We start from the raw sequence: 283,068 nt of genomic DNA on the forward strand, positions 1-283,068 counted from the left end.
CATGCCCAGCCAACTTTCTCCACCGGTTGGACTGGTTCGCCTTCAGTGACGAGGCTTTAGCTGAGCCGCTGGCTTGCGTTACCCAGCCCTTGTGAATGATACCCTCCCAGATAGAAAAAGGAGAAAGGGTAGGAAGGGGAAGAGGAAGATAGGAGTAGGGGAGATGTAAGGGAAGAAGGAAAGGGAAAGGAGAGGAGGAAGGAAAAAAAGTAGAGAAGGGAGGGAGGGAGAAAAGGAAGGAAAAACAGAGTGGTGATATTACAAATAGGTGTATGGGATGGTCAGGAAAGCAACCTCAATAGTATATTTCAACTTTTTATTTGGGAAAATAAACCTGTAAAAGTGACAAATTTAATAATAATAACTATGTGAATGTATACTGGTAACTGTATGTAAGAGACTAAAAAAAAACTTTTCACAGTGAATGATATCCTCCAGTGCCTGAGTGCGCTTTCCAAAATTGTGGGAGCTTCATCACTGGAAGCTTTCATGAAGAATCTGGACAGTCATTTGTCAGAAATGGTGTAGGGTCTCCTCCTTGGGAGGGGGTTGGACTAGATGACCTCCAAGATCTCTTCCAACTCTGTTAATCTGCATGAGCCAATCTCTCCCTTTTCTGCCCGCAAAAGGTCACCAAGAATCTCCCGCATTCAAGGCTTCTTGCAAAGAAGTTGACCAACTCCGCTTTGCCAACTTCCTTTCCCGGCGGGGCCGCTACTCCTTGTAGCTGAGCGCGGGGGCTGAACTTCGCCCCCGCCCCGCGCTTGCCTGGCCCTCCCTTGCCGGAGCTGGGCGCGTCAAGTCCTCCGGGAGCAGCAGCGGGAAGAGAGAAAGCGACCCGCCCCAGCCTCGCCCCGTCCCTTCCTTGGGCTGCGCCTGGTCCCTGGGGAGTGGGAGATCATGGGGGGCCTCCAAAGCCGGGCCGAGCCGCGCCCCCCTCCTGCCCTTCTTCCTCCTGGGGCTCAGGCTGAGCAGAGCCCCCGCGGCAGGTTGGAGGGGGTCCCCGGGTAAGTGGGGAGGGGCAGCGGGCTTGGGGGTCCCTTCTCTCGCTCTTGCGGGAAGAAAGTTTGGCAAGGGGGGAATTATTCCTATTATGGCCACAAAACGAGGCTTTGATAGGCACAGCTGGGCAGCCCCTATCAAATCTAATCAAACCATGCCAAGCGCGATGGGTGCTAATTCACCCTGGCATCTGCTTAGGAAAAGGGGTGCTTTCTTTTCATCCTGCAAGCAAGGGCATCTTGCGGGGTGGGTGGGTGGACTTGGGGGGTTTGTCATCGCTGAGGACTTCTGCTCAGGACTGGGGAGGGGGGTGGCGTCCTGCATCCCTCTCCAAACCGTGGTTAGCTTAGCTGTGGTTTGTTTATTGGTTGGTTTTCTGGAAGGGTGATTTCGGTTGATACAGACTGCCAAGCAAAAGGTGGTAACTTTGGGCTTGCATGTTGTGTGACATTTGGGGTTCAAAACTTGCAACCTCTTGTTGTACACCTGGACTGGTTTTAGTTTGTCTTGTTTGGGGCTTTGGATTCCTGCTCCAGACAGGAGCCCAGCTGCAAATTTAACCATTTGCTGCAAATTTAACAGTTCAGTTTTGTTTACTTTATTTAAATTAAATAGGGTGGGGGCGTGCATGTGCACCAGGGTGCCTAAAGTCCCTGTCTTAATGTCCCCATTTATTTGTATCCACTTCCTCTATTCTTCTTCATGTTTATTCTTATTCCTGTTATCTTGTACAGGAGTGACAAACTAAATAAATAAAATAAATAAATAAATTTAGCTGTTGGATACCTGGGGGAAAACCCTACAGATGTCTCTAGGACTTAAAATCATGTTATTCAAATGGCCGGGCAGCTTTCTCAGTCCATAAATGTTCTTTAGCACTCTTTGCAACTCAGTGATTGTAAATTGTTCCGTTCTTATTAGCGTTTGTGACACTTTTTTGCATTTATTTCGCGTATTCTGGGGCATTAGGGCTTTTGTCCCTCTAAACAGAGAATATAGTGTCCGGTATGGGCTTTTTGGAAGAAATTACAGATCTGTACAGGTCTGCTTGGGATGGAGGTTGGACTAGATGACCTACAAGATCCCTTCCAACTCAGTTAATCTGTAAATATGAAGTTCAGTAATAATTATTTTCTGGAAAAAAAGAGTCTTGTGGACTTTAACCTTTGAAATTTGACTTGTGATCTTGCAAGCGTCTAATACATGAAAGCGCTAAGCTTCCGCGTTCTCCAGTTTATGGTTTCTATGAAATTTTAGTTATGGTTGGCCTATAATATGCTTAAAACTTTTGTATGTGTACTGAATGCAAATCTGTGTTGGTATAATGCTTTATATAAAATATTTTATTCAATTTTCAATTTTCACATTCCATTTGCAATCATTTATACACAGGGTATTTACTATAAGAAAAGAAGAAAAAAAAAGAAAAAAGGAATAAAACGAACAAATAAAAAGGAAACACAACTCATCATTCACAACCCCACCTAACCCTTGCATCCTCCATACACCCCATCTACCCCCTCCAACTTTCCTTTCTCCCTCTAACACTCCCCTCCTACTTCCCTTTCCCCTCAAACCTTCCTTCTCCCCTTACTCCCCAGACACCCTCCTTACATTCCCCTTCCTTACATTCCCCTTACTCCTTCCTTACTCCTCCCTCTTCCTTCCCTCTACCTCCCTCCTTGGTGTATGCCTTTATTCGAGTGTTGTTTGATCTAATAAAAGTAAAATGAACCAAGGAAAAGAAAAGATAATAATAATAATAATAATAATAAAAAAAGGAACCACCGTATATAAATACATTCTTGTTCTTATTAAGACTATGTTAACCCCCCCCCACCCCACCCCCCACAATCCCCATCCCTAATCCTCCCGGCTTCCCAGGGCCCACACCTGGCACTACCTTCTATCTAAAATATCTTGTATACATATGGATTAAAAAATAAAAGTAATATATAAAAAAGAAAAAAAAAAAAAGAAAAAGAAAAAAGAAACCACTCTTTGTGTTGATCTCAGCCCCCCATCTTTATCTATGCTTAAATAGTATAAATCGTTCTATCTATATTTTATTCTCGTCTTTTACTTCTTTGCTATTTACCCCGATCTTCTGTAGACTCTCCCGTTCCCTTCCTAAACCTCATGATCCCTTCCAATAAGATTTAAGCAGCATAGTTCCTGCCATATATTCAAATATAACTTTACAGACAAGTAATCAAACTTTCCCTTCTAGTAAAATTTAAACAACGTAAATGATCTTTCTTTACCCCTTTTTCAAACCGTAATTCAAAATAATCTAACCAGATTTCCCCTTCTTAGTAAAGTTAAGCAGCATAGATCAGATATTACTTTACACAGGAATCAATTTCTATCTTAAGATAATTCCAACCGACTTCCCCTTCTAGTAGAATTTAAATAACTTAGTTCATTCCACATGCATTTTACCCTCATCCCCCACTTGTCTGATATTTACCACTATCAAATTTATACTAACATTTGTTTAAAATATAGCTCAGAGCGATTTGTAGCATGAATCATTCCACATATTCCAATAATACTTTCAGCAAGAGTCAGTTAACCTTCTATTTTAAGGTAGTCCCTTCTAACAAAGTTTAAACAACATAAATCATTCCGCATTCTTTTTACAGTTATCTTAAGATAATCCCAAGCGGCTTCCTGTTCTAATAAGCTTTAAACAACGTAAATTTTGCCCTCTACCCTTGCTTGTCTGGTATTTACCACAAATAACGTAGTTCATTCCACATGCATTTTACCCTCATCTCTTGCTTGTCTAATATTTACCACTATCAAATTTATACTAGCGTTTATTTAAAAAGTAACTCAGAACTATAACAACCAACTTTCCCTTCAAATAAAAGTTAAATAGCATGGATCATTTTCAAATAATACTTTCAGCAAGAGTCAGTTAACCTTCTATTTTAAAATAGTCCCATCTAACAAAGTTTAAACAGCATAAATCATTCCGCATTCTTTTAACCACTATCAAATTTATGCTAACGTTACTTTAGAATCTAGCTCAAAGTAGTTTCACCCAGCTTTCCCTTCTGATAAAAATTAGTCCACTTTTTCTACCGGAGAGAGGTCTCAAACCCCCATTCAGTCCTCAACTTTAGGAAGTCTTTTGAAGTATCTAAATTCTCGATCTGCGTTCTTCTGTTTCTCCGAGGGAGGAGGGGCTGCCCCCTCCATCTTGCAGCCGCATGGCCAGCCGTTTGCTTTCTCCTTCCGCTTGTCTCTCCTCTCTTCCAAGCGCGTCAGGAAGTCCCGCCTTCAGAATCCTACAATAGAAATCTTGAGCCTCCGAAACAGAGTTAAGACGAAATCTTTGATTCTCAAATGTAACCGTGATGCCGGCAGGGGCCTCCCATCTGTATCGAATCTGTTGACTCCTAAGCTCTTTAGTTAAAAAGGCGTAGTCCCTTCTTGCTCTCAACATCTGGAAAGGAATATCTTTGAAGACAATCAGGTCCTGGTCATCAACTCGGAGACAGTTATTATGAAAATTTTGCACAATCGCGTTTCTAGATTCTTTTGTAGAGAAATGTATAATTATGTCCCTCGGGAGCTGTCGCTGTTCCGCTATCAATGAGTTCTGGCGATAGATTTTCCGAATCTGCCAATCAAAGTTAAGTCCCGGGCTTCCCAGCGCATGGCTGAAGGCTTCAGCAAATGTCTGTTTTAAATTCTCTTGCTCCTTTTCACGGAATCCTCTGACTCTAATTGCAAATGCCTTCCTATTAAAATTTAGCATCATAAGCTGTTCTTCGTTATTTCTAATTTTTTCTTGTAAAATTTGAATATTGGTAGTCAAATTAAAATTAGCCTTCTCCAGACTTTCCAATTTGTTTTCTATTTCAGCAGAGTAATCTGACAGGGCAGACACAGCTGCAAAAGTATTCGCCTTCATTTGATTAACTTTAGATTTTAAATCATCATATAATTCCAATACAAATTCCCTGATTTCTTTCTTAAAAGCGTTAAGCATTTTAAGGAGATATTCCTGTGTTAAAAGTTCCCCAGCAGAAGGTATAGGAGACAAAGGCTGTGTTTCCAATGAAGATTCTTTAAATTCTTTTGTAGCAAGACGCTTCTTTGATTTGGGTGGCATAATAAATAAGCAAGTAAGCAGAGCTTCGCTCCCCTCTATTTCCAAAGAAGAAAAATTTATTTTGTTAAGGAGCAGTCTGCAGGAAGATAACACCGGCTAAGTATATCAATCATCCACGGAGAGAAATCGCCATTTTGAGGTCTATTTAGACAAAGAAGTCTCTAAGACGAATGGTGCTGGTATTTACGATAGTACTGAAAACATAAATCTCACAGGGGTGGGACCCGCCCGTATCAATTCTAGCTTGAAAAAACTTTGTCTTGTCCTGGGGGGGGCTAGCCTATCTGGGGCTGCCAAAAAAAAAGGCAGCTGAGAAGAAATGGCTGGAGATAAGAGCTCCGCTTCGGCCGGAACTAATCTCTTTCCACAGCCAAAAAAGAAAAAAGGCTGTGGTTTACGATTAGATCCTAACCTACGGGGCTATCCTCCCTGCCCCTTTCTTAGCCAAAAAGGGGTGCTATCTATGATCTTATTTAGATATACAGACCAGATCTCTGAGGAGCTCGGTGGAGCCCTCCTCGGCAACAGGCCACGCCCCCCGGAAGTCCTGTGTTGGTATAATGCTTGTTGTGTTGCATTTCGTGATCTAAATGCATATTATGTTGATATACATTCATGGACACATAGAAATAAACTATGTTTACATGCCATTCAAAAGAGACAATAAACAAGAAAAAAGGGAAACAAACACACCAGGACAAATCTTTTCCAAAAACGTAACACCCATATAAGGAGAGATTAACACCAGCCAAACATTCAAGCAGAACCCTAATCAAGGAATGACCAAGAAAAAAAACCACATACGTACCAACACTGGTAGCAATAGCAATAGCAGTAGACTTATATACCGCTTCATAGGCCTTTCAGGCCTCTCTAAGCGGTTTACAGAGAGTCAGCATATTGCCCCCAACAATCTGGGTCCTCATTTTACCCACCTCGGAAGGATGGAAGGCTGAGTCAACCCTGAGCCGGTGAGATTTGAACCGCTGACCTGCTGATCTAGCAGTAGCCTGCAGTGCTGCATTTAACCACTGCGCCACCTTGGCTCTGGTGTAGGGCAAGCCATTATACAATACACAAATAGGGAGCAAACCCCACATTCAATCACACTGATGATGTTGTGCAGTGGTGGAATTCAAAATTTTTGACTACCGGTTCTGTGGGCGGTATGGCTTGGTGGGCATGGCAGCGGAAGTATACTGTAAAATATCCATTCCCTCCCCACTCCAGGGGAAGGATACTGTCCCCACTCCAGGGGAAGGATACTGTAAAACCTCAATTCCCTCCCCACTCCAGGGGAAGGATACTGTAAAATCCCCATTCCCTCCCCTCTCCAGGGGAAGGATACTGTCCCCATTTGAGGGGAAGGATACTGTAAAATCTCTATTCCCTCCCCACTCCAGGGGAAGGATACTGTAAAACTTCCATTCCCTCCCCACTCCAGGGGAAGGATACTGCAAAATCCCCATTCCCTCCCCTCTCCAGGGGAAGGATACTGTCCCCACTCCAGGGGAAGGATACTGCAAATCCCCCATTTCCTCCTGTTCAGTTGGGACTTGGGAGGCAGTGAATAGATGGGGGCAGGGCCAGTCAGATGTGGTATTTATCGGTTCTCTGAACTACTCAGAATTTCTGCTACCAGTTCTTCAGAACTGGTCAGAACCTGCTGAATACCACCTCTGATGTCGTGGGAAGAAATATCAATTCCAAGCCAGAACTGATATTGGTTCAGTTCCAGCCGGGAGAAAAGCACTGGAGACAAAATGGAGGGTGGAAGCTGATTGGAAAAAGGGTCCCTTTATTGATGAAGCAGAACCACCAAGCACATGGTCCTGGGCAGCTGACTACATGCAGTTGAGAGTGGGTGGCTTTTATACCTTCTCTGGGCTCTGTACTTGAACTTCCTGTTCCTGTGCAAGAACATTTATTCTATTGGCTGTTGTCAGATTCCTATGGAGTCGTGTAGGGGTTATGTAGGGGTCATATCTGGCTGTATAGACAAAAGAGGAAATGCAAATCCTAGGTGTTTGTCTGATCTCCTAGGTTTGGTTGAAGTTTGGACTGCTCTGGGAGGAGATGCAATTCCTATTGTAGCGTAAGGGCTTTTGTTCTGTTTTGTTTCACGGGTGAGGGTATTTGCTTATAAATAGAGCTATCTAGATACCTGTCTTCTTTCAATAAACTCTTTATCTCTGACATCTGCTGTGGGCTATTAAGAAAAGGTGGGGGCTGCTTTCTGCCTCTAAAAACATCTTCTCCATTTAGGGAAATATAATATTCTTTGAAGGGCGCGGTGGCTCAGTGGCTAAGACACTGAGCTTGTTGATCAGATATTCAGCAGTTCAGCAGTTCGAATCCCTAGTGCCACATAATAAACCTAGCAGTTTGAAAGCATGTAAAAAGTGCAAATAGAAAATAGGGACCACCTTTGGTGGGAAGGGAACAGCAGTCCATATGCCTTCAGCGTTGAATCATGCCGGCCACATGACCATGAAGACGTCTTCGGATAGGGCTGGCTCTTCGGCTTTGAAACGGAGATGAGCACCGCCCCCTAGAGTCGGGAATGACTAGCACACATGTGCCAGGGGAATTTTTACCTTTAAGGTAAAACAAGACTTGAATATTGTAGATTCTAGCCTTCCATTTTCCTGCACAAGGCAATTATACACAAAATAGCCCACGTTGTGAAAAACAGAAGTCCTCCATGAGCAAACAATGACATGTCACCTTGCTCTCCTCTGACACATGTTGACAGCTGTCTTTTTGAGTAATCTTGATTGAGTCATCTTGACCCAACTGTTTCTTTCCACCTTGGAGACTGAGCTGAGGCTGTTCTTAATATTATTACAGGGCAGCTATGATTCTGTGAGGGACGCAGTGGATCAGTGGCTAAGATGCTGAGCTTTTCGATCAGAAAGGTCAGCAGTTTGGCAGTTCGAATCCCTAGTGCTGCTTAACGGAGCGAGGTCCTGTGACTTGTCCCACCTTCTGCCAACCTAGCAGTTCGAAAGCACGTAAAAAATGCAAATAGAAAAATAGGGACCACCTTTGGTGGGAAAGTAACAGCGTTCTGTGTGCCTTTGGCATTTAGTCATGCCGGCCACATGACCACGGAGACATCTTCAGACAACACTGGCTCTTCAGCTTTGAAACAGAGATGAGCACCGCCCCCTAGAGTCGGGAACGACTAGCACATATGTGTGAGGGGAACCTTTACCTTTACGATTCTGTCCTAACATCTTCAGCTATAAAACAAAAGTGTACAACTTGGTTCCTGAAAGCCTTGGGTGTTGTCCCTAGAGGGATTGTCAAATTAAAAGTGATGAAAAGGGGAGTGTGTAAAACACATGACTGGAGGGTCATTGTACATGGTTGTTGTTGTTGTTATCCTGTGAGTTAGTCTTGACTCCTGATGAACAAACCCTTGCAACATTTTTCTTGGCAACATTTTTCGGAAATGGCTTCCTTTTTAGATCTAAAAAACCTGTGGCTCTTGAGTTCTAGACCAGGGCCTGTAAGCATTCTATCAGTGTTCCTCAAACCTTGGCAGTGTTGTGGCCCGCCAGTGGCCAGTGGAGCTGGTAGCAGATTCGGATAGTGAGAAGGTTGGGGAGGAACATGGGCCCATCCTGGAGTCTGGGAAAGGCTCTGATGAGGGCTCTGTATCAGAGGCAGAGAGGGGGCCAGGACCATCTGACAGTTATCAGCTGCCTTCAGAGTGAGACATCAGTGGGGCAGATGAACAGCTGGAGCCTCTTCCCCGTGTAAACATGCGCAGAGTTGCCAGACGAAGGGAACAGCTAAAGAACAGGGGTCAACTTGGGAGTAAGGCCACAGGTGTATGATGAATGGCCCCTCCCAGAGGAAACAAAAGAGGAGCAAAAGGGGAGTGGAGTTTGCAGGAGACAATTAGTTTGCTTAATTGGTTCGTGACTCTCTGACTCTCCTTGCCAAGTTTTGCAGATATCGGTCTGTCAGCTCTCCAAGCCTGAGAAGGTCTGTGACTGTAAATCCTCCTTTGAAAGACTTTGCTGGATGTGAGTGAGCAGAATTCACAGTATTAAAGTAATAACAAGGATTTTGCTTCATGCTCTTGGGAAGCCTCGGTCAGAACAGGCAGTTTGCAGATGTGTGGACTTCAACTCCCAGAATTCTGGAAGCATCTTCAAGCTGCCAAGGTTGAGAAAACACTTCATTATACTAAGCTAGCTCTTGGATCGCCAACATGATCGCCAACGTCCGATGATGGATATGACATAAGAAGAAGAAGCTCTTGTATGATGTTTAGTTGACATAAAAGTTTAGAATGATGCTGGTTTTGTTCCAGCATGACATTCTCCAGTGGGGTAATAATATGTGAAGCAGCATTTGCTAGAAACATTAAAAGAGACTTGGATATCTCCATGCTTCTATGTCTTGGAAAAATTAAGCATGACCCAGATGGAGGTTCTGTTTTCATGGTTTCTTTTTCTGAACTTCCAGAAGGTAAGACTGGGAAAGATCTTTGCTTAAAACCTTGGAACTATTATATGTTTCTTTCATGGAAGGCAAGAAGATCAGTGAGGAAGGAAATGTGTAGCTGTGAAATTCTAACCCTGATCTTCAAGGTCATTTATAGTCTGAGATTTGAAGCCCATGCAGTTGCGGAACTCATAGATATTGTGCCAATGTAGCAATTGAGTTCTCACATCACATTAAGTCCTCTTTTGGGTTTGGGCAACAATCCCAAAAAGCCATCCAGGTCAGTGGTGGGTTCCAGATCCCATTTGGTATTTGGTATTTATTCGATTTGTAAGCTGCCCTATTCCCCGAAGGGACTCAGGGCAGCTGAACAAAAACCAGGGGAAGGGGAAAAACAAATACAGAAAGTAAGACAAACAGGACAGTGATACAACAATTTAAAAAGCACAGCAAGCGCAGCAAATTCGAGTGGGGGCGGGGACTCAACCCCAGGCTTGCTGGGACAACCAGGCCTTAACGGCTGTCCGGAAGGCCTGAAGGATGGCGAGGGTCTGAATCTCCACGGGGAGCTCGTTCCATTGCAACCGGTACAGTGCAACGGTGCCCGGTGTCCACCACATGAACGTGCGCAGTGCATGCACATGCTTCCTTACCTCCTGCAACGCTCCAGCTGTTTGGCGGAGCATCATGCATGCGCTGTATTTGCCGTGTGCGTGCGCGGAAGCGCCAAAGAGCTCAAATACAGGTAAGGTGGGCAGGCGGGCCCTCTGGAGCACCATACCAGAATGGTATCCAGTGCTCCCGGCAGGCACCGGTACCACCTGCAACCCACCACTAATACAGGTAATCCCTGACTTACAACCATTGGTTTGGTAACCATTTGAAGTTACAATAGTGCTCAAAAAAGTGACTTAGCAGTAGCAATAGACTTATATACCATTTCACAATGCTTTACAGCCCTCTCTAAAGCGGTTTACAGAGTCAGCCTCTCGCCCCCAACAATCTGGGTCCTCCTTTTACCCACCTCGGAAGGATGGAAGACTGAGTCAACCTTGAGTCAATCAGGATCGAACTCCTGGCTGTAGGTAGAATTTGCCTGCAGTACTGCATTCTAACCACTGTGCCACCAGGAGTTAAACTTTCCTTGCACTTACAACCATCACAGCGTTCCTACAATCAAAGCACTAGGAAGCAGTATGTACAGTAAGGCTAAGTGCTATTGCTATTCACTAGGTTTGAATATATTAAATCACATATAATGGACTGTTGAGCACAATGGTTGAGATTGTACATCACTTTTCAGCTGCATTATGACTTGGGAAAACCTGTGGATCCAGTTATTGGGTGAGGCTTGAAAAATCTGGCTTATGAAAGCATAATATGAGAATTTGGATGATGGCAGTTAGTTCAACAAATTATGATTTAAACAAAAGGTGATGTTAGGATGTGTGAGCCTAAATATTCTCATTTTAACTCACATCTAGGAAATTCAAAGGCTTAGTTTCTGTGCTGGGGGTCCTCTAAGATTCTGGACTACAACTCCCATCATATCTAACTATTGCTGGTACAGGAGTTAGAAGGAGAAATATTTAACGCGCGATACATTGCCAGCACTTATTATAAATAATATTACGCAAAGTAATCTGTTACTGAAAGGACATTTCTCACGCGCTTTCATCACCTTATTTAAAAAGGAAGAATGCCCTCAAGCATAGCTTTATTCATGCAGTTGTCTTGGCAGCATTGTAGATTTGCCATTCCCTTCTTCTTTTTGACTTTCCTCTATAGGCTATTTCAGGGGTCTCCCAACTTGAGAACTTTAAGTCTTGTGAACTTCAATTCCCAGAATGGCTGGCAGGGGAATTCTGGGAGTGGAAGTTCACAAGTTTTGAAGGAAACTTGCAGGGCCTTTTTATTGCTCCAAATCTTTATTGCTCCAAATCCAAAAGGCTCCCATGTTTCTGGAAAGTCCCAGAGCAGAGTGATAACAAACCCCCACACAAACTTCAAGCAGCCTCTGGTTGCAATGAGTCCAGCCCAGCGCTGTCTGCACCAAGGCTGCATGGCAATAAATCCAAATGTATTTGGCAAACAAGGGCAAACCAAGGAGTTCAGAGAGCAGAAGATCCAGGTAATTAGTCCAGAATGCCAAAAGGAATGCAAAGACTCTTGCCAAGTTCAAACTCGGCACATAACACTTCAGGATCTCAGTGTTTGTTCCTGACAAATGCCCCTCCCCATAGCATCTCCTTAAGTCTCATTCCCCAGGTGTGCCTGGTGAAGATGGGCGGGGCACCCTCCTCCAGAGTAGCCTGCTCAGTCTGTGCTGTTCTCGCCTTCTCTTCACTCTCCATGCTCTTGGATCAGGAGGGGGTGATCCTTGCTCCTCCCCTGAACTCTGTTTCCATTGTTCATCCTGCCTCTATTCCTCCCTCCTTGCAAGCCTTACTAATTCTGAAAAGCCTTGCCTGGACTGACTCTGCCCTTCCCCAGTTTCCTCCAAGGCCAACGGAGCTGCCCTCTCAATCGGAGCTGCCCTCTCAATCGCTGTCAGCTCTTGTTCCAGCTCATCTTCCCCCACAGATTGACGGGGGCATGACAAAAAGGTTGGGCAGGATCTAACTTTCAAAACAAAGTGACAGGAAGCAAAAACCTGTTTCTACTCTCCCGCACTGTTGCCTTGAAAAGAAAAGACACTGAAATGCAACACAGTTCCTCCCCCACGTAAAGAAGCACCCAAGGAATCCACTATTTCTAATTTGCCCCAGAATATCTTTTTCAGACAAGCAGGATGCAGCTCGTGCACACAATTTCACCGAAACTCTGCACAACCAGCACTTCCCACAGCTGATAAAATGAAATGGTAACTGAGGCATCTTTGGACCTTACAGAAAGATGGTGGCAAGATTGCAAGCTTGAATCAGGAGGGATCCACTTTAACAAGCTGCCAAAAAAAAGCCAATACAGTTCTAGGCTGCATAAACAGAGGGATAGAATCAAGATCACAGGAAGTGTTAATATCACCTTATAAGGCCTTGGTAAGGCCACACTTGGAATCCTGCATTCAGTTTTGGTCGCCACGAGGTAAAAAAGTTGTGGAGACTCTAAAAAGAGGGCAGAGAAGATCAACCAAGAGGATTTGGAGACTGGAGACTAAAACATATGAAGAACGGTTGCAGGAACTGGGTTTGTCTAGTTTAAGAGAAAGAAGGACTAGGGGAGACATGATAGCAGTCTTCCAATATCTCAGGGGTTGCCACAAAGAAGAGGGAGTCAAACTATTCTCCAAAGCACCTGAGGACAGTACAAGAAGCAATGGGTGGAAACTAATCCAGGAGAGAAGCAACTTAGAACTGAGGAGAAATTTCCTGACAGTTAGAACAATTAATCAGTGGAACAGAAGTTGCCTCCAGAAGTTGTGAATGTTTTTGAAAGTTTTTAAGATGTTGGATGACCATTTGTCTGAAGTGGAGTAGGGTTTCCTGCCTCCCTAGAACAGTGTTTTTCAACCACTGTGCCGTGGCACACTAGTGTGCCGTGACATAGTGTAAGGTGTGCCGTGGGAGAATTACTTTATATATAGTCAATATAGGCACAGAGTTAAAAAATTTTAACATTTTCTAATGGTGGTGTGCCTCGTGATTTTTTTCATGAAAAAAGTGTGCCTTTGCACAAAAAAGGTTGAAAAACAGTGCCCTAGAAGACTAGAAGACCTCTAAGGTCCCTTCCAACTCTGTTATTCTGTTAAGTCCTTTCTATTCTTTCCATGCAGATCCTTGTTAGAATTCATATTGCACTCAGTTGCTAAATGTCACCTAAGCAAAAATCATTTCTGTAGACAAGGGGTAGCTGGGCACATTCCTTCCTATTCTTTTTATGGCTATGGTTGGATCACGTCCTGCCTTTCACAAAACGGATGACTCTATTTGGTCCTTTGTTTATATCCTTCCTCCTTGGTTGTGTCACCTGGCAACCAAACCATGATGACAAATTCTCGGAGCAAAAGAGAGTTCCATTTCCCTTAAATCAATTTCTTCTTTACAATCTAGAGATCTTTAAATAGAAAGTCGCTGTTTAAGCAATAGGTTTTGAAAACTAGGCAGGTGTAACACTAGCCAGTTCAACATTTTTGAACTGACTGCGATTTATAGTTTAATTGTCTCTTGTGTAATTAAGGGGGGAACTTTTGGGACATGTGCTGTTCTTCCTTGATATCAGGAGGCAAATTCAGTATGGAAACCCCTTGTTTATTTTTGTATTTGGTCCATCAAGGACCAAGTACTGAGGTACAATTTATCCTCTGGACTAATCTGTGTCTTCCTAACAGAGCTGCTGACATCTTTGCCAATTCTGGCACGAAAATTACCAGCTGGAAGGTTTTCTGCATTTGGTAGTATTTGCAAAAGAGCTTGCTGGAAGGACACTGGTGATACCTCAAGCTAGCACAGGGGTATCATATTCAAGGCCAGGCCTGTGGAGTGCTTAGATGTGGCGTGTGGGCTACCCTAGAAACATCAAAGGACCGGCCTGTGGTGCTTTTGCCACTGAAAATGGAGCTAAGGAGCTCCCTTTTCAGCTGTGGTGAAGAGCCATGGTGGCATAATGGTTAGAGTGCAGTATTGCAGGCTATGTCTGCTGATCACCAGATTCCAGTAGATCATCTCTCACCGGCTCAAGATTGACTCAGCCTTCCGTCCTTCTGAGGTGGGTAAAACAAGGACCCAGATTGTTGGGGAGCAATAGGCTGACTCTGTAAAGCACTGTGAAGCGGTATATAAGTCTAAATGCTATTGCTATTGTGACGTCCTCCTGCAGTGCTCTGCTAGTGAAAACAGCTTGGGAAGGCAGCACTCAGTTCCTGCCGGAAGAGCACTGCGGGAGGCCGTCAAAGCGGAAAACGGAGCTTGGGACTGTGGGCTACCAGTGCCCTAGGAACCTGAGCATTGGGATGGGCCAGTGATGGTGAACCTTTTCAGCACCGAGTGCCCAAACCGGAATGCATGTGCGTACAAGTGTATGTGTGCATGTGCTGGAGTGCCGGAAGACCAGCTGGCTGGTGCACACATGCCTGTTTTTTGGCTGGTTTTGGATGTTTTTCAGGCCATTTTTCAGGCCCTTTTCAGGCCATTTTTGCCCCCCAAACAGCCTGAAAAATGGCCTGAAAAGCAACCGTAAAAAATGGCTTCTTTTGACCATTTTTCGGGCAGTTTTCAGGCCATTTTCCAGTGCTTCAGTGCCCTCAAAGACCAGCCAGCCAATGCACATGTGTGCACCAGAAACCAGAAGAGCAGCTGGTGACAGTGTGCGTTCCCACAAAGGGGGCTCTGCGTGCCACCTATGGCACATTCGCCATCACAGGCCTAGGCATTTGCCCTCTGCTGCCTAGGACTCTGGACAGCCTGGGGTCTTCCACGTGGCCTGACAGGGACAGGAAGGCTCCTCTGGAAGACAAGGGTTTGGCGCTCTCCCTGGTCTCACGTTCCTCCGCTGGAGACAATGGACCTCCCCAGCCCCGCCCAGGCCACCACAGGTGCCCCTAACATGAGGGATGTCGAGCTGCCCATGCCCACCCCTGAGGTCAAACACAACCCTGATGTGGCCCTAAAAATGAAATCGAGTTTGACACCCCTGAGCTAGTAGGAATAAAATCTCTGGCCTGTTTAAGGGGAAATATCAGCCAATGGGGATGCACAGTGCAGACGTCTTCCTACCCTGTTTCCCTGAAAATAAGACCTCCCTGGATAATAAGCCCAATCGTGCTTTTGAGCGCATGCGCTAAAATAAGACCTCCCTGAAAATATTGCAACACAGCAGCAGCCAGGAGTTCAGCACGCTCTCCGCCTCCTGCACCTCAAAAATAATAAGACCTCCCCCAAAATAAGGCCAAGCGCTTACTGTATTTTTCGGAGTATAAGATGCTCTGAAGTATAAGACGCACCTAGATTTTGGGGAGGGAAACAAGGGGAAAATATCTGTCTCTCAGCAATTTGCCTCCTTGCAACAAACAGGAGAGACAATATACACTGTTTGTAGTGTTATATTTCAGACTATACTTGTACAGATGATGTTAAACTTGATATGCTTTCTGGAAGTATAGTTATTCTCTGCTATTTAAAAGAATAGCACTTTTTAAAACAATAGCACTGGGCCTCCTTAGATCAGGCATTTATTTTAAAAAGCTGCTTCATTTTGTTAAGTTGTCTAGAGTAATAATAAAGCAGTCTTTAAAAAATAAGTCTAATAATTTGAACATTCTATAGGCATTTATAGTTGTTGACTTATTTCCTTGCAGCAAACAGCCTGATTAGCACAAGAAAAAAAAAATCTGCCTCTAGCAACTTACCAGTGGAGCAAACAGCAGGTTTCACTTTCAATTTCTCCTGATCATCAGCTGCTACAGGCTGCAGGGGTTGCTATAGCTTATTGAAGCCTCAGCAAGCCCCATTTGCTGCAAAGAGGTAAATTGTTGGGAGGCAGAGGCCAAAGGGTTGGAGACGGTGGGTGGGTAGGGCTACATTCAGTGTATAAGACACACCCCAATTTTCACCCTCTTTTAGGAGGGGAAAGATGCGTCTTATACTCTGAAAGATACGGCATTTCAGGGGTCAAAAGAAAATAAGACCCTGTCCAAGAACGGCTCAAATGACAATTCACAAAGCTCAGTAGGCCTGGTTATTTATTAAATACCGTTTTTCCCCAAAAATAAGACTTATTTTCGGGGAAACACGGTATTTAATAAATAAGCAGGACTACTGAGCTTTGTGAATTGTCACTTGAGCCGTTCTTGGGTTGTTACCAATACAGTACCATCTTGGAAAAACCCTTGATGGTAACTGAATTGCTTGATTCCTTGCCACATCAGGGCCTCTTCCTCCTCCAGGTTTCTTAGCAACGGCCAAAAATGTTATGTAACCAAGGTTACAGCAAACCACCCTTCCAAAAAAAAAAAAAAATCTCCCTGTGCAATATTCCTGCTAGTGGAGGTACGTCAGGGCTGCAGATGCTAGAAGTCTGAGTCTCAAGATTTTGCAGTGTGGCTTTTTGCTTTGGCAAGGAAATCATTTTCCTCTCTGGCATCCTTTCGCTTGGAAAAGCTGTCTCAAAGCTCCCTCTACTGCGAAACGTGCTTAGTGTAGAATTTATTTCATTTTCTTTGTATCCCCACTTTACTGTTGTTACAAATAACTCAACATATCCAAGACATCTTTCTCTACTTATTTTCCACAGAACAACAATCCTGCAAGATGGGATGGGGTTAGAGAGAGGGATTGGCCCAAGGTCATCCACATGGCTTTCATGGCTAAGCCAGAACTGGAACTCACAGCCTCTGGCTTTCTAGCCTGGTGCCTTCACACTAGGATAGGATAGAATTAGAATTAGAATTGAATATAGAGAGAATAGAATAGAAGAATAGAATAGAATAGAATAGAATAGAATAGAATAGAATAGAATTCTTTATTGGCCAAGTGTGATTGGACACACAAGGAATTTGTCTTTGGTGCATATGCTGTCAGTGTACATAAAAAGACAAGATACATTTGTCAAGAATCATAAGGTACAACACTTCATGATAGTCGTAGGGTACAAATAAGCAATCAGGAAACAATCAATATCAGTATAAATCGTGAGGATACAAGCAACAAAGTTACAGTCCTGCAATCATAAGTGGGAGGAGATGGGTGATAGGAACGATGAGAAGATTAATAGTAGTGCAGCTTAGTGAATGGGTTTGACAGTGTTGAGGGAATTATTTATTTAGCAGAGTGAAGGCAGGTTGGTAGCCATTGTTTTTTCTGCAGTTCTAATTATCCTCTGAAGTCTGTGTCTGTCTGTCTTGTTGGGTTGCAGAGCCAAACCAGACAGTTATGGAGGTGCATATGAAAGACTCAATCATTCCTCTGTAGAACTGAATCAGCAGCTCTTTGGGCAGTTTGAGTTTCCTGAGTTGGCACAGAAAGAACATTCTTTGTTGTGCTTTTTTGATGATGTTTTTGATGTTTGGTATCCATTTTAGGACTTGAGATATGACAGAACCTAGAAATTTGAAGGACTCTACTGTTGATACTGTGTACTGTTGACATTAGTTCAGACTAGGTCTCTGGAATATCTTGCATCCAATCTTGGATTCATTGTGACATAAAGGATTGCTTTAATAAAGTACCCAAATAGAATGAAAGAAATCTGTTGGCCTTCTGGAACTGATTTCGGTACGTCTAACTGAGCCACAAACTAGCCATGTTGTGCAAACCGAACCCGCATGATTATTTTATGGTTCAGTGTGCATGCAAACCCAGAACACTTGGGTAAATGACAATGCACCATGGTAAACACATCAACACACAATCCCTCAGGCAGTGTTTTTCAAACTTGTCAATTTTAACATGTGTGGACTTCAGTTTTGAGAATCTCCAGCTAAATCGATCCAAAATCTTAGAATCGCCCTAAATTAATCCATAAACTTACAATGGTGACTTTGTGTCATTGCTAGAATCTCAATCAATTTAAATTAACTGTGGCACAGCAAAAGAGGTGTTTCTAGTTTGTGTCTTGTCTAAAAAGCAGTTCCAGCAGATGTTTCTTTCCCCAATCTGGACACCCACCAGATTCATGGACTTCCATTGCCCAGAATCCTTCATTCTGGCTAGGGAATTTTGGGAGTTGAGATTCTCTACAAGAGATAGCTTTTTTTTTTGTCCTTTACTTCAGTATCTGCATCACAAGTACAATTTCAACAACTCCTTCTCTGATACTACCACAAAGTATCTTTTCTTCCCATATCTCATCTGTTATCTCTAAAAACTTCAGAACTGCACTTTGACCCATTCCAGTTAAGTCAGCAAGAGATCAACAGTTATGTTCCAGTGAAGACATTTAGGGCAATGTTTTTCAGCCTTGGCAGCTTGACGATGTCCAGAATTCTGGAAGTTGAAGTCTGCATATCTTCAAGTTACCAATATAATTGACAATAACTGAAGTCCACACATCTTCAAGTTACCAATAATTGTCAATAACTGAAGTCCTCATATCTTCAAGGTATCAATAATTGACAACAGTTGAAGTCCACATATCTTCAAATTACCAATAATTGACGATAACTGAAGTCCACATATCTTCAAGTTACCAATAATTGTCAGTAACTGAACACCTCATATCTTCAAGGTACCAATAATTGACAATAGCTGAAGTCCACATATCTTCAAATTACCAATAATTATCAATAGCTGAAGTCCTCATATCTTCAAGTTACCAATAATTGACAATAACTGAAGTCCTCATATCTTCAAGGAACCAATAATTGACAACAGCTGAAGTCCACATATCTTCAACTTACCAATAATTGTCAGTAACTGAAGTCCACATATCTTCAAATTACCAATAATTATCAATAACTGAAGTCCTCATATCTTCAAGTTACTAATAATGGATAATAGCTGAATAGCTGAAGTACTCATATCTTCAAGTTACCAATAATTAACAATAACTGAAGTCCTCATATCTTCAAGGAACCAATAATTGACAACAGCTGAAGTCCACATATCTTCAAGTTACCAGTAATTATCAATAACTGAAGTCCACATATCTTCAAGTTACCAGTAATTATCAATAACTGAAGTCCACATATCTTCAGGTTACCAATAAATGTCAATAACTGAAGTCCATATATCTTCAGGTTACCAATAATTGTCAATAACCGAAGTCCATATATCTTCAAGGTACCAATATTTGACAATAGCTGAAGTCCTCATATCTTCAAGTTACCAATAATTATCAATAACTGAAGTCCACATATCTTCAGGTTACCAATAATTGTCAATAACCGAAGTCCATATATCTTCAAGGTACCAATATTTGACAATAGCTGAAGTCCTCATATCTTCAAGGTACCAATAATTGACAATAACTGGTCCTCATATCTTCAAATTACTAATAATAGACAATAACTGAAGTCCACATATCTTCAAGATATCAATAATTGACAATAACTGAAGTCCTCATATCTTCAAGTTACTAATAATAGACAATAGCTGAAGTCCTCATATCTTCAAGGTATGAATAATTGACAATAACTGAAGTCCACATATCTTCAAGTTACCAAAAGATTGGATGACAAATTGTGATTTTAATATAGATTTTAACTGTTATTTAGTATCCTTTTCTAGAATTTTTAACTGGATATTCCTTGAGTGTTTCTAACTTTTTGGGGTCTCTGGTCTTTGACTGTAATAAACTTATTTGACTACTTGACTTGACAATTCCCTTAATGTGGTAAAGTTGAGAATGCCAATCTTTTTAGAGAACGAAGTCCAGTGAGTGAGATTCAGTAGTACAGATATGATCCATCCAACAATTTCCACACGGAAAAAAGAAAGCCAGACAACAGCATCTCTGTATATTCATAAATGTGTATTTGTTACAACCAGTCATAAGAGGTCCTGAAGTTTCTTTCTCCCATCAAAGAGGCTTCTGTTTGTCTAACTTATTAGCATGACTTTCTAAAAAAAAAAATTCTCATATTTTTTTTAGAAAGTCATTCTAATTTTATTATCAATAAAGGTAGAGCAAGATACTTTCTAGTACATGTTTTTGAAGGTTTTCTGGAATCTGCAGTTCCAATTCTGAGAAGTCCCATAAGAGGACTTTCCTTGTCAAGCCAGTGATGCATCACCCTTGGTCATTTCATGTAGGACAGAGGTGTCAAACTGGTGGCCCACGGGCCAGATGTGTCACTCCGCAAAGGCAAAAGTGTCACAAAACATCACATGACACGATCGAGTTTGACACCCGTGACATAGGAGAAGAGCAGGAAGAGCTGGGGGTGGAGTTAAGTGCATCATCAGCTTAGAGTCATTGCGTTCCCACAAGAGCTCCAAGGCCAACTGCTCCTGAATTTCGTTGACTCTTATCTGGTGCCAATTTAATACTGAACTCCAGTTGACCAGATTCTGTACATCAGCTTGATCCATCAAACTTTGAATTGCAATGATGGTCTTGATTCTTTGAACCTGACACTTCACTTCTAAATAAATGAAGAAACCCATACTTCACCCATAAGAACTCCCAAGTCCTCTTCTCCTTTGAAAGCTCATTTTCTTTTATCAAGTGGAGACAAAAAAAGTACAGATTTTTTTTTTAACATAGCCCTAAGTTTTACAGATTTCTTACTTCACTTTCCAGAACGCTATGTTGTGGTCCGCCAGCAGAGCTGGCAGCAGACTCAAGACAGTGAGGAGGTTGGGGAGGAACATGGGCCTCCCATGGGTACTTGAGAGACCGCCTGCTGCCAATTACCTCCCACAGACCCATTAGATCTCACAGGGTTGGCCTCCTCCGGGTTCCATCTACCAGCCAATGCCATCTGGCTACTACCCGGGGGAGGGCCTTCTCTGTGGCAGCTCCGGCCCTCTGGAATGAACTCCCCGCAGGGATTCGGACCCTCACCTCTCTCCAGGCCTTCCGAAAAGCCGTCAAAACCTGGCTTTGCCGGCAGGCCTGGGGGTGATGAGTTCCCTCCCCTCTTGACATGCATGGTTGTGCGACTGTTGCTTATTTTATTATCTGTATTTCGTTTTTATGTTCCCCTTTTTTCCCTCTTTTGAATTGTTCGCCGCCCTGAGTCCTCCCAGAGAAGGGCGGCATATAAATAATAAAATTCCATTCCATTCCATTCCATTCCATGGGCCAGTCCTGGAGTCTGGGGAAGGCTCGGATGAGGGCTTTGTGTCGGAGGCAGAGAGGGGGCCAGGGCCGTCTGACAGTTATCAGCTGCCTTCGGAGTCAGACAGCAGTGAGGCAGATGAACAGCTGGAGCCTGTTCCTATTGTGCGCATCCGCAGAGTTGCCAGAGGAAGGGAACAGCTAAGAATCAAGGGGCAACTTGGGAGTAAGGCCACAGGTAGACGGTGAAAGGCCCCTCCCATGGGGAATAAAAGAGGAGCGAAAGAGGAGAGGTGTTTGCAGGAGACAATTAGTTCATTCCTGCATTCTTGCCAAGTATTGCGGAGTCTAAAAGATATCAGCCTGGCCACTCTCCAAGCCTGATAAAGGTTGGTAATTGTGAGCTATCTTGAAAAACTGTGGGAGAGGAAAGACTTTGCTGGAAAGAAATTCACTGTAAATTAAATAAAAGGGGTTTATCAGAACGATGACTCTGCTTCATGCTGCTGGGGAAGCCTTAGTCAGAACACACTGCCCACATCTAATCTAACAGTTCCCGTTGATCACGAGTCACTCCCTATCTTTTATTCTTTGTTCTTGGTAAATATTTTTTTTTCTTGTCGGTCCTTTGCATTGCTCCTGGCAAAGACTCATTTCAGTACTGATGTGATCTGATATAATATGAACAAAGGTCTCTGCGCTCCTTTGTCTTCACATTCCAAACTGTTCCCTTGAATAGCATGCAGTAATAATATTCAGAAGTTGATTGAAGTCAAGATAAGCTCTAAATATAGCAGTAATTGCTATGCATACGGATGCTAACGAATCCTGTGGATTCGGTTATAAAATTGGTCTTTTTTTTAAAAAAATGGAAATGACTTTTCAAAGCCCTACTGGTCAATAGGAGAAGAATGTAAAGTGAATTATCCAATAAAATTTTAGTCTCATAGTGGGAGTGGGGTTGGGGTAGAATTTATAAAGAAAGGATATACAAAAGGAATTTTCCCTTGGTTGTGGATAAAAACCTCCTTAATTTGATTGTATGCAATGAGATTTTTGCTTCTGAAAATGAAAACCACCTCCCTCCTTATGTCTCTCTTCCCTATTAACCGAGATTGCTTTATTTGAAAGGTTTGATGCTCTACTTCAATGTTTCTCAACCTTCACACTTTCATATGGCCTTCAACTCCCAGAATTCCCCAGCCAACGAGCTTTCAGGGAGTTAGACGCTTTGTATATATCTTGAAAAGGCCAAGGTCTTCTAGCCCAACTCCCTGCTCAAGGCAGGAGACCAAGGGTGAAATTTGACTTGGTTGGGTGAACTGGAAGGAATGATTTGAATCAGCTGGAGCGTCACGGGTGGTAAGTACCCATGTGCGCGCAGCGTGTGTGCTTCACCCATTCACGTGGTGGATGCCGGGCCCCATTGCAGCGTACCGGTTGCAACGGTATCCGGAACCCACCACTATGCTGCTGGCTGTCCCTTTAAGGAAGTCCCTGGGTGGGAAGGGGCCAGGTTGGACCATAAAGGGACCAGCAGCTCCGCTGTGAATGGAGGGAGAAAAGTTCAGCTTCTCTCTGCCACAGCATTCACTATGAGCCCTTCTCGTGCCCATACACACATTTTTTCCTACCGGGTTCTGTGGGCGTGACTTGGTGGTATCCTGTGACTGAGTGGGCGTGGGTGTGAGTGACATCGAGTTGGCCATGCCCATTCAGTCACAGGACACCCACCACCACCAAGCCACGCCCACAGAACCTGTAGGGGAAAAATTGAATATCACCCCTACAGGAGACCTTATCCTATCCGGGTCAAATGGTTGTCCAATCTCTTCTTGAAGACCTCCAGTGATGAAGCACCCACACTGCAGGAGGCAAGCTATTCCATTGATTAACTATACGCTCTGTCAGAAAATTTCTCCTTACTTCTCGGTTGGATCTCTCTTTAACAAGATTCCATCCTTTACTTCTTGTCTCAGTCTCTGGTGCCCTAGAGCAGTGGTCCCCAACCTTTTTATCGCCGCGGACCAGTCAGACGAGCCTCCCTCGGCCTTCCGGACCGGCGGGTGGGAAGGCGGCCATCCTGGGCGTGCGTTCCGAAGGGGGGGGGGCCTTCCTTCACGCCAAGGCCGACAGCCCGCGAGGCCGCCCCGCCTCCTCCTCCTCGGCCGCCAGGGGAAGGGAGGGGGAACCGACCCCGCGATCCGCTCGCTCGGGCAGCCCTTTTTCCTCGCTGCAGTTCGGCGGGGGAAAAAGATGGCGCCATGTCCTACTTCGGGCGGGCAGGCGGCTGGCGCGGCGGAGGCCGGCTGCTTCCGAGGGAGTGGGCCTCCGTGCCGCGCTCCATGAAGGGAAGAGGGGGAGAAGGCGGGCTGCGGCCGAAGGGCCCCCGAGAGCCCCGCCGGCCTGATGCAAAAAGCGCTTCAGCGGAGCGGCGGGGGGGAGGGGCAGGAGGCAGGTGACACTGCAGGAGGGGGCCTCTCAGAACAGCGAAGCTCCCCAAGTTCCCCCGAAACAGCCGCGCTGCCCCCCTCCCCCCGCAACCTTAGTTTCTCCTTGGGAGGAAAATGCAGCGCCGCCGCTCCCTCCTGCCCCCCCTCGTCATTCCACGGGGCAGGCAGGCCGGGCAAGTCCGTGGACAAAGTTTCGCCTCCCAGGCAGCCTCCGCCAGCAGCATCCCAAGTTCGGGCCGAGGCTGCCGCCGCCGCCCCCTCCCTCCCGGGGCGAGCAGAGCAAGAGGGCGGGGGGGGGGAGATCGGCCCCCGGCCGCTGCGCGGCCCGGTGCCAGGTACTCCACGGCCCGGCACCGGTCCGCGGACCGGGGGTTGGGGACCACTGCCCTAGAACAGTGGACCTCAACCTTTTGGGCACTAGGGACTAGTTCCATGAAGAGAGGTTTTTCCTGGACTGGAGGGGGCATGGTTTTGCATACTGCCTGCATCCCATGGATGAAGCTTCACTTGTTTACATGGCCATGTTTCTGGCATGCTACGGACCAGGCATTGGGGACCCCTGTTCTAGAGAATGTCAATCCCCTCTTCTCTGTGACATCCCATCACGTGCTGGAAGACAGTTATCATATCCCCACTAAACCTTCTTGGTAGTCCTGAAGGTGCAATGCAAAAGATGGCTTCTAAGATGCCAATTACCTCCAACAGACCTATTAGATCCCACAGACTAGGCCTCCTCCAAATTCCATCTACCGGCCAATGCTGATTGTCTACCACCTGGGGGAGGGCCTTCTCTGTGGCTGCTCCAGCCCTCTGGAACGACCTCCCTGTGGAGATTCGGACCCTCACCACCCTTCAGGCTTTCCGCAAAGCCCTTAAAACTTGGCTGTTCCGACAGGCCTGGGGCTGACGAGTTCCCGTCCCCGCTCGAATTGTGTGGCTGTTGATTGTTTTTAAATTCTTTTTGTAGTGCTTGTTTGTCGTTTTTCCCTTGTCTGTATCCCCTACCTTTGGATTGTGAGCCGCCCTGCGTCCCTCTGGGAATAGGGCGGCATATAAGTGCAATAAATTCAATTCAATTCAATTCTAGGCCTGTCAGAGGATTGTGTCCTGCAATGAGAATAACACGGAGTTAACATCCAATTCCTAACCACCCCTCCCCTCCCACCCCAGGGGGATCCTTTGACTTACTAGGGTGTTTGTCATGGAATTGTGAATGTCCCAACACTGGAAGTCTTTAAGAAGATGTTGGATAGCCATTTGTCTGAAACGGTGTAGGGTTTCCTGCCTAGGCAGGGGGTTGGACTAGAAGACCTCCAAGGTCCCTTCCAACTCTGCTATTGTATTGTAATTGTTTAAGTAGCCTATCTGCTTTTACATCCCAGCTCTTCACCCAGGCAGCTTCAGACAAAGGGCATCCTTTCCAATGAACCAAAGATTATAAACGACCCCTATGCAATCTGGAATCCATTTTTTTAAAACCTCATAATGGGTTTCCCCTTGCACTACTATGGGCTTAGGACATGGATGGTGAACGTTTTCAGCACTGAGTGCCCAAACCAGCATGCAGGTACATGCGCATGCTGGAGGGCCAGAAACCCAAAGACCAGCTGGCTGGCACACTCATGCCATTTTCAGGGCCGTTCTCTGGGCCCGAAAATGGCTGAAAAACAACCCAGAAAATGGGCCAAAAAAAAAAATCAGCTAGAAAAATGGCCCAAAAACATTTTCAGGTCATTTTCCAGTGCTCTGGCACCCATGAAGACCATCTGGCCGGTGCTGGAAACCAGAAGAGCACCTGGCGATGGCACACGTGCCCACAGAGCAGAGGTGGGTTCCTACAGGTTCGCACCAGTTCGATAGAACCGTTTCGTCAAATCTACCAAACCGGTTAGAAGAGGTTCCACCAGTGGACCTGGAAAGCAGGCCACACCTACAGAAGAGGTTCCAAAATTTTTTGAAACCCACCACTGCCACAGAGAGAATTCTGCGTGACACCTCTGGCATGTGTGTCATAGTTTCTCCATCACGGGTTTAGGAGGTGGCTGGGTTTGAGGTCTCAATCCAGACCCAAGGGCTGGTTTCAGCAAGCTACAAGGAAACACAGGATGTATTTTCCTAGAATGCGGGGGAGGCTAAGCCTAAACTGTTAGTGCAGTGTTTCTCAACCTTGGCAACTTGAAGATGTCTGGACTTCAACTCCCAGAATTCCCCAGCCAGCATTCGCGAATGCTGGCTGGGGAATTCTGGGAGTTGAAGTCCAGACATCTTCAAGTTGCCAAGGTTGAGAAACACTGTGTTAGTGGGTTAATTACTTTCACTATTGGAAATGGGCCTGAAAATGTAGGTCCCAGCTTTTTGCTAGGCAGTTTTAGCTGTATGTATTTGGTTGACAGGAAGGTTCCACCACAAAACCGCGGTAGACTAAAGCGCGCTCGACGAAAGCGCGTACGTGACGTCATCACAGCGCGACGAAAACAGCACGCTGTGAGCGGTAAACTTATAATTAACGCGTAAATCTAAACCTAACCCCCCCAAACCTAACCCTAAACCTAACCCTAAGCCTAACCCTTAACCTAACCCTAAACCTAACCCTAAACCTAACCCTTAACCTAACGCTAAACCTTAACCTAACCCTAACCCTAACGCTTAATGTAACCCTAAACCTAACCCTAACCCTTAATCTAACCCTAACCCTAACCCTTACCTTTATGTGAATCGGCTTGCTTTAAAAGCGCTTTTTAAAGCGCCCTTTTTTCTCCACGGTCGTATTTGTCGCACTGCTGATGACGTCAGGTACGCGCTTTAATCGGGCGCGCTTTAGTGGACCGTGGTTTTGTCGTGCCACGGACAGGAAAACCCTACCTCCCAGACGGAGATCTTTGATGGACTAGACATAACCAGCGGTTTAGCTTCCAGACCTCTAATCATCTTTGTTGTTCTTCTCTGGACATTTTCTAGAGCCTTAGCAGCTTTTTAATATTGTTCTGACCAGAACTACACACAGTATCCCAAGTGTGAATGTTAAGATACCTTCCTGCATGTAGGGAATAATAATGTTCTGACCCAGCTACCTGAACACGACAAGCCCCCTGAAGTTAACTCCAATATTTTTTTTTTATTAGGAGCGTCAGCAGCCGCGGCAATAAGTTTCTCTCTCACCGCAGGCTAACAAAGTCTGTCCAGCAGGGAGGTGAATAATTGTCTGCCACATCTATTCATCTCTGCCCCCTGCCTTTTATCTCCAGAGCTAGGGTGGGGCTTCGCTAACAGCCGTTTGCTCTTCCGTCCCAAGGATCAGCTCGTAGATTTCCACTGCTCTCCTCTCCTCTGCCTTCTGGGCATCCACACGCCAGGCACTGGACCCAGCTGTTCCTCCTATTCCTCATCAGCCACCTGGGGGCTAGTGAGTCTCCATCTGAGGGCTGACGGACGGCCCAGGCTCCGCCTCCTCTCTCTCTCTGCCAGCTCCATTCCCTCTCCCCCCTTGGAGTTCTCAGATTGCCTTGATGCTGACCCTGATTCCTGTGTCGCCTCCTCCTCCTCCTCCTCCTCTAATTTGGCTGCTAAAGGGGTCAACGGACAGGCCACAATAAATAAGCTGCTTCCTCCCTTTTCCTATAACCTGGATTGCAGGAAACCAGAACTGTAGGAAAGCAGAAATATTTTGCAGAGTTCCTGGGAAGGGGCTGAAAGGCTTTCCTTCCTGAAATCCTTCAGGATTATAGATTCTCACTTCCCACAGCAGCAGGAAACCCACGTCCTGTTTTCTTGTGGAGAGCTAGCTAAACAGCTGGCAGGCAGGGGGAAAAAACCAGCTGTGTTCCCTATGAACCACAACCAAAATTGGTCCCGCAGTTTTCCTTGGATTTCTTAGATAATGCCTTGTGGCCTTTGTGTAACTGAAATATTTCAGTAGCTTCTCATATTTGAAGTCATTCCCAAAATAACCCTTTGAGATAGGCCAATATCATCATCCCAGAAGCAAATTTGATTGAGCAGACACTGTATTTAAAATAATTAAATGTGTTATTGCCAGCGCTTAATGGACGCTATTTATTCTGGTGGAGGGAGCAGCCCCTTGAAAAGAAAAGATTTACCGTATTTTTCAGAATATAAGATGCTCCAAAGGATAAGACGCACTTAGCTTTTGAGGAGAAAAACAAGAGAAAAATCTTCCTCTGCCTTCCAGCAATTTGCCTCCTTGCAACAAACAGCAAACAGTACAGACAATATACACTGTTTGTAGTGTTGTATTTCAGACTATACTTGTACAGATGCTGTTAAATTGATGTGCTTTCTGGAAGTATAGTTATTCTCTGCTATTTAAAAGAAAATATAATAGCACTGGGCCTCTTCAGATCAAGCATTTATTTTAAAAAACTTCTTCATGTTTTAAAGTTGCCTAGAATAATAGTAAAGCAGTTTTTTAAAAATAAGTCTAATAATTTGAACATTTTATAGGCATTTATAGTTACCTTCTTGCAACAACCAGCAAACAGCCTGATTAGCACAAGAAAAAAAAAATCTGCTTCTGCCTCCCAGCAATTTGCCTCCTGGAGCAAACAGCAAGTTTCACTTTCAGTTTAAGTGCGCCTCCTGATCATCAGCTGTTTCAGGCTGCAGGAATTGTTATAGCCTATTGCAGCCTCCGCAAGCCCCATTTTCCCAGTTTGCTGCAAGGAGGTAAATTGCTGGGAGGCAGAGGCCAAAGGGTGGGGGACAGTGGGTGGATGGGGCTACATGTATAAGACACACCCAAATTTTCACCCTCTTTTAGGAGAGAAAAAGATGTGTCTTATACTCCGAAAAATACGGTATTCCTGTTGGGTTCACCTTTTCGTGAAAATAAAACTAACAGTTTGCACCATTGAGTTGTACCAATCTCTTTTAAGAGTATACACTTTTCACTCAAATTAAGAGCTGATTGTTGAGTGATCTTACCTAAAACACTATTCAGTTTTGACATGGACCATGACAGTTGTGTTCAAAATTAGATTTGCACCACTTTTGGGTTTCTTGCTGCATCTCATAAGAATTGAAAGTTTAGTTTGTGTCTCAGGAATAACAAAAATATTTCAGCAAACTTTTTCTTTTTCTTTTTTTTCTTTTTTTATTTTGTTTTTTTTATTTTTTTGTTGTAAATGTGTTTTTATTTTCCATTTTCAAACATTTTCATTTGCAAATGTCTATGGAGACTCTCTGTCATTCAGGTCCTGGTTGTCCCAAAGCTGCTTATTTTCTTCTTGTTTTTCATTCAAGACATTTCGCTTTTCATCCAAGAAGCTTCTTCAGCTTTCATTTGCAGTTGAAAAATCAAGACGATGCTGTCACCTTTCCTCTTGAAAGAGGCACGAAATCAATTGAACGGTGTATCTCTTTCCTTCTTCTTGATGTCTTTATACTGATACTCCTTTGTTATCCTTGACCAGTTTTATAGCTTCCCCCACAAGGCCAAAATATGTGGGGGCAGGAGAGAGAGAGAGAGAGAAATGCAGATTGAGGGGAACCACAGAGTCAGCATATAGGACAGTGATGGTGAACATTTTCAGTACCAAGTGCCCAAACCAGAATGTGTGTGCATGCGTGTGCACTCACCGGAGTGCCGGAAACCCAAAGACCAGCTGGCTGGCACGCACATGCCTGTTTTTGGCTGTTTTTGAGCCATTTTCAGGGTCATTTTGTGGCCATTTTCTGGGCCCCAAAACATCCAAAAAATGGTCTGAAAACCAGCATGAAAACCTGCAAAAAAACAGCCCTGAAAGCAACCCATAAACAGCCCAGAAAACAGCCCGAAGACCGGCTAGAAAACCGGCCCAAAAATGTTTTCAGGCCATTTTCTGGCACTCCGGCACATGTGAAGACCAGCTGGCCAGCATTGTAAACCAGAAGAGCATCTGACAATGGCGCACGTGCCCACAGAGAGGGCTCTGCATGCCACATCTCTGGCAAGCTTGCCATAGGTTGGCCACCCCCGGATAAAGCAGATTCCTCAGAAGGTAACTATCTCAAAGATGGGATGGAAATACCTCTAGCAAAGATAACAGACTCTTCTAGTTGTAAGGCGAATGTTTATGTTTTTGACCGCTTGAGAAGGTGATAGACATATCTATGCATTTTTCTAGGATGGAAACAATTTGCCTTCTTCCAGATCTCTTTCATCTGTTCTGTCTGGCCCAGTGTTTTTCAAACTTGTTCACTTTAAGGTAATTCAGAGCTGTGTGGTTTTTCAGTGCCCTGATGATGTTACCTAGTTTGGTAATGAAACGTCTGCCAAAAAAAAAAAAAACACCCTTCAACAAGTTCACAGGAGCACCAAGGACGCTACAGTTCAACCCTGAGGTATAAATATTCTTTTTTATAGGGACATTAATTCCCCAGCTAGCTTCTAGTGCTGGAACAATCTGATGCTGTCTCATCTAAATATTAACCAAACTTGAATCTGATTAGCCTCGAGGCCCAATGAAATCAGATGCTTTTCTCTGCATTTTGCAGCCAACTATAGTGGTGCAGAAGAGGGAAAAAAATGGTTTAAATACAGGCCGCTCTTTCTTGCAGACATTACCTGAGTTTGTCCAAAAGGAAGATTATTCTAAATTTAAAATGATCCCCTTTCCCGCAAAATAAATATTTTTAGGGGGGAAAAAACTTTTGTCTCATTACCATATTCAGGAAACAGGTTGTGTTCAAATTATGTCCACACTGGGACCAGCATTTCTGTTGCTAAGCAAGCTAACCGAGTCATTCCCAATTATATGGCCTTTTTTTTGGCCACAAATGTTAAATAAATCCCCACAGTTGTTAAGTGAATCATGCGGTTACTAAATGAATCCAGCAACCCCCATTAACTTTGCTTGTCAGAAACCAGATGAAAATGTCTCAAATGGGGAATACATGACCCCAGGATACTTCCATTGTAATAAATCAGTGCTGTTTTCCAAGAACCCATATAAATAATTAAACACAAATTAAAACATTGGACACAGTGTAACTGTCCTGGCGAAATCTATGCCCTACATGCTAACATATAAAGTTAGATATTGTAACCACCTTGTTTTTAACATTTGATCTATTCCATATTTACAAATATAGAAATATCATATTTCCAACCATATTGCTTTATGTTTATCTTATACATTTTCACTGTTATAGTTTCATACATAATTCTAGTCTCCATTCTATGAATCTTGGCCATATGATATTTTGGGTTTTTCCTTTTTTGTTAGCAATAGCAATAGCAGTTAGACTTATATACCGCTTCATAGGGCTTTCAGCCCTCTCTAAGCGGTTTATAGAGTCAGCATATTGCCCCCACAGTCTGGGTCCTCATTTCACCCACCTCGGAAGGATGGAAGGCTGAGTCAACCTTGAGCCAGTGAGATTAGAACCGCTGAACTGCAGATAACAGTCAGCTGAAGTGGCCTGCAGTACTGCACCCTAACCACTGCGCCACCTCGACTCTTTTGTTCCAACCATAGATCAAATTTATCCCAGATCTTATAATATTCTGATTCGTCTTTATTGTTCAATTCCCACGTCAATTTATCCATTTCAGCACAGGTCAGAATTTTCCTAATTATTTCCCCTCTTTTTCCAATTTTGGGCAAACACAATTCTTGCTGCCGTAATATGTATTGTTAAGTAAATTACCCCCTTGTTATATTTACTATTTATAATTCCCCCCAAAATAGTTCTGGTGTGAATTCTATTTCCTCTTCGGTTATCTCTATCAGCCACTTTTGGATTTTCTGCCAATATTCTTTTGTTTTTTGACACGGCCACCACATGTGGTAGTACGTGCCTGATTCGTGGTCACATTTCCAGTAATTTGGTGCTGAGTTTCTAAACATTTTGGCAATGCTCGTGGGACCAAGCACCCAAATTTTGATCATGTGACTGCGGGAATGCTCCCATGGTCATAAGTGCGAGGACCAATCATGAGTTACTTTTTTCAGTGCCCTTGCAATTTTGAATAGTCGCTAAATGAGAGGCTGTAAGTCAAGGACTGCCTATAGATCTGAGATGGACCTCCTGCGTTCATGCCAAATTATTTCAGAGAAAACAATTCCTCCATTTGGTAAATGCAGAATTTGTGTGTCCTTGTTAGTCCGTTTGATAAATCCGTTGTTTTAATTTCATTTGGCAGGAGATTTCTGCAATGCCCCCTCAAAGCTTGCCTCAATCTTCATCACTCTCCAGAAAAATCTGCCCGGTGTTTTATTAATAATGGTCCATTTAATTCCTTTCTTTTTGGCATGGTGGATTTGTTGTCCTGCTCCCAAATCAAGCTTTGTGCCAGAGTGGTGGGAGTGTTGCAGCTTGAGGACGGTTGTCCTCAAGAGCTGCCCTTCATCTGTTACACCACAGAAAAAAGAACATCAATGTTCCCTCTGAATGGCCGGTTAGAATCTTTTCTATCAGGCATCGCTTTTCTCTTGGTCAGTTAGAAAAGAAAGATTCTCAGACACATTAATAACAAGAGTACACTTGACGAAAGCCAAGTGATTACACAGAAGCAAAACCGGATCTGAGTTTTTCGCGCCCAAAGTATGCGGTTAACTTTCCCCCTATTTCCCCTTGGTTGTCTCTAACTGTCCAATTATGTTCAAATAAATTGTTTTGACAACAGTCCCTGGCTTGGCAGGGCTGGATAGTTCTGCATTCCACAGTGTAACTTTGGAACAGTTGGCACCTCTCACAGGAGGGCACAATCAGAGGTGGTATTTAGCCAGTTCGGACAGGTTCTGGAGAACCTGTAGCACAAAGTTTGAGTAGTTCGGAGAACCAGCAAATAGGCTGGCCTTGCCCCCGCTGCCTCCCAGCTGATCTTCTTTTGTTGCCCTGAATAGGAGAACGGAGCTGGAAAGCAGGTTAGTGGGGTGAGGTAGAGAGGGAATGGGGATTTTGCAGTATCCTTCCCCTGCCATGTCCACAAAACCACACCCACAAAGCCATGTCATGCCCGCCACACCACAACCACAGAACCGGTAGTAAAAAAAATTGAATTCCACCACTGGCACAATGAATAGTTTTGATTCTCCTCATGCTAACCCCCCGCCCTGCCACTCTACAATTCTCTCCCCTCTTGTGTATGATAGATGGGCAGTGAACAAAGCATAGCGTAGCAGGATGGCAGACCCGTCAGTCTTCAGCGCAAAATGGGCAGTACTCTAACGGGGTAGAGCAGGGTTTCCCAACCTTGGAAACTTTAAGACAGGTGGACTTCAATATATCTGGCTGGGGAATTCTGGGAGTTGGCGTCCACACAACTTAAAATTGTCAAGGTTGTGAAAACCTGGGGTAAATAGAGAAGCAAGCCAGAGTTTTCAAGTCTCATTTGCTTTATAGCAATAAAGGTAAAGGTACTTCTTGCACATATTTGCTAGTCGTTCCCGACTCTAGGGGGCAGTGCTCATCTCCGTTTCACAGCTGAAGGGCGTGGAACGCTGTTACCTTCCCACCAAAGGTGGTTCCTATTGTTCTACTTGCATTTTTTAACATGCTTTCGAACTGCTAGGTTGACAGAAGGGACAAGTAATGGGAGCTCACCCCGTTATGTGGCGCTAGGGATTTGAACCGCCGAACTGATGACCTTTCGATCTTAGCCACTGAGCCACTGCGCCCCCTAGCAATAGCACTTAGCAATAGCACTTAGGCTTACTTATTGCTTCATAGTGCTTTACAGCATTCTGCAAATCACTGGTGTCAAACTTGCAGTGTCCCGTTGCCTTCACATGACATTTCATTAGTTTTTTCCCAATCGCAGAACTGGGAGCGGGGATGGCCTACACATGACACATCTGGCCTGTGGGCTGCCAGTTTGAAACCCCTGCTCTAAATGCTTTACAAAGTCAGCATATTTCCCCCAACAATCTTGAGTCCTCAGTTAACCAACCTCCGGAGAATGAAAGGCTGAGTTAACCTTGAACCAGTCAGGATCGAACTCCTGGCAGTGAGCAGAGATTGCAATACTGATTCTAACCACTGTGCCACCACAGAAAGAAAGAAAGGGAGGGAGGAAGAACAATAGCACTTTTAGGCTTATATACTGCTTTACAGTGCTTTACCGCCCTCTCTAGGCATATTACAAAGTCAGCCTCTTGCCCCCAACAATCTGGGTCCTCATTTTACCAACCTCGGAAGGATGGAAGGCTGAGTCAGCCTTAACCCGATCAGGATCAAACCACTGGCAGTTGGCAGAATTAGCCTGCAATACTGCATTCTAACCACTCCACCACCATGGCTCCTTTATAATCCTTTGTCACTTCCCATCAACTCATCTTGCTAGATAAAGCTCTGAATATTGGAATTCAACGAAGCCAAGAGAGCTTCAGGTCCACCAAGTTCAACCTGGACTTAGAAGGATAGCCTTCAAGGGACACAAAAAAAACTAAACAACACAACAACAACCCCCATTGCTCCAGAGATGTGTAGCTTACTCAAGACATTTGAGCCCACCAACAATCTAGATGCCTCTCAATATAACGGAAATTTGTGGTTATCTTCTCCATCAGTGTATCCTGTGAACCCAAGAGTTAAGAAACCATATCCTGCCAGCATAGGCATCAAATGAGGGTTTGTGAACTAGACCAGGGGTCTCCAACCTTGGCAACTTTAAGTCAGGAGTACTTCAACTTCCAGGATTCCCCAGCTGGCTTTGCTGGCTGGGGAATTCTGGGAGTTGGAGTCCTCCAGGCTTAAAGCTTTGCTGGCTGGAGAATTCTGGGAATTGGAGTCTTCCAGGTTGAAAGCTTTGGTGGCTAGGGAATTCTGGGAGTTGAAGTCCTCTAGGCTTAAAGCTTTGCTGGCTGGGGAATTCTGGGAATTGAAGTCCACCTGGCTTAAGGTTGCCAAGGTTGGAGACTCCTGATCTAGACTGAATTCAGCTCATTAAGCTGAATTGGGAGGTTTTTAGCTGTTGGTGGCGAGTGTTTTCTTTGCACCCACTTTGCTACTCAAGGTAGCTGAATTTCGATGTGATGTCAGAAGGAAGTGACACAACGGAAGCCGCCACTGAACTAAATATACATAAAAACCAAGCATTTCCAAAGCTGTTCTTGGTGGGCTTGAAAGGCCCTTTTCTATTCAGTTGGTTCTTTCTGCGTCAGCCAAGAACAACGATTTTTTAAAAAGACCAGTAGCCGGATTTTGCACAATTGCTGCACCTCCAAAGATGACGGATGACGCCTCCTGTTTGAGGAACTGACACACAACTTTTAAAAAAAACCAGAATCAGGCCTGGAATGAAAGTTCCCATTTAGAATAGAATTTGCAGAAGGAAAATCTATTTCGTAATCTTCGTAGGTTGGCAGGTCCCTTCATGTCTTCCCAAAACTGTCCTTGTTTCTAGTTGTCTTGGTGTGCAGTGCTCAATAGCGTCTTTTTGAAGGTAGGAGTTGAAACAATGTATGTCCCTGGCATCCTAGACATAAATTGTTTCAACTCCTACCCTCAAAACAATGCTATAGAGCATTGCAAACCAAGACAACTAGACACAAGAACAGTTTTTTCCCAAATGCCATCACTCTGCTAAACAAATAATTCCTTCACCACTGTCAAACTATTCACTAAGGCTGCATTACTATTACTATTAGTCTTCTCATCGTTCCTATCACCCACCTCCTCCCACTTAGGACTGTAGGACTGTAACTTTGTTGCTTGTATCCTTACAATTTATATTAATATTGATTGTTTCCTGATTGCTTATTTGTACCATATGACTATCATTAAGTGCTGTACCTTATGATTTTTGATGAATGTATCTTGTCTTTTTATGTACACTAAGAGCATCTGCACCAAAGACAAATTTCTTGTGTGTCCAACCACAGTTGGCCAATAAAGAATTCTATTCTATTCTATTCTATTCTATTCTATTCTATTCTATTCCATTCCACATTTAACTTCCCTGCACCATGACCTGTTGCCTGAATCCAGGCAGAGGTCAAGCCAACCACAAGAGCATTCCCATAAAGGGCATTTTACCATCCATCCCTAAGACGGCAGCAACTTCATTCGTCTGGGGGCATCCTTTGTAGGCATTGCTGTATTCCGGAGAGGGAGGGGTGAAGGATGCCTTAGAAGCCTGTGCCTGAATGTAATGTGTGAAGGTTGAGATCAGGTGGGGCTATTCCTCAAATGAGATCTTCCATATTAACAGAATAACAGAGTTGGAAGGGACCTTGGATGCCTTCTAGTCCAACCCCCTGCTCAAGCAGGAAACCCTATACCAGGAATTGGCAACCTTAAACACCCAAAGAACCATTTGGAGCCGTTTCCCACAGAAAAGAAAACACTGGGAGCCACAAAACCCTTCCCATACCTGACTATTTCCTGAACTTCCACAAAACTAGTATATGTGGTTGAATTAAACAATTCTTCTGAAACTTTTTGGATTTATCCATGGTTGGTCTACCAGGGGTCAAAAAACTCGATAAATTGCATGCCGTACATTGGCAGTTATGACAGTTTGAGTGACAGGGAGCTGCAGCAGAGGGAGGAAAGAGCCACATGCTGCTCCAGAGCCACGGGTTGCTGCTAACCACTGCCCTATACCTTTCCAGACAAATGGGGGCCCTCATGCACCAGAATTCAGGGTACCCGCTCTGCCTCCCTGGCTGCCTGTGGTTCCACCTCTCTTCCTCCTCCTTCTCAGTCCTTAATTCGTGTTTATTCCAAAAAGGAGGTGCGGTTTTTTAGGGGGGTGGGTGGGTTAACTTAGGACGGGCGCACTCCGCCCTCGCAGCCAGCAAACGCGATCGGGAAGCGCGCACGCCTTGCGCAAGCAGCCCGGAGGCGCGGCGAACGTGGGAACGGAGTGGCCGGGCGGGGACGATCTCCTCCTCCTCCTCTCCATCCCCTCCCCACGCCTCTGGCCAGGCAAGCCAAGCGGAGTCCCCCACCCGCTGGGAGAGGAAGCAGAGGGGGCGGGGGGTTTGCGTGCCTGGGGCAGAGCGAGCTGCGAGCACCCACCGGCGCGCCCCCGCGGAAAGGCAAGCAACCGGCGCTCCTTGGTCCGAGGGAGGAAGCGGAGGCGGGGCGGAGGAAGGCGGGGAAGAGAAGCGATGGCTCACGGCTGACCGCGATCCCCGCCGGCTCCGGCTTCGAGAATCCCGGCGCTCCCCTCGCCGCCCACCCACCCACTCACCCACCCGCCCAGCCTCTCCATCTTGACGGCTTCCCCGATGGCGTTCAGCAGCACCTCCTCCTCCTGGCAGCTGCTCTCGCCCGTGCAGTGGGCCAAGTGGACGTGGTCGGCTGTGCGAGGCGGCGGAGCCCCGGACCCCGAGCGGGATGCTGCCCTCGACGCCGACGGGGAGAGGGGCCCGGCGGAGGAGGACGCGGAGGAGGAGGAGGAGGCGGCGGCGCAGGCGGAGACCAAGTCGCTGAGTCTCAGGCAAGTCGGGGCAGCTGCCGCCCCTCCCGGGGGGGGAGGGGGCTTTTCACACGTTCCGCCGAAACTCGCGGGTCAGCCGAGAGGGGGCGCTGTGAATGGGGATGTGGGGGCCGCTTGCAAGCGGAGAGGTGGTTTTCAACCTCCGGGCGCAGCTGGAGATTTTGGGGAGGGGGCGTTTTTAGCCGGGTCGGTTTACGCGTGAAAGAGAAACCTGTGTGAACCGAGCCAGGGCGACCGGCGGCGAAACGAGAGAGGGGAGGATTGACTCCGTGGGCGCGTGTCTGGGCGTCTCGCCTCTTGTCTCGGCGGGGCATTGCCGAGGGAGATTGAAGGGGGGGGGGGGAGGCCGTTGGTGTACCTGGCTTTATTCGAAGCCAGCCATTGTCGGATGTACAGCGGGCTGAACCATCAATCGTGGTTAGGAAGCCCTCAGGATGGATGGCTAAGCCCAAAGAAGCAAGTCACGATTAGGGCGCAAGAAAGTGGCCTATGCCACATGGCACCTTGAATGCTGCCATGCTTTCATTCAGCTTAGGCGCGAATCATGATTTATAGGTTGGCCAGTTGCTGCTAATCATGATTTATGGGTTGGCCATTGATTCGAAGGACTCCTTTTATTTTATTCATGCCCCATCTGGACATCAGTCTCCAAGCCTTGGTGAGTCATTGGGCCACAAATGTGTTGCCCAATGACTGCTGTGATTGAACACATCAGGATGCAAAATGTGCTCTGGGCGTCTCAAGATATGCTGGGAGCTTTGCCCTCCTACAGCCCTGACATTCTTCCTGGTCTGCTTTATCTTGGGGGGGGGGGGGAGGTCAGCAGCTGACCCAGAGGGCTGAAGCAATAGTGGGACTTGGTGTCTCCTTTGGAGGGTGGTCTCTCAACCTTCCTTGCCCTGCTCAGAACAGCTGCCTTTGGCAGATCTAAATGATGGGTCACACACACTACACACACACATGCACTACACAAACACACACTGGTGCATCCAGGCTGCCACGTAATCTCTGAAACGGTCTTAATTGAGTCCAGAAGTAAATTCTAGAAAGAGTGACTATTTGTCTGCCGTGCCCTCTGCTTCTTGGATTTCCCTGCTTGGAGCCAAACTTTTGCCTTTTCGACATTGTCATTTTGGGGGCAGAGAGTTGATCCCTTGATCCCTCATTACCATCTGTGGGTCAATCTAGAACAAGATGCAATTGGCAATCTAGAGCAGGGATGTCAAACTCTTTATTTCATTGAGGGCCGCATCAAGGTTGTGTTTGACCTGGCCAGGGTGGGCATGGCCAGCTTAACATCGCTTGTGTTAGGGGTGCTTGTGGCGCCCATGGGCTCTGCCAATGAAAATGGGGTCCCAATCTCCGTTTTCGGCTGGGACGGCCTCCTGCAAACCCCTACGGCCATCCTGAGCTCTGTTTTCACTGGCAGAAGGTTGCAGGAGGCTGTCCCACCTGAAAACGGAGATTGTGAGCCCATTTTTGCTGGCGGGGGCACTGCAGGCCACCACAGGTAGAAAGGAAGGAGGAAGTGGCTTAGGCCATGTCCATTGGAATAGCATGTTTATGAATGGTCTGAGTGTGAAAAACCCCTAACTAGATCCTGAGAGATGGAAAACTGAATTCAGAGTCAAACCAAACATGAGCTCTTTTTGGGAGGAACGGATTTATTTATCTTGTAGCCCAGTGGAATTTTCTAGGACTCCTGATAGCTAATAAATATAATATACTATAGAATGGGGCTGTCAAACTTGTGGTCCACAAGTCAGATGTGTCAAGCACTGGCTGTTGTGGTCCATCGGGCGTCAAGCACTGGCTGTTGTGGTCTGCCGGCGGGCTGCGGAGCTGGCAGCAGTGTTGGACAGTGAGGAGGTTGGGGAGGAGCATGGGCCAGTCCTGGAGTCTGGGAAAGGCTCGGACGAGGGCTCTGTGTCGGAGGTAGAGAGGGGACCAGGGCCATCTGGGACTTATGTGCTGCCTCCAGAGTGAGACATCAGTGAGGCAGAGGAACAGGGGGATCCTGTTCCCGGTGTGTGCATGCACAGAACTACCAGAAGGCAAGAACAGTTAAGACAAAAGGGGCGACTCGGGGCTAAGGCTTGGAGGTGATTGACCCTTCCCATTTTACATAAAGGAGGAGCAAAGGCAAGTGAGCCTTTGCAGAAAGCAACTTCGTTCTGGTCAGTTTAAATTCTGAAACTCTCTTTTGATTCTGTGCTCCGTGTGGCCTTGCAAGCTAACTGCCAATTAGGTCTTTGGCAGCGTTTCAAGGGAGATAAAGGTGGGTGCTTATCAGCCTTATCCCGAAGGACTGTGGCAGACTTCTGTCGGACTCTTTACAAACTGTTTGTGACTCTTTACGGGCTGTGAATGAACATAATTCACTGTCTTTGAAATAAAAAGATGGTTTTTGGGACTAAGCATGTGCTTTTTACTATGTCAGGAAGCCTAGGTCTGAACACCGGCCATGGCAATGGCTGGTTTAGTGAAGGGGAAAAAGTCGAGATGCATCACATGACAACAACGTGATGACGGGAGTTTGACACTCCTGCTATAGAATGTCCACAGTAGATATAAATAAAAGTTCAAAACTGAAACAGTTAACCTGCGTCAAAATGAAACTCAGATGGCAAGTGTTCATATCACTATAGTGGTGAAAAATTCCATTTTCACATCTTCTCAAATAAGTGTGTGTGTGTGTGTGTGTGTGTGTGTTATTTGTGCTGATAAATAAATAAAGGGAGACTATTAAATAAAGGGAGACTATATATCTGTGTGTGTGTATGTGTGTGTTATATTTGTGCCATGATTGGGGCTTACCAGGGGTTGTGACACTAAATATATATATGTATGTATATGTATGTGTATATGTGTGTGTGTGTGTGTGTGTGTGTGTGTGTATGTATGTATGTATGTATGTGTGTATATATATATATATATATATATATATATATATATATATATATATATATATATATATATATATATATATATATATATATATATATATATATGTTATATTTATGCTGATAAATAAATAAAGGGAGACTAGTATAGATCTATTTCAAGCTATTTAGCTCTCATCAGCTAGCCATACCCAAGTTTGGGAATCGAACCTGTGCTTGAAATAGCTTGAAATAGATCTATACTAGTCTCCCTTTATTTATTTATCAGCATAAATATAACAAATGTAACAAAAAGGCAACAGTAAAAAATATTGGGTTTCTGTCTGTATGGTCTCTTGTGACGAGCCTAATGACAGAGAGTGGAAGTGTGACCTTCCTCCCATACTTGGGCATACCAGGGGTTGTGACTTTAAGTATATATATATATATATATATATATATATATATATATATATATATATATATATATATATATATATATATATATATATATATATATATATATATATATATATATATATATATATATATATATATATATGTTATATTTGTGCTATATGTAATGTAACAAAAAGGCAACAGTAAAAAATATTGGGTTCTGTCTGGATGGTCTCTTGTGACGAGCTGAAGGACAGAGAATGGAAGTAGTGATCTTCCTCCCATATTTGGGCATACTGGGGGTTGTAAAATCTAAATGTATGTATGTATGTATGTATGTATGTATGTGTATGTGTATATATATAGCGCCTTCTCGTTGGAGGTTGTCTTGATTCAAGTAGAAGAATGTGATTCTCTGTATAGCTCAGTGCCAAGTCCAACTGGGCTGTAATGGTTCATAGCGGCCTTTTGAATTGCACCTGGAAATTAATTAGAAACCAGTGCAACGTGCTTCTGGTGACCTATTATAAATGAAGCTCAGGCCCTCCAAGTAGCATCCACAGGGAGGATGGTTAATAATTGGATGAAGAATGCACTGGAGGGGGGGAATTTAATTGCTTTTTGCTGCTGTGGTCCTGAGAAAATTAACTTTCTGAAGGAGCCAAAACAACTTGGTTGGAACAACCACAACGAAGGAAACAAACAGCCAATTCTGCTGTTCAAACAGGCAAAATGCAAACAGCCACAAATTCATGTTTGCTCATACCCTTTAACAGATGAACAGAGTTGGAAGGGACCTTGGAGGTCTTCTAGTCCAATTCACCGCCCAAGCAGGAGACCCTACACTATTTCTGACAGATGGCATTCCAGTCTCTTCCTGAAAGCTTCCAGGGATGAAACTCCCATGACTTCCAAAGGCAACTTCTGTTCCATGGGTTGATTGTTCTCACTGTCACAAAATTCTTTCTTATTTCCAGGTTGAATCTCGTCCTCGTTCAGTTTCCATCCATTATTTCTTGTCTGGCCTTCGGGTGCTTTGGAACATAGCTTGGCCCCTTCCTCTCTGTGGCAGCCCCTCCAATATTGGAAGACTGCTATCATGTCTCCCCTGGGCCTTCTCTTCACTAGACTAGCCAGGCCCAGTTCCTGCAACCGTTCATTGTATGTTTTAGCCTCCAGTCCCCTAATCATCCTGGTTGCTCTTAGATTGCTCTTGGTTGTTCCTTGTTGTCCCACACAGAACCTGTGAGAAACCATGTGTCTGACATTTCCCTTGTTTCCAACCTTTTTTAAATTATTTAAAATAAAAACCAATCGAAAAATGCATGCATATTCTGGAGCAAAACACCCACCTTCAGCATTATCTGAATTTCCTACAAGTGCAGTGAACTTAGCTTAATATCTCAGGGGTATTTTTAAAGTTGGGTCACTCCAGCTCAGTGCTGGAGTGACCCAGTGAAAAGATTCCCAGAAAAAAAAAGGGACGGGTAAGCTAAGGTGGATAGGGATGCGGTGGCTCAGTGGCTAAGGTGCTGAGCTTGTCAACCGGAAGGTTGGTTTGAATCCCTAGCGCCACATAACGGAGTGAGCTCCTGTTACTTGTCCCAGCTTCTGCCAACCTAGCAGTTTGAAAGTACATAAAAAATGCAAGTAGAAAAATAGGGACCACTTTGGTGGGAAGGTCAGTGCTTGGTGCGCCTTCGGGGTTAGTCATGCCGGCCATATGACCACGAAGATGTCTTCGGACAGTGCTGGCTCTTTTCTTTGAAACGGACCCCTCTAGAGTTAGGAACAACTAGTACATATGTGCGAGGGGAACCTTTACCTTTAAGCTAAGGTGATAGCTAACACATGAAAGGCAGTGTCATTGGAGGAAGGCATGACACAGTGTCCACAACCATAATTAAACCTGGTTTCTTTTTTTGTATATGCATCGTAAGTGCGTGTGCATTTTTTGAACCCCTCTTGCAAACAGTTCTTCATAACAAGCTTCAAAAGTCGTTTGATTGGCTGGAGGAAATAATGTTTCTTTCCCCTCTCCTCTCTTTCCTCCCTTGGCAGTTCGGATTCCGAAGGCAATTTTGGGACTCCTGAGGCAGAGACGCCAATACACTCCTTGGGGAAAGAGTTGGAAGAACTAGATCTGGAACTGGATGTTGAGCCCCAAGGTAAACCACTGCTGAGCCTTACTTTTTCTTCCTTCGTTGAAAATGCACAGCGCATCCTGTTTTCCTTGCTAAGTCCTTTTTGTGTGTGTGTGGCTCATCACTTGGCTCTGTGCACGGTCTAATAGGGACGAAGCTGTGTGTTCATCATATTTTAGCGCAACCTTCTGGTAATTTGAGCGGAGCATAGATCTGTTGTTTTTTTTTCTATTGTATTTTGCTGCGGATGCGCTCCGTGAAAGAAAGCTAGGTAACCAGATGGACTTATGTTTAAGAATGTCCTTGCAGCAGCGTGAAAGGCCATTGGAATACGTTCAGTTGACTGAAAATTGCAGTTTCTATTAATAATAAAAACAAGAAAGGTCAAAAGCAAATTGCTCGCCCTTCAGGGCTGGAAACATTTGATAAACAGACAGTTGCTTTTTATTAAACTTGGAAGATCAGGTGTTTTATTATGTTACGTTGGATTTTTCAGATCCTAGACTGGTGGCAGTTTGAGCTCTGTTTATATGTAGGCCTGTGGGTTCTTCCTTGTGCAGTCAAATCAGAGGATGAAATATGCTCATTTGAACCTTTCATAGCAAATATAATTTCCTGCTGGCAAATTCCTGAGTTCCTGAATGGTTGATAATCACCATGAATAATGGGGACAGTCCCTTTGTTCATATTCTCATTCAAATTGTTTGCTTGCAAAAATACCCCCCCCCCCAGTTTTCTAACTGAGAAAAGCCTACTTTCAATCCTGAGATTTAGCAAGATGCCTTTAGAAAATGTTCATTAGGAAATGATCTCTATTTTTGTAGGGTCCCTGCTCCATCTCCCATAATCTGGGCAATACATTCTGTTAAGTCATGACTCTTCTCCATCAACAATTATTACTACCGTATTTTTCAGAGTATAAGATGCACCTTTTTCCCTCAAAAAAGAGGGTGAAAATCTGGGTGCATCTTATACATGAATACAGCATTTTTGGCCTCCCCAAACCCTGCCCTCTTCACCAAAATGGCTGTGCATAGCAATAGCAATAGCAATAGCAATAGCAATAGCAGTTAGACTTATATACCGCTTCATAGGGCTTTCAGCCCTCTCTAAGCGGTTTACAGAGTCAGCATATTGCCCCCAACAACAATCCGGGTCCTCATTTTACCCACCTCGGAAGGATGGAAGGCTGAGTCAACCCTGAGCCGGTGAGATTTGAACAGCTGAACTGCAGAACTGCAAGCCTTTAGGAGGCTTGCAGGGTGCTCCTGGGGGCTGGGGAGGGCAAAAATAAGTGGAAAATGGGCCATTTTGGGGAGGTTTGCAGAGTGCAAAAACTTTTATTTTGCCTCTTTAAAATCTTGGTGTGTCTTATACTCCAATGCGTCCTATTCCAAAAATATGGTAATAACTGAATGTAAAATATTGATACTGTAGTAGCATTCCTTCAAAAAGCTTAACGCAGCATAAGGGGAGCATCCATGCTCCCCTTAAAGTAGGGAAAAATGAAGAGCAGAAATGGCTTCTCTGTGAATTTGCTTTAACTAGGATTTGCTAAATAAGCTTTAGTTGGCAAACAGGGCTGCATCAGAAATCTTGGTTTAGAAACCATAAGGTCAGCTGTATGCAAGCCACATGGTGGCTTAGAGCAAGGAACTGTGCAAAGATTAGTTGTACTAACTCTCATTCGTCATGATCTTCTTTTAATGACCCCATAATCCCTTGCGGAATGAAGAAACTGAATGCAGCTAGCAGAGTGTTTTAATGGCCAGTTGCCCTTCCTGTTGCCAATGCGGAGTTTTGTTCAGCAGATATATTCTCAGTGTACTAACTCTCATTCCATTCTTAAAATTCATATCCCTTTCTTTGCACCATTGTGGGCTTGTTCCTGAATTCCCCCAAGCACACACCTTGTTGATTTGAACAGGAGCAGCCAAAAAGCAAAAAAGTATCAGTATATTCATTTGTTTGTTTAGTGCAAGTGCTTTTTTTTGCAACTTTACTCAAAACAAATCCAGCTGTCTTTCAAAACCTATCAACAATCAATAGCTCTAGCAAAATCAAGCACTCACAAAGATACATATATGCATATTGTGGTATTGTTATGATCACTGTTACAAAACTGAATTGTTAAATATCTCAAAATAATTCAATTGTGCCATAGTGGCTATAATGAGCAACCACCCACAATCTCCACATGCATCTTGGGTACTTAGTATTATGGGGTGTGGGGTTATCAAAAAAGTAAAAATGGCAGCCATGGACCCATTAAAAATGGATGCGACTCTGTTTGCCTGATCGCAGCTGCCAAAGAGCTGCGGTGGCGCAGTGGTTAAGAGTGCAATACTGCAAGCTACTTCTGCTGACTGCCGTCTGCCTGCAGTTCGGCAGTTCGAATCTTGCCAGCCTCAAGGTTGACTCAGCCTTCCATCCTTCCGAAGTGGGTAAAATGAGGACCCTGATTGTTGGGGGGTGGGGGGGGGTAATAGGCTGATTCTGTAAACTGCTTGAGTAGAGGGTTGGACTAGAAGACCTCCAAAGTCACTTCCAGTGTTTTTATTCCCCGTTCTATGTGCTTTGTATGAGCCCATAAATACAATGGAACAAATTTCCTTTGGAGTTGGATGCTAGAATTTGTCATGATTGACCCAAACACCTATCTGCCCAGCTTTATCCCTATGGAATCTTCTGGAGAACTTCGGGGTGCGGAGATGCCATTCCTCTGGATATGTGTGTGTTTGTGAGAGAGAGAGAGAGGGAGGGAGGGAGGGAGGGAGGGAGGGAGAGAGAGAGAGAGAGAGAGAGAGAGAGAGAGAGAGAGAGAGAGAGAGAGAGAGAGAGAGAGAGAATGAATATCAGAAAGATGGAGCTACGAAAGGCTGGCATTCCTTTGCATTCTGCCGACCAAGTAGCCCTTCGTTTTGATGCAGGTCACGTGTTGCAGGCTGCTTCTCATCAGGATAAACACACCTCACACCGTCTAGGCGAGCCGGGGAGGGAGCGGGTTGAGTGTGTCTCGAACGTGACAGCTCCCTTTGTCACGGTGGAGGAAGTGGATCTTTGCGGTTTTTCGTGCTTAGCAAAACAACAACCAGGCGGTGCTGGGGATGTCTTTATTTAGCACAGTTGCTGCAGGAGGGGTTAACAACCGAGGGAGCACAGGCTCTTTTGGGGGTTTTCCAGGACTGTCCTACATTTTTCATCTTACGGAATTCTCCTTTCTCATTCTCCTTTCTCGCCCCTCAATCCTTTTTTTCCCCCCTTCATCCTCTGTAAGCGTGAAATTTGTATTACAAAGAGAGAAACAGCGGGGAATCTCGCTGCTGAATTTGAGGCTTTGCAGGGCTATAAATTAGACTGTGGAGTAAAAAAAAAAATCCTGGCAGAATAAAAGGGCAAGCCATTTCCCTATTATTATTTTATCTTGCCACGAATAGATGCAGTAAACCTCTGTATTTTGTAAAAGAGGAAGGGGGGAGCTTCCCTCTTTTTAATATGTGCCTGGTTGTCCCCTGATCCGTCTTCTGAAATGAACAAGGACGCTATGACTGCAAAAGCCTGCCTTGTGAATCCATCTTAGTCAGATTAACAGAGTTGGAAGGGACCTTATAGGTCATCTAGTCTAACCCACTCCCCCTACCCAAGCAGGAGACCTTACACCGTTTCTGACAGATGGCAGTTCAGTCTCTTCTTGAAAGCTTCCAGGGATGAAGCTCTGAAGGCAACTTCTGTTCCATGGGTTGATTGAATCACATTAGGGATTAGATCACATTAGGCACTGCAAATAATCCTCAATTTATAACCACAGTTGAGCCCAATTTCTGCTGCCAAGTGAGATGTCCACCAAGTGAGCCCTAACCCTAACCTGCCGCCGCCGTTAAATGAATTCCTGCAGTTAAGTCAATAACAGGATTGTTAAGTGAATTTGGCTTCCCCATTGACCCTGGGACACTGCAGCCGCCACACACATGAATCAGCCGCCAAGAGTCCGAACCCAACCACGCGACCATGGGGATGCCTCAATGGCCACAAGAGCCTTAAGTGTCTGAACAAAATCTTTGCAATGCAAGGAACGAAGATTAAAAAGAATATTTTTCAAATAATCAGAATAGAGCCGGAAGGGACCTTGGAGGTCTTCTAGTCCAACCTCCTGAACAAGCAGCAGACCCTACACCAGTGGTGGTGTACCCACTCCCATAATTTAATGCCCCCCCCATGCCGTGACCTCTGCGCATGGCTTTCTTGGAGCCTGGGGAGAACGAAAATGGCCTCTCTCCCCCCGCCCCCCCACTCCCAAAACAGAAATCGCCTGTTTTCTTACTTCCAGTGGGTCTGGTAGGTCCATTTTTCACCCTCCCCAGGATCCAGAGGCTTTCTAGGAGCATGGGGAAGGTGAAAAACGGCCCAACACACAAACCGGAAGTCCGTTCCCGAACTTCCGGTTTGCACGTCAGCTCCAGTGGGCATGCACACGCTGGCCAGCTGATTTTCGGCCATTTTTCACCCTCAGACCATTTAACAAAGGTCTCAAATGAATCTGAACTTCTGTTTTCATCTGGTTCATTCCTTCCTCAGAAGTAAGATGCAGGGGGAAAAAGGAGATATTGGAGATATTCCATATATATATATATATATATATATATATATATATATATATATATATATATATATATATATATATATATATATATATATATATATATATATATATATATATATATATATAATTGTCATTGTTCATGCTGTAGCTTGCAATCCTCCACATTTCTAGCAGCTGCTTCTGGGAAAAGCTGTTTATTTTCTGTTATCTGATGCCTGAAGAATTCTATAGCATGCCTGAGATTGATTTGTTGCATTTTCTTCCTGAGAACAGCCACTTCTTAAAAGCAAGACAGGTAGTCCTCAACTTACAACAGTTTATTTAGTGACCGAAGTGACAGTGGCACGGGGGAAAAAAGTGACGTATGGCCATTTTTCACACTTTACGACCATGACGGCATCACCATGGCCACAGGATCAAAATTCAGATTCATATTTATGACCGTTGCAATGTCCCGGGGTCACGTGGTCCCCTTTTGTGACCTCCTGACAAACAAATTCAAGGGGGAAGCCAGAGTCACTGAACAACTGTGCCACTAGCTGAACATCTGTATGGATTCACTTAACAACTGTGGCAAGAAAAGTCATAAAATGGGGTGTAAAACTCACTTAACAAATGTCTCACTTAGCCATAGAAATTTGGGGCTTCAGGAGTCTGTGAGTTCGATCCTAGGTAGAGGTACTTCTCTCTCTGGGCACAATGAGAATATATCTGAATAAGAGAATATATCTGCTGAACAAAACTCCGCATTGGCAACAGGAAAGGCATCTGGCCAGTAAACCCTTAGCTTCCATTCCATTGCCCAGACTCCATCCCACAAGGGATTATGCGGTCATTAAAAGAAGATGAGTGGTGGTTGTAAATCGAGGACTACCTTGTTCTTACAATCCTGGAAATGCAGCATCTCAGTTGCATTCTAGCTTTGGGGATAAACCTTTAGGTAGCTCCTGCTGAGAGAAAGCAGTTTGATGGGTGATTTAATCTGGCTCTTGCTTGCAATTCTAATTGTGAGGCTTTGAGCCTTGAGCAGAAGCGGATCAGTGAAGGCAGCCCCAGGAAATGCTCCTTTTCTGCTTCATTGTCATCTCATCAGGCGGTCTGAGGCTAAAAAGGACGGACAAACTGTTGACATTGTCAGAAGGGATAGTGACTTCCCAAATTTGCCCTTTATTTTGCAAGACAGTTCATTCTGGAGTAACCCAAAGGTGCTTTTTTTTTTTCAAGCAGCAACTGGACTTCCTTGGTTTTCTCTTTGAAGACATTTTGCTTCTCGTCCAAGAAGCTTCTTCAGGTCCGACTGGATGGTGGGGAATGGGAGGATTTATACTTCTTGCAGACAGCTGGTCATTTGCATCCTTTTAGAGAGTCCTTGAGGCCCCTTGGAGGTTTATCTGTGTCCACAAGGTCACCTGAGTGGTGCAAATGGGTGTCGAGCTCTCCTGGCTTCAGGATGTTTTTCTGTCCTGTGTCCCTTCAGTGTTGAAGACAGGCGGAGGCTGTTGGGGACAAGTCTATGTTATCTACCGTATTTTTTTGAGTATATGATGCAGCGGAGTATAAGATGCACCAAGGTTTTGAAGAGGCAAATTAAAAAAAAGTTTTTTCACTCTGGAAACCTACCCGAAATGGTCTATTTTTCACAAAAAAGAGCCCTTTTTTTCAAAAAAAGGGCATAAATAGCCCTTAAGAGGCTTGTAAAGTGTTGGGGGGGGGGGGAACTGGCGTGTTTTTCATGAAAACGGGCCCGTTTTTTGGTCAAAAAAAGGGCATTAGGAAGCTTATAGAGTGCTCCTGGGGGTGGGGTGGGGGCAAAATTGAGCAAAAAATGGGACGTCCCCAGGAGCTCTCTGAAAGCTTCCTAGAGGCTATGAACCACCTTTTTGGTGAAGGGGTGGGATTTCGGGAGGCCAAAAATGCTGTATTTAGTGTATAAGATGCACCCACATTTTCAGCCTCTTTTTTGAGGGAAAAAGGTGCATCGTATACTCCGAAAAATACGGTACATCTCAAACTGAAGTGCAAATGGTTCCCATGTTCCAGTCAGAGCCAAGGAAGCTCCTTGAATGAAAAGTGAAACGTTTTCGAAAGAAAAAACAGGAAAGTCTAATTACCTCCTGAGAAAGCATGACGGAGAATCTCCGTAGACAATGCAAGAGTTAACACAATGCGTAAGGCCGTATTTCTTTTGAAAATATACCCTGAAGATTTCTCCAGGGCTGTTAAAAGTTTGTGCGGAATTTTATTTTTATTTATGTATTAAAATGTTGATGCCACCTATCTCCCCTACAAGGTGACTCTGGGTGGCTTACAAATTAAATATATACCTTGTACAAATTCTACGTTTACAGGTAGTCCTTGCTTAACAACCAATAGTTGAGACCGGAAATTCAGTGGTGACGCACTGTGGTTGTTAAGTGAGACCTCGCAGACTTAGCACCTCACTTCTGCTGCGGTCATTATGCAAATCACCCATGGTCATTAAGCAAGACGTTACAACCTGCAAATTTACTGCCGACTTTTCCATTGACTCTGCTTGTTGAAAGATGACTGTGAGGTGTGGCTGCTGGATGCTGCAATAGTCGTAAGTGTGAAGACCAGTCATAAAGTTATTTCCCCCCCAGCATCATTGTATCTGTGAACAGTTGCTAAACAGGGCAGCCTTTAGCAAGGGCTACCTCTATTGCTCTGGCTTTTTCCTTTCAGGCATATAGTAGGTGGAACGTGGTGGCTCAGTGGCTAAGACGCTGAGCTTGTCAATCAGAAAGGTTGGCAGTTTGGCGGTTCAAATACCTAGCGCCATGTAACGGAGTGAGCTCCCGTTACTTGTCCCAGCTTCTGCTACCTAGTAGTTTGAAAGCACATAAAAATGCAAGTAGAAAAATAGGAACCACCTTTGGTGGGAAGGGAACAGCCTTCTGTCCACCTTCGGCATTTAGTCATGCCGGCCACATGACCACAGAGACATCTTTGGACAGGGCTGGCTCTTCGACTTTGAAATGGAGATGAGCACTGCCCCCTAGAGTCGGGAACGATTAGCACATATGTGCAAGGGAAACCTTTACCTTTACATGGGTCTGGAGTTTGTACAATTTAGACAAAATCCATCCAATGTAGCTTTGAAGATGTTCCCAAGAAGCCTCTTCTAACTCTTTCATGATTACTCAATGTTTAAAAATAAACTTCTGCAAACGGAGCTTCGGTTTAGCTTTGGAATAGAAGGAGTGGCTTTCTGGTGAGTCAGATTTGGTTGTCTCCAAGTCAGTTCTGCCTATAGTTTGCATCAACTGATGGAAGCTTTCTAGAATGTTCTGCTCTCAGGACTGTGCTATTCCAGCTTCTCCCTCACTGTCAGAATTTTCAAGGGAGAATATTTACGGGGAAAACCAGAGGAGATTGTTTTAACAATTTGGCACTTCCTGTGTAGTCAGAACAGCCTGGGCTTTTTTGGGGAGGCTTCTAAGACATATGACCTTGAAATATTTAGGTGCAGATTAACAGAGTTGGAAGGGACCTTGTAGGCCATCTAGTCCAACCCCCTACCCAAGCAGGAGACCCTACACACATGATGGCAAACCTATGGCATACATGCCACAGGTGGCACACAAAGCCTTCTCCAAGGGCACGCCAGCTGTCGCCCCAGCCCAGTTCCACCGTGCATGCCTACGTGCCTCCCGCCAGCCAGCTGGTTTTCAGGTCTCTGCTGTGCATGCATAGGGGCGGGGTACATGTGGGGGATGCGTGCACATGGGCGGGGGACAGGGACCAAAACTGGATGCAGTATTCCAAGTGTGGCCTTACCAAGGCCTTATAAAGTGTATTAACACTTCACGTGATCTTGATTCTCTCCCTCTGTTTACACAGCCTAGAACTGTGTTGGCTTTTTTTGCCAGCTGCTGCACATGGCTGGCTCATATTTAAATGGTTTTCCACTAGGACTTCAAGATCCCTCTCACAGTTACTACTATTGAGCAAGGTACCACCTATACTGTACATGTGCATTTCGTTTTTCTTGCCTAAATATAGAACCTTACTCTTTTTACGATTGAATTTCATTTTGTTAGATAGTGCCCAATGTTTTCATAGTCCTAATAGGCTGTAGCATCCTCTTTGTCCCCAGGACGTTGTCTCAGGAGATGAACTAAGCATGCTGGGTTGAATGTTACAGAAGATTGATTATTTTAGATTACCTCGGGCAACCTGTGCCAAGAACATACTCTCCATGCGATGGCCTTTCGAGCTGGACTGCCATTAATGATGTGGGCTTCTCTCCAAATTCTCCCTCCTTCTCTCTCTCTCTCTCTCTCTCCCTCTCTCTCTCTCTCCCTTCCTCCCTCCTTCCCTCCCTCACCCATTTGTCCATGCTCAGAAAAATTATGCCAAGGCAATTTGCTTGCAACGTGTAAGCAATTTTGGCTAGGTTGAGTCACACTATTGCAGCAAGACTGGGAAAGTCATAGATTTGATGAGAGATGTGCAGAGGAAGCTAGGATGCTAAACAGAAATGCTGCCAAGTGCCAAAGACTTGCTTGGCTTCTTTTTCTACAACGTTCAGCAGCTGCAACCACCTGCTTGAATTTTGAATTTTTTGGCAACTGCAGGAGAAATTGTCATTTATAGGAAAGAGGCAAAACGAGATCCGTATTTATTCCATTCAGTTTTTTGGGTGCTAATTGCTCATTCCAAGGGGTGGGGGGTTACATGGGACAATTTTCTGGTGGCTTGTACCCTCATTATCATGCCCTGGATACCAAAATCCCTTGGCTTTATTTTGGACTCTGCATGTATCCACATACAACATTGTTAAATTGGTAAACAACTGACACAGCCATGAAGATTATTGGTGAGCAAAAGTCACTAACATTCCATGAGATGTTTAATCGGTGTCCAGCATGAGACACCGATTAAAGTTTGGAAAAAGTCACTTTGACTTTGGAAAACGTGCAGAGAAGAACAGCTGATTAAGGGCCTGGAGATTAAAACATATGAAGAACGGTTGCAGGAATTAGGTATGTTTAGTCTAGAGAAAAGAAGGACTAGAAGGGACATGAGAGCAGTCTTTCAATATTTGTGGGGCTGCCACAAAGAAAAGGGAGCGAAGCTATTCTCCAAAGCCCCTGAGGGCAGGACAAGAAGCAATGGATGGAAACTAATCAAGGAGAGAAGCAACTTGGAATTAAAGAGAAGCTTCTTAACAGTGAGGATAATTAACCAGTGGAATATGTTGCCTTCAGAAGTTGTTGGGTGCTTCATCACTGGAGGTTTTTAAGAAGAGACTGGACAGCCACTTGTCTGAAATGGTATGGGATCTCCTGCTTGAGCAGGGGGTTGGACTAGAAGACCTCCAAGGTCCCTTCCAGCTCTATTCTGATTGACTGAAGTGCAGTTCAGTTCTAAACAAACTTGCTCAGTTCCCAGAAAGCAAAGGAACACATCTTGTGAAGACAAAGCACACCCTTTTATATGAGTTGCCTGCTGCCAATGAGCTGAAATGCTACAAAAGCAGGAACTAGAACATGCTTTCATAGAACAAATACCTCTCGCTGGTTAGGCTTTCTTAAAGTTTATTTGATTGCAAGCCAACCAGAGCCCCATAAGATGGGTGGGTGGCTGTATAAATCAAAATAGACCATTAAAACAGAGAAAATGTCACTCCAGAGGGATTTGATAAATTGCCTCTGACCCTTTTTAGGATCGCCTCCTACCTGCCATTTGAAGAGTGGCGTACGCCTTCTATTTTAAAAATTATTTCATGGATATGTTATGCAATCTGAGTGCGGCTGATTCTGGTGCTGAATGCAAGAAGGATGTTCGGCCATTAAGAATAATATTCTGATGAATAGACTAACATTAGCAATTAAAGAGAAAGAGCAAACTGAATATTGTATGATTTGGGAAGTATTTTACCAATGGTTGGAGAAAAAAAAGGAGGTTAGAAATGAAGAAAATTAAAAAATAAGTAGATAATACACTTACCATGAAGATATAAAATGGTTAGTAGGTGCAGGTTAAGAATAATGATGTTTAATGTTGATATACTATTATTAGAAGATAGTAAGGAGAAAAATGGAGAGTTTTATAATGTTTAAATGCTTAATATATTATAATACTAAACTTAGGGAATAATGTTAATATGAACGTGAAAGATGTGGCAGAAGAGGAATGATGTTGCACAGAGATGTTTATGCTCAGACAAAAGATAGAATGTTTATTTTTGTAATTGAAAAACAATACAAAATTTCTACAGGAGTATGGCAGCAGCCTCATAACTGTATATCCAATTCTGCTATACTAGCATTGCTTTGTGAAAATCTTTTAGGGAAACAGGGACAAACAAATGTGCATAAAATCATTTTTTCCAGATTGAAATAGTTGCATGAATTGTTGTTGTTGTTAGTTGCGAAGTCATGTCAGACCCATGGACAACGTTCCTCCAGGCCTTCCTGTCCTCTACCATCCTCTGGAGTCCATTTAAGCTAACACCTACTGCTTTGGGGACTCCATCCAGCCACCACATTCTCTATCGTGCCCTTCTTTTGCCCTCCCTTGTTCCCAGCATGAGGCTCTTCTCCAGGGAGTCCTTCCTTCTCATGAGGTGGCCAAAGTATTTGAGTTTCCTCTTCAGGATCTGGCCTTCTAAAGAGCAGTCACGGTTGATCTCCTCCAGGACTGACCGGTTGGATCGCCTTGCAGTCCAAGGGACTCGCAGGAGTCTTCTCCAGCACTGTAGTTCAAAGGCCTCCATTCTTTGGTGCTCAGCCTTCCTTAGGGTCCAACTTTCAGTTCCATCGGTAGGAACTGACTAATGTATACTAGAGTAGCTGAACTACACAATTGAAGTTGTTTCTACTTTTTAATAACCAATCTGCAATTGTTTTCGTACACTTCCGTGTGTACCTTCACAATCTACTCTCTGCACTTAATGTTCAATTCATTGCCATCATGCCTGCTGGCATTTCTCTTGGTAGTTACTAGCCTTCCTACCTCGCTATGTTTTAAAGATTACTTTTATTTTTTTACAAACTCAACTAAGTGGCTTTTTTTTTTAATTTCTAAGAATGGCCCTGTAGGTGTCCTTAAAAATCATAATAGTGAATGCCCGCAGGCCAGTACTTTACGTTTGAATTTGCTTCTCTGTTTCAAACAAAATAAAGAGGGCTACCAAACATCCAGAAGAGCTGACTCTGTTGAAAGTTGGATGATCTGAAATGCTGTTCAGAGGGAGAAAACCTGTTTTTTTCCTGCCTTCCTTTGTTTCTGGCATGAATGCAAATCCATTATTCTGAATCAGCTGACCAGCAGAATTGACTTTGCTGCAGTAACAGTCCTGAATCTGTCTGTTCTCGGAAGGACTCCATTGAATTATTTCCAGACTGACTTACGGACAAATTGAAACAGAAGGTGAATGGCATTGTATTAATGCAACATTACCATGTTGCCCCGAAAATAAGTCAGGTTCTTATTTTCTTTTGACCCTCGAAATAAGCACTTGGCCTTATTTTTGGGGAGGTCTTATTATTTTTGAGGTGCAGGAGATGGCGAGCGTGGTCACCTCATGGTTGCTGCTGTGTTGCAATATTTTGGGGGAGGGCTTATTTTCAGGGGAGGGCTTATTTTCAGGGGAGGGCTTATTTTAGCGCATGCGCTCAAAAGCCCGATTGGGCTTATTATTTGGGGAAGTCTTATTTTCAGGGAAACAGGGTAGATGAAATGCATTAGATCAGGGGTGTCAAGCCTGATTTCATTGAAGGCCACATCACGGTTGTGTTTGACCTCACGGGGATGGGGGGAGTGGTCAGGGTGTGGTGGGAATGGCCAGCTTGATGTCACTCATGTTGGGGGCAACTGTGGTGACCTGAGCACTCTGTCAGTGAAAACGGACTCCCGAGCTCCGTTTTTGGCTGTGATGGCCTCCTGCAACCCTCTGCCAGCAAAAACAGAGCTCCATTTTCATTGGCAGAGGGTTGCAGGAGGCTGTCGAAGCCTAAAATGGAGCTCAGGAGTCCGTTTTCACTGGCAGATGCACCACAAACCAGTCCTTCACTGTTTCCAGGGCAGCCTCACGGGCCAGATCTAAGTACCCGACATTCCGGATCCAGCCCCTGGGCCTTGAGTTTGACACCCCTGCATTAGATGAAAGCAAATAATATGGAAACTCTTTTTGGTGTGCAAGGAAGGCGTGGGTTAAGGGTGAAATCATTGTGATGGGTAGACATGCATGAACCAGCTATTAGATTTTGGGAAGGAGGAACAGTATAAGTGCTCCTCGACTTATGGCCACAATTGAGTCGGAAATTTCTATTGCTAAGTGAAACAGTTGTTAAGTGAGTTTTGCCCCATTTTGCAACCTTTCTTGCTACGAGTGAATCACAGCAGTTGTTCCATGAATAACAAGGTGGTGAAGTGAATCGGACTTCCTCATTGACTTTGCTCATCAGAAGGTTGCAAAAAGGGGGATCACGTGACTCCGTGACACTGCAACCGTCATAAGTATGAGTCAGTTGCCAAGCATCCAAAGTTTGATCCCATGTCTATGTGGGATGACGCAATAGTTTTAAGTGTGAAAATGACCATAAATCTCTTTTCCCGGTGCTGTTTTAGGGTGAATGATCACGAAATGAATGGTGGTAAATTGAGATTTGCATTGGTTTTCATTCCAAAATCTTTTTTTTTTTTTTTGCCTGAGGGAGTGGGATTAAGGAAACCTTGCCTGAAATATTTCTACTTGTAACAAGTTTTTCTGGTCTTTCAAAAGCTAAATGCCAGAATATTTCAGGAATGACCCCTCCTCCTCTTGCTCCTTGCTAATTGCCTGTAGAAGATCTCCCTTCTTTCTCTCTGGGGCAGAGAGATTTCTAAGACTGCAAGGGAATTTAAAGTATGCAGCCAACTCCCTGTCACTATGCCTTTCTGAGTCTGCAGTGCTAAAAGTTTTTTTTTTCTAATAAGGGAGATAAAGTTTTTGGAAGTTGGCAAATCTGGGCAATGAAGTTGAAGCTCTGTAGCATCTCACACAAGAGTAGGGCAACTTTTTAGGGTAGATTTGGTGTGCCGAGCATATGTTGCAGATAGTTCCAGAAAATAATTGATTCCTACTGGACATGCCCATTTCCAAATGCTGTCACAACACATCAATGCAGTGGATGACAGGCCGGTGGTGTTCTGTGTGGCGATTTCTTCTAGCCTCTTTCTGCTTCTGCCTCCCAGCAATTTGCCTCCTTGCAACAAACAGCAAACAGTACAGACAATATACCCTGTTTGTAGTGTTGTATTTCAGACTATACTTGTACAGATACTGTTAAAATTGCTTTCTGGAAGTATAGTTATTCTTTGCTATTTAAAAGAAGATACAGTAGCACTGGGCCTCTTCAGATCAAGCATTTATTTTTAAAAGCTTCTTCATTTTGTTCTGTCTAGAACAATAATAAAGCGGTCTTTAAAAAATAAGTCTAATAATTTGAACATTCTATAGGCATTTATAATTATTGACTTACCTCCTTTCAGCAAACAGCCTGATTAGCACAAGAAAAAAAAAATCTGCCTCTGTCTCCAAGCAATTTGCCTACTGGAACAAACAGCAAGTTTCACTTTCAGTTTAAACATGCCTCCCGATCATCAGCTGTTTCAGGCTGCAGGGATTGCTATAGCTTATTGCAGCCTCCGCAAGATCCAGTTTCCCAGTTTGTTGCAAGAAGGTAAATTGCTGGGAGGCAGAGGCCAAAGGGTGGGGGTGGGGGAGGCTACATTCGGTGTATAAGACGGACCCAAATTTTCACCATCTTTTAGAGGGGGGGGAAGGTGCGTCTTATACTCTGAAAAATACGGTACATTGGATTGGATTCCATTACTATTTAAATGGTATTAAAATGAAAGCTTACAGCCAGGATGGCTCCCATCCATGTTTGTGTGCCGTCTAATCGTTTGCTAGGAACTTTTGAAGGCCTTTGGAAGCATCCCAGAGTTGGTGTGTGGAACCTAGAGGCACAGCAATCTCCTGGAGCCTTGCAATAGGCGTGCTGCAGGGTACCTCGCTCAAAGGGTTGTGTACTTATTTTTCATTTGTGAGATGAAATGGTTGGAGTTGCTCAGCCTTTGGGTGTTGCCACGGGCCTGTCAGCTTGCCCTTGACAGATTTATTTGGGCACCTGCTTGGGTGCTACACGCCCCGAGAGGAATGGAAGAGGCAGAGGCATGCAGCTTGGTGGGGTTGACAGGTGTTTTCCTGTACTTCTGAAAGGGGCTCAGCATTCCAGAACTTCGACACACCCTTCATAATCACACAGGAGATCATCTTTACCTCCCAGCCCCAGCTCTGATCTAAAAATTAAAAAAAAAAAGCTTGGGAAAAAATTGTGAGGATTGGAAGTGGTCCAAGCAGGTTCTAAAAACGGGCCATAATCAGGAAATTGCCAGGCTTTCCTGGGTGCAGAAAACAGCTCCTTTGTGGCCATAATAGCTGGAAAAAAGTAAAGGTTCCCCTCGCACATATACTATATTGCCAAAAGTATTCTCTCACCCCTCCAAATAATCAAAATCAGGTGTTCCAATCACTTCCATGGCCACAGGTGTGTAAAATCAAGTACCTTGGCATGCAGACTGTTTTTACACACATTTGTGAAAGAATGGGTCGCTCTTAGGAGCTTAGTGAATTCCAGCGTGGAACTGTGATAGGATGCCACCTGGGCAACAAAACCAGTCGTGAAATTTCCTCGCTCCTAAATATTCCACAGTCAACTGTCAGCTGTATTATAAGAACGTGGAAGGGTTTGGGAACAACAGCAACTCAGCCACGAAATGGTAGGCCACGTAAACTCGTCCAACATCAGTGTGTGACCTCACAAATGCGTTACTGGAAGAATGGTCAAAAATTCCCATAAACACACTCCTGAACCTTGTGGACAGCCTTCCCAGAAGAGTTGAAGCTGTTATAGCTGCAAAGGGTGGACCGGTCATATTGAACCCTATGGATTAGGAATGGGATGTCACTTACAGTAAGTTCATATGCGAGTAAAGGCAGGTGAGCGAATACTTTTGGAAATATAGTGTATGTTCTAGTCATTCCCAACTCTAAGGGGCGGTGATCATCTCCATCATCCGGTCAGTTCCAGAATTGAACAGGGGGCTTCCAGTTATGACCTTTGTGGCTCCCAGGGTTTTATTTTCTGTGGGAAACGGGTCCAAATGGCTCTTTGAGTATTTAAGTTTGCCAACCCCTGCCGTAGATCATTTCAGACAAATGGTTGTCCAGTCTCTTTTTGAAAACATTCCACCAGATAATTGTTCTCAAGAAATTTTTCTTAGTTCTAGGTTGCTTCTCTCCTTGGTTCGTTTCCATCTGTTATTTCTCGTCTTGCCTTTTGGTGCCTTGGAGAATATCTTGACTCCCTCTTCTTTGTGGCAACCCCTGAGATATTGGAACATTGCTATCATGTCTCCCCTGGTCCTTCTTCTCATTAAACTAGACCTACCCAGTTCCTGCAACCGTTCTTTGTATGTTTTAGTCCACAGTCCCCAAATCCAGGAAGATTGGCTTGGTTTAAAAAACTGTCAAGAGGAGCAATGTGAATTTTCCACTTGTCTAAAACTACATTTTCCCCTGTAAATCTGAAGCATGCGTCAGTCCTGAGATTTAACATATGGAATTTTCTGGGAACGAAGACCTCTGTTTCTAAAATACTGCAGAACAAAAGCAGAGATTTTTGCAGATTGTTTATAGAATGAATAAAAATAGTAGAAAGATAAGAAGTTTACAGATGTTGGGCATTTTTTCTTTTATGTCTGTTTAAATAATATAGTGAGGGGTACTATTTGATTAAAGTGATAGAGAGAAATCAGTGTGCGCATGTGTGGGGCAGTGGAAGATGTGTCATGCATGCATGCGGAGAGGGCATGGCATGGGGGGCATTAAATTATCGAGGTGAGTTCATACGATAGCACCGTGTGCTTTTAGCACCCAAGGTGAAAAAGGTTTGCAATCACTGCTGTATAATCTAACCCAGGAGTGTCAAACTGGATTTCTTTGAGGGACAGCATTATAGTTGTCTTCCACAAGCTGGCGGAGGGGAAGTAGGATAGGCGTCTCCTGAAGCCCTTTGCCAACCAAAATGGGGTGTAGGGGGCACACGCCTCCCCCGTGCATCGTTTTTGGTTTCCTGCTGTACTCTGCCGGCTGAAAATGGGCTGTTTTTGGTCAGCAGAATGAATCTAAAAATCGCCCATATGGGGGCCACGTGTTCCTCCCCCTGCATCCCATTTTTGACCAGCAGAGAGCTACTGGAGGCTGGGGAGGCCGAAAATGGGCCGATCCTTTCCTGTTTCCAGGTCAGCCCCGTGGGCCAGATTTAAGCACCTGGCGGGCCAAATCCAGCCCACAGGCCTTCAGTTTGACACCTCTGATCTAACCAGTAAACTTTCTTACTCTGAATCTTTGGGAATGTCACTAACGTGGACGTGAGCCACTGCAAGATCTTGGCAGTTGGTTACCAGACTATTGTTCTCTCTCATAGATCATTCTAGATTTTGCTCTAAATTCTGTTTCCATCCTCTCTCAGAATTGTAAGGCAGGGCAGTTTTTATTTTTCCACGTCTGCGTGATCTCAGCCAACGATGAGCAAGGAAGAAATAAGTTCTCATCATGCCATTCGGGAGCCAAGTGCGAACTTCGGGATGAGATAAAAGAGTACCTAGAAAGGCGTGGATATAAGAAGATTATTAAAAGAGTATCTAGTAAGGTGTGCCTCTAAGAAGATTATTGTAGGTTAGAAAAATGCACTTTCTAAAATGGCACATTTCTATCTGAACTGTACTACTTTGACTTCCACGATTTAATGTTTCTCTTATAATAGAGTAATATTTTTTCATAATAATAATCATCTTTTGCAGGAGATAGAAAATATGCAGAATCAAGAAGCAGGTTGGGTTGGAATTTTTATCTCTGGCTTGCCAGCTTTCTTAGTAGATGGATTTTCTGTATTTTTCGGAGTATAAGACGCACCCTTTTCCCTCAAAAAAGAGGCTGCAAGTCTGGGAACGTCTGATACACTGAATACAGCATTATTTTTCCTCCTGAAACTCCCTCCCCTTCACCAAAATGGCCATGCATAGCTTTTAAAAGGCTTTCAGAGAGCTCCTGGGGGCTGGGGAGGACAGAAATGAGCAAAAATAGGCTGTTTTTTGCTCAATTTTAACCCCCCCCCGGGGGGGCCACCCTGTAAGCTTCCTAAAGGCTATCCATGACCTTCTTTGTGGAAAACGGGCTGCTTTTTGCTGGTTTGGGGGGGGCACCCCCAGGAGCACTCTGCAAGCTCCCTAAAGGCTATTCATGCTTTGGGGGGGGAAACGGTCTGTTTTTGGGAGGTTTGCAGAGAGCAAAAACTGTTTTAAAAAATTTTCCTCTTCAAAACCTTGCTGTGCCTTATACTCTGGTGCGTCTTATACTCCAAAAATACGGTATATAATCTTTTCTACAGTACCATCTACATGAATTTTCTCTGTATCTTAAAGTGTGGCAACACAATTACGAATTGCTGCATCTCCAATTCAAAGTTGGATGAAAAGAGATTCTGCGTCAGAGGCCGGAGTTTAAAGATGCGCCTTGTTTGAAAACTGGTGCTCCAGACTCTGGAAAAAGCAGAACTGACCTGACACGAAAATTAGTGGGTTTCCATGTTATCTGCCAGGCTTGGAAAACTTTGAATAGGATTGGCACCTTAAATGGCATCTATCCAGACTTCCTGTTTAAATGGGGCAGGGTATCTTCCCCTGAATGTGACTGTGGTGCTCCTCATCAGATGATTGGATCATATATAGCAGTGTAGGGCACCGAGTGCCAAAATGGGAGTGTGTGCGCATGCATGCGTGCCGGAAACCGGAAGAGCAGCTGCCTGGCACATGCATGCCCCTCTCCCCCCTGGGAGCTGCTCTTCCAGTTTCCGGTGCTCCCGTGTGCATGAAGACCAGCTGGCCGGAACCCAGAAGAGCAACATGCGATGGCTCTGCGTGCCACAGGTTGGCCATCATGGATATATATAGTGACTAGTTGCTTTGTGAGAACTTATATAGGAGGAAATACAAATTTTCTCCAGCTAACAAAGACTGTGTTTAATTAGATAAATGTCCTAAATATTAAATGTCTATGGAGATTCTCAGTCATCCAGGTCATGGTTGTCCCAAAGGTGCTTTTTCAAAATGCGTCTTCCTTGAAGAAACTTCAAGGAAGTTTCTTTAGAACTGAAGATGCTCCTTGAATGAGAAGCATAATGTCTTCAGGGGAAAACAAAGTCCATTTGTCCTTTGAAAAAGCACCTTGGGACCTAGATACAGCGCGCTTATTTCATTCCTATGAACCAGTGCATTTTAAAATGTAATTTGTAACTTTATAAATTCTTGAATCTCTTGTACCTTACACAATCAACCACACATCTGCATCTCATGTGGGAATTATTATGATGCGTTCTTTCCCGGCTATCCATGAATTATATCACATGCCAAATAAATAAATAAATATTATTGATCTGATTTTTTTTTCCTAAAAGAAACATATTCTACATTTACCTCTCTATTCCTCTCTTCTCCATGCAGCATCTCTGGAAGACCAGTTTGTCTCCAAAGTTTTGGAGGAGACATCAGCTTCAGCAGAGGATGAATTGCAGACTGACTCTGCAGATGTGCAAGCCAGTGACGCATTTATATCAAAAGCCCACCTTGGCATTGAGCAGGGTTCATCCGTGTCTTCTTCTCCATTAGAGGCTACGGAGGAGAATACGGTTCCAGCGAGGCTCAACCCAGACCACACGTCAGGCACGCCATCCCAAGAGGAGCAAAGGGACATTTTGAAGGAAAGCCAAGATATCCCCATTCAAGAACCTTCAGAAGTCAAGTCAAGTGTTGAGAACATTGCTAGTAATAAGAGCAAGCTCCCGAGGGCGAAACCCATCGCTCTTCAAAAGAAAATGGGGGGAGAGAACTCCGAGGCTGAAGTGACTACCGAAAGCCCCCCTATTCCCAAAGCTACCTACCACTTCGATCCAGAGGAATACAATGAGACTGTGAACCCCTTTAGGATGGGAGGCTCCAAATGTCCAAACTCGCCCCCTGCTTCTCGGCCAAGTGCTGATCTTCCCCATAGTGACCCCAAGCATCCCAGCTCAGCGGGAGCTGGAGATTGCAAGACCAGGGCTGTGAAACTAGAGTTTGATTTTGCTGAAGAAGCAGAAAACGCCGAGCCCAAGAAGCTCCCAGCAAGAAAAATGGGGAAGAGGCCAAGCAGTAAGTTGTCTCCTAAGAGACAAAGGGCCACCCGACCTGTTGTAGGTCCCGAGGATGGAGAGAAGACAATAGTGCCTGAGGCATCGGTGGCACCTCTGACCAGAGCGACTCCCCTGGCAGACACCAACCAATGGGATGACCCTGCCTTTAACCCCTTTGTGGGCAGCTCCTCTTTGCAGGATTCTCCCACGCTCACAAAACGTTCCTATCATTTGGACGTGGGTGACCCTTTCAAGCCGGGCAGTAAGACCTTGTCCACCGTAGGAGCTGATTCTTGTCCTTCCGCAGAGAACAGTCTCAACGAGATCCTGGAGTCGCAAGCCCGAGAGGCCGCGGGAGATGATTTGAAGACAAGCTTGGCCCCACAGAGCTCCAGATCACGGCTGATAACGTGAGTGACAGGGGGTCTCAGCAGGGGAGGAAAGAGGGACGTCTGAAGCTGATGAGGGTTCTAAGTAGGATTGTATGTCCTCCAGGATGTCAGGAACTCAACTGTTGCAACCAGAGGTGGGCCACTGTCAGTTCAGACCGGTTTAGGCGAACCGGTAATTCCGACCGCCAGCCAGGCCTGCCACCCGCCCAGTGGCATCCCATTCTATATACCGTATTTTTCAAAGTATAAGATGCACCTTCGCCCCCCTAGAGAAAGGTGGAAATTTGGGTGCATCTTATACACTGAATGTAGCCCCACCCACCCACCCACCATCCCCCACTCTTTGGCCTCTGCCTCCCAGTAATTTACCTCCTTGCAGCAAATGGGGAAAATGGAGCTTGTGGAGGCTGCAATAGGCTATAGCAATCCCTGCAGCCTGAAACAGCTGATGATCGGGAGGCGCACTTAAACTGAAAGTGAAACTTGCTGTTTGCTCCACGAGGCAAATTGCTGGGAGGCAGATTTTTCCCCCCTTGTTTTCCTCCCCATGGTTAAATTAACCATGGAAAAAGGGTAGTAATAGTTATTAATTAATTACTAATTAGTATTAGTAATACTAATAGTTCATCCAAGATTAAAAACGTTTTTCCCATTAAATCTCCATCCCAAGATAGTTCATCTGGCTATGGAAGGCAGATTCTGTGGAATCCTCAGAGGTTGGCTGGTTGCATTCAGACGTTACATTATCCAAGTAGGTAACATCACCAATGATTGTTACTGACTTGTGTAATGAAATGTCTGCAAGAAACCAACCAAACCCAGAAGCCATCAAGAAGTCCATCGTTCAACCCTGAGCAACAGATTTCTATTGGAAGGAAGTTCTTGGTCTCCTCGAAAATGACTAAGCTTCTAAATATTATATTATAGTTAATACTATAAACTGTCCAGAGTTACCTTGCAGTGAGATGGGTGGTCAATAAATTTAATAAATAAAAAATCAATAAAATATTAACATTGCCAGGAAATGCTTGGTTATTTTTGCTCTTCTACCCTGTTTTCCCCAAAATAAGACTTCCCCAGATAATAAGCCTAATCGGGGTTTTGAACGCATGCACCTAAAATATTTAAATGCATGCGCCATTTCCTGGGGGAAGGGGGGAACATCCCCACGCACCCCATGTGTACCTGCCATCTACATGGAACAGCCTCACGGTAGCCGCTCCAGCAAATGCTAGCTACTGCGCCCCTTCTCTTAGTGGCGGCTGCAAAAAGAGCAGCAGGCCCAGCGATGCTAGGGCTGGCAAGGGTGTGGCAAAAACAGAGACAGAACTTCTGGCCCTCTCTGGATCAGCTGATCCATGGGCCGTGGGCCGAGGTTAGGGGGCCTTCTGCACCACAAAAATATTAAGTCCTCCCCGAAAATAAGGCCAAGCGCTTATTTCAGGGGATCAAAAGAAAATAAGACCCTGTCTTATTTTCGGGGAAACATGGTAATAATCAAATATAGCATTATTGAGGTTAGGGTGTTGAATTAAGACCAGAAGCGATCACGTTTTAAGTCCAATCTCCTCCACAAAAGTCTAGTAAGTAACCAAACCAGCCACTGTCTCTCAGTCCAACCTACCTGTTGTTGTACGATTAATTGGAAGAGGGAATACAATATATAACACCTTAAGCTCCTGCAGGAAAAATCACAGTGATTCTCTTAATAACCATGATGAAAAAGGTTATACAATTGGGCCTGGTCACATGGTGCCTCATTCAATAAGCACATTGCTTAAGGTTCCGATCCCTGCTGTCATAAGTAGAGGACTACCTTGTAATGCAATACGGAATAACACTAAAGAAGATCAACTGATATGCAGGGCAGACATGCTGTTTACTGCTTCCTTTACTGCTTCACAGTGCTTTACAGCCCTTTAAGCGGTTTGCAGAGTCAGCCTGTTGCCCCCAACAATCTGGGTCCTCATTTTACCAACCTTGGAAGGATGGAAGTCTGAGTCAACCTTGAGCCGGTCAGGATCAAACTTCCTGGCTGTGGGCAGAGTTACCCTGCAATACTGCATTCTAACCACTGTATCACCATAGATTTCTTCTTTCCTCCCTCCCTCCCTTAGCAAATAGCATTTAGATTTATATACCACTTCATAGTGCTTTACAGTCTCCTCTAAGTGGTTTACAGAGTCAGCTTGCTGCCCCCAACAATCTGGGTCCTCATTTTACTGACCTCAGAAAGATGAAAGGCTGAGTCAACCTTGAGCTGGTGGGAATCAAACTGCCAAACTGTTGGCAGACGGAAGTCAGCAGAAGTCACCTGTGGTACTGCAGTCTAACCACTGCACCACCACACCTCTACTTTCTTTTGAGATTTCCTCCAACATAACTTCCTTTTTCTTCATTTTGCACACTCGATTAATCATCTAAAACCCAGGTGGCAAACTGCACGCACCATCGTTGCAATTAACTGAATTTCGGCTCACGTTGGCTTGGTTTCAGCATACAAATCACACTAAGCCAAATTTCGCAGTATTCAAACCTGCACCAATTGAGACCTTATCTATAGGCAGGTTGTAAAAGAAACAGTTCAGTATTCCTTCATCTTGAGATGCTGACTTTTTAACTCTTCCTCTCTGGGACAGAAAGTGGTAAAAACCTGGAAGAGTTTTATTACCGTTGTCACCCACACTTCATATATTTTATTTATCCAATTTATTTACCCCCCACCCTCTCATGTTTCAAGGTGACTCTGAGCGGCTTACACCAAGGTAAAAACACACAAACACCCAACAATTATAAATATAAAAATATTAAAATTGCAAACATCAAAGCAAATTTTAAAAACAAGGGTTTGCCTGGGGAGGGGGGGGGGCAACAGGCAGAGGTGCTTTCTCTGTTGGTGCACCAGCTACCTCCAGCTACAACTTCTCCTTCTGGACCCCATGGCAGGTTTTAAGAACTTTCCCAAAGATTAAAAGAGAGAGGGTGGATCTTACCTCTTGTGGTAAAATGTTCCTGTTCTGACACAGCCTTAGCAGAAGCAAGAAACAGACTCCTTGACCCACACAAAAACCATCTTTATTTACCTCTTGTGAATTAGTGGCATTCACCCGCCGAAAAGTCCAGGCAATAATCCTTCAAGGAGTTAACTGCAGTAACAGATCTTGCAATAATTCCCAGCCAAAAGGCTGCAAATTAAGTTCTAGCAAGCAGTCTCTGTGGCACGAAACCCAATGAGCAAAATCTTCAGAAATACAACCACTCCCCTTTCCTTCTATTTAGTCCCCAGCCAGGGAGGGGCCATTCAACATCCACGTGTGCTTTGCTTCCCGAGTTGACTCCTTGTCCTTCGTTGTTCTCCTCTCCTAAGAGCTCTGCGCATGTGTGCATCTGGAACAGGCCCCAGCAGTTCTCCCTCTTCACTCATGAAAAATACAAGGGACGCAGTAGCTCAATGGCTAAGATGCTGAGCTTGTTGATCAGAATGGTTGGCAGTTTGATGGTTTGAATCCCTAGCTCCACGTAACGGAGTGAGCTCCTGTTACTTGTCCCAGCTTCTGCCAACCTAGCCGTTTGAAAGCATGTAAAAATGCAAGTAGAAAAATAGGGATTGCTTTGGTGGGAAGGTAACAGAGTTCCGTGCGCCTTCGGCGTTGAGTCATGTCAGCCACATGACCACGGAGATATCTTCGGACAGCGCTGGCTCTTTGGTTTTGAAACAAAGATGAGCACCGCCCTCTAGAGTCAGGAACAATTAGCACATATGTGTTCCCAGATTCTGGATTGATCCGGATAGATCTGATGCCATCGACTTCTTGGTAATAAGAAGCTTTTGAACAGGGAATCAGCAAGATATAGCATGGAAGTCAAGCCGGTTGTAACTGTAATTCTTAAATGTGCTAATAAATATTTGGCAGGCATCCAGAAGTGGAGGAATGGTTAATAAACAACAGGGAATTGTTGAGGAAATTAGCAGATACTATCCTGACATATTTGTAAGATGTGACATCCCATTAACATCTTAAAGGTCATGAGAAGGTCTGAGTAGTCACATCACTGATCTAATTGGAAACCTGTGATGTTCTGAGCATTGCTAAATTAAAGTTCCCAGCATCCCTGCTTTATTGATTATGCTGTCTGGATTTGATGGACATTGAAGTTCAGAACATCTGGAAGGCTTCAGCTTGCTTTTCTCTGGTCCACATTGGCTATTGCTTTCCAGAGATAAGACCTTATGGATACAGTTGGGTATCTGCTACATATAGACTACGGAAAACCCTAGGCCAGGGGTGTCAAACTCAAGGCCCGGAGGTTGACTTGGAAACAGTGGAGGACTGGCCCACGGTGCCCCTGCCAGCAAAAACAGAGCTCGGAAGGCCCACCCGTGGCCCTCCGAGCTCTATTTTTGCTGGTAGAGGCTTGCAAGAGGCCATTGGCAGCCGAAAACGGAGCTCAGGATCCCATTTTCGCTGGCAGTGTGCTCGGGCCACTGCAGGCATCCCTAATATGAGTGACATCGAGCTGGCCATGCCCATCCCAGCCTACCAAGGTCAAACATAACCCTCAGTGAAATCGAGTTTGACACTCCTGCCCTAGACCCACGTCCTGCCTCTATAATTGAAACTCTATGCCCCCAGCTGCTAAGTCTGGTTCTAAGATTTGGATCAATTAGGCAGGTTGCACACTGCATTCAGTTTTGTATGCTTGCAATTTAGGGGTTGCTAATCCCTCAGGAGCTAAGACACTGAGCTTGTCAATCAGAAAGCTTGGCAGTTCGGCAGTTTGAATCCTTAGCTCCGTGTAACGGAGTGAACCCCCGTTACTTATCCCAGCTTCTGCCAATCTAGCAGTTTGAAAGCATGTAAAAATGCAAGTAGAAAAATAGGAACCCCCTTTGGTGGGAAGATAACAGTGTTCCGTGCACCTTCGGCATTTAGTCATGCCAGACACATGACCATGGAGACATCTTCGGACAGTGCTGGATCTTTGGCTTTGAAACTGAGATGAGCACTGTCCCCTAGAGTCGGGAACGAGTAGCACATATGTGCGAGGGGGACCTTTACTTTTAATCAGCTTGAGGGCCAAGCTACCTTACCAAAATCCTAAAGCTTCCTGTCATCTAGCTGCTGGCAGACCTCATTTCTAGTTTTTGAGACCTCATTGGCCTTTGATCCAAGTGTTTGCCAGCCATAAGAAGTGGCTTTGTGTGATTTACAACGGAAGCCGAGGTTCTGAGAGACTTTAATTCCATCTGATGTTCATGCAGAACTGGTACATTTAGATATGGTTCTTATAATAAGCCATGACACTTCTTTTTGAGGCCTTTTCTCCTAGTCCTAAATATATCCAGTTCTTTTCCTTCCTAGCTTATTGGTCCTTTTCGGAGGATAACTTGAATTTATTCAGTAGGAAATATATATCTATTTCAAATATATATCTGGATCTTTCATGTATATTTTCTCCTTCCCTTCCATCTCTCTCCCTCTGCTTGTCTCTTTTGCCTGTTTATTTCTGGTGCCTCAGGACTACAGAACAAGTGAAATTTCTCTGTTTTCTGTTGTAAGTACTCTTCTCCCCACCTCCTTTTCTTTTCTTTTCTTTTTATTCCTTTTCTGGAAGGTTTGGAAGTTCTCTCTGTTTCTCCTTCTCTGGTTTTCCCTCTGTTTGCATGTTGCTTTTTCACACACCCCTCTTGCCTCTTTTCTTTAAAAAAAATGAGCGTGTTGTCCTTGGCCTCCATTTCAAAGGCACGATTTTATCTGGCAGCTTTGCTTCCCAGCGGAACAAGTAGGGGGAGAGAGGAGGAGTCTGCTTGCTGTTGATGGCATTGGCGGTCTTGGATAGCAGTAATAATGTTTGATTTGATCTGCTGTGGATGGCATGCTTATTTGCAGTGGGTGTCTGTGCCTTCCAAATGATCCTGGCTTGTGGTGTCTCCTTGCCGTGACCCGTCAAAACCGCGCTCGACAAAACCGCGCTCGACGAAAGCGCGTACCTGACGTCATCAGCAGTGCGATGAAAAAAATTAAAAAATAAATAAAATTAAAATAAAATTAAAGCAAGCCGATTCACATAAAGGTAAGGGTTAGGGTTAGGGTTAGGGTTAGGTTAAGGGTTAGGGTTAGGGTTAGGTTTAGGGTTACGTTAAGCGTTAGGATTAGGTTTAGCGTTAGGTTAAGGGTTACCGTTAGGTTTAGGGTTAGGTTTAGGGTTAGGTTTAGGGTTAGGTTTAGGGTTAGGTTTGGGGGGGTTAGGGTAAGGTTTTCGCTTTAATTTTAAATTTACCGCTCACAGCGCGATGTTTTCGTCGCGCTGTGATGACGTCACGTACGCGCTTTTGTCGAGCGCGCAATTGTCTACCGCGGTTTTGTGGTGGAACCTCTCCTTGCAGCCTCCCAAATCAGGGCTCCTCTCTGGTAACCCAGTTTCAGATTGCTGTCAAGAAAATTATATGGAAGCTCAATTGGCAAAAGAATTTGCAGTAACTGTTTCAGAATGGGGGTGAGAAGAATGGAATTAGAATTATAGAATAGCATAGAATTAGCATAGCATAGCATTAGAATTAGAATTAATTAGCAAATTAGTTAGATTAGAATAGAATTAATTAGAATTAGAATAGAATTTGTATTAGAATTAATACTAACTAGCATTAATTAATTATTAGCATTAATACTAATTAGAATTAATATTAGGGTCTCCTGCTTGAGCGGGGGATTGGACTAGATGACCTATAAGGTCTCTTCCAATTCTGTTAATCTGTTAAATTAGGAATAGAATAGAATAGAATTGGAATGGAATAAAAATGCAGTGGAATGGAAAATGGAATGGAACGGAATGGAAGATGGAATGGAATGGAAGATGGAATGGAACGGAATAGGACACAGAACAGAACATAAATTTTTATTGGACACACAAGGAATTTGTCTCTGGTGCATAAGCTCTCAAATGTACAAAACCAAAAAAAGTGATGGGTCATGACCACATAGGTGTTCAGCAGAGGGATGGCACGGAGGTAGGGAGAACTATCTTTGGGTCTAGTTGTTTCAGCATGCAATGCCCTATAAGGTGGTCCTAAGGGGAGAAGTTGAAACACTTTATGTCCAGGATTTGAGGGGTCTGTAGATACCTAACAACCAATCTTGATCGTTCTTCAAAAACTAAGCAGGATCAGACTTGGTTTATTACTGGATAGGGTACCCTAGAAAGTCCAGAGCTTCTGGCCTAGACATAGGAGTTGAGGGGAGCAGAACCCTTATTCCAGGGAAGGCAACAGCAAGCAATTCAGGACTGAAATTCAGCAGGTTCTGACAAGTTCTGGAGAACTGGTAGCAGAAATTTTGAGTAGTTAGGTGAACTGGCAAATACCACCTCTGGCTTGCCCCAGAATGCGGTGGGAATGGAGATTTTGCAGTATCTTTCCCCTGCCACGCCCACCAAGCCACGCCCACAGAACCAGTAGTAAAAAAATTGAATTTTACCACTGAAGCAATTCCTGTATTGTTGCTGAAAAAACTGCATAGATGTGTTGGTGTAAGTACCGCAAGCTTAGCTGATTCTCAAGAATTTGTAGGAGTGTCAACACATCTTCAGATATAACAAAAATCTGGATTATCTCATGGGTACCACACAAGATTTGGAGACTGGGGGCCTCGGAATAGCGGGGAAGGCAGATTCAGTCAATTCTTGTCTCAAGAACCTGTATTGCCATCCCACGCCTGTGGGGGCACCACAGCAGTTCTAAGTGCAAGGACCTGTTGTAAGTCAATTTGTTCAGCAGTGTCATAACTTCGAATGGTCGCTAAATGAATGTTCATAAGTTGAGGACTGCCTGTATTCGTCCTGGGAAATAGGAAAGGGTGAGAATTTTTTTTCAAAATAACCCTGCCTTGATTTTGTTTAGTATAAGATGAAAAAAAAAACACCACTTCGATAGCCTTTCAAGATTTTGTTATTCTACCCCACAATAAAAAGGATTTACTGGAGTCATTGCAGAGGTGATATTCAGCCGGTTCTGACCAGTTCTAGTGAACCGGTAGTGGAAATTTTGAGTACTTCGGAGAATGGGCAAATACCGCCTCTGGCTGGCCCTGCCCCTGATCTATTCGCTGCTTTGCGAGTCCTAGTTGATCGGCTGGGTGTTCTTTTGTTGCCCTGCACAGGAGAACAGAACTGGAAAGCTGGTTAGTGAGGTGAAGAGGGAATGGGGATTTTGCAGTATCCTTCCCCCAGGAATGGGGAGGGAATGGGGATTTTGCAGTATCCTTCCCCCAGGAGTAGGGAGGGAATAGATTTTGCAGTATCCTTCCCCCAGGAGTGGGGAGGGAATGGGGATTTTGTAGTATCCTTCCCGCAGGAGACTCCGTCTCTCTCTCTCTCTCTCTCTCTCTCTCTCTCTCTCTCTCTCTCTCTCTCTCTCTCTTTCTCTCTCTCTCTCACACACACACACACACACACAAACACACACTCTACTCTCTCTCCCCCTTTCTCTTTCTCTGTTTCACTCTGTCTCTCTCTTCCACTCTTTCTTTCACACTGTCTCTTTCTCTTTCTTTCACTCTGTTTCTGTCTCTTCACTCTTCTCTCTCTTTTTCTTTCTCTTTCACTCCGTCTCTTTCTCACACACACACTCTTCTCTCTCTTTCCCTCTCTTTCTCTCTTTCACTCTCTCTCTTTTCCACTCTCTTTCTTTCACTCTCTGTCTCTATGACTCTGTCTCTCTCTCTGTCTCTCGTCTCTCTTTCACTCTCTCTCTCACTCTCTTCTTTTTTTTTCTTTCAATCTCTTTCACTGTCTCTCTTTTTCTCTTTTTCTCTCTCTCTCTGTCTCTCTGTGTGTGTCTCTCTCTTCTCTTTTTCTCTTTTTCTTTCTCTTTTTTACTCTGTCCCTCTCTCCTCTCTTTACTTTCACTCTTTCACTGTCTCTCTTCTCTTTTTCTTTCTTTTTCTCTTTCACTTTCTGTCTCTCACTCTGTCTCTCTTTCAAACTCTGTCTCTCACTGTCCCTTCCCCCCTCTTAAAATAAATGGGCTGTCTTAGGCTTTCTGAGAACGTGGCAATAGAAGCACACACATTTGCCTTAATTTTCCTTTCAGCAAGGTATGTCTGGATGCACGCATGTGTAGAATCATTCTAAACTCCAGGATATTTTCATTGGGGTTTAGAATTCGCCGTGTAAGCTAAATCCCAGTTCCACGCTGGCTTTTGCCCCCTGCTTATTAATTAAGTTATCCACCGTTTTGTTGCTTAGGCATTGTTGGAGGGAAACCACGAACAAGCTCTTTAAAGACCCCTTGAAGTGGGGGGGGGGGCAAAAGATCAAATCTTGCTGTGGTGGTTTATTTCACGGCTTCGTCTTAATTGGTTGCTTCTCCCGTGGAGTCCAGAGCACAGTTGTTTGCGAGAGAATTCCCATTCAGCTCAAAGGGATGTGATGATGGCTTTATTAGTTAGCCTGAATGTAGTGCTTGGATTGCAAGAAATCACACAGGCGATTTAATCCTAAGGGGCCCCTTTGCAAATGGAATTGTGATTACAAGGTCATTCTGCTTGCACTCTGTAGCTGCACAGGCTGCGTTCCTTCGATGACCATAACACGAACCAGCATAGGCTATTAGGATAAAAGCTAGCCAGCAGCTAAAGGCTTCATTTTGCTTTTAACTACTTTCTTCCCCGCCAATTAATTTGATGGAGATGAAGGATGGCAACTGGAATAATTGTTCTATTTATTTAGCGTTTGCTGGTCTTTGATCTGCAATGGTAGGGGGCAGAAAGTAGGGTTGGGGGCAGGCTGGTTCTTGCAAATCTTTGTACATTTCTTTGTTTAGGTGAAAGAGATTGAATAATTTTACTAAGCCAGTCCAGAGCTTTGGCAAATTGTGAATTTGGAGGATGTGGGCACAGGCTCAAAATGGCTGCTGGGGTAGTCCATTGACAACAGGACTGCTGTAATTGAATATAACCAGGGATGAAATCCAGCAAGTTCTGACAGGTTCTGGAGAACCAGTAGCAGAAATTTTGAGTAGTTTGGAGAACTGGCAGATGCCACCAGAGTGGGGTGGGAATGGAGATTTTGCAGTATTCCTCCCCTTCCATGCCCACCAAGCCACGCCCACAGAACCGGTAGTAAAAAAAATGAATTTTCACACTGATTACAATCAGTTGCAAATCATCAACTTACCACAGGGGGTCCTTGACTTACAACCACAATTGAGCCCAACATTTCTGTTGCTAAGTATGACCTTTGTTAAGTGAATTTTTGCTCCATTTTACTGCCTTGCCACCGTTGTTAAGTGAATCACTGCAGTTGTTAAGTAAGTAACATGGTTAAGTGAATCTCACTGCTCCATTGACTTGGCTTGTCAGAGGGTCACAGAAGGGGATGGCGTGACTCCAAGAGGCTGCAACTGTCATAATTATACACCCGTCACCAAGGGTCTTGTCGCGTGACCATAGGGATGCTGCAACGGACATTAAATGTGAAAAACGGTCACAAGTCACTTTTTTCAGTGCCGTTGTAATTTCAGTTACTAAATGAACTGTTGTAAGTTGAGGACTACCTGTAATTGGCTAACTGCCACCCATTCTAGATCCCTCAGCACTTGCACCCACATCTGTTGTGTCTAGGGAATGGGTCTGGATATCCTGTATTGGCAATATGTCTTTCGCCTTGGAGGACTTGCTCAAAAGCCTTTTAGTGTTGGTTATTTCAAACCAAGATGACCATTCAGGAAATATTGGAGGGGAATGGCTGGTGATTTTGTTTCCCCACTGAACGTCAGCAAATTCAGGATTCGCCCTTTGTTTTGCTTCAGTCCCTCCCTCTCTGGCTGTGTGTGTGTGCGTGTCTCTTCTCCCTTGCTTGCTCTCCTCTTTCCATGGGGAAACCAGAAAATCTGACCCTAACTGCTACACCGTTTTTTTTCTTTACAGGAGTGGCTGCAAGGTGAGAAAGTATGAAACTCATTCCTTGGCCCTGGATGCTTGCGCTCAGGTAAACGTTTATTTATTTATTTATTTATTTATTTTATTTATTAGACTTATATACCGCTTCATAGGGCTTTCAGCCCTCTCTAAGCGGTTTACAATTTTTTTTAGCAAATTGAGTCAGCAACTTGCTCCCACAGTCTGGGTCCTCATTTCACCCACCTCGGAAGGATGGAAGGCTGAGTCGACCTTGAGCCGGTGAGATTTGAACCGCTGAACTGCAGATCACAGTCAGCTAAAGTGGCCTGCAGTACTGCACCCTAACCACTGCGCCACCTCGGTGTTCAGTTGCTCCCTCTTACATCAGGGCTGACCTTGTCTCGGAGGTGAAGAGCCAATGTATGGTGGCTGATTGTGGGCACAACCAGCTAGGAACGAACTTGCCAGTCTCAGAGGTTGGCATCATAGGTTTTCCTGAAGATGAGATTGTGGGCATCCATCAGTGGCTGGTATGATGAGCCAGAGAGGCTGGGTTGAAAAACTTCAACCAACTTTCCCGAACTTCTTCCTTTATTACCTAAAACTGCTTATTGGGTAGTCTCATTGAACTCCACTGCCCCATTGTTATAAGTCTCATCCTGCAGCACCATTGTAACTTTCAACTGCTGCTGAATCAATGGTCATAACTCAAGGTCTACCTGTATTGTGTTGTTGTTCGTTGTGAAGTCATGTCCAACCCATCGTGACCCCATTGACAATGTTCTCCAGGCCTTCCTGTCCTCTACCATCCTCTGGAGTCCATTCAAGCTCACGCTGACTGCTTTGGTGACTCCATCCAGCCACCTCATTCTTTGCCTTCTTCTTTTGCCCTCCATTGTTCCCAGCATTAGGCTCTTCTCCAGTGATTCCTTCCTTCTCATTAGGTGGCCAAAGTATTTGAGTTTCCTCTTTAGGATCTGGCCTTCTAAAGAGCAGTCAGGGTTGATCTCCTCTTAGACTGACCAGTTGCATTCCAAGGGACTCGCAGGAGTCTTCTGCAGCACCCTAGTTCAAAAGCCTCCATTCTTTAGTGCTCAGCCTTCCTTATGGTCCAACTTTCACAGCTATCCATTGCAACTGGGAAAGTCATAGCCTTGACTATACGCACTTTTGTTGACAGGGTGATATCTCTGCTTTTTAGTCTGCTGTCTATATTATGTCTATTATGCAGAAGACAGCATACCTGTATTGTAAAACAGTACAATTGAATGAGTGAACACACTGAGTCAGATGTACAGTGGTCCTGTGTGATCTACCGTGGCACAACAAAACCGCGCTCGACTAAAGAGCGCCCGATTAAACCGCGTCGCTGACGTCATCAACAGGGCGACAACAGCGAGCGTGGAGAAAGAAGGGCGCTTTAAATAGCGCTTTGAAAGCAAGCCGATTCAAGTTAAGGTAAGGGTTAGGTTTAGGGTTAGGTTAAGGGTTAGGGTTAGGTTTAGGGTTAGGTTAAGGGTTAGGTTTAGGGTTAGGTTTAGGATTAGGTTTTGGGGGGTTAGGTTTAGGTTTAGGGGTTAATTTTAGGTTTAGCGTTTACAGCGTGCTTCTGTCTCCACGCTGTTGTCGCGCTGTGATGACGTCAGCTATGCGGTTTCGTCGAGCGCCCTTTAGTCGAATGCGGTTTTGTGGTGGAACCGTGATCTACATCTACAGCTATATCTGTAGTTATATTGTTGGTTGCAGTCAATGTTACCTACATGTCTTTGCTGGATTAGATGTTTGAAAATCATTAAAGTAAGTTGCAAATTGTTCAAACAGCATTCATTCATTCATTCAGTTTTTATTCCTCCCATCTCCTCTACAATGTGGGGCATTAAAGTGAGCATTAAAACTCAACAATCAGGAATGTTGAAACAGCAAATAATTAGAACAGAGAGTAATTACCAAGGAGAGAATTCTGGCATATCCTGGGGGTAATGGAGCAATTTTTAATTTCTTACTTTGAGTTGAGGATCAAACTAGGGATTGTTGCTGAGATGGTTGTGCGAAATAACTGAATCTTATGTTGTGGGAATAGTGACATTATTGGAGACCAGGAAAAGGGTAACTGAGTCAAGCAGTTAAAGCCAGTTTAAAATAGCTTAAAAATATTAAAAACACTCCCATGTTTGAAAAGTTGGGCAAGCATATGTGTATTTCTGTTCACTAGCCTTGTTGTAGGAGATGACCAGGCTGAATCTGAGGGCGGGATCAAGTGCACCATAAGTCTCAAATCTCTTTGTGCCCATAAGTGATCTAAGTACAAGCCCAGCTTGAAGTTTGTTGACTAAACTTGTATACATTGGAACAGCCTTGGCTTCTGGTTTCTTTGCCTAGTTTCATATAGCATGTAAACCAAGTTACTGTTCTGACCGAGGCTTCCCAAGAGCCTGAAGCAAACTCTTAGTCCTGACAAAAATCCCTTTTATTAATTTACTGTAAATTCTGTTCATTCACATCAAGCAAAGTCTTTCAAGGGAGGATTTACGGTCACAGACCTTATCTGGCTTGTAGAACTGCCAGGTCGATATCCACAAAACTTGGCAAGGAGTCTTGGAGAGTCACGAACCAATGAAGCGAACTAATTGTCTCCTGCAAACCCCACTCCCCTTTTGCTCCTCTTTTATTTCCTCTGGGAAGGGCCCCTCATTGTCCACCTGTGGACTCACTCACAAGTGAACCTCTTTTCTTTAGCTGTTCCCTTCCTCTGGCAACTCTGCGCATGCGCACACTGGGAACAGGCTCCAGTTGTTCCTCTGCCTCACTGATGTCCGACTCCAAAGGCAGCTGATAACTGGTATACAGATGTGCCCCCCCCTCTCTGTCTCCAACACAGAGCCTTCCCCAGACTCCAGGACTGGCCCATGTTCCTCCCCGACCTCCTCACTGTCCGAATCTGCTGCCAGCTCCACTGGCTGCTGGTGGGCCACAACAGTTATAGCATTTGCAGCAGGAGAAAGCTTGGGGTGGAAGCTACCTTAAGTTTTCCTTCCAATACTTGCTGCAGCCAACAGGGACACCTCCAGATATGTGAACTTCAACCCCATAGATTCTCTAGCCAGCATGGCTGTTGCAGAGAATGCTGGGAGTCCCACAGCTGGAGGGTGCTGGGGTTGAGGATAGCAGGGCTTTTGAGATGTGGACCGCCCACCTCAGGGGCATCAAACTCGATTTTATTGAGGGCCGCATCAGGATTGTGTTTGACCTTGGAGGCCCAGGGGGCGCATGGGGCGTGGTGGGCATGGCTGGGGATGTGGCCATGGTGGGTGTGGCATAGAACCCGTATCGGAGGAACCTGTGGTGCTAAGGCAGGACTTCCCTGAGACCCTCCCTCACTTTCATTATAATCTTCCTTCCTTCCTTTTTCCTTCCCTCTTCATTCTCCTCCTTCGTTCCCCTTTCCTTCTTTTTCCTTCTTTGATCTTTTCCTATCCTTCTTTTTCTTTCTCTTTCCCTTTCTCCTTTCCTGACCCTTCTTGCATCCTGAAATGCAAAAGGGGAAACAACAAAAAAGCCAACATAGTTCTGGGCTGCATCAACAGAGGGATAGAATCAAGATCACCTGAAGTGTTAACACCACTTTATAATGTCTTGGTAAGGCCACACTTGGAATACTGCATCCAGTTTTGGTCGCCATAATGTAGAAAAGATGCTGAGACTCTAGAAAGAGTGCAGAGAAGAGCAACAAAAATGATTATAGGCCTGGAAGCTAAAACATATGAAGAACAGGTGCAGGAACTGGGTATGTCTAGTTTAATAAAAAGAAGAACTAGGGGAGACATGATAGCAGTGTTCCAATATCTCAGCGGCTGCCCCAAAGAAGAGGAAGTCAAACTATTCTCCAAGGCACCTGAAGGCAGGACAAGAAGCAATGGGTGGAAACTAATCAAGGAGAGAAGCAACTTAGAACTGAGGAGAAATTTCCTGACAGTTAGAACAATTAATCAGTGGAACAGCTTTCCTCCAGAAGTTGTGAATGTCCCAACACTGGAAGTCTTTAAGAAGATGTTGGATAGACATTTGTCTGAAACGGTATAGGGTTTCCTGCCTAGGCAAGGGGTTGGACTAGAAGACCTACAAGGTCCCTTCCAACTCTGCTATTGTATGGTATGAGCCAAGGAACGATTTCTCTGTTTGTTTTGCTTTCAGTTTGTTTTTCTAGCCTTCTGCCAGAGAAAGTGGGGCTCTATTTTCGCCGGTCCTTTGTTGTTTCCAGGCAGCTAAGCACCCCACAGGCTGGTTCCAGCCCCTGGGCCTTGAGTGTGTCACCCCTGGTCTATGTTATTATGTTCTTATTAACTTACGATGGGTATGCATTTCAGATTTGATCATTCTCAGTTTAACCGCCTTCTTGTTTACATAGTAATATATATATAGCCTTTATTGTCATTGTACAAAATAAATATAACGAAATTGGTTTTGTTACATAGGATGAAGAAGAGGCAGCCCTTATTTCCAAAATCCCAGATCTTCCCAGTCGGGATGGGCATGCTACCGATGAAGAGAAGCTGGCTTCCACCGGTCAGAAGCCAGCTGAGTTGGAGGTAAAAGGTGAGCCCGAGGAAGACCTGGAGTATTTTGAGTGTTCCAATGTGACCGTGTCTACCATAAATCATACGTTTTCATCCCCAGTAGAAGGTATGAAAGCTCCTCTCATTATTTTATCTCTCTCTTGCTTTAATAATAGTAGTTAGTAATAAGAGTACTGTATTTTTCGGAGTGTAAGATGCACCCTTTTCCCCCCCCAAAAAGAGGTTGAAAATTTGGGTGCATCTTATACACTGAGTACAACAATTTTGGCCTCCCGAAACCCTGCCCTCTTTGCAAAAATGGATGTGCAGAGGGATGGGAGGCCTGCAAAGTGCTCCTGGGGGTTGGGGGGGGCCAAAAACAAATGAAAACCGGGCCTTTTTTGCCCAGCCCCCAGGAGCACTCTACAAGCCTCCCAAAGCATATGCATGCCCTGTTTTTGTTTTTTGCAAAAAATGGGCCATTTTTGTGAAAAATGGGGCGTTTTTTTGCCGTCCCCTGCCCCCAGGAGCACTTTGCAGGCCTCTCAAACTCTCTGCATACCCTGTTTTGCAGAGTGCAAAAACTTTAAAAAAAAAAAAACCTCTTCAAAATCTTGGTACGTCTTATACTCTCGTGTGTCTTATAGTCCGAAAAATACGGTAGTATTTCCTCTTATCTGCCTTCCAGATGTGCTGAACCAATGACTCCCATCGCTGGTAGCCGAGTCACTGGCTATCAGCAAGGAAAGTCTGCAAAGTCTAGACCAACACATCTGGAGGACAGATGCTGCAGGAGACTACTGTATTTCAATAATGGTTACATTTTGGGAAGGGTTTCAGTTGCAGAGTGAATTTTTTTTCCTGAGTCATCATAAATGTCTTTTTAAGAAAACATATGTAGAGTTTGGATTCACTGAATGTGTCTATTGCCAATGCCTCTTGACTGGGTAAAGGTAAAAGGTAAAGGTTCCACTCACACATATGTGCTAGTCGTTCCTGACTCTAGGGGGCAGTGTTCATCTCCATTTAAAAGCAGAAGAGCCAGCGTTTTCTGAAGACGTATCCGTGGTCATGTGGCCGGCATGACTAAATGCCAAAGGTGCATGGCAAGCCACTACCTTCCCACGAAAGTGGTCCCTGTTTTTCTACTGCATTTTTACATGCTTTCGAACTGCTAGGTTGGCAGAAGCTGGGACAAGTAACGGGAGGTCACTCCATTACGTGATGCTAGGGATCGAACGGCCTAAATGTCAACTTTTCTGATCAACAAGCTTAGCCGCTGAGCCACCTCATCCCTTGAGTGGGTAGAGGTTCCCTAATTGTAAGATATTGGCATGCCAGTGGGCATACACGCCTTTTTAAGTTCTGGAAAACCTACATCAGTATGAATATAGCTGTAAAACCTATTAAAGAGACCCAAAGGTGCTTCTTTTCTTGTCATTCTTTGAAGATGTTTCGCTTCTCATCCAAGAAGCGTCTTCGGCTCTGACTGGATGGTGGGGAATGGGAGGATTTATATTCCTTGCAGTACAGCTGGTTAAAAAGGATGAAAATGACCAGCTGTCTGCAAGGAATATATGTCTATATAAATATAGTTCCTTTTTTCCAAGGCTGTTTGTAACCTTTGAACCTTTGTGAAATGAAGAGTCATAAGTCAAGAAGAGAAGAGAAAGACAAGATACATTCATCAAGAATCATAAGATACAACACTTAATGATAGTCATAGGGTACAAATAAGCAATCAGGAAACAATCAATATCAGTATAAATCGTAAGGATGCAAGCAACAAAGTTACAGTCCTGCAGTCATAAGTGGGAGGAGATGGGTGATAGGAACGATGAGAAGACTAATAGTAATAGTAATGCAGCCTTAGTGAATAGTTTGACAGTGGTGAGGAAATCATTTGTTTAGCAGAGTGATGGCGTTCGGGGGGAAAACTGTCCTTGTGTCTAGTTGTTCTGCTGTGCAGTGCTCCATAGCATCGTTTTGAGGGTATAAGTTGAAACAATTTATGTCCAGGATGTGAGGGGTTCGTAATTATTTTCACAGCTCTCTTTTTGACTTGTGCAGTGGTCAAGTCGATGGAAGGCAAGTTGCCAGCAATTGTTTTTTTCTGCCATTCTAATTATCCTCTGAAGTCCGTGTCTGTCTTGTTGGGTTGCAGAACCAATAACAGATAACATTCTTTGCAGATAATATTCTGCAGAGAACAGAGGGACATTCTTGGGCTGCTTCCCAGCAGACCGTCTTGCATTTCAAAAGGTGCCTTCCTCCTGCTTGTTCAGCTGATATGAATAAAAGGAGTTATGTGGGGCAGCTCTGCTCAGTCAACTTTGTCTAGGGTGAGGCTGGCATTCTTGTCAATCAAGGGGAGCAAACAGCTGCTGCGGACAAAGATCGGCAGGGTGGGGCATCTCGGTCAACGGAGCAGCTGGGAGAATGGACAACGTGGCCACAATTTTTTTTTTCCCCTGTAGGAACAGTCTGGCGGGATTGTGCTCAAATGTGCCTCATTTTCAATCTTCCCTCTTTTTTTCTCTACATGTGAAATTTGCAGAAAACCTGATTCGTGGTCCTATGGAATTGTTGTTGTTGCTTGAAGGACAGACATCAAACAGTGGTGTCGTGCTGGTTTTTTTGTTCCATCGCTTGTGGTAATGGTCTGTCTAGAACAGGGGTGTCCAACTCGATTTCATTGAGGCCCGCATCAGGGTTGTTTTTGACCTGGGAGGGAGTTGGCATGACCAGGGTGGGGGTGGCCAGCTCAACGTCACTCGTGTCGGGGATGCCTGTGGTGGCCCAAATGTTCTGCCAGCGAAGATGGGCTCCCGAGCTCCATTTTCTGCTGCGACGGCCTCCTGCAACCTTCTGCCAGTGAAAATGGAGCTCCATTTTTGCTGGCAAAGGCACCACTCTGCTGTTTCCAGGGTGGCCCCACTGGGGAGATCAAAGCAACCCGTGGGCTGGATCCAGAGCCTCGTGCCTTGAGTTTGACATCCCTGGTCTAAATAGAAGGTTTTCTAGATATGCCTCATGATCGTTTCTGTACGGTGATGTCCCTGGGTTTCTGAATTTGGATCATTTTCTACTGTCCCCCACCTCCATCTCATGGTTTAAGAAGATTCTGCCTGAAACTATACTGAATGCCACTTGGGGCATCCTGAACTTCATTCAGTGAATATCCTCCTTGAGTTTCATTTCACGTACTGTCATAGAGTTGCGCTTTGTATGGCTCTTTCTTAATATAGTTATTTCACCAGGAAGAACCTTGTTATCATAATGTATAATCGCCTCATGTTCTTTTGTTGTAGGCTCTGATAAAGAATCTTTGTGCAGACTGGAAGAGAAGAATAACTCCAGTGATATCTCAGTAAGCACAAGTATTGTTCTTATCCTCCATGTGCAAAATTGTGGGTCACTCTGCTAAATTCCATGCCAAGGATCTATTTTTATTACTATCTTATTACTGCTTACCTGTCTCAAGACTTACTATCTTTGCATGGATCACGAGAATGCATTGTAGTTGAATCATTGCCTTCACCTTAAATCAAATATACTAATAGCACTTAAATACTGCTTCAGAGTGCTTTACGTCCCTCTCTAAGCAGTTTACACAGTCAGCCTATTGCCTCCAACAATTGGGCTCCTCATTTTACCCGCCTCGGAAGGATGGAAGGCTGAGTCAACCTTGAGCTGGTCAGGATCGAACACCTGGAGTAAGCAGTGAGTTAGCCCTGAAGTACTGCATTCTTTATCACTGTGCCACCACAGCTCATAGATAGATAGGTAGGTAGGTAGGTAGGTAGGTAGGTAGGTAGGTAGGTAGATAGATAGATAGATAGATAGATAGATAGATAGATAGATAGATAGATAGATAGATAGATAGATAGATAGATAGATAGATGATAGATAGATAGATAGATAGATAGATAGATAGATAGATAGATAGATAGATAGATAGATGATAGATAGATAGATAGATGATAGATAGATAGATAGATAGATAGATAGATAGATAGATAGATAGATAGATAGATAGATGATGGACGGATGGATGGACAGACAGACACAGACAGACAGACATAAAGATATATAGCAATAGCACTTAGATTTATATACTGCTTCATGGTGCTTTTACAGCCCTCTCTAAGTGGTGTACAGAGTCAGCCTCTTGCTCCCCCAACAATCTGGGTCCTCATTTTACCCACCTTGGAAGGCTGAGTCGACCTTGAGCCTGGTAAGAATCAAACTGCCGAATTGCAGGCAGCCGCCAGTCAGCAGAAGTAGCCTGCAGAACTGCGCTCCTACCACTGCACCACCGTGGTTATTATGTCGTGATGATGGTGTAAATGACCACAGTTATATTAGCTGTATAATGTTGTCTTTATGAAAATGATGTAGGTCACAATATACTTTGATCTGCTGCGTGCCAAGCCTGTGCATCGAGTTCTGGAAAACTGAAGAGTTTCCTATATAATAAAATTATAAAATCATAGTAAAATGATACAGTATTTTGCAAAAAAAAAAAAAAAAAATAGAGGAGAAAGTGGGAACTCTTTTCAGTAGGGTGTTACATCCAATATTCCTAAAATATTTAAAAACCAAAGGTGCTTTCCTTTCATCTCTCATTTGGAAAATACTAACATGGGAACAAGCTCAAGATTTGAACCAAGATATAGAGAAAATGTACTACCTTTACAGAGACCTCTGCTGACAGCTGAGCTGCGCTGCAGCTAGAATAGAATAGAATAGTTGCTTGTTAGCTGATTCCTAACACTGGAGAAATTGAATGGAAACCAGCATGGGACAAGAAATTGATCTCAGAAAAGCAACATCATTATTACTCTGATCCCAGTATTGCCAGCCCATTTCTCCAGAGTAGCCAACAAAAGATCACATGTTTGTTCTTAAGATAAATACTAAATGCAAATAGTACAACAAAAGATACTGAGACTCTAGAAAAAAGTGCACAGAAGAGCAACAATGATTATTAGGGGACTCAAAATTAAAACATACTGTATGAAGAACGGTTGAAGGAATTGGGTATGTCTAGTTTAATGAACTTTGAACTACGGTGCTGGAGAAGACTCCTGCAAGGCCAATCTAGCAGTTCGAAAGCAAGTAAGAAATGCAAGTAGAAAAATAGGGGACCCCCTTTGGTGGGACAGTAACAGCATTCCGTGCGTCTTCGGCATTTAGTCATGCCGTCCACATGACCACGAAGACGTCTTCAGACAGCACTGGCTCTTCGGCTTTGAAACAGAGATGAGCACCGCCCCCTAGAGTCAGGAACAACTAGCACATATGTGCAACTGGAACCTTTACCTTTTCAGTAAAACTCTCGACAGAAGTTTCTTGGTTAGGTCTGTTTAACTCAGGGGTGTCAAACTTGAGGCCCGTGGGCTGCATATGGCTTGTGGGGCCAGCCTGGAAATATCAAAGGACTGGTCCGTTTTCAGCCTCCCTGGCCTCCAGCAGCACTCCAAAAACTGGCAAAGTGCTGCAGGAGGCCGTCCAGGCTGAAAATGGGGTGCAGGGGTACTGCAGGAGGCATCTGTCCCATCTCCCACCCCTACTCCACCCCAGCCTGCAGAGAAGAAGTACAGTGCTGATCCAGCCCTCAAAGAAATCCAGTTTGACACCCCGGGTTTAACTAGTGGTCTGGCAGGAAACCCGGTGGAACTTAGAAAGGGCTGATTGTATTCTGTTCTGACCCTTGTCTTTCTTTCCTCAGAGCAATCCTGAACTATGTTCAATGGAAAAGGCTCCTGGAAGTGCACCAGGCAGCCCGAGAGGAGGGGCTGAAAGCCCCCTGGATGCCATTTGCCTGAGTGAATCTGATAAGACAGCAGTTCTGACTCTGATCAGAGAAGAGGTAACATGGATCTTTGTAGTTTGGGGGCTCTTCTCTAGACTGCGCAAAGTTTTTAAGGGGCGCATGGTCAACAGGCATTGGGAGAAGCAAAAGTGGTCCCTTTTTAGAAATTGAAAAACTCTTGTATGTTTCAGAGACTAACATGGTTTTCTCCCCCACCCCCGTTTGATTTGTTTTATTTACATTATTTTCCATTTCCATCAAACAGTGTGTGATCTGGGTACAGTTATTTGAACAGTCATAATCCACATATTTGTTGTTATATTCATCACAATAATGTTAATAGTAGAAGTATATATATAGTATAACTATATATTAATATAATTGCAATAATACATAACATATATAACATCTTCATTGTCAACATGGCTTTTTTGAAGGTAGTCCCACACATTCTGGGTGCATCTATGAATGCATTGCATCTTTGCTCTGCTTCACTGGCCAAAGAATTGCAAGTGGCCTTTAATTGCAGGTTGGGACAAAAATGGAAATGGGTTTCGCCCAATCAATCTCAATCAGCTCATGAAATATTGTTACATTATTCCTGGTGGCTTTAAGGGCTCAGCGTTTTGGAGGGTATCTGTCAGGCGTGAAGAACCGGCACCAAATATTGTGTTCTAGTTAAGCTGATTTATTGCTCAGGCCTGTACATAAGAATCGAGTCAACTGTCAGCACTAAATCAGTGTTGGACTTGGATGAGGACATAATGACTCCAGGCTGATTCCTCTCTTAACCCCACCTCTGTGTCTGCCATTCCTTCTCCTACAGCAGTGATAGCTATCCTTTTTGTCCTCGTGTGCCGAAATCGCACGCACACATGCGACGGCGCACGTGCGTGTGCCCACACACATAATGCAATGCACCCAGCCTCCTGCACATGCACGTGTGACCCCCCGCGCACGTGTGTGACTCCTGTACTTGCCCCATGCGTGCATGAGACCCCACCGCGCTCACCCCTTGCTTGCGCAAGACACCCGCAATCCCGTTTTAGGCCAAGCAGGCCTTCCTGAACCGTCCTGAAATAAAAAATGGGGTGCAGAGGGGGAGCGCTGCACTCCCCCCTTCACATGCGCGCATAACCACCTGAGCATACATACGCGTCTCCCACATGTGTGGCAGAGACCCAAATATCAGCTGGCTGGTGGGAGGCCTGCGCATATGTGTGGTGGAGCTGAGCTCATATGCCCACAGAGGGGGCTCTACATGCCACCTGTGGCTTGCGTGCCATAGGTAGACCATCACGGTCCTACAGTTTCAAAGGGTGGAAAGGAGAATTGCATGCAACCCTGGGACTGGAATTGGAATATATTTATCTCAGAATAGAAGCTCTCCCTGGATTAGCAAGTCAACCATAGTTTTTGAATTGTTTTGAGATGACAAATATTTTTGGAACCTTGTCAGAACTCTTCAGGATTGAGGGAGATAACACTTCTTACAAGTATTTTAGAAACTTGACAACCTGCCCTACCCTGTCCTATAGAATTAGGATTTTCTAGTTCCCTGTTTCTTTATTTCAGATTTCCTGACTCACTTTGACAATTGGGGAGAAGTCCCCCTTAGAACTGGGGCCGAAAATCAGTTCTTCTACCCTTGAGGACTGAAGGATGATGTCAAAATTAGCCAAATATATCAAAACTATTACCAGTTTGATAGTAATGGAGCCTGGGCCTATCCAATATCTTCTAGTTTTACCTGAGATGACTTACAATGTTCTGATACTTTTAATTAAGAAACGACCTCTGGTAACCAGAGGAGGAATCTCATCATCTTGCAGATCTTCCCTAAGTAGGTGTGTCTGCCCATAAATTACATATCTAGATATTCTGGAAAGACTTTAAAAAATGGTATCCTGGCATTTTTGGCAAAAAATGCATCTCTTAATGTCCAAATATGTTGGAATTGCCACCAGATAACTGGATCTTACTATCATATGTGGTGGACATACGTAGAAGCAAAAAAAATATTGGACATAAATAAAGACATGGCTGAAGAAGATGACAAAACAACGCATTGAGTTAAAGCCAGAAATATTTTTTCTGGGGATTTTACCTGAAACATATAATAAAGAGAATACCTATTTAATTATCCATGTATTTTTTTTTTTTTCCCGAAAATTTTTATTCAATTTTTACATTCCATTTGCAATCATTTATATACAGGGTATTTACTATATAAAAAAAAAGAAAAAAAAGAAAAACAAAGAAAAAGGGAATAAAACGAACAAGTAAAGAGAAAACACAACTCATCATTCACAACCCCACCCTTGCATCCTCCATACACCCCATCTACCCCCTCCAACTTTCCTTTCTCCCTCTAACACTCCCCTCCTACTTCCCTTTCCCCTCAATCCTTCCTTCTCCCCTTACTCCCCGGACACCCTCCTTACCTTCCCCTTACTCCTTCCTTACTCCTCCCTCTTCTTTCCCTCTACCTCCCTCCTTGGTGTATGCCTTTATTCGAGTGTTGTTTGATCTGATAAAAGTAAAATGAACCAAGGAAAAAATAATAATAATAATGATAAAAAAAAAGAACCACCGTATATAAATACATTCTTGTTCTTATTAAAACTATGTTAACACCCCCCCACCCCACCCCCCACAATCCCCATCCCTAATCCTCCCGACTTCCCAGGGCCCACACCTGGCACTACCTTCTGTCTAAAATATCTTGTATACATATGAATTAAAAAATAAAAGTATATATCAAAAGAAAAGAAAAGCAGAGAAAGGAAAAAAAAAAAAGGAAAAAAAGAAAAGAGAAAAGAAAAAAAAGAAAAAAAAAGAAACCACTCTTGTATTGATCTCAGCCCCCCATCTTTATCTATGCTTAAATAGTATAAATCATTCTATCTATATTTTATTCTCATCTCTTACTTCTTTGCTATTTACCCCAACCTTCTGTAGACTCTCCCGTTCCCTTCCTAAACCTCATGATCCCTTCCAATAAAATTTAAGCAGCGTGGTTCATGCCATATATTCAAATATAACTTTACAGACAAGTAATCAAACTTTCCCTTCTAGTAAAATTTAAACAACGTAAATAATCTTTCTTTACCCCTTTTTCAAACAGTAATTCAAAATAATAAATAACTTAGTTCATTCCACATTCATTTTACCTTCATCCCTCACCTGTCTGATATTTACCACTATCAAATTTATACTAGCATTTGTTTAAAATATAACTCAGAGTGAATTGTAGCATGAATCATTCCACATATTCCAATAATACTTTCAGCAAGAGTCAGTTAACCTTCTATTTTAAGGTAGTCCCTTCTAACAGAGTTTAAACAACATAAGTCATTCTGCATTCTTTTTACAGTTATCTTCCCAGGCGGCTTCCTGTTCTAATAAGCTTTAAACAACGTAGATTTTGCCCTCTTCCCTTGCTTGTCTGATATTTACCACAAATAACGTAGTTCATTCCACATGCATTTTACCCTCATCTCTTGCTTGTCTGATATTTACCATTATCAAATTTATACTAGCGTTTATTTAAAAAGTAACTCAGAACTATTACAACCAACTTTCCCTTCAAATAAAAGTTAAGTAGCATGGATCATATTCAAATAATACTTTCAGCAAGAGTCAGTTAACCTTCTATTTTAAAATAGTCCCATCTAACAAAGTTTAAACAACATAAATCGTTCCGCATTCTTTTAACCACTATCAAATTTATGCTAACGTTACTTTAGAATCTAGCTCAAAGTAGTTTCACCCAGCTTTCCCTTCTGATAAAAATTAGTCCACTTTTTCTACCGGAGAGAGGTCTCAAACCCCCATTCAGTCCTCAACTTTAGGAAGTCTTTTGAAGTATCTAAATTCTCGATCTGCGTTCTTCTGCTTCTCTGAGGGAGGAGGGGCTGCCCCCTCCATCTTGCAGCCGCATGACCAGCCGTTTGCTTTCTCCTTCCGCTTGTCTCTCCTCTCTTCCAAGCGCGTCAGGAAGACCCGCCTTCAGAATCCTACAATAGAAATCTTGAGCCTCCGAAACAGAGTTAAGACGAAATCTTTGATTCTCAAATGTAACTGTAATACCGGCAGGGGCCTCCCATCTGTATCGAATCTGTTGACTCCTAAGCTCCTTAGTTAAAAAGGTGTAATTCCTTCTTGCCTTCAACATCTGAAAAGGAATATCTTTGAAAACAATCAGGTCCTGGCCTTCAACTCGAAAACCGTTATTATGAAACTTTTGCACAATCGCATTTCTAGCTTCTTTTGTGGAGAAATGTATAATTATGTCCCTCGGGAGTTGTCGCTGTTCCGCTATCAATGAGTTCTGGCGATAGATTTTCCGAATCTGCCAATCAAAGTTAAGTCCCGGGCTTCCCAGCGCATGGCTGAAGGCTTCAGCAAAGGTCTGTTTCAAATCCTCTTGCTCCTTTTCACGGAATCCTCTGACTCTAATTGCAGATGCCTTCCTGTTAAAATTTAACATCATAAGCTGATCTTCGTTATTTCTAATTTTTTCTTGTAAAATTTGAATATTGGTAGTCAAATTAAAATTAGCCTTCTCCAGACTTTCCAATTTGTTCTCTATTTCAGCAGAGTAATCTGAGAGGGCAGACACGGCTGCAAACGTATTCGCCTTCATTTGATTAACTTTAGATTTTAAATCATCATAAAGTTGCAATACAAATTCCTGAATTTCTTGTTTAAAGGCATTAAACATTTTAAAGAGATATTCCTGTGTTAAGACTTCTCCAGTAGAGGGCGTAGGAGACAAAGGCTGTGTTTCCAGAAAAGATTCTTTAAATTCCTTAGATACATTTGTAGCAAGACGCTTCTTTGATCTGGGTGCCATAATAAATAAACAAGTAAGCAGCGCTTCACTCCCCTCTATTTCCAAAGAAAAAGAGTTTATTTTGTTAAGGAGCAGTCTGCAGGAAGATAAACCCGGCTAAGTACATCCAGTAATCATCCACGGAGAGAAATCGCCATTTTGAAGTCTATTTAAACAAAGAAGTCTTTAAGACGAATGGAGCTGGTATTTAAGATAGTAATAAAAGCATAAATCTCACAGGGGTGGTACCCTCCCGTATCAATTCTAGCTTGAAAAAACTTTGTTTTGTCCTGGGGGGGGCTAGCCTGTCTGGGGCTGCCAAAAAAAAAAAAGGCAGCTGAGAAGAACTGGCCGGAGATAAAAGCTCCGCTTCGGCTGGATCTAATCTCTTCCACAGCCCAAAAAAAAAAAGGCTGTGGCTTACGAATAGACCCTAGTCTACGGAGCTATCCTCCCTGCCCCTTTCTTAGCCAAAAAGGGGTGCTATCTATGATCTTATTTAGATATACAGACCAGGTCTCTGAGGAGCTCGGTGGAGCCCTCCTCGGCAACAGGCCACGCCCCCAGGAAGTCTTAATTATCCATGTATTAACTGCAGCTAGAATTGTGTTTGCACAACATTAGAAAAGTGAAGAGATTCCTATTGATGAGAAGGTGATCAGGAAAATATTAGAATGTGCAGAAATGAATAGATTAACATTAATAATTAAGGAGAAAGAACAAACTGAATATTATATGAAATGGAGAGTATTTTATCAATTGTTAGAGGGAAAAAAGGAATTGGAAATAAGGGAAGAAGACTAAGGAAGAAGAGAAAATATGCTAAGATAGAGGTATAAACAAGATGATAACTATTAGTATTATGATGAGGAAAATAATTATGTTTAATGTTGTTATTGTATTTTTATTAGAAGATATGTTAATAGGAAAATGAATAGGTTAATAATATTCAATTACTTAATATACTACAATTTTAAGATTAGAGAATTTATATTAATGTGAAGGATGTTGTAAATGTTGAAAGCTGTTTGTACATATTTGTACCCAGACAACACACTGTTTAAGGAAAGATTAAATGTTTATAGGTTGAAAAATTAAAAAAAAAATTAAAGAAAAGAATATCCAACTAAACGTCAGGCAGAATCCACAGGTGTATTTGCAGGTGACAGAACTGAAATATCCCTGCATCACAATATGGTATCTCCTCCTCCCCCCCTCCTCTCAATAGCTTTCATCACATTTTCCCCAAAACTAATAGATGCATTTTATATTCATATTTTTAGATTATATCTAAGGAAATTGAAGCCAATGAATGGAAGAAAAAATACGAAGGAAGTCGACAGGAAGTTTTGGAAATGAGGTAAAACAATTCAGCAACTCTGGCTAACTCCATATAGTTCCAGATGGTTTACAACTGTGCAGCCACAGATTACTATGGAAACCTCAGGTAGATTGGAAGACTCATTTATTAACTGAGTTAATAGAGACTATTAACCGAGCCACAATGGCACAGTGGTTAGAATGCAGTACTGCTTGCTACTTCTGCTGACTGCCGTCTGCCAGTAGTTTGGCCATTCGAATCTCACCAGACTCAAGGTTGACTCAACCTTCCATCCTTCTGAGGTGTGTAAAATGAGGACCCAGATTGTTGGGGGACATTAGACTGACTCTGTAAACGGTTTAGAGAGGACTGTAAAGCACTGTGAAGCAGGGTATAAGTCTTAAGTCCTTTTGCAAAAAAAAAGTGCTATTGAGATAGATAGATAGATAGATAGATAGATAGATAGATAGATAGATAGATAGATAGATAGATAGATAGATAGATAGATGGACCACGAGAATACATTGTAGTTGAATCATTTCCTTCACCTTAAATCAAATATAGCAATAGCAATACCTATAGTGATTGCTATTGATGATATATTGAAGGATACTGCAAAATCTCCATTCCCACCTCATTCTGGGGCCAGCCAGAGGTGGCATTTGCAGGTTCTCTGAACTACTCAATATTTCCACTACCGGTTCTCCAGAACCTGCTGGATTTCACCCCTGGTAAAACAGCTTGCCTAAGTGGGAATATACTGGGGAAAAAACGCTGGAAAAGATAGAATGTCAAATGCATTTGGGTTTGTAGGAGGAGAAAATTAATGGCATCTCTATGACTCATATCTTTACTGCTGTTTCCTCTTTAGGAAGATTGTGGCTGAATATGAGAAGACAATTGCACAGATGATAGGTAAGCCACTGATCAATGCTGGTTATTCACAGCTACAAATTACTGGAAAGAACAAATAAGGAAGCCAGCATGTTCAGGCTCATGCCAGCCTGCCAACTTTCAGCCCAATAGATGTTTTTAGAACTTCCTCTTGTGCTTGTAGAGGGTCTTCTCTAATTTCCATAATGCGCAGAAAATGGAGAGAATCCTGCAACTACCATGTTTCCCCAAAAATAGGGCCTACCCTGAAAATAAGCCTAAGCCTGATTTTTCCACGCCTGTGCTGAATATAAACCCTACCCCTGAAATAAACCCTACTTAAGAGCCTCTGCAGCTGGCCATTCTGTCTGATTGCTGCTGACACAAAAAGGGTGGGGTGGGTGCTGCAGCCATGAAGCGAGGTCGTGGGAGGGTGGAGGACAAAACCCCAACTGTATCCTTGGCCACCTGGCTTGCAGAGCCCTGATACTGGTGGAGGAAGTGGAGTTAGTGGCTGAGGCACCACCCCCCTCCTGCCCCGTGTCTTGGAACTGGTCCATCGCTCAGCCTCCTGCTTTGTTGTGATGGCAAGCAAGGAGAAGAAGCTTCATCCTCCACCCACTCACCACCTCATTTTGTCCTGCAGCCCCTGCCTCACCTGCTGCTCTATTGCAGGTGCAAAAAGAATCCCAAAAATAAGCCCTGGTGCTTATTTTGTTTTTTTTTAATATAGTTTTTATTAAAAACTAAACACTTTTTATTAAAGTTTTATTTTTACCTTTAAAAACAGAAAAAAAGACACACAAACAACAAAGAAAAAACAAGACCAACACGACAATACAAAATAGTTATACAGTCTTCTGTATCCGCATTCATGTTTAGCTTTTGTAATTCTCCATTGCCTTCCTATCGATTTTAACTTCTGTAATAGTGTAATAACAGTTGTACTAGCACTTGAAATAATATTAATTGTTCACATCACCATTATATTTACATTGTGGTCAATATTTTAAGTTTGATAGTAATTAGTAAGCTTTGGTTAATTTTTATTCATTACTAGTTTAGAAAAAAACACAAAGACAGACTTCTATTTCCTGTTTTTGGCTTCTGTTTTCTAGCCACTTATATATTCTATTCCATATTTTATAGAAATCCAATTCTTCTCTTTCTTTTAATTCCATGGTCATTTTGTCCACTTCTGCACATATCTGGTGCCTATTTTGGCTACCCCAAAATTTATAAGACCAGGTCTTATAAAGAACTGCATTCCTTAGAATCTGAAATTATCTAAACAAGCAACCTGATTTTTTTTTTCTGTTTTGAGGGTGGTTTGATTGATTGAGCAGCATGGTGGCCTAATGGTGAAGATGCTCAACTCCCACTTGGAAGGTTGAGAGTTCGATTCTAGATAGTGGCGGATATTTCTCCCTTAGGTAGGGTACAAAGAAAAAAAATATCTACTGCAAACTCCGCATGGTGTCAGGAAGGGCATCCGGCTGGTAAATAGTCAGCTCCATCCACTCACCCTGACTCTGCCTTGAATTAAGGGACTACATGGTTGTAAAAATGGAGGAGGTTTTTTCCCCCCATGTGGTTTGCTGGATAAAACCCTTCTCTTTTCCAGCACAGCCACCAGATGTGATGGATTTTCCCTTTCAGAATTCTCAGCAATGGCCATGTAGATCTACAAAGGGGAAGTTGAAGTCCACACACCTGAAGAATACCCACATTTTGGAAGGCTAGCTTTAAACAGATGTTTTGCCTCTTAAAAACCCCAAAAGCTCTCAATAGGAAAATATAGATAAAAAATATTGATTCTACCCCCTCTAGTGGCATCACGTTCTATTAAAGTAATGATGATTTAATAACTGACAAGCTGCTGTAAGGCTGTAAATCGAGATGATGAAATGAGAATGAGTCAGCAGGGTTACTGCCACTTTAAGAAGCTATCTATATAAGGGAGGCCATGTGAGGGCATCTCTCTCTCTCCCCCTCCCCCCCTCTCCCCCATGTGTGCTTCCATATATAGTTGAAGATTTATTGTATGTATATATGTATGGGTGTGTATACACACACCAGTGGTGGGTTCCAGATCTCGTTGCAACTGGTACAGTGCAACAGGGCCTGGCGTCCACCACACGAACGCATGCAGCATGCATGCACACAGCATGCAGCATGCTCATGCCTGCTTACCACCTGCAATGCTCCGCGATGCTTCAGCTGCTTGGGGGAGCGACATGCAGGCGCCATACTCTCTGTGGGCAGAAGCCCCAAAGAGGTCAAATACTGGTAAGGAGCATGGGCAGGTGGGTGGACCCTCCAGAGCACCGTAGCAGAACGGTACCCAGTGCTCCTGGCAGGCATCAGTACGCCCGTACCCCCCCCACACACACACATACTCCCTGCATGTTCCCTGCAACCTATAAAGGAAAGTGCCTCCTGAAGATGAACAAGATTGCTTCTTCTGCTCTGCTTAATGTCTCCTGCCTAAAGGCCTGTTGGAGCAGAGTTATCATTCCCTTTTGCCTTTGAATTCACAGAGGATGAGCAGAGGACCAACATGACATCCCAGAAGAGTCTCCAGCAGCTGACGATGGAGAAGGAACAAGCCTTGTCTGACCTGAATTCGGTGGAGAGGTCTCTGTCCGATCTGTTCAGGAGATACGAGAACCTGAAGGGAGTCCTGGAAGGTTTCAAGAAGGTCCTTTCTTTATTTGAAAAAAGTCTCTCTATTTTTGCTATGGGTTTTCCTTCACTGAAGGCCAGGGATGCACAGTTTAAGGGCTCCCAGTGTGTTGGTTGCAGCACCAGAGATCTTAAATTGTCAAGAGTTTTGTTGCAGCAGCACATCCAGCAAGCACACACTAGTAAATGAACTTCAGCAGGATTCAATTATATATAAGAAACTTCTTTATATACAATACCACACAGCGGAAGTCAGCATATTCATAGCAATATTCATAGAAGGAAGTCATTACAGTGTAGAGCCGTGATATCGAATCTATGGCACATGTGCCAGAAGTGGCATACAGAGACCTCTCTGTCAGCACACATGTCATCGCCAGTCAGATGGTCTTCAAGGCACTTGAAAACAGCCTGAAAAACGGCCCAAAACCAGGCTGTTTTCAGGCCATTTTTCGGGCTGTTTTCATGCCGTTTTTCAACTCGTTTTTTGGGACAAAAACAGCCTGAAAAACAGCTAAAGAAACAGGCATGCACGGGCTGGCCAGCTGGTCTTTGGGTTTCTGGCACTCTGGTGCATACACATGCTTTCTGGTTTGGGCACTCGGTGACGAAAAGGTTTGCCCTAACTGGTGTAGGGAGATACAGAGGGCTACATTCTACAGAAGCTGCAAAGTTACAGAGGCCAAACCAACTCTTGCATACAGTTCAACAAGTCTAAGCTATGCCCAGACTTCAAATTGTCTCTTATGGCCCCATATAAACAAATACTATCGTATTTTTTGGAGTATAAGACCTACCTTTTTCCCTCAAAAGAGGCTGAAAATCTGGGTGCCTCTTATATACTGAATACAGTGTATAAGCCATTCTCCCCCCACCCCCCACGTGCATTTGTGCGTTCCCAGTTTTTTTGAGCCAGAAACAAGTGCTCAGTGTGGACTTGAATGAGAAGCGGGCATCCATGGCACAATGCCAGCTGGCCACCACCTGCTGCAAAGCAATTGGCCACAGCAGACTCTCAAAACTCTTCGGAGGTGGCTGATGGTACTGAGCCCCCAGAAAAGGGACAGCGAGAGGTGAAGCCACAGCCGGAGCTGATGTCCAGGTAATGCTCCTCACCTCTCAAAGCAGGCAGCTGACCAAAACACCTCTTGCTGTGTTCTTCTTCCACCCCACCCCTCCCTACCCATGCACTCCTTGCCTCCTGAATCCCCGCCCCTTCACAAAAATGGTCATGCCTAGCTTTTAGGAGGCTTTCAGAGAGCTCCTGGAGGCTGGGGAGGGCAGAAATGAGCAAAAAAATGGGCCATTTCTTGCTCAATTCCCCCCCCCCAGCCCCCAGGAACACTCTGTAAGCTTCCTAATGCCCTTTTTTTGACAAAAGTCAGGCCCATTTTTTGCTCGTTCCCCCCCCCCCCGAGCACTCTACAAGCCTCCTAAAAGCTATTCATGCCCTTTTTAAAAAAAAACAGGCCCATTTTCGTGAAAAATGGGCCATTTTTGAGAGGTCTGCAGAGTGCAAAAACTTTAAAAAAAAAAAAAAAAACACCTCTTCAAAACCTTGGTGCGTCTTATACACTGGTGCGTCTTATACTCTGAAAATATGGCATGTTTCAGTTTCCAAACAGTCCCCATTGGCTGACCCGTTGCCGTGTCTATTCAAGTGGTCCCCATTGGCTGACCTGTTACCATGTCTATTCCAGTCTATGAACATACTCTGACATAAACCCCCAGCCAAAATGATGTTTTTGAAGTGACAAAAACAGGAGGAGGAGTCACATTAGGTCCTCTGGATGAATGTAATTGAATTTGAACTAAATTTTAATTGCAGGAGATTAAATATGGGTTTTGTACCAATTCCCTTTCTTTTTTATCCTGGTCCTATATACCTTCTGGAGACTGTCCTTATGAACACTGTTGTCTAAAGTTATCAAGCTGATGGAGAGGAATTGTGGCTCAGTGCTAAAAAGTTGGCTTTGCTTGTTTGCTTCTTCTGCCGTATCAACCAGGGGATGGGCAATGAGAAACAACTCTACCACAGAACCTCTATCTATGGTAGAGGAGAATCAAGATGAGATAACATAAAATGGATAGGCTTAGATCACACATCAATTCACAAGTTTCCAAAATACAGTCTATAGGATAAACCAAGTTGGATTCATCCATAGAATCTATGGTTCTATGCCAAAACAAATCACACTATTTCTAACTGATTGTGGAAGGACCTCTAGTGTTCCTACAACTTTAAAGTGAATATGGTTATAGGTCTGGAAGGAAAGATATCTCTTTCCTTCTGCACTTCCATGTGTAAGATCCCATGTTCTGTTTCCTGAATCATTGGTTGAAGGTCTTGAAATAGAACATGCAAGGGGCAATCGGTCCCAACTCCAAAATGTGATTTATTGGCTTTTTTGCACAGGATGAACCTAAGCGCTATGGTTTCTAGCCAAGTTGAGCTTTTCTTTTTCTTCCAGAATGAAGAGGCCTTGAAGAAGTGTGCTCAGGATTATCTCAATCGGGTTAAACAAGAGGAACAACGCTACCAGGCTTTGAAAATCCATGCGGAGGAGAAATTAGACAAGTAAGACCAATAAAGGCACTTTCCCTGCGTCATGCCAATCTGGAATTGAATGCCCCATACAAAAAAAAGGAGCTGTGGCATAGCACTGATGACATTACCTAGCTGGGTAATGAAATGTCTGCAAGAAAACAAGTTCAGAGAACACCAAGGAGCACTCATGTCAACCCTGAGCTATATTCTCCTTTATTAGAAATTTCAGGATTGATGCTTTCGCCTTAATTCCTCCCCCATGACCCAAAGGCAGCCATTGGTTTGATCCTACACGTGAACTGGGAATGGGATGCAACTAATCCTTGACTTAAGGCCATAATTGGGATCAGAATTTCTGTTGCTAAGCGATGCGGTCCTTAAGTGAGTCACACCCAGTTTTGCAACCTTTTTTTTTTGCTGCGGTCAATAAATGAATTTGATTTCCCCTATTGACTTTGCTTGTTGGAACAAAGCTGGGAAGGTCATAAATGGTGGCCATGTGATCCCAGGATGCTACAGTTGCCAAGGGCCCGAATTTTGGTCACTTGGCCATGGAAACACTGCAACAATTGTAAGCGCGAGAACCAGTTTTAAGTCACTTTTTCCAACACTGTTGTTACTTTAAACGTTTCCAAACAAATGGCCGTAAGTTGAGGACTCCCTGTACTGTGGTACCTTGGTACTTATCATTAATTGGTTTCAGGAGGCAGGATGAGTACTAAAAACAATGAGTATCAAACAAACTTTTTCCCATAAGGAATAATGCACTGTGTCACAAAGCAGCCAACACAAATTCTAGCTTGTGCCTTGAGTACCAAACAATGAGTACCAGGACAAAAATGTTCACATCAAAATATGTTGAGTACCAAATTCAAGGAGTTTCAGAGTAGTTGAGTACTAAGGTACTACTGTATTCAATAAATTATAGAATTTATTTTTATAGTCATTCTCTCTCCCTCTCTCTGCCCCTCTTTTTGTACTCCTATGCCCCCTTACCTTTGCTCCAGAGCCAATGAAGAAATTGCTCAGGTCCGTACTAAGGCCAAATCTGAGAGTGCAGCTCTCCATGCCGGACTTCGAAAAGAACAAATGAAGGTCGATTCTCTTGAAAGGAGCCTCCAGCAGAAGGTGATTCTCCCTCATCCCTTTTCATCTCTTTCATTTGCTTTTCCTGCTGGAGGATTGTCTGAAGTTCATCACTCTACGTTTCTCCGGGAATTGGGTGAAAGCGGTGACTATTGTAGTTCAAACATTCAGCCTTGATGGGACTGGACCAACTCATGCACACCTAAAGGGGTTGAATTACTCACATGTTTTTCCTCCTTAGCTTTTGTGTATATGCATGCGTATTGTTGTGTCCGTCAAACAAATTAACACTCAAAAGAGAGAGATTTCCATTGCTTCCTGGCAGATTCCCACGAGGAAATTCAATGGGGAAGCCAGCAGGAAGTCGAAAGTTCCTCCTGCTTTCACTGAATCAGATTCAGAATCAGAATCACTGCTTTTTGGGCACCCTTGGTCAGTCAAGTTCTCTATTTAGCTAAGGAAATATCTCTGAAACAATGAGCCAAGGAGGCATAGGTTACCATTATTTACTTAATTATTAAGAAACTTGCTCTATCACTCACTCACCGAGGAACGCAGTTGCATTCATCCAAAACTTTAGATGGGAACTGCTTTAATTTCTAAACCACTGCTGGGTTGCTGTATTTTTCATCTACAGTTCTTGTTTTAATGTATCACATGAATAAATGCAGAGCAACACAAGCCGTCTTTCAAATGCAAACAACCTATATCAGTGTGCAGTTTTACTAATTGCAGCAAAATGAGGCATTTGAAAAGGTCATATTCATGGAACTGAGCTGCAGAAATCACACAACTGTCTCCCTAAATCAGGGGTGTCAAATTCAAGGTCCATGGATTGGATCTGCCCTGCAGGGTGCTTAGATCAGGCCCGTGGGGCCAGCCTGGAAATAGCAAAGGACCAGCCCGTGATGCCTCTGTTAGCAAAAACAGGGCGCGGGGAGAGGGGGGCACGGGCGGCCCCTACACGCCCTTTTTTGGCTGACAAGATGCTGCAGGAGGCTGTCTAGGCCAAAAACGGAGCACATGGAGGTTTCCTGCGGGCCACCCCTGCAGCCCCCCCACACACCCTGTTTTGGCCAGCAGGGTGCTGTAGGACAGCATCCGTCCCATCTCCTCCCCCACCCCAAGCCGGCCCAGGATGGACAACTATGTCAGAGTTTGTTGCATAAATTCAAATCCAGAAAACACACACAGATAACTGATTCAGCTGGATTCATTAACTTCTTTATATACATAAGAATAGATGAATAAATGTACAATACCAACAGGTGATTTTTCCAAGTAAACACAAGGCAGGAGGTTACAGGCAAACATAAGCAGTTAGTTTCATTTTAGCAGACAAGCCCAGACAGACTGATAGTTTACTTCTCAGAACAACAGATTGCTTTAGTTTCTGTTTCAATTCTTTGCACAGACTCAGATCTTTTTAAGCTCCCATTGGCTTACTTAGTTGCTATGTCATTGGCTGACCTTGTTCCCATCTCGACATTCAGTCCCCATTGGCTGATCTATTCCAGTTCATGAATATCCATACTCTGACAAATCCAGTTTGACACCCTGGCCTAAAGGCTTTAAATAAAATATTTATCAAACAGAAATGAAATTTAAATTTGAAAACAGGAGATTGTTCTCATCTTGGCAGCTATGTCAATTCATACTAAAGACTGAGCTCCAATTTTTTTTTTTTTTTTTTTTGCAAATTAGACCAACCCCCTCCCAATTCTCAAAGGGGTGGAGGGGAACGGACCTTCATAGATTTTTATCTTACAAGGTCCTTCTTTCTGTCTCATTCAAAGGTGATGGCAGGTTGCAGAACCAGTTCTGAGCTTGGAGAACACTCCCATGAAGTATAATAGTGCTAAACATGGGATGTGTAAAATCTGGTTGCATTTTGTACACGAAGGAGAACTAACATCAGAAGAATGGGTTGTCCATGCACTTGTTGTTGTTGTTAGTTGCGAAGTCATGTCCGACCCACTGTGACCCCATGGACGACATTCCTCCAGGCCTTCCTGTCCTCTACCATCCTCTGGAGTCCATTTAAGCTCATGCTGACTGCTTCAGTGACTCCATCCAGCCACCTCATTCTCTGCCGTCCCCTTCTTCTTTTGCCCTCCATCTTTCCCAGCATTAGGCTCTTCTCCAGTGAGTCCTTCCTTCTCATTAGGTGGCCAAAGTACTTGAGTTTCCTCTTCAGGATCTGTCCTTCTAAAGAGTAATCAGGGTGGATCTCCTCTAGGACTGACCGGTTGGATGGCCTTGCAGTCCAAGGGACTCACAGAAGTCTTCTCCAGCACCTAAGTTCAAAGGCCTCCATTCTTTGGCACTCAGCCTTCCTTAGGGTCCAATTTTCATAGCCATCCATTGCAGCTGGGAAAACCATCACTATACACACTTTTGTTGGCAGGGTGATGTCTCTGCTTTTTAGTATGTTGTCTAGATTTGCCTTAGCTTTCCTCCCCAGGAGCAAGCGTCTTTTAATTTCTTGGTTGCCACAACAAGGAAATTGATCCATGAAGGGGGTTGATCCATGAAGGGGTTGCATTATGGGGAAGTTACTAATTTTGCATCATCAGAGAAGGTGGTGGGTAATCAGCATTTCACTTCTGGGCTTTATTTATCCATTCATTGATTTATTTTCCAGAACCAGGAAATTGAAGAGCTGACCAAGATCTGTGATGAGCTGATTGCCAAGATGGGGAAGACCGATTGATGGCTCTTATCATCTGGAGCACTTGGTTTCTCCCTGCTGTCCATCTGTATCTTCCAGCAAGCATCTTGCCTTATTCCCCCCCACCCCACTCCCAGAAATAATCTTTTCCACTTTCTTGGCAGCAAAAGCACAGGCTTCTGTATCGAGGGTCTGCCATCTGCAAGAGGACTGACGATTGCCCTGTTTGTACCCATTTTTCCTGCCCTCTAGATCTCCCTTGCCTATTCAGTATTTTTGCAGGCTCTCCTGACTGCATGAAGCCAACGGATAAGAAGCAGGGCCATTAGTCACCTGCAGAAGAGAGCAATGTTTGCAGATGCTTCCGTCTGAAGGCCAGAAATGCAGCTTAATCGAATACATATTCCCCTGCATGTACTAGTACCATGCCCAGCAAGCACATGAGTGGAATACGATTGCCTCTAAAAGCACAAGGGGCAAAGTCTCAAGGCCGATGTTCCTCAAGGGGAAATGCCCATATGAAAATGGATTGGCATTCCTGGCACCTTGGCAAATTGTGGTCAGCCACGGAGAAAAGGAATTCCTCCCTGACCAACATAGAGCTTCAGGCGCCTTGATTTATGGCGCCGTAAGCTTTGTAGGTCTGAAAATATGTGCCACGAGAAATCTATAAGCTCTAAAGGCAGCCTTTACAGTCCTGAGGGGCGACAGGATGTGAGGGTTTTGAGTTTTAGCGCTTCTCCCAGATGTGGTGCTGCCAGCTTGGGGTGTTTGGGATGCTGGAATCTGAAAAGCACTTGGGATGGGGAAGTTAATATAAGGTGTCATAATTCTCTTAAAGAGGTATAGTGAGATTTGTCTTAGTGCAGGGGTCTCCAACTTTGGCAACTTTAAGATTTGTGGACTTCAACTCCCAGAGTTCCTCAGCCAGCTTTGCTCTGGGAGTTGAAGTCTACAAGTCTTAAAGCTGCCAAGGTTGGAGACCCCTGCCTTAGCGCACTTTAAAGTGATAGCACGAGTGTAGTGCTCCACAATTCACCTGAAGTGAACACGCACAGTGAACTTGAGTGAAGAAGAGCAACTGTTAGAAATCCCTAAACACACACACACAAACCCACACACAGAAATCCACACACAGCGACAGCAGAAACATGCACCTGCCAACCATTCCTCATCTTAGTTTTCCTCTGTCCAGACAAAGAGCAGGGAACGGAACACAATGGAGAGCAAGTGAAGAAATAGAAGTTCAACCTCCTTGCGCCAACTACTGATGACTAAACTCCTTCCCGGGCCTCACCAAGGTCCCCCTGAGAATTTGATACCATTTCAAGATCTAAAATGACCTGCAAAGAACACTCCCTCCCTCCTCTCACTTGAGGTCATTAAAATGGAGATCTATCCAGGAACTGCAGTTGTCCTGGGAGTTTTGCGATGGCCACAAACGTTTTTATCAGCCAGGTCCTTGCTTTCAGGCTTGAGACCTTTTCACCTTGTCTCCATTTTTGGATGGAAGCCACAGCGACTATTCCATTAAGGAACTTGCAAAATCGATACTTCAAAGAGGTCCCGAGTTGTCCCAGTCCAGATGTTGGAGCCGCCAGTCTCAGGATTGAGATTCGTAATTGCAAAGCATCTGCAAGGTGCCGTTCGGTGATGGCTGGTGTGAACATTTTGGTTGTTTCATGTTGGCATTGGTGTCTTACATACTCTAGCTGTATCAAGTAAAGATTGGAGGTTTTTTTCCCTCTGCCTGCGGATTCAAAGGTGACCAGGTGCTGGAATTTATAGCCCAGATCCTCTGTGGCTATTCCACTTGGGCTAAATCCTTCATGGAGTCTTCCCGTAGAAAGGGAGTTCCAGAGATCCACCCATTTATGGGTTGTTTTAGTCACGCATGGAGAGAAGCTGCACTGGGGAACTATCCAAAGCCATCATGCATGGAGAGAAGAACTGCATTTCCGGGGTCTACCAAAATGGTCCATCTCTCACATCTTGCAACTTCCAAACACGTTGCGAGGACTTCGGGCTACTTTTGCCAAGCTGTCACTCTTCCATAGTTTTGTGTGACAAATTTCACAATTTCTAGCGCTGGCTGGAAATAATTGGAATTGTAGCACAGCACATCTACAGAGGACCCAGTAAGAAGCTTCTAGTCTTTGGAGATACAGAATGAAATGCATTTGACCAATAATATAAAGCCCTCTATTTCTGAGGAAGTTGTGCCATTCCTGAGTAGGAACTCTACTTTCAAGCTTGCCTGAAATCTTTATCCCTTACAATGTCTCACGAGGTTATCTTTTAACTGAAACTCATCCTGCTCTGCACTTCGCTATCACACGCCACTGGCCCACCTGCCATGTTCCCATCATTGAACCGAGCTGAGATACCATCAGAGGCTTGATACCAGGCCAAATTCCTTGGACACAAAGCTCTTGGCGTATCACGGCGTCTGGTGGAAAAATCACGCTACGGAATTTTATTGAATCTGGCACTAACTGGAGACAGCATTGGCTTAACTGCATATCAGGTCTGGATCTAGGAATTTTGGTTGGCATCGCCGAGCAATAGATTCTGGTTGCGGAATAGCATTTGGAAGAGTGGTTTTATCATTTTGGGAAGATCCGTTTTCAGTTCCGACAAAAGAATGATCCTGCCAAGTGATCATGGTTTTATGGTGTTGCTCACTTTACAACAGCTGTACTAATGGCCTCCTTCAGCTGAGTCAGGGCTGGAAATCTTGTGGCCTTCAAGAACCTCAGTGGAGTTGCATCCAACCCAACTGGTCTGGGAATTGCACACACATCTTGGCTACAGTTTGTCCACTTTTGACTAAAGGAAGGAGGAAGTAGAAACCCAAGGTTGTCTTGCAAGCAAAATCCTGTGTCTTCTTCCAGAGCTCCGTGGTTCAGCGCCATCCTCCAGCTGTTGGCTGGATGTTCAGTGGTTGCACTTTTGTCTGTGGTGTGTTTTGTGCAAGGGTGTGTGTGTCTTCACATGCACACTGTGCCAAATGCTCTCTTGTTCTGTGCCTCAAGCATGCCACTAAAGGGTGGGTAAAAGAAGATTCCTAAGGAATGATATTAATTAACTATAATATGGTTATTATAGTTTGTTCAGATATGAAAATTGTGTGCGCGCGCATGGGTGTGTGTGTTGTATAATATATATATATAATGGATATAGTTCTATATAGTGCTGGGGTGTGGGTGTGTGATTGAAGTCTGTAGAACTGTTGCACCTCGTCTAGCATTGTGTGGCAAAATGCTACTCGGACTGGCTGCTAATTCTTGTCAAATCTCCATCTACAGCCGTACCTTCCGCCAATCTAGAATGTTTCCAAAACCATTTAAAAGACGAACACTTGATTGGTTGCTCACCCCACGTAGGAGTCCCACATGATCACTTCTCAGCCAGAAAGAAGCTGCAGGATTTGTGTAGCAATAACCCAATTTGTTCCATAATCATTCCCGTCAACTGAAACACCTTACCCTGTCTAAACACCTTAAAAGAGCTTCGCCCACTTAAAGCACACAGCTACAGCCCCGTAACTTGCAGGAGAGATGATAGGTTTAAGATTATCTTCTCAGTGAAAGTGCTAATAGAAGAGGTTGCTTATGTCTACCTGGAACTCTAAACTTGAGGTGTGAAATGGTTTCTGCCACCTTGGCTTCTTCTGTGTATCTTGTGATGGCAATGCCTAGAATTACGTAGCCTTCTAAGTTTTGCAGCCCAGCATTTCTGTTGTATTACTGAAGGCAAATGTTAAAATCTGTTTCTGCATGGGAAAGAGTTTGTGGAAGGCAGAACAATCTCCGAAATAATCCACCATAAATCTGCAGGGCAGGTTGTATCACAAGGATATTTTGCAGCCCAGCATTTCTGAAGGGTTGTTGTATCACCGAAGGCAAATGTTAAAATCTCTTTCTACGTAGAAAAGAGTTAGTGGAGAGGACAACATTCTCCAAAAATAATCCATCATAAATCTGCAGGGCAGGTTGTATCCCAAACGTGTGAGCCAATGACATTATCAAGTCAGTCATATATCAAGGATCAACCCAAGCTTAGGAGGAAAAAAAACAAACAAAATTCCCTGTATTATTTCTAGACAGCTGATTGGAGTTGTGGGATCCATTTTAATTCCAGATCACAGTGAATTGAGGTCTATTTCTTTCTGGCTCTAAGCATCTCTTTTCTCTCTCTTTTTTTCTTCTTGCAATCGCAAGTCAGGTAAATATTTGTAAGAGTTATACTCCCTCCAATAAGATAAATTGATTGTTAATATATTTTTCCCCATCCTCCCCACTGCCTGAATAAAACCAATGTTCTTTCAACTTGGCTACGATATATAATTTGTATGTTATTTATTTCTAATCGAAACAGACATCTACGATTTTGATACTGGTATATATGAACTTAAAACTCTATGCAAAAGAATAACAACGTCTACATGAAACAAGCTTAAAACGATAGGATAGGATAGGACAGTGTTTTTCAACCTTGGCAACTTGAAGATGTCTGGACTTCAACTCCCAGAATTCCCCAGCCAGCGAATGCTGGCTGGGGAATTCTGGGAGTTGAAGTCCGGACATCTTCAAGTTGCCAAGGTTGAAAAACACTGGGATAGGAGATGGAATGGAATAGAAATAAAAATAGAATAGAACATGGAATAGAATAGAAGCTGGTATAGAATGGCATGGAATGGAATAGAATAGAATTTTTTGTTGGCCAAGTGTGATTGGACACACAAGGAATTTGTTTCAAGACTTCTGTGGCTTTGAAAAATTACTACATAGAGAGGCTAATACTGTGGGGTCATGGTTAAGAGAGCTCTTAAACTTATATACCACTTCACAGGGTTTTACAGCCCTCTCTGAGTGGTTTACAGAGTCATCACATTGCCCCACAACAATCTGGGTCCTCATTTTAACCACTTCAAAAGGATGGAAGCTGAGTCAACCTTGAGCCAGGTGAGAGTCAAACTGCTGACAGTCGGCAGAACTAGCCTGCAATGCTACATTTTAATCTCTGCGCCACCACAACTCTTGTTGAAATGTTCGATGCAGGGTACCATGGAGACTTATCTAGTATTCCTCTCAGCCATGGAAGCCTCTGTAGTCAGAGGTGGGATTCAGCAGGTTCTGACCAGTTCTGGACAACCAGTAGCACAAATTTTGAGCAGTTTGGAGAACCGGTAAATACCACCTCTGACTGGCCCTGTCCCCATCTATTATCCGCCTCGAGAGTTCCAACTGATCGGGAGGGAATGGGGATTTTGCAGTATCCTTCCCCTGCCATGCCCACCACAAAATGGCTAATTTATATTATTACTAGCCTCTGTAGTCAGAGGTGGGATTCAGCAGGTTCTGGCCAGTTCTGGAGAACCAGTAGCTCAAATTTTGAGTAGTTCAGAGAACTGGTAAATACCAGCTTTGGCTGGCCCCACCCCCACCTTTTCTCTGTCTCCCATGTCCCAGCTAATCAGGAGGAAATGGAGATTTTGCAGTATCCTTCCCCTGCCACGCCCGCCACACCACGCCCACAGAACCTAGTAGTAAAAAATTTTGAATCCCATCACTGCTCTGTTGGACTTTGGACCAGCCCTCTCTGGCATCCTGATATCACTGCTGGCTAAGGTGTAGGACTACAAGTGGGAAGACCAGGACCAATCTTCAACTTACAATATTTTATTTAGTGATGTTTCAAAGTTACAACGGCATCAAAAAAAGTGACTTAGGATCATTTTTCACACTTAACGACCTTTGGAGCAGCCCTACAATTGTGATCAAAATTCAGATGCTTGCCAAGTAGTTAATACTTATGACCGTTGCAGTGTCCCAGGGTTATGTGATCCCCTTTTTCTGACCTTCTGACAAGCCAAGTCAATGGGGGAAGTCAGATTCACTTAACGAACATGGCAAGGAAGGCCATAAAATGGGGCAGAACTCACTTAACAAATGCCTCACTTAACAGAAATACGAGGCTCAATTGTGGTTGTATGTAGAGGATTGCCTGTATTTACTCCGGGGGGGGGCAGCATTTAGTGGTACCTGGTCAAAGGCAACCAGGGAAGGGAGGGGCCATTTTCAACACTTCCTGGAATCCTCCCAAGCCCCTCCTCTCAAATTAAAGGCACGTGAGCTGCTGCCCCAGCTCAGTTTCATTGTGCATGCACACACGCCTCCCGCTAGCCAGCTGGTTTTTGGGTCTCTGCCGCACATGGATGGGGCTTGCAGGAGAAACGCACGCATGCAGGGGTCAAGCACGCATGCACAGGGGTAGGGTGAGTGCGGGGGCTCACATGCACATGGGGGATAGGGGGTTAGAGTTAGGGAGAAGCGCATGCGCAGGGTGCACATGGAGGATGACATGTGCAGGGGGCGTGGGGAGGGTTGTACCCGCATGCTTTTGGCACACAACAAAAAGGTTAGCCATCTGTTCTGACCCCCTTCGTCCCACACCAACACACTCCAAGCCAAAGATAAGTTACGGCATTTAATTAACAGACAGACAGGTCCTTGGCAACAAACTAGTACAGACATGCTTGGGCAGCAATCCAGCACAGATAAGCCGTGGCAGCAATCCAGCCTGCCAAGCTCACAATAATGTTCTCCAACATTAGTTCCTGCGTTGACTTCTGCAAGCAGTCCTTTTATAGTCTGGAGAGGAGTCTAATGACCACCAGCTGAGTGCAATTACCTCCTGTAACTGCGCAACTATTCCTGACGCCTATTAGCTCTTCGGTGCCGGGCATCCAGGAACAACTCACTGCACGCGTCCGGATCACTCTCCCTTGTCTCCCCCCCACTGGTCCAAGGCTCAGGTGCCTCCTGGTGGCCAACCAGCCTCTCTGCGCCCTGCTCGGAGTCAGAACCCTGCCCAGGGTCCTCCACATCCTCCAGAACCAACTCATAGGGCCCCTCACTGTCGGAGTCTGGTGGCAGCTCCAACGGCTCCTGCTCGGCCACAACACCATCACTGCTACAGTCAGTGAACTGAGGAGTCCTTCGTGCATTCTCATCTTGGTTGTTTTCTTGGCGTTGTTTCATTACCCAAACTAGGTAACATCATCGGTGTTACTACTAGGAAGAGGAAGAGCAGAAGGAAGGCCTACTCTAGTGTTCCTCTCGGCCATGGAAGCTTCTGTCAGACTTTGGACCAACCCAGGGGTGAAATCCTCCTGGGTTGGCCAAACCATAGGGATGATTGTCCTTGGTTCTGCGAACTGGTAGTAAAAAAAAGCTCCCCCTCCCTGCTTATTAAAGAATTTTTTTCCTGCGGGTTGGGAAAAAAATGCTTTAAAAAGTGAAAAAAAGCTGGCCACGCCCACCCAGTCACATGACCCCCCCACAAAGCCACGCCCACAGAACTAGTGGGGAAAAAAAATTAGATTTCACCACTGGATCCCTCCCCCCTGTCTGCCTTCCCGAGGGCTAGTGTGATATCATGGCTGGCTCATTTCCACCCTGAGCTACAAATATTCTCCTTTGTTGGTATTCTGTGAACTGTTAGGGAGGTTCTGTCTTCACCCTCTTTCTCTCACACATGGTATCTGGGGTGAATTGCCTCTTCCTTCTCTGGACTGCAACCTGTCTCCCATCCGGATCTACTCCTTACTACCTACCATCCCTTCTGCATTTTTTTTGTTCCATTTCCAAGCCCAACATGGCTCTAGGGGGGGTGACATGCAAAATGAGCAATGAAGCTCAGAGAAGCAGCAAGTGAATATAATGTCCATTATGTTAATGCGTTTCATAACATCCTATAATAGATGACCTGATACCAATGGCTTGTTCCTCCACTCTGACTTTGATCCATAGCTCTTTGAAGTTAAGTTGTGTTGTGAGCACAATTTAAATGCATTACGGTCCTTGCACCAGCTGCTGAGATACACCTCTATTTTATTTTATTTATATCCCGTCTTTATTATTTTTATAAATACCTCACAGTAGCAAACATACCTACTACCGCCTTCCTTCTGCTCTTCCTCACAAATAACCTTGTGACGTGAGTTGGACAGAGAGCGACTGGCCCAAAGTCATCCACCAGCTTTCATGGCTAAGGAAGGACTAGAACTCACAGTCTCCTGGTGTGTCACCCAGACCTAATGTGAGACCGATCGACTTAAATACAGGTAAGAAGGGCAGGCAGGAGGGTGGGCCCTCCGGTGCACCATACCGGAATGGTACCTGGTGCTCCCAGCAGGCACCAGTATGCCCATATCGGGGTGTACCGGTTGTATCCCACCCCTGGTGGTACCAAAGAGATGGGTGGTACAGAAATGTGAAAAATAAATAAGTAGTTTAAAAAAAAAACTTGAATTCATCCACAGCCCCAACTTGTATGAAGGTTTGCTTGGTCTGAGTTTCATATCTTGAACGAATCTAGCTATTTTGGTTTGCATGGCATGCCACCTATTATATCCCGGTATCCCATAAAGAAGAGCGGGCACTGGCAGAAGAGCGATGGCAGCCTTGAGATGGAAGACCTGCCCCCTTTTTAAGTGCACTACCAAATATTTAGGTTCGAGGTTCGAGGTTCAAGGTTCATTTTATTTATATGCCGCCCTATTCCCAGCGGGACGCAGGGCGGCGCACAAACCCAAGGAGGGGGGAGGGAAAAACACAAAAACTACAAAAAGTACAGGGCATTTAAAACAACTAACAGCCACACGATTTGAGAGGGGAAGGGAAGTCATAGACCCCAGGCCTGCCGACACAGCCAGGTTTTAACGGCTTTTTGGAAGGCCTGGAGAGAGGTGAGGGTCCGAATCTCTGCGGGAGCTCGTTCCAAAGGGCCGGAGCCACCACAGAGAAGGCCCTCCCCCGGGTAGTGGCCAGATGGCATTGGCTGGTAGACGGAACCCGGAGGAGGCCGGCCCTGTGCGATCGAATGGGTCTTTGGGAGGTAATTGGCAGCAGGCGGTCTCTCAAGTACCCAGGTCCAATACCATGAAGGGCTTTATAAGTGACGACTAGCACCTTGAAGCGTATCCGGAGACCAATCAGTAACCAGTGCAGCTCGCGGAGGATAGGTGCACCTCTAGAATTGTCAGGTTTGGCTCGGCAACCCAACAGGATAGACACAACGATCAATGAAGACACAGACTTCAACGGATCATTAGACCTGCAGGAAAAAACAATGGCTACTAACCTGCCTTCCATTGAGGACCTGTACACTGCACGAGTCAAGAAGAGGGCTGTGAAAATATCTACAGACCCCTCACATCTGGACAGAAAATTTCAACTCCTATCCTTAAAATGATGCTCTAGGGCACTGCACACCAGAACAACTAGACACAAGGACAGCTTTTTCCCCAAATACCATCCCTCTGCTAAACAAATAATTCCCTCAACCGTCAAACTATTTACTAAGACTGTATTGCTATTCTTCTTCTTCTCATCCTTCCTATTACCTATTTCCTTTTCCACTTATGACTATAACTCTGTGCTTGAATCTTTACAATTTATATTGTTTTATTTAGTTTCCTAGTATGATTTATGTTGATTGCTTATTTAGTATCTTATGACTATCATAAGTGCTGCATCCAATGATTCATGATGAATGTATTTTTATGACGATGATCATGATTGATCACTTGTACTTTTATGTACACTGAGAGCTTATGCACCGAAGACAAATTCCTTGTGTGTCCAATCACACTTGGCCAATAAAAGAATTCTATATTCTATTTCAAGCATAGAAACATACGTGCACACGCACACACACCATTTTTGTGGGAGCCTTATGTTCCTTTAAACAATGCAAATAGGTCTGCAATTGATAGAAAGGAGATTAAAAATACAGGAGGACAAATTATAGCTGGGGGAGAAAAGCTTGACCAAACAGTAAAGTTGATCAGAGCTTACTAGCTAGGGAAAAAGGAAGGGGACGGAAATGAGCTACTGAAAGTTCCCCTTTATAGTGTGTGAAACACACACTTTGTTTCAATATCTCACTTTTCTGCATCTGTATGATTTTTCAAACTTAGCAACTTTCAGTTATGTGGATTCCCAGCCCTCTGATTATTACTCTATCCTTTACTATTATTTTGAAAACTAAAGTGACCATGTTTCCAATAAAGTGTCATTAAAAAAAATTGTTGACTGGGCCTAAGAAATAATCCCATGTCTTTTAAAGTATATAGAATATTAAGTTTGTAATAAAACGTGTTGTAGAAATCCACCCACTTAAATCTTTAGAATCATGCTGATAAAAATAACGATGATTCCCTTCCTTTCCTTTCCTTCCTTTTCTTCCTTTCCTTCCTTCCCTTCTTCCTTTAGTCCAACCTGCTGAAAAAAATCAAAAGGAAAGACAATTTTTCCTTTCCTTTCTTCCATCCTTCCTTCCTTCCCTTTTCCTTCCCTTCTTCCTTCAGTCCAACCTGCTGAAAAAAAATCAAAAGACAATTTTTCCTTCCCTTCCCTCTCTCTCTTCCTTCCTTCCTTCTTTCCTTCCTTCTCTTCTTCCTTCAGTCTAACCTGTTGAAAAAAATCAAAAGACAATTTTCCCTTCCTTCCTTCCTTCCTTCCTTCCTTCCTTCCTTCCTTCCTTCTTTCCTTCAGTCTAACCTGCTGGGAAAAAAATAAAAAGACAATCTTTCCTCTCCTTCCTTCCTTCCTTCCTTCCCTTCTTCCTTCAGTCTAACCTGCTGGGAAAAAAATTAAAAGACAATCTTTCCTTTCCTTCCCTCTCTCTCTTCCTTCCTTCCTTCTTTCCTTCCTTCCTTCCCTTCTTCCTTCAGTCTAACCTGCTGGAAAAAAAATAAAAAGACAATCCTTTCCTTTCCTTCCTTCCTTCCTCCCTCCCTTCCTTCCTTCCTTCCTTCTTTCCTTCAGTCTAACCTGCTGGGAAAAAAAATAAAAAGACAATCTTTCCTTCCTTCCTTCCTTCCTTCCTTCCTTCCTTCCTTCCTTCCTTCCTTCCTTCCTTCCTTCCTTCCTTCCTTCCTCCCTTCCTCTTCCGGAATTCCAGTCCCACTTCAAATCTTCTAGGCATGAATGACCTTGACTTCTGCCTGACCAATTCTGTTAGATCCAAGCCAAAGAGGACTGATGGTTGCATAGCAACTTAGCAAATTGGATCACATGCTCAAGCCACAAAAGAGACTTATGCAAAGATGAGCAGAAAGCGCTGCGTTCAGAAGCATGAATAGTCAAAATCCCCAAACCCACCCAGCCTTCTTTTCTTCTTTTCATTTTTTTTTTTTTTTTTTTGCAGCCGTCTTCGCAGGCAGGCGTTCGAGGCGCCGAACTCTGGCACAACTGAACGGTGGCGAGCCGAGCTTCCAGCAAAGGGGCTGCATGTGGTAAGAGGCAACTAACTTTCCAAGCTCTATAAATAGTTCTGCAGCGTAATGTGTGATCTCTTCCTAGCTGATGTTTGCAAGGAAAATAGGTTTTGAAATGTAGATCTCAGACAGTCACAAGATCTGCAAAAAGGCAGCCTGGCTTTAGATTTTAAAAGCACCGAACAATGACGGTTACTGGGGAGGAAGCAGGAAGTGATTTCTGAAAAAGGAAAAAAAAAAAGAAAAAGAAATTCAAAAGGGAATCCTAACAAAACTAAACTTAAGCGAGGAAGCTGTGTTCTTTTCTGAAAGGGGACAGGGAGGCTCTTTAGCAGAAGAAACAAAGGCTGGGGAAAGTTCCTGCATGTTCTGACACTGCAGTTTCGCAAACATAAAAGGTTTTAGTTCATTGAATAAACCATGGTTTAATAACCGATTCACTGATGCGTGAATCTAGGCTGAAACTCCTGCATCCTGAATGGAATACCTGTTCGTTGCCATTAGCTAATACTCAGTCAGCTGAGAAACGCATCTTGACAGAAAACTAGGATATAAACTAAGGCAAGCCATGTAAGAACCATAGATCGGCAGGGAAATATAACAGCAATCCAAAATAGTTCTTACAACAAATAGTACTTACAACTTACCACCTAAGTTATCTCACCCAAGTAGCTTACGATCTACCCTGTCTCAAGGCATGCATTTCAACACTGTTGCAAAAAAGTAATGAACAATGCAACACAAATGGTAAAAGTTTTCAAAGTGTGTTGATCATACCAACCTCCATCTCACTCAAATAATTTCTTCTGCTAGTTGCCTACTAGTAACTAGTAACTACTGAGAAAGACTGGCAAAATCCAGGGATACAATAGTTGTCACTCAGGGCTCACCTTCTGTACATTTTTGGGAGTGCTGAGAATGGCCTCATTTTTGCAATCTGTCTCTAAAAGACAAAGATTCCAAAAAAGCAGGATATATTATTCATGCATATTTGTTTGCCCCGGAAGTTATCATCCTCCAGCAGGATAAATAGATTTTCCAGTCCTTTCTTCTTCTTCTTCATTTTGCTGAGTCTTCTTGGCATACGTGCCGTGAGAAAAACCAGTCTCTTGCTGGAAAAAAAGAGGCATAGCTTCAGAAGCTAAACTTTGCCTAGGGATGACTCCTCCAGCATCTCAATTCACACGTGGTGTTAAGCTAAGTTTGCTAATAGACACAATGGGTCGAGCTACCTAGATGCATAATGTTAATGTGATCGATTTTGATAAATAGATAATGCCTGGCTAGAAAGCTGTATTGACAAATAAAACTGAATATACCTTAATGTTCCAAAAATTTCACATACATACATACATACATACATACATACATACATACATACATACGTTCCATAGACATTCAGTTCAAGTCGCAATGATGTCACACGCATTGTAATCTCATTGCACAAGTGACATAAACCTCACCCTATACAATGTACATGGAGACTTTTAATGCTAAGAAGGATGGTTTGTATTGATGCAATAATTCCAACTTAAATAAAACATTAGTTCTTCTACCTTAGTAAAACTCAAGTGGCTTCTCTATTTTCCTGCCAACTTTTTAATTTCCTATCAAGTTTTACTTAGCTATCTGTCAGATTGCTATTTAAAAGTGGGTAACATATTGCCAAAGACCACCACTAATAAGTAGGTTCAAGTCACAATCTGCCCAAGATACCTCTGTCACTGTATAGATTTACAAAGTAGTAAATAAGTAAGCATTGGGTGGCTCAGTGACTCATCAGTAAGCATTGGGTGGCTCAGTGGCTAAGACACTGTGCTTGTTGATCAGAAAAGTCGGCAGTTCGGCGGTTCGAATCCCTAGTGCCACGTAACAGAGTGAGCTCTCGTTACTTGTCTTCCGCCAATCGAGCAGTTTGAAAGCACGTACAAAATGTAAGTAGAAAACCACCTTTGGTGGGAAGGTAACAGCATTCCGTGTGCCTTTGGCATTTAGTCATGCTGGCCACATGACCACGGAGAAATCTTCGGACAGCGCTGGCTCTCCGGCTTTGAAACGGAGATGAGCACCGCCCCCTAGAGTCAGGAACGACTAGCACATATGGGCGAGGGGAACCTTAACTTTAATCTTAAATAAGTAAGCAAGTACATAAATATTTTTTGAAAACAGCATAGTCATCCCATTTTCAGATATCCTCCCAATGCAAAAGTACCTTTAGATTTTATATTTTTCCAGCAAATACTTCCTGGAAATTCTGCGTTAAAAAATACTACGTGTTCGGGAAATTCTGGGCCAATTTTCCGAGCATTTATGGGGATAGGAAACTTTTTAAAAGAGAACTTGAACTAGCTCTCTCCTGGCTTACTCCTACACCCCAAAATTGGGACCTCACGGGCTCTTTCGCTTTTAGGTCAAAACAATGTTTATACAACTCCCATCCTATTAAAAAAAACAGTTTACAAGTCACAACAGCTCAGTGAAAACCAAACAAGCCTATTATGTCTCAGTTTGTTGTCTAAACCAGTGTTTCTCAACCTTGGCCGCTTGAAGATGTCCGGACTTCAACTCCCAGAATTCCCCAGCCAGCATTTGCTGGCTGGGGAATTCTGGGAGTTGAAGTCCGGACATCTTCAAGTGGCCAAGGTTGAGAAACACTGGTCTAAACTGGATCATCTCATTAAGCCATGCACTGGCATTGCACTTTGCAGATAGTCCCCCACTTACAACCATTTGTGAAGTTCCAACGTCATTGAAAAAAACTGACTTAGTCCTGTTTTTCACATTTACGACGGGTGAACACATGATCAAAATCCAGACGCTTAGCAAGTGGCATGTATTTGTGACGGTTGCAGGGTCTTGAGGTCATGTGGGTGATGAAGTTATGGAAACTTCATCGCTGGAGGCTTTCAAGAAAAGACTAGACTGCCATCTGTCAGAAATGGTGTAGGGTCTCCTGCTTGGACGGGGTGGGGTGGACTAGATCAGTGTTTCTCAACCTTAGCAACTTGAAGATGTCCAGACTTCAACTCCTAGAATCCCCCAGCAAGCGAATGCTGGCTGGGGAATTCTGGGAGTTGAAGTCCGGACATCTTCAAGTTGCCAAGGTTGAGAAACACTGGACTAGATGACCTACAAGGTCCCTTCCAACTTTGTTAACCTGTAAATATCTGTAAATGTGGTCACTTTTTGTGACCTTCCAAGAAGCCAAGTCACTGGGGGAGCCAGATAAACTTAACAACGGTGTTACTAACTTTAACTGCAGTCATTCATTTATTAACATCTGTGGCCCCAAATTTCTGTAGCCAAGAAAGAAAGCTGTGAAGTGAGTTTTGCCCCATTTTACGACCTTTCTCGCTACCGTTGTTAAGTCGAGGACCACCTGGGAAAAGCCGGGATCTGTAGCCTCCGCACACTCAAGGTTTTAAAATCTCAGCGGCTTTCAGGGAGCCCCGCGAAAGAAACGCGCTGAGCTCCAGCGCCCCTAAAGTTTTCAAAGTTGGTAACTTGGGCTCTTGTTGCCGAGGGGCTCTCCGGGTCAAAAGCGAGGATGTTCCGGGCTGCCGCCCACCGAGGTTGCGGACTCGGGGCACCGACGGGGCGTCGTTGCAGGGAGGGCGGCCCCGTCCAGCCCCATCCGCGGGAGCACCCAGGCAGGCGACGGCCGAGGCTTCCCGGGCGCTGCCTGCGCTCAACATCCGGGGCTGGCTCTGGCCAATGGGAAGCGCAACGAACCCGGAAAAAAAAGAAAGGGGGGGGGGGAAGCCGCGGCGGAGACGGCAGCGCGATCGCCGGGGCCGGACGGCAGCCGGGCGCTCATATCCAGGCTGGACGGCGCTTCCCAGCTCCCCGGCCATGTGCGGCACCCGCCGGCTGGAGCCTCCAGGCTGGCCATGAACTCCGCAGAGCGGTGAGTCGGGCCGCTCATCTCGGACGGCGGGGCTGGAGAGCCTCGTTTGTGTGTGTGTGTGAGAGTGTCTGAGTGTGTGAGTGTCTGAGTGTTGGTCCGTCTGTGTGTGTGTGTGTGTGAGAGAGAGAGAGAGAGAGAATATGTCTGTGTGTGTGAGTGTGTGTGTGTGAGAGAGAGAGAGAGAGAGAATATGTCTGTGTGTGTGTGAGAGAGAGAGAGAGAATATGTCTGTGTGTGTGAGTGTGTGTGTGTGTGTGTGAGAGAGAGTATATCTGTGTGTGAGTGCGTGTCTGTGTGTGAGAGTGTGTCTGTGTGTGTCTGTGTGAGAAAGAATGTGTGTCTGTCTCTCTGTGTGTCTGTGTGTTTGTGTGAGAGTGTCTTTGTGTGTGAGAGAGAGAAGGGGGGGGAGTACAGTAGTCGGACCGGGCGAGGCAAGCGCGTGGGACCCCATGGGAACGTGGCGTTGGAGACGGTGGATGGATGCCCTTTTCGGGGAGGGACCGAGTAGATGCCCTTCTCGGGGGAGAAGGAGGAGGGAGGAGGGATGGGTGGGGTGCGTGCCGCGCGCACCCGAACACACCCACCCGCGTAGGGGCTGGAGCTCGGGGCGGGCGCGCCGCTGGAGGACGGGAAGGTGGCGCAATGGGTCGGCAGCCGAGGAGGCCCCGGAGTGGAAGATGAGCCGCCTGCCTCCTTCCCTGCCGGGGCTCCGGATCGACGCTGGGGGCGAGCGGAGCTCAGGGTCCGGCACTTTGGGCGCGAGGGTGCGGCTCCCGCCGCCGCTTTAAACCGAGCCAAGAAGTCGGAACAGGTTCGCTTGGACGTTGGGGCACCCGAGGAAGTGGGCGTCGGATTGGGGCAAGAGCTTGGCCAAATTCCGCTTCGAGCCTTTTTTGCTTCCAAATGAATCTTCTCCAGGGAGCCCCTTGAAATGATTGCACCCAGGGCAGCCAGATCTCTTGGCAACCTAACCAATGGGCAGAGGATCACAGTTGATCCGGCCTTCCTTTGCTTTGACCCCGCTTTTCCAACCGACCCCAGGGTACGTTTGTGCTGGAATCTTATATCGGCAGAAGGGTTAGAATACAGTACTGTAGCCTAGCTCACTGCCATGAGTTCGAATCTCACCAGGCTCAAGGTTGACTCAGCCTTCCATCCTTCCGAGCTGGGTAAAATGAGGACCCAGATTGTTGGGGGCAAGAGGTTGACTCTGTAAACCGCTTAGAGAGGACTGTAAAAGCACTGTGAAGTGGTATATAAATCTAAGTGCTATGGCTATTGTCCTTCCTTCCTTCCTTCCTTCCTTCCTTCCTTCCTTCCTTCCTTCCTTCCTTCCTTCCTTCCTTTCTTCCTTCCCTCCCTCCCTCTGCCCACTGCCAGCAGTTTGATCCTGACTGTCTCAAGGTTGACTCAGACTTCCATCCTTCCGAGGTGGGTAAAATGAGGATCCAGATTGTTGGGGGCAAGAGGCCGTAAACCACTTAGAGAGGGTTGTGAAGCGCTATATAACTCTAGGTATTATTGCTATCAATAGGTCCTTTTTTTGCATTCCAAAGCCAGGGCCTTCTGATCCTTGTAGGAACAGGGGACTTCCAGCCCAAAGTTTTATGCAGAAGCTGAACCATCTGCAGTCCTTGGTTGCATGGTGTTTTCACCCTTTCTCTGTCAAGCATACCAGTCAGCTGGCAAAAAAAGGGGACTTTTTATTCTCTTATCAGATGCATAAGTTGACAGCTGCAAAAGTGCTGGATTTTAGCAAACTATCTTGGAAAGTGATAGCAAAAGAAGCTATCACTTCCCAAGATAGTTGTGTTTGTTTGCTTTTTAAAAAAAGTGAAACTCAAAAAAAGTGAAACTCCGTATCCTTTGAATAGGCAAAATATATTCCATTTGATGGCAGGAGAAAGATATATTTAAGTATATAAAAATGTTGCCTTGGGGTTACTTAAGTTCAGTTTATTGGGGCCAACTGGAATTCAAGTTGATTTGCAGTGTGATTTTTTTTAAAAAGTGGGTCACAGAAGCAGTTCCCCTGCAAACATTTATATGGTAAAATTAAATTTAAAGGTTTTGTTAGATTATAGAATAAAATATAAAACACAAAAGCAAATAGGAAGACATGGGGGGGTGGGGGGAAGGGAAATGAGAAGATTAAGAGATTAAGTGCATGCTTGAGCCAAAAGTCTAAAAAGTTTAAATGCAGGTGTTTTTTTTTTGTTCTTCCATTTCATCATATCAGATTCTTGGAGACATGCCTAAACGTGTGGGGTTTTTTTTTTTTAGAAGTGATTTGCCATTGCTTCATTCTTAGGGTTGAGAGAAAGTGACTGGCTTGAGATCACCCATCTAACTTTGTGCCTAAGACTGGAACTCATGGTCTCCCAGTTTGTAGCTGTTGTTGCTTTAACCATTACACCAAACTGGCTCTCAAATGGAATTTTGGAGCTGAAGGGGTGAGATCTTCGTTATGTAGAATAGACTGGCCCAGCTTTTTAATGGCCCATTGAGAAAGATGGGAGCTATTAAGAGTGAGTCTGCTCCCTGCCTAAAAACATGTTTCTCCATTTCTGATCCAGGGAAATATAATATTCCGCCTTTTCAATATTTCCCAGGATATTTCAATTTTCTAGGAGAGGGGTGGGTGCTAACTTCCTACAGTTGTATGTGTGAAAAATGGTTATAAGTCACTATTTTCAGTGCCTCTGTAACGTTGAACGGTCACTAAATGAACTGTTGTAAGTCGAGGCCCACCTGTAGGTGTGTTTGAATCTGATGGAAAGTACGAACTGGTGTTGCACGTCTGTGGCCTGGCTAAGCTCACTTTTAGCTCTGGACGCATCTGCTGTTAGCACACACACAGCCCTTGCCTTCCCCCATCCTGCCCTCTGGGAGTTAAAAATATTTTCCTCCTGGAAATTAAATTATATTCTGTGTTCTCTTGAAACTACAGATCTTCTGAAATGGCAAATTACAGGCAGTTCTCAATTTACAACCATTCGCTTGTGATTGCTGAAAGTTACAACAGCACTGAAAAAGTGACTTGTGACCATTCTTCACATTTATGACCACTGCAGCATAAGAGCCATGGTGGCGCAGTGGTTAGAATGCAGTACTGCAGGCTGTTTCGGCTGACTGCCAGCAGTTCGACAGTTCGATTCTCAATGGCTCAAGGTTGACTCAGCCTTCTGGGGTTGGTAAAATAAGGACCCAGATTGTTGGGGGAATATGCTAACTCTGTAAACTGCTTAGAGAGGGCTGTAAAACACTGTGAAGTGGTATATAAGTCTAAGCCCTATTGCTGTTGATGTTTTATCTCTATTTCTCTGTCACTTTCTGTCTTGTCTGTCTATCATCTATCTATTAATATCTATCTATTTATCTAATCTATCTATTTATCTGTGTATCATCTGTCATCTTTGTTATATCTCAATCTGCTATCTATCTATCTATCTATCTATCTATCTATCTATCTATCTATCTATCCATCCATCCATCCATCCATCCATCCATCCATCCTACCTACCTACCTACCTACCTACCTACCTACCTACTTACCTACCTACCTACCTACCTACCTACCTACCATCTATCCTTCCTTCCTACCTACCTTCCTACCTATCCATCCATCCACCTATCCATCCATCCATCCATCCATCCATCCATCCATCCATCCATCCATCCATCCATCTATCTATCTGTCCTGCCTGTCTATCTACCTATCTACCTATCTACCTACCTACCTACCTACCTACCTACCTACCTACTTACCATCTATCCTATCTATCTATCTATCTATCTATCCTATCCTATCTATCTATCTATCTATCCATCCATCCATCCATCCATCCATCCATCCATCCATCTATCTATCCTGCCTGTCTATCTACCTACCTACTTACCTACCTATCATCTATCCTATCTATCTATCATCTGTCAATATTAATCTATCTATTAGAATGCAGTATTGCAGGCTAATTCTGCCTGCTGCCTGCAGTTTGATCATGACCAACTTAAGGTTGACTCAGCCTTCCACCATTCCAAGGTGGGTAAAATGAGATTGTTGGGGGGCAAGAGGCTGACTCTGTAAACTGCTTAGAGAGGGCTGTAAAGCACTATGAAGCGGTGTATAAGTCTAAATGCTATTGCTGTTGCATGATGGTTACATGATCAAAATTCAGATACTTGGCAACTGAGTCATATTTATGATGGTTGCAGTGTCCTGGAATCATGTGATCACTTTTTCTGACCTTGTGCAAGCAAAGTCAATGGGGAAGCCAGATTTACTTAACAACAGTGCTGCTAACTTAACAAGTGCAGTGATTCACATAACAACTGTAAGAAAAAAGCAATAGCAACAACGCTTAGACTTATGTACCACTTCACAGTGCTTTGCAGCCCTCTCTAAGCGGTTTACAATGTCAGCATATTACTTCCAACCATTTGGCTCCTCCTTTTACAAAACTTGGAAGGATGGAAGGCCGAGTCAGAATCGAACTGCAGGCAGTTGGCAGAATTAGTCTGCAATACTGAATCCTAACCACTGTGCCACCACAGCTCTATAGAGAAAGGTGGTAAAATAGGGCAAAACGTGCTGAACTTAGCAATGGAGATTTTGGGCTCAGTTGTGCCCATCAATCCAGGACTTGCCCGTATATTTTACGATCCGTGGGATGAGGAGGGACGCTTACTCTGGGATTTGTCCTCGTTCTCTATCTGAAAGTTCTTCTGCATGCGTGCAACCAACCAACCAACCAATCAACCCGATAGCACCAAAATAGAACAGTTGTACCTTGAAACTTGCCAGCCTTTGGCTGTCTGGCACTCCTGTTCATTCCATGAGAACTGAAAGCAGGACGTGCAGTCCCATATTAGGCTATCTCCAGGCGAGATTAGGCAGAAAAAGAAAGCCAGCGGTTGGCTGGACTAAAGCCGCACACTTTGTCAAGGCGAGGATTTGAGTTTTGCTCACCTCGGGCCAGTTTCAACTGTTAATCTGATATTTTGGCATCCTCCTTTTTTTTTAAAAAAAGGATGTTTTTAATAAACATCCTTTTCTGTTTCTCTTTTGCACAGCAGATTGAACAAGAAGAAAAGCTAATCTCGCTGAGCAGAGCTGAGACTTGGTCTGTAGGCAACCAAGTGGGATAAAAGAGGAGGCAGGAACTTTCTTTAGGACAGGGGTGCCTACCACTGGCAACTTTTGACTTAAGATTCAGAGGGACAGAGTTGGAAGGGACCTTGTAGGTCATCTAGTCCAACTTGCTGCCCAAGCAGGAACCTCTACACTCTACAACTCTAACCAGGAAGGCTCCCTGCTGTTGGGGTTTCAATGCTGTGCACAAAATAATTCTGTGAGTTGTATGTAGGAGACAAATATATGCATTGATATCTGGGTCTGGAATTGAGACACCTGTAGGTCATGTAATCCAACCCCTTTACCCAAGCAGGAGACCCTACACCATTTCAGACAGATGGCAGTCCAGTCTCTTCTTGAAAGCTTCCAGGGATGAAGCTCCCACAACTTCTGAAGACAACTTCTGTTCCATTGGCTGATTGTTCTCACTGTCAGAAAATTCCTCCTTATTTCCAAATTGAATTTCTCCTTGATCACTTTCCATCCATTATTCCTTGTGTGGCCTTTGGAAAATAGCCTGACCCCCTCTTCTCTGTAGCAGCCCCTCAAATATTGGAAGACTGCTATCCCGTCTCCCCTGGTCCTTCTCTTCACTAGACTAGCCATGTCCAGTTCCTGCAACTGTCCATCATATGTTTGAGCTCCTAATCATCTTTGCTGCTCTGGCCTCTTTCTAGAGTCACAACATCTTTTTTTATATATTGTGGTGACCAAAACCGCATGGGCTGGGGAATTTTGGGAGTTGAAGTCCACAAATCTTAAAAGTTCCATTGGACTTTTGGACTTCATGTTGGACACCCCTGTCCTAAACAAAGCCATGCATGGCTGGCTGGGGAATTCTGGGATTTGGGATCTCCTAAAGTTGCTTCGTTTGGATGCCCTCTAGTTCAGGACATGATATGGTAAAATTGTGACTAGAATATCCATTGTTAAGCAACGCATATAAGGAGGTAGTTTCGGAAGGCTCATCACTTAAAATTTGCAAGGAGCAGCAAGCTTCAAACTCCGGGCCCAATTCTGGATTATTTTCTTCAAGAGTTTGCATTTTATTTGCAGACTAGTTCATAACCCAGCATTGCCCAGGTATTTATTTAGGGGGGGGGGGGACATGTCCGGATCAAATGTAATTTCTAAAGTTGAATTTTCCCCCTTACTAGAAGAAGCCCCCGTATGGAGTTCTGTGAAGCCAACCCCACTGCACTGTACAGTAGAAACCATTTACAGCAGTACAGTAGAAACCATTTTAAGGCATAACAGGCTGTATCTTAACAGAACACACACCCCGAGGGATGTTAGGGGTGTCTTAACCCCACAGTGTTTTTTTTCCAGAGAGTAATTCATCTGTGCACCAATTTTGGTTGAAATTTCTTGAGGCGTTCTAGACTTATGCTGGAACATACATGCACCATTTTTAGATATATAGATTAAAAGTTCTTGAGTGAAGAGTGTCCCACAATAATAAGTAAATCTGCAGCTGTTCATTTGCTGCTTCTGAGCAGAAACTCTTAAACCTTCGAGGTAGTCCAGACCAGAAGCACAATCACGAATCATAACTCTGTATGATGAGGTTCCATGAACAGAATCTTGCAAGACTGAAAGTATTTTTGCCTACCTTCCCCTCCTTTTACTCTCTGGGAAACTAGGGAGGGTCCTTTCCGAAAGTCTTCTCACTCTCTTTCTGTGGGAAGAGAGCAGGGGCGACAGATTCTGGAGAAGCGGTAGCAGAAATTTTGAGTAGTTTGGAGAACTGACAAATCTACCTCTGGCTGGCACCAGACTGCAGAGGGAATGGGGAATTTGCAGTATCCTTCCCCTGGAGTGGGGTGAGAATGGGGATTTTGCAGTATCCTTCACCTGGAGTGGGGAGGGAATGGGGATTTTGCAGTATCCTTCCCCTGGAGTGGGGAGGGAATGGGGATTTTGCAGTATCCTTCCCCTGGAGTGGAGTGGGAATGGGGATTTTGCAGTATCCTTCTCCTGGAGTGGAGTGGGAATGGGGATTTTACAGTATCCTTCCCCTGGAGTGGAGTGGGAATGGGGATTTTGCAGTATCCTTCCTCTGGAGTGAGGTGGGAATGGGGATTTTGCAGTATCCTTCCCCTGAAGTAGAGTGAGAATGGGGATTTTGCAGTATCCTTCCTCTGGAGTGGAGTGGGAATGGGGATTTTGCAGTATCCTTCCCCTGCCACGCCCACTAAGCCACGCCCCACTGAACCAGTAGTAAAAAAATTGCATTTCACCACTGGATGAGAAATCTTTTTCCCAGGCTTTTGTCCACTTTGCAGCTCTCCCCATCTTCCAAGGTCATTCGCACATGCAATTACATCAACTGGGTTTACCTACAGTCGGGTTGACTGAAGGGGAGGGAAGTTTCCCACAGATCTTGAATGCCAAGGACTCTACTGGTGTGGGGTGTCTGGGTTAGTTACTGCATGTGGAGCTTAGGAAAACTGGTTTTGAATGAGGCACATTTAATAATTTATATCCTGCTTTTTCCCCAGAAGCTTGGGGCAGCCTAGATCACAGCCCTTCCTCCATTCCACCCCCCGCCCCGTTCCAGGTAGTCCTCAACTTACAACCACAATTGGGGCCAGAATTCCTATCACTAAGTGAGGCAGTTGTTAGGTGTTGCCTGATTTTTAAGGCCATTTTTGTCACAGTTGTTAAATGCATCATTCAGTCGTTAAGCAAATCTGGCATCGGCATTGGCTTTGCTGGTCAAGAATAGGCTGAGATGGTTGCAGATGCTATTCACATAACTCCCGAAATGATGCAACCCTCGCAAATACTTGCCAATTGCCCAAATTTTGATTGTGTGACCGTGGGGATATGGCAACAGTTATTAAGTGTGAGAACTGGTTGTGTAAATCACTTGATTCGTTGCCATTGTAATTCAGACAGCCGCTAAGCAAACAGTTGAAAGTTAAGGACTTTACCTGTATGCTGCACTGAGAGACATTTGAACTAGCTCAAAGTCACTTAGGAAACTTGTATTAGAACATTTTTTAAAAACATTATATATGTGTGTGTGTGTCTGTGTCTGTGTCTGTGTGTTTAATTTGTGCTGATAAATAAATAGAGGGAGACTAGTATAGATCTATTTCAAGCTATTTAGCTCTCATCAGCTAGCCATACCCTTACTGGGATTTGAACTGTGTTTCTGTCGTGATGGACTCTTGTGACGAGCCGATTGACAGATGATGGAAGCAGTTAGCTTCCTCCCATAATTGGGGCTTACCAGGGGTTGTAAAAATCATATATATATATATATATATATATATATATATATATATATATATATATATATATATATTAGTTTATAATATGACATACAAAGAGAATATAAAAGTAAACATTCAAGGGAAGAGTTTGCACAGGGTCTCTGAGATTCATGGACAGATCTTCACACTCCTGAAATGAATCTAATGACCGACCAACTGAATTGTTTCCTGCAAAAAGCCCACTCCCCTTTCACTCCTCTTTTATTACCTATGAGAGAGGCCAATCACCTTCCACCTATGGCTTTACTCCCAAGGTGACCCTGATTTCTGAGTTGTTCTTTTCTTCTGACAGCTCTGCGCATGCGCACACTGGGAACAGGCTCCAGCTGTTTCTCTGCCTCACTGCTGTCTAGCTCCGTAGACACCTGATCACTGCCTGACGGCCTCAGTCCAGACACAGAGCCCTCGTCCGAGCCTTCCCCAGCCTCTAGGACCGGCCCATGCTCCTGCCCAAACTCCTCATTGTCCGACTCTGCTGCCAGCTCTGTTGGCCGCTGGCGGGCCACAACACCAAGTCAGTGGAGAAGCCAGATTCACTGAACAGCTGGGTTACTAATATATCAACTGCAACTATTCACTTCACAACTACGGCAAGCAAGGTCGTAAAATGGGGCAAAACTCACAGAACAAACGCCTCGCTTAACAATAGAAATTTTGGCTTCAATTTTAGTCGTATGTCAAGGACTACCTGTATTGTTAAGGGCTCTTATGCCCTCTGTCCTTTCTTATCCTTTCTATATTTTTCTTTTCTTTTCAGGTAGGACTTCTTTACGGGTAGAAATTTGACATGTAACAATTTGACAGGTTAGAAGAAGAAGACCCCCCCCCCACTTTTAACGTTCTGCTGATTAACTTGCTGCTTGCTTATCTGGCACCTGTGTTATATGCTTTTGAAGAAAAAATAAATAACAACCTGATACCCATATATCAGTGGTTCCCAAACTTGGCAACTTTAAGACTTGTGGACTTCAAGTCCCAGAATTCTCCAGCCAGTTCTGCTGGCTGGAGAATTCTGGGACTTGAAGTCCACAAGTCTTAAAGTTGCCAAGTTTGGGAACCACTGCCATATATGATAATCTATCAATGCTTATCTGCAGCCTTGGGAAAACTTATTTTAAGGTTACTCAGCTTTCCCTAGGTAAACACGTCTGGGCACGAAGAGCTGAGCTAGTTGCCTTTTCTTTCTTTAGCTGTTGCTTTGCAAGCCAAACGGAGGTTGTTTTTGCATCCCCTGTTCCTCTTTCCTTCCCACTATTTCTATCCTGGGCAAAGGTTAGTCGGTTTCTATGTGTGCATTGCAGGCGTCTTCCTCCTTTCCAATCGATAAGTCACCGTGTGGTTGAGCATTAGGAGAGGAAGCTGAGCAGACTGAAGACACTTAGGAACTTGGCTGCGTTCCCTGGAATGAAAGAGGATTAGCTTAACTGTTGTGTTCATCCAAAAGTCTTTTTTTTTTTTTTTTTGCAGCTGGAGGTTTCAATGCTTTGCCAACAGAGTGAAACCACCTTTTCCCATTGAACAGAATAGCAGAGTTGGAAGGGGCCTTGAAGGTCTTCTAGTCCAACCCCCTGCTCAAGCAGGAAACCCTATACCCGTGATGGCAAACCTATGGCATATGTGCCAACGTGTGCTGTCACCAGTTGCTCTTTGCAGGCACTGGAGTGCCGGAAAACGGCCTGAAAACGGCCACAAAACAGGGCGCTTTTGGGTCTGTTTTACTTTGCAGGCGCCGGAGCAACCAGCTAGTCTTTGTGGGTGCCAGAGGGCCAAAAAACGGCCTGAAAACGGTCTGAAAACAGGCCAAAAAACTGGCCCCAAAACAGACATGCGCATGCTGGCCAGCTGGTCTTCGGGTTTCCAGCATGTGCATGCACGCATATGCACGCCTATTCCGGTTTGGGCACTTGGCGCCGAAAAGGTTCACCATCACTGCCCTATACCATCTTCAGACAAAGGGTTGTCCAATCTCTTTTTAAAAACATGGTGTTCGAGCACCTGCAACTTCTTGAGGCAAACTGTTCCACTGGTTAATTGTTCTCACTATTAGGAAATTAGTTAGTTCTAGGTTGCTTCTCTCCTTCATTAGTTTCCATCCATTGCTGCTGCTTCTGCTTTCTGGTGCTTTGGAGAACAAGTTGAACCCCCCCCCACTCTTTGTGGCAGCCCCTGAGATACTGGAACACTGCTATCATGTCACCCCTAGTTCTTTTCTTGAAACTGGGCATACCCACTTCCTGCAGCCATTCTTCATGTGTTTTCGCCTCCAGTCCCCTGATCATCTTTGTTGCTCTTCTCTGCAGTCTTTCCAGAGTTTCAACATCTTATTTATCTCATGGCAACCAAAATTTGCAATATTCCACGTGTGGTTTTATCAAGGCATTCCGGTATAGCCTACTGGACTGTATTGAGCCATGGTGGTGCAGTGGTTAGAGTGCAGTACTGCAGGCTACTTCTGCTGCCTGCCAGCTGCCTGCAGTTCAGCAGTTCAAATCTCACCAGGCTCAAGGTTGACTCAGCCTTCCATCCTTCCGAGGTGGGTAAAATGAGGACCCAGATTGTTGGGGGCAACAGGCTGACTCTGTAGATTGCTTAGAGGAGGGCTGTAAAGCACTGTGAAGCGTTATATGAATGCTATTGCTATTGTTCTTCCTTCCTTCCTTCCTTCCTTCCTTCCTTCCTTCCTTCCTTCCTTCCTTTCTCCCTCCCTCCCTCCCTCCCTCCCCTTCCCTCCCTCCTCTTCCATGGTGCACAATGGTCAGAATGCAGTATTGCAGGCTGTCTTTGCCCACTGCCAGCAGTTTGATCCTGAGCGGCTCAAGGTTGATTCAGCCTTCCATCCTTCTGAGGTGGGTAAAATGAGGACCCAGATTGTTGGGGGCAAGAGGCTGACTCTGTAAACCGCTTATAGAGGGGTTGTAAAGCACTGTGAAGTAGTATATAAGTTTAAGTGCTATTGATACTGCCCTCCATGAGTTCAGATGATCTGTATTAGATCAGAACCCTGGCTTGTCTCTCAGATTTTTGTTCCCTGTAAGAGCTAAAAGAGATGCTTCTTGGAGATCTGCAAGTGGAAAGTTGTAGGATGATGTCCACAGCTATTTTCCTCCATCAGTCTCCTCCCTCCTTTTTTCTTAACTTTTCAAAGCCCATTGGATGCAAAAGAAGAAACTGCAGAGTGCAGGGAAACAAAACAGTGACATGCATGCATGCATGCATGCATGCATACATACATCATACATTCATACATACATACATACATACATACATTTGTAGATTTTCACGGGTGTAGGTATGCTGGTTTTGTTGTATTCGGGTCTTTTCCCATGTAAGATTGAGATTGTTTTGGCAACATTTCGGAGAGGTCTCACTTGCCATCTTCAGTTTTGGGCTTAAAGCGTGGTCGAAGCTGCCGTCTTTCTATAAATCTTGATGGGGTTGTGTGGAATGCTGGCTTTGTTTCAGTAAGTGGAATGATTGGTCGTGTGGTTATATCATGATTGGTAGATTGGCGCTGATTGGTGCTGGCTGTGTATCCGTTGTTATTTCGTGTTGTAACGGCCTGGGTGGTAGGTGGGGCTCGTATGTTGACTAGGGCTTGTTTCCAGATGTCTGGTAAGCGGGAGGTATCGTCACGTTTATTCATGTTGTGGGGATGTTTCTCTATTTCGATAGCTTCCATAATTATTCTCTGTTGAAGTGTTCAGTTTTGGAGATTAACCTGGTTCCTTCAAAATTAATTTCATGACCTGTAGCTTTAAGGTGCTGGAAAAGGGAGGAAGTTTTTTTTTTCTTACTGCGTTCTTGTGTTCTGCGATATTCTTGTGTTCTGTGAGGTTCTTGGGTTCTGCGATGCGTGCATTTATTCTCCTGTTCATTTGTTCTATGTACGTTGCAGGGTAGATTTTGCATGGTATTTCATAGACTCCTTGGTTTTCTAGCTAGATTTCGTCTTTGGGGTTTCTTAAGATGTTGGCTATTTTTTGGACAGTGTTGAAGGCTGTCTTGATATTGTGTTTGTGGAGAATTTTGCTGATTTTATCTGTGGTGCCTTTGATGTAAGGGAGGAGCGTGATGCCGTTGTCCTGTTCTGTGTCTCAGTGCCACGCAGAGCCATTTGTCAGGGCACGCGAGGTGTTGCCCTGTCAGCTGGCCAGCACACATGCACGCCCTGTCCAGCTGACTTCAGCCTTCTTTTGAGACCATTTTTCACCCTCCGGAGGCTTCTTTGAAGCCATGAAGCCAGAGTGCGAAAAACAGACCCTATGGGCAAACCAGAAGTTTGGGAACATACTTCCAGTTTGCTCGTATGGTCGTTTTTTGCCCTGAAGGCTCCACAGGATGAAAAACGGCTCTACAGACCAACTGGAAGTCCCTTTCAGTTTCCTTGTAGGGTCGTTTTTTGCCCTCCAGAATTTTCAGGGAAGCCTCCTGGAGGCCCCTGAACGCTCCAGAGGACTAAAATCACCCCTACAAGCAAACTGGAAGTGCATCCCCAAATTTCTGTTTTGCCCATAGGGCTGGTTTTTCACGCTCTGGAGTCCTCAGGGAAGCTCCTGAAGCCTCTGGGGGCCTCCTATAAAGCCTCTGGAGCCTGGGGAGGGCGAAAAAAGCATGCCAAAAATAGGGGGAGCGCTGGTTGTGTGCACATGCGCGCTGGGGTCATGTGCATACCCCCCTGCGCTCCCCCCACTTTTGGCACGCGAGCCAAAAAAGGGTTGCCATCACTGCCCTATGCTCTGCTGCATGATTCCAACGGAAGCATTGGATTTGATACACCTACCCACTGCAGGGGCCTGTGGGCCTGTGGAGGGCAGAGATGTTGCTTCAAATAAAGGGAATGTTTTGTTCTGCAGAATGTGTTGTTGTTTTTTAGAAGAAATCTTTTCCAAAATGTATATCTAGGGAACATGACCGGATTTTGATCTTCGGAAAAATGGTTTTATGTGGCAGGGTTCAGATAGCTTTCTTGTAAGACTCTTGAATCCAATCCTCTCTCTCTTTTTTTCCGTCTTCTTTACTTCCTCTCTAGTAAATAGCAGGCACTTTGTCCCCAAGAATCTTGCTTTGTTCTCCTTGGGTTGTGGTGGTAAGTCTCGCCATCTAGTATTAATTCTTTTTTTTTTTTAAAGGCTTTTAATACTTCTGCAAACCTCCACGTTCTCCATTGCTGATTGCTATCTGTCTCTTGTTACCTGGGTCAGGAGTAATTGAGAATTGAATGCAGACAGATTGAATGGACCTTAGTCATTTAGATATCACACATAGGTGTGCTCATGACAGTTGATGAATCTATTGGCCTGGGAAAGGAAGTACAATGAATATTTGTGTGTGTGTGTGTGTCTGTCTGTGTGTCTGTCTGTCTGTCTCTCTGTTTCTCTGCCTCTGTGTCTCTGTCTCTCTTTTTCTGTCTGTCTCTCTGTCTCTCTTTCTGTCTCTCTCTCACTGTCTCTCTTTCTCTCTCTGTCTCTGTTTATCTCTGGCTCTTGTTCTCTGTGTGTGTGTGTGTGTGTGTTTCTCTCTCTGTGTCTCTCTCTGTTTCTCTCTCTGTCTCTTTCTGTCTCTGTCTCTCTCTTTCTCTGTGTCTCTGTCTCTCTTTCTCTCTCTGTTTATCTCTGTCTCTCACTCTCTGTCTCTGTCTCTCGCCCTGTCTCTCGCGCTCTCTTTCTCTGTGTCTCTCTCTGTGTGTCTCTCTCTCTGTGTGTCTCTCTGTTTCTCTCTCTGTCTCTGTCTCTTTCTGTCTCTGTCTCTCTCTTTCTCTCTTTCTGTCTCTCTATGTTTCTCTCTTTGTCTGTCTCTTTCTCTCTGTCTCTGTCTCTCTCTCTCTTTCTCTGTCTGTTCCTCTCTTTTATGCCTATATATAGATACGAAAAAACAAATTCTGTGTCAACGTCCATTTGCATCAAAATCATTTAAACATTTTAAAGAGAGAATGCTCAGCAAGTTAAATGTGGTTTCCAAAGTCCTTGATTTTTCTTTTAAATATTTTCTGTTGTTGGTGGTGATGATGGTTTAATGAAAGGGGGGGAGGGGTGTTTGCAGGGATAGGTGCTTTTCACTGGCACCACATTTGCAAAGTGGGTCGTGGGCTGTTTGCTTAGTGTGTGGCAAGTGGAGTTGGATGGCAAGAATATTTGTGTGCTTGCACACACGGGTTTGCACCATTTGACACATACACACAGCAGAATTTCATAAAAGGAAGTTGAATTTGCAAAAGTGGTAATATCACAGTGTTGTAAATCAACCAACCAACCTTCCCCCACCCTTTTGCTCCGGATGGATGACCTAGCAATGGGGTTTATGGTGCCACAACACCTCTACTTCTCTCTTAAAAGGAACTGAAGATCTATTTTAATCTTTTTTCTTTTCTTTTTGAAAAGCAAATATGGTTTCTGCTTGAACATCGTTTGTCCTTGTTCAACACAACCGGCCCAGGAGCCGTTAAAACCGAGGCTAAGCAAATAAGCAGTTCTTTAAAGAAAGTTAGAGAATTTTAGAAGTACATGCAGACAGTCCTCGACATACAACAGTTCACTTAGTGACCATTGTAACAGCACTGAAAAACGTGACTTACAGTAATGGCCAAAATTGTGGAAACCTTCTGGGAAAAGTGTACTGTGTTTTTGAGGTTTGGTGGCTAATAACATCATTTGGGGGGGGGGAGTAGGACCATAAAATTATATATCAATGGAAAGATAATTTAATCAAGAATGTAATGCAATAGCTTTTATGAAGGATTTGTTATTAGAATAGCAGTTATAAAGAAGAAAAATGAAACATGTAGAAAAAACGAGATACAAATTTTTTTCACTATGTCAGTTAATACCTAGTTTTACCTTTAGCACTAATTAGGGCCTTACAACGCCTTCCCATGGAGTGAATCAAGTCTTTTAGTTCTGCAGCTGTTATTGTGTGAAACCAAGATTGAATGATTGCTTCTATTAATTGGGTTTTATTGCTGGCAATATTTGACTATACCTTTTCATGGAATACAGATCGTTGAACAAACAAATTGTTTCATTACCTTCTTGATTAAAGTATCTTTCCATTAATGTATACTTTTATGGTACCCCTCCCAAAACAAGTGGTGTTATTAGCCATCAAATCTCAAAAATACACTTTTCCCAAAAGATTTCCACAATTTTGGCCACTACTGTACGGCCATTTTTCACACTCATAATCGTTGCAACGTCCCCGTGGCCGTGTGGGATATATTTGAATGCTTGACAACTGACTCACAATTTATGACAGTGTCCCGGGGTGTGTGTGTGTCATGTGATCTCCTTTTGCGGCCTTCTGACAAGCAAAGTTAAGGGGGAAGCCAGATTCTTAACAACCGCAGGGATTCACTTAACAATGGTGGCGAGAAAAGTCCTAAAACGGGGACAAAACACACTTCACAGAATTCTCAGCAACCTACATTTTGGGCTCAATTGTGATTTTGTAAGTTGAGGACTACTTATATTAGAATTAAATATAAGGGTTAAATGCATCTTACAATAGCAGAGTTGGAAGGACCTTGGAGGTCTTCTAGTCCAACCCCCTGCCTAGGCAGGAAACCCTATACCGTTTCAGACAAATGGCTAACCAACATCTTCTTAAAGGCTTCCAGTGTTGGGGCATTCACAACTTCTGGAGGCAATTTCTGTTCCACTGATTAATTGTTCTAACTGTCAGGAAATTTCTCCTCAGTTCTAAGTTGCTTCTCTCCTTGATTAGTTTCCACCCATTGCTTCTTGTTCTACCCTCAGGTGCTTTGGAGAATAGTTTGATTCCCTCTTCTTTGTGGCAACCCCTGAGATATTGGAAGACTGCTATCATATCTCCCCTACTCCTTCTTTTCATTAAATTAGACATACCCAGTTCCTGCAACCGTTCTTCATATGTTTTAGTCTCCAGTCCCCTAATCATCTTTGTTGCTCTTCTCTGCCCTCTTTCTAGAGTCTGAATATCTTTTCTACATCATGGCGATCAAAACTGAATGCAGTATTCCAAGTGTGGCCTTACCAAGGCATTATAAAGTGGTCTTAATCCTTCACGTGATCTTGATTCTCTTCCTCTGTTTATGCAGCCTAGAACTGTGTTGGCTTTTTTGGCAGCTGCTGCACACAGCTGGCTCATATTTAAATGGTTGTCCACTAGGACTCCAAGATCCCTCTCACAGTTACTACTATTAATCTTTATGTAGGTGTGACTATATACCTGTGATGGTGAACATATGGCATGCGTGCCACAGGTGGCACACAGAGCCATTTGTTAGGGCACACAAGGCGTTGCTCTATCCAGCTGACTTCGGCCTTCTTTTGAGGCCCTTTTTTGCCCTCCGGAGCTGAGCGTGAAAAACCGGCCCTATGGGCAAACTGAAAATTCAGGAACAGACTTCCAGTTTGCTCGTATGGCTGTTTTTTGCCCTCTGGAGCCTTCGGGAGGCTTCCCTGAAGGCTCCAAAGGGCAAAAAACGGCCGTACAAGCAAACCGGAAGTCACCATTCCTGAACTCCCGGTTTGGCTGTAGGGCCATTTTTTGCCCTCCGGAGGCTTCAGGGAAGCTCCTGAAGTCTCCAGAGGGCTTCTGGGGCAGCAAGGGAGGTTGTTTTCACCCACCCCAGGCTCCTAGAAAGCCTCTGGAACCTGGAGAGGGTGACAAAAGTGTGCCAAAAGCAGGGGGGAGTGCTGAGGTCGCACACATAGCATGGGTGTGGCAGACCTGCGCACGACCTCCCCCATGCTCCCCCCACCTTTCGCACGCAATCCAAAAAAGGTTTGGCATCACTGCTCTACAATTTCTTAAGGTTAAGACAAAATCTCCTGAAAATGAACAAGGAACTTTTAAGAAGAGAAGTTTATCATGCAGGATTGCAGCTGGTTAGGAAAGGCTGTCTGTCATCAGTGCCTTTAAGAATTTGCTTAGTTAGCATTTACAGGCAGCATTTACTCTAAAATCGTGATTACTCTAAAGACGTGCCCAAAGTGGCACACGAAGCCATGTCTCCTGGCACGCGCAGCATTGCCTGTTTGTCTTCTGGGTTCCTGGTGTGCATGCGCACGCATCGATCAGCTGTTCTCCGCGGTACGGCAGTGCCAAAAACCAGTGTTTGCATCTCTTCCGGCAGCTGATTGTCAGCTGTGCATGCTTGCCAAGAATCTGGAAGTTCAGCTTTTCCAGAGCGTGATCCTTTCACATATTGCGGCAGTGCTGAAAACCGGCCTGTGCATGGATGTCAGCCAGCTAATCGTCGGGCACACATGCACACTAGAACCCAGAAGTTTGGTTTTTCCGCAGCGCAGCCCCCGACGAGCGCAAGCGCACAATGGTTCCGCGTGACTTTTTGGACACTCGGTGCCGAAAAGGTTTCCCATCACTGCTTTAAAGTGATGTAGAGGCAACTGTTGGGCTGCAGAAACCTCAGGGTTGATGGCTGCATGGTTGAGATTAGGAAGGCAAATTACGGTCTCTTTAATTATGCCTTGCAAATTGTGGGAAACACTGAAACATGATTTGCCTTTCCAATAGCTGAGTTTACATCACAAATTAAGGCAAAGCCAGAGAAAATCATGTTAAGGTGCAGAAGGGCATAAACTAGGCAATTATTAACAGATTAGTAGAGTTGGAAGGGAACTTGTAGGTCATCCAGTCCACCCCACCCCACCCCACCCAAGCTGAAGACCCTACCCCATTCCCATCAAATGGCAGTCCAGTCTTCCTTTGAAAGCCTCAAGAGACGAAGCTCCCACAACTTCCGAAGGAAACTTTTGTTCCATTGGTTCACTGTCAGGAAATTTCTCCTTATTTCTAGGTTGAATCTCTCCTTGATCAGTTTCCATCCTTTATTCTTTGTCTGGCCTTTGGGGGCTTTGGAAAACAGGTTGAGCCCCTCCTCTCTTTGGCAGCCACCCAACTATTGGAAGACTGCTATCCTGTCTCCCCTGGTCCTTCTCTTCACTAGACTAGCCATGCAGGTTCCTGCAACCGTTCCTCATATGTTTTAGCCTCCAGTCTCCTAATCCTCCTGGTTGCTCTTCTCTGCACTTTTTCTAGAGTCTCAACATATTTGTTATATTGTGGTGACCAGAACCGCATGGGCTGGGGAATTCTGGGAGTTGAAGTCCACAAGTCTTAAAAGTTGCTCAGGTTGGACACCCCTGTCCTAAAGAAAGCCATGCATGGCTGGCTGGGGAATTCTGGGATTTGGGAACTCCTAAAGATGCTTCGTTTGGATGCCCTCTGGTTCAGGACATGATATGATAAAATTGGGACCAGAATATCCATTGCTAAGCAAGGCATATAAGGAGGTAGTTTCCAAAGGCTCATCATTTACAATTTGCAAGGGGCAGCAAGCGTAAAACCCAGGGCCCAATTCTAACCCTATCCCTAATGTTCATCATATGTTTTAGCCTCCAGTCCCCTAATCATCTTTGTTGCTCTTCTCTGCACTTTTTCTAGAGTCTCAACATCTATTTCAGTGTTTCTCAACCTTGGCCACTTGAAGATGTCTGGACTTCAACTCCCAGAATTCCCCAGCCAGCGAATGCTGGCTGGGGAATTCTGGGAGTTGAAGTCCAGACATCTTCAAGTGGCCAAGGTTGAGAAACACTGATCTATTTTATAGCGTGGTGACCAATTATGCTAGATTCCATTGTCTAGCGTTGTGATTTTTTTTTTAAAAAAAGTGCAATAATTTGCAGAAAGTATTTTGAACCTTTGGAAAGTGCAATGTCTTTGGCTGAGGATTGTCCCTAAGGCTTTGTGGGAGGAAAGTATGTGAGAAAGGTCTCATTTTCTGATATCGCACAGTTGGTTGGCCTTGGATTTTAGGCTGGTCTCCAGAATCCGGTGTCCTTCAGAAATGTTGATGTTGCAATTCCTCTTCCCCCGAGTTGTCTGAAAATTCTCGGGGTGGCAGTTCCAAGAAATCTGGAAAGTCCAGGGGGGAGGAACTTACTCAAAGGCAAAGTGTTTCTCCACATTGGTAGTTTAAGATGGGTGGACCTCAACTCTTAGAATTCCCCATCAGCGAATCCAGCACCCATCCTAAAGCTACCAAGGGTGAGCCTCTGTGGAGATTCTCAGTCATCCTGGTCATAGTTGTCTTCAAAGTTCTTTTTTTCCCCTAAAAAAGGCGACTGGACTGTTTTTTCCTTGAGGAAGGGGAACGAAATGGTTAGTTTCTCATCAAAGAAACTTCATCAGTTGAAACTTCATCCAAGAAACTTCCATCTCCCAGTTTCAATTGTCAGTACTTATCCTCCATCTCTCCCTCACCCCATCATAACTGATGACATTTCTTGGATGAGAAAATGAAACTGATGCAGATACAGATTTTCAGAGTTGGAAGGGATCTTGTAGGTCATCTAGTCCAACCCTCCGCCTACGCAGGAGACCCTACACCATTTCTGACAGATGGCAGTCCAGTCTCTTCTTGAAAGCCTCCAGGGATGAAACTCCCACAACTTCTATTCCATGGGTTAATTGTTCTCACTGTCAGAAAATTCCTCCTTATCTCTAGGTTGAATCTCTCCTTGGTCAGCTTCCATCCATTATTCCTTGTGTGGCCTTCAGATGCTTTGGAAAATAGCTTGACACCCTTCTCTCTGTGGCAGCCCCTCAAATATTGGAAGACTGCTCTCATGTCTCCCCTGGTGCTTCTCTTCACTAGATTTTGTTGTTAGTTGCAAAGTCATGTCAACCCAATGGACAACGTTCCTCCAGGTCCTCCTGTCCTCTACCATCCTCTGGAGTCCATTTAAGCTCACGCCGACTGCTTCAGTGACTCCATCCAGCCACCTCATTCTCTGTCGTCCCCTTCTTCTTTTGCCCTCAATCTTTCCTAGCATTGGGCTCTTCTCCAGTGAGTCCTTCCTTCTCATTACGTGGCCAAGTATTTGAGTTTCATCTTCAGGATCATTTTGTTCTTCTTCCCCAAGGAAAAAAACAGTTCACTGGCCTTTTGGAAAAGCACTTTTGAGTATTTAGGTTGAAAAATATTGCTCTAACACCAGACTATGCTGCTACTAGTCCTTGTTGACAGATTTATCGCAAGCATTAACTCAAAAACTCCAACGTTGGCCATCAATGAAACACCAGATGTGACTTGTGGTTGGTCCTCCAGATTTGACTGACCTCTTCAGCCACAAAAGAGAAACGTGTTCTGTTACAAAAATATGAGTCACTGAAAGAAGGACTCAAAAACCCATCACCTTCACGAAATCATTCTGATGTCCAAGGTGCCTGTCTGAAGGTAAAGCTAGTCCTTGACTTTCTGTTGTAGCCCGCCAGCAGAGCTGGCAGCAGATTTGGACAGTGAGGAGGTTGGGGAGGAACCTGGGCCAGTCCTGGAATCTGGGGAAGGCTCTGATGAGGGCTCTGTGTCAGAGGCAGAGAGGGGGCAACAGCCGTATGCCAGTTATCAGCTGCCTTCATAGTCAGACATCAATGAGGCAGACAATTAGCTGGAGCCTGTTCCCAGTGTGCACATGTACAGAGTTGCCAGACAAAAAGAACAGCTAAAAAACAGGGGTCGACTTGGGAGTAAGGCCACAGGTGGAAGATGAATGGCCCCTCCCAGAGGAAATAAAAGAGGAGCGAAAGGGGAGTGGAGTTTGCAGGAGACAATTATTTCGCTTAATTGGTTCGTGACTCTCCAAGACTCCTTGCCAAGTTCTGCAGATATCGGCCTGTCAGCTCTCCAAGCCAGATAAGGTCTGTGACTGTAAATCCTCCCTTGAAAGATTTTGCTGGCTGTGAATGAGCAGAATTCACAGGAAATCAATAAAAAGGGGCTTTTGTCGGGACAAGGAGTTTGCTTCATGCTCTGGGAAACCTCGGTCAGAACACTTACAACTATTGGTTTGGTGACTGTTTGAAGTTATAACAGCACTGAAAGACTTGACTTATGATAGTTTTTCACATTTATGATTGTTGCAGCATCCACATGGTCGCATGATCTGTATTCAGACACTTGGCAACTGGCATGTATTTATGACTTGATAACTGCAGTGATTCACATAGCAACGGTGGCAAGGAAGTTTGTAAAATGAGGCGAAACTCACTTAACAACTGTCTTGCTTAGCAGCGGAGATTTTGGGCTCAATCATGGGTGAGGACTGCCCATATATTGCAAAACCCTTAAGCTCTTTAGAAGAGGGACAAGGTCCTTGTGACCTCTTAGTGCAGTGGTTCTCAGCCTGTGAGTCGGGACCCCTTTGGGAGTCGAACGATCCTTTCACAGGGGTCGGAAAATACAAATTTTAGATGGTCTTAGGAACCGAGACACTTTCAACAGTATGTTTAGTGACCATTCGAAGTTACAACACCACTCAAAAACATGACTTATTTCACACTTACGACAGTTGCAACATCCCCATGATCACGCGATTAAAATTCAGATGCTTAGCATCTGATTCATATTTATGACAGTTCAAGAGGCCCGGAGGTCACATGGTCACTTTTGTCTTCACAAGCAAAGACAATTGGGAAGCCAGATTCACTTAACAACTATGTTACTGAGCAGTGGTGGCGCAGTGGTCAGAGTGCAGTACTGCAGGCTCCTTCTGTTGACTGCCGGCTGCCTCCAATTTGGCAGTTTGAATCTCACCAGGCTCAAGGTTGATGCTGCCTTCCGTCCTCCCGAGGTGGGTAAAATGAGGACACAGATTGTTTGCGGACAATATGCTGGCTCTATAAACAGCTTAGAGAGGGGCTGTGAACCACTGTGAAGCGATATATAAGTCTAAGGGCTATTGCTATTACTAACTTAACAAACATGGCAAGAAAAAGTCGTAAAATGGGACAAAACTCACTGAACACATTTCTGATTTAGCAAGAGAAATTTTGTCCTCTGTTGTGGCTGTAAGTTGAGAATTACCTGTAGCTCATCGCCCCACCTTCTTATTTCTGCAATTATTATTAATGTTCATTCATTTTATGTCTTAGCATAACATATTGAACTCCATGGGAATCTAGATAATGAGGCTATTTAATTGGCAGGTTTGGCATTTTATATGTACATAACCATTGATTTACTGGTTTTTTTTTCAACCTGAACAATCACGGTGGTTTTTGTGTGAAGGAGCATTCAGCTATAAATTTATTCTGGGTGAAAAAAAAACCTATGCAAAATAAGGAGGTGAGAGGTCTCCAAAGGAGCATGCCAAACCGTTTAAGTTAGTACATCTGGCTTGCTTAATACACAGTCCTTCCCCTTTTTTAAAAAGAAAATATCACGCTCCAGGAGCTTCTTGAGCTGTTAACTTGTAAAAAACAAAATTACTTGTTAACTAAAACATCAAGGAATAATCTGGTGTATTATTTCCCTTGTTCATTTGGCTAAACCCAAACATGTTATCTTTTTTGGGGGAGGGAGCGGAGTTCTATGGCTTTCTAGATCAGAATTTAAACGTCAGTGCTGCTTGGGTAACAGTCTATCCTGGAGAATACATATTCAAATCAAATATGTATATTGAAAAGGAATTATAAATACCATCAACATAAAATGGAGCTTGCTCAGAAGCTGCAATACACCAAGTAAAGGAGATGAAGAGTGGGAAATAGAGGAGAGAGAGGGAAGAAGAGAGGGATAGGAGAGGGGGCAAGGAGGGGAAGAGGAGGAGGGGAAAGGGGAGAGAGGAGAAGGAGAGAGGAAGGGGGAGTAGAGAAGGGAAGGACGACAGAGGGAAGAAAGGAGGTAGGGAGGAGGAGAAGAAAGTGATGGATAAGGTACAAATATGGTGTATGGAGAGCAGAAGAGCCGATAATTGTTTCTGGGAATTGATGGTAAGATGAATTGATGTGAACATTTAATAATCCAATACTATGTTGCCTATGTAATAGTGTACATGTAAATTATAAATTATGAAAATGAAAAAAATAAAAAACTTTATAACAGTCTATCCTCCATATTAATCTACCCAGGTCTCATGCTCTGGAGAGGATACTCCAGCTTTACCTCTTTCCAGAGCACGATACCAGAGTCTTTTGAGACTGATGGATGCCAATGCAATGCAGTGGTGGTAGGAACCCCAATACACTACTTTGCCTGGGGCCCGCAATGCTGTTACGGCAGCCCTGACCAATGGCTGGAGGTGCTGCTAGCCTAGCCATGGGGATACCCAGTATCTAGTATCTCAATCATGGAAGCTCCATGATGGACTTTGGAACAGTTCCTCTCATCAAGATTGGACATCCTGTAGTGAAGAAGGGGCTGGAATAAGAGGGTGATTTATCCAGAAGGAAATGTATGCATCAATGCATTAACTGCACCACTGAAGCCGTTGTGAGGTTTTAGGAGGTCTTATGCAACCTCTCCCTCCATGTCATCTCTTTACCTTCATAGAATTTCATAGAATAACAGAGTTGGAAGGGACCTTGAAGGTCTTCTAGTCCAACCCCCTGCTCAGGCAGAAAACCCTACACCACTTCAGACAAATAGTTATCCAACATCTTAAAAACTTCCAGTGTTGGAGCACTGTATTATTTTTTTACTACCGGATCTGTGGGCGTGGCTTGGTGGGTGTGGCTTGGTGGGTCTCATGTGACTATGTGGTCATGTAACTGAGGGATCAAAAGACAGAAACTCACTTTAACAATGTCCTGCTGGATCAGGGTTGGACTAGATGACCTCCAGGTCCCTTCCAGCCCTGGATTATCTTCTGAAGCTTAGTCTAGTGCCAGGTTTGTAGTCCTTCCTTCCTCTCCTTTTTCCCTCCCTTTCTTTTTTGTTCTCTTTTTTCCTCTTCTTTCCTTCCTTCCTTCCTTCCTTCCTTCCTTCCTTCCTTCCTTCCTTCCTTCCTTCCTTCCTTCCTTCCTTCCTTTCTTAGCATCCCCCACCCCCACCCATTTTTGCTCCCAGCAAAACCTCCCCCACCCCCATGTTTCCAGAAAACCTGTAGTAAAAAAAATGCTTTTTAAAAAAAGTTCAGAAGATCAGCTGTGCGACATGCAATCATTGGAACTTTTTTTTTTTTTACTTTTTTTAAAGTATTTTTTACTATTGGTTTGGATGAATCGGCCCGAACCGGTAGCATTTCACCCCTGCTGCAACCGTTCTTCATATAATTTAGCCTCCAGTCCTCTAATCATTTTGGTTGCTCTTCTCTGCACTCTTTCTAGAGTCTCCACATCTTTTCTACATCGTGGCGACCAAAACTGGATGCAGGATTCCTCCTGCTCCCCTGATAAATTACGGGGCAGCAGTAAGCAGGAGCCCCAGGTTTTCCATCCCTCTTCATTTCCGTAGGTGGCTGTGTGTGCTGCCTCTCCATAGTTGGGCTGGGCTCTCTGTTGTGCTAGCTGTCGCCTTCTTGAGACTTTCACTTTGCACTCCATCATCACCTGAAAAAGAAAGTGCAAGCATTGGCATCTTGCCCAAAATAGCAGGGTCTCAATGTCAGGTCTGGGCCTGTTTCCAGGAAGCTTCTGTTTTGCACTGTTGCTGAAGTTTTAGTCTAGCCCACTAGAAGGCATGTGAGTGACCAAGGCAAGCCTGTGTCATTTCTATCTCATCAAAAGCCTTGAGTGTAAAATTTGTGCATTGTGCATGGAGTTTTAGGCATTGAGCTAAACCATCTTAGTTGTGGTTTCAGGCTTCTTGCAATATGCACCGCCAGCCAATAAATTTATTCATTTATTTTGTTTGTTTGTCAAATATGTACAAGATAGAAGGTATAAGTACGAACATAAACATGAACAAAGGAAGTTAATGCAGATAAATGAGGACAGCACGATAGGGACAGTAGATACACTGGTGCTCTTATGCATGCCCCCTTTACGGACCTCTTAGGAATGGGGTGATGTCCACAGTAGACAGTTTGAGATTGAAGGTGTGAGGGTTTGAGGGTGGTGGAGCATCCCAGGCGTTGACCACTCTGTTGCTGAAGTCGTATTTTCTGCAATCGAGTTTGGAGCAGTTTACCTTGAATCTCTATTGATTGTTTGCCCGTGTATTATTGAGGTTGAAGCTGAAGAAGTCATTGACAGGCAAGATGTTGTAGCAGATAATTTTGTCTACTGTGCTTAGATCAGACCATAGGTGGCGCAATTCCTGATTGTCCAAGCAAAAAATTTCAAGTGTGGTGGCATAAGGGATTCTATTTGACATATCATAGTTAAAACAAACCACAGCACAATGAAATAAAGGCCCAATTGAGGTCTTTGTGGCTCAATCCATCCATAACCTTCATCAAGATCCCAGTCTCAGCTCACAAAGGATTGTGTTTGCCCCTCTAAGCACATCCCAGAGCTCCTGAGCAAGACCTCCATCACCATTGCAACATCTGACACCAGAGGAGCTACATCATCACTAAGGAGTCAACGTCCTAGCCTTTTTCAAAGGACTCTGTTGAGAAAGGTGAACATTAATCTTCCAGATTTAACAAATTTAATAGATTAATAGAGTTGGAAGGGACCTTATAGGTCAACTAGTCGAACCCTCCTCCTCAAGCAGGAGATCCCCACACCATTTCTGACAAATGGCAGTTCAGTCTCTTCTTGAAAGTCTCAAGTGATGAAGCCGACACAACTTCCGAAGGCAACTTCTGTTCCATGGGTTGATTGTTCTCACTGTCAGAAAATTCCTCCTTATTTCCAAATTGAATTTCTCCTTGATCAGTTTCCATCCTTTGTTCCTTGTCTGGCCTTCAGGTTCTTTGGAAAATAGCTTGACCCCCTCCTCTCTGTGGCAGCCCCTCAAATATTGGAAGACTGATATTATGTCTCCCCTGGTCCTTCTCTTCTCTAGACTAACCATGCCCTGTTCCTGCAACCGTCCATTATATGTTTTAGTCTCCAGCCCCCTAATCATCCTGGTTGCTCCTCTCTGCACTTTTTCTAGAGTCTTAACATCTCTTTTATAGTGTGGCAACCAAAACTAGATGCAGTACTCTAGGTGTGGCTTTATGGAGTGGTGTTAATACCTCCCTTGATCTTGATTGTATCAATCAAGATTGAATGATTGTCTCACTTCTTTCTACCCAAGCTTGTCTGCAGAGGGGAAAAAGGCGTTGTTAGCGCAGATCGAGCGTGCCCAACAAGCTGTGGAGTTAGCACGTGCCCCAAGAACCTCTCTGTGCATTTTCCAGAACATCCTGTGCTTAAGCTTCTGTGGTTGAAAGTTGGTTACGAGTCTCCACCCCCCAACTCTGGTTGCAGAAGGAAAAGCTGTCACTTTGTACTCCTGAAGCTGATAGTGAGCTGTCTGGGAGACCTTTGTTTCACTGTCATCTTCTGTTTTGTGAGCTTTTGTGTGAGACGATGCTTCGGGCTGATGTCAACTTTTGGCATTGTCTGATCACATCTCGATCCGGAGATGGGCAGGGGGAATGGATTTAACTGCTCAGTTTCCTTCCAGAAAGGCCAATGAAAAGGTAGGTCTCCCGTTGCTTCCCACCTGCAGTTGTGCCACTTGAATTCTCTAATTGTTGAACAGGAAGAACAAATGCATGTACTTTTCTTTCTAAGCTTCTTGCCAGTAGTCGCAAAGATGCTGTCGATTGACTAGCCTGGCCTTGAATCCTCCCTCCCCCTCCCAATTTTTATGGGGGCTGTCTGGGGCATAAATTAAATTTAGATGAGCATTTGAGGATTTGCTGTTGGCACGGATTTCCAGCTGCTTCACTGGAGACCTCTCAGCCTGCAAAACAAAAACTTCAGTAGAGAATTGCTTCATCGTTCTTCCAAAGAAGAGGTTTTTTTTCAAAGTTGAAGTCCACGTGTCTTCAATCTTTTCCACTTGCTGCTCCTGGTGGATTTTCTCGGCTGGCGAAACAAGGATGGGTCTTCTGCTTTTGTGAGGCGCGCATGGATGTTTCCATGTGGAGAACATGCAAAGAGAAAGTAACTGTGATCTGGTTATTAGAACATTAGATTTCAGATGAACTGGCCAGTAGGCTGTGAAGATTGCTGGTGGACGTTGAATCGGTTGTGTGCTGCCTCTGTTTATCCTGATCACTTTTAGAGATTTGTTGTGCAAAGGTGAGGGGAAATTTATTACAATTATTATATTATGGTTTGTCGCACCGTCAACCAGATGTTCAGATTGCATGTTTGTTTAGAGGTGTGGTAGGAGATAAGCTGTTTCTGAGTATTTTTTTTGTATACAGTTTTTTATTTTTTCATTTTCATAACATATAACCCACATATATACTATTACATAGCCAACATCGTATTGTATTATAAAATGTTTACATCAATTCATCTTACCATCAAGTCCCAAAAACAATTATTGGCTCTTCTGCTCTCCAAACACCATATTTGTACCTTAACCATCACTTTCTTCTCCCTCTCTCCTCCTCCTCCCTACCTCCTTTCATCCACCTGTCATCTTTCTCTTCTCTACTTCCCCTTCCTTTCTCCTTCTCCTTTCTCCTCTGTCCACTCCTTCTTTCTCTCCTCCTCTGCCCTCTCTCCTATCCCTCTCTTCTTCCTTTACCTCTCTCCTCTGCTTCACACTCTCCATCTCATTTACTTGGTGTATTTCAGCTTCTGAGCAAGTTCCATTTTATGTTGATGGTATTTATAATTCCTTTTAAGCTGTTTCTGAGTATTATTATCATCATCATCATCATCATCATCATCATTATTATGTTTTATGACACAGTCAGCCAGATGTTTAGACAGGATTGGGCATTTTCATCTACCTATCAAGTCCTTTCTGAGGACCAGAGATAAGTAGATGGTGTTGTTGGATGATGTTAAAGATGTCATTGCAGAATACAAGCTGTTCCAAGAAACACTGCCTTTTGCAGTTAGCCAGTGGTGATTTTGTAGTGTTCAAGTGATTGTGGTTGTTACATTTAGATCTATTGGGCATCCAAGTTCAGTGGACTCTGGGCAGTCATTTTATAGCCGTCCATGTAACTCTTTAGAAGCATAAGATAGTCACTTTGGGGTGAGAGAACCTAGCAAATGGGGGTGTGGCCCATCTTTACTTGGATGCTTTAGCTGGGATATTGAACGGAATGCTACATCCAAACAATCTCAATGAAAAGCGAGAGAAAAGATTCAGAAGAAAAGATATAATACATATAAAAAGAAGAAAAAGAGGAGCGGGGGAAATCTAGGAATAGGGGATTAGTAAAATGAAATGAAAAATATTAATCATGGCAATGATACGTAGCTAATTAAGATGTGAGCGAACGATATTAATATTAATTGTGCCAATTAATTAAGTAAAATGTTTATTATATTTTTAAAAAACTGAATTCGAAGATACATGTTGCTTATCGAAAATAGATGAAAATGAAATGATAAATATGGTTTATTTCTAAAGGGATAAAAATGACATTGCTTACGTATGTGATAAAAATTAAAAGTTGGAAAATATGGGAAGAAAATAATAGGGCTAAAATTGGAAATGGAAATATCATGTAAAATGAATTATGCATATGTGAAAATGTTAAAGGGGGGAAAACCGGACCAACACTCTGTTTACAAAAGAATTTTAATTATGTAACAAAAAATAAAAAACTTCGTTTGGAATAGAAAAGAAAGGAATGCTACTGGATCCAATGCCAACATTTACTGATACAGGAGACAGGCCATGTGGGCAGAACACCTTGCTCTTATTTTGGTAGCAGAGACATCAGAGGTCTTAAAGTAGAACTGGTTAAGTTTGACCTTTCTCTGAGGGGCTCTACTAGACTTAATCCATCATTCTTGGGGTTATATTTTAGTCTAACTGCAGGAGTACAGTTGCAGTTCTTCCTTCCTTCCTTCCTTTCTTCCTTCCTTTCTCTTTCTCTCTTTCTGTCTCTTTCTTTTTCCCCTTCCTTTCTCCTTCCTTCCTTCTTTCTCTCTTTCTGTCTCTTTCTTTCTCACTCTTTTTCTCCTTCCTTTCTCCTTCCTTCCTTCCTTTCTTTCTCACTCTTTTTCTTTCCTTCCTTCCTTTCTTTCTCACTCTCTTTCTCCCTCCTTCCTTCCTTTTTTCCTCTTTCTTTCTCTTTATCATTTCCTTCCTTCCTTCCTTTCTCACTCTCTCTCCTTCCTTTCTTCCTTTTTCTTTCTTTCTTTCTTTCTTTCTTTCTCTATCTCCTTCCTTCCTTCCTTTCTCTCTTTCTGTCTCTTTCTTTCTCCTTTCCTTCCTTCCTTCTTTCCTTCCTTCTTTCTTTCTCACTCTTTCTCTTTTTTTCTTTTCTTCCTGCCTTTCTTTCTTTCTCATTCTCTTTCTCCCTCCTTCCTTCCTTCCTTTTTTCTTTTTTCTCTTTCTTTCTCTTTATCCTTTCCTTCCTTCCTTCTTTCTTTCTCACTCTCCTTCCTTTCTTCCTTTCTCTTTTCTTTCTATCTCTCCTTTTTCTTTCTTTCTCTCTCTCTATCTCTTTCCTTCCTTCCTTCCTTCCTTCCTTCCTCTTTCCTTCCCACTTCTTTGCCAGAGACTCTGAATGATGTACACACTGTTGATGTTATATGCAGTATATCTTAACCGCCATTTTATGATGTTTACACTCCTACTCCCAGAATTTCCCAGTCAGCTTACTGGCCAGGGAATTCTGGGAGCTGAAAGTTGTAACGTTTACAAACAATGTTGTAAGGATTTAAAAACAATACCTTTAATGGCAATTCAGTGGAGTTTTGTGCTACAGATGACTTTGCTATTGTGGGAACATTTGCACATGGCCCTTCAGCACGGACACGGATGCACACGGTAATGGTTTGTTACTATGTCAGGATTTCCAGCCTGGATGAGTGTCCAGTGCTTTGATTCCAGCTGACACTCAGAGTCCCTTACTTCCTCCTCTTGGCCCTTCTTGACAATTCTCACTACCATATGTGAAACTGAGAAGGAATCTTTCAGTGCCCACCATGTCTGTCACGCATAAGCTACTTCCTTCCTTTCCCATAACATATTACCAGAGTAACTAACTTTAGAAAAACAAAAGAGAAACTTCTTATATCTGGTTTGCAAATGTTGCCTTTTTACAAAAGGTGCAGTTTTAATTTCCTTTTGATGGTAGGCTGCCCAAAGCCAGTTTGGTGCGAGAGGGCGGCCATGTAAACACGATGAATAAAGAAATAAATGAAATAAGTTCATCTTTAATCTCGCGGTTGCAAAGCTCTGTATGTGGGTGCTTCCCTTGGGGGGAAAAACTCAGATGCAGCTGTGGCTTGAAAGCACCCTTCTCTCCCCAGTCTAAGGGCTTAATAAAGATTTATATTATTTTAGGATGATAGAACTAGAGATAATACAACTAATATAACAATGGCTGGTTAAAAGGCACAGGGTGTTGCCTCCTACAGAATCAGACCATTGCTCCATCTGACTCAGTATTGTCTATAGGCAGTGAGAATTATTATCCAACAAATATAGTAGTGGCCAAAATTGTAGAAACCTTTGGGGAAAAGGTGTGATCGCTAATTGTTGGAAGAAGCTTTTCTTCTGGATTCAGCTCCAAGTGGAGGAAAAGACACTGGAAACTTGGAGGCTGCTTGGAAAGATGGTTAAATGGTAGACAGGATCACGTGGCTTGAGGTCCTGAACAGAAAAGGTGGATCACATGATCCAGATGTTGGGTGAAGAAGAGAAGAGAGCGAAGAAGGGGCTTGCTGGGTTTTTTATACTCTGCTCGGCCCCACCTCTCTGTTTCCTGTTCCTGTGTAAGAAATGTATTCTGATTGGTTGTCAAACTCCCACGGGGCCATGCAGGGGCAACTCACTAGGCTGTCTTGAGTCCAAGTTTGGTTGAGCATTGCTTCTTCCCAGGTGCCCTGTGGTGAGATGGGTAAAGGGCTAATGCTATCATGCCTTAATCCAATCACCCTGGAGCTGAAAGGGGAACTCTTTGTTATGTAGAATAGACTGGCTCGGGCATTTAATGGCTCAGTAAGGAAAGTGGGGGCTATTAAGAGTATTTCCTGCCTAAAAACATGTTTCTCCATTTCTGATCCAGATAAATATGTTCTGCCTTTTCAATATTTCCCAGGATATTTCATTTTTCTAGGAGAGGGCTGAGTGCTAACTTCCTACATAATAACACCATTTGTTTTTGGAGTACTACCATAAAATTATATATCAATGGAAAGATGATTTAATCAAGAATGTAATGCAACAAGGTTTGTTCAATTATCTGCATTCTATGAAAAGTTACATAAAGTCACATCTTAAGAAATGCTTTATTGCGGGTTTGGAAAAAATATCAACATAAACTAAATGATAAAGTGCCCATGTGGGCAATTCCTAGACATGCAATTGAAAATATGAATGTAGAACAAAAACACGATAGAACCACCTATAGACAACTTCTTATCTCAGAAAGAGGGGTGATGGAACTAAAATCTTTAGAGGTACTTAAAGAAGAGAAGGTAGTTCAAACGTGGTTTCAGTATGGTCAACTACAGGCTAGGTGGAAAACAGATCAAAAAATTGGCTTTGTAAAAGTTGAGGATAATTTGTTTAAACAAATAAGAGATCAAAGCTCAATGCATATAAAGAGGATATATAATGTATTAGTACAGATGGATTCTGAAACGGAACTGATTAAGGATTGTATGATAAAATGGGCTCAGAATATCGAGGAACCAATAATGCTTGAAACATGGGAAAGAATCTGGGTAAGAAATGTGAAATTTACACAAGCACAAAACTTGAGAGAAAATTTTTATAAGATGTTTTATAGATGGCACCTAGATCCTAAAAAGCTTGCCTCTATGTATCCAAATGTTCAACCTAAATGTTGGAGATGTGGTTCTTGTGATGCTACATATTTTCATATATGGTGGACATGTCGTAATGTTAAGGCATTTTGGATAAAAATATGGTGGATCCTGCAAAACATCTTTAAAAGAAGGATAAAATTTACCCCCCAGTTGTTTTTACTGGGTATATGTATTGATTTTACAGTAGCAGAGACTAATTTGATTCTGTATTTAATAACGGCAGCAAGACTCTTGGTGGCGCAGTATTGGAAGAAGAAAGATTTACCTACAATTCAAGAATGGACTTTGAAAGTTATGAACTTAGCCGAAATGGCCAAAATCTCAGCATATCTCAAAGAACATTCAAACGAGAGATATAAACGAGACTGGAAAAAGTGGATTGATTACATAAAAAGTAAATATGGGACTAAGAAACTCCAGATAGCTTATGCTTAGTATCAGTAATAATTTAAATTGTTTAAAATTTGGGTAACAGTAAGAAGCTGAGTTCAATGTAGAGATATTTTAGACTGTGATTGTTCAAAAATTATACCACGTATGGTCTTTGGGAAGTCGGGGGGAGGGAAGGGAGGTGGGGATTTAGGGGGAGGGGGGAGGGGGGAAATACAATATGTGTTAAATTCCATGATTGTATTTGTATACTGTGGCTTTTCAATGTTAGTGCGAAAATAGAACAAACCGAATATACTGGAAGGTAATAGATACCGAAGGAAAGAGTCGAGTGAAAGAAGAAGGAGGGTGGAGAGGGTGAGAGAGAGGAGGAGGAGAAGGGAGGGAGGGAATGGAGAGGGAGTGATAGGGTTAAGGTTAGAAAGAAGGGGAGGGGAAGTAGGCGTAGAGGGATGTGTGAGAAGGAAGAATGAAAGTTGGAGGGGGTTGAAAGAGGGTGTATGGCAGGCTAAGGTGGTATACTGGGTTTGTATTGTAGAGGGCATTTTCTATATAAGTGAGGGCCGTGCTTATTATTCAATGTTATATGCCCTGATTAAGCACAGTGAATATGTGATTGTATAGAATGAAAACATAATAAAATATATATTAGAAAAGTTACAGACAAATGTAGCCAGCAATAAAACCCAGTTAATAGAAGCAATCATTCAATCTTGGTTTCACATGATAACAGGTGCAGAACTAAAAGACTTGGTTTACTCCATGGAAAGACGTTGTAAGGCCATAATTCATGCTAAAGGTTACCCAACTAAGTATTAACTGACGTGATAATTTTTGTATATCTCATTTTTTTCTATGATGATAATTTTTGCATATCTCGTTTCACTTTTCTTCTTTATAACTGCTATTCGGATAGCAAATCCTTCATAAAAGCTGTTAAATTACATTCTTGATTACGTCAGTTATCTTTCCAATAATGTATAATTTTATGGTACTACTCCCAAAAAAAGGTGGTTATTAGCCACTCCAAACCTCAAAATACTGTACACTTTTCCCAAAAGATTTTCACAATTTTGGCCACTACTGTATAATAAGCATATCCATAAGTTGATGCTGGAATGACTTTTAAATAAATACTATTTAAAAATTCTTTATCTTGGTTACTAGGAAGGTATTGGACATAAAACTTCTTTATTTGCTATTAAAGAGCTGGGAGCCTGATTTTTTGTTTTTTTTGTTTCAAACAACCACTGATCTACTTTAAGAAATAATACAGATAGTTCTCGACTTACAACAGTTTGCTTGAAGTTATAAAGGCACTGAAAAAAAGTGATTTAGGAGTATTTTTCACACTTATGACTTTTGCAGCATCTCTTCCATTTTCATTTGTATTAGCATATTCAGATTTGTGCATTTTCTGTCCTCTGTTCGGCATATCACATTCAAATTGACACTGCTCATTCTGCTTTTTGCTTCACTGAACCAGTGTGAAAAAGGATTCCTTGAGAAATTCCAAACATGGAAGGGAAAAATGAAAAAACAAAACCTAAAACTGCTATTGTATAATTTAGCAAAGCAAAAATGACTAATTTACATTTCCCGTGAGTTTTGGGGCTAGTCTAATAATAGATTTTTTCCAAAAATGTCCTTTAGAAAGGGGAAACTCTCTTGAATTTTTTTAGGGACTTGCCCTCTAGCTGCCAGTCAGCCGGTGGGTTTGCGTTTGAATTGGGAAACTACCAGCCAGGCAAGGAGAAAGGATCAAATGGGGAATTAGCCTTGAGTTACTGCATAATCGCAAGAGACCTAGGACTAGCCTCCTATAGGTTCCCCAAGGGAAGACAAGCAGTCTAGCGAGATTCTTGTATTATAGGTAGAATACAGTAGCCAAGTTTATGCCTGGCAATTTCAGAAGAATCAAAGAAGGTGAACCCTTGGCTCGGAGGTGGGTTTTAACCCCAAGGTATCAAGGCTTTCCCCACTGCTTGTGGACTGTTTTATTATGCAGAACTATTTGGGCTTCTCCTTCAGTTAAAAAGATGATAGATTCGTATTTTGTATTTTGTTGGTTTGTCAAACATGTGCAAGATACCAGGTATAAATATAAACATGGATAAAATAAATACAAATAGATGGGAACAGTAGGACAGGGACATTAGGCACGTTGGTGCCCTTATGCACGCCCCCTTTATGGACCTCCTAGGAATGGGATGAGGTCCACAGTAGACAGTTTAAGCTGTGGAGGTTTGAAGATGTAACAGCGGAGTCACTTAGAGCATTCCAGGCATTGACCACTCTGTTGCTGAAGTTGTATTTTCTGCAATCGAGTTTGGAGCGGTTTACCTTGAGTTTGTATTGATTGTTTGCCCGTGTGTTATTGTGGTTGAAGCTGAAGAAGTCATTGACAGGCAAGACGTTGTAGCAGACAATTTTGTGTACTGTGCTTAGATCATACCGCGGGTGGAGCAGTTCCCAATTATCCAAGCCCAAAATTTAGAGCTTGGTGGCCTAGGGAATTCTATTGTGAGCAGAGGAGTGGAGGACTCTTCTCATGAAGTGCCTCTGGAGCTGCTCGATCATATTAATGTCCGATATACAGTTGAAATAGATGAAAATGCCCTCTGGATAAACCTTTTAATGCAGGTTGACTTGTGACTGTTCAATTAGCCATTGTTTGAAGTTATAACAGCACCTATGACAGTTGCAGTGTCTCTACACTCTTGTGTAAAGCTTGCATTTACAACAGTTGTAGCATCTCGGGGTCAAATGATTGCCGTTTGGGACCATCCCACCTATCTTCCATCCTGCAAACTCAATGGGCAATTTGGCAGGGAAAGTCACAAGTTGCAAACACACCATGTCTCTCTCGATGACCATTAACTAAAAAAGGTTGCGAAAGTGAGTGTGGTGACACGATTTTATTTATTTTTTTAATTTGTTGTCATTTGTCAAACAGAAACAAAAACAGAAATAACATAAAAATACAATGACAGGGACAATAGGGCATGTTAGTGCACTTACGCATGCCCCGGATGCTTGGGTTAATGACTTTCACTGCTTAACTATGAATTTTCCGGTCCCATTTGTGGGTGAAAGTCAAGGATTAGCAGTCCGTGAAAAATAAATTAGTTATTTCTACTTGGGATGGTCATCTTGTTCCACCAACCAAGTATGTGTCTTCAGGACATGCATAGAACAGTCAGGGAGAAAGGGAAACCCTGGTGGCACGGTAGTTAGAATGAAGTATTGCAGGCTAATCTCTGCTCACTGCCAGGAGTTCGATCCTGACTGGCTCAAGGTTGACTCAGCCTTCCATCCTTCCAAGGTGGGTAAAATGAGGACCCAGATTGTTGAGGGCAAGAGGCTGACTGTATAAACATCTCAGCGGGGGTTGAAAAGGATTGTGAAGTGGTATATAAGTCTAAGTAGGTAAAGGTTTAGTTAGGTAAAGGTTCCCCTCGCACATATGTGCTAGTCGTTCCTGACTTTAGAGGGCGGTGCTCATCTCTGTTTCAAAGCCAAAGAACCAGCGCTGTCCAAAGACGTCTCCATGGTCATGTGGCTGGCATGACTAAATGCCGAAGGCGCACAGAACACTGTTACCTTCCCACCAAAGGTGGCTCCTATTTTTCTACTTGCATTTTTACATGCTTTTGAACTGCTAGATTGGCAGAAGCTGGGACAAATAATGGGAGCTCACTCCGTTATGCGATGCTAGGGATTCGAACTGCAGAACTGATGACTTTTCTGATTGACAAGCTCAGCGTCTCAGCTACAGAGTTACTGTGTCCCTTAAGTCTAAGGGCTATCGCTTAGAAGGCTGTATATGAGCTGAATCAACCCTGACCATCAGTGGGGTGACATATCCAGATTGGCCACACATCTGTTAGGAATAACTTCAGTACAGTAAAGCATCTTCTGCAGAGATTTTAAAGGAAAGAAAACAACATGTAAATTACAAAGTAACTTTAAAATACCTGGAGGGAATATGCTGAGAGCACAAAATTGGTAGCATTGGCCCCAGCTACATTGGAATGGAATGAACCTTCTGTAGTCCCGTGGCCATCAGAGAGAAGACTTCTTATGGTGAAATCCCCTGGCAAGCCTGCATGCAACAGAGGCTCCTGGGAAGTTGGTATGGCAGGTTATAGTAGGAAGGTACAAAGAGACACACCTTCTGGAATTGTGTCCCAGCTATGTAAAACTTCAAAGCGTCAGAGCTGCCATGTGGCCAGGCAACCAGTGAAGCTATTTCAGAAGCTGGTAAAATTTACCGCATTTTTCAGAGTATAAGACACACCAAGATTTTGAAGAGGCAAATTTTTTTAAAAAAGTTTTTGCACTCTGCAAACCTTCCAAAAACAGCCCATTTTCACGAAAACGGCTCTGTTTTTTTTTTTTTAAAAAAAGTACATGAATCACCTTTAGGAGGCTTGTAGAGTGCTCGGGGGAGGGGGAGCAAAAATAAGCAAAAAATGGTCCATTTTTTGTCTAAAAAAAGGTATGCATAGTCTTTAGGAAGCTTATAGAGTGCTCCTGGGAGCTGGGGAGGGGCAAAATTGAGCAAAAAACAGCCTGTTTTTTGCTCATTTCTGGTCTCCCTAATCCTCAGGAATACTCTGTAAGTCTCCTAAAGACTATGCATGGCCATTTTGGTGAAGAGGGTGGGGTTTTGGGAGGCAAAAAATGCCGTACTCAGTGTATAAGACGCACCCAGATTTTCACCCTCTTTTTTGAGGGTGATACTCCGAAAAATATGATATGTCTGGTTGCACTGGTTAAAGATCTGCCAATTGTGCTGATCATTGTTCCTGAATCATCTTCATAGGTATTTTAATCTGCAATGCATCATAGGTTGTTTTCTCGATCGGGGTCAAAATCTGCAAGAGGGGCATGACATCATGGTTACCCTCTCACTCATTGTGCAAGGGGTGGGATTCTGATTGTGACCTTGCCTTCCTCACGCTGCAAATTTTGAGAAATTTTGAAAGATCTCCGAAGCCTTCCTGCCATGCACATTTGCAGGGGACCACAATTCTTGATATTTTCCAGGCTCCTAGAGTCCTCCATCACATGGCCTGTGTGATTTAGCCTGAGTAAACCTTTAGCAGAACATTCTTTGAAGTAGAGCATTGAAAGTGTTTGTTCTTCAATCTTTTCTAGGAAATAACTATGCAAACATAAGAATGTGTACAGTGTAGGGCAGCCTTTTGATTGCATCAGACCGCAACTTGCAAAGTTCCCAGCCATCATAGTGATGGTTGGGGAAGGCTTGGGGAAGGGCTATACATTGAGTAGTCCCCATTTGCAATGTCCATTTTGCCTAGGAATTCATTGGGTTACGCTTGGACAAGCCACTTTCTCATGAATACTGCTTCAGAAACATTTATCTGGGATTTATACCAGATGATGCACTGATTGCAAGATTTAAGAAGCTTGCACGAATGTTAGGAGAGTTAGAATAAGATCCCTGATTCCTCACATTTCTCCAAAGAGTTTAAAGTAATGCAACGTTGAGTTGTCCTCAATGACCTGTGGATTAAAGACTGAAAGTTACTAGGTTGCATTGTATTGACCTCATTCAGTCAAGTAGATCTGATACAACAGTTAAGGGTAGATAATTCTGAGTGATTTATGCCATCCTATAGCCATGGAAAGCTTGTTTTTGTTGTTATTTTAGTACAGGGATCCCCCAACTTGGCAACTTTAAGACTTGTGGACTTCAACTCCCATAATTCTCCAGCCAGCATAGCTGGCTGGAGAATTCTGGAAGTTGAAGTCCATTGCCAAGTTTGAACACCTCTGATCTAAGTGGAGAGATTGAAGAGGAAGGGATTACAAGAGAGTATGTTATGCTGGCTGGAGAATTCTGTGAGTTGAAGTCCACAAGTCTTAAAGCTGTCAAGTTTGAACACCCCTGGGGTTTTTTTTTCTAAAGGGTTGTAACTTGACAGCTTTAAGACCTGTACACTTCAATGCCAGAGTTTCTGAACCAACATTTTGGTTGCTAAGCAAGAGCGTTGTTAAGTGAGTTTCACCACATTTTACAATTTGGCCATGCCCATCCAGTCACATGGCTGGCAAGCCACTCCCACCCAGTCACATGGCTACCAAGCCACTCCCACAAAGCAGACCACACCTACAGTAGAGGTTCTAAAAAAAATTGAAACCCACCACTGGTACAACCGTAGCTGGATGTTAGAAGTTCCTAATATGAAATTGGATGGTGAGGAGCCGAGTTGGCGCAGTGGTTAGGGTGCAGTACTGCAGGCCACTTCAGCTGACTGTTATCTGCAGTTCAGCGGTTCTAATCTCACTGGCTCAAGGTTGACTCAGCCTTCCATCCTTCCGAGGTGGATGAAATGAGGACCCAGACTGTGGGGGCAATATGCTGACTCTGTAAACTGCTTAGAGAGGGCTGAAAGCCCTATGAAGCGGTATATAAGTCTAACTGCTATTGCTATTGCTATCTACTCAGAACCAGTCAGGAAGCTTTGTTAGGAGCAATGATTTAATTGTCGACCTTGTCCAAATTTTAACACACTAACCGTACCCTCTGCTTAGATAGACAAGTTTGGCAACTGATTAAGAAGGGCTGCAGGATTTGGGTCTGGCTAGTCTAAAGAAAAGAAGAATTATGGGTGATAGGATAGCAGTATTCCAGTATTTGATGGGCTGCCACAAAGAAGAGGCGGTCAAATTATTCTCCAAAGCACCGGAGGGCAGGACAAGAAGCAATGGTTGGAAACTGATGAAGGAGAGAAGCAACCTGGAATTAAGGAGAAACTTCTAACAGTGAGGACAGTTAACCAATAAAACAGTTTGCTTCTAGAAATCGTGGGCTCTCCCATCACTGGATCTTTTTAAGAGTCTAGACTCGTGATAGCGAACCTATGGCACATGTGCCAGAGGTGGCACCCAGAGCCCTCTCTGTGGGCACATGCATCATCGGCACCATGCTCTTCTGGTTTTTGGCACATGTAAGCCGGCCAGCTGCTTTTCATGGACGCCAAAACACCACAAAACAGCCTGAAGACTGGCCCAAAAAGCAGACAAAAACAGGCCATTTTTCAGGACCTTTTCAGCCCATTTTGGGGGGCAAAATGGCTAGAAAATGCCCCCCAAAACAGCCTGGAAACAACCTCAAAAACAGCTAAAAACGGCCAAAAAACAGGTTTGCGCACGCCAGCCATTGTTCTTCAGTTTTCCAGTGCTTCGGCGCACGTGCGTTCCAGTTTGGGCACTTGGTGCTAAAAAGGTTCGCCGTCACTGGTCTAGACAGTCACTTATCTGAAATAGTGTAGGTTCACCTGCTTGGGCAGGGAGCTGGACTAGAAGACCTCCAAGGTCCCTTCCAGCTCATTCTCCTTGAATTCCACAATCAGTGGGAGAACCTGGACTCTTGAGTCTTTTTGATCCCAAACCAGGACTTCCACTATCCTTCTCCTCCTCCTCCGTTTTCCCCAAACTGCAGGGTTCCTTTTTTCTCCCTAGATCAGCCAGAGGTGATCCATTGGTTGTGACTAATCAGTTTGTCCCCCAAGTCTAACTTCATGGGTGAAGTTAGTGAAAGTGATTGGCCCCGGGTCACTCGCACTGGCTCTCAAGCGTTAGGGCAGTGTTTCTCAAACTTGGCAACTTGAAGATGTCCGGACTTCAACTCCCAGAATTCCCCAGCCAGCGGATGCTGGCTGGGGAATTCTGGGAGTTGAAATCCGGACATCTTCAAGTTGCCAAGGTTGAGAAACACTGTGTTAGGGGATATGGACACCACATGCATTTTAATGGAATGAGTGGAATTTTTCCTAGCACTTAGGTAGATGGCTGGCCCTGAGTTGGCTATTCAGAAATGGCTGCCTTGTTGAACTTAGCCAACCCCCAAAATGTTGATGTACCAGGAGATAAACTGGTGAGGCTCCCTAACACCCCCAAATGTTTTTGCTATAATAGATACTGAGAACAAATGAAAACATTTCCCGACAACTACTATGTTGTGGTAACCTAGAGGTTGGCACTTCGCTTTATAGCATGGCAGCTTCCCTTTATTGTATTAAAGGAAGCTTAGAAAAGAAAGCAATGTAAAAAAAAATATGGAGTGCCGAGGGAGATTCTCATAGGTTGGTATCTTCAGGGAGCACACAATATATCCATTTTAATCCCTTCTCGACAGGTTAAGAGCACTTTTGAGAATATGGATTAAACTCATATCACATGCCTGGCTCAAAATCCAGATTATTGTCGCTTCCTTTCTGCCCCTGTTGTTTATTTTCTTTAAAAGTTAGGCAGACAGTTTCCAGAATGTATCCTCTTTGCCTGCCTATAAAATAGATTTTTTTTTTTAAAAAGAGAAGGCTAATAATGGAAATTATTCCTTCAAAAGCTTTTTCCATCATAGCTGCCCTCCAAATATACATGGGCTCCAATCTGCAAAATTTTGTGGGTCAAGAATTTTGACAATTTCGAGCCTGGGAAAAGCCATGTTTTAATTGATCTGCTGTTTTGTTTTTGCCTTTTAAACAGCAAACAATGATAGCAGCACAAATAGTTCGTATTTCTGTCCGGTCTATAGGAATATAGACAGCCATTGCCCCAATTAAGAATGATAAATAAAAATATTGTAGCCTGCTTACCGCCTAAATCTGATTTAATTTGTCATCCTCTGTGTTATCCAGGGGTGGGCTTCAAAATTTTTAACAAGGGGTTCTCTGCCCACTTGCTGGCTAGGTGTGGCCCTGGTGGGTGTGGCCTAGTCTACCTCCTGCACCATGGCAGGGAGAGGCGTTTTTGCCCTCCCGGGGCTCCAGACGCTTTCCTCAAACCTCCAGGAGGGCGAAAACGGCCTCCCCAGGCTCTGGAGGCCAGAAATGACCCTGTTTCCGGCCTTCCTGAACTTCCGGTAGGCCTGTTTTCCATTTCCTCGAGGCTCCGCACATGCCCTGCATTTACCTTCATCCAAAATGGGCTGCATGGGGACTCCTGGGAGGGATGGGGTGGGCAGGGCCAGCCAGGAGTGGGATTTTGTTCTGTCCCAAGCCTCTATAATATATACGGACACAGACTTGGCTGTCTGCCGCCACTCAGGAGGGAGATAAGCAACCCCTTGGCTGGGAGCCCAGAAAGCTATCTCTACGAAACAAGGCTTGAACTCATGAAATTCTCTCAATCTTTCTCTATGGCTGGATCAGTAAATTGTTGTTTCCTGCAAAATTCCCCTCCCGTTCGCCCCACCTATAAGCTCTCCGGGAGGGGCCAATCAGTAGCCACCTGTTCCTATTTCCTTCTGTGAGCCTTTTTCCAAAGCTGCTCCCTCCTCCTCGCAGCCCTATGCATACGTATGTCAGGGACAGCCTCCCTCTGTTCTTCCTCACTGTTCCCTGACTCAGACGCCATCTGGTGGCCGACAGGCCTCTCTAGTCCCTTCTCTGACTCCGAACACCCCCCAGCGTCTTCCTCAGCCTCCAGGGCAGTCCCATAGTGTTTATCGCTGTCAGATTCCACCAACAGCTCAGCCGGCCGCTGTTGGGCCACAACAGATTTGGGGGTTCTCCAAATTGCACAGAATCTTAGCTAGAGATTCTCCCGAACCCCCAGCAGCCCACCCCTGGTATTATCCCTGCATATGTGTAGCGTCTTAAAGGAAGGAGAAACTGAATGTGAAATCTGAAGACCAACACAACCGTCTGTTGTCTGAAGTTGACATGGTGATATGGCCCACGGAAGCAAACCTGCGCGCTGCTTTGTGGATTTCCTTTCCCCTTGGAGTCCTAAGCAAGGAAAAAGGAACAGAATGGTTTTGCTTATTCATGGTTTATTAAGCAGCCCCCAGTTGGCTGGATTCCCCTAACCACTAAGCTCAGCCTGAAAAAAGCCACTTGATGTTGTAACACAATGCACAAAGCTGTCTGTGGGTCATATGACCACAGATCTGCTCGGGAGAATTTTTAAAGAACTGGCACAGTGCAAGATGTCTTGGTGTGCAGAAGGCCTGGCCCTCACTCTCTGTTCCTCCCCCTTCGCAGAGGGATGCTAGCAGTGCCTCGGAATGCCTTATGTAGATCGTCAGAATCGAATTTGCGGATTCCTGGATATTGAGGATAATGAAACTTGTGGGAAGTTCCTCCGTCGGTATTTCATCCTGGATACCAAAATCAACAGCCTTTTATGGTACATGGACAATCCTCAGGTGAGTCACTCTCTCTAAGCATTTTGTCCTAAAAACCCTCATTCAAGAGCACTGGTGACGTAGTGGTTAGAATGAAGTATGGCAGGCTAATCTCTGCTCACTGCCAGCAGTTCGATTCTGACTGGCTCAAAGTTGACTCAGCCTTCCATCCTTCCGAGTTGGGTAAAATGGGGACCCAGATTGTTGGGGGCAAGAGGTAAATGGGGGTAAACCATTTAGAGAGAGCTGTAAAGCAATATATAAGTCTAAATGCTGTGATTATCGATGCCTTTCCCTCCCTCCCTCCCCTCTCTCTGTTTCTGTCTGTCTGTTTTTCAACTTTCTCATGGAACTAACTTCCAGTTACAAATGATATTTCTGCAGACACATGAAAGCATTTAATGCATGTGGTTCAAAAATTGTAAATGACTTTCTGTGCAAACTGCCTTTGCCCTCAAAATTATTGAAAGATACAATTGTACTTTAATTTTTAAAATCTTCAGAATGAATGTATGTTCCTGTCCAGGACTGTTTCTGAAACAGTCTGTAAAATTACCAAAAGATACATTTGTGTATCTATTTGTGTAACTTTAGAATCAATATCAAAGACAAATCATTATGTCAACCATCAGATTAGATTTGGATTTAATGGACGTTTGGATTTAACAGACAGCTTTTCAAATGGTCGATAAATGGAGAGTATGTTTTAAATCCAACTCTCTAATTGCACTTAAATAGATCCCTGCTCAGTTAAACATGTCTACAATGTTTATAGGACATTCAGATAGGTGTCAAAGTTCATAACCTATTATCTTGTTATAAGAGCCAAGGTGGTGCAGTGGTTAGAGTGCAGTACTGCAGGCTACTTCAGCTGACTGCTAGCTGCAGTTCAGCAGTTCACATCTCACCGGTTCAAGGTTGACTCAGCCTTCCAGCCTTCCGGGGTGAGTAAAATGAAGCCCCAAATTGTTGGGGGCAAGAGGCTGACTCTGTAAACAGCTTAGAGACGGTTGTAAAGCACTATGAAACGGTATATGTGCTATTGCTATCTCTGATAGAGATATGTATGTATGTGTAAATAAATAATCTAGATGTGTGATTTATATGCCAGAAAACAGAAGTAAACCTTAAGTATGTATATTTCAGTAGACAGTAGCCATAATTTTATGAATCATTAAAAAATATGACTTCTAAAATCCAAATGTTCATTAAATCCAAATTGATGTAATTGGCATGATTTGTTCCTTTTGGTAATTTGGTGATTGACATAATGATGTCCGTTGAGTCATATTTACTTCATTTGCAACAATGCAAAATTATCCAAGTGATGCAATTATGTTGATTCTATTGTTTTGCAAGTATACAAATGACCGTATCTTTGGGTGATTTTTCCAGACTGTTTTGAGAAAAGATAGACAGAAACATATATTAATTCTGAAGATTTTAAAGATTAAAGTACAATTGAAACCAGATGTTTTCTTTTAGGCGTAATGGAAACTTTCTTCTATACATGACAGCTACAGTGAAACAATGACATGCCCAAAAGTGAAAAGTGCAAAATAGAAAGAAATAAAAATAGAAAGAAGAAACTTCTGATTCCTTTTGCAGCAAATAGAAGTGTGATTACAAAGATGTCTTTTGTTTTATGATTACAAAAACCAGCCTGCTCCTTTTTTTTTCTGTTATCTATTTTTTCCCCTAATAATCAAAACTGAAAGTCATAAGTGTATTATTTTCTGTTTTCATGCAAAACGTCTGTAAGGGATTTGCAGCCAGCCGTGAATCATTGCCATTGTCTAATAGAGGAAACCAATTTAACCCTCTTTGCAAGTTCCAGCATCTTCACCAACCGCTCCTCTATTGTGGGTAGTATCAAACTTTTTTTCACTTTTGAGCATATAGTCATCTAACTGCAGCTGTCATGTATTAAAAAAACAAGTCTTGTATTTAAAAAAAGCAAAAAGCCAATGCAATCCTAAATTGCATTAACAGAGGGATTCAATCAAGATCAAGGGAAGTACTAATACCACTCTATAAAGCCACACCTAAGTACTGCATCCAGTTTTGGTCACAACACTATTAAAAAGATGTTGAGACTCTAGAAAGAGTGCAGAGAAGAGCAACAAAGATGACTAGGGGACTGGGGGCTAAAACATACGATGAACAGTTGCAGGAACTGGGCATGGCTAGTCAAGTGAAGAGAAGGATAGCAGTCTTCCAATATTTGAGGGGCTGCCACAGAGAGGAGGAGCGGTCAAGCTATTCTCCAAAGCACCTGAAGGCCAGACAAGGAATAATGGATGGAAACTGATCAAGGAGAGATTCAACATAGAAATAAGGAGAAATTTTCTGACAGTGAGAACAATCAACCCATGGAACAGAAATTGCCTTTGGAGGTTGTGGGTGCTCCAACACTGGAGGCTTTCAAGAAGAGACTGGACGGCCATCTGTCAGAAATGGTGTGGGGTCTCCTGCTTGTGCTGGGGGTTGGACTAGATGACCTACAAGGTCCCTTCCAACTCTGTTCATCTGTTAAAGTTCCATGGCTTTTTTCCCCTACCTGCCTGCCCATTAAGGCCAAAATAAAAGTCTCTAGTTTCAGTTGTATATTCATCTGTAAAATCGTCTGAATAAGTGTACATATTTACTTATTGTATGTCCAAACATTTTTTGGCTCTTTGACGCCTCCACCATAGCTGATAACATGTTCCTTCATTGTAATCCCACTTTCCTAATGAGGAAATTGAAGTTGGTGGTTTTCTCTGACTCATCTCAGATACCTTCATCTGTCTGAGCATCTTGGCAAGAAAACTGCAGCAAATATTTTTATCTGAGAAGCCGCACCTCTGCCCCCCTGGGAGAAACTGAATTGAAGCTTATTTGTTCAACAAAAAAAAGAGCACACCAGTGTACCATTTGCAGTATTTACCAGCTTTGAGCCACCGCAGGTAGCACTCGACCTACAACCGCAAGTGAACCTAAAGTTTCTGTTGCTAAGTGAGACAGTTAAGTTTTGCTCCATTTTGCTCAGCAGTAGTACTTTATTTATTTATTATTTATTTATTTATTAGACTTATATACCGCTTCATAGGGCTTTCAGCCCTCTCTAAGCAGTTTACAGATTTTTAGCAAATTGAGTCAGCAAATTGCCCCCACAGTCTGGGTTGTCATTTCACCCACCTCGGAAGGATGGAAGGCTGAGTCAACCTTGAGCCGGTGAGATTTGAACCGCTGAACTGCAGATAACAGTCAGCTGAAGTGGCCCGCAGTACTGCACCCTAACCACTGCACCACCTCGGCTCCTCCTAACTCTATTCTTAGACTTATATACTTATAAGTCTATGCAACAATATAGTGGAACAACTAGCCTTGTGGTGCAACCAGAACAATCTTGAGCTAAATACACTCAAAACTTTAGAAATGGTGGTAGATTTTAGGAGAAATCCTCCCATACTACCACCTCTTACAATACTAGACAACACAGTACCAACAATAGAGACCTTCAAGTTTCTAGGTTCTATCATATCTCAGGACTTAAAATGGACACCTAAGATCAAAAATGTCATCAAAAAAGCACAAGAAAGAATGTTTTTTCTGTGCCAACTCAGGAAGCGCAAACTGCCCAAACAGCTGCTGATTCTGTTCTACAGAGGAATCACTGAATCTGTCCTCTGCACCTTTATAACTGTCTGGTTTGGCTCTGCAACCAAACGAGATTGACACAGACTTCAACGGATAATTAGATCTGCAGAAAAAACAATGGCTACAACCTGCCTTCCATTGAGGACCTGTACACTGCACAAGTCAAAAAGAGGGCTGTGAAAATATCTACAGACCCCTCGCATCCTGGACATAAATGGTTTCAACTCCTACCCTCAAAACGACGCTATAGAGCACTGCACACCAGAACAACAAGGCACAAGGACAGTTTTTCCCCCGTGCCATCACTCTGCTAAACCACTAATCCCACAACACTGTCAAATTATCTACTGAGACTGTATTATTATTATTATTATTATTATTATTATTATTATTATTATTATTATTATTCTCTTCCTTCCTAGTACCTATCTCTCTCTACTTATGACTATAACCATTTTGCTTGTATCTTTAAAATTGATATTGTTTTATTTGTTTCCTAGTATAATTTGATTGCTTATTAGTAACCTATGACTATCACTAAGTGTTCTATTCTATTCTATTCTATTCCATATCTCTTTATAGTGTTTTACAGCCCTCTCTAAGTGGTTTACAGAGTCAGCATATTGTGATCTGGGTCCTCATTTTACCAATCTCGAAAGGTTGGAAGGCTGAGTCAACCTTCCTTGACTGAGCCAGTCAAGCTCGAACTGCTGACACTTGGCAGAGTTAGTCTGCAATACTGCATTCTAACCACTGGGGCCCCATGGCTCATGTCACAGTTGTTAAATGAATCACTGCAGTTAAGTGATTCATAATGACATGGTTGTTAAGTAATCAGGCTTCCCCATTTATTTTGCTTGTAAGAAGATCGCAAAAGGGGAATCACATGACCCCAGGACACTACAACTGTCATAAATACGCTGCAATGGGGCCCAGCATCCACTACATGAATCCGTGCAGCACACGTGCAGCACACACATGCGTACTTACCACCCTGGATGCTCCAGCTGCTCGGCGGAGCATTGTGCAGGTGTCGTACGCTCTGTGCGCGTGCGTGAAAGCCCCAATCGGCTCAAATAGCGGTAAGGAGAGCGGGCCCTCCGGAGCACCGTACCGGAACAGTGCCTGGTGCTCCCAGCATCCCACCACTGGTCGTAAGTGTGAAAAACTATCATAAGTCCCTTGTCTGTTGTAACTTTGAACAGCCACTGAATGAACTGTTGTAAGTTGAAGGCTATCTGAACCTGGTAGCCTAAATATTTGGGGAGGGAAATCTGGAATGAAGAGAAAAGTTCTTTTATTTGCAAAAGCTGAATTTGCAAAATTGTGACCAACCCCACAGTTCTCCATTATCTTCGGAAAAAGGACGATAATTTTAAACCTGCTCCAGCAATTAGCTTATATTGCTATTCTCAGAATTCCCAACTCTAGCCACCATTGTTGGGTAAAAATGAGAATTGTCTAAAAATCAATGTTGCTCAATGTTGACAACTTTAAGAGAGCTGAACTTCAAACCCCAGAATTCCCAAGGCAGTTGAAGTCCACCCAATTTAAAGTTGCCAGAGTTAAAAATACAACAACCACTGGTTCAAGTATTTAACTTTATTGGCAATAGCACTCCAATTTTTCTACTCATTTCCCCCTACAGATTAGCTAAGGAAGGGAAGCGTAACCTTGTGTGAGTTAAAGAGTGCATAGTGCAGTTTTCCGAAAGAGATAGTTACAGTCATTATTGGGGGTGAAAAAATTAACGGCTGTGTACCTAGCTCCAGAGTTACAATGATGGTCTCAGAAGACTATCAATGGCCAGAACAAGGTATGACTCTAAACCAGGGGGATTTCAACCTTGGCAACTTTAAGACTTTGCTGGCTGAGGAATTCTGGAAGTTGAAGTCCACAAGTCTTAAAGTTGCCAAGGTTGGACATCCCTTGCTCTAGACCAGATAATTTCACATTGCAGATAAATTGGGATAAACCTTTGATAACGTGAAATAGATCTTTTGACAGCCATCCTTCACTTCTTGAAAAAGCTGAAGGGCAAACAATGAATACCGCAGGTCAAACTCCAGGGAATGTAGCTACTACTGAATGGAAGTTCGGACTTCCGATTTTATTTTTGTGGATGTTAAAGCACCACAACATCTGTGTTACTGCCAAGAAAACTGTTGTGTGTTCAGAAAGTTAGGAACATTTGAGCTTGATTGGAAAGGGACGTCGCCTTTCACTTCCAAATAAGCAAAGTGAGAACTCCATCCCTGGGATGGGCAGTTAAATTTTTTTTTTTTACTTTCATTTCAGAATCTGGCTGTAGGCTCAAAAGCAGTAGGATCTCTACAACTGACCTATATCTCTAAGGTAAGGTTACAACAGAGTTTTGTGACAACCCCAGGGAACCTATTGTTAGTCCTAATGATTCCCCTGAGTTTCTGGTCCTTATAATTTTTGTAATTGTGTTTTTAAGAGTTCCACCTCTTTGCCTCATAATTAAACAAACATATAACTCAGTAAGGAGAACGCTTGGCCAGGATGGATAGGTGGTGGTGTGTCTCACAAGCACAGGTCTTTTCATTTCTGACATGAAGCTGAGTAAGCATTACGCAGCAATTGGAAAAGTACATATGTTTCTTAATAGAAGCTATTTCTCAGGAAAGAAGATTATTGGTTACTATAGGCCCGGGATGGCGAACCTATGGCACACGTGCCATAGGTGGCACGTGGAGCCATTAGTCAGGGCACGCAAGACGTTGCCCTGTCAGCTGGCCAGGGTGCATGCGCGTGCTGGCCAGCTGAGTTCAGCCTTTTTAAAAGCCATTTTTCACCCTCCCTAGGCTCCGGAGGCTTCCCTGAAGCCTCCAGAGCACAAAAAACCAGCCCTATGGGCAAACCGAAAGTTCGGGAACAGACTTCCGGTTTGTTCGTAGGGTCAGTTTAAGCCCTCCAAGGGCTTCAGGGACCTTCAGGAGGTTTCCCTGAAGCCTCCGGAGGGCTTAAACCGGTCCTACGAGCAAACCGGAAGCCACTTCCGGTTTGCTCGTAGGGTCCTTTTTAGTCTTCTGGAGGCTTCAGGGAAGCCTACTAAAGGTCCCTAAAGCCTCCAGAGGGCCTCTGGGGAGGGTGGGGGAGGCTGTTTTCGCCCTCCCCAGACTCCTATAAAGCCTCTGGAGCCCGGGGAGAGCGAAAAAAGCATGCAAAAAATGGGGGAGAGTGCCTCTCATGCGCACATGGGCACGGGCAACCCCCCCCGCATTGCATTATGGGTGCAGCACGCCCATGCGCACCCCCCCTGCCTTTCCCCCCTTATGGCATGCAAGCCAAAAAACGTTCGCCATTGCTGCTATAGGCTAATCCTTACCCATTCAACTGATGAGCTGTTGTGGCTAGTCAGCTGATGGCCCCTCCAGCAGCCAAATCATAGGAGGAGGAAGTTAAGGGTTAGGGTTAGACAGAGGCAGAGCCTGGGCCTTCCATCAGCCCTCAGATGGAGAGTCAACAGCCCCCAGGTCACTGGGTGCCATGCCTGATGCATGGAAGGCAGAGGAGAGGAGAGCAGTGGAAATCTATGGGCTGGTCCTTGGGACGGAAGAGCCACCACTGCTAGTGAAGCCCCAGCCTAGTTCTTGGGATAAAAGGCAGGGGGCAGAGATGAATAGATATGGCAGACAACTATGTATCTCCCTGCCAGACAGACGTGTTAGCCTGCGGTGAGAGAGAAACTTTTTTGCTGGCCTGCCAGTACTCCTAATTAAAGAAATCTTTGAGTTCACTTCAGAGGGTTTGTCGTGTTCAAAGAGCTGGGCCAGAACATGAGCAACCTCAACCTGATTACCTCAGATTGAGGTTCTTCATCATCTTGATGGCTAAGGATCAGCCTATGGAAGTGAAGCTAAAAAATAAATGGCCAACATGCATGCATTTGTTGGAACTGATTTTTGCAATTTATATCCTGCCATGAACTCCGTAGAGGTAGGATGCGATAAAAAGAGTGAGCAAAATAAATTGAGGATAAAAGGAATTGGAGGAGAAGGAAGTCACTAGACCTGTTCTTTGGACTGAGTTAATTATCTCACCAGCTTTCTCACCTCATTGCTCTGTAACTGGCTTCAGTTATAGGCCGAACTCTTTCTTAAATTAGTGGCAGTAGGTTTGGCCACCCTCTCTAGGTGCAACAGGACTGGGATGTTGATGTTGGCAGGAGAGAGAATGTGGTCCTCTCAAAATGCATAAACAGCCTGTCTCTGTCAGGGGAGAACCACTCGTCAAGTTCCAGTTAAGCTGATCTATTGCTTGTGCCTATACACAAGAATCTAGTTAACTAATAGTTAACTAGATTAGATGTACGTAGAGCACTACTTTGGAGCTCGATAAAGAGTTAACAGAATTCTAGAGGGGTTGGACTGTGGGACTCCAGGTTAATTCCTCTCTTGACTCCACCCCTTCTGGCTTACAATCTTCTTTCTAAAACCAAGACTAAAACAACTCAGGCAACCGCATCAGCAGCCCATTTCCATTTCCTTTCTTTGCAGGTCAGCGTGGCTACCCCCAAGCAAAAGCCGAAAACACCGCTCTGTTTTGGTAAGCCTTAATTGTGGGGGAGCAATGTCTTTCACTGGACAGGGGCAGTGGACCCTTTTGGATCCTCTATTGAAGAACTGGTTTTGGGGAAGATTTTTCAAGGGTAAAAGGGTTGATTTGGAGCTAAAGAGATGCTTTTTGTCCCGTAGGCCTCTCCAAAGGGCAAATGTGGCTGAGTTTGGGGAGGTTAGCTTTAAGGGGTGCTAATATGTATAAGTGCCTCAAGCCTACAGTATGTATTTTCGCCTGATGCCCCCTCCCAGTGGTGGAATTCAAAAATTCAAAATCGTTTCTGTGGGCATGGCTTGTTGGGCATGGCGGGGGAAAGATACTGCAAAATCCCCATTCCCTTTCCACCTTCATTCTCCTGTGCAGGGCAACAAAAGAAGACTCAGCCAATCAGCTGGGATGCAGCGAATAGATCAGGGGTGGGGCCAGCCAGAGGTGGTATTTGCCGGTTCTCCGAACTATTCAAAATTTCCGCTACCGGTTCGCTAGAATAGGTCAGAACCGGCTGAATACCACCTCTGTCCCTATCCTCAATAAAATGAGCAGATCTGAAATGTTCAGCCCTGCTTACTCTGCTCTTGGAGAAGCTGCAGATGAGGTGCTTTATTGCTATGTGTAGGACATGGACCATGAGTTGTCCATCTGTAATGCAAGTCATTAAAGGGAGGATGAAGATTGGAGAGTACCTTTGTGGTAACCTTTGGAGCAGAACTTTGGCTTCGACAGGCAATGATGTGTTGCAAACCTCACAAGTATTTCCTAGGAGGAAGAATTGAATTCAAAACACCTTTTGCTCTTCAAATCCAGAGCATTGCATGGATCTTAACCAGTGGTGAAATTCAATTTTTTTTACTACTGGTTCTGTGGGCATGGATCGATGGGTGTGGCAGGGGAAAGATACTGCAAAATCTCCATTCCCACCCACTCCAAGGGAAGGAGATTGCAAAATCTCCATTCCCACCCCACGCTGGGGCAAGCCAGAGGTGGTATTTGCCGGTTCTTTGAACTACTCAAAATTTCCGCTACCGCTTCTCCAGAACCTGTCAGATCCCTCTGAATTTTACCTTGGTCTTAACATATAGGTGGAAAGTGGATAATTAAATTCACTTCTTACTTAGGAAGCAACATTGGGCGATGTTGGTGGTTTTTCAGCTGCACCAACTTAGGAATCAAATGGAGATTTGAGACCTCTTGGAGCAGAGAGTTCTTTGCAAGAAGGGAGGGAAAGGATAAAAAGGTCGTCTTCAGGTTGAGTTCAATTCTTGGCGGCCTGACGGAGACATTTTTACCGACTTGTTTTAAAGAGTAATGAGGAAGTGGGTCACCATCTTTTTTTTAAGATGATGACACATAGCACTGCAATCTAACTTGGTGCGTGGGATTTCCCTGTGGCTTCCATGTGGTAAACTGGTGGGCCCCTACCCTACTTTCATGAGGACCAGGCCAAGGTCAGTAAGTTGTTGCCTCCTAGCTGGTCTCAGAAGGGCAGGCTTATGGATATCATTTCGACCTTATGGTAGACCCATGGTATATCCTCTTCCAAAGGAGGACCACTGGTCCTCCTTTGAAGACCTACTCCTTGTGGCCTCACTTAGAGGTGGATTTCCACTAGCTTAGCCTAGTTTTGCACAGGAAGAAGAAATTAAAGCCTAAGAAATGTTTCATCAGAGCCTCAAGGCCTCCTGTTCTTCTACGTTAAAGGAGAAGTGACTGAGATGGATTAGACGGTAGGATTGAAGTAAACATCTTCAGACAGGAAGCCCTGGGGAATTAGGGAGGAAGTGACAGAACCACACGAGATGGAACTGGTTGGCTGCCTTTGTCCTTCCCAGACAATGTATTATTCTATTACTCTGATTTCTTTCTTTTTTCCACCTCTTTAAGCTTTGAAGAATATAGTTATTTATTTAGAAAAATTTACAGGTTGCCTATTTTACTTCAAGGTAATCCTGGGCATCTTACAATCATTAAAAAAAATCAAAACTATCTATCTATAAAAATAGCTGTGTGTGTGTGTCTGTTCGTATGAAATGCCTTGAGCAATTTCAAACTTGGTACACAGATGACTTACTCTCTGGAAACAAATACTGTGGGGGTAAGACATCCCTAATGCCCTTCGGGGGGTGGGTGGGTTATGTTCTGTTAAGCTACAGCCTGTTGTGCCTTAAAATGGCTTCTATTGTACTGCCGTAAAATGGCTTCTACTGTACAGCGCAGTGGAGTTGCCCTGGTAATGGCTTCACAGTACTCCACAATGGGGGTCCCTCTGATAAGGGGGAAAATCAAACATTATAAATTACATTTGATCTGGACATTCCCCCCCCCCTATAAATAAATAGCTGGGCAATGCCTGGTTATCAGCTACTATAAACTAAAAACATAAATAAGTGAATACAAAATTCAAAACACAACAGACCAATTAAAACATGGGGAGGATGGGGAACAGGTTGGTGGGAGGTGAGATCTTTTTCCAATTGATCAGCCACCTCCACTGTAATAACTCCCCCATTGGAGCCAGAAGCTAACTGGCAGAACCTATGATTTCATACCCACATGCATGGAAATAACAGCAAACCTGAGCTGGAGGGAGAGGCTGATCTAGAAGTCGGCCTGTTAGAGAAAATTGCCAAGTTTTCAGAAGCACACGCCAAACTTTGTTGAGATATAAATAGAACAGAATAGAATAACAGAGTTGGAAGGGACCTTGGAAGTCTTGTAGTCCAACCCCCTGCTCAGGCAGGAAACCCTACACCACTTTAGACAAATGGTTATCCAACCTCTTCTTAAAAACTTCCACTGTTGGAACATTCACAAGTTCTGGAGGCAAGTTGTTCCATTGATTACTGTATTTTTCGGACAACAAGACCCGCCGGTGTATAAGACGCACCAAGGTTTCAAAGAGGTGCCGTGTTTTTTGGAGTATAAGATGCACCTTTTTCCCATAAAAAAGAGAGTGAAAATCTGGGTGCATCTTATAAACTGAATACAGCATTTTTGGCCTCCTGAAACCCCACCCCCTTTGCAAAAATGGATGTGGATAGCCTTTAGGAGGCTTCCAGAGTGTTCCTGGGGGCTTGGGGGGGGGGAACAAGGAAAAAAATGGTCTGTTTTGGCTCATTTTTGCCTTCCCCTAGCCCTGCTGAAGCCTGCAGAATGCTTCTGGGGGTGGAGGAAGGCAAAAACATCTCCGTTTTTGCAAAAAAAAAAAAAAGGCCGGTTTTCGCCCATTTTTCACAAAAATGGGATTCAGGGGTGGGGCTTTAGAAGGCCAAAAATGGCTGTATTCAGTGTATAAGACGCACCAACATTTCCACACTCTTTTAGAGGGGGAAAAGGTGCATCTTATACTCTGAAAAATAAGGTAATTGTTCTAACTGCCAGGAAATTTCTCCTTAGTTCTAAGTTGCTTCTCTCCTTGATTAGTTTCCACCTTTGCTTCTTGTCCTGCCCTCAGGTGCTTTAGAGAATAGCTTGATTCCTTCTTCTATGTGGCAACCTCTGAGAAATCGGAACACTGCTATCATGTCTCCCCTAAAGAGTTGTTCCATCTCCACCTTCCAAAGAAAGGCTGAGTCATGTCCCCACTTATTCAGGAGCCGCAGATGAGACAGCTTGAAATGGTCAGTGGGAAGGCTGATAAGTGGTAGGACAGAACGTTTGAGGATAAACCTTATCCTCCCTTGCTTTCTCAAGGGAAGGGAAACGTGGCTTTGTTTTCAGGCCCTCTGGGATAAGCGCCCAGTTCTAATGGTATGAACCATATCTAAATGAGATTGCCACTTGGACAGAAATAATGCCCTTTCGAACGAAGACAGCTCCTTTGGAAAGTTGGCCCACCAATCAAAGGAAAAGTAGAGCTTGCTAAATAATAATAAACAGGGGTGTATTCAAGGCTATACTTTTCTCTTCAGAGACAGGGTAGGGTAGGGTAGAGTGGAATGGCATGGAATAGAATAGAATAGAATATTCTAGCCGAGGTGGTGCAGTGGTTAGGGTGCAGTACTGAAGGCCACTACAGCTGACTGTTATCTGCAGTTCAGCGGTTCTAATCTCACTGGCTCAAGGTTAACTCAGCCTTCCATCCTTCCAAGGGGGGTAAAATGAGGACCCAGATTGTGGGGGTGATATGCTGACTCTGTAAACCGCTTAGAGAGGGCTGAAAGCCCTATGAAGCGGTTTATAAGTCTAACTGCTATTGCTATTGCTAATATAGAAAATGGAATGGAATAGAATAGAATATAGAATAGAAAATAGAATAGAGAATAGAATAGAATAGAATAGAATATGGAATGGAATAGAATGGAATAGAATGGAATAGAATGGAATAGAATGGAATAGAATGGAATAGAATGGAATAGAATAGAAAATAGAATGGAATGGAATTGAATAGAATAGAATATAGAATAGAATATAATTCTTTATTGGCTAAGTGTGATTAGACGCACAAGGAATTTGTCTTCAGTGCATAAGCTCTCAGTGTACATAAAAGATAAGATACATTCGTCAAGAATCCTTAATGATAGTCAGAGGCTACAAATAAGCAATCGAATCATACTAGGAAAAAATCAATTTGAATTGTAAGGATACAAGCAACAAAGTTACAGCCATACAGTCATAAGTGGGAGGAGATGGGTGATAGGAAGGATGAGAAGACTAAGAGTAATAGTAATGCAGACTTAGATCACCCCGTTCTGTGGTTTTGGGTTCACCTAGCTCCCTTTCCTTAATTGGACAGTCATTCTGTAGCCCATCTCCTTGGTAGAAACAACTGTTTCTCAATTGATGTGCTGCCACCACCTGTTTTAAGTTGGAACCATCTTTCTCCTTAATTCTAGATGCAGGCCAAGCATGGAAAAAAAACCCTTCTGTCTTTCCCTGTACCTGCATGAAAACAAATAGTTTTATGCCAGGGCAGGTAGCTGAGCAATGAGTGGAATGAAGGGCATAAGAGCTGTCCCTAAATGAGAAGTCAAGAAGCATATAGGATATTTAATTTTATTAATGCGAAGGTTGGCACTCCCAGCATATATTTTGCAGGCCAAAGTTAATGGAAAAAGTCAACCCAGCGTGTTCAGGGAAAATATAAATCAAATACACCCAATTTAGCATGTTCTCAGGCATAAAATAATCACTCTCTCAGGCGTTTCCTGCAATCAAGAATCAGCGAAGATCCTTGTTCTTAGTTTGAGGCATATAATTGGGAACTGCATGTGCTTTCCAAAAGGCTTGGTTGCAGCCCTAAAGAAGAAGAAAAACACCTGAAGTTATTAAATTGTCTTTTTTGATATGGCAGGAGATACGTATTAAACGCAGAACTCATTTGTTGCTTTAAGTAGCTGGGCGCAATAGCTCTCTCCTCTGAAGAACTGTGCTGTTGAATCTCAGCATAGTGGTTAGAGGACAGTACTGCAGGCTACTTCTGCTGACTGCTAGCTGCCTGCAAGCTGGCAGTTCAAATCAGTTATAACCTCTACTTGGGATGACCATCTTCTTCCGCCAACCACTCATGTGCCTTCAGGACATGCGTGGAGCAGTCAGAGAGAATGGGAAGTCGTGGTGGCACAGTAGTTAGAATGAAGTTTTGCAGGCTAATCTCTGCTCACTGCCCGAAGTTCGATCCTGACCGGCTCAAGGTTGACTCAGCCTTCCATCTTTACTAGGTGGGTAAAATGAGGGCCTAGATTGTTGGCAGCTATAGCAGAGGTGGTATACAGCAGGTTCTGACCAGTTCTGGAGAACCGGTAGCGGAAATTTTGAGTAGTTCGGAGAACCGGTAAATACCACTTCTGACTGGCCCTGCCCCCATCTATTTTCTGCTTCCCAAGCCCCAGCTGATTGGGAGGGAATGGAGATTTTACAATATCCTTCTGCTGCCATGCCCACCAAGCCATGCCCACCAAGCCATGCCATGCTCACCAAGCCATGCCCACAGAACCAATAGTAAAAAAAATTGAATCCCACCACTGGGCAATAGGCTGACTCTAAACTGCTTAGAGAGGGCTGTAAAGCACTGTGAAGCAGTATACAAGTCTTAAGTGCTATTGCAAAAACAAATGCTATTGTGATAGATGATAGATAGATAGATAGATAGATAGATAGATAGATAGATAGATAGATAGATAGATAGATAGATAGATAGATAGATATAGATGAGTTGTGGTGGCGCAGTGGTTAGAGTGCAGTACTGCAGGCTATTTTTGCTGACTGCTGGCTGCCTGCAATTTGGCAGTTCGAATCTCACCAGGCTCAAGGTTGACTCAGCCTCCCATCCTTCCAAGGTGGATAACATGAGGATTGTTGGGGGCAAGAGGCTGATTCTATAAACCACTTAGACAGGGCTGTAAAGCCCTGTGATACGGTATATAAGTTCTAAATGTTATTGCTATCACAAAAAAGGGCCTTTGAACTCATCCCCTGGACTTCCTGAGGTGGTGGACCATGCAAGTGGAGCTTCTTGGAGAAATTGAAACTGGTTCATGGAGCAGGGAATGAGAAGTGGGGAACTGGAGGAGAACATGGCTCCTTCTAGAAGCTGGGAGGTGGCTACTGAGGACAATAATGCCCCCTCTTTGAAGTGATGCGCAGCTCTTGACCATGATCTTTACTTCTGCAGTTATCAACGCCTTGTCTCAGCGATATGTCTTGCAAGCCAATGACCAAAAAGATCTGCAAGACTGGGTGGAAGCGTTGAACACCGCCAGCAAGATTACGGTAGGTGGTCTTCTCTCTTGGCCTCAGCTGTCGCTTCCCACTAAAGATCCTCAGAGGAAGGGAGAGAGCAGATCATTTTATCTAGGTGAAGGTTGTATCGTACAGCTGGTCTCCTTGTGTATTTTTTTCAGGAATTGGAGCGGCTTTGTGCCAGGAATGAGGATGCGAGTGAAATTAGGAGTAACTTGGAGTGTAAATTGCAAAAGAGGACGAAGGATTAGATCAGTGATGGCTGAGTGCCGAAAAGCAGGTGTGCAGTCTGTTTGGGGCCACAAACCCGGAAGAGGAGCTGCCCAGGGGGCATGCATGTGCCTGAAAATGGTTTCCGGTGTGCACATGCGCACCTGCCAGTGAGTCTTCCAGTTATTGGCACACATGCATGTGTGACGATCATCCGGCCAGGGCACATGCTCACGCTGGAAAACGGAAGACCAGCTCTTCCAGTTTCTGGCACTGCCACATACACAAAGGCCAGTTGATGATCACACGTGCCAGAAACCCGGAAGAGGAATGGGTGATGCCACGTGGGCCAGATGACATGGCTCCGTGTGCCACGGAGGCACGCGTGTCGTGGGTTCGTCATCACGGGATTAGATAATTACCCCAATCAAGGCATCAAAGATAACTGTGACCCTAATTTGAAGTCCAGTCAGGGTTGAAGCTTCCATATGGAGAAATCACTACTTAGAATTGTCCATCTTCTCTTTTTCTACCTGTTTCATATTTTCTGTGGGGCCCTGGTTTTGGGGCCAGAATACCAACTGCCTTTAGGGTTAGATCCAGGGATAGGCTTCTTGGGGGGGAGGGGGTTTCGCATGGGTTCGGGTGATCCTCTAGCTAGGATTCTGTCCAGTTCGGTGAATCCCTAAATGCCTGCCCTGGCTGGCCACACCCACTCCACCCCTCCCAGGAGTCTCTACGTGGCCAGTTCATCATGCCAGATAAGTGTAGGTTCCATGCAGAGGCTCAGGGAGGGGGGAAAATGGGCCCACCAGAGGTTCCGGAAGTCTGGAAACGGGCCTGTTTGCCCTCCCGGAGGCTCAAAAGAAACCTACAGAAGCTGGGGAGGGTGAAGAACGCCCCCCTTTCCCCCCATGGTGCAGGAGGCTGACTAGGCCACGCCCACTATGTCCACGCCCACCCAGCAATGGGACAGTGAACCCGCTGCAATTTTTGAAGCCCACCCCTGGCTACATTGGCCCCTCGGCCTCTGCATATGTCAGTGGTGTCCAAACCTGGGAACTTTAAGACTTGTGGACTTCAGCTGGCTGGGGAATTCTGGGAGCTGAAGTCCACAAGTCTTAAAGTTCCCAAGTTTGGACACTCCTGGCATAGGTGATTCAACTCCCTTGGAGTTGTTGGGGGAGAAGTAGGGTTTAAAATTCCTCCACTGAAGCATGGAAGGAACTGGCTGAAATAATAGCATTTTCTTCCAGATGAGATCACCCCATCCAGCAACCACAATCACCACATCATTCTTTGTTTCATGGTACGGATACGTCCACTGGTCCACATGACTGTACCTGGTGCTTGGCTTTTGCCAACTCTCTGTTACCTACCTGGAAGGCCATCTTTTTCCCTGGCCTCTGTTCTGAGGAGCTCTGAGATTTCTTGGAAATGTTCTGGTGGTTGTCCTGCCTCTTTCCTAAGAGAGACTGTTGCGGGTTTTGTTTTGTGGTTTTTGCGACTGGTCTTCCCCATTGCTGTGTAAGTAAACTGGGAAGAAATATCTGGAGAGGACCCAAAGGATGCGAGAGTTGAAGGACCTCTCAAAGAAACTTTAACTGGGCAATCATCCTGTCTTGTTGGGCAGCACAGTAGCTTAGGGGTTAAGATGCTGGGCTTGTTAGCTGGAAAAACGGGCGGCCAGGTTTGAGACCTGTGATGGGGTGAGCTCCGGTCCTCACCCCAGCTTCTGCCAACCTAGCAGATCGAAAGCATGCAAATGTGAGTAAATAAATAGGTACCACTTTGGTGGGAAGGTAACAGCTGGCCACTTGACTGTGGAAGTCTTCAGAAAGCATTGGCTCAATGGCCTTGAAATGGGGATGAACATCACTCCCTATATTTAACAGATTAACAGAGTTGGAAGGGACCTTATTGGTCATCTAGTCCTACCCTCCCCCCCCCCAAGCAGGAGACCCTACACCATTTCTCACATTGCCAATGACAATGAAAAATCCAACATTCAATTTGGCAAAGAGTAGCCAAATATAGGGAGGAGTAAAATCTGCAAGGACTCCTTTACCTTTTAACCTGCCTTGTTAGACAGCTTGTATTAGGGTGTGTACGTGTGCAGGTGACTCTGTCTTCCATAGATTACATTCACTTGTTTCTTACCACTTCAGAGTAGAAAACTATAAAATGCATGCAGAGCAATCCCACTGTATTTTTTTTTCCTCTATTCTACAAAGAGTGCAGAGAAGAACAACAAGGTTGATTGGGGGACTGGAGGCTAAAACATACGATGAACGGTTGCAGGAACTGACTAAGGGAGACATGAGAGCAGTCTTCCAATATTTGAGGGGCTGCCACAGAGAGGAGGGAGTCTAGCTGTTCTCCAAAGCACCCGAAGGCCAGACAAGGAATAATGGATGGAAACTGAACAAGGAGAGATTCAATCTAGAAATAAGGGGGGGAAAATTGATAGTGAGAGCAATCAACCAATGGAACAGAAGTTGCCTTCTAAAATTGTGGGAGCTTCATCCCTGGAGGAGTTCAAGAAGAGACTGAACTGCCTTGTGTCAGAAATGGTATAGGGTCTCCTGCTTGGGCGGAGGGTTGGACTACATGACCTATAAGGTCCCTTCCAACTCTGGTAGTCCATAATCTCCTGTCCAGTATTTTTGCTGCATTGAAAATCTGTGTCACAGAATGGTAGCCAAGCCCAAACACAGGCAAGGCAGCCTGGAGGTGCCACCTCCCCTCAAAGTCTGGACTATCCGGACTAGCTTTTGTGCCTACTTTTATCACAACTCCACTCTGCACTTCCACCGAACCTGGGAAGGAACATCTTCCAAATACAGAAAAAGTCTTTGCAGCCTCAGTATACAGTCTGTCTGATTTTATCCCTACTGCTGAATAGAACAGAACAGAACAGAACAGAATAGAATAGAATAAGAGAGTTGGAGGGGACCTTGGAGGTCTTCTAGTCCAACCACCTGCTTAGGCAGGAAACCCTATACCACTTCAGACAAATGATTGTCCAACATCTTAAAAACTTCCAGTGTTGGGGCATTCACAACTTCTGGAGGCAAGTTGTTCCACTGATTAATTGTTCTCACTGTCAGCAAATGTCTCGTTAGTTCTAGGTTGCTTCTCTCCTTGATGTTGTAACCTACCTCAGCCGCTTGTGAAACGAGAAGTTAGACTGTTACAGGTTTACTTCCCATTTCTGCAGGTGGCTTCCCCTTGAATTAGCCAAGCTTGACTTTTCACAATGGCAACCAGAGTGATGAATCGGAGAGACGTTTGGCTAGTCAAGCCAAAACAGAACTGATACATAGCACATTATACAGCACAGGAAGTCATCGTGCTCACCCATACATTTCATGTGATGCTCCATTAACCATTTATGGAGGACACCGATGTGCGATGTCATCCTTAACTTGCCATTGGCCAACCACAAAGACAGCTGCTGCCCTTTTGTTGTTGTTGTTTTTGTTGTTGCATCAAAAATTGTGTTCTCCAACTTCAGCAATGCTTTGTTTTTTTGAAGGCAGGGTCTCCACCCAATTGGCTGTTGCAGCCACATTCCCCTCCATTCTGATAGATGCTCTTGATGGCCATTCCATATCAGGCCCCCTCTCTGCCTCTGACGCAGAGCCCTCATCAGAGCCTTCCCCAGACTCAGGGATTGGCCCATTTTCCTCCCCAACCTCCTCACTGTCTGAGTCTGCTCCGCTGGCGGGCCACAACAAAGCCAAAGTTACATTCTTTTCCACATCAAGCATGAAGTTCAGAAGTGGTTTCCAGGTGGAAACAAAAGTACTTATGTTTTTTTCTTTAATCAGAGTAGTCTGTAATCCTTGTTATTTATTTTGTACAATAGCAATCAAGACTATACTACTAGTCAGTTTTCCCATTTCAGCCAACTCCCTCAATTTCTGCAGCCATTCTTCCATGGTGGGTATCAAAGTGTCTTTCCATTTTTTCCAGTATTGCTGCTGTCAACATATGTAGTACATATGAGTGGTGCGCTAACCTCTAAGGCCAGACAGGGGTAGCCAGAGAGAAGGCAATGGGCTCAGGGGTTCCAATTGCCGCAGGTCACAGCACTGAGCGTTCCTTAACACTCAGCTTGTGATCTTCGCTGCTGCATTGGTTTGGTTGAGATGGAAGTATGAGATAGAATTGTAGGTTGATCTGGCAGGTTGACTCAGTTTTTGGCTCTGAATCACCTCCCATCATTGCTTTGGTACCAGATTTTCCATTGGCTTTGAACTTCTCTGGTGCATGGATGCTTCAGTGTGGTTTGAGGCTGCTCCATGCTGGATCAGGTGCAGAAGGAGGGTGTTAGCCTAGTTAAAAGCCAGTTTTACCAGCCCGGCCCTTTGCCACCCAGCATCAGACACTAAACTGTAGCTAAGAATTGAATAGAATAGAACAATAGAACAGAACAGAATAGAATTCTTTATTGGCCACATGTGATTGGCCACACAAGGAATTTGTCTTTGGTGTACATAAAGAGATTAAAATATATTCATCAAGAATCAAAAGATTCAACACTTAGTGATAGTCAAAGTTACTAATAAGCTATCAGACCATACTAGGAAACAAATAAAATAATATAAATTTTAAAGATACAAGCAACATGGTTATAGTCATAAGTGGGAAGAGATAGATACTAGTAGTAAGGAAGAGAAGAATAATAGTAATACAGTCTTAGTAAATTATTTGAAAGTGTTGTGGGAATTAGTTGTTAAACAGTGATGGCATTCAGAGAAAAACTGTCCTTGTGTCTAGTCGTTCTGGTGTGCAGTGCCCTATAGCGTCATTTTGTGGGTGGAAGTTGAAACAATTTATATCCATGATGTGAAGGGTCTATGGATATTTTCACAGCCCTCTTTTTGACTCATGCAGTATACAGATCCTCAGTGGAAGGCAGGTTGGTAGGAGGCTTATGAAAATGGTGGATTTCAGAAGAAAACCTTCTATACTACCACCACTTGCAATACTAGACAACACAGTACCAACAGTAGAGACCTTCAAGTTTCTAGGTTCTATCATATCTCAAGACTGAAAATGGACACCTAACATCAAAAACGTCATCAAAAAAGCACAACGAAGAATGTTCTGTCTGCGCCAACACAGAAAACTCCAACTGCCCAAGGAGCTGCTGATTCAGTTCTACAGAGGAATGATTGAGTCTGTCATCTGCACCTCCATAACTGTCTGGTTTGGCTCTTCAACCCAACAAGACAGACGCGGACTTCAATGGAAAAAGGCAAGCAAGAACTGTGCTCATAGAAAGAAGGGGATAGATGCCGGTTGCTGTTATTGACCTCCAGAAGGCCCTGCAAATGGCCATGAATGGTGCTTCCATCCCTGTAGCTCCTGGCAGTCTCTTGTCTTTGTGCTTTCCTGCAAGGGCAGAAAATTAGAAAGGAAAAACGCAAGCAAGAATCCAGGATCATAGCTCAGTCATTAAGGAAGGTTACATCAGTGGTCAAGTGTAAATCCAGGTAATCCTTGAAGTACGACATCAATTGAGCCCAACATTTCTGTTTGCTAAGTGAGTCATTTGTTAAGTGGATTTTGCCCCATTTGATGACCTTTCTGGCCACGCTTGTTAAGCGAATCACTGCAGTCGTTAAATTAGTAACACGGTTGTTAAGTGAATCTGGCTTTACCATTGACTTCACTTGTCTGACGGTCGTAAAAGGGGATCATGTGAGCCTGGGACATGGCAGCCGTCATAGATATGAGACGGTTGCCATGCATCTGAATGCTGATCACGTGACCATGGGGCTGCTGCAGTTATTGTAAGTGGGAAAAATGATCCTCAATCACTTTTTTTCCCAGTGCTCTTGTGACTTTGAATGGTCACTAAATGAACTGTTGTAAATCGAGGACGACGATATATGAAGTTGACTGCATTGTACCCTCCCCCCCAAAAAAGCTTGGATATTGGTTTTAGCAAAACAAAGTTTTCTGTACCTCAGGGAGAAAATTAATAATAATATGATAATAACAGGAAGCTTAACATCAAGTCACTGAAGATGGAATAAGATGTTCACTTTAGAAGATTAGGTAATTTATGAGTCTTGGGTCTGATGTTAGTCTTAAAGCAGGACTGGCTTATGATCTAACACTGAATTATGCAGTATTAAGTCTAGTGAAAGCTTTCTTCCTTGAATGGATCGTAGTCTAAAGGCTTTGGAATGTGCTAGCAAAACATCTCGGTGCGAGGAAGAAGTTGCAGCCTTCTGTTTAAACACCACTGGCAAGTTAAAATATTCTTTAAAAAGAAAGCTCAGATTTACACATTTGCTGTAATGCCCGACTCAAGAGGACACAGACAAACCACCAAGTGGCCTCAACAACCCTCTAAAAGGAGGCAAATGACCAGCTGTCTGCAAGGAGTATAAACCCTTCCATTCCTCACCCTCCTGTCAGAGCTGAAGAAGCTTCTTGGATGAGAAGCGAAACACCTTCAAAGAAAAAAAACCAAGAAAGTCCAGTTGCCTCCTGAAAAAGCACCTTTGAGAGAACCCTGACCTGGATGATGGAGAATCTCTACAGACTTTTAGCCGTACAATTTGGGGTGGACACCCTTGGAGTGGTGTGGGAGTAGGAATGGATTTCCAGAGGAAAAATTGCAGACTGCAGGAACCATTTGCACCACTCAGGTGACCCTGAGGCCACAGAGAAACCTCCAAGTGCTTCAAGGACCCTCTAAGAGGATGCAAATGACCAGCTGTCTGCAAGGAGTATAAATCCTTCCATTCCCCACCCTCCAGTCAGAGCTGAAGAAGCTTCTTGGATGAGAAGTGAAACGTCTTCAAAAGAAAAAACAAGAAAATCTGTGCGCACGAGTGGTGGGATTCAGCCAGTTCACACCTATGCAGGAGAACCGGTTGTTGGAAGAAATCTCATTTTGTTTTTTCCCACTTTACAGGGCTAATCCTGTAAGGAAGGCAGGAAGGAAACATTCTGGTGTTGTTTCTAGCCTAATCTTGATTGCCCCGCTTACAGAAACTGTCTCTCCGGTTAACCCTTATTACATTGTAACAGCTAAAGTGAAGCGCCCATCGACATGAGTGATGTTGAGTTGGCCACGCCCACCGAGTCACATGACCACTGAGTTCCGCCTACCCAGCTGGTCATTACGGCAGAGAACCAGTTGTTAAATTATTTGAATCCCACCACTGGTGTACACACACACACACACACACACACACACACACACACACACACACACACCATCTTTTTGCAACTCCATCATTGGGGGATATTGGCAGCAGTGTGGATTTGATTTAAATCAACTCAATTTAAATCATAATTTTTAGAGAGCAACTGTCTTCTCTGTCCCAAGGTAGCTTCTCCTCTGACCCGCTGTTGACTCACCGAGAGTCCCAATATTGCAGAATATACAGCCTCATGCTACATCGCTGAGCTCCATTTCATGCTGAATAAACTAAATTATTGAAGTATCGTAAATAGAAAACTAGATAGATTTTTTTTTACTCCAAAAGCATTTTATTAAAACAAATTTGATGAAAATAAAATTTAAAAAAATCTGATTTCAGTTTTAAAAATCCAGGTTTTTTTTTTTTTAAAAAAAACCATTGATTTTTTACCCACCCTGATTGGCAGGGACAGATGGGAGCTGTAGTCCAACAACAAATCAAGCAGATTGGAAAGAGCTGCTCTTATTTCTGCAGTACCTTCTTTTTTATTTCCTCGAGCGGAAGCCACATGAATTAATGGCATCAGAACCCAAAACAGCCTGATGGAACTTTGGAGGCATTTATTTATTTATTATGGCGCAAGCTGTTTGGGATGACACTTCTGTTATTTTCTTCTTCAGCCGAGGACGTTGATGGAGGCTTATTACACTCTGTTTATTTGTAATGGTGCAGCTAAATTTGACAAGGCAAATCGATGACAACATCGTGATTTTTTGCAATTATATAACAGCTTACGCTGAGGGAATAGGAAAAAAAGAGAAAAACCCAGATTCTCAAAGGAAGCAGAAGAGAAGGTGTGGAGAGATAATATTGACCTTGAAATGAAGATGACCCGTCAGATCAGGCCTTTGAGACTGGATTTGCCTTGTGTGAATTCAGAGCTCTTTCATAATTCCCTCCCATAGTTTGTTCCTATGTCAGTCTGATGATCAGAGAGCTTTTTTCTCCCTCCCATCTGCCAGTAAGGCAGAAGAGTTTCATAACCTGTATGATGCATGCTCAAAATTTCTTCATATCTGAAGAACTATAAATGGGCTTGAAGCAAGTAAAGTACCATTTTACAAAGCCTTAGTATGGCCAAACTGGAATATAACTGGAAGAGCCGAGGTGGCGCAGTGGTTAGGGTGCAGTACTGCAGGCCACTTCAGCTGACTGTTATCTGCAGTTCAGCGGTTCAAATCTCACCAGCTCAAGGTTGACTCAGCCTTCCATCCTTCCGAGGTGGGTGAAATGAGGACCCAGACTGTGGGGGCGATATGCTGACTCTCTGTAAACCGCTTAGAGAGGGCTGAAAGGCCTATGAAGCGGTATATAAGTCTAACTGCTATTGCTATTGCTAATATTGCATCCAGTTCTGGTCATCACGCTACAAAAAAGATGTGGAGACTCTAGAAAGAGTGCAGAGAAGAGCAACAAAGATGATTAGAGGTCTGGACACTAAAACATATGAAGAACGGTTGCAGGAATTGGGTAGGTTTAGTCTGATGAAAAGAAGGACTAAGGGAGACATGGCAGCAGTGTCCCAATATCTAAGGGGCTGCCACAAAGTAGAGGGGGTCAACCTATTTTCCAATAGCACCAAAAGGCAAGGTGAGAAACAATGGATGGAAAGTAACCAAGGAGAGAAGCAACCTAGAATTAAGGAGAAAATTCCTAATGGTTAGAGCAATCAACCAGAGGAACATTACATTCTGTTTATTTGTAGTGGTGCTTCAGAAGTTGTGAATGCTCTATCACTGGAGGCTTTCAAAAAGAGACAGGACAACCATTTGTCTGAAATGGTATAGAATCTCCTGCTCGAGCAGGGGGTTGGGCTAGAAGACCTCCAAGGTCCCTTCCAACTCTATTATTCTATGTTCAAGCAACAACTGAATTCTTAAAATGCTAAAGTATCACAAGAAATTCAAGCTGCGTGAAACAGTTGCAGAATCCAAGTAAAGGAATGAGAGTATAAAATAATTTCTTGCAATAATTCCCTTGCTTGGAAGGATTTGGGGCTTTAAAAAAAACCCGATAACTTTGGATACTGATATTATACCGATGGCTACTTTCTAACGGATAAAGTCGCTCGGATTCGGACAGATCTGGATTCCAATTGCACAGTACCAGCCAAGGTACCGGGGGAAGGTCTTGAGCGGAGCTTATGGAGCGAGTTTCAACCTGTCGCTCCTGAGGAGGTGGACAAGGCCATGGGAGCGGTGAGTGCCTCCACTTGTATACTGGACCCGTGCCCCTCTTGGCTGGTCTCGACCAGTAGGGAGGTGACACGCGGCTGGATCCAGACGATAGTTAACACCTCTCTCCGGGAGGGATCCTTTCCGCTCCTCTTAAAGGATGCGGTGGTGAGGCCCCTCCTGAAGAAACCGTCTCTGGACCCAGCCATTTTGAGTAACTATCGTCCAGTCTCCAACCTCCCCTTTGTAGGGAAGGTTGTTGAGAAAGTGGTGGCCTTTCAACTCCGGCGGTCCCTGGATGAAACCGATTATTTGGATTCCTTTCAGTCCGGATTCAGGCCTGGCTACAGCACGGAAACTGCTTTGGTCGCGCTGATTGATGATCTCTGGAGAGCCAGGGATAGGGGTCACTCCTCTATCCTAGTGCTCCTTGACCTCTCAGCGGCCTTCGATACCATCGACCATGGTATCCTTCTGCGACAGTTGCGGGAGGTGGGAGTGGGAGGCACTGTTCTGTGGTGGTTCTCCTCTTACCTCTCGGACAGGTCGCAGTCGGTGTTGGTTGGAGGGCAGAGGTCGTCCCCTAGGCCCCTCAACTATGGGGTGCCGCAGGGTTTGGTCCTGTCCCCCCTCCTATTTAACATCTACATGAAGCCGCTGGGTGAGATCATACGCCGGCACGGGATTAAATATCATCAATATGTGGACAATACACAGTTGTATCTGTCCACCCCGTGCCAACTCAGTGAAGCGGTAGAAATGATGTGCCAGTGCTTGGAGGCTGTTAGGGTCTGGATGGGAACGAACAAGTTGGCACTCAATCCCAACAAGACCGAGTGGCTATTGATGCTCCCTCCCTCCCAAAGATGGTCCAGCTATTCCATCGCTCAGCCTAGGGGGTGAAATTGTACGCCCCTCAGAGAGGGTTCGCAATTTGGGAGTCCTCCTGGATCCACAGCTGACTTTAGAACACCACCTGTCGGCTGTGACCAGGGGGGCCTTTGCCCAGGTTCGCCTGGTGCACCAATTGCGACCCTACCTGGACCGGGAGGCCCTTCGGATAGTCACTCACGCCCTCGTGACCTCAAGACTGGACTACTGTAATGCGCTCTACATGGGGCTGCCCTTGAAGAGTATTCGAAGACTTCAGCTTGTCCAGAATGCAGCCGCGCGAGCAATTGTGGGTGCACCTCGGTACACCCACGTTACACCTATCCTCCGCGAGCTGCACTGGCTGCCCATTGGTCTCCGGACATGCTTCAAGGTGCTAGTCGTTACTTTTAAAGCCCTACATGGCATCGGACCTGGGTACTTGAGAGACTGCCTCCTGCCAATTACCTCCCTAAGACCTATTCGATCCCACAGACTAGGCCTCCTCCGACTTCCATCTGCCGGCCAATGTCGGCTGGCAACTCCCCAGAGGAGGGCCTTCTCTGTGGCTGCTCCGGCCCTCTGGAACGATCTCCCCATTGAGATATGGACCCTTACCACCCTTCCGGCTTTCCGCAAAGCAACTAAGACCTGGCTGTTCCGGCAGGCCTGGGGCTGTTGAATTTTCCAGCCCCACTCGAGGTGTGATTGTTGCTGTATTTTAAATTGTTTGTCTTTTTTTTTATTTTGTACCCTTCCCTTTCAGATTGTTAGCCGCCCTGAGTCCTTCGGGAATAGGGCAGCATGCAAACTAAATAAACCATTAAACCTTTAATCCCACTGCAGAAATCCTTCTTGTCCCACCTTTGTAGATGAGCAAAATGATTAGATCTTGTTTCAAAGGCACATAATGCTATTTTGGCAGGAAAACAAATGTTACTTCTTGTCTGTATATGTGCCAGTATTTCAGCCAGTGAAAAGGAAGGCCATGGGAATCTGAATGGAGCATCGAACTGAATTTTCATGGTTCCTTCTATTTCAGAGCATTTACAATGACTCTGGCTTCTTTCAGACATCTCTAGCAATTGGAACAGCACCATTGCTGAGAAAACAAGACCATAGGAAAGATGGAGAAAGATGCTTGCAGATTCTGAATTGCCACTGATTAGTTTGGGGCATCTGATGTAAACTTGCAATAAACTAGGAGCCATGATAGAGTTCCAAACTGTTACGAATTTATTTCATGCTATCTATACACAAGAATTTGATCTACTCATAGTCAAGACAAATTGGTGCTAATTAAGAGTGAATAGAATTCATAGGGGGATGGATTTGTCTCTTGTGAATGTGTATTGACTCCAAACTGAAGATCGGTTGACCCCACCTTTGAACTCAGCTGGATCATCTCTTACTACAATAATTCATCCTATTTTCTCCATTAGGTACCAAAGCATGGAAGTTTGTCACTAGCTACAGACGCAGGAAGGCAACCATATAAGACTGAAATCATTGGCGGAGTCGTCGTACAGACACCAATCTCAATCAACCAGGTGAGAAGGGATCAGATGGAATGGAATTGAAAAAAGAATGGAATGGAATGGAATAGAATAGCAGAGTTGGAAGGCACCTTAGAGGTCTTCTAGTTCAATCCCCTGCTCAGGCAAGAAACCTTATACCATTGCAGTCAAATGACTGTCCAACATCTTCCAGTGTTCAACAATTTCTGGAGGCAAGTTGTTCCACTGATTAATTGTTCTCACTGTCAGGAAATTTCTCTTAGTTCTAAGTTGCTTCTCTCCTTGATTAGTTTCCACCCATTGCTTCTTTTTTCTGCCCTCGGGTGCTTTGGAGAATAGCTTGACTCCCTCTTCTTTGTGGCAACCCCTCAAATATTGGACACTGCTGTCATGTCTCCCCTAGTCCTTCCTTTCATTAAATAGACATATCCAGTTCCAGCAACCATTCTTTGTATGTTTTAGCCTCCAGTCCCCTAATCATCCTGGTTGCTCTTCTTTGACCTCTTTCTAGAGTCTCAGCATCTTTTTTACATTGTGGCAAGCAAAACTGGATGCATGATTCCAAGGGTGGCCTTACCAAGGCATTCCACAGCAACAGACCTGTTGCTGTGGGAGAACGAGGCAGAGAAGGCCTGGAGCTTCTGATAGAAACATGCAGAAGACCCTTGGAGGATTCCTCTGCCTCTCTTGTTCAACATTTTTTTCCTGCAGCTGGGCTGGAAAAATACCTTTTTGTGAGCCTCTAAGACACCTTTTCTAGTTGCAATATTTGGTAGGTAGAAAACCCTGGGAGAACCAGGGAAAGAGATTCTGAATGATCAGATCAAAGGGGAGTTAGCCACAGCTGAATAATGGGCAGAGAAAGAAACTTAGAAAGGATCTGCACTAACGTATCAGGTGGTAAAAAGAGAAGGTGGGAGATTTGTACTTTCAGACTTGTGAGATGTTGTCAGTTTCCCAGACAGGATAAATGACAAGATAATTCTATCTTATTGTAAGGCTACATTAACAGACAAAGTCTCTTCTTTTCTATCTTCCTGCCCATCTGATTCTGGCTTTCTCCCTTCCTTCCTTCCTTCCTTCCTTCCTTCCTTCCTTCCTTCCTTCCTTCCTTCCCTCCCTCCCTCCCTCCCTCCCTCCCCCTTCCTCCCTTCCTTTCTCCCTCTCCCTCTCCTTCCATCTTTCTGTCCATTCTATCCATCAAAAGTTGAAGTCACCAATCTATACCTGCGTCACTTTGTGTCATAAAACCTTTTAAAGAAGTTTTCCAAGCAAATCATCTTTATGGCAACTTCCCAACAAGCTGTCTCCATGGGGCATGCGTGAAAAAAAATCAAGATGGTGGATCTTGATGCAACAGAATTCCCCTACATATTTTCTACATATTTTCCCTCATTTTTTTCCCTCAACCTCTTTTTTCACCCCACTTGCCAGCCCAATTTTCTCCTCATCGGTCCTTCTTTTTTCCCCATCTCTGTTTTGGAAAGTTCAAATCCTGGCAGGCTGGCTGTGAGCATCTGCATTTGATGCTACATTTGCCTTGTCCTTTACAAGGGACAAGTGTTATCATCTTGGACTGTTAGATGGTGTCTAAGTGTGTGTGTGTCTGTTTGGCTCTTTCCACTGTCTAGAGCGTTAGGCCTAAGTTGGCTAAGACAGAAGGGGCTTTGTTATGGATCTTCCTAGGCCTGGGAGCCTGATGTCTTGACCGAGAGAGCCAGCTACGCAACGTGGGTCACACAGTGGCGCATTGTGTCTGTCTCTTGGTATCTGGGGAGCAGGAATTATTAAAAAGCATGAAGCACTTTTGTAATTGAAGAAAAACCCACTTACGTCTTCAAAGTAGCAGGTGATAAAGATCAAAGCTGTACCCTCAAGTATCTCTTTTTATTCAACCCCTTGTTGAAGCAAAACTAGATGGCAAAGGACTTGTTTTGATTATCTTTTTTCCCATTTTTTGGAACCCAATCTGTGAGGTTTTTTTTCCTCCATTCGCCTTGCATTCTTATTTTGCCTCTTCCTCGTGCTCTTTCTTCTCTATAATTGCTGATCGTTATTCTCTTGGAAAAAATATTCTGCCCCAACTTCAAAACAAGAAAAAAACACACCAAGAATGTGGTCTCTGTTCTCTTGGCCTTTAAAAAAAAAATTGGGATGGAGCCAATCATGTTAGTCTCTCTCTTCCAAGTGATGCATGATTCTGCAATCTTGGAAATAGGGAGAAAATTATCCTCAGCAGAAACATGATTAATTCTTGGAGATGTGGAGAGAGAAGTATGCAGAAGTTGCTTCCTCTCTTGATTGAATCCCTTTCGGACCTCAGATTTCAGTGGATTTTCCCCACATGGTTTTGCAGTTCTAAAGGATTTAGAATAGAGTAGAATATAGAGTAGAGTAGAATAGAATAGAATAGAATAGAATAAGAGTTGGAAGGGACATTGGAGGTCTTCAACCCCCTGCTTAGGCAGGAAACCCTACACTATTTCAGACAAATGGTTGTCCAATCTCTTCTTAAAAACTTCCAGTGTTGGAGCATTCACAACTTCTGGAGGCAAGTTGTTCCACTGATTAATTCTTCTAACTGTCAGGAAATTTATCCTTAGTTCTAAGTCGCTTCTCTCCTTGATTAGTTTCCACCCATTGCTTCTTGTCCTGCCCTCAGGTGCTTTGGAGAATAGCTTGACTCCCTCTTCTTTGTGGCAGCCCCTGAGATATTGGAAGACTGCTATCATGTCTCCCCTAGTCCTTCTTTTCATCAAACTAGCCATGCCCAGTTCCTGCAACCGTTCTTCATATGTTTTAGTCTCCGGTCCCCTAATCCTCTTTGTTGCTCTTCTCTGCACTCTTTCTAGAGTCTCCACATCTTTAATAGGTCCTTTGCTTCTTAATAAAAATAAGGTTTTCAGGAAGGCAATTCTGCAGCCAGAAATCACAACTGCTTTTTTCCATTGAACAGCAAAATACATTCAACCATATCTATTCTGCTGAAAAATATCAATTCCCACAAGCCATAAAGCTCCATATACTGTTTTGTACACTGCTTTGGAAAGCAATTCACTTTTAATTTTATATAATAATATAGGACAAGGTACTGATACAATTAATTACTCTTAATTATCCATCCATTTTCATCTGTTATTAACCATTTCAATATAGATTTAAGGTATATAATGTATTAGCTGGATACCCGTGCTTCATGACGAAAGTATCGGGCTATGCAGGAGAAATTTGGTTCACAATCCGTTGGCTCATTGGTGGTTGCTGATTGAAACACATAAGGGAATATCGCTCCCGCCGCATTGAGTACAGAAGCAGTTCCATAGGTGGAAGGCATAGACATTTTGATGATGTACCGACATTTAGTACTGTAAGGAGTCCCAGGCCACTTCTGAGTGAAGGAGTGGAACATCTGCCAGTTTGAACTGAGGTAATGGAATGTGAGGCAACTGGCAGCTGGAACAGAGTTCTTTTCAGGTGGGAAGGGGGAGTAGAACTTCTTAGCATAGGAGTGTGTTAATTACTGTATAAGAGATACTAATGATCTGATGGTCATTTTGAAAAATCCTTTCTTAGCAAGCACCTAGAAGCCAAGAGGAACGTATGTGCCAAATTGCAAATTTGTAGGCTTTACGGTTCTGGAGGTTTCGAGATGAGTAAGTGGTATTTGGCTTTTATATTCTGTATATAGATAGATAATCCACCTTTAGTTTCTACATAGATTTTAATCTAGTGAATTCACAGCCTTTTGTCTATGATTCTATCTAGATATTTTTTTTCATAGTTTATATATTAGATCATTTTTTCTTATTGTGATAGACACACCTGCTTGTATAGAGGGAGGAGTAAAAAGGTGGTCTAGTTTGGAGTCATTCCATAGGAGGAAGAATCTTTTGAAGCCTTTATCTTCCATTTCCCAAGAGATTGCAGTCAGTCCGGTGAGATTCTTGTAAATAGGTGATCAACAATAAAGAAACTATTTTGTCCTATTCACACGGAGTTGCTCTGGTTTCCCAGAGCAGTGGTTGACAGAAAAAAAAGAAATGAAACTACAAGAAAGAAGTTAAAATAGAGAGATGTCAAAAAAGGAAAGGAAGTCTCAAAAAAAGAGAACAAGTGACAATAGACAGTTTTGAAGTTAGTCTACCATCTTCTTCGGTCCCATAATCACTCTGGGTATGTTGTGTGACCTCTAGAAGATTCCTATATTACTGTATTTCTCAATATTGACAACTGTAAGATGGGTGGACTTCATCTCCCAGAGTTCCCCAGCCAATATGCCAGCTGAGGAATCCTGGAAGTTGAAGTCCACCCACCTTAAAGTTGCCAAGATGAAGAAACACTGCTATAAGGGAAGCAAAGATGTCCATAGGGGCAGGTTGGAAAAAGACAAAATGGCCACTTCAAGTACTCACTGGAAGTCCTCCCATTTTGTTTACATCACATGTTGCACAGGGAGGTAGTAATTTGTTCTTGTGGTTGTGGCCACCATGTTCACTTTCATGATGCTCCCTATGGTTCCTCCTAATGGAAAAGCGGTTTTAGGTAGGAAGAAATAAAAGTTACCCTTCTTCTTAAGTCAAGGAGGCACATTTCGTGGCCTTCTTCACTTGGCCTTAGGGTTGAACTTCAAAAATGGAAGAGAGGGAATCATGAAGAGGGCAGGGGAAAAAAGCTATATTAAATAAAGTTTAATTAAAATATCAAGTAATTACAGAGATTAAATAGAGCAACTAAGATTATGCCTCGTGTATTTCCTCTTTTATGGTATTAAAAATGAGCATTAGGTGGCTACCTTTGTAAAGACTGTAGGGGCCTCACCCAACCTTTTTAGGAATGACAGCAATTTGGGATTGGCCTTTGCACGTCCTGGCACTGAAGAAGTCTGTTTTCTTGGAATAATTTAGCAAGCTTGGATTAATTTAATGAGCATGATGATGTTTATTCATGGAGCTGTGGTTGAAACAAGAACTGCAGGGCTTCCTGGAAAAACTGGGAGTTTTAAGTAGAAAGGATGTAGATTAAATTAATTGACAGTCTTAGGATAACCAGGTCTGTCTGGAATTAAATATAAGAGCAAGTTCTGCATGGGAACTGTGGCTGAACATACATGAAGCAGGGCAAAAATAACATCTGGCTCCCCAATGCTTATATCATGCCCATTTGTCAGATGCAAAGGATCAGGACCCCTTCTTGCCCCTTCTAAGTTGCAGTAGAGAAGATTTATTCAAGCCTATAAACAAGAATCTAGCCAACTAAAGTTCATTACTAAATTGGCATTGGATAAGCATCAGCGGAAGCAAGAGAGGTTAGGCTTGGATCATTTATGGGCAATGTAAGACTCTAAGCTGATGACACATTTCACTCCGCTTCCATTTTTGGCTGCTCTGTTATACCACATTTGCTTATCCCTGTCCTTTATATCTGAAATAGACAGAAAGCTGTGATAGCTAGTTGAACACAAATACAATAGAAGTCTTAAGGGGACATTTGTTTAAAATATGACATCTAAGTAACCTCAAACCACTAATAAAAATAGATGAATGAATAAATATAAATTTAAATTAATGAAAAATTTATTTCCCATAGCTGCCATTTTAGGAAGATGATAATGGCCGTAGGTACTTTGGTTATTTCTTATTACTGGCATTTTCATAATGTAATGCTATGTTATATCCAAATAGTGTAATGTTCCTAATGACCGATATTGGCATTGACATGTTAAAAGTTGTATGGTATTACAGCACTCTGAGTAGAATGCCTCTACCATTTCATGTTACTCCACTTGTTGTTAGTTGTGAAGTCATGTCCAACCCATCGTGACCCCATGGACAATGTTCCTCCAGGTCTTCCTGTCCTCTACCATCCTCTGGAGTCCCTTTAAGCTCACGCCGACTGCTTCAGTGACTCCATCCAGACACCTCCTTCTTTGCTGTCCCCTTCTTCTTTTACCCTCCATCGTTCCCAGCATGAGGCTCTTCTCCAGGGAGTCCTTCCTTTTCATTAGGTGGCCAAAGTATTTGAGTCTCCTCTTCAGGATCTGGCCTTCTAAAGAGCAGTTAGGGTTGATCTCCTCTTGGACTGACCGGTTGGATCGCCTTGCAGTTCAAGGGACTCGCAGGAGTCTTCTCCAGCACCATAATTCAAAGGCCTCCATTCTTTGGCACTCAGCCTTTCTTATGGTCCAACCTTCACAGCTGTACATTGCAACTGGACAAACCATAGCCTTGACTATACACACTTTTGTTGGCAGTGTGATTTCTGTTTTTTAGTATGCTGTCTAGATTTGCCGTTACTCCACTACAGTACTGGTAATTTCTACTTAAAAGAACTAGTGTTAGGTTGATTTTAAAACATGAAGAAGACGAAGGTATTTTAAAAACGGGAAGGGAGAGGAGAGGAGAAATTATCCATCAATATTTGCTGAGAGGGAGTCAAGAGTTCTCAGAGTGTCAGGCTCAATAGTCAAGCCCCAAAACCACACTATGAAATCCAGTTATTTGCTTCCATATAACAGACGGAATCTTGACAGATTAAAGCTATAACCTTCTAACCTAATAAATACTGTATACTCTAGGAGTTTCTAGGGTGTGGTTATCCTGAATCTCTTCCCTCCCCACTTTTCCCCATCTAGCTTGCAATCTTTTAACCTGGGCTTCTGCCTGGAATGTAGTGCCTCTTCCCTGGGGAAACACAGTGATATCGCTGGGAATCCTGCCTTCCCCACTTCTTCTCCAGATGCACATTCCATCTCACAGAATGATCAAGCCATAATAGTGTTGAATGCAAACCTCTTCCTTTTTCTATGCCTTGATCTGTCATGCGTTGCCAAATAGGGCAGAGGTTACATCCCTATGGTTTTTGAATAGATGCCAGTAAAAAAAAGAGGAGCGTGAATGTCCTTAGCTATTCTGCCTTGTTGGTGGTGGTGGTGTTACTTCACTCTATTTAAAGTAAATTAAAAGTAGATGAGATATTGGAGAAAGACGAGATGATCATGAAGAGGTGAATTCACCTTGCAAAAGTCTACAATTGAAATAAGAATAACAGAGTTGGAAGGGACTTTGTAAGTCATCTAGTCCAAACCCCTGCCCAAGAAGACCCAAAACCATTTCTGACAGATGGCAGTTCAGTCTCTTCTTGAAAGCCTCCAGTGATGAAGCTCCCACAATTTCCAAAGGCAATTTCTATTTCACTGCTTGATTGTTCTCACCGTCAGAAAATTTCCCCTTCTTTCCAGGTTAAAGCAATAGCAATAGCAGTAGACTTATATACCGCTTCATAGGCCTTTCAGGCCTCTCTAAGCGGTTTACAGAGAGTCAGCATATTGCCCCCAACAATCTGGGTCCTCATTTTACCCACCTCGGAAGGATGGAAGGCTGAGTCAACCCTGAGCCGGTGAGATTTGAACCGCTGACCTGCTGATCTAGCAGTAGCCTGCAGTGCTGCATTTAACCACTGCGCCACCTTGGCTCTTGAAAGGTTGAATCTCTCCTTGGTCAGTTTCCATCCATTATTCCTTGTCTAGCCTTCAGGTGCTTTGGAGAATACCTTGACCCCTTCCTCTCTGTGGCAGCCCTTCAAATATTGGAATACTGCTATCCTGTCTCCCCTGGTCCTTCTCTTTACTAGACTAGCCATGCCCAGTTCCTGCAACCGTTCATCGTATGTTTTAGCCTCCAGTAACCTAATCATCTTAGTTGCCCTCTGCACTTTTTCTAGACTCTCAACATCTTTTTCATAATGTGGTGACCAAAACTGGAATGCAGGATTCTAGGTGTGGCCTTACTTAGGTTTTATAGAGTAGTATTAGTACCTCCCTTGATCTTGATTGAATCCCTCTCTTAATGCAACTTAGGATTGCATTGGCTTTTTTGGCTGCTGCTTCACACTGTGAAATACGGAGAAATATGCAATAAAGGTGGCTCAGGGGCTAAGACACTGAGCTTGTCGATCAGAAAGGTCAGCAGTTCAGCGGTTCAAATCCCTAGTGCTACGTAACAGAGTGAGCTCCTGTTACCTGTCCCAGCTTCTGCCAACCTAGCAGTTCGAAAGCATGTAAAAAATGCAAGTAGAAAAATAGGAACCACCTTTGATGGGAAGGTAGCAGCGTTCCTTGCACCTTCGGTGTTTAGTCATGCAAACGGAGATGAGCACTGCCCCCTAGAGACAGGAATGACTAGCACATTTGTGCCAGGGGAGCCTTTACCTTTACCTATATAATAAAAGTTTGGTTAAACTTTCTTTGAAAAAACTCTGCCCCCCCCACCAAAAAAGAGAGTTCTCGTACCGCAAATATAGGAGTTTAGGCAGTGATGCAACTATATTTTTTGGAAATTGCCCAATTTCTGCTAGTGTCTTTTTACTGCTTCATTTTGCATACCAAATTTTCATGGGTGCTCTAAATCTAAGTGGAACTTTTCTTCCCTTTTCCTTTTCCCCTCTCACAGAATGGAGGAGATGGCTCTGAAGGCCACGAGCTTTCGTCTCATCCTTTGTTGAAGCGGTCCCAGAGTTATAACCCCGCTACCAAAACCCCAGTGGGACCGCTAGTCCTCAAGAGCGGCTACTGTGTGAAGCAGGGGAACGTAGTAAGTGTTGTTTTGACTTGTCTTTGGTGACCCTTTGTGGTCTTTTTATCTCTCCGGATAGTTTTTAGATGAGATTGTTTCAAGCGACGCTGTTAGGAAATGGTTCTGAGAGAAAATGAAAATGCAGGTAGTCCTCGAGTTATGACCACAATTGTTCCCAACATTTCCATTGCTAAGCAAGGCATTTTTTCAGTCAGTTCTACCCCAACGTAGTTGTTAAAGGACCCACTGCCTCTGGGAGGGTGAAAACAGCCTTACCCAGGCTCTGGAGGCCCTCCGGAGAATTCTAGAAGTCCGGAAGTCTGAAACGGGCCTCCTGGAAGTTCTGGAAGTCCAAAAAACGGGCCCATTTCTGGACTTGCAGAACTTCCCGGAGGCCCGTTGTTCGCTCTTCCGGAGCCTCCACGTGGGCTTTGCACTTACCTGGTATCCAAAATGGGCTGCATGGAGACTCCTGGGAGGGGCAGAGCGGGGTGGGTAAGGCCAGCCTCTCCTTGCAACTATCGGTTCGGTGAAGCAGTTGTAAAATTAGCATTTGGTTCACCTGAACCGAGCCGAACCGGCTGAATGCCACCCCTGGAGGACATGGGAAGTGTTTCAGAAGGGACCCTGCCTAGTTTTTGTTTTTGGATAATAAAAGAACAGGTGAAATACTTTCAGACTTCCAAGACTCTTTGAATATAACTGTACCATTCAAGACCGAGTACTCCAGGCTGTGCTTCCCATCTGACTATTTGGAAGAAATAACAAAGACAACGGGAGAAGACATCCCTCATCTGGAGTTGTCTTTGGATTTGAGCTCACCATCACATGGTTAAAGAGTGTGTGTGTGTGTGTGTGTGTGTGTGTGTGTGTGTGTGTGAGAGAGTGAGTCGGGTGGGATTCAGCTGGTTCGGGCTACTTTGGATGAACTGGATGCTAATTTTACATCTAGTTCGCTGAACTGGTAGTTGTAAGGACTGGCTGGCCCCACTCACTCCACCCTGCCTCTCCCAGGAGTCTCCACGTGGCTCGTTTTGGATGCCAGGTAAGTGCAGGGCCCATGCAGAGGCTCTGGGAGGGTGAAAATGGGAGTTCCAGAAGTCCGGAAACGGGGCTGTTTCCAGCCTCTGGAGGAACTCCAGAGCCCGGGGAAGGCCATTTTCACCCTCCCAGAGGCTCGAGGAAAACTCCAGAGCCTGGGGAGGTGAAAATGCCCCTCCCAGCTGTGGTGCAGGAAGCTGAGTAGGCCACACCCACCATGGCCATGCTCACCCAGCAACCAAGCAGAGAACCGGTTGCTAAAATTTTTGAATCCCACTCCTGGTGTGTGTGTGTGTGTGTGTGTGTGTGTGTGTGTGTCTGCAGGGTGTGGTGATAAAAAGTTAAGATGGAAGCCCCCAAGATGCTTTTTCCCAAAGGCAACTGGACTTCCTTGGTTTTTTTTCTTTTCTTCAAGAACATTTTGCTTCTCATCCAAGAAGCTTCTTTGGTTCCCTTCTTGGATGAGAAGCAAAACGTTTGGAAAGAAAAACAACAAGAAGAAAGTCCGGTTTGCCTTTTGGAAAAAAAGCACCTTTGGAACAACCATGACCTGCCTGGATGAGAATTCTCCACAGACACTTAAGATGGCAGCCCTCACACTGCAGCTGAAGCTGGACCTTCAATCGCACCACACAAACATAAAAACCAATGCAGATTCTTAACAGCCATTCTCAGAATGTCCTCTGTGTTACACAAAGGATTTGGAAGAACAATTTAAAAGCTTTTTACAGGGATTATTCTTGCCTTTCAGAGAAAGAGCTGGAAACGCCGTTACTTCATCCTGGATGAAATGTCTGTCAATTATTACAAATGCGAGCAGGTAAAGAATCCAGACCTTTCACAGCTGTGGTTTGACCCCCATTGTATCTCCTCCCTGGTGGCTGCAGAGAAGATGGCTGCAGATTCTCCCCCTTAGAATCAGGAAGAGGAGTCTTCTCCATGGTCTGCTAAGGCAATTGCATTTTGAGACCAAAGAAGGATATTTATCCTAGGACTGCAGTGGTAAAAATCTGATTAGGGCAGATACAGGGGTTAAAAGTCATGCTGATAACGTGAGAGGTTTTAAAGTTTCTTCAGGATCTTGTCAACAGATCTTATGTTGTTTTATTATTTCATTTATTTTATTCATTAGTTTGTCAAACATGTACAACATAGTTATAAGTTATGAAGATGGACATGAACAAAGGAAATGAATGCAAATAAATGGGGACAGTAGGACAGGGATGGTAGGCACGCTGGTACGCTTATACACATCTCCTTTAATGGACCTCTTAGGAATGGGGTGAGGTCCACGGTAGAAAGTTTAAAGTTGAAGTCGTGGGGGTTTGAGGATGTAAGAATGGAATCAGGGAGAGCATTGACCACTCTGTTGCTGAAGTTATATTTTCTGCAATTGAGTTTTATTTTATTTATTTATTATTTGTCAACAAGTACAAGGAAACAAATATGAAAACACATGGGAAAATGGCACAAATAAATGGATATAAATAAGCAAAACACAGCCATAAACACATAAAAAGAGTACATATAAATGGGGTCAGGGGATGGTAGGCATGTTGGTGCGCTTATGCACCCCCCCCCTTTTAGGGACCTCTTAAGAAACGTGTGAGGTCCAAGGAAAACAGCTGAAGATAAAAGGTATGGGAGTTAGAGGAAATAACAACAGGATCGGGTAGGGTGTTCCACACATTTACTACTCTATTGCTGAAATCATTTTTCCTGCAATCAAGATTCGAACCGATTGCATTTAGTTTGTATCTATTGATAGCCCTCGTGTTGTTGCGGTTGAAGTGAAAGTAGTCATTATCAGGTAGGATGTTATGGCAGATTATCTTTTTTTGGGGTTCAAAAGTTTTATTTCTTTTAAAACAAACATTTCATCATTCCTCAATCAGTAAGACATCGGAGTACAATTTTTTGTGTGTCAAAATAGTTCAAGTTTACCACCAAATTCTTGTCTAGCCTAATGTATACCCCTCCCTCCCTCCCCCCTCCCCCCAACTCCCCTCCTCCTCCCCCCCACCGACTTCCCAGAATCCGTACACGGTATGGATTTTTAACAAACCCAGTCTAAAATCTATTGAGAAAAAAGAAATAAAGAAATTAATGACATCTCTACATTGATCTTAGCTTCTTCTTGCTGAGCTAACTTTAAACAGTTTAAATCATTTCTGATCTTAAGCATAGGCTAACTGGAATTTCTTGGTCCCGTATTTATTTTGTATATAGTCAATCCATTTTTTCCAGTCTCGTTTATCTCTCTCATTTGAGTGATCTTTAAGATATGCCGATATTTTAGCCATCTCGGCTAAGTTTGTAACTTTCAATGTCCATTCTTGAGTTGTAGGCAGGTCTTCCTTCTTCCAGTATTGCGCCACCAACAGTCTTGCTGCCGTTATTAGGTGCAGAATCAAGTTAGTCTCTAGCAGATTATCTTGTGCTCTAAGCTCAGGTCGGAATGTAGACAGCTTAGTTCAAGGTTATCCAGGCCTAAAATTTCAAGCCTGGTGGTAGAAGGAATTTTATTACAAGCAGAGGAGTTTGAGTCCTTCTTGTAAAATACCTCTGGACCCTCTCTAATGCTTTTAATGTAAAGTTTTAGAGCAGTGGTTCTCAACCTGCGGTCCACGGGATACCTGGGGAGCTGTGATGTCATCACGGAGGGTCCACGAAGGCTTGAAGAAATATTATGATTTAAATCTTGAGTTAAGTCTTGGTAGTCCATGGCCATAGTCTGGGGCCACAAACGGTATTTAAAGGGAGTCCGTGGTGAAGAAAACATTGAGAACCACTGTTTTGGAGAAAAAATAATATGATATTTGGAAGAGATTATTCTACACTCTCTTCCTCTGTCGGTGATTAAGTTCATAAAGGATGCAAAGACACGACTGCTTAATTGTGGTTTGGTGATTCAGCAGTAATTGGCTGGATTCTCATAACTTGCTAAGCCATAAACCATTGTTATTACCCCCTGCAGGTGAATTTGTGCAACGGAGTGAATCAAAGCCAAGAAAATCACCTGCTTAGCATAATGTAAGAACTAGCTCTGTAAGAGAGCGCTAAACCGGTCTTAAAATAAAGCCATCACAGTAAAACAAGTTAACACTTAAAAGCAACAAACACCAACATTCATTGTGTAAAGAAAATCAAGCAAAACACTGTTGTTTAAATAAAATGCAAAACTTATGTTTGAAAGTTATTATTGAAGACACTTAGCAAAAAGTTACACTTCTGTTGTACAAAAGTAACAGAAATTCATTTTTTGATCTGATAGTTATTTTGTCCCACATTTGGGGACAAAAATTGAATTCATCTGTTATTTGTGATGAAATTAACTGTAATCCCCCAAAGTTACTGCATTTCCACAGCTGTATCGTCTGACGTGCTAAAACAAAACAATAGATACTAATACTTTATTAAACTTGTATGCTGCTTGACTCCCCTTCACAGAAATATTTTTTTATTAAAATTATTAAAAAGGTTTGCATTATTTTTATTTTATGGGGGCGGGGGAGTCTTTAATAAAAATCATTTTCCACCGAGTAAATACAATACAAATTTTAAGTGAAAAATAAGAGAAATAGAAAAATAATAATAATAGGAAAGTAGAACCTGTGCTGTATTACATCTTAGGCAGTTGTGTTAACCACTAAGCCACAAGGTTCTCCTCCTTTATCTGCTGAGCCAGGGAAATAGGTATGTATTTAGTGTCACAACCCCTGGTATGCCCAAATATGGAAGAAGGCCTATTGCTTCCTTTCTCTGTCTATCGGCTCGTCACAAGAGACCATCCAGACAGAAAGCCAATATTTTTACTGTTGCCTTTGTTACATTTGTGTTGTATTTGTGCTGACAAATAAATAAAGGGAGACTAGTATAGATCTATTTCAAGCTATTTAGCTCTCATCAGCCATACCCTTACTGGGATTAGAACAAAGGCAACAGCAAAAATATTGTTCATTTCTCATCCAAGGAGCTTTGTCACAAATGTGTCCCTCAGTTGCCACCTTATGCTTGCTTGTGCTTTGCTACCATGCGGTGACAGTGCCGTGAATTCTGGAGAGGGTGGATGGAAGGGGGACTGCTTGGGGGAAAATGAAAGTAAATGCTGAATCTCCCTGAGAAGCTGCCTCAAGGTCATCTGGCTGGGAGAAGAAGGCAACTACATACCACCTACGCTTGAACTGACCATTCTGAAAACATCTTGCTCGAACCTGATTGGTCATGAAGGGAAAGGAGTCAGCGATGGGAGGCAGTAAAGGGAGGGAAAAGTTGAATTTAGGGATTTTAGCATGTGATTTTCAGTTCTGGTTTTGCATTACTGCAAAATTACACTTGACTTCTAATAATGTATAAGGGACGTGGTGGCTCAGTGACTAAGATGCTGAGCTTGTCGATCAGAAAAGTCGGCAATTCAGTGATTCGAATCCCTAGGGCCGCATAATGGAGTGAGCCCCTATTACTTGTCCCAGCTTCTGCCAACCTAGCAGTTCAAAAGCATGTAAAAATGCAAGTAGAAAAATATGGACCACCTTTGGTGGGAAGGTAAAAGCGTTCTATACGCTTTCGGCGTTGAATCATGCCGGCCACATGACCACAGAGATGTCTTCGGACAGCGCTGGCTCTTAGGCTTTGAAACGGAGATCAGCACCGTCCCCTAGAGTCGGGAACGACTAGCACATATGTGCGAGGGGAACCTTTACCTTTACCTAATGCAATGTTTCTCAACCTTGACAACTTGAAGATGTCCGGACTTCAACTCCCAGAATTCCCCAGCCAGCAAATGCTGGCTGGGGAATTCTGTGAGTTGAAGTCCAGACATCTTCAAGTTGCCAAGGTTGAGAAACACTGACCTAATGTATACCTTTCTCAACAAATGGAGCCCAGGATCATTTCTATCTAGAAGTTTAAATAGTGGCAGGTCTCACAGGGTCACCTTTATTTATCAGTATTAATATATCAGATGCGTGCATCAATGAATAGCGGCATGCAAAAACGATACAGCAAACGTCAAAAAACTTTGTCCAAAGAGTGTTGCGTGCACTAGAAATTCGCTTGAATAATGAGTCATTTATAAATTTTATTCTTAGCTTTTCATCTACCTTCCAACCCACACAGTATCTGTTCTCACCTGTTGGCTAATTGTGCACTGCCCTTTTGGTTTTGCTTATCTTGTCAGGATAAAGAGCCCTTGCGGTCAATCCTCTTGAAGGATGTTCTGAAGACTCATGAATGTCTCGTCAAATCTGGGTAGGAGCGCTCTTTATATTCGGGTATTGTAGCTTAGTATTGGATTTGTGCTGCCAAATCACTTGCGAAGTGGGTCAGAATTTAGAGGCAGAGGATGTTCTGCTTTGGTGCTGTTGATTGATTGATTGATTGATTTTATTTCATTTATATGCCACCCTTTTCCCCAAAGGGGACTCAGGGCGGCTCACAATTCAAATCAGGGAAGGGGGGTACAGACAGAAAATAAAAAGGCGAAACATAGCAATACATAATTTAAAAACACACAAGAAGTCATACCATTCGAGACGGGGGGCAACAGCTCTTTAGCCCCAGGCCTGTCGGAACAGCCAGGTTTTAAGGGCTTTGCGGAAGGCCTGGAGGGTGGTGAGGGTTCGAATCTCCACGGGGAGCTCATTCCAGAGGGTCGGAGCAGCCACAGAGAAGGCTCTCCTCCGGGTAGTCGCCAGTTGGCATTGGCCGGCTGTTCATCTCAGTTAGAGTGACCATGACACCACGTCATTTCACCGGAGCAAAAATGGAACTCACATTATGTTGCTAGTGGTAGATAGATGAAAGCAGGGATGCTATTTTGCAAAGAGCTTTTTGGTCAGGGGTGGGCTTCAAAAATGTTAGCGACCAGTTCTCTGCCCGGTTTCTGGGCGGGCGTGGCCATGGTCTAGTCCCATGATGATGAACCTATGACATGTGTGCCACAGGTGGCATGTGGGGCCATTTGTCAGGGCACGCAATGCGTTGCCCTGTCAGCTGGCCAGTGTACATGGGCGGCTGGCCCACTGACTTCGGCCTTCTTTTGAGGCTGTTTTTCGCCTTCCGGAGGCTGAAGCCTACGGAGCGTGAAAAACCAACCCTACGGGCAAACCGGAACTTTGGGAACAGATTTCCGGTTTGCTCGTAGGTCCATTTTTTGCCCTCCGGAGGCTTCAGGGAAGCTCCTGAGGCTTCCGGGGAGGGGAGTGTCCGGGGGGGGGGGAGACTGTTTTCGTCCTCCCCAGGCTCCTAGTAAACCTCTGGAGCCTGGGGAGGGCAAAAAAACCACGGCAAAAGTGGGGTGGGGGGGTCATGCGCATGGGTGTAGCACACCGGCACGCACACACCGTGTGCTCCCCCCGTTTTTGGCACGGCAGCCAAAAAAGGTTCGCCATCACTGGTCTAGTTGACTCCTGCACCATGGCAGGGTGGCGTTTTTGCCCTCCCCAGGCTCCGGAGGCTTCTGGAACTTCCAGAAGGCCCATTTTTCATCCTCCCCAAGCTTGGGAGACTTTTCCCGAGCTTCTGGGAAGGAAAAATGGCCTCCCCTAGGTTCCTGAGGCTCCCTGGGGACCAGAAATGGGTCCATTTTTGGACTGTTTTTCTCCCTGTGAACTTCCACACGGCCCCTGCACTTACTTGGCATCCAAAACAGGCTGCATGGAGACTCCTGGGAAGCGGGGGGGGGCAACCAGGAGTGGGATTTGGGGGTTTGCTGAACCATGCAGAATCTTCGCTAGAGGATTGTCTGAACCTGGAGTAGTCCACCCCTGGTTTTAGGGGAACATGGGAGATAATTCTCAAGGTAATTCTGTGGAGTGTTATTTTTAGTACTGTGGTACTTTGGTACTTGTTAATTGGTTCCAGGAGGTGTGATGAGTATCAAAAACCATAAGTACCAAACAAAAATTTCCCATAAGGAATAAGTTAGTGACTCACAAGGCAGCCAACACTGACAGGTTTTAGCTTGTGTGTTGAATACCAAACAAACAATAATTTCTGGGACAAAATTTTGACATCAAAATGTGTTGAATATCAAATTCAATGAGTTTCAAAGCAGTTGAGTATGGAGGTAGTTGAAGGAAAGGCATGAAAAAAAGGAGACTTCCATTTTGTAACCATGAAGGTGATGTCACTAGTAGTTAGGCTTGACTTGAAGGAGACTTTACCTTTCAGGCTTTGTGAGATAGTAATAGCACTTAGACTTACAGTATATACCACTTTACAATGATTTATAGCCCCCTCTAAGCGGTTTACAGAGTCAGCCTATTGCCCCCAACCATCTTGATCCTCATTTTACCCACCTCAGAAGGATGGAAGGATGAGTCAATTGCAATAGCACTTAGACTTATATACTGCTTTACAGTGCTTTCCAGCCCTCTCTAAGCGGTTTACAGCCTCGACCCCAACAATCTGGGTCCTCATTTTAGTGACTTTGGAAGGATGGAAGGCTGAGTCAACCATGAGCCGGTCAGAATCAAACTTCTGGCAGTGAGCTGAATTAGCCTGCAACACTGCATAGTATAAGATAGATTAAGAGAGAGAGAGAAAAAGAGAGCAGATTGAGATATAACAGAAAGATGACAGATGATAGACAGATAACTACAGATAGATTAGAGAGCTAGATATTAATGGATGATAGACAGACAGACAGAAATAGGGAGAGACAAAGAGATAGACATAAAGAGAGAGATAAGACATTGATAGCAATAGCCCTTAGACTTATATACCACTTCACAGTGCTTTACAGCCCTCTCTAAGCAGTTTACAGAGTCAGCCTATCTCCCCCAACAATCTGGGTCCTCATTTTACCCACCTCAGACGGATGGAAGGCTGAGTCAACCTTGAGCATGGTGAGATTTGAAATTTCAGGCTGCCAGCAGTCAGCAGAAGTAGCCTGCAGTACTGCACTCTAACCACTGCGCCACTGCGGTTCATGTACCTGGACTTGTCCCCCATGAGGGGAAAAACAGAAGCAGGTGGGATGTTGTTTGTGTTATTAAGGCATTCCATTTTGCTTCTGGGGCTTCTTGAGCTGAAGAATCATCCCAACGAGAGTCTCAGAAGCAATCTGAATCAAAGTCACCAATTCCAGTTTCAGTTAATATTGAATTAATTCTTTAGAGAAATTGGCATTCAGAAAAAAATGTCCCTGGTATATGCAATTAAGTTTAAGGTTAATATTTCTTTTCTTTTTCTTTTTCAAGTGACCTTCTAATGAGGGATAATCTCTTCGAAATTACAACAAGCTACAGGACCTTCTATATCCAGGTAAAAAATATATTACAATATATGAAACCGGGTCTTGAAAATTTCCATTGTTTGGAAGTTGTTTAAGCCTTCTTCCCTGAAATGTTGCAAATTGTGAAATTTCCAGATGTTGCTGAACTATAACTTTCAGCAGGGCCAATGATGATGGGTGCTGGGATTAACCATTAAAGAAGGGCTACATATTTCCTCTTTTTGATCTTGTGATGACTCAAATATATCTGACCATAGGTGAAAAGTATCTGAATTGGAACCTGAAGTCTGGTCCCAAAAAATAGACTGGAAGAATTATACATTTATTATCTCTTGTTTCTGGTTTTTATTTTTCTCTTTTTGGATTAGCTGATCTTTATGTTTCTTCTAACATCACAGGTTATGCTCTTTTTTTTTTCTTAGAAACATTTCTAGCCATGAATTTTCTGGCTATTTTCTTATTGGTTTTGCATAAGGAATAGAATAGAATCTGGAAGGGACCTTTGAGGTCTTCTAGTCCAGTCCCCTGCTCAAGCAGGAGACCTATACCATTTCAGACAAGTAGCTGTCCAGTCTCTTCTTAAAAACTTCCAATGATGAAGCATCCACAACTTCTGAAGGCAAGCTATTCCACTGATTGTCCGTAGTGTTAGGAAGTTTCTCCTTAATTCCAAGTTGCTTCTCTCCTTGGTTAATTTCCAACCATTATGTCTTTTCTTGCCCTCTGCTGCTTTGGAGAATAATTGGACCCGCTCTTCTTTGTGGCAGCCCCACAAATACTGAAATACTGCTATTATGTCACCCCTAATTCTTCTTTTCTTTAGACTACTAGCCAGACCCAAAAACCTGCAGCCATTCTTCATATGTCAATAACTGCATTTTATCCCTACAACATTTTCTATACTTCTATTTGATTGGCATGTTCAGGTACATAAAGGAGAGCTACAGGGAAGATAGTCCAGAACTATTTTCCATGCCCATGGTCAGCAATGTGGTGGCTCAGTGGCTAAGACACTGAGCTTGTCGATAAGAAAGGTCAGCAGTTTGGCGGTTTGAATCCCTAGTGCTGTGTAACCGAGTGAGCTCCCATTACTTGTCCCTGGTTCTGCCAATCTAGCAGTTCAAAAGCAGGTGAAAATGCAAGTAGAAAAATAGGAACCACCTTTGGTGGGAAGGTAACAGTGTTCTGTGCACCTCCGCCATTTAGTCATGCCGTCTACATGACCACAGAGACGTCTTCGGACAGCGCTTTGTCTTTGGCTTTGTAACGGAGATGAGCACCGCCCCCTAGAGTTGGGAATGACCAGCATATATGTGCGAGGGGCCAACCCATGGCCATAGTATCTAGGACCAAAAATAATGGTTACAACTGACACTGTCTAATTAAAAGAAAAAGAAAAACTTCTTGATAGTAATATTTGTACAACAGAGGAACAGTCTATCTATGGACACCAATTTTCCACTTTTGAGGTTCACAAGAAGTATTTCAATGGTCCCTTGCACATTGCAGAGGATTGAAGGTCCTTGTGGTTTTTTCTGCTCTCTAATTCTGCTTCAGGATGGTTGAGAATCCAACAAAAATTCCCAGATGTTCACAAACAGTATACGCAAATCCACTAGCCAGCTAATTACAAGGTTGTCCTCTCACCGTTTAGAGTTCAAAGGCCCTGCAGAATAACCAGAATAACCTAAAGAGCAGGAAATTGAAGGCATTCCACATTTAGAAAGCAAGGTGTTCTAAATGCAGAGAAGAGTAACTAAGATGGTTAGGGGACTGGAGGCGAAAACACATGAAGAACGGTTGCAGGAACTGGGCATGGCTAGTCTAGTGAAGAGAAGGACCAGGGGAGACAGGATAGCAGTCTTCCAATACTTGAGGGGCTGCTACAGAGAGAATAGAATGGAATGGAATGGAAAATGGAATGGAATGGAATGGAATTCTTTATTGGCCAAGAGTGATTAGACACACAAGGAATTTGTCCTTGGTGCATATGCTCTCAGTGTACATTAAAAAAAAAGAAACATTTGTCAAGAATCATAAGGTACAACACTTAATAATAGTCACAGGGTACAAATAAGCAATCAAAGCATACTAGGAAACAATATCAATATAAATCGTAAGGATACAAGCAACAAAATTACAGTCATACGGTCATAAACGGGAGGAGATGGTTGATAGGAATGGTGAGAAGATTAATAGTAATAGTAAAACAGTGCTGAGGGAATTATTTGTTTAGCAGACTGATGGCATTCAGGGGAAAAAAACTGTTCTTGTGTCTAGTCGTTTTGGTATGCAGTGCTCTATAGTATCGTTTTGAGGATAGGAGAGGAGGGGGTCAAGCTATTTTCCACAGCAGCACCCAAAGGCCAGATAAGGATAATGGATGGAAACTGATCAAGGAGAGAATCAACCTGGAAATAAGGAGAAATTTCCTGACGGGGAGAACAATCAACCCATGGAACAGAAGTTGCCTTCGAAAGTTGTGCAAGCTTCATCCCTGGAAGCTTTCAAGAAGAGAGTGGACTGCCATTTGTCGGGGATGGCATAGGGTCTCCTGCTTGGGCAAGGGTTTGGACTGGATGACCTACAAGGTCCCTTCCAACTCTGTTAATCTGTTAAAAATGTGGCTCTAAGAAGGGACATGGCTGGTCTTCCAACCCCTTTCCGGTGATTGGGGTCTGGTTTATATATACCTTCTGTTCACCGTAGTTAGGATGCTGTGCTTTTTAGAAGACCACCTGTACAACTTCCTAGCTGTTTTATCTGGTTGAATGTTTCAAGAACTTCTGAAAGTCACCTGATTTCTCAGAAGGCTGGTAAATCTTTGCGTGTTTAAAATGGATTCCTAGTGGGGGAAGGCTGCGTTTTTTAATTTAGTTTGTGAAGCCATCAATTTAGCTTTTGACAGTTGAAAGCATTCTTCCCCGGCCAAACAGGTTGCTGTGTTGACAGGCTGTCAAGCGGAAAGGGTAAATGAGGTGAGACTTCATACACGGTCCATTTTAGCCTAGGGGGACATTGACGTGCAAGAATCCAGCTAGTGCCACAATTTCACTTCTCCATTTCATCACATTCGTCATGAAAGTTATTTGTACAGGTGCAAACAGAGCCATAAACATGGGAATTTGTGGTGTAAGGTTGCAGTAAGAGAGCTTTCCCCAGATAAGGGAGATAGAACTGCTTTTCAGGTGTGTTGGGATAACATTTAGGAAGCATCAGATATTAGGAAACTAAGAGTTGCATGGAACTGGGAGAAAGCATTTTGCAGACACTAGAAATGAAGCGTCCTCGGTGCTCTCTGAGCTGGATTGTTTTCTTGTAGATGCTTCATTACCCAAACTAGATAACACACCCAAACTAGTTTGAGTAAGGAAACATCTGCAAGAAAACAACCAAGATCAGAGAGCACCAAAGACCCCTCATTTGAACCCTGAGCTACAAATATTTCCCTTTATTGAGACACTAGAAATGTTCTCAAAAATTAGTGCAAACTTCTCAAGATAATTCTATAGGGTGCTTGTCCTCAGAAGAATTCTGAAGAGAAGCAATACCTTCCTGTCGAGAACATCTTGCATTCGTTTTAAGTACCACTGCCTGAAATTCATAGAATCCTAGGGCTGGAAGGGATCTCAGACTTCTTCTAGTCCAGGGGCCACCAACCTTTTGGACCTCAGGGACCATTACATTCATAATTTAAAATCCCGCGGATCACTAATATGATCTGCCTAATGACCGGCTGGGTGGGTGTGGCTAGGTGGTCATGTGACTGGATGGCATGGCCAACTTGATGTCACTCACATTGAGGGGTGCCTCGCCAGCCTCTACTTGCCCCTCCCCTCCCAGCCACTCCTCCCCTGCCCGCCTGGGCTCCTTAGGGTCCCAACAGGAAGCAGTTGCTGGAGTTAAGCAGCCACCAGGAAAAAGAGTTGGCAAAACAGCTCAGTTCAAATTGGATCTGACTGAGAAGGAGGCTCAGCAGAAGCACCTCACTGAGGACTACGAGCATAGGCTTTCCAAGCAGAGGGAAGACCTGCAGGAGTGCAAGGCCAGGCACCAGCGCCTGGAGGCTCAGCGGGCTGAGATGGTCAGCCAGTTCCAGGCCATGATGTAGTCCCACTGGAACGAGGCCCTCCAGCTCTTCGCCACCAGCGGTGCTTCCCTCCAGCCTTCATCCAAAGCCCCACACCAGGAGGCCGAAGCAGACCCAAGTCAGAATTTTTGCCCCCCTCCAACCTGCACAAAAAGACCCCGAAAGGGGAGACACAAGCGTTCACTGCACATATTCATCCCAGGGGGTGTAGCTTGAGCAACCCTGATTTAGTGCAATATAAAAAAATGCAAATAATTTCTCTGCAGACCACCAAACTTTTCTCACTAACCACCAGTGGTCCACGGACCACCAGTTGGTCACCACTGTTCTAGTCCAACTCCATCAAGAGACAAATGGTTGCCCACTTTTTCTTGAAAACCATCAGCAACCAAAAGCCAACATTTCTCTGATGAAGAGAAGAAAAACAATTGTGAATATCTGCCTTTGCAATCAATGGCCGTCCAAGATCTGCGACAGCTGAAGTCGTCTTTTGAAATTTGCAAACTGCAAACCGGTTTGTTTTGAATGAATGGGCGCTAACTCCCGCCTGTCTCCGGAAGACGCTTTTGGAATGTGGACAATGTTTTATAGCCGCATTCAAATGACAGCCTGCTGAGAAAAGAGGGTTGCATATTTGCGCAGTGACTGACATGGGAAACCTAACTGAGTTATAATAATGCACTAATTAAGCAGAATGTGACTGCCATCCCTCTGGCCCCCTCCCCTTCCCCCCTTCCCCCCTTCCTCTCTCTACTTTTGGAGTGATGAGCAAATCCTCAGCCTTCAACCTTTCCTTATTCTTTTCTAAGAAAGCTTTAGGGGCTTTTTGCAAAGGGAGGTGGGGACGGTGGCTAGCCGTGTGTTTTTCCACCCATCATCTTCTCCCTCTTTGGCTTCGAAGAACGGCTTAGAAACATAGGAAGCCAAGGTGGGGCAGACATAAGAGTCAAAGGAGTTGCCCAGGTGTACCTGTGGGGCCCATGCCTGCTTTGTTGAAGGTCTGACTGTGATTCCGTTTCTACCCTTTCTCTTTTTCTTTCCACCTTTTCCAGCATTATAGACTTCTTGAGAGAGATAGGCCCATGATGGCAAACCTATGGCACATGTGCCTAAAGTGGCACACAGAGTCAGGTTGCCTGGCATGTGTGGCATCACCTGTTCCTCTTCTGGGTTTCTGGCGTGTATGCTCATGCGGCGATCACCTGATCGGTACATGCTCAGGCAAGCAGTAACCGCTTGCCGGTGTGCATGTGTGCGCCGGAAACGGGAAGTTAATTTTTTGGTGCATGCATGCCCCATGGGCAGCTCCTCTTCCTGGTTGTTGCCCAGACAAACACGTACATGGAAAGTGCTCCCTTTTCGGCACTTGGTCCCCCCCCCCCGCATGCTTCCTTTTCAGCATTCAGTGCCAAAAAGCTTCGCCATCACTGAGATAGGCCTTCTCATGATACGTCCAAAATATCTCCTAAATTCAACCTGGTCATTTGTGTCTTGAGTGACATCTCTGAGCTGATTTGTTCTGTGGTCCATTTAGAACATAGAATAACAGAGCTGGAAGGGACCTTGGAGGTCTTCTAGTCCAGCCCCCTGCTCAATCAGGAGACCTTTCCCATTTCAGACAAGTGGCTGTCCAGCCTCTTCTTAAAAACCTCCAGTGATGAAGCACCCACAACTTCTGAAGGCAAACTTTCTCGGTTCGATTTGTCTTTGATACGTTTCCGTCCATTACTTCTTCTCCTGCCCTCAGATGCTTTGGAGAATAGGTTGGCCCTCCCTTCATTGTGGCAGCCCCCTAAATATTGGAAGACTGCTATTGGAAGACTTCTGGTCCTTTTCTTTTGATATGTGGACTTATAATCACACAAAACATGTAGCTTGAAGAGATCACAGAAACCCTTTACCTATTTTTTCTCAAAGAGCACTGAAAATGTCCTCCCTGATTACTTTCTTTCATTGCACTCTTGGTGGGTGCTTTAAATCAGGGGACCTCAAAGTTGGCAACTTTAAGACTTGTGAACTTCAACTCCCAGAATTCTCATTCTCATTCTGGGAGTTGAAGTCCACAAGTCTTAAAGTTGCCAACTTTGAAGACTTTAAATAGTAGTGAATCCAGGTGGAGATCAACAAACTCTGCAATGACCCCGCTCAAATTCCATGGAGGGAAAACTGTGCAGGATACCGATAGATGTACTCATCCAAATGCGAATTCTTTTATGTGAATGATTTGGAAGGGAAGAGCATAATCAATCGAGTAAGTGCAGATGATTTTAAGAATGACGTTTGCAATGCAGATTGCTGGGGTTTGGGTTATTTTTTGCACCTGACCAGGAGTTACAGTTGGCTGTGTTTTGTTTACTGGGTAAGCAACTGTGTGAGCAGTTGTGCAAGAGAGCGTGGCTCCCATCTGTTTGAGGAAGACCATGGGAGGATGCATTTGGACTAGTATATATCCCTGTGATCTTCAGCTACATGAGCCTTGACTTCACTTTGATTAACGCAGGGCTCTCCAAACTTGGCAACTTTAAGACTTGTGGACTTCAAATCCCAGAATTCCTCAGCCAGCCATGGATTTGATGTTCACAAGTCTTAAAGTTGCCAAGTTTGGACATCCCTGGATTAAAGGTATATGGTGGAGCCATCAACTGAAGGAGAGGAAGCCCTGATAGGGAGAGTTAAATGACATTTCGGCTTAGACCTTTGGGGAAAGAAATGTTTGAGGTCAAACCTTTAGGTTCTATCTGGCCTTCCCAAGTTTGGAGAGTCTGCACAGTCTAGCCAGTGTTTCTCAACCTTGGAGACTTGAAGTCCTGTGGACTTCAACTCCCAGAATCCCCCAGCCAGCACAGCTGGCTGGGGGATTCTGGGAGTTGAAGACCACAGGACTTCAAGTCTCCAAGGTTGAGAAACACTGGTCTAGAGCCATGATGGTGAATTTGTGGCACAGCCTGCTCTATGTCAGCTCCAGCGTGCATGCACACACTGGCCAGCTGATTTTTGGCCTTCCAGAGGGCTGTTTTCACCCTCCCCAGGCTTCAGGAAAGCCTCTGGAGCCTATGGATGGTAAAAATGGGCCCAACGGGCCTAATGGAACTTCAGAAAGTTTCCTGAAGCCTGAGGAGGTTGAAAAACATCCCAACGGGCTTACCGGAACTCTGGAGGCTTCAGTGAGGCCTGCGTGCATGCACGGAGGTGTGTGTGTGCATGTGCAGAGGAAGGGCATTGCATTATGGGTGTGGGCACGCACGCACCCTTTTGGCACCCAAGCAGAAGAACGTTTGCCATCACTGGTCTAGAGAGATTCTTGTAAGCTGGTGATCAACAATTTAAAAAAATCTGACCCATTCCCAAAGCTGTTCTGGTTGCTGGCACCTGACAAAGTGTTAGATAATAGAGACCCCACCTGACCTGTTCTCTGGGCATATGTTTCCCTTAGATGAGCACCAGAGCAGAAGTTGTATTCAGCCGGTTCAGACTGGTTCACCCGAACCAGTAGTGGAAATCGCGGGTGAGCCCCCTCCCATGCACCCTGGCTCTATGCTGTCCTATTTAGGCATGTATTCAAACCGCGCCCATGCACACAAGCCGTGTGCGCAAGTAATGCGCATGCGTGGAAGCATGTGTTGACGGGGGCGCGTGCACTCCCATTTGCGAACCAGTAGGGAAAGTAAGTGAATACCACCCCTGCAGTAAGGGATCTTACTCCAATTTGCCAGACTCACTTGACACATTTTTTTTAAGATAGGGATGGGCAAGCTTCAATTTTGTCTGTGGTCCTGTGGCTTTCCATCCCCTTTTCCAGGGGCCCCATAATTAGCTAAGCAAGCAACGTACCCTTTTCCTGGCTTAAGATATCTCTCCAGAGAACCTTCTGAAAAACCAGGAAATTGAGATGAAGATGATAGCCTCTCCGCTGTCCATGGGAGGCCTCTGGAGACAGTTGACTGTAGCCCAACAAATCAGTTGTAGCTTCCAGGGTAAGAAAGATGGGCTGTTCCAAGTATGTCTTAATCTTGTCTCTGCTGGTTGCGGCAATTGCCTTTAAACTGAGTATAGAATCTCAGGTTAATCTATAACCTGAGCATAGAATTCTCAGCCAATGGAGTCCAAGAAATGTTCTATAAATCTGGAGAGAAACAGCTGGGAAAGGAAGAATCAGAACAGCAAAAATAGTTCCTTTCCCTGAATATTTTAGTTGTGATCCTGCTGTGGGTTTTCTTCTTCTTTTTTATCTTTTCCAGTCTAGTTTGTATATACCGTATTTTTCGGAGTACAAGACGCATCTTTTTCCCTCAAAAAAGAGGTTGAAAATCTGGGTGCATCTTACACACTGAATACAGCATTTTTTGCCTCCCCAAACCCCAACCCCTTCACTAAAATGGCCGTTCATAGCCTTTAGGAGGCTTTCAGAGTGCTCTTGGGGACTGGGGAGGGCAGAAATCAGCGAAAATGGGCTGTTTTTTGCTCAATTTTGTCCCCTTCCCAGGAGCACTCTATAAGCCTCCTAAAGGCTATGCATGGCATTTGGGGGGGGGGGAGAGAAACAGGCCCGTTTCACAAAAAATGGGCCTTTTTTGCCTGTTTTTGCCCCCCTCAGGAGCACTCTACAAGCCTCCAAAAGGCTATTCATGCCCTTTTGGGGGGGGGGAAATGAGCCCATTTTCACGAAAAACAGGCTGTTTTTGGAAGGTCTGCCGAGTGCAAAAACTTTTTAAAAAAAATTTGCCTCTTCAAAATCGTGGTGCGTCGTATACTCCGAAAAATACGGTACTTATTTATTTTCTGGATACTAAAGCAATCAATTGAAATGCACAACAGCCAGTTATTAGTCACCCATGGGATTTTCTGTTGACCTTGCATGGCTTACAGTCCTAGTACTATAGTGATCCGGTTAATTTTAATGTAGTGTGTGCTTGTAGCTAAATGCAGTACTGTAAATCAATACAGCATAATACACTTCAGTGTTCAATCTTCACGATATCAGCCCCTATCAAAAGAAAACAGTGAAGTAATCCAAACAAGACATTTCCTAATGTTAGCACAGCCATTAATATTAGCACCAAGCAATTACGACCAGATGTATTAGCTTCATAAAGGACTTGCAAAGGGTATATTTTAAAGGCTTTTTAAAAAAACTTCAGGATATTTCATTCCACATATTAATCAAGACAGAGTTCATCCAGAGGGCAGAATGAGAGCTTTCCTTTGTAGGCTGTTAGATTAACCACCTCTTCTGCTTTTTAAAAAAAATGTATTTATCAGAATCTAGCAAGATCTGCATTTTTGCTAAGTGAGATTTTATATACATGCATCACATTTCGTTTCAAATATCAAATCTGCCCTCTGGTGGATCTTTTCATAGTGGCCAGAACTTATATAGGGCATGAACAATTGAGGAGGAAGTTTCGAAACGGCCTTTCCTTACTTCTACCCACCTTTTCAATTCCTTGAGAGATGCCACATTTGAAGAGAAGTCAACCGTTCAAGATTATAAAAAAAAATTAAATCTGAACTGTGGAATTGTTAGGTCTTAGAATGGTCAGGGTTGAAGACCTACCGTATCTTTTGGAGTATAAAATGCACCAAGATTTTGAAGAGGCAAATTAAAAAAGAAAGTTTTTGCACTCTGCAGACCTCCCGAAAACGGCCCATTTTTTGTCAAAAAAAAAAAGGGCATGCATAGCCTTTAGGAGGCTTGTAGAGTGCTCCTGGGGGCTGGGAGGGGGGCAAAACCGAGCAAAAAATCAGCCTGTTTTTTTATCATTTTTGCCCTCCCCAGCCCCCAGGAAGCCTCCTAAAGGCTATGCATGGCCATTTTGATGAAAGGGCGGGGTTTATACTCCAAAAAATACAGTAATGGATCAGGAGGGTGGTTAGGACACTAGGATGGAGTTTAGCAAACCTACATTTGAAACCCAAGTGCTGCCATGGGATGGAGTTGAGTTCCCATCCTTCACTCCAGCTCCTGCTGGGGAAATGAATGGAGCCCCCCAACTGGGGGTCTCCCGAACAACAGCGATGTCACCGGCTAATCCTTTCAACCTGGAAGTGCCCCTCTGCTTCTGTCACGAGTGCAGAACCTAATGGGTGCAAGTGTAAATGAATGGGAAGCAGACTTTTTCAGATTTAAAAAGGGAAATGATTCATCAGAAAATGTCCATGAATTTAACTTCACAGTGCTCTCTGGATGGTATCTTTTCCTTTTTTTTTTCTTTTTTTGATAGGCCTACAGTCCTGAAGACATGAAAAGCTGGATCAAAGAGATTACGGGTGCGGTGCAAGCATTAAAGAGCTGTCCCAGAGTAGGTCAAATTCTTTCCACTTTGACTATGGCATCCGTTCACTTTGTGTGTATGTGTGTGTGTTTACCTTGTTTATAGCGGAGGTCATCTGTTTTCATAATTTTGAGCAAACATTTGAAAAAGAGCTCATTTCCAGAAAAGGTTTCTCCAGCCATCTGAGTAAATAAATACATACTGCAAAGAACAAGATCACAAATGGACCGCAGGGAACACCAGGGAAAATGAGAGGCATGGGCCATTCAGCTATCTGCAGCTTTGGGCCATGATCACGAGAAGTTTGGCCAAACTTTGGAGTTAGGTAACTTCTCAAGAAACCCAAGCTCCAGAAATCTTTTAACTCTCTTTCCAATCCCCAAAATTTTGAGATTTGTCTCTGTATGTTTTAAACCAAGGAGTCCATGGCATGGGGGAAGTGTCTTAGCAAATGATGAAAGGGTAATTCTGAGCAGCCTCAGCTCCGTAATGAAGAAGGAAGGAGTTGTAGAACATCAACTCGTATCTCCCAGTCCTATCTACACACCCCACCAGAGCGGAGAGGCAGAGAAGGGAATGCCACGGATCCCCTGTCCTAAAAAGGTTCATTTAGCCCAGGGGTCAGCAACCTTAAACACTCAAAGAGCCACAAAGGTCCTAACCGGAAGCCCTACATTCATTTCTGGAGCTGGCCTCACCATAGAGTCTCCTCCTAGCATGGTGTCCTTTTTCCTCTGCTGAGAGGTTGGGGAGGAACGTGGGCCAGTCCTGGAGTCTGGGAAAGGCTTTGATGAGGGCTCTGTGTTGGAGGCAGAGTGGGGGCAAGGGCCGTCTGACAGTTATCAGCTGCCTTCAGAGTCAGACAGCAGTGAGGCAGACAAACAGCTGGAGCCTGTTCCCAGTGTGCGCATGCACAGAGTTGCCAGATGAAGGGAACAGCTAAAGAACAGGGGGCGACTTGGGAGTAAGGCTACAGGTGGACGATGAATGGCCTCTCCCAGAGGAAATAAAAGAGGAGCGAAAGGGGAGTGAAGTTTGCAGGAGACAATTAGTTCGCTTAATTGGTTTGTGACTCTCCGAGACTCCTGGCCAAGTTCTGCAGGTATCTGCCTGTCAGCTCTCCAAGCCAGGTAAGGTCTGTGACTGTAAATCCTCCTTGAAAGACTTTGCTGGATGTGAATGAGCAGAATTCAGAGGAAATGAATAAAAGGGGTTTTTGTCAGGACCAGGAGTTTGCTTCAGGCGCTTGGGAAGCCTCGCTCAGAACACTGCCACTGATCTTCTGGTTTTGCCTTGCAGGAAATGCCTTTGGTGAGATCGGTGTCGATGGATAAACGAGGGAGCCCCCCCTTCTCCGGCTCCACCACAGCACCCATAGCATGGCTCAAGCAGCGAGGAGAGGAGTCCAAGGTTGGCCCCAGAGGCCCCTCCACTTCTTGCTGGCTGCCTTGGATGCCCGTGCCACCGATGGAGGAGAAGCAGCATCCGGCATCCAAGGAACAGGCTGAAGAGCTGAGCAACTCTGGGTTCGCCCCTTTGTCCGCTGAGCGGGATGCCAGAGAGACCCAGGTCAGGCGCTTCCGACACAGGTCGGAACCCCAGAACTTCAGAGAGCACCGTTTCCTGATGGACTTGGATGATGAGAACATCAGAACCTCGGATGTGTGACGATACAGGCAGTTGCCAGGAAATGGGCATTCTAAGGACGGGATGTTCTGGATGAACCATTGCTAGCTTGCACCAGCTCCAGTTGCAGAGAGGGAACAGATACTGCAAAGAAAGTTAAAGCTCAGAAGAATCTACACGTATGGGTGGGTTGCTGGAGTCTTCTCAAGATCCAGCCTAATCCAGCGGGTGCCAGGATGCTCACGATGGGCCCCGTTTCAAGTCCGTTGAGGATGCCAGAACTGTACGAAGGAACTTGCCTTCCATTCGCCATCGGAAGCCGTTTGTTCCACCGTCATGGCTTCCCATCTGGGAAGGGAAGGGAAGCCGATGGTTGGAGGCCTTGATGTACATGTCGCCTTCCTGTCTGTTTTGATTGTGCAAAAAGACTTTACTAGAGTTACCCGGAATATACAGCCACACAGTGTATCTGCCCTTTTCTGTTCTGGTAGCAACAATTGGGTGGTTTTGCTTGATCAGTGGATGAGTTGAAGGCCGTTCGCCTTGTTTAATGTCCAAAGCTTTGGGTAGGAAGAGAGTTTGGAGTTTCCTTTCCTTTCTCCCTCCCTCCCTTCCCCTCCTTCATTTCCCTCCCTTCCCCTCCTTCCTCCCTCCCTCCTTCCTTCCTTTCCTTTCTCCCTCCCTCCCTCCTTTCCCCTCCCTCCCTCCCTCCCCCTCCTTCCTCTCCCTTCCTTCTTCTCTCCATTCCCCTCATTCCTCTCCTTTCCTTCCTTTTCCTTCCTCCCTCCCTTCCCCTCCTTCCTCTCCCTCCCTTCCCCTCCTTTCCTTCCTCCCTCTTTCCTTCCTTTCCTTTCTCCCTCCCTCCTTTCCCCTCCCTGCCTCCCCCTCCTTCCTCTCCCTTCCTTCCTCCCTCCCCTCTTTCCTCTCCCTTCCTTCCTTTTCCTTCCTTCCCTTTCCTTCCTTCCTTCCTTCCTTCCTCCCTCCCTCCCTTCCCCTCATTCCTTTCCCTTCCTTCCTTTTCTCCCTCCTTTCCCTCCTTTCCTTCCTTCCCTCCTTCCCTCCCTTCTTTCCTTTCTCTTAAAGATGATAGTCTCAGATGAGAATATGAGATTCTGCTACTTATCTGGGTTACAAGCTAGCCAAAATTTTTAGCTCTTCATAATATAATTGTTCGTAGCTGGTAGCTCAGCTATCAAAAAGCAACATGGTAGGGTGAAAAACATCACCAGCAAATTATAAGAAAATCCAACAGTACGCTGGCAATAAGGTCTACACAAAACCTATACTGAAGAAAGGGATTTTCAAGAAATTGGAGAGAGGAAAGAGAGCAAGGACATCCTCCTATGAAATAGCATCTTTTTCTGTTCTTCTCTGGGATCTGTGCGACTGTGGAAAACAAAATAAGGGAGGTACCAAAAGGGTTCCCCCCCCCCCAGTGAATATCAAATGATACTTTGAACAATGAGGTTGTCATATGCTGGGCAGATAATTGACACCTAAAACTGAGTCATTCTTTGAACGACTGCTCAGATTCATAAAGATTTCAAACTGTGGCCTTTCCTAGTAACCTTGGGATCCCGTGTGATGCGTTCCTGTTCTGTATTAAGTCAGCAGGTAGAAGCTGCAGGAAGTTCTGAATGGCGAGCCGAGGCAGGAGGAAAGCTGCCCTAGGTAGATCAATTTCCTGATACTAGTGAGATTCCGTCTTACTCAAGCTTGACGTTCCCTCCTTAAAAGAAAACAGTTTCAGGAGACGCCACACTCACATCAGTGGCGGTACAGATTTGCAGCTGAAAATGCACAATGCTTCTCCTTGCCTTCCCATAGTTGGCAGGAAGCATGCTTTGGAGCAGATTGGGAGATGCCCCGTTTTGAGCCATAGGCTTAGGGTGAAATCCTGTGATCAATTGTGCAAAGACTACTCTCTCGCAGAACGTGTGACTGTCTGTGATACCAAGATTCTCAGGTGTGCATCCTTTTGTACTTCGATTAATTCAGGAATAAGATTTTGGGGTGGTTTTTTTTTTTAAAGATGCAGTATGTTCTCTACTATTGAGCCAGTTGGGTATTTTGCAGCTGCTTCCAGATTCCTGGCAAGCCTTTGGCAAAATAATATTGCTTGGAAGGTGAGTCTGTAGGCGAATTTGAACCCCTAATCATCGTGGGTATTGCAAAGGAAGAATAGTGGCTGAAATAATCTCCATTATTCTTACCAAAAGGAAAAAAAAGTCTAGTTGCAGCCTTTGTAATTTAAGGAAATAGAATCATTTGTGTCTTTCTTTCGGATATCATTTAATTATTGCGGTGGGCAACACTTGATCCTGAGCCTTATGCTGCTATTCAGACACTGGAAGTAAGCTGCTAAAATCATTTAAGACAGGGGTGTCAAACTCAAGGCCTGCAGGCTGGGGTTCCACCACAAAACCGCGGTAGACTAAAGCGCGCTCAACGAAAGCGCGCTCAACGAAAGCGCGTACGTGACGTCATCACAGCGCGACGAAAACAGCACGCTGTGAGCGGTAAACTTAAAATTAAAGGGTAAATCTAAACCTAACCCCCCCCCCAAAACCTAACCCTAAACCTAACCCTAAGCCTAACCCTAAACCTAACCCTATACCTAACCCTTAACCTAACCCTTAACCTAACGCTAAACCTAATGCTAACCCTTAACCTAACCCTAAACCTAACCCTAACGCTTAACGTAACCCTAAACCTAACCCTAACCCTTAACCTAACCCTAACCTTAAACCTAACCCTTACCTTTATGTGAATCGGCTTGCTTTAAAAGCGCTTTTTAAAGCGCCCTTTTTTCTCCGCGGTCGTATTTGTCGCGCTGCTGATGACGTCAGGTACGCGCTTTAATCGGGCGCGCTTTAGTGGACCGCGGTTTTGACGGGTCACGGCAGGCTGGATCCGGCCCATGGGCTGCATAGATCTGGCATGTGGGGCCACCCTGGAAACAGCAAAGGACCAGCCCATTGTGCTTCTCCCAGCAAAAATGGAGATCAAGAGAACCGCATGTGACCCTCCCAAACTCTGTTTTCGCTGGCAGAGGGTTGCAGGAGGCCGTCGCAGCCAAAAACAGAAATCGGGAGCCCGTTTTCGCTGGCAGAGCGCTCAGGCCACCTCAGGCGCTCTCGACAGAAGTGATGTCAAGCTGGCCACGCCCACCCTGGCCATGCCACGCCCCCCTGAGGTCAAGCACGACTCTGATGCGACCCTCAATGAACTTGAGTTTGACACCTCTGATTTAAGAGATCATGCTGTTCCTTGGTTTTAATGTTGATAAGACAGGGGCGAGGAAGGAAGGAAGCAAGGGAATGAAAGCCTTATGATGTGGGCCACCTGGTTTTTTTGACACCCTCTGGAAGGCGTGCTTATTACTGCAAAGTTAAATGGGGTTTAATCCCCCAATCAATAGACCCACAATTGTGGCTTTCAACCACTTCTCTGCTCTGGAGATTTTTTTTTAGCTGTTGTTAATAAATAAAATTATGACCAGAATTTTGTGCTGTCTCTCTCTTTTTTTCTCTCTTCTCGTGTTGGATTTCATATAAAATTAAATACTGTGTCCTAGTACATGTAGTCCTCAACTTATGACCGCAAAATTTCTGTTGCTAAGGGAGATAGTTGTCAAGTGAGTTTTGCCCCATTTTATATGACCTTTCTAACCACAGTTGTTAAGTGAATCATTGCAGTTGTTAAGTGAGTCACAGCGTTGTTAAGTGACTCTGTCTTCCCCATTGATTTTGCTTGTCAGAAGGTCACAAAAGGGGAATCACATGACCCCAGGACACTGCAACCGTCATAAATATGAAACAGTTGCCATGCGCCTGAATTTTGATCTCTTGACCAGGGGGATGCCGCAATGGTTACAAGTGTGAAAAATGGTCATGTCCCTTTTTTTTGTTGAACAGTCACTAAATGAACTGCTGTAAGTTGAGGACTATCTATGCCACATTCACCACTCTTTTATACTTCATGTAGTTTTCATCTAATGACCAGAATTGGGACCAGAATTTCCATTGCTAAGCAAGGTTGGTTTTGCAACCTTTTCTGCCATAAGCAAATCAGTGCGGTTGTTAAGTGAATCACGTGGTCACTAAGCGAATCAAGCTTCTCCCATTGACTTTACTTGTCCGAAGCCTTCTGGGAAGGTGGCAAATGGCGATCACATGACACACACAAACACACATGAGACACTGCAACCCTTGTAAATAAAACCTGGTTGCTATGCAATAGCAACAGCACTTAGACTTATATACCGCTTTACAGTGCTTTGTTACAGCCCCCTCTAAGCGGTTTACAGAGTCAGCCTGTTGCCCACAACAATCTGGGTCCTCCTTTTACCCACCTCGGGAGGATGGAAGGCTGAGTCAACCTTGAGCCAGTCAGGATTGAACTGCTGGCAGTGGGCAGAGTTAGCCTGCAGTACTGCATTCTAATCTCTGAGAGAGAGGAAGGAAGGAAAATAGCAATAACACTTAGACTTATATCCCACTTCACAGCCCTCTCTAAGCAGTTTACAGATTCAGCCTGTTGCCCACAACAATCTGGGTCCTCCTTTTACCCACCTCGGGAGGTTGGAAGGCTGAGTCAACCTTGAGCCAGTCAGGATTGAACTGCTGGCAGTGGGCAGAGTTAGCCTGCAGTACTGCATTCTAATCTCTCAGAGAGAGGAAGGAAGGAAGGAAAATAGCAATAACACTTAGACTTATATACCACTTTACAGTGCCTTTACAGCCCTCTCTAAGCAGTTTACAGAGTCAGCCTCTTGCCCCCAACAATCTGGGTCCTCCTTTTACCCACCTCGGAAGGATGGAAGGCTGAGTCAACCTTCAGCCGGTGAGATTTGAACTGCTGAACTGCAGTCAGCAGAAGTAGCCTGCAGTACTGCACTCTAACCACTGTGCCACCACGGCTCTTGTGCGCCCACATTTCGATCACATGTCCCTGGGGCTACTGCAATGGTTGTAAATGTGAGGACTGGCCATACATCACTTCAGTTTTGTGGGAACTTTGAATGGTCACTAAATGAATGTTTGTAAGGCAAGGACTATCTGTACAGAGTTTTCATCATCATGGATGGTCCAGAATCAATCTGTGTCTCAGGCTTCCTCAAGAAAGGGGTTTGAAAGCTACATTGGCACCTGGGCTGTCATTCAAAATTAAATTTACTGTAGGACTTTGCATCCTAACATTTAGCACTTCCGTTGAAAAAATGGGTTTGTATGTAGGTCTCTTTCTGTGGAAAGGAAGTAAAGTTTAGGGGCGGGGGAGATGGGAGTCAGATAAAAAAGAGAAAGACCAAGGGAGACATGAGAGCAGTTTTCCAATATTTGAGGGGCTGCCACAGTGAGAAGGGGTCAAGCTATTTTCCAAGGCACCTGAAGGCCAGACAAAGAATAATGGATGGAAACTGAAAAAAGGAGAGATTCAGCCTAGAAATAAGGGGGAATTTTCTGACAGTGAGAGCAATCAACCCATGGAACAGAAGTTGCCTTCAGAAGTTGTGGAAGCTTCATCACTCAAAGCTTTCAAGAAGAGACTGGACTGCCATTAGTCATAAATGGTGTAGGGTCTCCTGTTTGGATGGGAGGTTGGACTAGATGACCTACAAGTCCCATCCAACTCCATTAATCTGAAAAATCCCTTCCCAAAGCTAAGAACAAGGTGGGCATTTCATTATAAAAGGCACATCCAGATATCCAGAACAGTGGTGAAATTCAAATTTTTTACTACCGGTTCTGTGGGTGTGGCAGGGGAAAGATACTGCAAAATCCTCAGTCCCTCCCTACTCCTGGGAGTAGGATATTACAAAATCTCCATTCCCATCTCACTCCTGGGGGAAGGATACTGCAAAATCTCCATTCCCCCCCCCCAACTCCTGGGGGAAGGATATTGCAAAATTACCAGTCCCTCCACATTCCTGGGAGAAAGATATTGCAAAATCTCCATTCCCTCCTCACTCTGGGGCCAGCCAGAAGTGGTATTTTCCGGTTCTCCGAACTACTCAAAATTTCTGCTACTGGTTCTCCAGAACCTATCAGAACCTGCTGAATTTCACCCCTGATTCAGAACTCTATATAAAAATTAGGGGTATCCATGGGATGGCTGAAAAAGATGGCCGCAACCACTGAATTAATGACCCACCATTTTGACTTTGGTCGGATGGGGAATTCTGGGAGTTGAAGTCCATCTGTCTTAAAAGTTGTTGAGGTTGAAAAATACTCACTTGGTCAAGCAGGGTGAGGGGGGGGGAATCTAAGCTGGTTTTCTTGATTTTTTTTTAAACTTCAGACATATTGCATAAAAAGAAAGCAATGGAGTTGTTTTGCACACATTTTAATTCTAGTTTTAATTCTAGTCCTGTAGAAAAAGTTACTTTTACGCCTTGAATGAAATTCTTCTGCTTCCCCAACTGGAGCTTTTGGTAATAAACGTGGAGGGTTTTCCCCTTAATAAAATATTGGAATATTTCAGTACACATTTCTTCTAGGCTGTTGAACAATTTAAAGTTCCTCTTTTTAATTTTAACTACGAAAACGAACAAAAGGCAAGGCAACAACAAAATGACATATAAACTTTTGGGACTATATAGGAGAAGTTGTTTATTTGAACGATAAAACTTTTATTTCCATAAACATGTTGTGCCTGTATTTTTTTTCCATCTGCTAGCCAAGGAGCATGCAATTCTTGGCCAAGATTGGATTTATTTAAAATATTTATTTCCTGCTCTGGTTTTCTCCAAGCCCATCAAACGCAGGCAGTAGCGAATGTGTGATGGCTGAGGTCATATTAAATTCATGGTTTCTTGAATTGTTATTTATCAAATAAAGGTTAATGGCCAGGTGAATTTAAATACAATGATAATCTGGACTGGAGGTCATTTGAGGCCATTTCTAAATTAGAGGCAAAGAAAATGAGAGACTAATAAAGATAAATACAACATCCTTTTTTGCATCTATTGCATATAAAATATTAATAGGGAAGCTGGTGAAAAAATCTAGAAGGCAATAGCAATCTACTGTTACTGTAAAAAATTATACAGGCATATTCATATAATCGCCACCAATGGAGCTTGGCTGAAGGGCTTTTAATTCTGTTTACAGGTAGACTACAGAGATGCTTTGCCAAGTTTTGTTTAATTTCCTTTATTAAAAAAATGTATATGGCTTTCCAGCTCACTCACTGTGACTCCGGCTGACTTACAGAAATAAAACCCCTTATTAAAAAAAACAACACTAGATTTCCACAAACACACACACACACCCTTGTGTCAACAACCAACCAATCACTTGGTGGGCTCCATATCATCCTGACATCTCTAGACCTGCTGGCCAAGCGTATCTTCGGGGCCTTTTGAAAGAATATCGAAGTGGGGACCAATCCTACTTCTACAGGGATGGAGCTACCACCAAGAAGATCCTTCTTGATCCCACCAGATGGCCTACATTTTTCTTCTCTAAACCTAGCAAGGGCTCTTAAAAAGATCGGCAAAAGCTCCTTCAACAGATGGATTTGGGAGGAGAGGGCCAGGAGCTTAGGAACGAGTCAAATATAGGAACCTAAAACATATGAAGAACAGTTGCAGGAACTGGGTAGGTCTAGTTTAATGAAAAGAAGAACTAGGGGAGACATGAGAGCAGTGTTCCAATATCTCAGGGGCTGCCCCTAAGAAGAGGGAGTCAAGCTATTCTCCAAGGCACCTGAGGGCAGGACGAGAAACAAATGGATGGAAACTAATCAAGGAGAGAAGCAGCTTAGAACTGAGAAGAAATTTCCTGACAATTAGAACAATTGGAACAGCTTGCCTCCAGAAGTTGTGAATGCTCCAACACTGGAAGTCTTTAAGAAGAGATTGGACAATCATTTGTCTGAAATGGTGTAGGGTTTCCTGCCTAGGCAGGGGGTTGGATTAGAAGACCTCCAAGGTCCCTTCCAACTCTGTTATTCCATTCTGTTCTGCTCTGCTCTGCTCTGCTCTGCTCTGTTCTGTGCTAAAGATCTGGTCTAGCGTCTCAGCCCTGATTTCATCCTGACATTCTGTCCTTTGCTTAGTCTTTGAGTAAAAAGATCTTTGCACGTCGAATTTAGGTTTTGAGGCTGGATCCTCTGCCCTAACTACTGGCGGGGCTGGCGGGTGGGTGGCATCGGCCCCACATGGGCCTCCGCCCCCTTGGCCCCGACCCCGCTGGCTTCCCCGCATAAAGCCCGCGAGCCGTCGGCGCGGCTACTAGTCTGGTTCCTGCAGCCACGGACGCTCCGTCCAACGCCATGGCCCGATCGCCGCTCCTGCTCGTCCTTCTGCCAGCCGTGCTGGCCGCTCCTTCCAGCCCGTTACCGCCGTGCCCAGCGGAGTGCCAGCGGATGCGCTGCCCGCCGCACTCCCCGCCAGCCTGCCAGGCCGTCGGGGGGGAACTCCAGCTGGACCGCTGCGGCTGCTGCTGGGACTGCGCGCCAGGCGAGGGTCAGCCGTGCGCTCCAGACGGCCTCTGCGCCCGGGGCTTCTTCTGCTACCGGCGGCCGGGCAGCCGCGGACCGGGCACCTGTTCGTGCGTCGAGGGGCCGCTGGGAGTCTGCGGCAGCGATGGGCGCACCTACAGCAGCCTTTGCCAACTGCGCGCCCGGAACCATCAGTCCAGCTCTGGCAACCAGCCGCTCGTCGTCCCGGTCCATAAGGGAAACTGCGGAGAAGCAGGTGGGTGCGGGGTCCAAAGGGTGGTGGGGAGGAGGTAGAGGAGAAGACCAAGGGTCCCCTTTCTACGTGGGGCCACAGCTTGACTACAAATCTAGTTTATCAAGCGGGAGAGCTGGAATCTTTTCCTGGACATTTTAAACTGGCCAAGAACAGTAGGAGTTTCCAGAAATTCAAAACCCACCCACCTCCCCCAGTCCACATGCTTTATGTTGGAAAGAGAAAGTAACAGAGAGTGGCAAGCTGCCCTCTCCCCCTCCCCCATACTGGTGGGCCCTTACAGGTCAAAATACTAGCTGGAAAAGTAGAGTAGAGTAGAGTAGAGTAGAGTAGAGTAGAGTAGAGTAGAGTAGAGTAGAGTAGAGTAGAGTAGAGTAGAGTAGAGTAGAGTAGAGTAGAGTAGAGTAGAGTAGAGTAGAGTAGAGTAGAGTAGAGTATAATGGGACCTTGGAGGTCTTCTAGTCCAACCCCCTGCTTAGGCAGGAAACCCTATACAATTTCAGACAAAAGGTTGTCCAACATCTTTAAAACTTCAAGTGTTGGAGCGTTCACAACTTCTGGAGGCAGGTTGTTCCACTGATTAATTGTTCTCACTGTCATGAAATTTCTCCTTAGTTCTAAGTTGTTTCTCTCCTTGATTAGTTTCCACCCATTGCTTCTTGTCCTGCCTTCGGGTGCTTTGGAGAATAGCTTCACTCCTTTGTGGCAGCCCCTGAGATATCGGAACACTGCTATCATGTCTCCCCTAGTCCTTCTTTTCATTAAACTAGACATATCCAATTCCAGCAACCGTTCTTTCTATGTTATATATGTGGCTTGGGAGAAGCCTTTTAAAGATGTATAACACTTGTACACAAATCTTGTGACGTACTTGATGATGCCAGCAGTATCCTGGTTTGCTCATGGTGTTAATGCCTAGTTGCTTCAGTATGATTGAATGAACAAGGGAGAATATTTGTAGTTCAGAGTTAAAATGATCGGTCCTTGGTGTCCTCTGAGCTTGGTTGTTTTCTTCCAAACATTTCATTACCCAGACTAGGTGCCATCTAACTATCACTCATGATGTTCCCAACTTGGGTAAAAGTCTTCAAGAAAACAACCAAGCTCAGAAAGCAGCAAGGCCCTTTCATGATTGAATGAAGCAAAAGTTTCATTCCTCAACTTCCTACTATACAAATCACAGTACCTGCATTAATTGACTCAGGAAAAGTATTCCATTGCCTTATATCACGATATACCATACCATCCAACCCTAGTGAAGGGGTGGTTAAATTAGTCTGGAAACTTACTCAGAGAACCAAAACAGATTCACACAGTGTGATAAGCCTGAACAAAACAAACAATTATCTTGCGATGGACCTAGAATAACACAGAGGGAAGGGACCTTGGAGGTCTTCTAGTCCAACTCCCTACTCAAGCAGGAAACGCCATACCATTTCAGACAAATGGTTGTTCAATCTCTTCTTAAAATCTTCCAGTGTTGGAGCATTCACAACTTCTGGAGGCAAATTGTTCCACTGATTAATTTTTCTAACTGTCAGGGAATTTCTCCTCAGTTCTAAGTTGCTTCTCTCCTTGATTAGTTTCCACCCGTTGCTTCTTGTCTTGCCCTCGGAAGCTTTGGAGAATAGTTTGACTCCCTCTTCTTTGTGGCAACCCCTGAGATATCAGAACACTGCTATCATGTCTCCCCGGGTCCTTCTTTTCTTTAAACTAGACATACCCAGTTCCTGCAACCGTTCTTCATATGTTTTAGCCTCCAATTCCCTAATCATCTTTGTTGCTCCTCTCTGCACTCTTTCTAGGGTCTCCACATCTTTTCTACATTGTGGCGACCAAAACTGGATGCTGTATTCCAGGTGTGGCCTTACCAAGGCCTTATAAAGTGGTATTAACACTTCACATGATCTTGATTCTACTCTCTGTTTATGTAGCCTAGAACTGTGTTGGCTTTTTTGGCAGCTGCTGCACACTGCTGGCTGGTGTTTGTCCACTAGGACTCCAAGATCCCTCTCCCAGTTACTAAATGTGTTTCTCAACTGAGTTGTAATTTTCTATGTTTGTTTTTGCCCATTCACTACTTTCTGTACCAAATGAGCTCAGCAAATTGCGACTAGTTCAAATACCTGGGATTAAGAAAACATGCAGTAGTTTAGACAGGAATGAGTTGTATGTACAGTACTAAGTTATCGAGTTTGTGATCTCTCTTGTGTTGGGTTAGAGTAAAGAATCTTGCTGTCTTTTTACCAGTCATGATGTGAATTGGAGCCCTGTCCATCTCTGTGGATGACACCAGTTGTAGGAAAAAAATGTGTATGGAAACTCCTTATAGTACTTCAGTCTGTTTTTGATCCAGTTAAATCTAATTTGGTGGCATCATTTGCCATGCAATAGTTTTCTAACGGGATTTGGCGAGACTGGACCTAAATTCCCATGTGTTTTAGTATTGTATCTCATTGGCTTAAAGATGCCTCAATGAATTGAGGGGGGGGCATTGTTCTACAGGTGCTGTGGACCTCAACAGCCCAAGGAATAAATTTAACTTTATTGCTGACGTGGTTGAGAAAATTGCTCCTTCTGTGGTTCACCTGGAACTCTTTCACAGGTAAGAAAATCTGTTTACAGATAGTGAGAATAACCAAATTCTCTCTAGGTGAAATTGATTCATCTCGGTCGGTGTTGACATTAACTACATTCTCGAATAGAATTCAAGCCAGAATTATTTCCATTAGGTGTTATAATAGAAGGCTATAGCAAAGAGTCAATATACCTAAAACTTCACATCGTGACAGCAGCGAGAATGGTCTATCCACAGCAATGGAAAAGTGAAAATACCCCTTCAGAAAAGGAGATAATAAGGAAGATATTTACTTGCACAGAAATGGATAGACTAACATTAGAATTAAAAAACAAGGGAGAGACAGAATATTATGACACATGGAACAGATTTTGCCAATGGCTGGGAATCAGAACATAAAAAATTAGTAGACCTGGAATGAGATATTTTATATGAGTTAGAATGAATATGTTGGTCAAAAATAATTGTATAAGACTAGCACTGTGTAAGTAGTATATATGTTATTTGTCTTTCACTTTGGTTTCACTTTGGTTTCTATGGCGGACAGTCACACTGAGTTTGATATACTTTATATGTAAATATAAATCCAAATTCTAAGTGTTGAAAATGACTTTCCATCTGCCCTTCTATATTTCCCCTTAAAGATTCTTTCACCACCTACCCCTCCAGCTTTTAAAAAGTGGGAAATGCAGCCGTAACAGTTTTGCAGGTAACTTTCAGCTTGCAGAGAAAGAAAAGATTTACATCAAATATTGAAAAACGTGTTCTCACTAGCATTTAAAACCTGCTTTAAATAAGACTGCTTGGATTTTTTTTAAATCACTTGTATGTGCTTTATTTAATTTGGAAAAAAAAAGGAATGAAAGATTTTATCAGAATCTCTATTTAGGCAGCTTTAGAATAGACCCTCTGAAATCAGTAAGATGTACATTAATGATGATTAATTTATTTTGTTAATTCCAGGGGGGATAGTCTGGATTCAGCCTGTAATAAGTATGGTTATTCCCTAACATAGTGATTGCCAAACACAGGAATGATAAAGTTTACCTGGACTTCAACTCTCAGAATTTTGGGATTTGAGCCTCGCACAAGTTCCTGAAGTTGAGAGCAATGCCGTAACAGTTCAAATTCAGCTTCATTTTAGAATGGAAGGGAACAGAAAATATGGAATGGAATGGAATGCAATGCAATGCAATGCAATGCAATACAATACAATACAATACAATTTTACAACAATATAGAATAGAATAGAACAGGTCAGAACAGAACAGAATAGAATAGAATAAAACAGAACATGGAATTTGGAATTTGGAATGGAATGGAATGAAAGAATGGAATGGCCAAGTGGGATTATACCTTTGATCTCTTCCACCAATTCTAGCAAAAAAAATGCTAATTGGGTCCCAATTTTACTTTTCTTCCCAAGCTTCAAAGTGTGAGCCTTTTAAAAATAAAATGTGTTTTTAAATGTGTTTAAAATCTACTCATTCATGTGCTCCCCAGTGGACTCGTGCGTTACAAATCAATGCAAGATTTGAAGGAAACTCCTGTCAATATGCTTTCTGGATTAGATTATACTGTTCCATAGAGAAAAAGTCCAATTGACAATTATCCAGATTCCAGGTTTTTGGTTTAGACCAATGCTTCTCATATTTTTTTTAAAAACCATTTTTATTAAGTTATAGATTATTATAAAATACAAAAATAAATAGAAGAACAGTGATGGGGGAGGGGAAAGTTGGAAGAGAAGTGAGGAAATATAGGGGGAAATGAAAAAGAAGCATTGACTTCCAACTCTCTCTGTTACAGTTAAAAAAAAAGGCATTAACAACAAATCACAGCTTTTTGCTTTTCCATAATAGTATGAACAAGTCAGGGATGTGGTGGCTCAGTGGCTAAGATGCTGAGCTTGTTGATCAGAAGGGTCGGCAGTTTAGCGGTTCAAATCCCTAGTGCCGCGTAGAGGAACGAGCTCCTGTTACTTGTCCCAGCTTCTGCCAACCTAGCAGTTCGAAAGCATGTAAAAATGCAAGTAGAAAAATAGGGACCACCTTTGGTGGGAAGGTAATAGTGTTTAGTCATGCTGGCCACATAACCACGGAGACATCTTTGGACAGCACTGGCTTTTTGGATTTGAAATGGAGAGGATCACCACCCCCTAGAGTTGGGAACAAGTAGCACATACGTGCGAGGGAAACCTTTACCTTGATGAACAAGTCATTTCTAGAAAGATCTATCAATCTAATCTGTAAAACCCAAAGTTAGAGTTTCATTCTTTTCCACACCAGGCATGAAGTTCAGAAGTGGTTTCCATGTGGAAACAAAAGTGTTTCTCATATTCTTGATGCATTTGAATGAATGGCCATTAATTTCCAGAATTTCCCAGTCCACTGTCTAGAATTGCTGGGGTTGAGAAATACACCACCTTAAATTCCAAAGTTGGCAAGAACTGATTAATTATGCTTTTTGCCTCTCTTCCTGGGCCAGGGTGCCCTACACAAAGAAAGAGATCCTGGTTTCCAGTGGCTCAGGATTCATTGTATCTGAAGATGGTTTAATCCTCACCAACGCCCATGTTCTGAACAAGAAGCAGAGAATCAAAGTCGAGCTCAAAACTGGCCATCAGGTGGATGCCCAGATCAAAGATGTTGACCATAAACTGGACATTGCTCTGATCAAAATAGACACCCAGGTGAGTTTACCTTTCTCATTTCAGCAGGGGGGAAAACCTCTTTCTTGCATGTTTACTAGTTGGCAAGATGCCTTATGATACAATTAATAGCAATAGCAATATAGCAGTAGACTTATATACCGCTTCATAGGCCTTTCAGGCCTCTCTAAGCGGTTTACAGAGAGTCAGCATATTGCCCCCAACAATCTGGGTCCTCATTTTACCCACCTCGGAAGGATGGAAGGCTGAGTCAACCCTGAGCCGGTGAGATTTGAACCGCTGACCTGCTGATCTAGCAGTAGCCTGCAGTGCTGCATTTAACCACTGCGCCACCTTGGCTCTAAATTAAACTACAAAGAGAGCAACACATGTGAGAAAGACTCACAAATGCATTCGCTGTTTAACACCCATAAGGAACAATGTTGGCCTTATTCAGTTATGGCTCATCATTGGAGACTAGGTGTCATGCCCCCATTGGAGTCTGAATCTGTGGGAGAGGATGAGCTGGAACAAGAGCCAACAGCAATTGAGAGGGCATCTCTGTTGGCCTTGGAGGAAACTGGGGAAGGGCAGAGTCAGTCCAGGCAAGGTTTTTCGGAATTAGTGAGGCCTGCAGGCAGAGAGGAACAGAGGCAGGATGAACATGAGAGACAGAACGCAGGAGAGGAACAAAGACCACCCCCTCCTGATCCAAGAGCATGGAGAGTGAAGAGAAGGCGAGAACAACGCAGACTGAGCAGGTACTTGGGAGGAGAGTGCCCCACCCATCTTCACCAGGCACACCTGGGAAATGAGACTTAAGCAGGGGTGGGTTTCAGGCGGTTCGTGGCGGTCCCCACGAACCGGTTGGTCAGCAAATCCGGAAGTAAGTAACTTCCTGGAACGCCGAAGGATCCACCCGCCCGCCCGCGTTTCTTACCCGGTTTTGACGAGTTCTGCGCTTCCATGCATGTGCAGAACAAATACAGCGCCTGCGCGATTCTCCAGGAGCAGCTGGAGCATCGCACAGGTGCTAGTATGCATGCATGCACTGCGCGCGTGCACGAGGACACCGCCGGCCCCGTTCCAACCGAACCGGTTGGAACGGGGCGAGAAACCCACCCCTGGACTTAAGGAGATGCTGTGGGGAGGGGCATTTGTCGGGAACAAACGCTGAGTTCCTGAATGTTGTGTGCCAACATTTGAACTTGCAAGAGTCCTTGCATTCCTTTTGGCCTTCTGGAGTAATTACCACATTTTTCAGACTATAAGATGCAGCGATGTATAAGACGTACCAAGATTTCAAAGAGGTAAGTAAGAAAAAAAGTTTTTGCCTTCCCTCAGCCTCCAGCAGCACTCTGCAGGTGTCAGCAGGGCTGAGGGAAGGCAAAAAAAAAAGCCTCTGTTTTTGCGAAAAACAGCCCATTTTTCATCTGTTTTTTTGCAAAAATGGGATGCGGGGGCGGGGCTTTGGGAAGCCAAAAATGGCTGTATTCGGTGTATAAGACACACCAACATTTCCACGCTCTTTTAGGGAGGGAAAAGGTACATCTTATACTCTGAAAAATACGGTAGCTGGATCTTTTGCTCCCTGAACTCCTTGATTTACCCTTGGTTTGCCAAATACATTTGGGATTTATTGCCCTGCAGCCTTGGTGCAGAGTAATTGCAGCCAGAGGCTGCTTGAGGTCTGTGGGGGGATTTGTTATCACTCTGCTCTGGGACATTCCAGAAATGTGGGAACATTTGGGGAGATTTGGAGCAATAAAGGGGCAGTTTGAACTGCCAGCTGTTTGTGTTATCTCTGTGCCGTGCCCTGGCTCATCACACTAGGAGAAATGGTTACCTCCAAGTCTGGATTTTGATTGCTTCTCTTCCTGAGTCAGGTAGCCCTTCCGGTGCTCCTGCTGGGAAGATCTTCTGATCTTCGGCCTGGGGAGTTTGTGGTGGCGCTGGGGAGTCCCTTCTCCTTGCAAAACACGGTGACTACTGGGATTGTAAGCAGTACCCAACGGGACGGCCGGGAGCTGGGGATGAAGGACTCTGACATGGAATATATCCAGACCGACGCCATCATCAATGTAAGAGACTTCTCTGCGGCTTTTCCAGAAGAGATGGATCTCTTCCTCAATTCAGGGCAAAGTATTGAGTTATTATTACCCCTTGTCAGGTAGTTGACGTTATAATTCCCTCCAGCTCCCTTCTTCCACAATTTTGACTAGTTTCAAGTCTGCCATCTTTTAGAGCTGGCAGTGGAATGGAAGGGGTGGACTGGATCAGGGGTCACCAATCTTTTCGACCTCAGGGACCATTCAATTCACAATTTTAGATCCCGTGGACGACTAACATGATCTTCCTAATCCTAATGACTGGGTGGGTGGGAGTGGCTAGGTGGTCATGTGACTGGGTGGGCGTGGGCAACTTGATGTCACTCACATCAAGGGGTGCCTTGCTGGCCTCTAATCATCCCTCCCCTCCCAGCCACTTCTCGTCTGCCTGCACGGGCTGCTTAGAACCCCAATAGTTGTTGGAGCTAAACAGCCACCATGAGAAAGAGTTGGAAAAATAGCTGGCTCAGTTCAGTTTGGATCTGACCGAGAAGGAGGCTCAGCAGAAGCACCTCACTAAGGACTAGGAGCTTAGGCTTTCCAAGCAGAGGGGAGACCTGCGGGAGTGCAATGGCAGGTATCAGCGCTTGGAGGCTCAGTGGGCTGAGATAGTCAGCCAGTTCCAAGCCATGATGCAGTCCCACTAGAACGAGGCCCTCCAGCTCTTTGCCACCAGCGGCCCTTCCTTCCAGCCTTTGCCCAAAGCCCCACACCAGGAGGTTGAAGCAGACCCCAAGTCAGAATTTCTGCCTCCCTCCGACCCACACAAAAAGACCCCAAAGGGGGAGGCTCTCTGCAGCAACACAAGCGTTCATTGCACATATCTGGCCCAGGGGCCGTGGTTTAAGGACCTCTGATTTAGTGCAATATAAAAAATGCAAATAATTTTTCTGTGGACCACCAACATTTTCTCTGTGGACCACCAGTTGGTGATCGCTGGACTAGAGGACCTCAGACCGCCAATTTACAGTATATTAAAGTTGCATATGGACTCGAACTTCAATTTATAGATTCCAGAGGACTCCACTCATGCCTCGGAAATTTGGCAGCCTCCTAAAGTTTGCGTATCCTAGAAAAAAGCCCCTGTCCCATTCAGTAGAGTTCTTCTTATATTTTAAAGATACCCAGTGTTCTGTCCCAAGCCTCTAAATTATACTGACTCCGGCTTGGCTGTCTGCCACGACTAAGGAGGGAGATAAGCCACCCCTTGGCTAGGAGCCCAGAAAAATATCTCTATGAAAACAAGGCTCACGGAACTCACATAATTCATCAAACTTTAACTGCTGTTTCCTACAAAATTCCTCTCCTATCACCCCACCTATAAGCTCTCCGGGAGGGGCCAATCAGTAGCCAACTATCCCTATTTCCTTCTGTGAGCCTTTTTCCAAAGCTGCTCCCTCTTCCTATCAGCCCTTTGCATATGCAGGTCAGAGACAGCCTGTCAGCCTCTGCTTTGCTGCTGCTTCGGCTGCCATGAAACGGGGAGGGAGGGCATGGTATTTGGGAGGGGTTTACTAATTTTGCTGGAGGAAGATTCTGGAGCTCTGCTGCCTGTCGGACTACGCATGCGGAGGAGGTTCCCACCAAGACTAACGGCACCAACATTCCATCTTAGTGATGCCTTTTGAAGCTATCTCACACCTGACACTTAGGAGAATTATGATTGGACTGTAACTGGGATGCCAAGGGGTGGGGAATGGGTCATTCTATATATCAATCGCTTTCACACCTAAATAATCAGTCTTCGCTTCGCTACGCCTTTAATCATTTATAATTAGTAAAAGTACACTTGATTTCTACCCACGGAGTCTCGTAGTCTTCTTTCCTAATTACCCAATGAAGAGGTGCTGACACAGCCTCTCTCTGTTCTTCCTCACTGCTTCCTGACTCAGATGCCACCTGGTGGCCAGCAAGCCTCTCCAGTCCCTGCTCTGACTCCGAACACTCCCCAGAGTCTTCCTCAGCCTCCAGGGCAGTCCCATAGTGTTCACTGCTGTCAGATTCCACCAACAGCTCAGCTGGCCGCTGTTGGGCCTCAACACCTAGACAATACCTGCCAGCAGAAATAGAACATATACCGATATAATGACAGGGTTGGAAGAGGTTTGGAGGTATTCAACCCCTGCTAGGAAAACATTCTGTAACATTCTGGACAAATGGTTGTCCAATCTCTTCTTGCAACTTCTAGGGTTGGAGCACGCACAACATCTGGAGACAAGCAGTTCCACTGACTGTTCTCACTGTCAGGAAAGTTCTAGAATCTAGATGGATCTCAAAGAGACTCTTCGATAATTTTCCACCCCTTACTTCTCTCCTGCCCCCAGGTGTTTTGGACTCTAGATCAGGGATGGCTAACCTTTTTCTAAAAGTGTGGGGGGGGGGGTGCCCACCCACCTGCACTTGCGCGCACACCCCCCCACCTGTGCATGCCCACCCCCTGTGCAGGGGGGAGCTTTCACCCTCCCGAGGCTCCTGAGGCTTTCCTGGAGACTGGGAAGAGCAAAAACAGCTTCCCCTGGTCCTCCGAAAGGCCAAAAATCAGCTAACCATGAGCGCCACAGCTGAGGGTTGCCGTGCTGGCAAATATGGCTCCGCGTGCCACTTGTGGCACGTGTACCATACGTTCGCCATCATGGCTCTAGATCGATCTCTCTTCTCTGTGACAGCCCCTCAAATGTTGAAAGACTGCTATTATCCCCCTAATCCTTCTTTTTGTTAGACCGGAGATACCTAGTTCTCTCAATCGTTCAATGTATGGTTTAGCCTTGAGAACATAAGACATAGGATAATTGGGTTGGAAGGGACCTTGGAAATCTTGGAGGAAATATTTTTTTTCCCCATGATTTGATCATTTCCTTCTTTTTTCATTCACAGTATGGAAATTCAGGAGGGCCATTGGTGAATTTGGTAAGGACTGTTTACTTTTTCTTTGTCTCTTAGAAACCCCAACAATGTTCTACTTTGTTGAGGACTTATTTGTTGAGGACTTATTGTTATTTGGATTCACAGAACCCCCCCCCCAAAAAATCCAAGCAAATCACAATACATGTGAATGTCAATGAATGCTTAATCCAGAATCAATCAATCAGTCTGTGTGTGTGTGTGTGTGTGTGTTCCAGCATAACTCTGGAACGCCTAGAGTAATTTCAACCAAACTTGGTACACAAATGACTTACACACTGGAAACAAATACTGTGGGGGTAAGATACCCCTAACAACCCCCGAGGTATGTGTTCTGTTAAGATACAGCCTGTTGTGCCTTAAAATGGCTTCTACTGTACTGCCATAAAATGGCTTCTACTGTATAGTGCAGTGGAGTTGCCATGGTAACGGCTTCACAGTACTCCACAAGGTGGCTCCCTCTGGCAAGGGGGAAAATCCAACATTAGAAATTATGTTTGGTCCGGGACATTTTCCCCCTATAAAGAAATACCTGGAAACACCAGTTTATCAACTAGTGAGTGATAACATGTGAATTGGGAGACATGTAATCATGATAGCATAAAATGCTGGAGGCCTTGTTTTGTTTTGTTTTGTCCAGGGCTGTGGACTATGGGCTATTTATTCACAGGGTATATAAACTTGAGTCGAATCTTTCACTTCACTTTTGCCTGCTCCTCTCCCCAGGATGGTGAAGTCATCGGAATGAATACTCTGAAGGTTACGGCTGGCATCTCTTTTGCCATCCCCTCCGATCGGATCCGCCGCTTTCTGGAAGAAACTCACAACCGACAGATGAAAGGTAGGTTCCCAGGAAATTGCTCAAGTGACTCTCGGATGTAGCCACAACAATACAGGGTAGTGGTCTCATCATGGGAGGACACTGCACCCTTTTGTTAACTTTTATTTTCATTCTTTTTTAATAATTTTTCATTTCTGTAAGCCGCCCGGAGTCCTTCGGGATTGGGCGGCCTAGAAATTCAATAAATGAAATGAAATGAAATGAACTAACTCTTCCCTTTTCATCTTTTTTTAATTTGGCCTTTGAAGCATGCTTTTAACTTCCTGCTTCTCTCTAGGTAAGACCACTCCCAAGAAGAAGTATCTGGGACTCCGGATGGTCCCCCTGACTTTCAAGTAAGTCATTCCTTTGCCCTTCCATCCTCCTTCTTTTCTCACAGGCTCCATCATCTGCCTATCTCTCTCTCTACAGTGTCTGTCTGTCTGTCTGTCTGTCTGTCTGTCTGTCTATCTATCTATCTATCTATCTATCTATCTATCTATCTATCTATCTATCTATCTATCTATCTAATCTATGTATATATGTATGTATGTATGTATGTATGTATGTATCTATCTATCTATCTATCTATCTATCTATCTATCTATCTATCTATCTATCTATCTATCTATCTATCTTCTATCTAATCTATCTATTTATCTATTTATCTTTCATCTCTTTCTGTTATATCTGACTCTCTGCCATTACTCTGCCAAACAACTAATTCCCACAATACTGTCAAACTATTTACTGAGTGTATTACTATTATTCTTCTCATCCTTCCTATTACCTATCTCCTCCCACTTATGACTATAACCATGTTGCTTGTATTTCTACGATTTATATTGCTTTGTAGTTTCCTAGTACGATTTGATTACTTATTAGTATCCTATGACTATCACTAAGTGTTGTATCTTATGATTCTTGTTGAATGTATTTTTTTTCTTTCTTCTCCTTTTATGTCCACTGAGAACATAGGCACCAAAGACAGATTCCTTGTGTGTCCAATCACACTTAGTCCACAAAGAATTCTATTCTATTCTATTCATACATTATCTAATCAATCTACCTGCCTGCCTGCCTGCCTGCCTGCCTGCCTGCCTACCTACCTACCTACCTATCTTATCTATCTATCTATCTATCTATCTATCTATCTATCTATCTATCTATCTATCTATCTATCTATCTATCTATCTATCTATCTATCTATCTACCTACTTACCTACCTACCTACCTACCTACCTACCTACCTAATCTCATCTATCTCAATCTGTCATGTCTGTTCTCTCTCTGCCATCTCTGTGTCTGTGTTTCTCTCTACCCATCTCACACAAAGCTCTTACAAAATTAAAAGCAAACGACCCCCCCAAACATCTAAGATTGATTTCAAACTACGAGCCATTTATAGTAGCAGAGCTCAACTCCCCCGATCCAAATTTCTGAGGGAACAGCCATGTATTCAATAACTTGCAAAAGGCTAAGAGGCTTGGGGTGATCTTAATCTTTTGATGGCGGGGATTTCATTTCACATTCAATGGTTGCGGCCATATTGCTTGTTATCTGTTGGCTTGAAAATGGTTTCTCAAAACACGTCCTGCTAACCTCTGAGGAAGTTGGAAGGATGTCACACCTGTCATTTGTTCTTTTGCCAGCTTATTTGATCTGTAGGCTTTCCCCCATCTAGTACCTTCCAGGTATGTTTCCCTCTGACAGCATTAACTAGCACGGGAATTGTAACCTAATATATGTGTGCAGTGGAAACCAGGAGAAACATTGCAAGAACTTACTAGCTTATCTTAAAGCACCTTTGGAGCTGCTGCTGGTGGAATTGTCATTCTCTCTCTCTCCCCTCCCCCCGCTCCTTCTTAGTCTCATCCATGAGCTGAGACGGCACAATCCAGATTTTCCCAACCTGAGCTCCGGTGTCTATGTTTATGAAGTAATATCAGGAACAGCTGCTGCAAGGTAAGAGATGGATGTTTTCTTCCAAAACTTTCAATAGAAGAGAATGTATGTTCACTTGTGAGATCCTTGGTCCTCTCTGAGCTTGGTTGCTGCTTGCAGATGTGTTATTTACTGGACCAGGTAACATCATGATGATGTTGATGTTGATATCATGATGTTATTACCGAGCCAGATAATGAAATCTGCAAGCTAACAACCAAGCTCAGAAGCTACCAAGGACCTCACAGGTGAACGTATAAAGGTTCCCGCACATATGTGCTAGTCGTTCCAGACTCTAGGGGGCGGTGCTCATCTCCACTTCAAAGCCATAGAGCCAGTACTGTCCGAAGATGTCTCCATGGTCATGTGGTCGGCATGACTCAACGCCGAAGGTGCACGCAACGCTTTTACCTTCCCACCAAAGATGGTCCCTATTTTTCTACGTGCATTTTTTAAATGTGTTTTCGAACTGCTAGATTGGCAGAAACCGGGACACGTAACGGGAGCTCACTCACTCACGGTTAATTTTAATCTAATTTTTAAAATGTTATTGTTAATATTAATTGGGTTTGTTTTTGGATACTCTATCTAATTTCCTTTTTAACTTTTGTGTTTTTTTAAATGTTGTACGCCGCCCTGAGTCCTTTGTGAGAATATCCAATAAATCCAATAAACAAACAAACAAACTCTGTTACGCAGAACCAGGGATGAAAATATATAAGTGACCATATACAGTATACTCTTCTATTGAAAGTTTGGGGGCTCCACATTTCAAATCTTCATTTACTTCCTTTCTATGTTCTTTTTGGCTCAAAAAGAACAATCAGGGCAGTTTACTTTATCTTGGAACAAGATGCAAATCCAAGCTTCACCAAGTCTCATCCAATTTTTCGGAGCCTCCTTTAGAATCTCTCTTTTGACTGGGTTCACACATTACACTAAGCCAGTGGTTCCCAAACTTGGCAACTTTAAGACTTGTGGACTTCAACTCCCAGAATTCTCCAGCCAGCTGCTGGCTGGAGAATTCTGGGAGTTGAAGTCCACAAGTCTTAAAGTTGCCAAGTTTGGGAACCACTGCACTAAGCCAACAATTTATTTTCCTTGATTTTGGTTTAACACAATATTTATTTATGAGTTTCCAATGACTCTTTCTGCGTTAGTGCGACATCTAAACCCAACCAACTATATTTACGGAACCAACCTTATTTCAGCAGGCCAGGAATTATCATAACATGTGAACTCAGCCACATTTCATTGAGTTATCCAAAGCACTTCATCTTCTTTTTGAGTCAAATGTGGTCAACTCAAACACACTTCAATGCACTACTTCAAATTTGCTGGCACAATATTGCATTTGTTGCCTTCCTCCTTAGTTTGAAGAAATCCTTTTGGTGCTCTTCATTGTCCTTTCAACCATGTTCCAACATCACATTTCCACAAAGATCTCCCATGTTATTAGGTTAGATAGCGCCCAATGTTCAAGTTTGTCAAGATCCTTCTATATCTTAAGCCTATCTTCTGGAGTCTTGGCTATTCCTGCCAGGTGGGTTTCATCTGCAAATTTGACGAGTTCCCCATTTATCCCCTCGTTCAGATCATTGATGAAGATGTTGAAGAGTACTGGGCCTAAAACAGAGCCTTGGGGTACTTCACTGCATACTTCCCTCCATGTAGAAGAAGTGTGAGGTTTTCATCAGCACGACAGTTCCTAAAATTTTCCTTCCAAAACACTAGCTTCTCTACAAAGCATATGTACGTACTTCTTGATCCAGAACCTAAGCTGAAATGGCCTTATAATGACAGGTAAGATGGGACAGAGGTGAAATCCAGCAGGTTCTCACAGGTTCTGGAGAACCGGTAGTGGAAATTTTGAGTAGTTTAGAGAACCGGCAAATGCCACCTCTGGCTGGCCCCAGAGTAAGGTGGGAATGGAGGTTTTGCAGTATCCTTCCCCTGCCATGCCCACCTAGCCACGCCCACCAAGCCACGCCCACAGAACCGGTAGTAAAAAAAATTGAATTTCACCACTGAGATGGGGCTACCTGTCACTTGCCTTGAGGATGGATTTTATCGGTTTCATTCCTTTGGTTTAAAATATGCACTCACTTTCTGGTATGGGTTGCTTCCAGAGCTGGCCTGCAAGATGGAGATGTCATCACAGCAATAAACGGAAAACAAGTCACCTCAACCCGTGATGTGACAGAGGCCGTTCGAAACAACCGTATCCTGGCAATAATCGTGAGACGAGGAAATGAAGACATCATCCTGACAGTAACTCCAGACGAAATCGATTAAATTGGACCTTCTGACCCAACGGGTGTTGGGATCTTCAACTGCTGTTGATAAGAAGCAGCTTAGGAAAAATCTGTGGTTTGCAGATAGTTCTTTTTCCTGAATGTATAGTATATATAAATTGATCCACGGACACATTTAACAGAATAACAATAACAAAAGCAGAGTTGGAAAGAACCTTGGAGATCCTCTAGTCCAGTGGTCTCCAACCTTGGCAACTTCAACTCCCAGAGTTGAAGTCCACAAGTCTTAAAGTTGCCAAGGTTGGAGACCACTGCTCTAGTCCAACCCTCTGCTCAAGCAGGAGACCTACTTCAGACAAATGGCTGCCCAGTCTCTTCTTAAAAACCTCCAGTGATGGAATACCCTCAACCTCTGGAAGCAAGTTGTTCCACTGGTTAATTGTTCTCACTGTCAGGAAATTTCTCTTTAATTCTAGATTGGGTTTGTCTTTGGTAAGTTTTCATTCTGTTTCTCCTTGTCTTTCACATACGAGGAATGGAATAACGCTCTTAGAAAATGAAATCCTCTAGACTTGTTTGTCATTTAATTCCTTTGGCCCAAACGAAGCAGGATTGAAAAATCTCTCTCTTATTTACAAAAGGTCCTACAAAATCTTCTCTTTTAAGTCCCTAAAGAGCCATGGTGGTGCAGCGGTTAGAATGTAGTACTGCAGACTATATCTGACTGCTGGCTACCTGCAATTTGGCAGATCGAATCTCACCAGGCTCAAGGTTTGACTCAGCCTTCCACCCTTCCAAGGTGGGTAAAGGGAGGAGCCAGATTGTTGGGGGCAATAGGTTGACTCTGTAAACTGCTTGGAGAGCGCTGAGATTGTCGATCAGAAAGGTTAACAGTTCGGCGGTTCGAATCCCTAGTGCTGCGTAACGGAGTGAGCTGCCATTACTTGTCCCAGCTTCTGCCAAACTAGCAGTTCAAAAGCACGTTGTCAGATCCCTAAAAGTGAACTGCCATTGAATTGGGACTAGGGGAGCCTTGGAGTTAAATCATTAGCTACATCTGTAACAACTGAGTTTTACAACTTCACAACTGGTTTCCTGTGACTGGGAGACTGAAGGTCCCAACATCTCTGGAGGGATGTTTATGATAGTCATATGATAGCCATTAACTCCCAGAGTAGAAGAGTTAAGGAAGCATCTTCACACTTGTGTATTGGTCAGAATCTGCATTCGGACAAAGGGGAGGGGTCATTATCAGCTTAATCCCATTTGCATGGCCTAAAGGTTTTCAGATGCTGCGCCTCTTCAGATAATCCTCTCTCAGCGGGGCTTCATTTCGTTCCTCCTGGTCAGAGGGGGCTTCTAACTCTAATTTCCACCCTAGTTTTCGGCTACCTCAGGTAAGAGTGACTCCCCTGGTTCTCCCTTCCCAGCTGTCTTTCATCCTGATTCCGATTGACCAACGGAAGTTTTTGGGGTCCTCCAAGCTCACCACGTTCTCTCCGCCAGGGTACAAGGAGTAGGTTTCTAGTTGTGTGTGTGGGGGGGGAGGTCAGTCAGTTCCCCCTTGTTTGCTGTTATGCTCAGACATGGTTTGCTGGGTCCCCTCAGTAGAGTAAAATGTTGTCTCTCCTGGTTCACCACTTTGCAGAGAGCTGCTGCTTTATGTAATGGCTCCTCTCCTAACTTGAGAAAGTAAAGACTCTTGAAACAGATTATTTCAAAAGGAACATTTAATCAGTCAGGATGGAAACTATTAGAAGCAAAGCAGCATCTGAAAACCTTTAGGCCATGCAAATGGGATTAAGCTGATAATGACCCCTCCCCTTTGTCCGAATGCAGATTCTGACCAATACACAAGTGTGAAGATGCGTCCTTAACTCTTCTGCCCTGGGAGTCCATAAAGCACACGTTCCGATGGCTATCTCTAGTTAGACATCAAAGTTATATATCCCACATGGCTATCATAAACATCCCTCCAGAGATGTTGGGACCTTCAGTCTCCCAGTGACAGGAAACCAGTTGTGAAGTTGTAAAACTCAGTTGTTACAGATGTAGCTAATGATTTAACTTAATATTGGAATGTGCAGAGATGGATAGGCTCACGAAAGAATTAAAAGAGAAAGAAGAATCTGAATATTACTCCGTTTGGGATTTATGGTATAATTGGCTAGAGGAAAGGGGGGCGGGGAGCAGGAAAGCAAAAAAGAAAGGAAGAAAGATCAACAAATTAAAAAACAACTACAAAACCAGAAAATGATTAAAAGATAGAAATACAAAATAGACTAGCAAATAAATAATAGGAAATGGATGCAAAATGATTCAAATGTAATAAAGATTTTTATACATAGAATATATAGAATGTTATATATAGAATGAAGAAAAAAGATGTATGAAATAATCTAAATGCGCGCGAGCGCGCACACACACACACACACACACACACACACACACACACACACACACACACACACACACACATATATATATATATATATATATATATATATATATATATATATATATATGTAAGGGTATGGCTTGCTGATGAGAGCTAAATAGCTTGAAATAGATCTATACTAGCCTCTATATTTATTTATTTATCAGCACAAATGCAACATATATATATATATATATATATATATATATATATATATATATATATATATATATATATATATATATATATATATATATATATATATATATATATATATATATATAAAGTTATAGCTATACAAGACTGATATGTACAAGGTAAAGAATCACAACAGATATGTAAAAGAAGTGTAATGTGTTGCAAATATGTGAAGTTTGCATAAACAAAATAAAAAGTTTTTTTTAAAGGATATGATTTTTCAAAATGGCAAAATGGCACCCATAATGATACATTGCATGCTAAAACTGCTTTTTAAATCCAGCCTGCCCTGCACAAGTCAACCAGGAAAGATTGGTACAAGCATTTATCTAGTTATTGTTTTACAACAGCACCGAAAAAAATGATCCCCTGGTCTTTGCTCTTACCACCATTACAGCATCTCCATGGTCACCGTGATCAAAATGCATTCCCTATTGCAGAGTCAACAGGGAAAAATAAGACAATGTAGTGGAATCTATAGACAATATTGCCTCAGTGAGGTGCTACAGGCTCTATGTATGTGGGACATACTGCCCCCTGGTGGCTTTCCGAGGGAATTCCGGACTCTGAATTAAACAAGGCAATATAATGGAATGTATAGGAAACATATGCCCCCTATTGGTTCAATGAGTTGTTGCAGCTCTATAAGTTAAATAAGAAAATGCAACAGAGTCAGAGGTGGGCTGCGGCTGATTTGGACCAGTTCAGGGGAACCGGTAGTTCTGACCAATGGCTGGGCCCCCCAACCCACCCTGGAGCTACCCCATCCTATATAATCGCCATTTTTTCGATGCTGTGTGCATGCTCACATTTTCAGTTGTGAGCGAACTGGTTGTTACAGTATATGACGCTCACCTCTGAATGGAGTGTACAATATAGGAAATACTGGCCAAGTGTATTTACAGGCTCTACAGGGAACATAATGCAATATAGCTATTTATAAAAATTATAAAAGTGGACTACAAATAAATAAATACATGAAAATGAGGCAGTGTTTCTCAACCTTGGCCGCTTGAAGATGTCTGGACTTCAACTCCCAGAATTCCCCAGCCAGCATCCGCTGGCTGGGGAATTCTGGGAGTTGAAGTCCGGACATCTTCAAGCGGCCAAGGTTGAGAAACACTGAAATAAGGGAATGTGTAGAAAATACTGCCCCAAGTGGGTTATTCAGGTATTGCAAATTGTTTACATTCCATTAGATTGCCATTTTGTGCGTAGAGTCAATACTAATTAACCCGCCAGGGAGGGCATTATTTCCTATATATTAAATTATATGAACCTGTTGTAGAAAGTGAGCTCCCACCCCTCTCCTAGAAGAATGAAATATTTTAGGAAATATTAAAAAGGCAGAATATAATATTTCCCTGGATGAGAAATGGAGAAACATGCTCTTGGAAAGCAGCCCTTGCCTTCCTTAATAGCCCACAGCAGATGTCAGCACTTAAGAGATAAGGAGGTAGCCCTCTCTATTAATAAACAAGTACCCTTGCCCGAGATCCAACAAAGGTAGGATTAGCCCTCAGCCACAAGAGAAGTTGCCCACAGCCCCTTCATTGCATCATCTCAGTTGCATCACTCTCCAAACTTCAACCCAACTTAGCCCAGATAAACTCTTAGAATTTGTACATGGCACCATGGGAGTCTGACAACAGCCAATAGAATACATGTTCTTGCAGAGATAATAATAAAAAAAATTAGATTGTGCAGAGATGAACAGGTTAACTTTGAGAATAAAGGATAAAGAGGAATCGGTGTACTTCAAGGCATGGGGAAGATTTTATGAATGGTTAGAGAAAGAAATTTAGAAAAGAAAGCAAGAGAGAGATATAGTACCCAGATGACACACTATTAAATGAAAAAAGGGGGAAGAGGGGGAAAGTAGAAAAGAAAGCATTAATATACAAGTATATGTTCAAGAATGAGATATAGAGAAAAATAGGACACGACAGCGAAGAAAAAGGACTAAGAAAAGATAAGTATAAAATCATAATTGGGTTTGCAGGACTACCATCCCAAAAAAACACCCATCGAGAATTGAAAAGAGATAACCACAACAACAGAAAAGGAAAGGAAGAGAGGAGTAGAGGAGAGGGGTGGGAAGGGAAGGAAGAAAGAGGAAAGGAGAGGAAGGAGGGAAGGGGGAGAAAGATAAGGCAAGAGGATAGATGAGGGAAGAGGAAGAGAGGATCAGGGGAGAGGCAAGGGAAGGAAAGGGAAAGGAGAGGAGGAAGGAAGGAAGTAGAGAAAGGAGGGAGGGCGAAAAGAAGGGAAAAATAAGGTGGTGACAACATAAAATAGATGTAGAGGATGGTAAGTAAAGCAACCCAGAATGTATATTTTAACCTTTTATATGGAAAAAACAAATAGGTAAAAGTGATAAAGATAAATAAGAATAATAACTATGTGAATGTATACCTGTAACTGTATGTAAGAGAATAAAAATAAAAAACTAACAAAAGAATACATGTTCTAGCACAGGAACAGGAAGCTGAAGTGCAAAGCCCAGGGGAAGATATAAATACCCCCCCCTTCTCAACTCCATGTGGTCAGCTGCACCACAACTACAAACATGCGGTCCTACTTCATCAATAAATGGACCCTCTTTCCAATCAGCCTCCAGCCTCCATTTTGTCTCCAGTGCTTTTCTCCCGGTTTGGAACGGAACTCTATGGGTATTTCTCCCAACACTGTTTAAGCCAGTGAGCCTGCAGTACCCCCGGTGAGACACCAGGGGGAACTCTATTCATCCCACTGAATGCAAATCCATGCCATCAATATCGGAATGATAGGCATGACATGTTTTCTTGTAGTTCTTTCCTGTTTGTCTCCTTAAACTGGAAAAACAAAAAATAGAACGTGATGCCTGAGGCATGCACATTTCAAACAAAGGCGTTTTGTGTACGCACGTCTATCGGGCGCTGGATCTGAAATGATGAACCAATGTTTGCATAAGGCATGGCGCGGCAGTGACACAGCATGAAAAAAGGATAATAAAAGTCCTAGAGCCGTGTTTCCCAACCGTCACTACTTGAAGAGGTGTGGACTTCAACTTCAATGCACTTGGATCGTACGACGTGCTAAACCACAAGGCAGTCCTATTCATTTGCCATTTAAGGTTACAATGTGCTTGGCTGGTTTGTGGCTTATGTGTGTTACGAGCACAACTAGTATACTATGATACCATAAGAGGGAGCCATTGACCTGCTGGTTACTCCACTTTGGTCCTAGCAGAACATGGAGCTAGGAAGTATTGTCGCTTAATGCTTCCCGAAGGATGAACTGACACACAAGATTAAAGAGTCTTTACCATTCTCTAGCCTTGTTTCCTTCTGTGGCTCAGAGCAGACACATAATAATACTCTTAAGTGATCAATTGGCCTCAGATGCCACTTGAATGTTAGAAACAACTATTTAGCAGGAGTTTCACAGTGGCTCTAATTGTTAAGAGAGATCTTGACTAGATAAATTCCGGAGTGATATGCAAACAATGGTTGAACAGGGGATGCCCGGGGCTGCTTAAATTTGGATTGCTAAACGGAGCAATTGTTTAGATTTGATGGTCTGAAAGATCCCTTCTACAATTCAGTTCTAGTGGTCTGAGATGATAGAAAGAGACGATAGATAGATATGATAAATAGATAGATAGATAGATAGATGATAGATAGATAGATAGATAGATAGATAGATAGATAGATAGATAGATAGATGATAGATAGATAGATAATAGATAGATGGATGGATGGATGGATGGATGGATGGATGGATGGATAGATAGATAGATAGATAGATAGATAGAAAGAAAGAAAGAAAGAAATGATAGAGAGAGAGAGATGATAGATGGATAATGGAATGTGTGTGTGTGTGTGTGTGTGTGTGTATGTGTTGATTGGATGTGTGGCTCTATCATGATTGGTAGATTGGTGCTGTTTTGTGTTGTAACGGCCTGGGTGGTGGCTGGGACTCGTTTGTTGATTAGGGCTGGTTTCCAGATGTCTGGGAGGTGGGAGGTATCATCACATTTATTCATGTTGTGGGGGTGTTTCTCTATTTCAATAGCTTCCATAATTATTCTCTTGTTGAAGTATTCAGTTTTGGAGATTAACCTGGTTCCCTCAAAAATTTTGTCTTACATGGGAAAACACCCGAATACAACAAGACCAGCATACCTACACCCATGAAAATCTATGAAAACACACACGCACGCACACACACACACACGATAGATGATAGATGATAGATAGAGAGAGAGAGAGAGAGAGAGAGATAGAGAGATAGAGAGAGAGATAAGGTAGAGAGAGATGATGGAGAGAGAGGTGATAGAGAGAGAGAGAGATGACAGATAGATAGATAGATAGATAGATAGATAGATAGATAGATAGATAGATAGATAGATAGACAGATAGATAGAGAGATAGATAGATGAGAGAGAGAGATGATAGATACATAGATACGTGGATATAAATAGATATAGATGATAGATGAAAGAGAGACAGACAGACAGACAGACAGACAGATATATAGAGAGATGGAGATAGATAGATATAGCTCAGGCCTGTGAAACTAGTGGCCCATGGGATGGGTACAGCCTGCACAGGCCATGCCCAACTCAATCCCAATGTGTCATAATACAGCCTGCAATGAGATTGGGTTTGACACCAGTGATATAGATAGATAGATGATAGAGGGCGGGGGGGAACCATATAGAGTTCTGTCTAGTGATTAAGGCACCAGGGTAGAAACCAGAAAACTGAATTCAAGTTCTACCTTTAGGCAACCTTCCTTTGGCCAATCACCAGGAAACTCTGCGAGTTCCAATCCCACCTTAGGCAGGAAAGTCAGCTGGGCTGACTTACTTTAGGCCAGTCTCCCTCTCTCCCTCTCTCTCTCTGCCCAACCCACCTCACAGGGTGGCTGCTGTGTGGGGAAAATAAAAGGAGGAAGGAGTATGTTCGGCACCTTGAGTTATGTATAAAAACAACAATAAAGAAATAAATAACATCTCTTAATTGAAAAACTAAGTCTGTAACCAAGTATCTATACCAGCCGAGTTCCATACAGCTGCATGCAAAAGAGGGGATCAAATTATTCTCCAAAGCACCAGAGGGCAGGACAAGAAACAAAGGATGGAAACTAATCAAGGAGAGAAGCAACCTGGAATTAAGGAGAAACTTCCTAACAGTGAGGACAATTAACTAGTGGAACAGAAGTTGCCTTCAGAAATTGTGGGTGCTCCATCACTGGAGGTTTTTAAGAAGAGACTGGACAGTCACTTGCCTGAGATGATATAGGTTCTCTTGCTTCAGCAGGAGGCTAGATTAGAAGACCTCCAAGGTCCCTCCCAGCTCTAGTCTACAGTGCTACCTGCCTGCTGTGTGATCACCATCAGCTCTGCCTTCCCTACCTAAGGAAGCATACCAGAAAATATATCTTGATACAATGAAATGAATATTATAGAGCGGGGGTGTTAAACTAGATTTCATTGAGGGCCACATAAGGGTTGTGTTTGACCTTGGGGAAGGGAGTCGGACGTGGCCAGCTCAATGTCACTCATCAAGGCTCTATTTTCGGCCACGATATCCCTCCAGGCCTCCGTTTTTGGCCACAACAGCCCTCCCAGTCTCCGTTTTCTGCTGCAACAGCCTCCTGCGGCCCTCTGCCAGTGAAAGTGGAGCTTAGGAGGACGCACACGTGCATGGAGAGTTGCAGGAAGCCGTTGCAGCCCCTCCGAGCTCCGTTTTTGCTGGCAGAAGCACTGTGGGCCTGTCCTTCATTGTTTCAGGGCAGTCCTGCGGGCCAGATCTAAACACCCCATGGGCCGGATCTGGCCCCGGGCCTTGAGTTTGACACCCCTGTTATAGAGCAAAATTTGCACACCACCTTCAGTTCATTAAGGCAAATAGTAAGGGTGGAAACAACTTGATAGGTTTTTGAGAAATCATATTTCTTGCACTTACTGTTGGTTGCAAAGAAATCTAAGAAGGTGAAGCTTAATCTGATTTCTTCTCCCACACTGGTTCCGTCAATCCTCCCTTGTTTTGATGATGGGCTTCTATAGAATGGAATAGAATAGAATAGAATAGAATCCTACCTATATCCATTTCTAACATCTAGTGCTATCATCATTGCCGGTCTGTCAGTCTACCTACCTTCCTACCTAGCTACCTACCTGTTCTGACCCCCCCCCCCTTTGATGGCTCGTTAACAAACGCAGGCAGAGAAACTTAAAAGGACTTTCTTTTATCAGTTTTCAGTTCAAACTGGCTTCGAGCCCAGACAATAACAGAAATACAGTCTTTGACCAGATAACGTAATGAAAACAAATCCTTCTTACGGCAACTCAATTTAAACAAAACGAAAGCAAAACATTTCTTCCAAGAGTTTCTCCGAATCAGAGTTACAGACATACAGAGCACTTATCCAAGTGAATCTTACATAAACCACGACTGATAATCAAACAATGTTGTACAAACCAAGGCACACACGAAGGAACGCAACTGGGGCGTGGCAGCATCCGTCCTTTTATCTCCAAACTTCTAACCACTCCCAGCTGCATACTGAATTTTGTATCCTGAAAAAGCTCTCAGCAGAATTGCTGAGTCACAACACCTACCTATATCCATTATCTAACATCTAGCGCTATCATCATTATTACCTGCCTGCCTACCTACCTACCAACCATTCTACCTACCTACCTATTATCTAACATCTACTTGTATCATTCATTCTGCCTGCCTACCTACATACCTAATGATCTATCTATCTATTTATCTATCTATCTATCTATCTATCTATCTATCTATCTATCTATCTATCTATCTATCTATCTACCTACCTACCTACCTACCTACCTACCTACCTACCTACCTACATACCTACATACCAACCCACCCACCCACCCACCTACCTACCTACCTACCTAACTAACTAACTACCTATATCCATTATCTAACATCTAGCGCTATCATCATCATTGCCTACCTACCTACCAACCAATCTACCTACCTACCTACCTACCTACCTATTATCTAACATCTACTTGTATCATCATTCATTCATTCATTCTGCCTGCCTACCTACATACCTACTGATCTATCTATCTATCTATCTATCTATCTATCTATCTATCTATCTATCTATCTATCTATCTATCATCTACCGACCGACCGACCGACCTACCTACCTACCTACCTACCTGTTGCCCACCAAGCCACGTCCACAGAACTGATAGTAAAAAAAATTGAATCCCACCACTGGTGTACACCTAATATAAATCCTACCCACCCCCACCCCAAAATAAGCTCTACTTAGAGCCTGCGCAGCCGGCCAGTCAGCCATTCCATCTGGTTGCTTGCAGTGCTGCAGCCACAAGGCGAGTCAGTAGAACTGCCGACACACCTTGCATTGGCTTACCTCAGGGCCCCCACAGCCAGACCATCCATGCTCCGAGCGCCAGCACCACAGCCATGTTCAGCAGGAGCCCATGTGGCCGCTGGCCCACCTCTGCTTGCTTGTGGCCAGAATGGAGCAGGAAGCCAAGCAGTGTTCTGCTGGTGCCGCGGCCATGACGCGAGGCAGGTGACGGGGCATAGGTAGGCTGGCTGCGGGGACCCTGAGGTAAGCCAGTGCAGGGCGCACGGGGCAGCTCCACCCCTCCTGCCTCGCGGCTATGGCACTGGTTCACCACACGACCTCCTGTCCCACTGGGAAAAACAGAAGAAGTGGCCTCCTGTACATAAAAAAAAATACTCCCCCTCCCAAAAAATAAGCTCTAGTTCTTATTTTGGGGACCAAAAGAAAATAAGTCTCTGACTTGTTTTTGGGGAAACACAAGTACTTGTTTATACATTTTAGCTTATATGATTGTCCTTTGTACCTAGTTCTACTTCAAACAAACTTTTCTTCATCCGATTCCAATTGTATTTTTTTACCTAAGTTAAAACTGCCTTTCATCTAATTCTAAAACAGCTATTGACAGGGATGTCCTTCGGTAGCTAATTGCTCTCTTGCCTTCACCTTAATTTCTCCCTTATCTTGTGTTATTAAATCTTCATATGCTGACCATATGCCATTCATGAGGTAATTGTGACCAGATTCTAACCCTGAATGCACAAAGATGGAAGAGGAATAAAATACCCACAGGAGAAGATTGAATTATAAAATTTACAGAGTTTGTGGAAATGGCGAGTTTCATCAGGGAAAAAATGACTGGAAGCTTTTTTGTTGACAAAACAAAAGACTGAATTGAAGAGTTATGGATTTGGGGTTTCAAAAAGACCTAAAGAGTGAAAGGAATGTATAAAATGAGAATTACTAGATAAAAAGAAAGATGGGAGTCATAATTTTTTTATTTTTTAAAAAAATAACTTTTTTTGTTCTGTTTTTCTATCTTTCCCTTTTGTAGGTTTTCCTTTATTTAAAAAAAAATATTTATTTTATTCAAAAATTCTTTTAAAAATTATTTAAAAAGTGATCATTTGTTTCCTTTTAATGCTTATTTTCAGTTATCCAAACTAATGATCATCACCACATGTTTTAGAAAATTCCATAATTAAATATGTAGCATGAGAAGAATTTGGAAATGCAATAATAGACATAGCATTATAATTAGATAGAATAGGAATAGGAATAGGAATAGGAATAGGAATAGGAATAGGATAGGGTAAGGTAGAGTAGAGTAGAGTAGAGTAGAGTAGAGTAGAGTAGAGTAGAGTAGAGTAGAATAGAATAGAATAGAATAGAATAGAATAGAATAGAATTCTTTATTGGCCAAGAGTGATTGGACAACAAGGAATTTGTCTTTGGTGCATAGGCTCTCAGTATACATAAAAAGGCAATATACATTCGTCAAGAATCGTAAGGTACAAATGAGTCATAGGGTACAAATAAGCAATCAGGAAACAATCAATATCAGTATAAATCATAAGGATACAAGCAACAAAGTTACAGTCCTGCAGTCATAAATGGGAGGAGATGGATGATAGGAACAATGAGAAGACTAATAGTAAAAATAATGCAGCCTTAGTGAGTGGTTTGACAGTGGTGAGGGAATTATTTGTTCAGCAGAGTGATGGCATTCGGGAAAAAACTGTTCTTGTATCTAGTTGTCTTACTGTGCAGTGCCCTACAGTGTTGTTTTGAGGGTAGGAGTTGAAACCATTTATGTCCAGAATGTGAGGGGTCAGTAGATATTTTCACAGCCCTCTTTTTGACTCGTGCAGTGTACAGGTCCTCAATGGAAGGCAGGTCGGCAGTAATAGTTTTTTCTGCACTTCTGATTATCCTCTGAAGTCCGTGTCTGTCTTGTTGGGTTGCAGCACCATAATAAGCTGACTTTGTACAATCTGCCCAGTCTCAACATTTCGTAGCCCAGACAATGACTAAATCAAACACATCAAATGAACAGATTCAAAAATGAAGCATTCTGGGACCTTTGTTGATTCTATACAGTGGTCCACATTTGTTCACAAGTCAGTCCAGAGTCTGAAATTTATCTTGTTCAGCAGCCCTGTTGTACTTGGTCACTTCAGCGAGGAAGAGGAGAAGCAGGAGGAGGAGGAGGAGCAGCAATAGCAATAACAATAGCAGTTAGACTTATATACCGCTTCATAGGGCTTTCAGCCCTCTCTAAGCAGTTTACAGAGTCAGCATATCGCCCCCAACAATCCGGGTCCTCATTTTACCCACCTCGGAAGGATGGAAGGCAGAAGCATAAAGAGAAGCAGAAGAAGGAGGAGGAGGAGGAAGAGGAGGAGGAGAAGAGGAAGAGGCAGAAGGAGGAGGAGGAGAAGCAGAAGCAGAGAGAGAAGCAGAGGCAGAAGGAGGAGGAGGAGGAGGAGGAGGAGGAGGAAGAGAAGCAGAGGCAAGAGGAGGAAGAGAAGAAGCAGAAGCAGAGAGAGAAGCAGAAGCAGAAGAAGCAGAAGTGGGAGGAGGAGGAGGAGGAGGAAGAGGAGGAGGAGGAAGAGGAGGAGAAGAAGAGAAGGAGGCAGAAGCAGAAGGAGTAGGAAGAGAAGGAGAAGCAGAGGCAGAAGAAAAAGAAGCAGAAGAAGCAGGAGGAAGAGGAGAAAGAGGAGGAGGAGAAGCAGAGGCAGAGGCAGAGGCAGAGGCAGAAGAAGAAGAAGAAGAAGAAGAAGAAGAAGAAGAAGAAGAAGAAGAAGAAGAAGAAGAAGAAGAAGAAGAAGAAGAAGAAGAAGCGGGAGGAGGAGAAGCAGTGGCAGAGGCAGAATCAGGAGGAGGAGGGGAAGAGAAGGAGATGAAGAGGAGGCAGATGCAGAAGAAGGAAAAAGAGAAGGAGAAGGAGGAAAGAAACAACTCTGCAAACTCAAATCATCTAGCTATCACATGCTGGGAGTCTCTCTTTATTATGATCACCTGACTTAGGTATGCATGTACAAGTTCTCTAAAACAATTCCCAAGGCAAGGCTTTGTGGGAGGTGACCTTGGAATCTTAACTAGCCAGGAGTTGGAGTAATAGCAGCACCCAGCAACACCCACAGCGCCATTTCTAAGCTTCCGATATTTCTCTAGAGAAAGAGAGAGAGATTGCATAAGACATTTGGCAATTCTCACGCAGCAGCAGCATCTTGTGATCGCTCCTGCCTAGGCTACATTTCTGCAGCTGCAAATCTTTCATAAGAAGGATGGATGCTATTCTGGGAATAATGTTTGCATTTGACCTATAGATAAAGTACAGTCAGTGTACAGTCTCAGTGCTGAGTGCTGTACCTAGAACTTGGTGAGAAATGTCATTTTCCCCCAACTGTTTTCTGGTTAAGAATGTTTATCCTGGAGAATCTCAGAGGCTACTGTATTTTTCGGACTATAAGATGCACCGGAGTATAAGACACATCATGATTTTGAAGAGGTAATTTTTTTTAAAAAGGTGTTGCACTCTGCAGGCCTCCCAAACTCTCTGCATGCCTTGTTTTTTGCAACAAAAAGGGGCATGCAGAGGGTTTGGGAGGCTTGTAGAGTGCTCCTGGAGGCTGCCCTCCCCAGCCCCCAGGAGCACTTTGCAAGCCTCCCAAACCCTCTGTACGTCCATTTTTGCGAAGGGGACAGGGTTTCGGTAGGCCAAAAATGCTGTATTCAGTGTATAAGATGCACCCAGATTTTCACCCTCTTTTTGGGGAGAAAAAGGTGCATGTTATACTCTGAAAAATATGGTACTTAGCCAAAAGAGCAAGTTGTACCTATATCCTGTGGCATTTTTATTTATTTATTTATTTGTCAAGCATGTACAAGATAACAGATATAAGTATAAACATGGACATGAACAAAGGAAATGAATAGAAATAAATGGGGATAGTAGGACAGGGACGGTAGGCACCAGAGGTGGGTTGCTGGTGGTTCGGCCCGGTTCGGCTGAACCAGTAGTGGAATTCAGGGCTGGGTCGCAGAACTGGCAGCGACCTAGGCCTGCCATGCCCCTGAACCGGTTCCCTTGCTGCCGCTTGGCCGCCACCATTTTGGATTTTAGTGACTGCACGTGTGCAGTTCACTGTAAATTGTTCTCTGCATGCGCGCAGAACAATTTACAGTGAATAGTGCACGCATGAGCACGCTGCGCACGGGTTGTGAACTGGCCGTAACACCGGCAGCAACCCACCCCTGGTAGGCACGCTGGTGCTTTTATGCACACCCCCTTTACAGGCCTCTTAGGAATGGGGTGATGTCCACAGTAGACAGTTTGAGCTTGAAGCTGTGAGGGTTTGAGGATGGTGGAGCATCCCAGGCGTTGACCACTCTGTTGCTGAATTGTATTTTCTGCAATCGAGTTTGGAGTGGTTTACCTTGAGTTTGTATCAATTGTTTGCCCGTGTATTACTGAGGTTGAAGCTGAAGAAATCGTTCGACAAGTAGGATGTTGTAGCAGACAATTTTGTGTACTATGCTTAGGTCAGACCGTAGGTGGTGTAATTCCAGGTTGTCCAAGCCCAAAATTTCCACCCTGGTGGCCTAAGGGATTCTATTGTGAACAGAGGAGTGGAGGACTCTTCTTGTGAAATATATCTGGATCTGCTCAATCATGTTAATGTCCTATATACAATATATATAGGTAGTCGTTGACTTACAACTTAAACAGGACCAGAAAATTCATCATTACACAGTGCAGTGATTTAATTAAACACCATGTGATGACATTCAATTTTACAGCCTTTTCCCCACAATCATTAAGTGAATCCACTCATGGTCATTAAGCAAAACTTCACTGGATCAATGTTTATGGGGATTCTCAGTCATCCAGGCGATGGTTGTCCCAAAGGTGCTTTTTCAAAAGGCAACTGGACTTTCTGGGGTTTTCCTTGAAGATGTTTCCCTTCTCATCCAAGAAGCTTCGCCAGTTCTTCAAGAAGCTCCTTCAGGAGAACTGAAAAAGCTTCTTGGATGAACAGAGAAATGTCTTCAAGGAAAAAAACAAAGAAAGTCCAGTTGCCTTTTGAAAAAGCACCTTTGGGAGGTTCTTACGACCACAACTTGCAATTTTACTGTTGACTTCTCCATTGACTTTGTCTGTCAGAATTTGGTGGGGGAAGTGACAAATGGCAATCATGCAACTGTGGGAAATTGTAAGTGCAAGGACATGCATAAATCACTTTTAGCAGCACTGTTGCAACATCAATGGTTGCTAAATGATTGGTTGTTAAGTGAGGACCACCTATAATGGAACTTGATAGTTATTGGTTATTGTTATTGATAGTTATTATCCTGCTTAGAATTCCAGCCCCACAAAGTTTAATATTCTTGAGTATGTCCTAATTTATTACCATCAGTTTTTTTAGGGAAATTACATATTCTCTACATTGAATAGGAATAGGAATAGGAAAATTTATTTATAGGCTGCCCTTTTCCCTGAGGGGACTCAGGGCGGCTTACAATTCATAGGGAGGGGGATACAAACAGTGAGACATAAAACAATACATAATTAAAAATGAAACACAACATTCATCATTCGGGTGGGGACGGATTACAATCTAACCCCAGGCCTGACGGGATAGCCAGATCTTAAGGGCTGTGCGGAAGGTCTGGAGGGTGGTGAGGGTACGGATCTCCATGGGGAGATCGTTCCAAAGGGTCGGAGCTACTACAGAGAAGGCTCTCCTCCGCGTAGTCGCCAGTTGACACTGACTGGCAGATGGGACTCGGAGGAGGCCTAATCTGTGTGATCTAATTGGTCGCGAGGAGGTGATTGGCAGGAGGCGATTGACCTTGTAAGTGACAGGTAGTGGGATCAGAATTATATTTGCTGAACTTGATATCATGCATTTGAGATCCTGAATGATATATAAGCCCAAGTGGCTGATGAAATGAATTAAAGCTAACAATAGAGAGAGCAATGTGCAAAGACAGAAAATAGATTACATGAAACAGTCATAGCAGGCTAGGATAATAGTCCATCAGCTCCAGTATTGTCTAGTTGACTAACCCTTCTTCAAGGTTTCAAAGAGAGGAGAGATATTTTCATAATCTATTTCTAATTTATGTATTTTTTTTCACTTCGACATGCTGGAAACTGGTCCTCGGAACGTCAACATTTAAATCTTGTGTGGCCTTGAGCTTTGATTCTTTGCTGAAGGCAACATAAAGCAAAACTGAAGAGCATTGCAATAAAATAGCTCTCAACTATAGTTCATGACTAGGGGACACAGTGGCTCAGTGGCTAAGATGCTGAGCTTGTCGATCAGAAAGGTCAGCAGTTCAGCGGTTGGAATCCCTAGCGCCGCGTAACAGAGAGAGCTCCCGTTACTTGTCCCAGCTTATGCCAACCTAGCAGTTCGAAAGCAGATAAAAAATGCAAGTAGAAAAATAGGAACCACCTTTGGTGGGAAGGTAACAGTGTTCCATGCGTCTTCAGCAGTTTAGTCATGCTGGCCACATGACCATGGAGATGTCTTCGGACAGCGCTGGCTCTTCGGCTTAGAAATGGAGATGAGCACCGCCCCCTAGAGTCAGGAATGACTAGCACATATACAATACAATACAATAGCAGAGTTGGAAGGGACCTTGGAGGTCTTCTAGTCCAACCCCCTGCCTAGGCAGGAAACCCTATACCGTTTCAGACAAATGGCTATCCAACATCTTTTTAAAGACTTCCAGTGTTGGGGCATTCACAACTTCTGGAGGCAAGCTGTTCCACTGATTAATTGTTCTAACTTTGTTCTAATTGTTCTAATTTGTTCTAACTTTGTTCTAATTAATTGTTCTAATATGTGCGAGGGGAACCTTTACCTTTACCTTATAGCTCATGGCAGATAAAGTCAACACAGAAAACATTTCTAAAAGTCATGATTTCACCATCTTCTCTCCAAAAACTAGGCCTCCTAAGTAGAATTTCTATAAACAACACACCATTGTTGAAAAATTCTGGTTCAGCATCTCCCAGCGTCCCTTCCGATGGGAGCAGAATATGAACATGAGTCAGGCCTTCAGAAGTTCAACAGGTAGGTAGAATTGACTTGGCGGAAAGTTCCTTGAGAGAAATCACTTGCCCATTTGATCTGGGAGAGAAATAAATTTGAACCAGGAAAATAATCCCTTCTGCTTAATTTCCTGCTAAGATGACATTCTCAATGAGGTAACTTTTCCCAAAGGATTTAAAAGTATTTAATGAATACGTTCAGGAGTGGTATTGACTTACTTTCCCTACTAGTTCACAAATGATTTTGTTGCCTTCCCTCTGCAGAGTCTTAGCAGGCTTGCTCATTTTGGAGTATGAAGAATTGTTGCAGGAACTGGGCATGGCTAGCCCAGTGAAGAGAAGGACCAGGGCAGACATGATAGCAGTCCTCCAATATTTGAGGGGCTGCCACAGAGAGGAAGAGGTCAAGCTATTTTCCAAAGCACCTGAAGGCCAGGCAAGGAATAATGGATGGGAACTGAACAAGGAAAGATTCAACCTGGAAATAAGCAGAAATTTTCGGACAGTGAGAACAATCCACCAATGGAACAGAAGTTGCTTTCAGAAGTTGTGGGAGCTTCAAGAAGAGATTGGATTGCCATTTGTCAGAAATGGTGTAGGGTCTATTGCATGAACAGGGGGTTGGGCTAAATGACCTACAAGGTCCTTTCTAACTCTGTTTATCTCCACATTTTTCAGATTTATTGATGTATGCCTCTATTTGTACGTTTGTGGATTTATTATATAGATGTGGCCAATCAGTATATTTCAAGGTGTTCATATGATCAATGAAAATTTTACCTATCCCCAAATACACTCCAGATTTTATTAAAATGCACTATAGTGGTCTTCCAGTACTTGAGGGGCTGTCACAGAACAGGCTGACATTCTCCAAACTGCCAAAGGGCAGGACAAGAAGGAATGGATGGAAACTAATCACAGAGTGAACCAACCCCTAACACCCTTCGTGGGGGGGGGGGGTTTCTGTTAAGATACAGCCTGTTGTGCCTTAAAATGGCTTCTACTGTACAGTGCAGTGGGGTTACCATGGTAATGGCTTCACAGTACTCCACAAGGGGGCTCCCTCTGGTAAGGGGGAAAATCCAACATTAGAAATTATGTTTAGCATGGACATTTTCCCCCTATAAATAAATACCTAGACAATGCCGGGTTATCACCTAGTGTATTAAGAAATAAAAGTTGTTTGTTAAAACAAGAGTTTCAGCTAACCTAATTCAACTTCCAGTCAATTGTTTACAGGTCGTAGGAGCTGGCAATCGAAGTCCATCACATCTGGAGGATTCCAGAGTTTGCAAATCTGTTTTCTTTCTATTCAACGTATTGTGCAAAGTGGGAATTATTATTTTTCAATGCTTCTGGAAACAGTTGTTGCCTTTTCTTTGTGCAACAGGCACACCCACTGTACAGTCAATACAGTGAGTATGACTCAGCTACGTGACACAGTGGCACATGAGACCAGGGTCAATGCTCACCCAGATCAGTACACTCTCTCGATCAGATTTGACTGAACACTCATCATTCCCAAATTATGCTAAAGAGTGGCAGCACACATGTTTAAGAGGAAGTTAGAAAGTTTATTGAAAGTTTTAAAAGCAGAGCAGTGAGAAGACATCCTGGATCAGGCATGGCCAGAAGAGACCCTGGGATCTAAGCAGAAGTGGTATTCAGAAGGTTCTGACCAGTTCTGGAGAACCGGTAGCAGAAATTTTGAGTAGTTCAGGGAACCGGTAAAGACCACAGCTGGCTGGCCCCGCCCCCATCTATTCTCTGTGTCCTGAGTCCCAGCTGATCGGGAGGCAATGGGGATTTTGCAGTATCCTTCCCCTGGAGTGGGGTGGGAATGGAGATTTTACAGTATCCTTACCCTGCCATGGCCACCAACCCATGCCACACCCACCAACCCACGCCACACCCACAAACCCATGCCACGCCCACCAAGCCATGCCAACAGAACCAGTAGTAAAAAAAATTGAATCCCACTACTTGGGGATGAAATTTCTGGGCATTGGGACATTGATATTGACAACAATTTCAGATATCTCCTTTATCTACTGTGTTATAGCTGAAATGCAGAGCATAAAAAGGTTTTTCTAAAGGCAGGAATGAATGAATCAATCAATCAATTTACTGCTGTGATCGTAAAAGTTATACTAATCTGACATAGCAGAAATTGGGGAAAAAATAGTAATTGTTTTTTAAATTTCAGAAGAACCTCACAACCTTTTCTACACAAACACATGGAAACAAAATAATAAAGTGCTATTTCTTAAATATTTATTTTATTATTTTGTTGGTATGTGTTTGGATAGAAAAGGCTGTGAGGTTCTTCTGAAATTCAAAATACATTCCTGGACCTTATTTCAATGAGAATGACTGTGTCGCTTTAACAACAACAACAACAACAGCAACAGAAATAGATTCTGCAAGACTTATATTTGCCCAATCTGGAATCGTGTGTTCTCAAAATACATTAGATTCTCAGCTAACCAATCATATTTCATCCCAGACTGTTAAATGTATCCCGTTAAGGTTTCTTTCTTTCCTTTTTAATAATTGTTGTTCTTTAATATTGTTTTCATATATTTATTGTTTTATTTTAATGGTTGTTCACAGCCCAGAGTCACTCTGTGTGACATGAATGGCCATATGCATTTGAATATAAATGAATAAACGAATAAATTTATGGTTCAGTGAACCATGCAAATCTACAAAGCTGGACTTAATAGATCATGTTTGAATTGAGTATGTGGTTTTAATTAACCAACGTGTCCCTGTGAACCCTGCTATTAAATCAGATGAATAGGACTGGTTTTAAATTACTATAGAAGCAGTATACTACTTTCAATTGGACTGAAAATGTGCTTCAGAAAATCTGCAGGGATTTGGCGGTTTAAAATTGCTGCGTCTTTTCAGAATCTTGAGGATTTAAAGCACATCCAAAGCTGATATGGAGTTTTTAAAACTCTTTCATTGCACATCTTTGCTACAATTGTCCTCCTCTGGTTGGAGTCAAATTGGAAGCACTGCACAATCTATCGTATTTTTCAAAGTATAAGACGCACCAAGATTTTGAAGAGGCAAATTAAAAGAAAAATAATTTGCAGACCTCCCCAAAATGGCCCATTTTTCTCAAAAACAGGCCCGGTTTTTGTCGAAGAAAAAAAGGGCATGCATAGCCTTTAGGAGGCTTGTAGAGTGCTTCTGGGGGCTGGGGGGACAAAAATGAGCAAAAAAACAACCCGTTTTTCGCTCATTTCTGCCCTCCCCAGCCCCCAGGAGCACTCTACAAGCCTCCTAAAGGCTATGCACATCCATTTTTGCAAAGTGGGTAGGGTTTCAGTAGGCCAAAAATGCTGTATACAGTGTATAAGACGCACCAGATTTTAACCCTCTTTTTTGAGGGAAAAAGGTGTGTCTTATACTCCAAAAAATTCGGTACTTTAAAGCTTCTTTATTCTTTTAAAAAAGTTTCCAAGAGCAGATCACATGACCCTGGGTTACTGCAAACCATCATGAATGTGAACCGGTTGTCACACCTCTGAATGTAAATCGTGTGGCCATGGGGATGCGGCAATGGTCATAAGTGTGAAAAACGATCCTAAAAACGAGCTTTTTTTCAGGGCTATGGAAACTTTGAATGGTTACTAAATGAATGCAGGATCCAATCTGGGTCAGTCAGCGGAACCAGAAATTTTGTCTTTCAAGGTTTTGGAGTCATGCTGGAGCCCATCTTAAGGGAACTGAAGGTGGCAAGCCTATCTAATACACCGTCCTCCTTCTATTTGCCCCACAACAACAGACCTGTGAGGTCAGTGAGGCTAAGAGAGAACGACTGGTCCAGCTGGCTTTCATGGCTAAGGTAGGACTTGAACTCATGGTCTTCCACTTTCTAGCCAGGTGCCTTAACCACTAGACCAAACTGACTGACTGACTGTCTGTCTGTCTCCTCTCCTCTTCTCTCTTCTCTCTCTCCGTCCCTCCCTCTCTCTTCTCTTCTCCTCTTCTCTCTCTCCCTCCCTAATTCTCTCTTCTCTTCTCTTCTCCTCTTCTCTCTCTCTTCTCTTCTCCTCTGTTCTTCTCCCTTCCTCTCTATCTCATCTCTTTTCTTCTCTTCTCTCTCTCCCTCCCTAACTCTCTCTTTTCTTCTCGTCTCCCCTTCCTCCCTCTTCTCTTCTCCTCTCCTATCTTCTCTTGCTCCCTCCCTCTTCTCTTCCCCTCTCCTCTTTTTCTCCCTCTCTCTGAAGAGTGTGTACAACCATGAAATAAATGGTTGTGAAGAACTACCTGTAATTTAGTTTGGACTGTAGAGTTTCAACTACTGTGGAGAACTCTTAGCTTTAGCCTGTTTTTATCCCCACATGGGGCATATGATTGTGGCAATAGGTACATTTCGTTTCCCACCTGATCGCCTGCCAGAATATTGGGGATGATCCACCCACATGTTTCTATGAGATTTTTTTGTCCCTGGGAACCACTGCACTAAGGAATCTGGCTGCAGCAATACAGTTATTAATATGATAATAACAGACTGCTTGTGCATGAGGTAATATTCTGCTTAAGCCATGGGAAAGCCCGTAAGCCAGATAGGGAAGCACCAATTATTTTCCCTCCTATGAGATCACACCGCATGACTTTTATTCCTGATTCATGGTTCACAAGTTGAGTTTGAGACAAATAATGTTTATTTAATAACAAATGCAGGTATTCCATTGTGCAACTTTTAAAGAACACTGGTAGAATTCAGGAGGAATTACATTTAATATCATTAACATTAAAGTACAGCTAGGTACAGATAGAAAGGGACGTGATGGCTCAGTGGCTAAGATGTTGAGCTTGTTTATCAGAAAGGTCGGCAGTTCGGCTGTTCGAATCCTTAGCATCGCATAACGGAATGAGCTCCCATTACTTGTTCCAGCTTCTGCCAACTTAGCAGTTTGAAAGCATGTAAAAATGCAATCAGAAAAATAGGAACCACCTTTGGTGGGAAGGTAACAGTGTTCCGTGTGCCCGAAGCTGTTACAGAATCTGTTAGTCCTGCTAGAAATATTTTGAAACCTCCACCCAGAGGTCAGCAACAGAAACAGACAGTAAAGTGAGTCTCTAACAATGCTTCAAGCACATAGCACTTATAAGCAGTATCCGGAATAATGGGAAGCGAACTTCCTATAATCTTCTCCACTGTCATCACCATTCTCTGTAGGGACTTTCTATCTGAGGCGCAGTCGCCACCAAACCAAAGAGGGTGTGTTAAAACGCTCTCAATTGTGCCTCTGTAAGTAGCCAGGATAGAAGGAGAAAGATGTGCTCTCCTGATCTGACGCAGGAAATGCAGACACTGGTTTGCACACTTCACTAAGGACGATGTGTGGAGACACCAGTTCAGATTGTTAGTTATCTGCACTCCCAGATACTTAATACTGTTGACCACCTTTGCAGCTGCATTCTTGGTACTGAGTGGCGTACGGCCATGCTGGCTCTTTCTAATATCTACAATGATCTCCTTTGTTTAATTAGCATTGAGAACCAGGTTACTTTTATTGCACCAAGCCCAATAAGGCTGTGAAGTACTGGAAACACCTAGATTTCAAGAACAGTCTTTCTTGGATATGTAATCTGATCGTGAGAGATTATCTAAAGTCATCTCCTGCTCAACTTGTACCTAGCAAAAATTAAGGTGGAGTTACTGTCCTTTCTCACCCTTATCCCTCCCACGGACTCAAGAATGTCCATGGGAATGGGCGAAGAGGAGAAGTGATAAGGGTGAGAAAGGGGAGGAGACTGACCTGGAGAACTGACACAACTTTAATAGTCCTTGGTGAATGACTTCAGTGGAGAACCTGTTGGTCTTTCTGAACAACTTTGAATTTTTTTTTCATCTGTTGTTTGTTATCCCTGCCGGCCAGAATAGCAGCTCATTTTCTGCAGCTTTGTTCTGTCTGTACGTCAGAGGAAGCAGCTTGTTCTCCTGGAAATGATTTATGGAGATAAGGGATGCAGTGTCTCAGTGGCTAAGATGCTGAGCTTGTCGATCAGAAAGGTTGGCAGTTCCCTAATGCTGCGTAACGGAATGAGCTCCCGTTACTTGTCCCAGCTTCAGCCAACCTAGCAGTTCTAAAGTATGTGAAAATGCAAGTAGAAAAACAGGAACCATGTTTGGTGGGAAGGTAGCAGCATTCCGTGCACCTTCGGCGTTTAGTCATGCTGGCCACATGACCATGGAGACGTCTTCAGACAGTGTTGGCTCTTTGGCTTTGAAACGGAGATGTGCACCGCCCCCTAGAGTCGGGAATGACTAGCACATATGTGTGAGGGGAACCTTTACCTTACATACCAGATTCCTCAATGACACCCAAGTTATCGCTTTGTTAAATTTATATGGCTGCCCGTCTCAGGCAAAGTGACTCTGGGTAGCGTCCAGTAAAACCAGAGATTAAAATATACAATAAAACTAGTTAATAAGCAGGGTTAAAAACAAAATAAACCAAGTTCGCAAAAAAAGAGGATTATTGCATATAACACAGGTAGACCATGAGGTATGAGCACAGTTGAACCCAAAATTTCTATCCACCACATCACTTAGGTTTCCAGGGCAGAGATATATCACTGAATATTATCAGCACATTGATGATACTTCATTCTATTATGACAGAGGGTCTCTCCCAGTGGTTTCATATAGATGAGCACACAGATTAAGAGTTGGAAGGGACTTTGTAGGTCATCTAGTCCAACCTGCCCCCCCACGCAAGCAGGAGGCCTTCACCATTTTTGACAAATGACAGTCCACTCTCTTCTTGAAAGCTTCCAGTGATGAAGCTCCAACAACTTTTCAGGCAACTTCTGTTCCATGGGTTGATTATTCTCACTGTCAGAAAATTCCTCCTTATTTCTAGGTTGAATCTCTCCTGGATCAGTTTCCATCCATTATTTCTTGTCTGGCCTTCAGGTGCTTTGGAAAATAACTTGATCCCTTCCTCTCTGTGGCAGCCCTTCAAATATTGGAAGACTGCTATCCTGTCTCCCCTGGTCCTTCTCTTCACTGGACCAGCCATGACCAGTTCCTGCAACCAATCTTCATATGTTTTAGTCTCCAGTCCACTAATCATCTTGGTTCTCTGTATCATTTCTAGAGTCTCAACATCTTTGATAAACAGAATGTAAACAGGAGTGGAGAGAGTACCAAACTCTGAGGTGAAACAACCCCACGTAATTAGGGGTGAAGGTGAAATCTCTCGCTCCTGATCAACCCTGATTGGTATCTGTGAAGAATCAGGACCACACATTAAGTTGAAGTTAAATTGATTTATTGCTCATGCATGTACACAAGAATGTGGTCAACTAATGGTCAACACTAAATTAGTCCTAGATAAGAGTCAAAGGAATTCAAGAAGGGTTGAACTTAGAGCATTTGTGGGAACATAATGACCCCAGGCTGATTCCTCTCTTGACTCCACCCCAGAATCTGTCCTTCCTTCTTCTACAGTATCAGAAGGAAAGGGAGCTAACACAATCTTGTCTTGCTCACTCTGAATCCTTGGAACTGATCCAGGAGAATATCATGGTGGATGCTTTTTCTGACCTAGGCTTTCCAAGAGCATGAAGCAAACTCCTGGTCCCGAGAAAAACCCCTTTTATTTAATTCACTGTGAATTCTGGTCATTCGCATCCAGCAAAGTCTTTCAAGGGAGGACAGTCACAGACCTTATCTGGCTTAGAGAGCTGCCAGGCCAAGATCTGCAAAACTTGGCAAGGCATCTCAGAGAGTCATGAACCAATTAAGCGAACTAATTGTCTCCTGTAAACTCCACTCCCCTTTTGCTCCTCTTTTATTTCCTCTGGGAGCGGCCATTCATTGTCCACCTGTGGCTTTACTCCCACATTGACCCCTGTTCTTTAACTGTTCCCTTCTTCTGCAACTCTCCACCTGCGCAAACTGGGAACAGGCTCCAGCTGTTCTTCTTCCCCACCGATATCTGACTCTGAAGGCAGCTGATAACTGGCATATGGCTCTGGCCCCCGCTCTGCCTCTGACATAGAGCCCTCATCAGAGCCTTCCCCAGACTCCAGGACTGGCCAATTTTCCTCCCCAACCTCCTCAATGTCTGAATCTGCTGCCAGCTCTGCTGGCAGGCCACAACACATGCTATTACAAGCTGCCAAGAGTTCAATTAAAACTAGGATGGATGGATGACCCCCATTCTGCTCCTATCAGATTTACTTCACATCTTAAAAACAAGTTCAGTGTTGATTCCATCCCATGTCTGGGCCTGAATGACCAAAGGAAGGTCTACACAATCTCTATAAAGTTATAACAGAAATCAGTCAGTCTTTCAAGCATAGGCTGCCAAAGCTTGAAAATTGCAGTTTAATCAATTACAGTAAACTTAGTCAAAATAACACCGGGGTGGGGTGAGAAATGTCTGGATCCTGAAAGAGATTTGCTAATTTGTGACCATTTTTTAAAAAAAATCTGTCAAGCAGATTTGAAGTTGCTGTAGCTTTTCTGAGCTTAGCTGCATCTCTGCTATTTTGCCATCAGGGCTGCCTAGATATTGCAGCAAAGTTATTCATGCATAACACAAGAAGTTTTGCTTACCAGCTAGCTTATCACAGAGCCTGATGCTTTTCAGTCCTTCTCTTCACTAGACTAGCCATGCCAGTTCCTGTAACCGTTCTTCATATGTTTTAGGCTCCAGTCCCCTAATCATCTTTGTTGCTCTTCTCTGCACTCTTTTTTTTTCATGGTGAAGAAGGACTACCATATTTTTTAGAGTATCAGACGCACCTTTTTCCCTCAAAGAAGAGGGTAAAAATCTGGGTGCAACTTATACACTGAATACAACATTTTTGGCCTCCCAAAACTTCGCACCCTTTGCAAAAATGGCTGTGGATAGCTTTTAGGAGGCTAGGGTGCTCCTGGAGGCTAGGGAAAGGAAAAATGAACGGAAACCAGGCCGTTTTTTTGCTCAATTTTGCCCCCCCCCCCAGCCCCCAGGAGCACTCTATAAGCCTCCTAAAGGCTATTCATGCCCTTTTTTTGACAAAAGCTGGGCCCATTTTTGTGAAAAACGGGCCATTTTTGGGAGGTCTGCAGAGTGCAAAAACTTTTTTTTAATTTGCTTCTTCCAAATCTTATACTCCAAAAAATACGGTAACTGGTAGAAAGTTACCCATGAGACTTTCTCACCTGGGAAGGACAAGTCTCTACAGGTAGTCTTCAACTTACAACAATGTCAGCCTCTGCTTCGCTACTTGCTTTCGGCTGCCATAGAAATGAGGAGGGGGGCATGGTATTGGGGATGGGGAATAATTGGTACAGGAGGTTAGTTAAAAAGGTAGTTTTGTTCTCACCATCTTCTGCGCATGCTGATGTTTGGAGTTGGTCAAGGCCAACCATCCTGCATTCCAACCTGATGATACTTCCTGGAGATGCACCCACATGACACCAAAGGGATTTGCAGATTGGGCAATTGGGTGGGGGTTGTTGGGCGGAGGGGGTTGGGCAAATGTTTGATGTGTATGATTTCGCACGTTTCTTCCTCAGACCTTGCTTTACTTCACTGCTATCTTTTCATAACCAGTAAAATTACTCTTAATTCTACAAATGGAGTTAAGTGGTTTCTTTCTTGGTTGCTGAAGGATGGCATGCTTGACATTAAGCAAGGTCTCATTCTCACACTCATCCCGCAGCTAACATCTTCCAAGCGGAGTGTAATAAAAACAGAACCTTCAAAGAAATGTCCAAACCATGCAGCGACCAGGAGGATGACATGGGGGCTGGTGGATCCTCATGTTCCCTGGAGATGGAGCGGATGGCAGAACTGAATTTGGAGGAAACATCTGTCTGTCCCAGGTGTCATTGGGAGTGGACAAAAGTATGATTTTGAGGAAATTCTGGCTGGAGTTACGGCAACCTGACGTCGGCAACCTGCAGCTGCCTGGCAGGAATCCGAAGAAGAGGATCTCATGATGTCCCAAGCTATGAAACTCTTCCAGGATGCTTGGGAGAAATGTCGTTTTCGCGAGAGCAGGTCTGAAAGAGAAGCTGATTTCCCTGATCAAGAGGAGAGACCTGCAGAGGATCTGTCCCACCCAGGAGGGGCCTGGGGGCAGACAGCGGAGCTGATCAGGATGGGAGAGCCCCAGCAGCAGCAGCAGCAGCCGGAAGAGCCCCTCCAAGGCGGGAGGGGTCCCCCGCAGACGCCGGATGGCAAAAGTTCCTCCTCTTGGCAGGAAATTTGGAGGTAACCCAAAGGAGCTAGGATTTTCCCTGGTGCAGGTCTGGAATTTCATTCAACATTTTGGAGAAGATCTCCCTACCGGGGAAGCCCCAAAGTCTTCTCCAAAGTATTGCATGCCCTGGGGCACCATGGAAGGAGATATCAATGGACTTCATTGTCGAGTTGCCAGAAAGTCTAGGGAACACAGTGATTTGGGTTATCACTGACCTGTTTTCTAAGCAAGTTCATTTTGTGGCTTGTCCCAAAATCCCATCAGCTGTTGGCTAAATTGTTTATTTCATATGTATATCGGTTACATGGAGTACCTGAGTGCATAATTTCAGATAGGGGTGTCCAATTAACTTCCCTCTTTTGGAAGGAGTTCTTGAAGTTGATTGGCTCCACCCAGGGACTAAGCTTCACCCACCATCCTCAGACTAATGGGGCTTGCGAACGGACTAACGTGGTTTTGGAGCAGTACCTCCAGTGTTTCATCAATTATCAACAGGATAATTGGGCTGAACTGTTATCACATGCTGAGGTGGCGTATAATAATTCTGTGCACAGCAGTACTGGCATGATCCCTTTCAAAGTTCAGCTAGGACTTTGTACCGATTCCTGAATTACCTCAGGAGAAACCACAAATTTTGTCCTTATCTGAGTGAAGTGATCAACTTTGAAGGTTTTGGCCCATGAATCACAAAGCATTGGAGGCAGCCCACCAGGCTCACAAAAGACAGGCTGATAAGAAGAGGGCTAAGCAGAAGGAATACAAAGTTGGGGATCGGGGTTCTTTGTCCACCAAATTTCTGCAAACCACCCAAAAGTCAAAGAAGTTGGGGCCGAAGTATGTAGGTCCGTTCCCCATTATGAAAATCATAAATCCTGTATCTGTGAGATTGGAGTTGCCGAAGAACCTTAGTAGGATTTATCCTGTGTTTCATGTGAGCCTATTGAAATCGGAGCACACTTCTTCTCTATGTCCACTTCAACCTGCACCCCCAGCCCCTCTTCTTATTGAAGGAGAGCAACATTTTGAAGTTAAAGATACCTTGGATTCCAGAAAACATAGAAACCGCTTTCAGTATCTGGTATCCTGGAAACCCCCTTCCCATGCTGAATGGGTGGACAAATCTCATGTTAGGGCTCCCAGACTTTTCCAGAAATTCTATGCTAAGTACCCTGATAAGCCTTAATGTATTTTGACATGTGCATACTTATATTGTGTTTTGTATTGTGTTTTGTTTTCTTGCAGTGATGACATCTCTTTCTGAAGGAGGGCCAGATGTCAGCCTCTACTTCACTACTTGCTTTCGGCTGCCATAGAAACGAGGAGGGGGGCATGGTATTTGGGATGGGGAATAATTGGTAGAGGAGGTTAGTTAAAAAGGGAATTTTGTTCTCACCATCTTCTGCGCATGCTGATGTTTGGAGTTGGTCAAGGCCAACCGTCCTGCATTCCAACCTGATGATACTTCTTGGAGATGCACCCACATGACACCAAAGGGATTTGCAGATTGGGCAATGGGGTGGGGGTTGTTGGGGAGAAGGGGTTGGGCAAATGTTTGATGTGTATGATTTTGCACGTTTCTGCCTCAGACCTTGCTTTACTTCGCTGCTATATTTTCATAACCAGTAAAATTACTCTTAATTCTACAAATGGAGTAAGTGGTTTCTTTCTAGGTTGCTGAAGGAGGCGCGCTTCACACAACATTTCATTTCATTTTTTTTCATTTTCCCTTTATTTGTATGCCGCCCTTTTCCCTGGAGGGACTCAGGGCGGCTCACAGTTCAAAAAAAGGAGGGGGAGGACAAACAATTTTCCAACATGAAGACAATACAACATATTAAAAAGAAAACACAACAGTCACACAATTCGAGTGGGGTTAGACTCTTAACCCCAGGCCAGCCGGGACAGCCAGATCTTTAGAGCGGCACGGAAGGACTGGAGGATGGTGAGGGTCCAAATCTCCACGGGGAGTTCGTTCCAGAGGGTCAGAGCAGCCACCGAGAAGGCTCTCCTCCGGGTAGTTGCCAGTCTACACTGGCTGGATGATGGAATTCGGAGGAGGCCTAATCTATGCGATCGTATCGGTCTAGTGGAGGTAATTGGCAGTAGGCGGTCTCTCAAGTACCCAGGTCCAGTACCATGAAGGGCTTTGTAGGTGATAAGTAGCACCTTGAAGCGCACCCGGAGATCAACAGGCAGCCAGTGCAGCTCGCGGAGGATAGGTGTTACGTGGGTGAAACGAGGCGCACCCACGATCGCTCGCGCGGCCGCATTCTGGACTAGCTGAAGTCGCCAAATGCTCTTCAAGGGCAGCCCCATGTAGAGCACATTGCAGTATTCCAGCCTAGAGGTCACAAGGGCACGAGTGACTGTTGTGAGGGCCTCCCGGTTCAGGTAGGGACGCAACTGGTGCACCAGGCGAACCTGGGCAAATGCCCCCCTGGTCACAGCTGACAAATGATGTTCGAAGGTCAGCTGTGGATCCAGGAGGACTCCCAAGTTGCGAACCCTGTCTGAGGGGCGTACAGTTTGACCCCCCAGCCTGAGAGATGGAACACTTGGCCAATTCGTGGGAGGGAAACACAACAGCCACTCGGTCTTTTCTGGATTGAGCACAAGTTTGTTGACCCCCATCCAGTCTTTAACAGCCTCAAGACCCTGGCTCATCACATCCATCGCTTCGTTGAGTTGGCACGGGGCGGACAGATACAACTGAGTATCGTCCGCATACTGGTGGTATTTTATCCCGTGCTGTCGAATGATCTCACCCAGCGGTTTCATGTAGATGTTGAAAAGAAGGGGGGACAGGACTGAACCCTGCGGCACCCCATACGTTAGGGGCCTAGGGGTCGATCTCTGCCCTCCAACTAACACAGACTGCGACCTGTCCGAGAGGTAAGAGGAGAACCACTGTAAAACAGCGCCTCCCACCCCCACCTCCCGCAGTCGTCACAGAAGGATACCATGGTCGATGGTATCGAAAGCCGCCGAGAGGTCAAGGAGCACCAGGATGGAGGCGTGGCCTCCATCCCTGGCTCTCCAGAGATCATTGGTCAACGCGACCAAAGTGGTTTCTGTGCTGCAGCCAGGTCTGAAGCCTGACTGGAAAGGATTGAGATAACTGGCTTCCTCCAAGGACCGCTGGAGCTGAAAGGCCACCACCTTCTCAACAACCTTCCCCACGAAGGGGAGGTTGGAGACCGGACGGTAGTTATTTAAAACAGCTGGATCCAAAGATAGTTTCTTCAGGAGGGGTCTCACCACCGCCGCCTTTAAAGCGGGGGGAAAGACCCCCTCCCGTAAAGAGGCGGTAACAACCACCTGGATCCAGCCTCGTGTCACCTCTCTGCTGTTTACAACCAGCCAGGAGGGGCACGGGTCCAGCACACATGTGGAGGCTCCTACAGCTCTCATCGCCTTGTCCACATCCTCAGGGGTAACAGCCTGAAACTCAACCCAGCGATGGCTTACCAGATCATCCCTTAGTGCCTCGGCTGGTTCTGCAGAATTGGAGTCCAGGTCCGCACGGAACCGAGCAACCTTGTCTGCGAGGAATTGGACGTAATCCTCAGCCCTGCCCTTCAGCGGATTGCCCGTATCCCTCCTGTTTAGGAGGGAATGGGTTATCCTAAACAGGGCGGCTGGGCGCGACTCAGCAGACGCAACCAGAGAGGCAATATGTGTTCTCTTAGCCGTCCTAATTGCTCGAATGTACTCTCTGGTGCAGGTTGTTAAACGTGCTCAGTTCGATTCGGATTTACTGGACCTCCATAAGTGCTCTAGGCGTCTCCTTTGGCGCTTCCTCTCCCGGAGTTCCTCAGTAAACCAAGGAGCCCTCCGGGATCCACTGCCTCGGAGCGGCCATAGAGACGCAATCTGGTTGAGAGACTTCGTCGCTGCCAGGTTCCAGGCAGCAACCAAAGTCTCCGCCGGACTGTGGGCGAGAGTATCAGGAATAACCCCAAGTTCCGTCTGGAACCCCAAAGGGTCCATAAGTCGCCTGGGGCGGAACCATCTGGTCGGCTCCTCCTCCCTACAGTGGGGGTTTGGTCTCCGAAAGTCAAGCCTCAATAGGTAGTGGTCTGACCATGACAGGGGCAAGATCTCACTACCCCTCAGACCAAGGTCACAATTCCACTGCTCCGAGAGGAATACGAGGTCAAGCGTGTGACCCGCTGAGTGGATCGGTCCTCGGATTACTTGGGTCAAGCCCATGGTTGCCATGGAAGCCATGAACTCCTGCGCTCCGTCAGAGTGATCACTGAGCGAAGGGAGATTGAAATCCCCCAGAACCATAAGTCTGGGGAACTCAACTGCCAGCTAGGCTATCGACTCGAGGAGCGAGGGGAGGGCTGCTGCAACGCAGTTAGGAGGCAGGTACGTTAGCAGCAGACCCACTTGACCCTTGAGGTCCAACTTCACCAGCAGGGACTCACACCCGACAAGCTCCGGAGCAGGGATCCTACGAGGTGTTAGAGACTCTCGGATAACAATGGCCACACCCCCACCCCTTCTCTGAGCTCTCGGCTGATGGAGCACCTGAAAACCCTCTGGGCACATTTCAACGAGGGGGACTCCTCCCTCCGGGCCCAGCCAGGTCTCAGTAATACATGCCAGGTCTGCCCTCTCGTCTAAAATTAAGTCCCGAACGAGAGGAGCTTTATGAACTACAGACCTGGCATTTAGCGCCAGCAGCCTGAGGCCAGGGTCCTGATTACTCACACCACCTGGCCTTGGAGTGGGACTCATAGGGCTGGAAGGAGGGATCTCTGTGACGTAGCGAGCCCTCCTTCCCCGGTAATGGCCAGCCCTAAAGTCCCCGCCATATCTACCCCTCCCTTAGCAACAGCAGTGATTCACTAAGACCGTAATGCTCTGGCCCACTCCCATGTCTGTGGTCCCCCTACCCATCCCCATAACCCCCGCATGCTCCGGCAGGCCCTTCGAAACAAACATTCTGAGCCTGGGATTGACCCAGCCCCCCCCCCCCTAATACTTCTGCAGAGCACTCAGTATAGAGGGTGCCTGGCTAAGGCCCCAGCCTACTCAAACATACACAGTCACAGCACCATTCACTCCCCACTAACAATTTAAAAACACAAAGAAAATACAGCAATGATAAGGATTAAAAGTGGGCACAAGCAACAACAGTCACATCATTCACACCTCACTCATAAAATACTCATTAAAAATTAAAAATTACGGAGCACTGCGATAGTGCGCTATCAGACAATGGTGTAAAAATGAACAGAGAGCTGCTCCGCTCTTCTCCCTCTTCTATGTCCCAGAGGAAAGTCCACAGCTGGAAGGCCAGAAGTCAATGATGTACAAGGCAGTTGCACGTGGAGAGGGGCAAGGCAAAAATGCCTGATGTTTATAGATAGAAACCGTTTAGTCTTATTCCCCTTAAAGTCCCAGAGGAGATCTGCGGACCACGTGGAAGGAAGTCTCTTTCCTGGAGTTATATAAGGTCCATAGTCCAGTGGGCCAAAGTCTGAAGCTGGCCCCAGCTGCTCAAGACGGAGGGGGAGAGAGCACCGATTTTCTTGATACCAAGGCCTCGTCCCTGCAGCTGCCATCATCTATTGTTCCTGGTTATTTGCAAGGTACAGGTAATTCAAATTCTCCAGCTGGTCAAATGCATTCTCTGGAAGCCCTTTGGATGTGAGTCTGTTGTTTTGTAAATTCAATGTTTCTAGCCAGGGGAGACGTGCAAGCTGTTCTGGAATGATTGTTTCTATCTGGTTGTTGACCAGTTTTCACATTTACGACCGTTGCAGCATCTTCATAGTCACATGATCAAAATTTTGTTACTTGGCAACTGGGATGTATTTATGACAGTTGCAATGTCTTGGGGTCTGTGATCACTATTTGTGACCTTCCCAGCCAACTTCTGACAAGCAAAGTCTTTAATGACCATTTAGAGTTACAACGCCACTGTGAAAAATGACTTATGACCATTATCACTGTTAGAGCATGTCGCATGACGGTAAATCATGCTCACATTATTTTTCATTCAGATGCTTGGCAACTGTCTCACATTTAGGATGGTTGCAGTGTCCCGGGGTCATGTGAACATTTTTTGCAACCTTCAGACAAGCAAAGTCAATATGGGAGCTAGCTTTACTTAACAGCTGTGTCACTAATTTAGCAACAGCAGTGATTCACTTAACAATTGTGATACGAAAAATCATAAAATGGGGCACAAAACTCACTTGACAAATTTCTCACTTAGCAACATAAATTTTGGACTCAATTCTGGTCGTATGTCAAGGACTTCCTGCTCCAGCCCTTTAACCATTATCTTATAATGGCTATCTATCAAATCTGAAACCTTAGAATAGCTTTGAAAATTAGGCCTAGTTTGTTGAGATGCAGGATTAGAATTTAGAATTAAGACTTACTCTGTTTCCCTGAAAATAAGACCTCCCTGGATAATAAGCCCAATCGGGCTTTTGACTGCATGTGGTAAAATAAGCCCTCCCCCCAAAATAAGTCCTCCACAAAAATATTGCAACACAGCAGCAGCCATGAGGTGACTACTCTCCCTGCTTCCTGCACCTCAAAAATAATAAGATCTCCCCGAAAATAAGGCCAAGTGCTTATTTTGATGGTCAAAAGAAAATAAGACCCTGTCTTATTTTTAGGGAAACACGGTAGAACTAAGGAGAAATTTCCTAGCAGTTAGAACAATTAATCAGTGGAACAACTTGCCTCCAGAATTTGTGAATGCTCCAAAACTGGAAGTTTTTAAGAAGATTTTGGATAACCATTTGTCTGAAGTGGTGTAGGGTTTCCTGCCTAAGGAGGGGGTTGGACTAGAAGACCTCCAAGGTCCCTTCCAACTCTGTTATTCTATTCTATTTCTCTGGGTTCAAAAAGTATTTTTTTACCCTTCATATCTACTGTCCTGTCCTGGTTTATTCTTTGGATATCGACGTGCTGCATGAGTTCTTGGATTGCCAGGAAATGTTAAATTAAGAGAGGTTTGAATGAAAGAAGGCACTTTGGAAGACTGTCAAAACACATCATACCCACACATAATAAACTGGTCTATCTACTCCCACGTAACTATTATGAAACAGGGCTCTTACAGCATCAGCCATAGCATGGACATGACATGCTCCTCGCCGTATTTCTTCAAAGGATACCCATAATTGTAGTTCCCAGGGCATTATAGCAACCTATTGTCTTACTCATCTGTGTGCCGTGTGTTATTTGCACTCATCACAGTTCTGAAAAGCCCAAAATACAGGAACCTAACACATTTCACCTAAAACAAGTTGTTATGCAAGTAGTATTTGATTTACAACTATTAATCTATGGAGATTCTCCATCATCCAAGTCACGGTTGTCCCAAAGGTGCTTTTTTTTCAAGAGGCAACTGGACTTTCTGGTTTTTCTTTGAAGACGTTTCACTTCTCATCCAAGAAGCTTCTTCAGCTCTGACTGGATGGTGAAGAAGCTTCTTAGATGAGAAGTGAAACTTCTTCAAAGAAAGTCCAGTTGCCTCTTGAAAAAATGCACCTTTGGGACTTACAATCATTTGTTTACTGACTGCTCGAAGCTACAACGGCACTGAAAAATGTGACATACAACGTTCTTGCAATTATGACTGTCGTAATGTCCTCATGGTCACATGATCAAAATTCAGGTGCTTGGAAACATGGTTGTGTTTGCAATGGTTGTGGCATCCTGGGGTCATGTAGTTACAAACTGCTACCTTCCCAAACTGGCTTTGGACAAATAAAGTCAATGGGGGGACAGATTTGATTAATGACCACATGAGTAACTGAACAATTAGAGCGATTTGCTTAACAACAGTGGCCAAAAAAGGGTCATAAAATTGGGTGTGACTCACTCAACAACCGTCTTGCTTAGCAACAGAAATCCTTGCCCCAATTGTGGTTTTAAATCAAGGAGTCCCTATGGTTAGTGGTTTAAAAAAAAGGATTAGCCATTGTTTGAATTTTCTGCACTGTAATATCCAACGATCTATGTAATCAAGTTTTACAGAATTAACTGAATGGGATAGGTTCCCCAGATATATTAAAAATCACAATAATTGGCCACATGCATACAACATATTGAGTCAGACACTAATGAAGATTTATGTCATTCAAACTTTTCAACATTTCATTGTCCTATGATGCTAAGCGTAGTCTAATCTATGCAGTCCTTCCAGAGGCTTTCCAGAAGCCTGGGGTTAGGGTGAAAACGGCCTTCCCTGGCCCTCTGGAAGGGTGAAAAATCAGCTGGCCAGTGTGCGCATGTGCGTTGGAACTGACAGCTGGTGTGCCACCAAATTGGCTCCATCTGCCACCTGGGGCACGTGTGCCATAGGCTTGCCATCACGATTCTATAGCATCTGTCTGTCTGTCTGTCTGTCTTCTACAGTATCTGTCTGTCTGTCTATTTAACTATCTTCTATAACATCTCTCTCTCTCTCTCTCTCTCTCTCTCTCTATCTATCTATCTATCTATCTATCTATCTAACTATCATCTATCTATCTATCTACCTATCTATCTATCTCTATCTCTCTCTATCTATCCTCTCTCTCTCACTCCCCCTTTCCTCCTCGTGGCACGACAAAACCGCGCTCGACTAAAGCGCGCCCAATTAAACTGCGTCGCTGATGTCATCAACAGGGCGACAACAGCGAGCGCGGAGAAAGAAGGGCGCTTTAAATAGCGCTTTGAAAGCAAGCCGATTCAAGTTAAGGTAAGGGTTAGGTTTAGGGTTAGCTTTAGGGTTAGCTTTAGGGTTAGGTTAAGGGTTAGGGTTAGGTTTAGGGTTAGGTTAAGGGTTAGGTTTAGGGTTAGGTTAAGGGTTAGGGTTAGGTTTAGGGTTAGGTTAAGGGTTAGGATTAGGTTAAGGTTAGGTTTAGGGTTAGGTTTAGGATTAGGTTAAGGGTTAGGTTTAGGGTTAGGTTTAGGATTAGGTTTAGGGGGGTTAGGTTTAGGTTTAGGGGTTAATTTTAGTTTTAGCGTTTACAGCGTGCTTCTGTCTCCGCGCTGTTGTCGCCCTGTGATGACGTCAGCTACATGGTTTCGTCGAGTGTGCTTTAGTCGAACGCGGTTTTGTGGTGGAACCTTTCCTCCTTTCCCTCTTTCCCCCCTCCCCCTCCCCCTTTCCCATTACCTCTCCCTTCCTCCCTTCCTCCCTTTTTCTACTAAATTACTGATAAATAATTCGAAAGACGCTAAGAGCCTGCATAACCACTTGTGGTATTTTGTTTAGGGCTAAGGGCCCATGAAATGACTGGAAATCAATTGACGTCCAGTGTTTACATAGATAATGTTTGCGTGAGGGTGGAGGCGGAGCACTTGGGGTGCAGAGTTTGCACAAAGCTACAGTAGGGTTGGCTTGGTTTTGACTCAGCCACTGTGGTTTTTTTAAATATATCATTTACGCCTTGATCCACAACGGGAAGTCAACCATTGTGGCTTATTCAAAACCCCTGGTGGTTAAACCGACAGTAGTATGGGATGATGTGTAAACCAGATTATGACTCTGTTGAGTTCAGCAGCTTGAGTTCAGCACATTGTGGCAACCCAACTATTTTTGCTTATTTAATACAACACAATTAAGCAACTCCTGAGATGTGTAATTCCAGGAACAGGTAGTCCTCGACTTATGACCACAACTGAGCCCCAAATTTCTGTTCTTCCCCACTTGGAACTGAACCCAAAAGGACATTTCTTTCAACACTTTAATACAGCCAAACACGCTGGGGTTGTAACAGGGATTCAAAAAAAAAAAAAAAACCATTAGCAGAGGAAGGTCTAGGAAACACGGATTTCCATGCTGAATTTCTTGGAAGAAAAATAGGATAAAATTATGTTTCATAAATTCATAAATTTAGATTCATAAACAAGGAATGTCTGTAGAGATTCTCAGTCATTCCAGGTCCAAAATACTCCAAGACAAACAAGAAAACAACAACAACAACAATAACAAGAAAGTCCAGTTGCCTCTTGAAAAAGCACCTTTGGGATTAACAAAGACATGGGGGTGAGTTTCAACTTTTTTTACTACCAGTTCGGTGAGCATGGCTAAATGGGGTGGGGCATGTGACTGAGTGGGAGTGGCTAACCTGACGTCACTCAGACACACTCAGTCACATGACCCCCTCCCCAAGCCATGCCCAGCGAAATAGGCAACAAAAGTGCGTAGAGTCAAGGCTATGGTTTTGCCAATTGCAATGTATGGCTATGAAAGTTGGACCATAAGGAAGGCTGAGTGCCAAAGAAAGGAGGCCTTTGAACTCTGGTGCTGGAGAAGACTCCTGCGAGTCCCTTGGACTGCAAGGCGATCCAACCTGTCAGTCCTAGAGGAGATCAACCCTGACTGCTCTTTAAAAGGACAGATTCGGAAGAGGAAACTCAAATAATTAGGCTACCTAATGAGAAGGAAGGACTCCCTGGAAAAGAACCTAATGCTGAGAAAAATGGAGGGCAAAAGAAGAAGGGGACGACAAAGAAGGAGGTAGCTGGATGGAGTCACCAAAGCAGTCGGCGAGAGCTTAAATGGATTCCAGAGGATGGTAGAGAACAGGAAGGCCTGGAGGAACGTTGTCCATGGAGTTGCAATGGGTCAGACACGATTTCGCAACAACAACAATTCAATCTTTAAATATATCCCAACCAAACTTGGAGCCACATAAATACAAGCAGAATAAAAACAGCTTTCCACTGAAATCATTAAGTATAGCAATCAATAATAAAACCACCTGGGGTTTTCATCAGAAAATTAAAACAATGAAAGAGGCATAGTTGCACTCTATTCTTAGGGATAAATCTTCGCCTGTTATAAAATTGCGTTTCTATTTTTCACATCTCCAGCCAGGGGACAGTAATTGCTTCCCTCTGATGGACTATTTGTGCACGCAGCCCAAAACCTAACCCTGAGTGACCTTGCCATCTGGATCTCAGCAAATAAACATTCCTCTTGTTTATGAAGAGTCTGAGATCCTCCAGGTCACGGTTCTCTCTCCAAGGTGCTTTTTCAAACGGCAACTGGACTTCCTTTGTTTCTGTTTCTCCTTGGAGATGTTTCGCTTCTCATCCGAGAAGCTTCATTGGTTCTGGCAAGATGGTAGGTGGGGTGCAAGCAGAGGTGGGATCTTACCAGTTTGGCTGAATAGGTAGTAACTTGGCCGGACACGTAACCGTACCTGTTCTAGTCTGGGCGCCGCCATCTTTATATTCTGTTCTGCATATGCGCAGAACAATCTTCATTGAAAAAACGTAAATTCCCCCTTTAATGGTGTGTGCATGCCAGTCCCAGAGAGGTGGGATGTTTTTCGCAAAAACAGAGGCGTCTTTGCCTTCCCTCAGCCTCCAGAAGCACTCTGCAGGCTTCAGCAGGGCTGGGGGAAGGCAAAAATGCCCCTGTTTTTGTGAAAAACATCTTGTTTTCCACCCTTTTTTCAGAAAAATTGGGTCATTTTTGCCTTCCCCCAGCCTTGCTGAAGCCTGCAGACTGTTCCCGGGGTCCAGGGATAATAACCCCCCCCTTTTTTTCCTTACTGGGTAGTTTGCAGCGGCTCCCTTAGCTCTGGTGAGGATGGAGCCCCTCCCCTGTCAAAACTTTTCGCCACCGTTTCAGTGGGCGTGGCTTGGTGAGGGGGGGTCATGTGCAGAGGTGGGTTCCTACCAGTTCGCATCTATTCGGTAGAACTGGTTCGTCAAATCTACTGAACCGGTTAGAAGAGGTTCCACCAGTGGACCTGGAAAGCAGGCCACACCTACAGAAGAGGTTCCAAAAATTTTTGAAACCCACCACTGGTCCTTGGATATGATTATTCTACACTATCATGCTCATATTTATAAAATTCAGTGCCTCTGTGAAAGGTAAGGATGACTACTGCATTTGTGGTGCAATCACAACATTGCGTGTTTTGAAGTTGTTTTAACGCAAACCAAAGATGCCTTTTAAAAAACAAATTGACATCATATTCTTATGCATGCCAGTGCTGTGTGTGAGGTAATTTAAGGCGGTTCTGACAAGTGTCGTCGGCATCTTCATATCCGGTCACATGGGTGGCAAGCCACTCCCATCCGGTCACATGGGCGGCAAGCCACTCCCACAAAGGAGGCCACGCCCACAGAGTAGGTTCGAACAATTTTTGAAACCCACCACTGGTCATGTGACTGAGTGCGTGTGTGTGAGTGATGTCAAGTTGGCCACGCCCACTCACACATACCTCCCCATCCAGCCACACCCACCGAACTAGTAGTAAAAAAATTTGAAACCCGCCCCTGGGTGGAAGGATTGGTTCTGACAGGATGGGGAGCGTGGGAATGGAAGGATCATATTTCTTTGCAGTCATCTGGTTGTTAGCACTCTCTCTGAGAGCCATTGAGGCCACTTGGGGGGGGGGTATCTGTGTCCCCAAGGTGACCTGAACCAGGTGAATTGTTTGTACAACTTTCTTGGAACTTCTAAAAGGACTATGTTGGAAAGGACTGCGTGCTGGAAGTGGCACACAAGAGCCATCTCTCTGGACATGTGAACCATCACCCATGGCTCTTCCAGATTCCAGCGCACCGTCCAGCTGGTCTTCTCGCAGGCGGGAGTGCGGGAAAGCGGAAGAACAGCATTTGCGCACTGGGCGGCTGCTCTTCTGGTTTCTGGTGCATGCGTGCACACTGGCCACCTGATGTTCGGATGCAGCCCCGTTTCTGCACTTAATGCACTTCGTGCCGAAAAGGTTTGCAAACACTGGACTATGTTATAGACAGGAGATATATGATGTCCTATCCCTCCCCCTCTGTTGTTCAATTTTACACAGACGGCCTCTTTTGCCTCTCTTTCAAAGCAACAGTCCTCTCTATGTGCATTCTCTTGGGTGCAGGTAGTCCTCGACTTACAACAGTTCGCTTAGTGACCGTTTGAAGTTGCAACGGCCCTGAAAAAAGTGACTTACTTTTAAACACTTAGGACCCTTGCAGTACCCCCGGGGTCACGTGATTTATATTCGGATGCTTGACAACTGACTCCCATTTATGATGGTTGCAGCATTCCTGGGGTCACATGATCCTTTTTGAGACCTTCTGACAAGTCAACGGGGAAACCAGATTCGCTTATCCACCACGTTCCTCATTTAACAACCGCAGTGATTCGCTTCATGAACGTGGCAAGAAAAGTCGTAAATGCGGGCAAAACTCTCTTAGCAAATTTTTCACTTAGCAACATAAATTCGGCTCACTGGGCTAACATGTCGAGGGCAACCTGTGTTCTTGTCACTTGTCAATAAAGTTCAGTGAGAGCTGCAGATAGCAATAAGCAATAGCACTTAGACTTATATATCACTTTACAGTGCTTTGCAGCCCTCTCTAAGCGGTTTACAGAGTCATCCTCTTGCCCCCAACAATCTGGGTCCTTGTTTTGCTGACCTCGGAAGGATGGAAGGCTGAGTCAACCTTGAGCTAGTCAGGATCGAACTCCAGACAATGGGCAGAGTTGGCCTGCAGTACTGCATTCTAACCACTGCACCACCACACAAGGAAGGAAGGAAGGGAGGAAGGAGGGAGGGAGGGTGGAAGGAAGGAAGGAAGGAAAAAAGGAAGGAAGGGCAATAGCAATAGTCCTTAGACATATACCACTTCATAGTGCTTTATAGCCCTCTCTAAGCCATTTAGAGAGTCAGCATATTGCCTCCAGCAATCTGGGTCCTCATTTTACCAACCTTGGAAGGATGGAAGGCTGAGTCAATCTTAAGTTAGTCAGGATCGAACGCCAGACAATGGGCAGAGTTGGCCTGTAGTACTGCATTCTAACCAGTGTGCCACCACGGGAAGGAAGGAAGGAAGGAAGGAAGGAAGGAAGGAAGGAAGGAAGGAAGGAAGGAAGGAAGGAAGGAAGGAAGGAAGGAAGGAAGGAAGGGCAAGAGCAATAGTCCTTAGACTTATATACCATTTCGCAGTGCTTTTACAGCCCTCTCTAAGCCATTTAGAGAGTCAGCATTGGCTCCAACAATCTGGGTCCTCATTTTACCAACCAAAGATGCTGTAGAGCCAGCAATGCTTAAAGGAGCAAATGAGCCAACCTCTGCTCTGGCAGAAAGCCAATGGCAAGAGGCATCTAGGAGAGCCAATGGCAAGAGCCCTCTCGCTGCACAGGGCACTCTTGATCTGGGTTGCTCCGGGCGCTTTCAATCCAGCCGTCTCAAGGATCGTTTCCCACTGCATGCCGGCATACCGATCATTCATGAGCGCTTGCTTTCAACATGACGCATGAGTCATCCCTCTCCTTCCATAACCTGGCCTTTGGCTAGCTCTTTGGGTTCCCACTGAATCACTACCAGCTCTTCCATGCTCCCAGTCACTTAGAGAGATGGTTAGCTTTTAGTTCCCACTGAGTCACGATCACCTTTCCTTTGCTGTTTCCCCATCTTTCCCAGGGCGTAATTACAAACCTTTGCATCCTGAGCACCTGTGTGCCTGAATACAAAACAATCAGTACTCGACCCAGCCAGGGTGTGCATTTATAATCCTCTGGTTTATTGTGGAGGTGAGTGTGACTTGGGGATTCAACAGGGGGGGGGAGATAAAAAGACAAGACACAACAAGATAAGATGAACCAAAACAAGACTGCACAAGCCCACCAGCTTATGACTCTTCTATTTATAAAGGAATGGTAGGAACATGACAATTGCTAGAGAATTATTTTTCAGAGTAAGGCCTGCAGAGTGCAAAACCTTTTTTTTTAAAGTACTTCTTCAAAATCTTGGTGCATCTTATGCTACGGTGCGTCTTATACTCCAAAAAATACAGTAATCAGCCACCTCTGTTGGCCTTTCTCTGTCAATTAAACCAGTTGTAAAAAATGAGTATGTTACAAAGCAAGGAGGGGGTTGAAGAACAACACTCATTTCCCGCCTGCCTTTATTTCTGAGGCTAGTAACTTTTACTATACATTTCTTTGGCAGAATGGGACAACTCGCTGAGGTGAACTCACCACAGCCAACTCACCAAAGGGCAATTCACTGCCACCAAGTCACTGCAGCAACGGCCGATTCGTCGTGGCCCGCTTCCCATGGTACAACTCAACATGCGATAATTACAGTATAATATTATAAATCATAATATTATGAGTCTCGATGGCGCAGTGGTTAGAATGCAGTACTGCAGGCTACTTCTGCTAACTGCAGGCTACCTGCAATTTGGCAGTTCAACTCTCACTGGGCTCCAGGTTGACTCAGCCGTCCCTCCTTCCAAGGTGGGTAAAACGAGGACCCCGATTGTTGGGGGCAATAGGCTGACTCTGTAAGCGGCTTAGAGAGGGCTGTAAAAGCACTGTGAAGCGGAATAGAAGTCTAAGTGCTATTGTTATTAATATATATTACTAATAATATTAAGAGAGGAATGGACCTAGAGTGCACTTATGTTGACCTAAGTTGCCCCACAGTGAGTGGGCCCCAGCGAGTTGTCCTGAGACTCTGCATTTGGTAGTTCAAGGAAATATGAAACCAAATGCATGCTACAGATGGTCGATCAATGGAGCAAATTGGACCTATTGCACTAAGACACGGGTGTCAAACTTGCCACGTCACGTTGCCGTTATGTGACGTTTTGCAACAATTTCCCCCCTTCACAGAGCTGGCGTGGACCTGGTCTGCACATGATGCATCCAGCCCATTGGCCACCAGTTTGACACCCCTGCACTAAGATATAGCTCAGTATTACCTGTATTGGAAGAGCCGAGGTGGCGCAGTGGTTAGAGTGCAGTACTGCAGGCCACTTCAGCTGACTGCTATCTGCAGTTCGGTGGTTCAAATCTCACCGGCTCAAGGTTGACTCAGCCTTCCATCCTTCCGAGGTGGGTGAAATGAGGACCCAGACTGTGGGGGCAATATGCTGACTCTGTAAACTCCTTAGAGAGGGCTGAAAGCCCTATGAAGCGGTATATAAGTCTAACTGCTATTGCTATTGCTACTGCTTATCTGCTGAAGCTTTTCACTATATTACTATCAGTATCTTAACCTAGACAAGGATTAAATCAGGCAGCCAGAGTCATTGACGGAGATGGGCGGCTGTAGAAATGGAATAAGTCAACAGTGTGACACTAAATCACAACTACAGTACTATCTTGTGCCTCTGCTATTCCCTGCCTATGTCACAGCTAAAGTCACTAAGGTCATATGAATAACAGAATAACGGAGATGGAAGGGACCTTGGGCATCTTCTACTTCAATCCCCTGCGCAGGCAGGAAATCCTATCTTATTTCAGACAAATGGTTGTCCAACATCTTAAAAACTTCCAGTGTTGGAGCCTTCTGGAGGCAAGTTGTTCCACTGGTTAATTGTTCTAACTGTCAGGAAATTTCTCCTTAGTTCTAAGTTGCTTCTCTCCTTGATTAGTTTCCACCCATTGCTTCTTTTTTCTGCCCTCGGGTGCTTTGGAGAATAGTTTGACTCCCTCTTCTTTGTGGCAGCCCCTGAGATATCGGAACACTGCTATCATGTCACCCCTAGTCCTTCTTTTCTTTAAACTAGACCTACCCAATTCCAACTTTATATATTTGTGTCTCCAGTCCCCTAATCATCTTTGTTGCTCTTCTCTGCACTCTTTCTAGAGTAGCGATGGCGAACGTGTGTACGTGTGCCGGAAGTGGCATGCAGAGCCATCTCTCCAGGCACGCCAACCGTTGCCTGTTGCTCTTCTGAGTTCCGGCATGCACATCCGCGCCGGCCAGTTAGTCTTCATCATGCCAGAGACCGGAAACTCAGCTTCCCAGCATGCACATGTGTGGTGGGGAACTGCTCTTCCTGTTTCTGGTGCCCCTATGCGTATGCGCTGGGGAGGTGCTTTTCCTGTTTCCGGTGCTCCACACACACACACACACACACACACACACACACACACACACACACAGACACGCTCTACATGACTGTTGTGTGTTTTAAATTATGTATTGTTGCGCGTTGTTTTAATTTTTTTGTCTGTATCCCCCTCCCTTAGTTGAGTTGTGAGCCGCCTTGAGTCCCCTTCGGGGGAAAAGGGCAGCATATAAATAAAATAAACATTCAAACATTCAAACAACATTCAACACATGGGGCTTCCCCTGAAGAGTGCTCGAAGACTACAGTTGGTCCAGAATGCAGCTGCACGAGCAATATGGGGTGTATCTAGATACACCCATGTTACACCTATCCTCCACGAGCTGCACTGGCTCCCCATTGGTCTCCGGACGCGCTTCAAGGTGCTAGTCGTTACTTTTAAAGCCCTACATGGTTTAGG

At 44.1% G+C, this 283,068-nt stretch overlaps 3 protein-coding genes and 1 long non-coding RNA gene across 12 annotated transcripts; 3 read left to right on the forward strand and 1 right to left on the reverse strand.

Annotated features, from left to right (window-relative positions):
- Nucleotides 1-789: 789 nt before the first annotated feature.
- TACC1 (transforming acidic coiled-coil containing protein 1) lies at nucleotides 790-100,886 on the forward strand. Of its 5 annotated transcripts, none has more exons than XM_087706166.1 (14): nucleotides 790-1,007; nucleotides 42,430-42,536; nucleotides 61,690-62,767; nucleotides 68,270-68,305; nucleotides 73,675-73,735; nucleotides 78,120-78,327; nucleotides 81,512-81,570; nucleotides 83,935-84,075; nucleotides 90,139-90,215; nucleotides 91,048-91,091; nucleotides 93,590-93,750; nucleotides 96,206-96,312; nucleotides 97,290-97,410; nucleotides 100,013-100,886. In XM_087706166.1, the coding sequence occupies exons 1-14, from the start codon at nucleotides 901-903 to the stop codon at nucleotides 100,079-100,081; spliced, it is 2,376 nt and encodes a 791-aa protein (XP_087562292.1). In that variant the 5' UTR covers nucleotides 790-900; the 3' UTR covers nucleotides 100,082-100,886. The 5 variants fall into 5 exon arrangements, with proteins under 5 accessions (XP_087562292.1, XP_087562293.1, XP_087562288.1 ...); XM_087706162.1 differs by lacking the exon at nucleotides 790-1,007 and adding an exon at nucleotides 36,514-37,087; XM_087706165.1 differs by lacking the exon at nucleotides 790-1,007 and adding an exon at nucleotides 36,515-37,087 and having other exon boundaries at nucleotides 78,120-78,240.
- Nucleotides 100,887-111,182: 10,296 nt separating this feature from the next.
- PLEKHA2 (pleckstrin homology domain containing A2) lies at nucleotides 111,183-218,092 on the forward strand. Of its 4 annotated transcripts, none has more exons than XM_087706169.1 (12): nucleotides 111,183-111,347; nucleotides 157,701-157,864; nucleotides 163,784-163,840; nucleotides 166,009-166,057; nucleotides 172,680-172,777; nucleotides 184,676-184,783; nucleotides 193,198-193,338; nucleotides 195,113-195,181; nucleotides 199,541-199,611; nucleotides 202,566-202,629; nucleotides 212,912-212,989; nucleotides 214,262-218,092. In XM_087706169.1, exons 2-12 carry the CDS (start codon nucleotides 157,724-157,726, stop codon nucleotides 214,628-214,630), a joined length of 1,245 nt encoding a protein of 414 aa, XP_087562295.1. In that variant the 5' UTR covers nucleotides 111,183-111,347; nucleotides 157,701-157,723; the 3' UTR covers nucleotides 214,631-218,092. The 4 variants fall into 4 exon arrangements, with proteins under 4 accessions (XP_087562295.1, XP_087562297.1, XP_087562294.1 ...); XM_087706168.1 differs by lacking the exon at nucleotides 111,183-111,347 and adding an exon at nucleotides 115,098-115,236; XM_087706170.1 differs by lacking the exon at nucleotides 111,183-111,347 and adding an exon at nucleotides 115,854-116,047.
- Nucleotides 111,341-115,095, reverse strand: LOC148048941 (uncharacterized). Of its 2 annotated transcripts, none has more exons than XR_015695556.1 (3): nucleotides 114,709-115,095; nucleotides 112,220-112,441; nucleotides 111,341-111,549 (listed from the first exon to the last, which is right to left on the reverse strand). It is a non-coding gene; the product is annotated as an uncharacterized LOC148048941 (long non-coding RNA). The 2 variants fall into 2 exon arrangements; XR_015695557.1 differs by having other exon boundaries at nucleotides 114,688-115,095.
- A 4,773-nt stretch (nucleotides 218,093-222,865) lies between the features above and the next one.
- HTRA4 (HtrA serine peptidase 4) lies at nucleotides 222,866-238,595 on the forward strand. Its single transcript, XM_087703502.1, has 9 exons — nucleotides 222,866-223,289; nucleotides 225,792-225,891; nucleotides 228,352-228,556; nucleotides 230,401-230,595; nucleotides 233,497-233,529; nucleotides 234,250-234,364; nucleotides 234,642-234,699; nucleotides 236,213-236,308; nucleotides 238,417-238,595. Exons 1-9 carry the CDS (start codon nucleotides 222,866-222,868, stop codon nucleotides 238,580-238,582), a joined length of 1,392 nt encoding a protein of 463 aa, XP_087559628.1. The 3' UTR covers nucleotides 238,583-238,595.
- Nucleotides 238,596-283,068: the final 44,473 nt, after the last annotated feature.

This window comes from Thamnophis sirtalis, unplaced genomic scaffold, assembly GCF_051295495.1.
Source record: "Thamnophis sirtalis isolate CommonGarterSnake01/CBP01778 unplaced genomic scaffold, rThaSir2_p1.2 scaffold_2, whole genome shotgun sequence".
Taxonomy (NCBI): Eukaryota; Metazoa; Chordata; class Lepidosauria; order Squamata; family Natricidae; genus Thamnophis; species Thamnophis sirtalis.

Coding starts and splice junctions, on each gene's coding strand:
- TACC1 (XM_087706162.1), top strand. CDS start 36,876: ATGGCGTTCAGCAGCACCTCCTCCTCCTGGCAGCTGCTCTCGCCCGTG. Junction 90,216..91,047: donor CAGGAAGTTTTGGAAATGAG/GTAAAACAATTC, acceptor TTTCCTCTTTAG/GAAGATTGTGGCTGAATATG. Junction 93,751..96,205: donor TCCTGGAAGGTTTCAAGAAG/GTCCTTTCTTTA, acceptor TTTTTCTTCCAG/AATGAAGAGGCCTTGAAGAA.
- PLEKHA2 (XM_087706169.1), top strand. CDS start 157,724: ATGCCTTATGTAGATCGTCAGAATCGAATTTGCGGATTCCTGGATATT. Junction 163,841..166,008: donor AACTGACCTATATCTCTAAG/GTAAGGTTACAA, acceptor CTTTCTTTGCAG/GTCAGCGTGGCTACCCCCAA. Junction 193,339..195,112: donor GTGTGAAGCAGGGGAACGTA/GTAAGTGTTGTT, acceptor CTTGCCTTTCAG/AGAAAGAGCTGGAAACGCCG.
- HTRA4 (XM_087703502.1), top strand. CDS start 222,866: ATGGCCCGATCGCCGCTCCTGCTCGTCCTTCTGCCAGCCGTGCTGGCC. Junction 230,596..233,496: donor AGACCGACGCCATCATCAAT/GTAAGAGACTTC, acceptor TTTCATTCACAG/TATGGAAATTCAGGAGGGCC. Junction 234,365..234,641: donor TCACAACCGACAGATGAAAG/GTAGGTTCCCAG, acceptor GCTTCTCTCTAG/GTAAGACCACTCCCAAGAAG.